The sequence below is a fragment of the Lepidochelys olivacea genome, assembly GCF_965140295.1.
Source record: "Lepidochelys olivacea isolate rLepOli2 genome assembly, chromosome: 1".
NCBI lineage: Eukaryota > Metazoa > Chordata > Testudines > Cheloniidae > Lepidochelys > Lepidochelys olivacea.
In genome coordinates this window covers 151,694,068-151,982,425 of record NC_140411.1, presented here as the reverse complement: position 1 = coordinate 151,982,425, position 288,358 = coordinate 151,694,068, and positions in this window count along the sequence as shown.

The window sequence follows — 288,358 nt, the reverse complement described above, 5'->3', positions numbered from 1 at the left end:
CAAAGTTGGCCTAATTATGGATACCTGCTTCTACAGCTCGAATTGTATCCCCATGCATTATCCAAAAGTAAATAATATAATCTCTCCCTTTCTAGTTCTATTTTCTATATACTGTGTTAGGCGATAGTCCACAAAGTTATTGATTCATTGATTTTATCCTTGCATTTACTGCAGTGTGTCCTAGTTTATGTCTGGGGAGTTCAAATGTCTCATTGCTACTAGTCTATTTCTTTTCACACAACACTCTTTGGTTTCTGACATTCCTTTTGGATGTTGCTCTCCTCTAAATATGTGGCTAGGGCTCTAGACACAAAGAGCTCTTTGTGCTGGCTATTGGTGAGCTGGAGGAAGAGACGAGGGCCAGATTCATAAAGGGATTTAGGCACCTAACTACCACTTCAGGCACCTAAGTCCAACATTTAGGTGTCATTGGCATCACAAAACCACTTCTTAGCTGTCACTTAAAATCCCTAGGCATCTAAGTTTCTGCCAGTAAAGCCCCTGAAGTGCCTAAATTGACACTGCCCAACAGCTTGGTGCCTAAGCCCTACTGGGATTCGCAAATTAGGTGTTTCTCAGAGTCAACTCAAGACAATTTGCTGCCTTCCTCCTACACTCTTGAACACAGGTTCTCAACCTGGGGGGGACTTACTGGGGGGGCACAGCAAGCCTTCTGATGGTTTGGCAGTTACAGTAGGCATTGGGGGGGAGAGCACTAGGTTACAGCACCACTCATTCAGGTTTGGCCCAGCTGTCCCTCCATCATAATGGGAATGGCCATCTGAATTTGAGTGAGTGATGTTGTAACCTCGAGCATAGGATCGCAGTGCCACTCAGGTTTTGTCTGGCTGTTCCTGCTGCCCTAGGCAGAATCTTCTACCCTAGACCCCTGCCTAGTTTGCCTATAGCTAGCATGGCCCCTGTGTTCCCCACATACCTTGCAGTTTAGGCCCAATCCAGTATGCATGCTCTGAGAACTTCTAAACCCACACAAAATGGCAGCAGGAGCTGCTGTTGTCCCTCCATAGTTTTTAGCTCAGTAGTTAGAGTATCCACCCAGGCTGTGGGAGACTCGGGGTCAATCTCTACCTCTGCCTGATGTGGAAGTTAGGGAGGTTGAAATTCAAATCCCTTCTCCACAAGAGTGCTCTAATCACTGGGCTACAGGGTGTTTTAGGGCTGGTTGCTCTCAGTCTCTACTGTTGAAGCAGGCATTGGGCTAGAGAGAGAGTTGGAATGACCCAATATTAAGCTCTGATAGAGGCCTCCCTATGGGATGGGGGAGCACGCAGATACTGGACACAGTGTTGGTATATAATACTCTAAATATTTTTATTGATTATAATATAAACCCCACTCACTCCACATTCACCCTCCTTTCATACTACACCAGAATCTGAAGATCCAAAGGAAATCCCGATGGCCAGTCGAAATTCAGTCTGATCACAAGGCGTGGGGAGCCCCATGTTACACGCCTCTTCTTTTTCAGGACTCTGGGTCAGTGTCTGACTCCAACTTCAGCTATAGCAAACAACCTTTTTTATATACCAGTCCATCACGTCATTAGCTCTTTGTCTGTTTACTAAGACTTCCATCCATAACTCCAGAAGAGCAGTTCCAGACAGGCCGCCATAATCAAAGACATTCCATTTCCTCTAATGGACATGACAAAGTTTGTTTTGCACAGACAATTCTTGACCACTTATAATCTTAAATCCTTGCTGCCAGCACACAACTCACGTCAAGCATACAGCATTTATACTAAGCCCATATATCCTATAATGTATTACAACATATGCATCACAACAGTCCCCCTTTTGATACATGATTAATAACATTGGTTATTGTAAAAAGAACGAGGAGTACTTGTGGAACCTTAGGACTAACACATTTATTTGAGCATAAGCTTTCGTGGGCTAAAACCCACTTCAACGGATGCATGCAGTGGAAAATACAGTAGGAAGATATATATATATATATATATATGTATATATATATACACAGAGAACATGAAACAATGGGTGTTGCCATACACACTATAACGAGAGTGATCAATGAAGGTGAGCTATTATCAGCAGGAGAAAAAAACCTTTTGTAGTGATAATCAGGATGGCCCATTTCCAACAGTTGACAAGAAGGTGTGAATAACAGTAGTGGACGGGAGGGGGAAATAAGCATGGGGAAATAGTTTTACTTTGTGTAATGACCATCCACTCCCAGTCTTTATTCAAGTCTAATTTAATGGTGTCCAGTTTGCAAATTAATTCCAATTCAGCAGTCTCTTGTTGGAGTCTGTTTTTGAAGTTTTTTTGTTGTAATATTGCCACTTTTAGGTCTGTAATGGAATGACCAGGGAGATCTCCGACTCTCCGACTGGTTTTTGAATTTTATAATTCTTGACGTCTGATTTATTTCTTTTACGTAGAGACTGTCTGGTTTGGCCAATGTACATGGCAGAGGGGCACTGTTGACACATGATGGCATATATCACCTTGGTAGATGTGCAGGTGAACGAGCTTCTGATAGTGTGGCTGATGTGGTTAGGTCCTATGATGGTGTCCCCTGAATAGAGATGTGGACAGAGTTGGCAATGGGCTTTGTTGCAAGGATAGGTTCCTGGGTTAGTGTTTTTGTTGTATAGTGTGTAGTTGCTGGAGAGTATTTGCTTCAGGTTGGGGGGGCTGTCTGTAAGCAAGGCCTGGCCTGTCTCCCAAGATCTGTGAGAGTGACGGATAGTCCTTCAGGATAGGTTTGTAGATCCTCGATGATGCGCTGGAGGGGTTTTAGTTAGGGGCTGAAGGTGATGGCTAGTGGTGTTCTGTTACTTTCTTTGTTGGGCCTGTCCTGTAGTAGGTGACTTCTGGGTACTCTTCTGGCTCTGTCAGGCTGTATCACTTTTATAATTTTGGAAGCAGCTCAGCTTTATATATATTTCCTGTTCCAAAACTCCTTGTCGTTTTCTTATTTGACAGTACAAACGCAGCATGACAAAAATTAATAGAATCATTAACATGAACAATATAAAAATAGGATATAATGCTACATTCAGGAGGGCGGTAGCACTGGGACACCATCCCTTAAAGACATCATACCAATGGTGGACTGTCAATTTTCCCCTTCTATTCCTAATTTTAATATTTGACCACTATGCAACAAGATACTTATCTTTCCCAGCTGGGTAGATTTAGATACTTCCTTTGCATATTGCTTTATTTTTTCACTTTTATCAACCAATTCCTCCCATTGTTCCCAATGTACCCCTAAGTCAAAGGACCAGTCCCCATCTTTTGGTTCCCAAGCGATTTCCCTTTTTTAAGAATAAGGGTCCCCGATAAACAATTCCTTCAATAATAACCTCTGTTACATTACATTTGCATGACTGAATTGGACCTTTTTCTGTCATATCTCCCCAAAATATATATTTTTCACAAATGCACCCATTGCCTAAATCAAACACTCTTGTGCCATTAGGGGCTAAATACTGTATTATACATTGTCCACTTGAATGGTTTGGATGACATCCCTCTAAAGACCAAGTTAGCTCTGGGCGCACACATTTATTTTGCCCGCACTCCTCACAATGTTTTACCAATTCCACCAATTTATAGCCCCCCTCTTCCTGGATCAAATGTGTTCCACTTATTTCTATTTGCCATAATTCTGTGTTAATAATCTTCGGCAGCACCCAAGCCATTGCTGCTCTTTTGTTTTTTCCAGTGTTATGTAACAGCATCCTGCCCTTTCAATCCCCTTTTAAAGTGGTCTGATTCCAATTAAACCCAAGGTGTTTCTTTCATCCTATAATTCGTTGTCTCCATATATGGGAGTCTTTGAACAATTCAAAGGGCCATTGCCCATTCCTCAGTATATTGACTATGCTCTCTATATACTGTATCCTATAAGCTTGAATTTGTATACATCATATTGCTAATGCAGTCTTGTTTTTAATTTCTGACACACTCAATAAACTTGCATTTAAAGATGCTTCCAAGACTTGTATTTGTTTCAACTGGAGCACTACATTCCTTATTCCTTGCTCAGATAATATGCCAAAATTTTGTATTACATGTGTCTGTATGGCTCCCAAAATCTCACCCAAGGTTGACATTTTCCCTCGTGTTGTCTCAATATCAAACGTATTCAACAACCCAACCCCAGCACCAACGTCACCCACAATATATTCTCCTATACCTCTTTTACTTCTTTTTAGCTCCATCTCCCCATTGTTGTTGCCATGCTAGTAACAGAGGCAAGGCGTAGGACGTACACTCTGAATGTTGTGCACTCACATCTAATTGCGACCCCTCCAGTCAGATTGTTTGGTCCACAATAGTTGGGGCTTCGATTACTTTCCCATATATGGGATGTTCTATATGGATGTTCATCGCCATAATTCTTGGTGCTGTTTTATTTACTGGTATTTGATTAAGAAACACAAAATACCTACCTTATCCCCAAAAGTATATTCCCCTATCGATTTTCCTGAAACAGCTCAATTTCATCATTATGGAAAAACTTACCATAGCATTATACATCCACACTTTGAGAGCTGCTGACTCATTCTATTCCACATGGACATTAGCTAATTCTTTTTCATAAATCACATTCAGGGTAGTTACAATAAATCCCAAATTCCAAAAAGTGCAATTCAGGATGCTTATATTAGGGTTATTTTCATTATAACTAAATGTAAATGTCAACCAGCCCTCCTCTTTTATAATATAAAAATACCTCCACTCCATTGCTTCTTGAAGTCCTGTGGTTTTAAATATTCCCATGTTAAATTCTTACCATTTTCTCACAATATTTCAAATTTCACCTCAAAAGGTTTTCCCTCACATCTGTCTTTGTTTGGTCCCATTTTCTCCATTGTGTCCCATGGATAGTTGAACGTATTTATCCCTTTAATCCATTCCTCCATTTTAGAGGTGCTCCCATGTGTATATACTTGTATCCCTAAACTTCCCCAGAAACTTACAAAACATAAAAACCAGAAGCTATAGATAGCCCCACCCTTCAGGATGCCATTGACTTTCCCGTTTTTCCCGAATCATTGCTGAGAGTGTTAGAACTTTTACTTTAAAATCAATTTTCATTCCCTGCAAACTTTTCCCTTTTCTGGTTCCACTTTTGCATCCCTCTTGTGTTGAGGTCATAGTCATTATTCCATAAGAATAATGTCCTGTGCCTCTGACTCTACTACCGCAAGTGCTTTTGTTAAGTCTTTGCTAAACCCTTCTGTCTTCGCTTGAGCTCTGGTATTCTTCTTCCTAAATGTAAATCACACAACACAATCTTTCCACCAGACAAATAATGCAAAGCAAAGTGAGCATAAGCAGCCCAACTGCAAATGTCGTTGCACCGTATCCACACTCCCAATCCAGGATCTGTTCGGGATATCCTCCAGTGCAGCTGGGTATTCCCCTTTTATTTCTGTAAAACAAACCAAAAGGTTGTCTAATTTTGGGGCGATAACTTTAATTGTGATGTGTGCACCCATTTCCCCTTTTCCCCCTTGTTAATTTGCACTACAGTGGGGAAATTTTATTCATAATTGAAAATGGTCCAACCCATTTTGATTCCAAGACATGATCTTTTGGTGTCAGCCTCAGATACATTATCTTATCCCCTATGTTCCACAATTTCATATCATGTGGGGTACAGTAGAGGGCCCCATAGTCTCATAGGCCTTCCAAAGAGAACTGGGTACAGCTGGTACTCTGTACCTAAATGATCAGTACTTCGAATCGCTGCCAACACCAATGGTAATTTCTCATCTCAATCTTTACCTGTCTCCTCTACCACCTTTCGTAGAGCCTTCTTAATCATTTGATTCATTCTCTCTACTGATCCTGATGATTGAGGATGGCAAGGAATGTGTAACTGCTGCTTTATTCCTAAAGTTTTCAATAAACTTTTCACTACTTCCCCCACAAAATGTGGTCCATTATCCAAAGCAATTACTCTTGGAGTTCCATACCTGCTAAAAACAACTTCCCATAGTTTCTTAGCCGTTGTCTCTGAAGTATGGTTCTGGGTAGGAACTGCCTCCACCCATCCAGAAAAAGAATCCACCACCATCAGCAAGTACTGATTTCCTCTGGAAGTTTTCGGCAACTTATCAATATAGTCCATTTGTATCCTACTCCATGGCCCTACAATTCTCTGATGTAAGAATGGCCCCGCACTAGGTGTTCTATTGCTGTCTGCCATGCATTTTATACAATTTTTAACAAAACTTTCTACATCCTCCCATACTCTAGGCCAAATTCCAATTTGTTTTACCTTTAAAAGCATATTCTCTGTTCCTTGATGTGCCATGGAGTGGCAGACATTAATAATTTCTTCCCTTTGGTTTTTTTTTAGGTACTCACTTTACCTCTCCTGTCTTTTTGTTCACTGCATATCCCCCTGTACCCTCCAGTTTCCCCATTTGTCTTCTGGCTTAATCTCCTGCTCTATAGCCTGAGCTCTAGTAACCACTGCAATTCCCAAAGGCTCTTTTGCTGCTATCTTGGCCAAGGTGTCAGCGTTATCATTCCAGAATTTCTCGCTCCCCTCTCACTTTTGATGGCCTTTATGTCATATCTTCAGTTTCCGTGGATTCCTTTTTAACCAATTATAAATTTGTTTCCAGTCCTCCTTTTGGACCAGACTTTTTCCCTCAGCTGTTTCCCAATTACTTCTTTTCCAAGTCCCAATCCAATAAAACAATCCTTGTACTACAAAAACTGAATCCATATAAATGTTCAGGCAATTCACTGCCCACATTCTCCACCAAATGTTAGGCTCTGATAGACGCCTCCCTACGGGATGGGGGAGCACGCAGATACTGGACACAGTGTTGGTTTATAATACTCTAAATATTTTTATTTGATTACAATATAAACCCCACTCACTCCTCATTCATCCTCCTTTCATATTACACCAGAGTCTGAAGATCCAAAGCAAATCCTGATGGCCAGTCGAAATTCAGTCCAATCACAAAGCGTGGGGAGCCCCATGTTACACGCCTCTTCTTTTTCAGGACTCTGGGTCAGTGTCTGACTCCAACTTCAGCTATAGCAAACAACCTTTTTTATACACCAGTCCATCGCGTCATTAGCTCTTTGTCTGTTTACTAAGACTTTCATCCACAACTCCAGAAGAGCAGTTCCAGGCAGGCTGCCATAATCCAAGACATTCCATTTCCTCTTATGGACATGACAAAGTTTGTTTTGCACAGACAATTCTTGACCGCTCATAATCTTAAATTCTTGCTTCAGCTGCCAGCACGCAACTCACGTACTCATGTCAAGCATACAGCATTTATAGTAGGCCCATATGGCCTATAGCATATTGCAACATATACATCACAACACCTATAGCCCAGCAATAAGGGAACTCACCTGGGAGGTGTGTGACTGTGTTGCAGTCCCCTTTTTTCTATGAATATTTATTTATATATAGTGGAACAGCTTCAATGGGAGAAGGACCTGTCCAGGTTCCTATATGTTGCTCATCAGTATGGAGACAGGACACTGCACTGGAAGCCAGGACAGTTGGGTTCTGTTCTGGCTTTGCCACTGATCATCTGAGTGATCTTGGGTAAGTCATTTCCCCTCCCTGTGCCTTTGTTTCCGCTCTCACCTTTTGTTTGTCTTTCATCTTTAGACAGTAAGATCTTCAATGCAGAGACTGTCTCTTACTAAGCGTGTGTGTACACTGCCTAGCACAATGGGTCCCTGATCTTGGTTGGGTCCTTTAGTACTGTGGGATTTGAGCTCCTCTCAAAATGATATAGTGGTTATGTAAGCATACCTCTCTCTCCCTCTCTCTCTTTCTTTCCTCCTCTCATCAGTGGCTAGACTTTGTTTATTTTTCATTTATTTTGTGTATCTGGGGTTATTGTGGGAAGGCTAGGCTGAAAAATCTGGTTTGAGGCATTGAGTTCATTGTCGGCCTGACCCGTTCCAAGAGTTCCAGATTAACATGCCAGGCTGAGCTCAGTGGTTGCCTGTCTAATTTGGGGTTCAGGTACATTGTCAGTGGGGACTGTGGGGAAACTTGTACTGCTGTTGACTGTAGTACCTGATCTGGGTGGTAAACAATGTCTTAGGATGGGGATGAGGGAAATGAAAATGTCAGATCCATTTAAGCATATGGTAATTTCTTTGTTAATGCTCTTGAACTTTTAAAAACCATGCACACACAAACCGCATGTCGAGATTCCCACAAAAAGTTTGTAGTTCACTTATCTTCATTAATATATGTAAAATATGGCCCGCCTCTCCTCTCAGTTACACTGGTGGAACTCCATTGACTTCATCTGAACATCTTGTGGTGTAAGAAAGGAGAATCAAGCTATAGTATTATGTGAGGAGTTCTGAGTTTATCATATTCAGTGGAAATGGACTCATAAGGCTAATATTCCCTGGAGGGAATAGGGAAACAGGGAACGTAGAAAGTTAGGCTGGAAGCAACTCAGCCATGTGGATAGAGAAGTGCACATTGTTTAATAAAATTCCACGTGTTCAGCATAAACTACATTCAGTTTCACACTGTGTGAATGAAACACAGATCACCTACAGGTAGTGCCAGTGGTCACCTATAGCCTCTAACTAATGCTGGGATCTTGGTTTAGCTAGTACTGATTTCCCTTGGTTCTACAGTGAATATAACACCTCACCTGTCACCTGATTTATATGTATTTGATACTTTATAGTATCTTGTTGCTCTCTTCTTCAGCATAATCTGAATTTAAATGAAATCAAATATCCTGTGACTATTTTTATTGTCCCACCCCTTATCAGGTGTGGACTAGATGCAGACTCTGGACAGACACCAGGAGGAGCTTCCCCTCTAGGCTCCTCCTCTTGTTATTTGCAATAATATCACCCCTGAGGATGCAACAGCAGCATCCCTGTAGAAGAGAGCCTGTTCTCTAGAGGAAACAGAGCACTGGCTGTCTTCCACAATTTGTCCTCAGCCAGGGCCTTTGCCTAGAGGAAACCTTACTATAGAACCAAGTAGTTATGGAGTCTGAGAAAATTCCTCTCGGTTGTTGTATGATATAAAAAGGCTGAGGGCTATTTCATTTGATCATTCATTACCAGTGGCAGAGGATTTTAAAATGCACAAGCAGTGCCATGAACTTTCTTGCTCTGCTCTTGAGCCAAATGAAGTTTGGAGTTTCCCCCAGGTCAACGGAAACCCCATATAAATTCCACAGGTTCCTTAGATCTCAAAAGGTCAATTGCCACTGCATCTGAGTGGCATACAGTGGCAAACAATTTTCCATAGTTGCCGAAGGTAAAGATTATCTTGGTTCTTGGTTACAATACTCACCAACATTAAGTCCACCATTTTAACATGGAAAGGGAACATGCTCAAGTTAGAATGTCTAATTTTTTTCAAAACTACCCTGAGTTCAAACCAAGACAGGACTAAAAAGAAAATGTAAAATTAAAATAACCTGCCATTCTGGATTATCCATAATATTACCACGATGCGCCCAATAATGAAACAGGATACCTCTTTCCTGTACTAGCCTTTCCCCATGAATATAGATATGATATCAGGAAATTTAAGGGAGGCTAATGCAGTTGACCGTATTGTATTGTTAATTGCAGTATAATGCATTTTAGATGAAATGTGAAAGGATGGAAAGTTTAAAAATAGCTTCAAGGCACGCAGCCAGTAGACATTCATTACAGACATTATTTATAACTTTCAAAAAAAGCACTCTGCTACTTGTTTATCTGAATCAGATTTGTTTCTTGGATGCCAAAATAAGCAAGAACCCTTTTTAATTTGTGTAATATTCCTGCAAATAGAAGAGATGTGCTCAGTCATTGATAAATAATTCACTTAGGCTTGAAACCAGTTTCTAAATGCTGCAGACTCTTCACTGCTTTGTTAACCTTGTCCTATTCTGGTCAAAGTGTTATGAGAAACAGATCACAAGCAGCACTCCAATCAGAAAAAAAAGGGTTTCTCTCTTTAAATTACAGCCATGACATCACACTAAATTATTCAGAGCATGCCAAGTCATTTTATATTGTGTCAAGAGACAGCTCAGTTTTATTTCCTCTAAACACTGCCCATTTTTGAAGACAGGTGGTTTTCCTGCTGCTTGGAAAGTATGTGGGAATCTTACTGCCCTTACATATTCCTGATTAATCTTGGGAGCTGGGATCTCCCAATTCAAGATGTTGACAAAGACACATATTAGCACTACCAGTGAGAGTTTCTTCCTGACCCGTGAGGGTCAGAGAGTTAATGGTCAGTGTGTCATTAAGGCTGTGCCTATATTAGACTTTTGCCCCCTAAAATTCCCTGGAGTACAGAAACCATGGACCCTCTTGAGGTGTGCATGTGTACATGTAGAATGGTTGTGAGGTTTTATTCACATGTGAGAGGCAGATACAAACCCAGAGAGTTGGCATCTAAGGCATGGTACTTTAGCCCAGATCCTCTAAGGTATTTAAGTGCCTAAAAACCTTTGAGGCTCTGGGCCTTCCATCTCACTTTCCCTCTTAAAAGGAAAGAACATTGACTTACATAGAGTGACCAGAGAGCTCCAGGAGAAGCTAAGACTTGGGAGAGTTTCTCTTTCATGTCAGGTGAATTGAGAGAGGACATCTGGAACCCTTTAAAACTTGATTAACAAAGATAATTACATTTCAATGCTAATGAGGGAAGTATAAAGAGAAGGCAGCCTCTAACACAAAGATCTGCCAGGGAAACTGCTCCTTTGTAGCAAAGGGAAGCTATTGGCAGCTGTGAGGATCAAGTCCAAATGCTATAGGTTGTTTTGGTTGTTTATACAGTAAGCCAGTGATGTGAATGAGCTGTCCCCTGCCTTCTATTGATAAACTGGGGGAAAGGATCTCACAAGCAGACTATATTTGTATAGACATGCCTACTTTTCAAGGAAATCAGCAGACAGACCTGCTTTGCCAAAGTGATAAATTTTGGCTGTTTGGGGTTAAAATTCCCTTAAGTCTTGGATGCAGGAGTAATGAAATGTTGTTATCCTTATTTTTTTGACTAAAGGGCGACAGAATGGTAACTCAATATGCCCAAACTGAGGGGGGTCACCCTAACTTTAACTTCACTCAATAAGTGGGGTGGAGGGGCGGGCAGGGGGAAGTGATGCTAAATCTAAGTGAAAGTCAGAAGGGGTGGGGATAAATATTTCTATTAGGGGGTGTGGTTGCTGTTTAAAAGTCCTAGATATTGTTTGGCTTTCCTTCTCCAATATTTAAAGACAGAGCTGATCATGCGCAAGTGAGAATCCTTGTTCTTCTCCATGATCACTATAGCTGAAAGCAGTGATAGATTGGGCTAGTGGTTGAATCTTAGACCTGGTATGGGGAATGTGTGGGGGTGAAAGGCAACACAGAGAATGCAGAAGCAGCATGGTTCCTGTTGAAATCACTGAGAACTGGGGTAAGTGATAGAACCTCTGAACACAGCATTGCAGCTAAAGGCAAAGGTGGCAGCTGAAGCTAGCTGTAATAGCAATGGTGGCATTGCTCAACCGCCCTCTGCCCGTTTTCTGAACGTACTCTTGGATTCTGGGCTTTGCTGATCTAAAACAGCCAACCATGAGTGGGGTGCAGTGGTAGGAAAATGCGAGCAGCGTGTTAAAGGGACATTCGTCTGCTGGACTTTCACACCACAAGGTGGGAAACTGAGGCAAAACACTACTGCCTAAGGTACTGTGGGGCAGGCGTTTACTTATTGTTTGCATATGTTGGAATCACTGTTGCAGTATTTCCCCAAATTAATGCTGCATTACTTCTCCCCTGTAATAAGAGTTTTATTTTGTTCTACCCAGATTCAGTGCTTGTGAGCGGGGAAGTATTGTCTGTTAGAGGTACCCCGCCATGGTGTTTAGATTTCTCAGATTTCCTTGAGTTGGCTCTGTTTTGTAATATGCAGAAGAACCTTAGATATTGAACCTGGCCCCTGTTGCTGCCGATAACACCTGGCAGAAGGGTTACAGTATATTGATTTATTTTAGTAACCAGCTTGGAAATGTTGGGGGGCTCTGCCTCAGAATTCATTTGTTTTATTGATATCCAAACTATTAATTTAACTTTGCTCCATTTAGGAATTTTTTTCCTATTTTGCTTCAGAGGAGCCTTTGGTGATTTAGGATGACTGGGATTTGGGGAGGAGGAATAGTTGTGGGATTTGGCCCTAGCTACACCATGTCTCTAATATATTCTTATCGTAGGCTAAACTCACTTAAGTCTCTCTGTACACATTACAGTACAGGACTGATGCTCCTCCTGATTGCTGGGGGACTGTCCTGTCTTTCATGGGTCAGTCCCAGGCCCTGAAAGCCGATCTCAGGAAATACCTTATGTGACCTCATGACTGTGACCAACTTGTGTTGTTATGCTGTAGAGAATATCATCACAATGCAATATGGAGGGCCAGATCCTGAGCTGGAGTAAATCAGCATAGCTCCATTGCCTGCTGTGCTGATGTGCCCCAGCTCAGGATCTGGCTAAAGGACTGTTGTAATGACTTTGACCTTTACCAACAACAACAAAAAAATCCTTCTGTAGTTCTACTTTGTCCAAATATGCTGGCGATCAGAGACCTCTAGCAGAGGTTGCCTAGGTGCAGTATTGTAGGTCCCAGTAGTGCAAAAACTTACACACCATCCTAGCTTTAAGCATGTGAGTAGACTCACAAAATCAATAGGGCTAGTCATGTGCTTAAAGCAAAGCTTGGGTGCAAGCGTCTGCTGGGTTTGAGCCATAGTCCCCCCCACCCCTGAGAGTAAATGTCAGTATGATACCATGGCGTTACATTCCTTTGTAATGTTGTTGAAGAGGTACTGAGACTATGAAATTACTGCAGCAAGTCATAAACGAACAATGAAATGAAAAATCCCACTGTACAGAGCAAATACCTAAAGTGCTCTATTATTGCTGTGCTCTTCGATACTTTCAAAAACAGACAGGAAAGCAGTTCAATTCCAGAATTTTCACACCCAAAAAGCCAAAAAAAAATGGTTTCTAGCATTTACAGGCAAGCAGCTTGACCACACCCCCACGCAGCTGCCACAACTGCCAATCATGGAGGCAGGCACCCACAGCTGCAGCCAATGGAGGAAACAAGTCCTGCTATAAAGAGGGAGAGCACAGTGCAGAAATGGAGGCAGAAAAGGTTGGGACAATAAAAAGCCGGGAGGAAAGAACCAAATAAAAAACCAACCTCACAGAACTCCTGCACTAGGCTGCTTCCAAAAACACAGCCAAGAGGGCGAAGCAGACTGCTAGACTCAGTTAGGGGTGAGGGTCCAAGAACCGCCCTGACTAGGGGCTAATAAAGGAAAGCTAGTCAACCTCTCAAGCAGGGACCTCTCAAAAGACCACACTAGGAGCAGGTGACAGATCCACAGTGCCTTTCCCCACCCTGTGTTATAATGAACCTGTCTTTTGTCTCTATTCATAGACAGGGCAATCCCTTGTTTGTTGTAACATTCCTTTTTTATGTCCAAGTGGTTTTGATTGTTCATAGTTGTCTCTGATGGCTTTCCATTAATAGTCTTGGGATGGAGCAAGGCTACACAACTGATTCTTTTATTACATCACCAGCTAACCTGGGCAGGGTGACAACTCCCTCCTGCTTGAATGGGAAATCAGAGAGACATATTATTCTCTGGTGACTAACTTTTACATCCAAGACCATAAAGCATACTTTCAATATATATATAGTCCTTAAATATTACCTGTACACACATCTTGCAATGACTATGAATTTTGACCAGTTACAAGCTTTTTGTAGGTACTTTACATGCTATTCTTACTCTGCAAAACCTGTGTGTAGCATAGTGAGTTTCAGGTCTGCAGCAAGAGATGTTTACAAAGAACAGGGGATCCGTCAACAAAGATCCTCTCTATCACATAGGCCAAGTATAGATAGAATCTCAAATGTTTTAACCACCATGTTGTCTAACCCTGCTAAGAACAGCTGTGCACACAGCCGTGCTTAAAATGCTGGCAGTTGTAGGTGTTAAGAGCTGATGGAAACAGCTGCGTAGAGACAGAGCTTTTCATTGCGTGCACAAGTTTTACTGGCCCCACAAACCCAGGAACTATGCTACATATTTCTGAGCACCATCTACTGGCACTTTCTCTGTTAACTGTTTACACATATGCAAGCACAGAGAACTCCTGTAACAGCATGTGCTTATGTTTTTGTGCAATGGTAGGAGATTTTAAGAGAAATGCCACAGTAGACAAGACCTCATATCTGCCCAAACAAGCATATCCAAACTAGTTATGCCCTCCCTGGTTGATATTTCCTTTCGGTTACATCTTGATTTCCAAACCACACAGAACAGCAGTGTGAATTTCTTACCACATTCCAGTGTAACATAGCTCATGTTTAGTTCAGCGGCATGTGATCCCTGGTCTAGGCTATGTGAGGTATTCAACAGATTTTTTTTTAAAGAAGTCAAAATATGTCTGGTCTTGACTTAGTGGCACTTCCGTGACAGACATTCTTATAGATGATAATTTAAGCATGTGTAACAACTTGAAAGTTGGACACTAGTATTATTTTTTGTAATCGAATTGACTGAAAACTGAGACCTTTTCCCACTGTTTATTAGTATTTCAAGCAGCAGTCTGGTTAGAAGAAGCCATTTTGACTTGTTTTCTCACAGATGCTTGTATTTAGTGTGCTCTCTTTTCTGAGATAGACAAGGAAACATTTTCAAAGGATTATGGGGAAAGTCTTTGCCTCAGAACCCTGTGACCTGGGTGCAGCAGTAGTAATTGGCATTGTGCTATGTCATGTTACATCTTGATTGGGGTAAGGCCACTGACTCCTCCTTTCCAGACCCAGACCATCCTGAGTTTGGGGCAGGGACCCAGCCTGGCAGCTTTTCCCAAAGCAACATCCATCATGTTGAAGGTGAGTTGTAAAAGATCACTGGTCCCTAACCCCCAAGACAACACTACTAGGTAAGGGGTGTGTGTGTGTGTGTGGAGGGAGGGGTGGGTGTCTATTGCTGTGCTTATCATAGAATATCTGGGTTAGAAGGGACCTCAGGTGGTCATCTAGTCCAACCCCCTGCTCAAAGCAGGACCAATCCAATTTTTTGCCCAGATCCCTAAATGGCCCCCTCAAGGATTGAGCTCACAACCCTGGGTTTAGCAGGCCAATGCTCAAACCACTGAGCTATCCCTCCTCCTGCTTCACCCCCCCCCCCCCGCCAAAAGGGGAGGAATTATGTGGAGGAAGAAGGGTTCTGGAAGGATCCCCTACAGGTTTGGCTAGTGTTCAATGGTGTATCAGAACCAAACACGCAAAATGTTTAGGTTGCCTCATCGCTAAGTGTATATATGTACTTTTGCCATTGTGAGGTTGCTTCACTCCACACTGTACTTTTACATGTCATCTCTAAGTCACCTAGGAGATTACTTCTTCCTTAAATGATACTGCAGTAGCAGTCGGTTAGATGCTTATGGTAAGCCTCCTCATTTAAATGGGAGGGAGCTGAATGCTCTCTGTTAAGGGTTCCAGACTCTGGACTTCACTCTCTCCATCAGTTTGGAAGCCTAGATTTGTTGACACATCTGCTGACACTTAAACTGTCTCTCATTATTATAAGAATATACTGTTTAGTGAGCTCCAGCATTATCCTTGGCCCACAAAAATAGACAATTCCTGCCCAGAAAAGCTTCCATTCAAAGACAGACACATTGAAGACAGGAAACAGTGGGAATCCCAGTTTTTACATTTTGTGGAGTTTATTTTTTGACCTTGGAACCATAATAAAGTCCTATATCTTAAACCCAGAATGTACCATTGTGATCACCTAGTGTGATCTCTTGCATAACACAGGGCATAGGACTTCCCTGAATTAGTTCCTGTTTGAATTAGAGCATATCTTGTAGAGAAAAACATCCCATCTTGATTGAAGAACTGCCAGTGATGGAGAATCCACCACATCCTGTGGTCAGTTGTTCCAGTGATTCATTACCCTCATTATAAAAAAATTGCACCTGATTTCGAGTCTGAATTTGTCTAGCTTGATCCTCCAGCTGTTGGTTTCTGTTAGACTTCTGTCTGCTAGATTGAATAGCCCTGTATTATCTAATTTTGTTTTCCCATGTAGGTATGTATGACTTCTCATCCTTTTCTTTGTAAAGCTAAATAGATTGAGCTCCTTGAGTCTATCTCTATAAGGCAGGTTTTCTAATCGTATAATGGTTCTCATAGTTCTTCTCTGAACCCTATCCAGTTTAATTGCAAATTCATTCATGGGCTTCACCAAAGAAGTGTGTGTGTATGTGTTTTTTTAATGAAGGATAATTTTTACTTTATGAGGTTTTTTTCTCCCTTAATAGATGTAACATTGTTAAAAGGCAGCGTTAATAACAACTATGGTGTATTACATAACTAATTCTCTCTTGTTTCTGACCAGAATCATGTGCTGCAGTATATAAAAGTAACATATTCAGGATTTTTTAATGAGGAAAATGGCTTTTGATCCACTCTGTTGCCCTGATGATTGAACTGAAGGGTCACAGCTGAGCAAAATTTTGTGTGTGTGTGTTTTGGAGGGTTGATTTGCTTTACAGTGAGACAGTGTCAGATTGGATTCAATGAACAGAACTCAGTCCTACCTATCAGGGACATTCTGCAGCAGTGCTGTGGACTTGCTGTCTCCAGAAACTATTTTAACACTCAAGCTTTCACATAAGGCTCTTTCCATTTATCTCTAGTTTTTTCTTTCCCTAGACATTTTTTTTTCTTTAGCATCTGATAAAGCTGTTTCAGAAGGGAGATGAAAGACATTGATTTTCTTCTCACAATACAGATCAGCTATCTGAATGAATGGAATAAGATAATATTTCCATTGAAAAGTTCAGGGTGAACTTTCCATTGAAGTTGGAAAGTTCCATTGAAAAGTGCCGCAATATTGCAAAGTCACACCATCACATCTGTCAGCTGGAAAGCCTTTCCTTTGTGTTTTCCGGGTACTTTCTAATTGAAGACAAAATGAAAGGTGGTAATATCCTGCTCCTAGTTATTTTTTCAAGGGTGAATTGTAATCTTCTAATTTTATTTTTGCAGCTCTTGAGGGGCTTCTCCCCTTTGGGAAATATAGAGCTATTCAGTTGCTGAGGGAAGTAGGGAGGATGTTGCATAAACAGAACAAAATATTAAACAATATGATCCAAATGTTTCAAGATTTTGATTAAACTAGTTATAATGTCATTTCCTCTCGAGTTTCTAATAACAATAGATTCTGGGAAGTGAACCCTAGCCTCTGATATCGGCCTTCCACAAATGTTTAAATAACTTTAACATGCATGTGAACGCCATAGCAGTATATCAGCAGTATCTGAGAGCATTGTTCAGAGAAGGGAAACGGAAAAGACTGAGAACATTGTGAATATGATTCTGACCCAAAGAAAATGAGACTATATCTTTTTTAATAGATGGCTTGCATTTTCTTCTAAGAAAATAAGCCATAAAACCTATTCTTGTGAAATCTGATATTTTAAAATAGCTATTTAGAGACAAATTGTGTTTGATGCATAAATCTTGGATCATTCATTTAATCTTGAGCTAATGAAAACCATATCTGAATTTGCTCAATTAATTCCTCTCACAGAAAAGCGTGAGAGAGGAGCTTAGATAGAATACCCTGACTTTATTAAGATATTATTGAATGGTTTCCTCTCTGATATCCTGAAGAAACACAAATTAACAGCTTTATCACTGCAATGAGCACTTTAAAAATGTGTTAATTTAAACAAGATGTAGCTGTATTTCATCTCGTTTATTGTGATTCAATGCAAAGATTACACCTTAAATCTGTCCATGAGAGGAATCTCAGGAAAAAGTCAACACATCCATCCTCCATTATCAGCATTTTAACATTGCTCTGTGGGCCAAAGTCAGAAGCACCATTTACAATATAGCCAACAGTTTCTTCTGCCCCCTTCTCCCCATCTGATTTATAACACTGTTTGTATCAATCATAACAGCAACACGGGGCACAAGCAGCTCAGCAGCTAACATCCGGAATCAGAGTTGGCACTTGTGATGCTGGAGACACTACTTCATTGCAGTTGTTCAATGACAAGTACAGTAAGATTGTCAAACCTCTGAGTGATGCCATTAGCTGCAGCATGGTTTGGCAGAATCACTTACGATTCTCGGGTGATTGGGAAGATGGATTGGCCATGCACTTGCCAACCTGGACCGAGTATGGCTTCTGAGGAAGAGTTTTGTCTTCTAAATATTGCAGCTCTCTGGCTGCTAGGAAGATTTAGAATAGCACGGTAGAGGTGGGGAAAGTAGAGGGGGAACAATTCTTCATTAACAGAACAGGGAGATTTAAAATGTGCTGACATGCTCCAAACCTACTGATTGAGCTACTGATATTTATGCAATAAATAATTCACTGATATTTAATAAATCTGAATGCATAGATTCTTGTGGCAATCTTGCTGATGTATCAGTTGAGTGACAGAGGGTTAGATATCAGGACTAATCTTTGGCAAGCTTTTGTTTCGATGTTAAAATTAATCTGGAATAAGCTAGGATGTGAATTTAAACCAGATTAACTGTTCCTTATTAACTCTCTGTGTGGACACTCTCATGCTGGGATAAGAGTGCCTTCTTGTGGATTAGCTTAATCCACTTCAAAGTGAGAACTACAAAACAAACCAAGTTTGAATAAAATTGGTTCAAACATAAGTAAGTTATGGACCCACAAACCTTCTGATTGAAACAAGTGGAGAATGTGTTTGTGTTTTTGTTTTTTTTAAACTCATACAGAATTCAAAAAACACTCGGATGGAAGTTGCTCAGACTTTCAAAATTAAGCTGCTTTAGGCTGAGCCCAATCACTGATAATTTTATCTTCATCAAACCAGAAACTAAAAACGTGTGTGGGGGGGAGTTAATAACGAAACTTGAACTTCAGTCTTTTAAGTTTAGCAGTTGCTACTGCAACTTCTATAATATGCATATGTTTTTTAAGAATTCTGGGCTTGTTGGACTTCATTTGGCTGCATCTGAATTGAATGGTACAGCAAAGCAGTGCTTGCAAACCACTCTGGCTTTACACCTGGTGTAACAGAGGAATTTGGCTTTGTGTTGATGCGAGGGATGGACGTACATAAACGTTAAAGGCTATTCATTGCAATACCTTGGTGCTCTATAGACCATGTGCTTAGCTATTTATTGGATTTCATGTTTGTGAAGGTATAAGGGCCAGTATTCTTCTGGGGCCAGAGCCCTGTGGCTGGCTGGCTGGCTACTGAGCCCCTCTTGCTGCACCTGGGAAAAAGACCTGCAACTTAATTGGCTGATCCTCATAAAAGGGTGGAGCAACTGCTGGAAGGAGCAGCTTCAAGACACAGAGGGGCAGAAGGGTTGAATTCTGTGAGAGGGCCCCAGGCAGGATTTCCCCTGGGAGGGAGCTGGGTACCAGCCTGAGTCTAGCCAGGAGAGGGTGCTATAATGTAGGCTGTGTCCTTCACAATATGCTTATGCAGAGATAAGTAGAGCATTAAAGCTCTTCTGAGGAAGAGACCAAGACATCCTGGAAGGTAGGTTTTTTCTGGTGGCTATTTGTCAATTATTTGCAGGCACAAAGTTCATTCAATAAAAATGTTTTACTTGCTCCTTTTCCCCACTCTTTCTAGCATCATTGTCATGAGATAACTAAATCTGTCTTTGGTTTAAGCCACAGGAAGCATCTGTTTTGTTCCTTTTCCTAATTCTTATTGCTCCCGGTACCAGAATGGGGAATGAGGTGCCATCCTGTCACTTTACAGGACAAGTAAGAAGTTAACCATTTTGGAGCACTGTCTCACTAAAAGTTCATTATTCTTCCCAGACTTTGATTTGAAACAAATATAGCAGGTTTCATAGACCATAAAACATGCCACATTTTATTTTACAAAAGTCAGAATTGGTTTCTTGTGTCCCTTCCAGCCATTGCTTGATCTAAGTAGGATGGGGGATTTGCAAAGATGCTGTTGCTCTTGAATCGCTTTATCTACATTAGGGACATTAAATTCCAGCATGTGTTTAAATTCTGCTTGCAGTTCAGAGTCTGCAGAATACAACATCATGTATAGTTTAGTTGCTACCTATGGGGCCTGTTTGGCCTTTGATCTTTGTTCAAAGCTACCATTATCATCAAGGAGAGATCCAAAGTAGACGGCTCTAACTTTGTACCCTAAGCCCCTGGACTATAAATACAACTGTAGTTTGGCCCATTCCTCCAAATGAATATGGTGATTGTCTACCCATAGGCATCTACTTGATGAAGTAATACATTTCCCATTCACTAGGGTAAAGCTGTAAACATATAACATGAACAACAGGAGTCAATGAGGATGGACACAAGCATTAGAACTGGCCAAGTGGGCCATAACACAAAACAAGAAGTATCCCTAACGGCAACAACCCCCTATACCCAAACTGACATCTGTCTGCCCCCCACTACTCAAATCCAGAGCAGTTTAAATTTTCTGAATGCCAACAATCACATTTTAATCCAATTACCTGGCAGGCCCACTCAGTTTCCTGGCCTATAGCCCTTTGCCACCCTGAGGTCACTGGCAATGCCTCAAACCTTATGCCCTGGTACACAGGAAACCATCTGAACAATAAGCTCCCCAGAGTTAATGGAACCACTAAATGAGGAGCCATGGGGTAAGGAAAATGTGGCTTCTTTGGAACTACAGCCAGAGTAGTAATATCCAGTGATGAGCTGCCAAAATCTTAACAACCTGTTCCCTCCTCACGCCATGAGGGGGTCAGTGCCCACCTCCCTGACCTCCCTTGGACCCCTGCTCCATCCATCCTCCTCCCCTGTCCCCTGACAGCCCCCAGAACCGGGCAGGAAGGTCTCATGGGCCACCATAGTGGGTGCCCACCCCGCCCCTAAGAGCCAGAGGGACCTGCTGGGGGGTGAGGTGGGGAGTCCCGGCAGTGCTTACCTGGGGCAGCTCCCAGGAAGCATCCAGTAGGTCCCTCTGGCTCCTAGGGGCTGGGTAGTGTAGCAGCTGCTTCCCCCACTGATCACCTCAAAAGTGGTTCTGTAGGTGCCGACTCCGTGGGTGCTCCGGTGCTGGAGCACCCACGGGGAAAATTTGGTGGGTGCAGACCACCCACCGGCAGCTCCCCGCCTGGCCCCAGCTCACTTCTGCTCCGCCTCCTCCCCTAAACATGCTGCCCTGCTCTGCTTCTCCGTCCCCACCATGGCTTCCCACGAATCAGCTGTTGGTGCGGGAAGCCGGGGGAAGGGCTGAGAAGCAGGCGGCAGCTTCGCGCTCAGGCCCAAGGAGGTGGAGGTGACCTGGGGCGGGGAGCGGTTCCCCTTCGCGCCCCCTGGGTTACTGCAGTGCAGGCAGCACTCCTCGTGCCCCCCTGCCCCAGCTCACCTCCTCTCTGCCTCCTCCTCCCTGGGCCTGAGCGTGAAGCCGCTGCCTGCTTCTCAGCCTGCCCCGGCTTCCTGTGTGAACAGCTGATTCGCGGGAAGCCGGGGGATTGGGGTGGAGAAGCAGAACCGGGTGGCGCGTTCAGGGGATGAGGTGTAGCGGAGGTGAGCTGGGGCTGGGTGGGGAGCTGCTGGTGGGCACCCACCAAATTTTCCCCATAGGTGCTCCAGGGCTGGAGCACCCATGGAGTTGGCGCCAAAGGCGCCACTTTTGGCTGCTTGTTAAATTTAGAAGCCCTTTTAGAACTGGTTGTCCCTCGTGGAACAACCAGTTCTAAACGGGCTTCTGAATTTAACAACCGGTTCCCGTGACCTGGTGTGAACCAGCTCCAGCTCACCACTGGTAATATCCATGTTATCTGCTGTGGTTGGGCAGAACAGGAAGAGGAAGAAGCCTACTTCCACCTCACAGCACTTTTATATCTGGCAGCCCTCCTTCCTTCCAACCCATCCAGGATTTATCCTTACAAAGGAGAGCTCCCATTGTCCAGCCCATGGAACCCTGCCATTCTAGGAGATGGTGTTATATCAATAAAATAAAAACCAACAGGATCTTATTAAAGGGGAAAAGGCAAAATACCACATTTATGGTGAATACAGAAAGAATCATAGTAAGCAGTTAGTTATAGCTATAACATTCCATTCAATCTCATGTTTATTCACACATTCATTCATGCAAACACACACACACAGGTTCTGCAAGGTTGTTATCAGAGTTACCAGCCTTAGAGTTGCTCATGCCAAGCCACTGGCCAGGTGGCCTGGACATGAGGAAGGAGCAGGGCCTCGTCAGATGCTCATCTGATGCTCCTGGAAGTTGGTTTGCAGAATCAGACCCCAAAGTTCTCACTTTCCAGAGTCCATTTTTATAGGAATTTCTTCCTATGCCAGTCTATGGGAATTGCTTCGTCATGCTGTTGCTGAATCAATCAGCAGATAGCACATTTCTGATGGCTCCGTGCTGCCAGATGTTATCTTGTTCTTTGGTTCTCCCATTCTTGAGGCTGTTGGGTGGATTCCAGTCTGCCCTCCGGGGGTCCTCTGATTATTTCCACTTGACGCCTTCTTCAGCCGATGGACACTGGATTCTTAGGCTGGCACCTCCCTGATCCTTCAGTTATTATCCACACCAAACATCCATCCACATCCATCCTCTATCTCTATTTTAATCACAATTGTTAACAAAGCGAGATGAATACAACAAAAGGGCGGGGAGTCTCTGGGTGCTGTTTCTGTTGTTACAGAGTATTGCTTTGACTCTCTCTCTCTGTGAGTAGCTGTTGTTACAAAGAATTGCTTTGAAAACGGACTCTGTCTTAGAATGTACTAACATAATTAGCAGCTTGCAAGTTTCACATATAGAGGGAGAGAAACAGTCCCAAAAACCAAGAGACCTCTTAATTAGTACTACCCTGGAATTTAAATTATGGACAATCAAATTCATTTGTGATTTTAATACAGAACTTCTTTAATATGATCCAACAATGGCCCACCCTCACAGACCCATCCTTCACCCTGGCAGTGACTGCAATGGCTAGTGCCCTTTTTAATACAATAGAAAAACACCAGCACCTGATTCTGTTCACATAAAGTGATGTAAATCAGAAGTAACTCCACTGAAATCAATGAACTTTAATATAAAATTGGTATGACAGGAGAATTGGGCCCTTTGTGTTTTCTTTTACTTTTCTTTACTAGTTGTTTGCTCTTACAATAGGGCCCAGAGATACCAACCAGAATTGGAACACTCTTGTTCCATGTGCTGTGAAAAAAATATATGAAGACTTGTTCCTGCACAGAAGAATTTATAATCTTATTTATTGAATGATTATTCATCTTCCACGGTAGACAGAAATGGCAGATGAAAGAGTTGAAGATCAGAAGTTGGAACCAATACTTTATGCACAATCTACATTTGTGGATCATAATTCTGCTTCCCTTTTTTATTCTTTCTTCAGTTGCTTTTGAACTCAGTCGTGTTCTTTCTTTCTTTTACTGGTAACTTTTCTCATAGAAACACTTTCTGGCAGAATTCTGCCTTCCAAGTGTAGAAATTTTCTAACTTTCATATGATGCTTCAAACAGGTGTTTGCTAATTTTAGGATATGCTGGTTTCGATCAGAACTTTGCATCAGTTCACAAAGAAGATGTGAAGGATAAAGGGCAATTATCACCAGCTTGATGTAAGAGGCTGTAATGAAAATGCTCAGAAGCTGCCTAGAATTTCATTATTAAGTGCCTGGAAAAAGGAGATCATTAGATATATCTAAGCTATTGCTTACTTGCTAACCAGATGGCTACATGCAGTAAAAGAAGACTGTGAGATTGCTGTGGAATTTGCCAAAGCTAGCTGGGATATATGGACTAGTAAGGATTGTCTCTTTTGACATTGCTTATTTAAAATGGTTATATAATAATTATTCAAATACATCATGATAAAAATTGCCTGTGCTCTTGGATAGCCCGCTTTGTCAGAAGTTGCTTCATACTAATAAATACAATATAGCTATCAAGGGAATAGCATGCTTATGATGTTAGTTTGACATCCACTCTTGACCATTTTTAAACTAAAGAAAATAACCTTACAGTTACAGTTTACATAAGTAGCTCTATGCTATCCTTGCTACATTTTGTTGTAGATCTATTAAATAATACCCAGCTAAATGCTTAAAATAGGCAACCATTTATATAAGTGGTTACAGTTGTCTATCCAAACTGTCTTAAAGCGAAATCTGGGAATTGCGCCCGCTCGCACACACACGAGTATTAACGTTTATTCAACATTTGGAAAATTCCTTCTCAAGTGCATTTACTTCTATCCCCATGCCACTGGCACTCACTGAGCTCCCATGGTAATCTGAAATCATTTTGTGTTAATGGTGTCATTGCTTTGTATCCACTCAATGGATAGATAGTAATTCTGAAAGAGAAACTTTAAAACTATTTAAATATCAAATAGAAATGTATTCTCAGCTGGTGCCTAGTGCTTTAGTTGGAGCTTTTCCAACCCCAGTAGAGCAGATTGAAGAAAGGAACAAAAATATTGCCACAAAAGTGTCCCAGTTTGTAATTTTAAAAATATGACCCCCTACATAGTTAGGGTGTAAGACCCTGTTTGGCACTGAGCTCCATCACCTCCTCAGCTGAGTGGGACAGTAGAGGCAGTTCCAATGAGTCAAAACTGGGATCCTGCTGCAGCAAAGAGGAGCAAGAGGGAGACTTCCATATAATACCAGGACAACTTTTCAAATACTGAGACTAGCTCCACCAAAACAGAACTATTGTCAGTAAGCCCATGGCTTCTACTTTTGGCCCACTTTCCAGAAGACTGGGACTAGGAGGCAGGTCTGTCTATTCCTGCTGGATTAGAGGACACACATTCTGAGGAGACAGTTCTTCAAAGACAAATTGGGAAGGCCATTTAAAAAGAGCTGCTGACCATGTCTGCTCCCTGCTTTAGCCCCTGGTAGGGAGTTTGGGTTGCCAGGCATCCAGTTTTCGACTAGAATGCCCGGTCGAAAAAGGACCCGGCGGTTCTGGTCAGCATCGCTGACTGGGCCATTAAAAGTCCGGTCGGCGGCACAGCAGGGTTAAGATAGACTCCCTACCTGCCGTGGCTCCGTGCAGCTCCTGGAAGCGGCAGCATCTCCTAGGCATAGGAACAGCCAGGGAGCTCCATGCACTCCTCCCGCCCCAAACGCCAGCTCTGCAGCTTCCATTGGCTGGGAACCATGGCTAATGGGAGCTGTGGGGGCGGTGTCTGTGGACAGGGCAGCGCACAGAGCCCCCTGGCTGTGTCTCCACCGAGAAGCCAGAGGGGGGAAATGCTTCTGCTTCTGGGAGCCACCTGAGGTAAGCCCTGATCCCTCTCCGAACCCCTCGGCCCCAGTCCGGAGCCCCCTCCTGCACCCCAAATCCCTCATCCCTGTCCCACACCAGAGCCTGCACCCTCAGCCAGAGCCCTCACACCCCCACACCCTAACCCCCTGCCCCAGCCTGGAGACCCCCTCCCACACTCGAAACCCCTAATTCCTGGCCCCAGCTGGAGCCCTCACCCTCTCCCACATCCCAACTCTTGCCCTGTCCCAGAGCCCCCTCCTGCACTCTGAACCCCTTGGCCCCACTCCCCAGCCCAGAGCCCCCTCCCCCACCCTCACCCTCTTCAATCTCTGCTGGCTTCTCCAGCTGCTACGCCCACCCCTGGTATTATCTAGACATTGTCTAGCATTAAACGTCATATGAAGCCACATAAGACTCAGCAGATTCACACCCATCTCTCCAAATTAGCATGTGGCTTTGTCATTTGGAAGTCACAATATTTTGACCACTCAATAAGGAAGAAAAGTTTGCCTACTCTATATTTTGCAGAAGTAAGTCCCAAAACCCAGAGATGGATTAGGAATTTGTGGGGCCCTGTGCGCCTCTCCCCTTCCCCGGCGGTCCTGCCAGGGAGTGAGGTCAGGGCACAGGAGCTCATCCCACTCCCCAGCAGGAGTGTTGGGCAGACAGAGTGGAATGTAGGGGGACCCATTTTTCCAGGGCCCCCTGTTGGCTGTGGCCTCTGGGCACAGGCACTGTTGGCCCAGTGGCTAATCCGCCACTGTCAGAAACTTCCAATGCACAATTCAACTGTGAGCATAAATCACTTTAGCCACATTTGCTTTACCACATACATTGAAATTTAAGTTTTCCTGAAATCAAAAATCTATTAAAGCCCTTTCCTGCTTCCATAGAGGTCAATAGCAAAATCCCATTTAACTTCAATAGACACAACAGCAATAGGCCCTACCTTTGTTACAGTAGGTTTCCAGTTATCATTAAATAGCGATTTAGAACCATCTTCCAATTGATTGTTTATGTACTCAAATTTCCAAATATAGCTAAGTGAGATGCTTTGGATCTTGGCAAGAGTTCTCAGGTCCATAGGTATTTTTTAAGTGCAGCCACAAGCCCATCTAGTGAGATCTATGTCTCATTGCCATACCCACGTGTTCAAAAATCATGAGTCAGGAGAACCCAAACAGTCATGATATTGATTTAAAAATCACGAGATTAAACAATATATATTTGGGGTTCTTTGTATTTGCCTTTTTTGAGCCTTTGCGGGATCATGGTTTTCAAGCTTTTCGTTATAATCACATGGGTAAAAATGTACCTACTAAAAAAAATTAAACCCAAGATTCATAAGTACCGGTAACCCATGAGCTGTGACTTTACAAAAAAACCCAAACGGTGCAGAACTCCTATATAATTGTGAGACTTGGCAACACTTTTTATTTGTTGCAAATGCCTGTCCAAAATTAAAACTGTCTTAAATTCTGCCTTCCGTTTAATTACAGCTGTGCAAATGAATGAAACTACAAACTACATGAATGAAGCTGAAAGTGGAATTTGGGCCCAGGTGTTCTTATCCCATGGGATTGCTACCTACAGTTCATTCAGTCATTTCTCAGGCAAAACTGAAGACAATGGGAGTAGAGACAGGCCTACTGAACATAGCCAATAAATGTAACTACACACACATTGTTCAGCATCAAATGCACATAAGAAGCTTGATTCTCCACTGCCTCTCACCTTATGCAGTCATTTACCCCTGGGCAAATGGGTGTGTGTGTGAAATACTAACAAATCATAATAGTAGTATCTTAAATTCCCACTTTTCAGTCACTTTAGAAAGGTTTGACTACTTCAGTCACTGTTGTGAACCCTGCTGCTCAGGGGTGAAGTAGACAGGAAACCAATCCTCCCCTTTAAAGCCTCACAAATGTTTGAAATTCCTTTTCCTGCTTGCCCAGCTGGGCGAGCACACCTCGCACCTCTGTATTGTTGAGTGTAACTGCCCAGCTGACCATGCTAGTTACCAGCTAAAGACGTGCTCCAGCTTGGAGTTCACAGGAAGTATTGGCTCTCCTGGATCTGTGAGGAGAAGAGGCGGTGCAGACACCGCTCCGATCCAGCCCTAGAAATGTGGACATCTGAGAGCAGATTGCTTGGGGGATGCAGGAGAAGGGCTACAACAAGTACCACCAGCAGTGCCACATGGAAGCCTAGGACCTGCGGCAGGCATATCAGAAGGGCAAGGAGGCTAACAATCGATTCAGTATTGAGCCACAGACCTGCTGCTTTTACAAAGAGCTGCATGCCATCCTGGGTGGAGGACTCACCACCATTCCCCAGAGCACCATGGATATTTCTGAGGAGCCTGAGTCACAGCCCCCTGCCATGAACAGCAAGGAGGAGGAGTATGGGGGACAGGCGAGCAGGGGGATCCAGCTGTACAGTGAACCAGGACATGTTTTTAACTCCACCAGAGTCCAGCCAGTCCCAACAGGCAAGCATAGACAAGCCTGATGCAGGGGAAGGAACCTGTGGTAAGTGTGCAGTTTGTTTTGAAATCACAGGGATGGAACCACCAAAGTAGCAGGACACATCTGTCTATTTACTCTTTTTTAGTTGTTCTAGAAGAAGTAGTGCAACAAGCAAGAGAGAGAAAGTTGCTGTCTCCTTTTCATTTCCCTCTAGATTTAGGTGGGGAGGGCAGGCAGAGAAGTTTGTTTATATGCACTGGGACGTCCTGTGAATCCGCCGTAGAGCTCTCAGTGAAACTTTCATGGGGGCACTCTGCAATCCCCTGGCAGAGGTTTCTGGGGAGGGCTGCCTTATTTCTTCTACTGTGGGAGGACGCTTTCCCATGACACTCAGTGATTACTTCAGCAGGCACCACTGCAGTACCCAGGTGAGCAGTGTACAGGCCCAGGCGGCATCATGGCACCAGCAGCAGCTGCGCTCTCTGACTCTGCTGGAGTTGGATATCAGCTATAATCACCACCGCCTGGAAAGCAGGGCCAGTATTCAGTTCCATTGCCCTGTACAAGTTATTCCCCCCTTATTTCCCATCCCGAGGGCCATACTCACCATGCCTGGCACTGTGCTCTATCAATCCCAAGCAGAAGTGAGAATGTAGTGCATACAACTTTTGGGGAATGAAGACAGTGAATTCATTATCTTACATTTCAATTTCCTTTGTGAATACTCTGACAATGGAACTCCTGTGTGTTGTATCTGCAGCTGCTGGCATTGCGGATTTCAGGGCCTCCCCCTCCAAACCCATGGAACCCTCGAGACAGATAAAGAGGAGAAAGAGGAGGACATGTTCCAGGAGATCTGGAAGCCAGTGCTGCATCAGAGAATGGGCACAGGGCCTGGAGGATCACCCTTGCAGACAGCATGGAAAAGGTTAGAGTGGACAGGAGACAGGCACAGGAAAAGGAGAGAGATGTGCAGCAGGAAACTTTTCCCTCTTTGCTTCACAGATATTATGCAGGACACAGCAGGCAGCTATAAGCATTGGGATATTTTTTTTTCAATGAGATCTAATCTCATAAATATGCAATGCCAGCGACCCATCAAATGACCAAATGCACATTCGGCTGTCATTCTGCACCTGCTGATCCTGTAGTTGAAGCACTATCAAGGTGGCTGGTGTATGGCTTCATGAGCCATGGGAGTAAGGGGTAGGCTGGGTCTCCCAGGATCATTCTTGGCATTTCAACATTCCCAATAGTAATCCACCCATTGAGAAAGAAAGCCCTTATTAGCAACTTTCTGAACAGTCCTGTGTTATTAAAGATGCATGCTTCGTGCACCTTCCCTGACCAGTCCACATTGCTATTGGTAAAGCATCTCCAGTGATCCACCAGTGCTTGCATTACCATAGAAAAGTAGCCCTTTTTGTTGATGTACTCTGTGGCAAGTGGTCTGGTGCTAAAGTGGGGATATGCGTGCCATCTATTGCCCCACCATATTTTGGGAACCCCCATTGTTGCATAACCATCCACTATGTCGTGCACATTGCCCAGAGTCACAGTCCTGTGTAGCAGGAGGTGATTAACAGCCCTGCCCATTTGCATCACATCAGCCCCTGTGGTGGATTTCCTGACTCCAAATAGATTCCTGACTGACCAGTAGCAATCTGGTGTTTCCACAGGCAGTTGCCATTTGCGTCTCAACTGTCAGGGCAGCTCTTATTTTGGTGTCTCTGTGCTGGAGGGTTGGGGTGAGTTCGGGACACTGATATAGAAATGTGGCCTTATGCATCTGAAAGTTCTTCAGCCACACCAGTCAGTGCTTCTTTGTCAGGCTCAGAACTAGCGCTCCGCCATCTGCCACTGCTTGTGAATGCCACCCACAATTTTGAATTGTTTCTTTCTATGTCCCACTGCAATCTAGCCTTCAAGGAATCATCATGTTACCTGCAGCTCCTTTTGCAACTCTGCAAATACTGTAGGATCAGGTGCCCTGTGTTTGCAACACTCATGACAATCGTGCAGAGCTGTGCAGGCTCCATGGTTCTGTCAGCAATGGCAGGCAGCAAGGAGGGATATGCAAGTTTGTGGGGATTTGGAAAAGAGGACATGAAATGTTATGGGACGCTGATGAAAGTATGGGGTGGAGAACACTGCATTATGGGAAGTTGATCCCATGCTCCCAGTCAACCCTGCGTCACTTGTTTTGGCTCCATCAGGCATTGCAAAAACTTTCCAAAACACCTTGGTCTAAACTGAAAAGTTAGGCCGACGTCACTATGTTGGTCAGAGGTGTGGGGGAGAAGGGGAAGAAAATAGAGTGAGTGTGGTAGCTATGCTGAGCTAATTGCCAGTGTAGATATAGCAATGTTGACAGAAGAATGCTTCCATAGACATAGTTACAGTCATTTGGAGAGGTGTGTCCCTACATGGTTCCTTCCATTGGTGTAAGCCGTCTCTACAATATAGGGTATGTCAGCACAATTAGGTTGAGTTAGATATGCCAGTATAGTTTCCATAGTGTAGACACACCCTCAGTGAATCCTAGAATTAAAAGCTGAGCTTGAATAACAAGGGTATTCAAATATCAGGAAATTCTAATGCTATAAAGTCATCCATTTAATCTTAACATGGTCCTTCACCCAAATAAACACTGATATCAGAGGGCTCAATTTTCTTTTTAAAAAGAAATAGTACTTTGCAGATTACAAAAAAAGCTCTGGAATAATTAAGCAAGGTAAAATAAAAAAAAATTGTAATGGTGATTATCTTGCCAATTAGCAAGACTGAGAGTGGATTCCAACCATCAAGGTAGGTTTCTGCTCTCCTCATTATAGGAAAGCATTACTGTTTTCTTCATGTGTGGGTGTATTTTATGTTTGTCGGAATAGGTATCTGAAATTACCAGTTCCCTGAATTTAAGCACATTCATTTGGATGATAGGAAATCAGACCTATTATACAGGAAGTGCCAAAATAATAGGCAGTGTGAGGAGAAAAAGTGAGGGCACCTTTGGCTGGACCTATGATGCAGCGAAAAAGCTAAAGATTTTGGACGTAGTGGAGATTCTAGGAGAAGGGAGAGTAGGAGCCAGATACAGAATAAAGTGATTTGATCCAATTAATATATGTATCAAAATCTGTAATAGTTTTGACACAGACAGAGAAGTGGCACTCCAGTGTCTTACCAGCTTTCCCATGGTAAATTGCTGAACACTATTCCCGGTAGGTTGAATCTAAAAAAAGGGTTTCAGAGTAGCAGCCGTGTTAGTCTGTATCTGTAAAAAGAAAAGGAGGACTTGTGGCACCTTAGAGACTAACAAATTTATTAGAGCACAAGCTTTCGTGAGCTACAGCTCACTTCATCGGATGCATACAGTGGAAAATATAGTGGGGAGATTTTATATACACAGAGAACATGAAACAATGGGTGTTACCATACCGACTGTAACAAGAGTGATCAGGAGAAGTGAGCTATTACCAGAAGGAGAGCGTGTGGGTGGGACCTTTTGTAGTGATAATCAAGGTGGGCCATTTCCAGCACTTTACAAGAACAGTAGGAGGGGAAATAAACAAGGGGAAATAGTTTTACTTTGTGTAATGACCCATCCACTCCCAGTCTTTATTCAAGCCTAAGTTAATGGTGTCCAGTTTGCAAATTAATTCCAATTCAGCAGTCTCTCGTTGGAGTCTGTTTCTGAAGTTTTTTTTGTTGAAGAATTGCCACTTTTAGATCTGTAATCGAGTGACTAGAGAGATTGAAGTGTTCTCCGACTGCTTTTTGAATGTTATAATTCTTGACTTCTGATTTGTGTCCATTTATTCTTTTACATAGAGACTGTCCAGTTTGGCCAATGTACATGGCAGAGGGGCATTGCTGGCACATGATGGCTTATATCACATTGGTAGTTGCGCAGGTGAACAAGCCTCTGATAGTGTGGCTGATGTGATTAGGCCCTATGATGGTATCCCCTGAATAGATATGTGGACACAGTTGGCAACGGGCTTTGTTGCCAGGATAGGTTCCTGGGTTAGTGGTTCTGTTGTGTGGTTGCTGGTGAGTATTTGCTTCAGGTTAGGGGGCTGTCTGTAAGCAAGGGCTGGCCTGTCTCCCAAGATCTGTGAGAGTGATGGGTCATCCTTCAGGATAGGTTGTAGATCCTTTCCAAATGCAAACAGATGGACATCATAGCAAAAGGACTGAAGGTAAAATATCCATTACAATTGACATACCACAGAGACTATGCTGACAGCTTGTGCCACACACTCTCAAAGAAATTGCGGAACCACCTGATCAACATCCTCTACAGCAAACAGGGAAAGATTAAGAATGAGGTCTCAAAACTGGATACTCTCATAAAAAAACAACCTTCCACACAAGCTTCCTCATGGCTGGACTTTACAAAAAGTAGACTAGCCATTTACAACACACACTTTGCTTCTCTTTAAAAGATAAAGGACACTAAACTATCTAAATTACTACATGCCACAAGGGGACACAACGGTGGTTCCCTTAACCCACCCAACAATATTGTTAATCTATCCAACTATACTCTTAGCCCAGCAGAAGAATCTGTCCTATCTCAGGTCCTCTCCTTCTGCCCCTCCACCCCCACGAACATGATACAGTTCTGTGGTGACCTAGAATCCTATTTTCGATGTCTCTGACTCAAGGAATATTTTCAACACACCTCTGAACAACATACTAACCCACAGAGACCTTCCTACCAAGACTACAAAAAGAAGGATTCTGGGTGGACTCCTCCTGAAGGTCGAAACAACAGACTTGACTTCTACATAGAGTGCTTCCTCTGACGTGCACAGGCTGAAATTGTCTCTCCAACGAGAGACTGCTGAATTGGAATTCATTTGCAAACTGGATACAATTAACTTAGGCTTGAATAAAGACTGGGAGTGGATGGGTCATTACACAAAGTAAAACTATTTCCCCTTGTTTATTTCCCCTCCTACTGTCCTTGTAAAGTGCTGGAAATGGCCCACCTTGATTATCACTACAAAAGGTTTCCCTCGCTCCCGTCTCCTGCTGGTAATAGCTCACCTTTCCTGATCACTCTTGTTACAATCTGTATGGTAACACCCATTGTTTCATGTTCTCTGTGTATATAAAGTCTCCCCACTGTATTTTCCACTGTGTGCATCCGATGAAGTGAGCTGTAGCTCACGAAAGCTTGTGCTCTAATAAGTTTGTTAGTCTCTAAGGTGCCACAAGTAGTCTTTTTTTCTTTTTACTAAAAAAAAAAAAAAAAAAGAAAATTCTGTGAATATTAATTTGCATTTGTAAACAACTTTTCTTTGGTCATGTTTGCACCCTTTTTGTGTTTGCATTCCATCCATGCCATTGAGGTTTAATATCATAAATGCTCACAGAAAGCAAATTTTAAGGTCTCATGCTTGAATGCTTTTAAATTTTAAATTGGTTTTCCACAAACATTCACACTGTAACCTTGATTACAAGAGTTAAGTTCATCCACTCTGGGAAGAGAAGTAATGTGTGAATTCTGTAACTAGTCTTAATGGTGCAACATGGTCTGAATTTTGAATGGCTTTCACAAAGTGAAATTTGGGGGTGAGGGTGGAGGGATGTAGATTTTGAATAATAAGGTAAAGAAGTTTGTGATACACTCATGAACATTCCATGAAAGGAGAAACAGGTGACTGCAGGAAACAATTAATTTGATGTCTAATTGTTTACTATGTTCTATCAGGAACTCCATTTGGTGCCCAGATGTCCCCATGGTAGATCGATGGAGGAAAACATCCAATTTCCTGGAGATTTCAAAGTTCCTTCATAAGTTGTGAAGCAAATGGAAATTACTTATTTGAATCTTTGACCAATATATTAACATACAAGCGACTCCTCAGCAATTTGTTCTGTCTTCATTGTAACATTAACTCCATTGGATTCTTTATAGTCACATGAATATACAGTAATGTAAAATTCCATTGGAATTGCATTATAAATTAGAAAAGATTAATTGAGTCCAATAGAAAGCCATTTCTTGGAAGCTAAATTTAACATTAAATATGGAGGCTGCTATATTGCAGTTCCAAGGGATTTTGTTTTCTAAATTTATAGGAACCTATCCCCTTTTGGATCTATATGTGAAACTCCTGTTAAGGTTAATGGGAATTGCATGTGAGAATGGGGAGCATGGATCAGTGTTCCTGTTGCACTCCCATCAGTACTTGGCTGGAGCTGGGAAAGCTAATGATCCAACCAGCAGACCAAATTCAGTGATGAATCCTGGTCACTTGCTACCTGAGGCATGTGGCACATATGGTAAGAAGAAGAAGACATGAGAATTAAGGGGATAATAGCTTCCCAATGGCATTAGTAAAGATGTTTACACTTGGGGCAGGTCTAGACTTAAAACGCTGCAGCGATGCAGCTGCGCCACTGTGGCACTTCAGTGAAGACGTTACTATGCCAGCATGAGAGCTTCACCCTTCAGTGTAGTAATCCACCTCTGCAAGAGGTAGGAGCTATGTCGATGGGAGAAGCCCTCCTGTCAACATCGTGCTGTCTATGCTGGGGATTAAGTTGGTGTAACAGCGTGGGATTTTCCACACCCCTGAGCGAAGTAGCTTTACCAATGTAAGTTTATAGTGTAGACCTGGCCTTAGAGTCACTTAACATGAACTTTCCCAGGAAACAATCTAACCTTAACTAATAGGCATGGCTCTATCATGTGTGGGACAGTCAGTCTATCCCTAGATTGCCTGAGGCTGCAGAAACCTCTGTCATCCTTTTGCAATCTCTGGTTGAGTGAATATCTATAAATACTATTAGGAGGAATATACCACATCAGAAAAATCCCTGTTTTATTTTAAAATGTATAGTCCCAGGTGGCTGTGATGAACTTGGATCCAGGTCAATCAAATAGAAATTAATTCAACATCCAGCAACCATTGCTGGCAACCTTTAACATAAACAATGAGTCATTATATTCTTCCTTTAGTATTTCATGTTATAAAAATAATGAGGCTGAATTCTTCATGTGCTCATATGGGTGAAATCCACCAATCCACAGGAAATCCATTGTTTTTTAGCATGAAGTCATGTCCACTTACTATATGTCACTGGTAGTAGTAATTACATTGAAAGAAAAAACCAAAACACTAAACACTTGTCATGTTGAATCATTACATGAAAGAGTGAAATAAAGTTAAGACAGTGGTATCTCAAAACACTAAAGTTAGCATCTGGACCAAGAAGCTGTAAAATAATATTCATTGTTGCATTAGCTTTGTTTTTTCCTGGAACCATTGTTTGTAAAATGCAGATCTTATCTACTAAGTGCTAAACTAACTTGCCTGTTGTAACTTTCTGTGAGATATTACTGATGTTATCTGAGGAAAACATGAGCAGATGGGAAATCATTTTAGTACCTTATCCACTGAGCACAAAGTCGGTACTGAAGTATGGCCTTTCTATTAATGTAGATGATTACACACATAGTGCCCACTTTGTGCAGGAAGTCATGTGTTTTATTTTTTAAATGGTAATGTGAATCTCCTTGGTCTGTCTGTTTCAGTAATATCATTCAAGTGTGGCACTACTTATTCTCTTTTTGAAGTGAAGCAGGCAAGTCAGAGTGGCTCTTGATAATCAAATTCAACGCTTCCCCATACTGCATGGTAATGTAAATTGTTGGACTGGATTTCTGAACTTTCAGCTCATTATGTCAGAGTAATCTTATGCAGCTGTTCTTCACTCAAGTGATTCATTGCAGCATTCTTTGCGTAAGGAAAAGAATTCATGTGGAATGTCTCCTACATTCCACAGTAGCTGAATGACTTGTTTCCTGTTTAGAGAGACAAGGTGGGTGAGGTAATATCTTTTATTGGACCAACTTCTGTTGGTGAGAGAGACGAGCTTTCCAGCTTGTTTCCTGTTTGTCGTCCAACGTCATTACCGGTTTTTAAAACAAGTTCGGAATCAAAATTAGGCCACCGCTGCAATGAACCTGAAAAGTATGCCAGAGAATTTAGGTAATTTCTGTATTCAAGTACCTTTTTCATGTGCAGTATATGCTCTACAGCTGCAAGATTTTCTGACCACATGTGTGCCTTAAGGGGGGGAAAAACCCCTCAGATATTGCAGGTGAAGCTGGTAAACGTACTAGCACTTTACATGCAGCATACTGACTTTTAGTGATTTGTATTGTGAAATTTATTTCATTAAATACCCTTTTTTGGAGAAAGGTATACATGGTTATGAAATGGAACTTAATTTTTCATTTTGACTTATGCCAAATACAAAATTTAAATGGCAACATTTTGTTTTTGCAAATTTAAGAGATACCTCTGTTATTTGGTTTGGCTTCTGTTGTGAAACTTCTCCCAGTGTTCTTGTCACAGTGAAATAACCTATGTGGATTATGATTCTGTGTCTAGGGATGAATGCCTGTACAGCACAGCTCTCTCATTTCTGACACAATAGGCAAGTCTTTTTCTGAGGAGACTCAATACTTGTAATACCAGAGATCAGAACTGAGGTAAGAAACGCATACAGTTCCTTCAGCCCTAATCAGCCTTCATATTCTGAAGCACTATGAAGTTCCCATGGTTTTTAAACCCAAGATTTCTCACATGACATGATTGCAAACACAAAGTCAAAACAGAATGAGCAGATTACTGTACATTACAAAACATCTAACCATTTTTTTCGCCTAATCTTTATGAAAAACAGCTCTGAGCCTTAAACATCACTCGTCAAACTATGATCTTAAATGACAAAGTCTCTGGTGTTTGTGTTATTGTGTGGTGCCCTCTTTAAAGGACCTGGGACTTTCAAAATCCTTGAAGTATCACTTTGCTTGGAAGCAAAAATACTGAGACTGGACTGCTACTATTTATTATATTAATGCAGAAGTAGCTAGTACAATAAAAGGAAAACTGTGCGTTCAAACCTTGACAACAAAAGAGCTATAACAGTATATGGCTGTTACACATTCCTTGACTTTCTATACTGGCGCTGATAAAGTAACATCAAAGTGCTTTCACAGCCAGGTCTGCTGCATTGAAATTGAAATGATCTGAACTGTGCCATTTCTCAGTGTTCCATCACTGTTGTTCATGACCACTACTTGCTGGGGAAGAGGCATATTCAGTTCTTCTGAAACTCACCTGGGGAGGAAAATGCTTCCTTCTCCCTCCCCTCTAGCACTTCACTTCTCCCTCTCTCTGCCTCCCAACAGATGCTCTTTGCAATGTCTGTCAAATATTCATCACTCTTCAAGCACTGAGGTTCCACAGGATTTTTTTTGTTTGTTTTTTTGCTCCTTCCTAATGGGAAGTGAATGAAAATGTACGAATATTTACATGGCAAAGCCTCATATTACCTTTGGTCTTGGAGTACGTATACTGTTTTTATCTACACACCTTTTAGGAATGATGAAGAAGTTTTGTGTTTAGCTGTAAAATGCATTCCATGATGTACACATAAGCACACATGTACAGACACAAAACTTCACAGTGTGATGTATAGGTTAAGGAGTTTTACTCTAGAAAAACCTTGAAAAAGCTCAAGGGAAGCCCACTCGGTTGCAATGCAGAGAGCAATAATGGTAACGAGTACATTTAGGCAGAAATTGGCAGGAATCTCGCCCTGAAAGGCCTTGCACATAGACCCCCAGGGGGACTGGCTCAGGATTCTATTTTTAGTGCACTCATACCACAGAATCAAGGTGAATTAACAGAAAATGCTGTCCATGAGTATTGCAGGGTAGCACAAGGCCACATCTCTTTGCTTTTTCTCTCCCCATTTTCAGGGCTTTGTATCCCTGAAGTACATCATAGGGTTTGTGGTGCTTTCAGAGCATGCATCAAAAAACCTCATAAATAAGAAAAGAAATAACCTTCCATCTAACGTGGATTGCACAAAGCATTAAAAAAGAAACTGTTTTGAATGAGCTAAGCATAAAGTATTCGTGCAAGATTTTCTGAATTAAATAGTGTGTTCTTAGAAGTTAAGCTAAACTTCACAAAAGTCACCCCAAACATTCCCTTATACATTCATCAGGTATACAGAAGAGATGAGAGAGAACATTATGCTCACTGGTGCAACAGTAAATGTAAGGATGATAACTGACAAGAGGCAATAAAGTGATGGCACTAGTATTATCCTTTTACCCTCTTTTTACCCTCTTCTGATATATTGCGTACCTGATCCTCCAAACGTTTTATATTTTAATAAAAATTAAGACCAAGAACAGATCAATGGTGACCAGTAATTCACATCTGTCTTTTTCACTGAAAGCTTTGGACCCTTTAATATTATCATACCACCTAGTAGTCCGAGTCATGGACCAGGACCCCATTGTGCTAGGCATTATGCAAATAGACAGTCAATAGGAGTTTTGCCATTGACTTCAGTAGAGTCAGGATTTCAGCCTTTGTGTTTACATTTTTTAGTAGACCTAAGGCGCAATAAATAATATACCTCTCACTATTTAGACTGTGATTTTTCCAAAGACACCTATGGGAGTTAATCACCCAACTCAGACTGACTTTTCAGCTCGCAAGATATTTATCAATAGCCCTAGAAACCAACTTTTTGCAGGGATGGTATATCTGCAGGTGCCAAGCAGCAGGATTACCTGTTGACTTCAGTAGGAGCTGTGAAGGAGCTTCAGTAGGCCCTCTGAAAATTAGGCCACTTAATTAGGTGCTTAGCTTTGGGTACCCAAATTTGAAAGATGTGCATATGCCCTCTCTCACTTTCTCAGTTTCTTCAAGACTACACAGCGAATGGTTAGTAGGGATAGGATTAGAAGTCAAGTTGCTGCTCCCATATACAACAAGTTGAAATACCAGTTAATTTTGTAACTACATTTTTTAGAAATTTTAAACTTTTTTTCTTTGAAATTTTCTTTTTTTTTCTTCTTCTTCTTCTTCAAAATTTTGTTGAGATAGTTTGAAAAATGGAAACAGCCTGACTAATCATATAACTGTTCAAAACCCAAAAAACATGGTTAAAATATTGTCAAATGTTTCTTAAGGTTTCTTTTGGTTGAAAATTTCAAATTTCAACATAAAATTCATCAACAAAAAAATCAAAATTAGGAAAACATTGACTATATAACCAAGCCTGCGCTCAGTCCATTAAATGATACTGTATTTAGTTTCCAGTGGATAATTTATCTCCTTCAATGAGTCATATCCCTCAAAATTAGTATTGTAATTTCTTGCAGATTAGGAACTGCATTCTTAAAAGGTAATTCTGTTCTGATTCCTGAAACACAGGCTTCTATATAATATTTTAAATCTTTATTAGTAACTAATATGTCAATAATATAATTAAGGCCTGATCTGCAGTCAGTTACTCACATGACTAAGTTTATTTGCATGAGCTTTTCCCCCCATCCTCTTTGATTTAAATAGGACTACTCATGTGAGTAAGTGTAGCAGGATCTGCTTCAAAGTTGGCTCAGTGGCCATTAAGTTTGCCAAAAGCTTGGGAAGATGACATGAAATTATCCCAAACATTTAAGTATATCAAAAAATCCAAATAGATTTAAAAAAAGACCAACAACTTATTTTTGAAACTTCCATTTCTTAAAATTGTGTACTTCAAAGTGCAAGCAATGCTGAGAATATTAGAACAAGTACTCTGGTGTACTGGATTTAATTTTGAGTTCATGGTTTCTTTTTCTTAAAACATTTTGAACATATCAGCTTGAATAATTCAACTTAGTATCAGCTCCTTGTATATTACCACAGCACTTAGATATATTTTATAGTGAAAACAATTACAGGTTTATCAAAGGCTCTAGATTCAAGAGATTCAAGGATAATGGAAACAAAAATAAAACATATAAAACAATTATAACACAATTTCTGGAGATTAAATATAACATGCTAACCTTTGGTATAAAGAACGTTATCTCGCCCCAGATGTCTTTTGCAGTGTTTCAGCCAAGCATGGTTGAGCTCTCATTTTTATGAATGTAATTTCACTGCCCTATTACTTCCTAGGTGCAGGATAAAGGGATGGCTTTCTTGCCTTCTCCTTATAGTCTCTAAAGTTTATTGCTTGTACCTCAGTCAGGTTGACTCCCCTGTAGTTTATTATCCAGTGTTCATTCTCCCTGTTGGTTTCACATCCCCCCACAAAGATTTTATATGTAAATGGGGCGTCTCTTGTGTTAGTTTACAATGCTTAATTTACGTGTGGACCAAGAGAGACAGGTAAAAAAACATCCTTTGTCGGGCAGAAACCTGTTTGTCAACTGCCTTGATACAGATATTAGGAACGTAGTTTTAGTGTACATACATAACTCCTTGCATTGTATTTGTGCATACATTTCACAACATTATTAATGACAAATCTGACCTTGACTTTCATTTAAGACCTCATGATATGATATTCACTGATGAACCAGAATGTACATACCAAGAGCAGGATATTCTTGAAATCTTCTTGTCAGTTGGTTTTGAGAGGTTTCTAGGTCACATTGACTTAGGTAATTATCAATACACACCAACAGTTTGACTTTTGCTTATGGAGTATCGAATCCTCAAAATGAATTGTTTAATCCATTCACAGACTACAATGTTTACAAAAGGATTGCTGAGTACTTACAAATAACAAGTACATTCTAGAAATTCTACTCATGAAAGGAGAAAAAGGGAGGGAGCAAAATATTCCCTCACTTTTAGTATTTATACAGCACCTACCAAAATTTCTGCTGTACTTTCACTTACAGAAGAACGGCCACACTGCGTCAGACCAAAGGTCCATCAAGCCCAGTATCCTGTCCTCTGACAGTGGCCAATGGCAGGTTCCCCAAAGGGAATGAACAGACAGGTTATCATCAAGTGATCCATGCCCTGTCACCCAATCCCAGCTTCTGGCAAACAGAGGCTAGGGACACCATCCCTGCCCATCCTGGCTAATAGCCATTGATGGAGCTATGTTCCATGAATCTATCTAGCTCCCTTTTGAACCCCGTTATAGTATTGGCCTTCACAACACCCTCTGGAAAGGAGTTCCCGAGGTTGACAGTACGTTGCATGAAAAAATACTTTCTTGTGTTTGTTTTAAACCTGCTACCCATTAATTTCATTTGGTGGCCCCTTGTTCTTGTATTATGAGAGGGAATAAATAACACTTCCTTATTTACTTTCTCTGTACCACTCATGATTTTATAGACCTCTATCATCTTCCCCGAGTCGCCTCTTTTCAAAGCTGAAAAGTCCCAGTCTTATTAATCTCTCCTCATATGGAATCCGTTCTATACCCCTAATCATTTTTGTTGTCCTTTTCTGAACCTTTTCCAATTCCAAAATAACTTTTTTGAGATGAGGTGTCCTGATCTGCATGCAGTATTGAGGATGTGGGCATACCATGGATTTATATAGAGGCAATAGGATATTATCTATCCCTTTCTTGATGATTCCCAAAATTCTGTTTGCTTTTTTGACTGCTGCTGCCACTTGTATATTTTATTCTCACTCACTCCCTATCCTGTACAGGGCTAAACTGCATTCTGGTTTTCATACACAGGCTTCCTATTGACAACACTGAGAACTTTGTGCAAGAGTCCTGAGGCAGAATTTGTGACACGTAGTAAAGATCATTGGGATCATTCAGCATAAAAAGAGCTACAGTTGGTTGTTGTTACTACTATTGCATTCTACTCCAAGGTACAAACAAGCAACTTAGAAAAGGATTAACATTTTGTGTAAACTTTAAAATATTTTTGTATCTTAAGCAGTTGATTTCAGTTCAAACATTCAAGCTGTGTTCTTGTAAAGAATGGCATGTTGTACAGTTCATATGGTTTTTAATTTGTTTACCAATTTAAGCAATGAATTATTCTCTGAGGACAATAATGGGAGGCTAATGAACTGCATTTAGGAAGCTCCTTGTTAACTCTAATCCTGTTTTTGTTTCCTTTAATATCATGTAGCATATCCATCAGCACATGAGAGCTGCTCACACTTTCATATTCTCTTTCATTTTCTTTTAGTCTAAAAACTCTCCCTGCTGTCTATACTGTGTTTTCACTCAAAATGGTGGATGGGAGTCAACCACCATATGCAATAATGTGACTACAACAAAAAGCTGAGCAAAAATGTTAAATGCGGTGGAGTATTATAGAAAAGAAATGGAAGAACTCAGAGTCCATTCATTTAGAGCTTTCTGATTATTAGGCCTTTAATGAATTCAATATTTACACAAACTTTCATGTTTTATGGCCATTTCTATAGAAGGAGAGAAAGATTTCTTGGCAAAATTATTTTTAAAAGTTATAAAATTTGCAAAACTTCCAAATATGTTAGGGCCAGATTCTTATATCTGTGCTCTCTTTAAATAGCATTTTACAGCTTCAAAGTCAATGGGACTTCTCATGGAGTAAGATACTATTCAACATGACATGACTAATGGTGACAGAATCTGTTCCTTAATTTTCCACATATTCTGGGAAATCAAAAACTTCTCCAATCTCCGCAAATACTGTAATAACGACTGAATAGGTTTTTATATTGCTCCCATCACCATGGTGTTATGAGAGCAACAGACTCTGATCACTGTTTCCTTGATAATGGAGTGTAGTTTATTATTTGAATATTCTGATTCAAACTCTTTGTCCCTACGCCCACTCAATTATCAGGGTTAACTATACACACAAGGAGAATAGAGAAACATGAACAGCATCTCCTGCTGCAAGTGGATGATGTGCAAAATGATTAGAGCCCCACCTGGCAAGGCTTATATTTTCCTCTCTTCCCCTGATTGCATGGAAACCCCTTTTGGGGTGTTGGGATCTGCCTGTAGCATCATTCCACCACCAAATTTTAGTAATTCTTGCCCTGTTTCCCATTAGGTTCTCTGTCTGGGGTAATGTTAACTTACTCATCTCCCTTCTCCACACTGCTGAACTTCCCTCTCACCCACTATATCCTCCTAATTCTCTTTCTTTTGGGGTGGGGCTTCAGGTTCAGTGGGACACCCCAGTCAGCCTAGCTGTGAGCTGGTGCACAGCTCTGGAGATTCCCTGGCATCCACTGGTTTTTTTTATTATTATTATGTTTTTTGGAGATCAAACCTTCTGGTATAGTGAGGGTGGGGGGGAGAGGGGAGAAACAGCATGTCCCCTCCTTGATGGGAAACGCCACATGGACTTGTGTCGCCCACAGTTTGCATCAGTGTTTAGAGGAAATTGCCGAAAACTGACAAAGCCCTTCATAATCCTATTACTGTATCAGTCTAAAAACTCGGATGTAAAGGAAAGAAGAGAAGCCAGGCTGGCATTAATGATGTTCAGGGCCCCAAGACCTCTGGCTGGGCATTTGGAAATCATAGCAGTAGGCATGTGATGGAAGTAAATCCTTGGACTTTATGGGCATTATGAAAACACGCATTAGTAAATTGCATATGAACAAGAGGATGAGCCCTGATTTCTTCCCCCAGGGGGGAATTGGATAAAAACTTGCTGATGCTGGATGGCACATGGTAGTATTTGAAGGGTCAAGGCTTTTGTGATGACACGCTCTTGATGCATGTTTAAATGAGTAACCCTCTACAACATTTAGTCAGCAGGTACATGCAGGCTAATTTTCTGCCATTGTAAGAAAAACATTAGCTGTGACAAGCTGAAAACCCATCTTGGTATAATTTCACTTAGGCAACATTTAGAAATAATGCATTCCTTGCAACCTGCTAGTGCTGATTGCCTGAGAAACTCCACAGAGAAACCCGGGACTCTCTTAAACATCAAGGACTCCATTATTCAGTCTTCCTTCTATTGCAATGAATTTAGTGAGAAACACTGAATCTTTGCAGAAATAAAGTGAGGCAAAACTAGTTTGTACCCATCATTGTTAGATTTCAGCCAAAACTATTTGCCTCAAAAAATCTTCATTAAGGAACCTGATTTGATTGATTATTCTGGAATTAAAATTACAGTGAGCAGACAGATCAAGACTGAGCAGCTCAGTCAAGAGAGGAAAGTGAGTCATTGCCCTGACTCCCACACTGAGCCTCAGAGAGAGTAAGATTGTTATTCCATTTAACGCCTGGGTGTGTGGACAATTCTTTCTTTTACACCAGTGGTGAGTTATCCATGCTAAGCCTTTGCAGCTAGTTATTCTTAAAGCAAAAGCACTTTGCCAGACTTGAATAGCTGTAGATAGAGCACCACTGGGTTACCTTCACAGTGTACCCCACTTGTTTAGAGTGTGCTGGGCAGGAGATCCATTAGAGAGAAATCCTACAGTACAGTTAAGAAACATGCTTATATTTGTAGATAAGTTCATCAAGGTGAAGATCATGGATTGCACTGATACTAAATGTATGTCTATGCTGGAGGTAGAGGTGTGATCTCCAGCTCGTGTAGAGTTACCTGCACTAGATCTGATTGTGTTAGCAAGCCAAATAGAGAAGCATAGCTGTAGAGGCACGTGTGGCAGGACAGGCTAGTTGTCCCTGTACAATGCTGTCTGAAATCCTAAATAGAGACTTGGGGCAGCTATTTTAGTGTGCTAGACAAATCAAAGTCAGTACACATATGTAACCCTTCTACCCGTCAGAGTTGGCAGCAACAAGGGCTGGGTTCAGTATCTAGGGGTTCCATTCCAATACACAATGCAAAACCGGATCGGGCCCCCGCCCAGTGATCTAGGACAAATATATACCACCCCTGCTGGGCTCCTCTAAGAGGCAATACTTCCCCTCTCGCAAGCACAGAGTCTGAGTGTAGCAAAAGCTTTTTAATAACAGAGAGAAACAATGTGGCATTATGTTGGGGAAACACCACCAACAGGATTCATAACATGAACCATGAGCAAAAAACCCCCACCTCAAGCAATTTGGGGTGTGTCCTTTCCCTTTGGTTCTTGAGTCCAGCAACCCAAAGTCATCCAAAGTCCCAAAAGTCCAACAACCCAAAAGTCTCTGTCCCTGAGTTTATCTGCAGAGTTTTACCTCCCAACCTGGGTGGAGATGGGGAGGGGGGGTTAAGGGGCACCTTACATGGTCCAAAGCCAATTGCCCCACCTCTCCATGGGGCTCCGCTCCACCAGCCGTCTCACAAATCACTCCTCTCTGCCAGCCAAGCCCCATGAGCTGCTCCAGCCACCCCACAAACTGCTCCGCTCCACCAGCTGCTCTGCTCTGCCAGCTATCCCGCAACTGCTCTAAAATATATCTTCAGGCTCCCCCACTACTTAACACAACACTCAGTGATTTCAGCCTGTAGTAGGGGAGCTTCAGTGCTGGTACACAATTGGCCCAAAGTGAATTCAGCTCAGCAGCCTGTAACTAGACTCCTAATAGAATCAAAATTAGCTCTGATACTCTACAGTAGAAAGAGAAGAAAGTACAATTATCATGTAAGGCCCTCACCAGGGGCCCCATACCACCAGATATTAATGCCTATCCCCAGCCTCTTTCCATTCACTGATTTTTGGAACCCATGTCCCTTGCCTAGCAAGTGCTAGTTAGTTGATGGTGAGCCCCTCCATCATAACAAAAGGCCAAGTACAGTTCCACTGTCCTTGATTCACATAATCAGGATAATTACAATTTATTCTTCCTGCCCCAATAACAGAGAAACTGGGGATTCCACAGCAGCCAAAGTGACCATTTGGGCAGCTATGGGCTCATGCTAAGCGAGGTGGGTGTGCCTATGCAAATGAGATCAGCCCCTGAAGTTCTTTTCCACAACTTGCCACAACTCACCACCAGATGTCAGGGTAGGGCTCATCCTGACTCTGTTTACACGTACATCTACTCAAACTGGAAATTACATCTCCAGCTCCAGTGTAGACATACTCTTAAGCTCCTTTATATCACTTGGACAGTATAAATGGGCCTTGAGGTGGGGAAGGAAGGGGGCAGGAAGGTAACCCACATGGGGCCTTTTTACTCTGCCAGAATGGTATAAAGAGACCATAGTGTAAATGAGTCTCAGTCCTGAAATCTTTAGCTTCCTACATGAAGTCAGTCATAAAAGAATCCCAATCTGATTTCTGCTTACCTGATGTGAACACAGCTAATGCATCTGCTCCCAACAAGGGATGGCTACCTCATAAATCAATCTCTTGTGTGATGTGCCATCATCCAGAACACAGTCTGTAATCTGGCATTGGTGTCAGGCTACAGTCCTCTGTGAAGCAGGCTCCGTGCTTCGCTGCCTTGAGTAATGGCTGTGAAAGAAGTCAAGAACTGAGCCTGTAAAAGGACCAGAATTGCAGCTCTCTGTGTACTCTTAGTATTAATATCTGTCTCAAAGCAGTGGTAATCTCCATTGGAATAGGGCTAATTTTCTTTCATTGCTTTTGGAGAAAACACTGGTTAAAAAGCTTGATGATTTCAGGGTCAAATGTAACCTTAGGCGACACTACGTATTTTCTCCTTGCACTATAAAGAAAGGTCAATGCCTAATGTATCATAAACATGATCATAATATATCATATTCTATAAGGAATTGCAATCTGCTTTTAGAACTGCTTAAGGGGACCACCAAATATTAACCCTGGCTTTCTGTAATTTCTCTCAGATTTTGTCATCTGTTTTGTGAAGTGACCTTTTAAATATGTAGTTTTCCAGCCAGTATGAGAAGCTTGCTGACAGGACGAGGACATCCTACCAAATCTGAAGACTCAGTGATTGTTTTCTGTTGTGTTTTTGCACAACTGCTGTCCATAACTATTTAATTGGCATCAATATGGTCATGTGGTAGCTTGGATGCAGAGCAAAGCAGGATAGAGCTAGTGTCAAGGTTCCTTCCCCACTCTGAACTCTCGGGTACAGATGTGGGGACCTGCATGAAAGACCCCCTAAGCTTATTCTTATCAGCTTAGGTTAAAAACTTCCTCAAGGTACAAACTTTGCCTTGTCCTCGAACCCTATGCTGCCACCAAGCATGTTAAACAAAGAACAGGGAAAGAGCCCACTTGGAGACGTCCTCCCCCCAAAATAGCCCCCCAAGCCCTACCTCCCCTTCCTGGGGAAGGCTTGATAAAAATCCTCACCAATTTGCATATGTGAAGACAGGCCCAAACCCTTGGATCTTAAGAACAATGAAAAAGCAATCAGGATCTTAAAAGAAGAGGTTTAATTAAAGAAAAAGTAACAGAAAAACCTCTGTAAAATCAGGATGGTAAATACCTTACAGGGTAATCAGATTCAAAACATAGAGAATCCCTCTAAGCAAAACCTTAAGTTACAAAAAGACACAAAAACAGGAATATACATTCCATTCAGCACAGCTTATTTACCAGCCATTTAAACAAAAGAAAATCTAACGCATTTCTAGCTAGATCACTTACTAACTTTTTACAGGAGTTCTGAAGAGCATTCCTGATCTGTTCCCGGCAAAAGCATCACACAGCCAGCCAGACCCTTTGTTTCCCACCCCCCCCAGCTTTGAAAGTATCTTGTCTTCTCATTGGTCATTTTGGTCAGGTGCCAGCGAGGTTATCTTAGCTTCTTGACCCTTTACAGGTGAAAGGGTTTTTTCTCTGGCCAGGAGGGATTTTATAGTTCTGTATACAGAAAGGTGGTTACCCTTCCCTTTATATCTATGACAGCTAGTGAGTAATGATTCTGACACATTGAAAATGTTTTTTTGTTTTCCTTCGGTAGGTATAAAACTCTCCAAGTTTCACTTCACGCCCTCTCCTTTGCTAGAGGGGAAAGCTTTGGGAGTGTGCAGAGGAGGCAGAGGGGCATGAGCCGTGGAGCTCAGGGTTTGCGAGAACTCTGCTTTTACCTCCATGGATCCTTGGACTTATGTGCTGTTCTCCATCTCCAGTGCCTACACCACTTCACCTTGGCAGAATTACTCCTTCAGAAGCATTGGTGGCACACTAGTAGCTGTGGAGGTGACCCAGTGGAAGCCAATGCTTCTTGAATCATCATTATTGATACCTATTTCAGGTTTCCAGGAGGTCTGTGGGGAGCACTCCAGGGAAAGCAGCTCCAAAGTTCTGTGGAGACTAAACACAACGGTGCTCATGTGAGGGGTTTGATACAGATTCAGTGCTCACACCTTTCCATAGCCCATGGCCTCTTTTGCCAGATTCATGTCCCCTCAGTTAGTGGAAGTGTTGTGGAGCATAGGGACCTACATAGGTATAAGAATCACTTCATGAAATCTCATCCACATGTGTAGGATGGAAGTTGGCAGCCAAATGGACAACGGGTGCAGAGCATCAGACATTGGTTTGGCGAGTAAGATGTTTTTTGCCAAACACCCTTGTGCAGTGGATCTTGTGTGGTTCCATGGCATATAGCAGGGCAGGATTTGGAGAATGTGTTGTCAGGAATCAGGGCCTGCAGCAGAGCTAGTCTCCAGACAGCCTAATAAGCACTGCTGGTCCTCTGGGTGTCTTTTTCGGAAAAGGACCCAGAATATCCACAGCTACTCGCTGAAATGGAACTTCAATGATGGGGAGTGGCTGGAGAGGGGCTTTGACCTGGTCTTGGGGTTCTCCCACTCTTTGGCATACTTCACAAGACTGGACATAGGTAGAAACATCCTTGCCCATTCCCTCCCAGTGGAATGACCCCCCCAAACGGTTTTTGGTCCTGTTCACCCAGCATGGCCACTAGGGTGATCGTGGGCTAAGCTCAAGAGCTTGGCCCGGTATTTAGTTGGAACTACCAACTGTCTCTGAGGATGCCAGTCTTCCTGGTGTCCACCAGAAAGAGTTTCCTTGTATAAAAGTCCTCTTTCTACAACAAACCTGGATCGATTAGAAGAGCTGAGAGGCAGTGGGTTGCTCCGTGCCGCTGTCCAAGCTCTCTGGAGGCTTTCATCTGCTTTCTGTTTGGTCTGGAACTGTTCCCTTGATGCTGCAGACATCAGTTCCTCATTGGATTGTGGACCTATGCTTGGTCCCTCTGGAAGCGATGTTGGGAATGGGGCTGTTTCCGTTGACTGTGAACCGCTCTCCGCTGGGACACTATGTTGGGGTTCAGGCTCTGGCTGAGCCTCTTGTGTAGGGTTATGGGCTGCTGCCAGTTCAGGTTCGGTGGGGCCCTCTGGTGTTGAGGTTGCAAGTACTGGATTCAGTGCTGGCAATGGGTCTGGTGTTGGTTGTTCTGCTGGTTCCGGTTCTGGGACTGGTTCCATCTGGGTCTCTGGGACTGGATCCACTACTGCTGTTGCAGACATTGGCCTGGGGTCCGGGTCCATCACCTCTGACTGAGTCCTGATAGAAGTTTCCAGAACAGAGCTAGGCCTCACGGCTTGTTTAGCCTGGCTGCGGGTGACCATTCCCACCCTCTTGGCCCGCTTCACATGATTGGCCAAGTCTTCCCCCAACAGCATGGGGATGGGATAATCATCATAGACTGCAAAAGTCCACATTCCTGACCAGCCCTGGTACTGGACAGGCAACTTGGCTGTAGGCAAATTGAAAGAGGGTTGAATTGTCACTTGGATCTCTGGGTTGATTAAATTGGGGTCCACTAAGGAAGCATGGATAGCTGACACTTGTGCTCCGGTGTCCCTCCACGCGGTGACCTTCTTCCCGCCCACACCCACAGTTTCCCTCCGCTCCAAGGGTACCTCGGAGGTATCTGGGCCTGCGGACCTCTGGTGTGATTCCGGTGCAATGAACTGTAATCTGTTGGGGTTCTTGGGGCAGTTGGCCTTTACATGCCCCAGCTCGTTGCATTTAAAACATCGTCCAGCTGACGGGTCCCTGGGATGAGGAGGGTTGCTGGAGAACGGGGTGGTGGGATGATAAGGTGTCTGGAGGGTTCTTTGGGAGGTAGGTGGGGCCTTGGGCGGCCCCCGGTAATAGGGTGTGGTCTGGGGTTGTCCCTTCTGGTCTCCACTTGAACTGTGACCAGTTTTCTTCTTCTCTGCCACCTCCACCCATCAGGCTCCAATCTCTCCTGCCTCGATTACAGTTTTGGGCTTCCCATCTAGGATGTATCTTTCTATTTCCTCAGGAACACCCTCTAAGAATTGTTCCATTTGCATTAGGAAGGGCAAATTTACTGGAGATTCAACACTTGCTCCTGATATCCAGGCATCCCAATGTTTCACAATGTGGTGGGCATGTCGGGTAAATGACACGTCTGGTTTCCACCTTAGGGCTCTGAACCTCTGACGAGAATGCTTGGGTGTTATCCCCATTCTGACTCTCACCTTGAATTTAAACAGTTCACAGTGTTCACAGTGCTGAGGAAAAGGTAATTAGTATGGATTATTTTTCATTTTAATATGGTGTTAATGCCTCTCACATTGGAAATAATAATCCTGCATTTTTTATTTTTTTAGCATAGAACACCCTGATTTAAAAGGGACTCTGGGGACCCACAAAATTTGCATATTAAAGCAGGCTGGTGTTTATACCAGGTTTCAATAAGTCTGCAGCTAACACTCTATACTTTCAATTATAGTGAAGGTGCCCTATATCCACAGTACATTAATGTTTCATTGCTATTCATTCCTTGTCATTTAGTATGAACTTGAGTGGAAATGAGACTTTGCTTCAATGAGGTTTCCTTGCAAAATGCTGAAAATAAATAAAAGCAAATGTATAATGGAACTGTTTTCACTCATTCAACAATTTAACCTGAAGTGGTTATACAGTTATTTTTTATTTAGTTGGGTTATAAAATATTTATACAGAAATATTCACTGAGAAGCAACATTTCATTCAAAGGGCGATTGGCAGGAAGGGGTAAGTTAAATATGAAAAATATATTAGAACACAATACTCATTATACAAATACTAACAAAAAAAATCCCCCCCACCCCCCCACTTAGCACATAATTTTCCAAAAACGCACATCTGCAACAAAGCTCTAGTGGAGTGTACAGTAAGTGAAATTTGTTATTTTTGTACAACTGTTTATCTGTGACATGCCATTTCCCACTGGTAGGAGCGGTAAGCTGCTAATTCACTTGCATCCTCAATGACAAACATAACCTTCCTTTTTTTATCCCTCCAATTGGAACTGGTCTTTTTGTGTGACTCATACCATTATTATTTATTTATATTACTGTGTTGCCAAGAAACCTTAACCAAAGATCAGCCCCCCTTATGTTGGGCACTGTACAGACAAGTATTAAAAAGATAGTCTGTGACCCAAAAATAAATAAATAAATAAAAAGTTGACAGTACACAGTCCTGATCCTGCAAAGATTTATCCACATGCTTCAAAGCATGTGAATCATACTTGATCCTGCAAAGATTTATGTACAGGCTGAACTCTCAGTATGTGAGTAGTTCCACAGTTGGGCCACTCAGATGCTTAAAAGTAAAGATGTGTATTGTGATGTGACAGCTGAACAAAACAGATAAAAGGGGTAGGGAGGATGAGATAAGAAAGGAGGAGGAGATAAAAGGAGGAGCAAGGAGGAGACCAGAAAAGCTCCCTGCTTACCTAGATTGTTGTTCCATGTCTTCCATGGGATGCCCATTTTATTCTGGGTCCAAATCAACAGTATGGTCTTAATTTTGAAGGCTTTTAATAGAATAGCTCCTGCCTTGGGAGACCAGATTCATGAACTACTGAGCCACCAAGTCAGCTATGTTCTTCCAAAGACTCAGTACTGAGGATTTCTGGAGCTGGAGATTCAAGGCATATTTGGCAAAGAATTTCTCAGCCATGGACAACCCTATGAGAGGAGATGAAGCTGAGTCCTAACCAGACTTATTTGCAGAACATGATGAGGACCCAGATAAATTTGGATAATTGGTCTGAAATCAGCAAGATGAACTTCAGTAAAGAGAAGTGCCAAGTACTATACGTAGGAAGAAAAAAGCAACTGCACCACTACAAAATGGGGAATAACTGACTTGGTTGTAGTACTGCTGAAGAGGATCTAGAGGTAATTGTGGATCACAAGTTGACTAGGAGCCACCAATGTGTTGCAGTTGCAAAAAAAGATAATATCGTTCTATGGTGTATTAACAGGGTTATCATGTGTAAGACATGGGCGATAACTGTCCCATTCTACTCAGCATTGGTGAGGCCTCAGTTGGAGTACTATGTCAAATTCTGGGCACCATGTGATGAAGTGGAGAAAGTCCAGAGGAGAACACAAAAATGATAAAAGATTTTGGAAACCAGAACTATGAAGAAAGGTTAAAAAAAACTGGGTATCTTTTATCTGAGAACAGAAGACTGATGAGGAACCTTATAACAATGTGTGTGTGTGTGTGTTTGTGGAACAGGACATCGGATGACTTTTATTCTAATCTTGACAGGCTCTTTCTATCCAAAATGCAGTATAAGGTTGTGCAACTTTTACTGTGAGATTACTGGTGAGATTGACTAGGGAATGCTTTCAATTGCAAAAGGCAGAATATTTCAAGCATGTTTGATTCCTGGGACTTACTAGAGGCCTAGAATAATAATCATGTTTTTTCATATCCTTTGTCCTGTATTAAAATTCTTATATTTTTCAGTAAGCTTATCGCTTAGGGGAAATTGAAAACAGATAGAGTAGACTGTGATGCTCTGCATTATTGTTAAGGTGGAAGTTATTTATTTGCCAAACAAAGGGTGGGCTGGATAATGTGAGGCCTTGGCCGATTTACATTCTATCCTGTACATATTGTCATTTTTTAATCCATATCCTGAGTCAATTTTAGTCAGCTTATTCATGGTTTGCTTTCTAGCACCTTAGAGCTGTACCAGGAAAATGAAACACTTAGCACCTTCATCACTTTGGGCCACTTCCAGCCCACTCCCCTGTGATCATGTTAGATGCAGTAAAGGGGGAACAGGTTTTGGGGAGTGTACAGAGAGAGCAGGCAAAATTCTGCAGGGCTCACCCTGTGCATTCCTTCATCATGAAGTAGGAATGAGCAGAAGATCTGCTGCTATTTGCGTGGCTAGCCATTGCCCCATGCAGAGCACAAGCAGTCTCAGAGCTGCAATAGAGGCTATGGAGCTCTGCCTAGGGCAGAGGATTTCTACTTGCAGAAGTAGACTTGGGAGATACAGAGAAAAACTTAAAAAACAACAACAATGTAGAATGGAGGCTCTTTGTGCTGACCAGTTCAATGGAATTTCATTAAAAGTGTTTGTATCTAAAACCTCACAATTCCTTGTGAAAGATCCTACCCTCAGCTGGGTTCAAGTACTAGAATGAAAAATACTCTTCTCTCTGTCGTGTACCAGCAGCACAAATATCAGGGGCTAATTACGTCCTTCCTCCTCCAAGAACCCTGTTTTGAATGCTAGAATACTAAAAGCTGATCTTTCCTAATAACAGTGCTACTCATTGTCTTGAGGAATGAAGTATTTCCATTGTGGTTTCAAAAACCGTTCCTGCTTTGACAGACGTGCTTTCCATTGCTAAACAGAATCTAAAAATGTAGTTCCTGTGCTCTGCTGAGAGCTGTCCACTAGAAATTCAAGGTCTGGCTAACAATCTTGCTAGCTGACCCTAGGGTTGTTATAAATCTCTATCTAAATCTCATATTTGTAACTTGGGCCCTTTCCTATTTGAAACCCATTCATTTTGCAAAGTCTCAACATAAATATCAATATCATCTTATGTCACTGTGTCATCTTCTTTCAGAATTAGATTCCTATATATTGTGTTTGTCTGAAATGGGCCTGGATCCTGCAAGCAGCTCCACATTGGAAGACCCCGATGCCCAGGGGAGCTCCTCTGAAGTCAGCAAGGCTCCATGGATGGGGAGACCCCATATCTGCTCTGCTCTGCTGAGCCATCAGGAAGTTCTTGTCCATTACGGGAGTAATCCCAGCTCAGATGCTTGTGGAAGAGACATGGATGAGCAGGTCTGATGGTGGGAGGGGAGATAAGCAAACCCTAGACCTGCAAAAGGCCAATAGGTTGGGGCATCTCTACTGTGAAAATTTTACCTCATATCAAGAGAATTATGGACCTGCCTTTGCTATTTTTTCATAGAGAAGATTCCATTTGGCATCTGGTGCCAATTTCCTTTTATAACTATTCTAAGGGGGAGTAATGTAATAAAAAAAAAAGAGAAAGAGAGAGAGTCACATTAAAAAAGAATTACCTACATACAGTGTCAAGTAAGTTAAAAAAGAAAACAGGGCTACATTTTTGAATGCATTCATCCAATTCAAAGCTACCAGCGTTGTCTTTGGTGTAAGATCTGGAGTACCAAGTGATATGGGGGAAGTGACTGGTCTCTTGGGACTGAGAGAAACCTGATGTGTGATTTTGGGTTTAAGTGACCTTTTACCACAAAATCCAGTTTGTCAGGGTGGCAAGATAGGCTGGCGAGTCTAAGGGACTCCATGGTAAGACTGTTACAGTGATCCAGGAGTTCACAGTTGTTGGGAACAGGGAATGGAGGTAAGAAAATTGGAATCATGTTTTGCTAAAGGGGGAAATGGGAACAGGGAATGGGAGTAAGGAAGTTGGAATCATGTTTGGCTAAGAGTAGGAATGGGAACAGGGACAGGTGTCAGGCTCTGTGGTGTCAGAGCTGGGAAGGAGGATACTAAGGAAGGAAACTGGAATCATGCTTGCTGGAAGTTCACCCCAATAAACATCGAATTGTTTGCACCTTTGGACTTCGGGTATTGTTGCTCTCTGTTCATGCGAGAAGGACCAGGGAAGTAAGTGGGTGAAGGAATAAGCCCCCTAACATCTTGGTGCCGGTGACTCGGATGCATCGCATTGGATAGGTGAGTGGCAGCCTGTAAGTCCCTCTCCCCAACAGTCTGCGCAGCTGCTTGGAGGGGGTATCGCGAACTCTCGTGATGGTAGTTGCGGGTTCTGGCAAGCCAGGATAAAGGATTTTTTGGATAAATGGATAAGGGAGAATATACCAGGGCCCATACCAGGTACAGGGGTCAACCTGGGATGAGATTAAAAAGGAAATGGAGGAAGTGTTAGGGGACCCAGAGGGATGGGGGGTGGCTGAGGAGCCCACCCTCCTTGGTACATGGGTAGTGGAAGAAGGTCCCTGCCCATGGGGAGTGAATGCCTTCCAGGGAAAGGAGGCACTTCAGTCTGCTTGTGAGAGGTTTGAAGTAAGGGCAGCATTATGGGAAGCTGCCAGTAATCTTTCAAGTTTGGTGCTGCTTCAGCAAGGGCTGCTGAAGGGTTGTAAATTAGTTAGGGGTAGTTAAAGATGATTTGGCACAAAAGGGTTTAAAGTCAAAAGCAGAGTTAACAGACTACCTTTAGAGACTGGATCTGAGACTTGGTCCTGGGGGAGTGGAGAAAAAAAAAGTTTCAAAGTGCAACCTGCCTTTCCACACTCTTTTGTTTTTCTGAAGTTTTAATGCAGGGTACTTTGGATACTTATGTGAGATGTCAAGAAAGAAGTTTTTGTTTAATGATAAAACCCAGTTATATACATGTAACTGTATGTGCAACTCTGTGCAGTCACATTGGATGGAAGCTTGGTAATTAAATTATCCAAGGGGGTCAGGTAGAGTGGCTACTACCACCACTATGCTTCTGTCCACAGAAGCCTTTAGAGCTATTCTGAGGGAAAATGGGCCCTTTTCCCACAGAAATGGTCTATAAGGGACTGCTGCAGGCAGCAGGCAGAGAGAGAATCTGATCAAAATTATTTGACTTTTGGGTAATGTAATCAAAATCACTAAAGGATGGAAGGGATTTCTTTTGGAACTTAACTTGGCTGCCCCTGGTTGTGTCTAGTTGTACAAGATGGAAGTGTAATCGGGGTACAGTTGTGTAAAAAGAGTAATCACAGTGCAAGGGATGTTAGGCAAAACAGAATTTTGTGTGTGTGTGCACAGGTAAAAGAAAAGGAAAAGGGGAGGAATGATGGGAACACTGAGCCTTGGGATGGCTCTGGGGGATTAGATTGTTGCTTTGGTGGGTGTGCATGAAAACTCTGTAGGCATGGGGGAGGCAGTTACACCTTGTGTAAAATTAATTTGGCTAATATGATGTTATGGAGGTTAAACTATATGGAAGGAATTTGCATTTTCCCAGGACATGTGCGGTGTATATTGGAGAAGGGTAAAAGAAATGCAAATAAAACATGGTACTTAATTAAAATCCTAATAGGGCTCCAAAAGGAGCCACAGTAGGTTTTGCTTTCTTTTTCAGATCTCTGTGTGATTTGGAGCAGGAGAGGAAAGTAATCAGAACTCTGGTGGCAGTAAAATGCTTCCCTTTTAAGACAGTGTCTGAGCTGCTAACAGCTTTGGATCCAGAAGCAAGCTAGTAAGCCTCTGTGTAAATGCAAATTACCTAGCTGATGGGCACAAAGGAGCTGCAAATAATGAATACATCCGGTCAGCAAACAAGCTACTAGAAGACTCAGATTATGGCCCTCCAGGAAAGGGAGGTGAAAAAACAAGTCAAGCCTGAAAATAAGGGGACAGGTTAACCTTAAGGGGTGTGTGTGTGTGTGTGTGTGTGTACAGTGCTAAAATCTGAAGCTGTGTCTCAGCTATTACCTGAGAATAAACTTAAAGCTTGGTACAGCAGAGAAACTATTGCAAACTTGGTCTGTTGTACAAGAGGGGAAACTGAGGTACACCATCTCATGAATTTCATAAATGACCAGTGAGTGAGGTAATTCACTAGCCTGACTTTAGAACGAAATAAGGACAGCCTGGAGGTAATTCTTCTGTTTTTCCTGCAAGTAGCAAGGAAATTTGTAAAAGAAAGTGGTATTATTATTAAGCAATAATCTGTCCCCACCAGGGGGGTGGAAATTGTTTCTTTTGTTTTTCAGACACTCTACAAGCAAGCTGGCGCCAGCGGAAGAATAACTCAGAATACCATGGATCTATGTTTTGTGTTGTTTGTCTGTGGTGTTTGTCTTGTTGCTAGCATTGTTGTGTTTTAATGAACAGAAAACCTCATGATGTGGGTGGGGGATGGCTTCAAAAGGCTGACCTTGGGGGGAAAGATGTGTATGGGAATGCAAAATGCTCAACTAGGAGGCCAGCATCTGTGTATTAGCTACCGTGGTACCTGGAAATGGAATGGCAACTAAGGTGGCCCCCACAAGCCCTATGGAACTAATGAGAAGGGGAGGAGCTCACTGGGAATCAATGGAGGGGTGTGTAAAATAGTGTAAATCAATAGAAGATGTTTGGATGTGCCCCTCTCCTGTGACTATAGAGGAGCCTATGCAAGGGGTGGACAATTGGGTGTACTATGTATAAGGTGTTTTGCTGGGAATGTACATATTACTGGGGGCACAATTACACCAGCCCATAACCAAACTACACCCATCTACATGCTGCTATATGGACTTTGGTGCACAAATGGATCTGTGAATCTTACTGCTGTGAATAAGCCAGGGCTTACTGCCTGATTCCATACCAAGTGGTCAAGCTGGTTTGGACAATATCCCATCTCTCTGTGAACATTCAATGGACTTATGATATGGACAAAAGCAAGCAAAACCTCCAGAGGCAGCTTGTTGCAACTGCCAGCAACTGGACACAAGATTGTGACCCCATCGAAGGAGGAGAGGCAGTGTTTTGGGGGTGTCTCGGATGTTGGACCATACTGCAGTGGACAGGACTCAGTGTTGCTGTGGATTTTGTATTGTTAACTGTACTTATGTTACGTTGCATATGGAGATAATCTATAAGTAATGTAGTAAGCCCTCCAAACCCTACAGTGTACTAGACAACCCGGACCCAACCTTCTTGGGCCTGCTATAATGGGAAGTCTGGAACACTAATTGGAATAGGCGTGGTATGCCCGTACGAGAGAAGGTGCAGGGCACTATACTACACATGGGACAAATGGAATATCGACACCTTCCACCTTGATGCCTGGCCCTATCAGGAAATGTGTTGCCATATGTCCTATGATTTTCCAGGGATACCTGGGCAGGAGGATCCCAAAAGAAAAAAAAGGGGGTGGAGTGTTAGGATATAGATATTCAGGCCTGTCTGTAAAGGCCTATACTCTAAGAATTTAGGTGTATTCTTATCACTTGGCTAATTATAGAGGTATAAAAGAAAGAAACAAAATCACTGTCTGCTGGTGTAAGGGCCTTCTCTTACTGTGACAGTCTGAGGCCCTGTTCTTAGGCTAAGGCCTTTGGCTAAGCAGCAGAGGCAGCCATAAGCTGGGAAGCGAACAGTCACATCCTCACATTCCAAACTAGTCACATTGAAATAAGGTGCTATTGGGCTGTTAGGCACTATCAGGACAGGATTGTATTCCTATCACCTCCAGAGAAAGGGAAGTGCCTAGAAAATGTAAAAGGAAACTTAGTTTGATAGCATCCTGTCTGGCAAGAACTCACTTATCAATAGCTGGGATGTGGAATCCTCACTTCCGTATTGTTTTGTCATTATAGTTCCCACTTTGCTATTGTTTGTCTGTATAATCTCTGTCTGATTCTGTGATTGTTCCTGTCTGCTGTATAATTAATTTTGCTGGGTGTAAACTAATTAAGGTGGTGGGATATAATTGGTTACATAATCATGTTACAATATGTTAGGATTGGTTAGTTAAATTTCAGGAAAATGATTGGTTAAGGTATAGCTAAGCAGAACTCAAGTTTTACTATATAATCTGTAGTCAATGAGGAAGTGAGTGGGTGTGGGTGGGAGGGTGGGTGGGAGAGGGAGATGGGAACAGGGAATGGGGGTAAGAAAATTGGAATCATGTTTTGCTAAAGGGGGAGATGGGAACAGGGAATGGGGGTAAGAAAATTGGAATCATGTTTTGCTAAAGGGGGAAATGGGAACAGGGAATGGGAGTAAGGAAGTTGGAATCATGTTTGGCTAAGGGTAGGAATGGGAACAGGGACAGGTGTAAGGCTCTGTGGTGTCAGAGCTGGGAAGGAGGATACTAAGGAAGGAAACTGGAATCATGCTTGCTGGAAGTTCACCCCAATAAACATCGAATTGTTTGCACCTTTGGACTTCGGGTATTGTTGCTCTCTGTTCATGCGAGAAGGACCAGGGAAGTAAGTGGGTGAAGGAATAAGCCCCCTAACACTGGTTTGGTGATATCTAATCATAGAACACACCACCAGTTTGGGGTATCTGCCCTTGTTTTCGGACAATCTGCCCTGACTTAGGCACTCACAGTTGTGAGCCATTCCAGACAGCATGATAACCTCCACCAGAGCTGAATCCTTGGAAGAGTTGTCTGTTGTCATTCCAGATGGTATAGCAATACTGGAAAGCTTACAAGATTTGCCATATGATGGATCTTCAAACAAGCAGTTTCAATTCTTGCTGGAGATGGGTGAAAAAATTGGGCTTTACTCTGTTTACCTTGTTTGGCAAGGAATGAAGATGAGCACAAAGCAGCTCTGTTCACCAAATCAACACAAATGTCATTAACACAAACCACATCTCTCAGATGTGGCAAAGTGAGATTCTATCCTTCTCCTCTTTTTTTTTTTTTTAAACAGAATAAATGGATGGACTATCACGGCTCCTTTCCTTCAGACAGAGAAGACTGAGAGGAACCTGCCGTACTTGCTGCTATGCCTCCACTACAACTGCCGGTGCCATGGCTGGGCTTGCAACATCAAACCCTGCCACTACTTCTAGGGCTATTGCTGTCATATCATTCCATCATCTTTTCTCATTTTCCTTATCACGTTCATCTCACCTAAATTTAAGGCTCTTGGCATGACACGCTGAGGCAGCCAGAGTGGCCAAGGATGGTGTTTTACCCAACTCATACTTTTACTGACAAGCTCTCCTCACCTTTACCTTTTCTTCCAATTTTCCCCACCCCCCGTCATTGTTGTCAAATTCATACAGTCCCCTGGCCCCCTTCCCACTGCTTCCCTGGCCCACCATGAGAAGAAGGAAAGCAAAGACGTGTATTCATATTTATCAAATATGTTTTTATCTCATCAGAACTTCTGCAAAGACAAAACCCTTTTCATATAAACCAAGTTTGCCAAGAAGGCTAGTGGCATTTTGGGCTGTATAAGTAGAAGCATTGCCAGCAGATCGAGGGACGTGATCGTTCCCCTCTATTCGGCATTGGTGAGGCCTCATCTGGAGTCCTGTGTCCAGTTTTGGGCCCCACACTACAAGAAGGATGTGGAAAAACTGGAAAGAGTCCAGTAGAGGGCAACAAAAATTATTAGGAGGCTGGAGCACATGACTTTTGAGGAGAGGCTGAAGGAACTGGGATTGTTTAGTCTGCAGAAGAGAGGAGTGAGGGGGGATTTGATAGCTGCTTTCAGCTACTTGGAAGGAGGTTCCAAAGGGGATGGAGCTAGACTGTTCTCAGTGGTAGCAGATGACAGAACAAGGAGTAATGGTCTCAAGTTGTAGTGGATATTAGGAAAAACTTTTTCACTAGGAGGGTGGTGAAGCACTGGAATGTGTTATCTAGGGAGGTGGTAGAATCTCCTTCCTTAGAGGTTTTTAGGGTCAGGCTTGACAAAGCCCTGGCTGGGATGATTTAGTTGGGGATTGATCCTGCTTTGAGCAGGGTGTTGGACTAGAAGATCTCTGAGGTCCCTTCCAACCCTGATATTCTATGATTCTAAGTGAGATTTAGGATTTAGGTTGATTATTCCCTCTTGGGACTAGCAAAACTGAATGCACTTCAACAGGGGGGAAAAAGATGATTAATTCATAAACTAAATTACTTCAGATGTGGAGACAGACTCCGAGGACAGCATTTCAGTGAGTGGAGCAACTAACTTCTCTTTGGTTCCATAATTAGTAATTTTTTCTCAGTTTGGATTAATCATTTTCTGATTGAGACATTTATTGTTTTGGACAATCCATTTCAGCATTAATTACTCCCAATTCAGGGATCTGTTGTCCCCTGGATATATGTACATCCTGATTCAGGGGAATGTCTTCAAGGCTTCCATTAGCTCCCATAAGCACAATGACAGGCCCATAGGTTTTAGAGCATAATTTTTGTTTCTTTCTTTATGCTTTTTTCCTACACATTTTCAATAGTGTTAACAAGGGACAGACAAATTGGTTTGGACAAAATGAGAATCCATCCAAACCTTGAATTGAACCTAAACTGCTTGTGAGATTTGAATAAAGTTGGGAAATTACGATATATAAATTTCATTTGGTGTGTGGAAGGTACCTGTTTGACAGCCCTTAAAACTGAAGTCTTCTATTGATCGCCAGAACAGGCAGGCGAGGTGGAAACAGCAGTGGTATGCTGTCACACAAATGTGTTCCAACTTTAACGTGGAGAGGGCACTAGTAGGAGTAATAGGGCTTGTTGTTTGTTATGGTAATGCTTAAAGACCAGTGAAGAATGTGATAGATGTCGTACAGGCACAGCAATATAAACTGTCCTTGCCCTAAAGAGCCTACAATCTAAATAAAGACTACTGAGACTGGCAACTAGGATGCTGAGATGCTCTTTGTTCACAGGGAGTGTTGCCTAGAGGTCAGGGGCTTAGGTCCTTTGACCTGCAGAGGGGGTTTTGGTAGGGGAGCCTGGGCCCTCCTACTCCACCAGACTCCAGCCCAGGGCCTGTGAGGGGGACAAAAGGGTCTGACACCTAGAAGTGCCTTAAGGGTGCTATCCTTCGGTCACTTCCTTCCACCCCTCTATTGTCCACAGTTTGCAGTCTGTACAGGAAAGCGTGAAGGGGTCAGCTCACCACATGGTGTTTCTTCGTGTCCAGGTGTGGCATAGGAACTCTCTCTCGCTTGGAGTGCAGCTGCCTCCTTTCATGCCTTGGCCCTCGGGCCAGGTCAGTTCCAAGTCTCTCCCCTTCAAGGGGCAGTCTGTAAACAAAATACAGGGAATAAACACAAATAAACTGGGTTAGTATGTGAGAGGGGGAAATGCCTCCCTCTCAGGGTCAATCAGAAGCCGATCCTCCCTTCTCTCATGGAGGGACCTCCAAGCAGCTGTGAGTGGGAGACATTCTGCTTTCCCTCAGTCCTTTCTTCAGGAGCTGCAAGGTAAAGGTCCTTTCTCTTCTCTGGCCTGCCTTCAAATGAGCTGTTCTGCTCCCTTTTAACTCCTCCTCCAAACTGTGCATCCCTTGCAGTTGCAGAGGGGCAGGGCTGCCTGAGCCCAGAGCAGCTCCTGTTGACCTGTTGCTCAGTGTGGGGTTTGTATACCCCATAACAAGTGCCATTTAATACTAGTTATTCTTTTCTTGAGGACAGGAAGTGGAGTGAGAACAGCTATTCCACAAAGGCTGCTAGACATCCATTAATTGGATGGTAGCAATTTTCTGTCATTTTCTTCTTGGCCAAACCAAACTAAGGATGACCTAGTAATGGAAAGTTCTTATTGCTATTATCTGGTCCCCGTGAGCTTGTGTTACACTCCTTCTGCTGGCAAAAAAATAATGTTACCTCTAGGAATATCAATCCAATTGCTTTCACAAGCACTAAACTCACTTTAAATAATTTCTATTAATTATCTAAACAAGGCAATCGTACACCAGGGAGAGAAGCATGATACTCTAAGGTCAATGTAATGGTGTCTAGTAGATAGCATTAGGGTCTATTTAAACCCATTTCTATTATATATACTATTTTCTTATTAAAGTCTTCTTTCATCCAGAACAAGAAGCTACTTCCTAAGCTGTGTGATCTCTGTATGCTTTCTGAACGGTCTCTAGCTTTAAAGCCTAGCAATGACAAATTGTTGGTAGTGAGGTAGGTTGCTGGAAGGATGAACCAGGAAAGGGAAAAAGATCACAGCACAGCTGTGGGTTTTTCACTGCTTTCCTTTGATCTTCTCTCCTTCTGTTTGTGTTTCATTTTTCTCTTCCAGGCTGTCAGTGGCAACAGCTAGGAATGCTGATGAGACTATACTAAGTTCAACCTAAAACTTTCATTACTTTGGTGAACTTCTGGTACTGTAGTAAACATCAGACCCACATAGGTTTGCACAGGGCTTCCTGGCTGTGGGTAGTGGCTGGTAAGCTGTTCCACTGTTGTTCTTACTTCAGGTGGTTTTGGTATCCAACAGCCATACCTGTACTCCTCCCTCCTCTTCCCCTCTCCCCCACAAAAAACAGAGAGCATGACTTGGGAGCTATGCACTTAGCTGCTCTGTTGAATGATGGCCCAAAATAAAGGATGGAGGAGGAGGGGACACTGTCTCACTTGTTGAATAGGCCTGATGTCCTCTTATCTGCTCTTTCAGTTATCTGAATATTTCTCTGAATTGTAGTGCCAGCCCTATCCAAAACCAAGTAACTCTGATGGAGCTCATGGCTGCCTTATAGGAACCAGGGTCTTCTCCAGTATCTCAGAGTACCAACAAGCTTGGAGGTGGTTGAGTAAGATTGGAGCTGGGGGTCCTTCTGCTATCCTTGCTATTGCAGAGGTCACATTTCAGGGTCCTCAGAAAAACAACATGGACAGCATTTCTTTGAAAAGGAGAATATTATTGCAAGAGGACTAAATCAGTATTTCACCTTCACTGAACTTTGGGCTCCTAAGCTCCCCATTACCAACACACCTGAGGATATTGACAAGCTGAGCAGCTCTCCTGGACCACGGCTGCCTTGCCTTTTCATAGATCCTTAAGGAATGCAACTGTCTTTGGACACCTTTGAGAAAAGCATAGCTCATTCCTAGGCAAGTGTTAACCCTTGGAGAGTAATGTTTCCCAGTTACTTGGCAGAGCTATTTGGATGTTGAAATGTTAAAGCTTTCCATCTTCTCAGCTTCCCCCCCCCACCACTTACATCCTACTTTTTGACTTCCCCCTTTCTTTTTCCCCAGATTCCTACCACTGACACTCTCAATTTTCCCTGATTTTTATTTTGCAATTTTTTAAATCAAAATATGTTTACATCATTATCCGCATTTTGTGTTTCCCCAAATCAACATTTTCTATTGAAAACCAGATTTCAGTAAATGAAACATTTTCAATAATGATTTTGACAGACATTTTGATAAATATCTAGTAATAGTGTCACATAAGATTTCTGCAAACAAACAAACAAACAACCCCCCCTCCTGAAAATTTAGATAAATTCCATAATTTTCTTGAAAAGGTTTATTTAAAAGAGAGAGACCTTTGTAGATGAAAATTTTTGACCTATTCTAGTCATGAAACTGCACCTCCAACTGGTACCAGCATTGAGCCTGCAGTCCTGCCTCTAAACAGAACATTAATTAGAATTTAATGAACAAAATATTAAATATACAGATCTAACCATAATGCCATATCAATATACGTTTGTGCTGAGAATAGGATTTTACTATGTTAGGAGTCCTACATAGCCAGTAATATGGTGACATATTGCTTTGTTATACTATGTGGGTCCAGAATCCGGTCTGAAGGAGCTCACATACAGCAAAGTGGTAGAGACCTCATATTTCTTGAATGTTATATTAAACTTTCTGTATGATTCAACCCTGGACCTTTTCCGCCTCTTTTCTCTTCTTCATGCTGTGATGAATGTAGGCATTTTGGTAAGATTTTTTATGATTCCTATGCCTCCGTGCCTCTCTGTGCTTTGTACTGGTTTGCACTGAATATAAAGAAAAGGGACAAGGCATCTGACTCATGTAGGAGCCTAGCTGGTGGAGACCAGAGTCATTAACTAGCTGAATAGAAGTTACATATGTGAATGGAAGATCTGGAGGAGACAGAAGAACCCCCCTCCCCCCCGATACTTGGAACATTCACACCTAATGATGATCAGCCAAGAGGAGATTTTCCCTACCCTCTCTGCAGGAAAGCGGAGCAAAAACTCAGCAGACAAAGGGGGACAAGGTGTCACATGGCTGTGTTTACAAGCTCACAAAAATCTCACCTGGGTCTAAGACAAAGGAACAGAGACAAAGAAAAGGGAAGTGGAGATGGTTCCTACAGCAGCATGGCTCAAGAAGAGCATTAGCCAGTATGGATTATCACTTAACCTTTGCTTCTCTAAGCCGACGGGTGAGACCTCTCCCATCAGCTTAATAACTCCGCCTCCATGAGAAGCAGTAGTTATGTCAGTGGGAGAAGCGCTGTCTACATAGGGGGTTAAGGTCTATATAAGTGTGTCACTCAGGGGTGCGGATTTTTCATACTCCTGAGCAATATAGTTATATTGAAGTAAGTATGTAGTGTAGACCAAGACTAATTAATTGTTCCCTTGTTTGAAAAGGCTGTCTCCTGTCATTGCAGGTACTTATTCAGAGCATTTCACCCTGAAGGGATAAAGAACAAGCCTCCCACAGGAGTCTGGCTTGGCTGGACGTGGTACCGGGAGGCAGAGAGAGATAGCCAGGGATTGCTAGTGCTCAAAGGTCCAGTTTCAGCGTCGTGGAGGCCACCAGCCTGCCTCTGTGGAACTGTGTGGATGCTTGGGGTCAGGCACACTAAAGGGGTACCTCCAAGGGACTGGTTACAGGCTGGGGCAGAGACCATACCATTTGACTCTGGGACATACACCTATAAAATGTACTGGCAGTGGGAAGGAAATGGCTTTGTGCTTGACAATTTATTTCAATACCTACCTTTGACAGGGTGTACAAATCCTGAGCCAGACTGGAAGGATTTAAGGAGGTGCTCTCGGCTTGAGTAGCCTCTCCCTGCGACACCTGCAAGGCATGCGAGAACTGGAAGAAGAGCTCAAAAGAGGAGAAGCCTAGCTCTGCGTGGGATATATGTTTAGTCCTTTCAGCTCCTGGGAAATGGCCTGACAGAGGGCCCAGCCTGCCCCTATGCCTGTTAACTGTTCAAATACTCTGAAGGAAAAGCAGGCTGGACTGTGAACAATTACCAGAGGACATTGAGCTGGATTGAGGCATACCCAAGGCTCCCTGAATGAAGAGAAGCAGGCAGCTTGTTGGGACTGGTTTATTCATTTCTTTTCCTTGTTGTTATCATCCTTTTTTTGTTTCATTGGAGGACTGAAAGGGGTAAACTCCAGAGGAACTCAACCAGAGGGCTGAATTTCCATCATCAGGCTGATGATGCTGACCACCCCCAACCCAGACAACCAGAGCCTGAGTACAGGACCCCATCACATTCCAACAGAGTGATGCAGAAGAGCTAGGCCTTGAGAATACCCATTTATAATTTTTGGGGGGTCCGGGGGAAAGGATACTAAAGAATGTTAGCATGGAGTAGTTTGTGAATTCCTTGATGAGAACTGAAATATTGACGCCAAATAGCAGACACGCTGCCTGCCAGTAGTTAAAAGGGAAATGGCAGGTTATTGTTTTGTTTGAGAGGTCAAACAAGATCAGAATTGCCCTTTGGCCAAACAGTTGACTGTGAAATGTCAGTTAAACAAAAATCATTGTTTATATTGCACATCATGGCCCACTGCATCTCTGCAAGAAACATGGAACAGATGCATTATGGCATATTTGAAAACAGTACAGAACCTTAGAGACTTGGTGTCTAACCATGCTGAATAAAAGCATCAACTAGTTTCACATGTGAATAAACTGAACGCTAAGGACAGCCTCTTTTTAAGAACTAGGGATGATAGAATCCTAATAGTTCTGTTGGGCTTCCTTAATTGGTCCTCAAAAAATCCTACATGTTGTTGATGTGTGTTTATCTAGTACATAAATACTATTCTCAGTAAAGGTGCATTGTGTTTAACTTGTATTTTTAGTCATTTCATCTGCCTCACTAGGGTTTACGCATCACATAACTCAGAGGCAGAATTGTCTCCTCCCTCACCCTGTCCCTGAGGAATTGTCAATGATACCTGACTTAGTAGCATCAAGAACCAGTTTAAAAGCTTTTTGCAAACCTACATTCTATTTTTGCCCCTCTACCATTTGCCCTCAAGGAAGAAAAAGGACCAGAAAAAAAGACAGCATTAAAAATTTACTTTCCAACAGGGATTTTTACTTGCAGAACCAGAGAAGCAGAAGTGGATAAGCTTGTAGGCAGTATGTTATGAGGATACTGGAACACAGTTTGCTCAATGTGTATGGATAAGAGGAAGGAATATATCTTTTTCATTCAGAGCTAGGTCATGGTACAGACAGCACCACAGGAATATCTGTACCTACCAGCAAGTAGAGTGTGTGTGAGAACAACACTAATTCAGTACGTAAAGTAAATATCAGAAAATTGTCGTTTCAGTTTTGTGAAAGACAGACTCATATCAAAAGCCTCATTTAGGACAAACCTGCAGACGTTTGTTAGTGAAATCGACATACATGGCAGAATGTGGAAGAGCTCAGAGTTCAGGTTAGCATGCTACACCACTTAATATCAGTATGATTTCTGCCCATCTGACCAGCTGTCACACTGTCACAGCCGGAAGAACTACGCTGTCACATCCCCGCTTGAGAGAAATTGTGGTACACGTAAAAGCACTGTGAAGAGATTGATGGTGGTGGAGTTAAAAGAGCAGATGCTAAAGGATAAATTTTCTGTGCACAAAATCAAACAATTATTTTTTAAAAGTACTTAAACTGGAGGCAAACTTATATTTGAACATCATCTTGATAAATATACCAGGCTATGAGGATAGGGGAACCGAATGAAAGAAACAGAGAATCTGAAAGTCAAATAAGAATACGTATCAGCAACAAATAAAATATTAAATCAGTGGCTAGCAGCCTCAGGAAGTCAAAGCAGATTGACATCAATTATTATTGATGCAAGGTATGGGTGGTGGAAGCCAAGAATAGGGAATATCATGTAATGATCACGATGAGCTATCTCTGAACATCCTACCAGAAGGATTCATGCATTAACGGTGCTCCAGGGCACCTGAATGCCATGACAATGGACAGAGTATCAGCACCTGAAAGGAAAAAGCAGAAAGTGCACTAAGGCAGGGTATGTCTGTACTGCAGCTGGGAGCCTGCTTCCCAGCTTGGGTAGGCAGACACCTTAGCTCTGCTTGAGCTGTTGTGGTACAGGTAACGGTGTTGCCAGGGGGAACACGGGCAGCAGCTCAGGCTAGCCTCCTGAATACAAAGCCTCCTCAACTGCCTGGGTATGTACTCGCGGTGGCTAGCTCGAGTTACTGCCTCTGCTACCCCAGGCTACACTGCTATTTTTAGTGCACTAGATCAAGTGGAGCTGGCATGTCTGTCTACCTAAGCTGGGAAGCATGCAGAGTAGACGTAGCCTAAGAGGAGAGCAAACACAGTTTTAGCCTCTTTGTTCAGGATTACATGTTTCTTAATAGTGCTAGCAAGACTAGTGTTATGTGCTGGGTTGTGTTAAAACTGCATTGAGACTGATAGGTGTGTAGTCACCCTTCCGTTAAAATAACTGCAACTAGAAACCCCCATCTGAAACAAAAGGTGTGACTGAACTCATACAGGAGTCAGTGTGACCCTCAAAAAAGCTAGAGTGTTTTTGGGTCTGGTGTTGGGTGAAGAGGTTTGGGGCTCTAAACTAAGAAACTGCTCCTTTTGGTCTTGGGTCCTTCTGCATTCAGAGACATGGGATTCTGTAAATAAACAAGCTCACATCAAAGAAAATACCAGACTCCATCAATTTTCTTTTTCCAGCTGGAACATTCCCATGGCTCTGAAATTTCACTAGCTGCTTGGAGTGAAAAGGGACAACAGTACCTAAAATATCCCTACTGGCCCAGTGTTACTCTAGCATACACACAGTATTTTACCCAACATATTTTGATAGCTCTGGAGGAACCATTTCAGGCTGAGTAAATACTAGAGCTGAGTGAATATTCTGTGGTTAACATTGTATAGAGTGATGAATAATGTTTATCTTTCTGTTTGTTATGGATCTTCAAGCAATATAAAGTTTTCTTAACTGGATTTGCTAATCAAATATTTTCTGGGCTGTAGAAATTCATTGCAGATATTCATGTAACCCTTCTGCCCGTCAGAGTTGGCAGCAACAAGGGCCGGGTTCAATATCTAGGGGTTCCATTCCAATAACACAATGCAAACCGGCTCGAGCCCCCACCCAGCGACCTGGGACAAATATATACCACCCCCGCTGGGCGCCTCCAAGAGGCAATACTTCCCCTCTCGCAAGCACATAGTCTGAGTGTAGCAAAAGTCTTTTAATAACAGAGAGAAACAATGTGGCATTATGTTGGGGAAACACCACCAACTGGATTCATAACACAACCCATGAGCAAAAACAACCCCACCCCAGGCAAATTGGGGCATGCCCTTTTCCCTTTGGTTCTTGAGTCCAGCAACCCCAAAAGTCCAATGCCCCAAAAGTCTCTGTCCCTGGTCAGGGCAGCCCCAGAGTTCGAAAGTTTATCGGCGGAGCTTTACCTCCCAACCTGGGTGGAAATGGGACGGGGGTAAGAGGCACCTTACGTGATCTGAAGCTGACCGCCCCATAGCTCCATAGCGGCGCTCCGCTCCGCCAGCCGCCCCACAAAACTCCTTTGCGCAGCTGCACTCCGCTCCACCAGCCGCCCCACGAACTCCTTCGCTCAGCTGCGCTCCGCTCCACCAGCCGCCCCACGAACTCCTTCGCTCAGCTGCGCTCCGCCAGCCGCCCCACGAACTCCTTCACTCAGCTCCACGGCCCACAAGCAGCTCCTGCCATCCACACACTGCTCCGCGTCGAACTGCTTCACCAGCCGTCCCGCAAACTGCTCCACAATATATCTTCAGGCTCCCCCACTACTTAACACAACACTCAGTGATTTCAGCTCTTAGGTGAATTCAGCTTATAGTAGGGGAGCCCCAGTGCTGGTGCACTGTCAGCCCAAAGTGAGCTCAGCAGCCTATAACTAGACTTCTAATGAAATCAAAATTAGCTCTGATATTCCACAGTGGAGAGAGGAGGAAGTACAATCAGCATGTAAGGCCCTCACCAAGGGGCCCATGCCACCAAGTATTAATACTTGTCCCCAGCCTCTCTCCATTCACACAGTTTTGGAACCCATGACCCTTGCCTAGCGAGTGCTACTTAGATGATGGTGAATCCCTCCATCGTAACAAAAGGCCACGTACAGTTCCAAGCACAGTTCCCATAATCAGGGTAATAACAATTTATTCTTCCTGCCCCAATAACAGAGACACTGGGGATCCCACAGCGGCCAAAGTGACCATTTGGGCAGCTATGGTCTCATTCTAGGCGTGGTGGGTGTGCCTATGCAAATGAGATCTGCCCCTGAAGTTCTTTTCCACAACTTGCCACACCTCACCACCAGATGTCAGGGTGGAGCTCATCCTGACACTGCTTACATCCTCCCCCCAGCCAAGACTTTGTCGTCCCGACAAATCACACTCCCTTTATACCAACTCATTGGTTTCCTCCAAAGGGCCTCAGGAAGCCCACTTTAGCTTCCACAAGCCTGTGTGCTAAATGTATTGGCTCCTCACTAGTCACCCCAGGTGCATCATAAGTTAACCGTTTCACTGGTCTTATCACCCTGTCTCGTCTATTGAGAATCTCTGTTGCCGAAGTAAGGGGAACATCCTCTTGAGTGACGGATGGAGAGGCTTCCCTGGAGGGTCCCTCGGCTACTGGCGTAGGCCCCTGCACTCCTAGTTCTAACGCTGGAGGGTCCAAGGTGCCCAGGACATCCTCTACCTGTCTGTCCCCATTGTCCAATAACCTGTGTGTGTCATCACAGGGGGGTCTCATCAGCAGCACCGGGGTATCAGAAAGGGGCCTAAATAGTTCCGCCATTGGGTTTAGGGCGGAAGAGGGAAAACTCTCGTTTGGTTCAGCTGATCGAGACTGAAATCTTGTCTCCATCCCAGGATACACCAGGGTTGTGTCTTCCTCCTCAGACTCACTCTCAGATGTGCAGAATAGGGGTAAGTTAGCTGCAGGGGGCCCACTGTCTGTGTTGGATGGCGGCTTTGGTCTAGCACCTCTGTTCTGCCCGGCGGCCCTGCCGTGGCCCATCTCACAAGGGGTGCTTACCAATTCCCCCACAGGGAGCAAAAGGTTTCTATGCACCGTCTTTATTTGCCCTGGACCGTCTTCAGGTTTGATCTTGTAGACCGGCAGATCTCCCAGCTTTTCCATCACCAGGTAAGGTATTGCCTTCCATCTGTCAGCTATCTTGTGTTTGCCAGCAATACCCAAATTTCGCAGCAAGACTCTGTCCCCCGGCTGGAGCTCCTGCGAACGCACTCTAGCATCATATCGATGTTTGTTGCGGTCTGCGTTCTTCCGAGCCGCAGCGGTAGCTAAGCGATAAGCATCCCGCAGCTTTTCTCTTAGTCGGGATACATATTGCTGATGAGTTTCATAGCTATCTCCATCCTCTGATACACCAAAGCACAAGTCTATGGGTAATCTTGGTTCTCGCCCAAACATCAAGAGATATGGGGTGACTCCCGTAGCATCGTTCTTTGTGGCATTGTAGGCATGCACCAGAAATGCGACATGCTGGCTCCAGGTTGCCTTCTGCTCTGGTCGCAAAGTTCCCAACATATCTAATAGGGTTCGATTGAACCTCTCTGGCTGAGGATCACCTTGGGGGTGATAAGGCGTTGTCCTAGACTTTTTAATTCCTGCTATCTTCAGCACCTCCTTCAGAAGGTGACTCTCAAAATCCCGCCCCTGATCAGAGTGTATCCGAGCCGGGAATCCATAGACTGAGAAATATTTGTCCCACAATACTCGAGCAACGGTGGTGGCCCTCTGATCACGTGTGGGATATGCTTGTGCATACCGTGTAAAATGGTCAGTCACTACTAGAATGTTTCCAACATTCCTCTTGTCTACCTCTACAGACAAGAAATCAATGCATACCAACTCCAAAGGTTTGTTGCTGGTGATGTTCTTGAGATATGCAGCCCTCGTGGGCAGAGTTTTCCTTTGAACACATCGAGCGCAAGTCTCACATTTCCTGCGAACATCTTCAGCCATTCGGGGCCAATAGAACCTACTACGAATAAGTTCCAGGGTCCTCTCCATCCCTAAATGCCCAAAGTCATCATGCAGGGCCCTCATGGCCAGGGCTCTGTACTTTTTTGGCAGTACTAGTTGTGCTCGTTGTTTTTGTAAAGGGTCAGTGGTCATTCGGTGTAGCACTCCCTGAATCAGTTTTAGTTTGGTCCATTCTCTCAATAGTAGTTTACCCTCCGGGTTAGGTGGGACAACCGCAGTTGGGCTTCGCCCCTCCCTTTTGGCAAGTAGTGTATCACGAATGTCAATATCTTGCCGCTGGGCTTCTTGCCAGTCAGCCGCATTGAGCATGGGCAAAGGAGATTGGTCTAATGCAATATAGTTCACCGAAGCAGAAGGCATGCATTCAGGGGGCAGGCCCAAAGCTTCTGCAACACATCCCTGAAAGTCTTCACGGGCCTCTGGCTCTCGGCGACTCACACTGCAAATAGCTCTCACTCCATCTGTGGGTATCACAGCAACTTCTGGAGCCTGCGGACGCCTGGACAATGCATCTGCATCTACATTGCTTCTCCCTGATCGGTACTGAATGCTGAACTCATAGCTAGCCAAGGCGGCCACCCATCTCTGCCCTGTAGCATCCAGCTTAGCACTTGTTAACACATAAGTCAGTGGATTGTTGTCTGTCCACACCTGGAACTGAGCACCATACAAGTAGTCTCGAAATTTCTCAGTGATGGCCCATTTCAAGGCCAAAAACTCCAGCTTGTGGGTGGGATAGCGAGTTTCACTATCAGACAATCCTCGGCTGGCAAAGGCTACAGGTTTACATTTGCCTTCCACTTCCTGGTACAGGACTGCTCCCAGACCCTCCAAACTGGCATCAGTATGCAGGATAAATGGTTTGCTTGGGTCAGCAAAAACTAGGACTGGAGCATGAGTTAGGCAAGTAATGATTTCTCGAAAAGCCCTTTCACATCTCTCATCCCACCGTGGCCCAAATGGTGCAAAGGGGCCATTGTGTCTCTGCACAGGAGGCTTTGGGGACCTCCCCTTATTCTTGGACTTAGATTTGTTCTTGCTGGACTGATGTCCCCTGGTAAGATCATTCAGAGGCTTTACAATCGTAGCATAGTTTTTCACAAATCTGCGGTAGTAGCCACTAAATCCAAGGAAGGTCTTGAGTTCTCTGTAGTTACTTGGACGTGGCCATGTAGTGAGTGCTTCTATTTTATCAGGATCAGTACTCACACCCTCTTGGGACACAATGTGACCCACATACTTCACTGAGGTTCTGCAGAACTGGCATTTGTCAATTGAAAGCTTCAGACCATAATCCTCCAACCTATCAAGCACTTTAAGAAGTCTTTCTTCATGCTCCTCTAAGGTTCTTCCAAACACAATCAGGTCATCCAAATAAACTAACACTTGCAGTAAATTCATGTCTCCCACAACTTTCTCCATGAGACGTTGAAAAGTGGCAGGTGCTCCAGAAATCCCTTGGGGCATGCGTTCGAACTGATAAAACCCTAATGGGCAAATGAAGGCTGTCTTCTCCTTATCTTCTTCTCCCAGAGGGATCTGGTAGTATCCACTTCGAAGATCCAACACAGAGAACCACTGGCTTCCCAGCAAACAGTCTAAGGCGTCTTGCACTCGAGGCATAGTGTACTGGTCGACCACCGTACGGCTGTTTAGGGTGCGGTAGTCAATACACATCCGGATTTTCCCATTCTTTTTGCGGACTACCACAATGGGTGAGGCGTATGGGCTGCGGGACTCTGTAATGATGCCATTCGCAGCCAGCTCCTGAAGATGATGTCGCACATCTTCCATTTCAGAGAGAGCAATCTTCCTAGATCTCTCCCTGAAAGGTCGAGAGTCATGTAGTCTGATATTGTGCTCTACTCCTTTTGCACATCCCACATCCCACTCATGCAGTGAGAACACCTTGGATCTTTCACAAAGTTTCTTCCTCAGGCGATCTTTCCAGTCCTCGGACACTGGTGAATCTCCAAAGTCAAACTTTGCTGGGTCTATTGCCGGAACTGGAGTTTCATACTGGGGTTTTACAATCGACTCAGGCTCAAAGAGGTCTGCTATCTTTTGTCCTTGCTTCACAAAAATATCACGACTCGTTTCATTAGCAATCAGTATAGTCACCCTTTCCTGGGCTTCAGCAGGTAGGGTTATGACTCCACTGGGGACCAGCACTCCTTCAGGGAGCTCTCCTCCCATCGGCTGCTCTATCATTGCTAACGTCCCTTTACTGCCTTTCAGACAGGTACTCATGACAAGCACTTCTTGCTCCGTCCTTGCAGGCACTACTAAGGGGGTTGTGCCCGCGTACTTCAGTGCCCCAAGCGGTAGCTCAGATGTGTCCCTTTTAGCGCTCTCAATTTTCCTATAGGCTTCAGCACAAAGCGTATGGATCATCAGGGTATTCAGGTACTGGTCCCCAGCCCGCCTTCTGCAGTAATCCGCGAGTACCTTGAAGAGACTGGAGTTGGTCCCTATCAGCACAGACACATCAGAAGTCCCTTTAGGGTCAGGGCATATTAAGGCAGCTGTGTCTACCTCTTCTCTTACCCCAGCAACCTCCTCTGGGAATTCCAGGTGCACTATGACATACCCTTGATAGGGGTATTCATCCATGCTGAGGCCACATAGGCCAAGGCCAGTCAGTGGCTGTATAGGCAGGTGCCTAAGCATCTGTTGGTAGAATGACTGAAATATAATAGTCACTTGAGATCCAGTGTCAAGCACTGCTTTACACTCCACCCCTTCGATCCTCACCATGACCTCTGCTCGAGGCCCTATCAGTCCTGCAGGGATCCCAGCTGGAAAGTCTTTTCTGGGGGAATCTTCAAATCCTGCAGACCTGGGGGGTCCCCGTCCCCAGACCCTCTGGCAGCTACCGGATCTCTCCCAACTGATCCTCAGCTTTCCATACACTAAGGAGGGGTTTTCTTCATTACGGCACTTGGCAGCACTGTGTCCATCCTGACCACATCGGTAGCAGAAGAATTGACCTTTCCCCCTTCGCCTGGGGGGGATGGTGGCTCTAAGTGCGGGCTTCTCAATCGCCACAGTTTGAGGCTTCTTATTCCTAGAAGTCTTAACTCGGTCAACGGTACTTTGCAGCTCAGCTATCCGTTCCGTCAGGACCTGCATTTGTTGGGCAAGTTCCTCTCTGGTGCTCACCATCAGTACACTGGCCATTTGCAGTGGTGTTGTGCTGGCTGGCTCCGATGTTTGGGCTTCCCAAAACTCACTGGCAGCCTGCCTTTCTTCCTCCTCTCGGACCTCTTTTATCAGCTGGGAGTAACTTGGGGGATGTTCCCGTCGTTCTCTTAGCCGGAGATGAAGTAGAATCGGGTTCTGATACTGAGTTCCTCTTACAATTTGAGCCAGTCTGGTCTGATCCATCTGCTCAGCAGTCACTGCTCCCCTCATGACAGCTCTCTGAAGCAGTCTCTCCAGTCTCTGTATGTAGGCTGAAGCCTTCTCGCCCTTTTGTTGTCGGGAATTAAGGAACTTACAGTAGCTGTCTTCAGGGCCCTCTACGCTCCCAAAGTTGTGTTCAAGGGCCTCTAGGCAGTCCTTCACACTGACCCCAGGGTCAATGAGCTTCAGGGTGCGAATCACATCTAATGCTGGGCCGCCAAGGCTCTCTATAAGGCATCTTCGCTTTTCTGCATCTGGTACGGCCCACTCTTGCAGCATTTCAGTGGTATGCTCTAACCAGGGTTCAAACTCCTCCTCCCCAGCAAATAATCTTAACTTACGACAAGAGTCTGACTCAGCATGGGGCAGCACAACCTTTTCCAATATTTGCCCCAGAGCTTTTGTCCAATCATCAGCCGAGGCTGCAGCCTCCGAGCTAGAAGCTGCTGAGCCAGGGCCCAACAAACCTGACATATTAGCCATTATACAAACAGTAATTTCCTCAAAATATAAGCACAAACAAAAAAAATATATAAATTGTTTCCCAATGTAGTGGATCACTCAACAGGTGCTTGCGAGGGGTACTGACCCAGGCGATCCCGGACGAGCCCCCAAAAATGTAACCCTTCTGCCCGTCAGAGTTGGCAGCAACAAGGGCCGGGTTCAATATCTAGGGGTTCCATTCCAATAACACAATGCAAACCGGCTCGAGCCCCCACCCAGCGACCTGGGACAAATATATACCACCCCCGCTGGGCGCCTCCAAGAGGCAATACTTCCCCTCTCGCAAGCACATAGTCTGAGTGTAGCAAAAGTCTTTTAATAACAGAGAGAAACAATGTGGCATTATGTTGGGGAAACACCACCAACTGGATTCATAACACAACCCATGAGCAAAAACAACCCCACCCCAGGCAAATTGGGGCATGCCCTTTTCCCTTTGGTTCTTGAGTCCAGCAACCCCAAAAGTCCAATGCCCCAAAAGTCTCTGTCCCTGGTCAGGGCAGCCCCAGAGTTCGAAAGTTTATCGGCGGAGCTTTACCTCCCAACCTGGGTGGAAATGGGACGGGGGTAAGAGGCACCTTACGTGATCTGAAGCTGACCGCCCCATAGCTCCATAGCGGCGCTCCGCTCCGCCAGCCGCCCCACAAAACTCCTTTGCGCAGCTGCACTCCGCTCCACCAGCCGCCCCACGAACTCCTTCGCTCAGCTGCGCTCCGCTCCACCAGCCGCCCCACGAACTCCTTCGCTCAGCTGCGCTCCGCCAGCCGCCCCACGAACTCCTTCACTCAGCTCCACGGCCCACAAGCAGCTCCTGCCATCCACACACTGCTCCGCGTCGAACTGCTTCACCAGCCGTCCCGCAAACTGCTCCACAATATATCTTCAGGCTCCCCCACTACTTAACACAACACTCAGTGATTTCAGCTCTTAGGTGAATTCAGCTTATAGTAGGGGAGCCCCAGTGCTGGTGCACTGTCAGCCCAAAGTGAGCTCAGCAGCCTATAACTAGACTTCTAATGAAATCAAAATTAGCTCTGATATTCCACAGTGGAGAGAGGAGGAAGTACAATCAGCATGTAAGGCCCTCACCAAGGGGCCCATGCCACCAAGTATTAATACTTGTCCCCAGCCTCTCTCCATTCACACAGTTTTGGAACCCATGACCCTTGCCTAGCGAGTGCTACTTAGATGATGGTGAATCCCTCCATCGTAACAAAAGGCCACGTACAGTTCCAAGCACAGTTCCCATAATCAGGGTAATAACAATTTATTCTTCCTGCCCCAATAACAGAGACACTGGGGATCCCACAGCGGCCAAAGTGACCATTTGGGCAGCTATGGTCTCATTCTAGGCGTGGTGGGTGTGCCTATGCAAATGAGATCTGCCCCTGAAGTTCTTTTCCACAACTTGCCACACCTCACCACCAGATGTCAGGGTGGAGCTCATCCTGACACTGCTTACATTCAAAATCTGAGAGAAGTTGCTTAGTTTTGGTTGGACACATACATCACTTGGTATAGTTTTTGTTCCCAGGTAAATGGGTGTAATTCTTAGCATCAGATTTCTGATGTGAATATTTGCATTAAAGTTTAAAATTTGCTTTTCATCAATATATTTGACTATTCACATAAAATGCCCATTGCTGCCAGTAAATTCATCACTAGAATGTTCACAGAAAGTGAGCATAAAACAGATGGGAACACAAGAAAAGTGAACTCAACTTTTAAATTCAGAGATATATTGAGGTATGTGGTAGAACTGGTCGGAACTGGGGGGAAGGTTATGTGGAAAAAATGAATTTTAATCAAAAACTGAATGCTCCGTTTGGGGATTTTCAGTTTTCTGTCAAAAATTTTTTTCCCCAAAGACACTTTTACTGAATTTTTCCCCCTAAGTCAAAAACCCAATTTTCAATGAAAAAATTTGACCGGCTTTGTATTCACCCAGCCTTAGCAAATACTTATCTACATGTAATATACAATACAATACTAGAATATGTAAAGAAGCATGCTGATTATACAGCTTGAAGGTTAGCAGGGCCAGAAATGCAACAGAGGTGGACTTTACAGAGACCTAATTTCTAAATAATGTTCAACTGTTACTTCAAAATAACTTCCCATACAAGCAAGAGAGGGGGCAAGAGGACAGTGGGAGAACACGGAAGGAGAATGGGATGGGCATGAATGGAGATTGCAACTCTATGGCCAATTTGGTAGAATACTGCTACTTCCCTCCTCGGTATATATTTCTACTATCAGAATATGACAGCTACTCTTCATACGGTGATAGCTCAGCACAGCAATATTAAGATTTTAAAATACTAAGTCTTGTTTTAAAAAAAACATATGAAAGAACTGCCTGTTGAATTTCATCGCAATTGTGAATTAAAATCATTTTCAAGTTTTGTAAACTGGTGTGAAAAATACTATGAAACCCTTTTAATTTCGTTGCACTCCTAGCAGTGAAGTTCATTGTCTTCATTTTAATTATTTTTTTAAAAAAGGAACTATAGAAACGACAATAATGATCCTTGTAGGAGACTCTGTATGTCAGGTTTGAGCTTTGGGGCTCCCTTTCGCAGCCAAGTTATAAACCTCTGTACTGACAGGCAGAGGTTTATGAATGGAAATGCTGACACGTCGTTAACTATCGCTGTTAAATTGTGCTGCTAAAATCATATCCATTTGCACTCATTTGCTTTATGTTCCCTTCACACCCCTGCCCCCACTGTTGCTCTCATGCTACTCTTGCAGTTTGTTCATTTACTGGCTCCTGCTGCCCTTCAGGTTGGTTGACTTTAATTACCTAAAAATGAAGCTTAAATTTCTCTCCCATCTCACTATCATTCTAGTGCTACAATTTAAGGGCTAAAGGTCTGATCCTTGTTATATTCTCTAAGTAATCATCAGACAATGATTTTTATGCCAAGCCTGTTCAGAGTCTGACCCTTTTGTCTCCACTGCTCTTCAGCTCCAAGTCTCCTAAATTATAAATTGTCAGACTCGCTTCCTTCTGAACTTAACAGCAGCCCTTCTTCAATCTTCCTGTCTCCTGACAATCCCTCACCAGCCAAGCCTGTCTGTCTTGCACAGTCTCCATTATTTTTGGTCTTGTTCTCAGACTCCTTTTCTTGTGAGCTAACACCATGCCAAGAATGAGAGAAAGTAGAAGCCACAAACCTGAATTAATTCTGGCAGAGCAGCAGCATATGGGGACTTGCAACACTAATGGTAAACTGATGTCATGTCTGATGTGAGAGTAGGAGAAAGTAAAAGTCCACTCTCCAAATCCACTCTCAAAACAAGCTCCACCTATTTCAGATCCTGACATGGCATGCCACTTATAGTAAATGTGGTAGATGTTCAAAATTATGATCATGGATGCCGTGTGGGATTACTTTTTCTTGGTGGGATTCAGATGTGCCTTTGGCTCTGCTGCTCCCCTTTTGCTGCAGGAGTCAGATTAAAAAATATGTGGTGTATAATGAGGTGTACAAACACTTTAAAGGTTTATTAACAGAACTTTCTCCTGAGCTAGCCTTCTATACTTGTCTGTAAAAACAGCTGTGGGGAAGCAGTCTGGGGTATAGAGAGAAGCTTGTGCTGTTACCACTAGATTTATGGAGAGAGTCCCATAAATTGCTTGAGCTGGAACTCTCCTCTATGCAGGGTCGTCCCGAGGAGGGTGCAGGGCCCAGGGCAGTAGTGACGAATTCATCTCTTCCGGGACCGACTGTGCTGGCCAATTGCACTGGCCCGCGGAGCCTCCCAAAGTGCAAGGTGCAGAGCGGTTGCTCCGATTCGCCCTACCCAAAGTGTAGCATTCATGCAAGGTTCATGCACTTGGCAACATTCAGGGCACACCCAGAGCATTGTGTAAGAGCAGTGCACACACCGCTCCTCTCAAGGGCATGAACCTTGGAAACTCGCCCAGATGACATGAACTGTGGGAAGCCTCCCAGGACTGGGCTCAAGGCCCGAGAGCAAGGAATGCGGTAGATAGATATTGGTAAATAAGGATATTAAACAAAGTCAGTGTATTCCTTTTATCTGTTCGAGTATGTAATGCGCAGGAGGAGGGAGAGAAATAAAAGAGAGGGTGGAAAGCTGACAGGCAGACCAGCCCGTCGGCAGACCAGCCTGCTTGCTTGCTTAAAGCCTTGTTCTGTCTTGTATTTGAACCGCAACACCAAGGGACGGCTCTGCCTCTATGTGATGAAGGATAAAGCTGGCTCTTGAGGGTCAAGCAAATCTCTCTCTCAGAAGGAGAAGTGTAGTGCAAAGTGGGAAATGTAGTCCATCAGGGGATTCATGTTAGTAGTCCCAGTTTAGGGCATTGCAAGATGGGGACTAAGCCAAGGTATATAAACCCTACTGGAAAGGACACAAGAAATTGTGGTCTCTCCTAAAATTTACTGGCAAATAAACCTTTCTTGCTCTCTTTGTGTAATAATTGTTTTGAGGCAGACATCTCTGAGCATCTTAAGCTATACTCCGAAACTATGGATACATTCTACAGCTTCATAAATTTCAAGTTGGGCCCCTCACAGTAACCCCGTAGTGAGGGAACATTTTGCTTTTTTTCTATTTACAAACTCCAGATGTGCATTTTGTCATTGGGCCTGCCATGTAGAGGGTAGTCTCCCAAGTTCCACTCACAAGCCAAATTCCACTTGCATGTGACATCACTCACATTATATAATGCCGATCTTTTTAATATGATCATGCTCTCCCTTTTTGTGTGCTTTAATTAGTTAAATGATTTATTGTTGACATTTAAATCAGCACCATTAATATTCTGACAACACCCCATTGAGATGAATGGAAACAGTTTACACCTCTCTCAGAATGATTGTTTCAGGCTGTCCATAGACAGGCCTGGATATAACTGCATTTATTCCACTTGGTTCACATTTTCCAGGTTTTCTTCACAACTTCGCAAGGGCTCTTACTTTGTTTTTAATGAAAGCTTAGAATATACAACAAAATGCTAGCACCATGAAGAGGTATCAATGCATGGAGCCACTGGCAACAAGCCCAGTTCAACACCTGACAGTAAAAGTGTGTGCCCACTACATCTATTAACCAAGTCTGTGCCTAGATAGTGGTGTGTGTGTGTGTGTGTGAAGGGGGTCTATACTTGATTTGTGTCTGTGCACAACATTGTGAAAACTTGGTTCATAACCATGACATCTGGCAATATGTTGCTTCTGTCAGAGACCTAACCTTGTGGGTGATTGTCTTCTTGTAAATGAGTCAGAATACAGCTTTTCCCAGTATGGAGAGGAACCACGTTTGTGTAAATTGTGTCTTGTACCCCTTCCTCCCAGTTTTCAGTGTGTTAGGACATCTCAGAGTACATGCCTCTAATGCTACGGCCATGCGAAGGCTCTGACCATACTACCATTTCTTTTAAAATAATCCTCCACAGCTCTACTAAAGGTGGAGCTCCATTGGGGTTAGGTTGCCAGCTTCCAGCAATGTTGAAGCCATCAGGTCTGCAAGACCTGCTTTGACCAAGGTGATACAAAATGGTGCTTATACACACCAGCAGCTAGTCTACAGCTTCCAGTGTAGTCACTTCCTTTCCCAGAATATGCCAACAGAAATCTACGGAATGTGGCAGCATTGTACTCCCACCATGGCACAAAGCATGTCCAGATGACAAGATGGTACAACATTAGCAGACAATCTAAACTAAGGCTTTCTAGCATGGATGGAGTGGTTCTGTACAATAGTGGGTGTTTTTCTTAAGATGCTAAATAGAAGGGAAGATGACCATCTACACTAATATGGTTGCCACTGTTGCAAAATTGTGATAAATCTTGTACAAAGTACGCCTTGTGAGGTATCATTGCAAAAGTTATACTCTGTTAAGTGTTATTATCCTGTTTACGTATGTGTATCGTCATTGTATGTGAAATTATGAAACTTTGCTGTGTGTTTGCTGGGAGCTTGAGAAATGCCCACAGGTTAGCTCTTCAGCGATAACAAAGAAACTGTAAACAAGGGCATCTACATGTCATCCCCAAAAACACCTCACATGGCAAAGACAAAGCTGCAAGCAAAAATTTTTAATTTGTATGAAGGGCTGGTGAAAGAGCACGTAGGGCATTGGAGCTGTGTGTCCCAGCACATATGTGATGGACTGGCTAACCCCATAACACAGCCAGGATTTTTCCAGCAAACATATAAAAGTGGAAACAAAAGGCCCCTTGCTACCCTAACCTACAACGTCTCTGGACTGATGAACTCTGACAAAGGACATTTTTATCAAAGGACTGAGGTCCCCAGAACCATTCTCGGAAACCAGAGAGACTTGTAGAAGCAAGCAGACATAACATCCCTGCTAACATTTTGGATTTATAAACTCTAATTCACCTGTAATGTACTTTACTGGCTTTAACCTATGAAATAACTCTCATCTTTTCCCTTAGCTAATAAAATTGTAGTTAGTTTACTAAAGAAATTGGCTCACAGCATTGTCTTTGGTGAGATCCTTAGCGTCTGGTGACCTGGGGTGAGTGACTAATCCTTTTGGATTGGAAGAACCTAATGTGTGCTGATTTTTGGTTTTAATAACCTTTCACCCACAGAAGTCCAGTTTGTCTGGGTGATAATATAGGCTGGAGTGCCTAAGGGGCCTGCTGGTGGCTTCCTGGTGAACTAGTATAGTAGTCCAGGAGCACACATTTGTTTCTGGCTTGATTACATCTAATTATAGAATATATCACCAGTTTGGGAGTATCTGCCCAGTTTTGGCAGTCTGACCTGAGACTGGCTCTCTCAGCTGGTGACCCATTCCAGACAACTGTTAATTTAGAAGAAGCCACACTGAACTGTGTTACTTGTAATGGGTTAGGTGACTGCCTCAAACCAGCTCCAAAATCATGGTTAAAAATTGTAGAGTGGTCAGCACATCAGCATGAGAATTTGTTCCTGAGAACCAAAACAGCAACAGTCCAAATGCCAAAACAGATCAGTCCTCTGCTAGGGACGGACTGGGGGCAGGTTAGGAGCTTCAGTATATAATTCTACCCTGTTGCCTCATTAGCAGATTCAGAAATACCTGTTACTGTGCTTTAAGTAGGATTACTTGACACTGTGCACCTTTCCTAGTCTCTCCTTGTAAGATAAGGTGCATTATGATTTGTAAATCTTCAGGGAATGACCAATAGGAGCTAACCATTTTCTAATATTTCAATTTTTGCGGGGAGGAAGGTGAGGGGGAGTCACTGGTGTTATAAACTGCTGTTCGGATGGGTTAGAGCAGTCACACTACCTCACTGAGACTGTTGGACATAATGGCTGCCTTTGATTCAGGCTAAATGAGGGAACAATTTTAAATACCACTTTGTTAAGTGATAACTGAAACAATGAAAAACTACCACTCAAGGACCAGACCACATGCAAGCCTGGGCAATGGTTGAGCCATGCAGTTCAAGGGGTTCCCAAGGGTCTGACAATAAATGCAGGAGTGGGCCATTAATTTGATTGTAGCTGGTGTCTGTATTTGTGTGTATGATAGAAAGAGAAGCTGCAGAAACATCAGAGAACTGGACAGTGAAGGCAGCAAGGAAGCCAACAGAGATAGAGAGATGTGCTTGTAGCATGACCCTAAGAAATGCTGACCAAAGAGTGATCTTTTGGGAAAAGCGCTATCTGGAAAGAGGCTTGGAACTGTGAGCAAAGAAACAGTCTCCTGTTGTGTTCAGGAAAAGAGGACTTTGTACATTCTTTGGAAATAAACAGGATTGCATCAGAGAAATACCTGACTTCATCATCAGTTTCTTCCCCTAATACAAACAACTTCCAAGACTCCTAAAATTGGCGAACTACTTAGGTCAAAAGGGGCAACTCTATCGAAGACAATTTGATAATGGTAATCTCCACTGAGTCAGTCATCACTCCATCAGTAATCAGCTTCTTGAAAGGTTAACATTCTTGGATTTTCCTCCTAACAAACCTGTCATTGCTGGCAGAAATTTATCTCTTAAATTCCTGTTCAGCAGAAACGATCTGTGGTTTTCTGCAGCATGTAAGGATGTTAAAGCCAGTCATTGTGGATTTGGCTCCTGAATATAGCAACAAGGTCACTGGGGCAAAGAGTTTTGTTTTGTTTGTTTGCATCATTAAGAATATGGCTTACAAAGAGAGAGCCACAACAGGGCTGGGAAATTCAAATTAATTAAGCTTGAATCTAGGTCTGCAAGTAGAGCTCTTGACCAGCTTTAAATCTACTTCAGTTAGGCCAAACAATGCTCTTCCCTGGTGTGATACACTGTGATTTGTCTGGATGTGAAATGTTGGCTGCTAGGAGAGAACAATCAGGTAGCTGTTTTCTTTAAAAGATACTAATTTCAGCCAAAGCTTCTGTAATCGCATATCACACATCTAACTTCTGTTAGATCTTTACTGTAAAAGCTTAAAGGATGAAAATGACATTCTGCTGGATGTGTGTGAGGCTTCGAAGATTTATGTTAAGAGAGACTGGCAGCCAAGATCAATAATTCACGTAAATATGCAGTAAACTAACCACATGCCTTATGTCTGTCACTGGGTGTGACATGATGGACTTTAATCGCTCCAAAGCAGGAAATTGATTGTGTAAACATGCCTTAGTTCACCGATCTTGACCATCAGAATTGTCACTGTCATCGTGAACATGACTGCTTCTTACATCCAGCATTTTTTATCTTGCTAAAATCCCTATGAAAAGTTTATTGAAACAGATTTATGTACAGTAAATTATTTGTCAGCCCTCAGTATATCAGTCTTTTGTGCATACACGTATGTGTGTTTGTGCTGGTAGTTTGAAACAAACAACCATTATGATGCATTATAGACCAGATATCATTTTATTTGTTAATTTATTGCAGTGGTCATGGGCAAGTATTAAAACATTTGACCTGTTTGGGCCCATACTGATATTACTAAAATATTGGTGGATAATTAGATCCATCACTGTGCAAGGAATCAAAAATACGGGGGGGGGAAAATATTTTAACGATAACACTACTACAACTAAACACTTTACATCTTCGGAAAGCAGTGCACACATTACTGTAACTAACCAGATGAAATTATTCAAGGACTTGTGCACTTGGACTGAGTACTATTTTATTAGATGAAATGCTGCTGCTGTCATACCAGATGTCTTGTGGGAATCACCTGCTGCCATGGATAGACTGAGGCTGAATATGGCCAGGATTAACCAAAGATGAAAGGCCTGAACTTGCTTGCATATTTCTAAGAGTGATGGATAAACTACAAAATGTTCATAATTTGTATTTGCTTTGACGAAGCAGCCAAAAGCTTAGATGCTTTTCTGAAGGTTGTCCAAGTCAATTGAGTGAGTAGAAAAGGGCTGGAAATCTTGCAATAACAGACTTCCTCATGAGATTTCTGGTACTACTGGTTCCAGTCTCAGGCAGAAATGCCATGAGAACACGCTCTCATAATATTTAAGGCAATTGTATTTCTGGTCAGAAAGCAGAAGTGGGGAAAATATGCAAATTTATTAGAATCTCAGATAATCTGAATGGGTTTGCTCATCCCTTTTTCCTAGGGGAGGATAAGTGGGTAGAGTCACAACTTGTAAGACTGTTTTAGAGTAACAGGCATTTCTGAATCTACTAAAGAGGCAACTGGAGTGGTTTATTCACTGGCTACAGTAGTGAGTTAACCACTGAGATTAATCCTTCTGTTTAACAGGCTCACTGCTTAAGCCACAGGAACATCTCACTCCCTCTGAAAGCTCCAATGAAAGATCAGCGGCAGAATTTGGGAGGTGTGTTGTGCTGTACCATATTTTCTACTTCCCTTAATTCCTGTAAAAATTTCATTCTGGAGACTGACTCTTATGTTCCTCTGCGGCATGGATGGGCCAAAATCAAAACTTTAGATCCAAACTCCAGTTGATGTGGTCGTTACAGAGGTGCAGGACCTGATTCTGCTCTCCCATCACTTTTACCCATGTATTATTTCATTGACATCAGTGGTATCAGGATAGGCAACATGTACAGTGGATAGGGTGATGCACTGAGACTCAGGAGACCTGGAGTCTGTTTCTGGCTGTATCATGAACCTGTATCCTAGGTAAGTCATTTCACCTCTCCTTTTCCTTTCTGACCCTTTGTTTGTCTTGTCTATGTAAATTGTGAGCTCTTTCAGGCAGTGATTGTCTCTCATGCTGTGTTTGTACTGTCCCTAGCAGAATGGGGTCCTGGTCTCAACCGGGCATCTAGATACTACTGTAATACAAATAATTAATATTAATAACCATCTTGGAGTCACTCCTGTGTTCCCACAGTGTAATGAGAGCAGAACCGGGACCTGTAGCTCTGTAAAGGGCCACACCAAACCCTGGATCCGACCACTCATGAATGTGAACATTCAAATATTTTGGAATGAAACTGTGATCTGTTTTTGAAAGAAAAAGAGAGAAACCAACCCTACTGGGCTTTGAATCATTGGCTATTATGTATCTCGGTATCTCAGACCTGATGATTAGACTGATGAGTGAGCCTGTTTTATTCAGATTGACCAACTGCAGGATTGCAAAACACGAGAACTGCTTTTATGGAAAAAAGGCTGTTCCATTATCACAACATTTAATAGAAACAATATTGGCCCTGCAATACACTCAGGTCCTATTTATGTACATAATTCTCCTCTCAGCTGCACATGGCAGATCTCGATGTTCATTTTTTGCCCCTCCTAAATGTACAGAATTTCTCTTCACATTATGGTGGCTCCTTTGTATATAGGCAGATCATAATATCAGAGCAGAGATTTGCCATGCACAGCTGAAAGGGGAATTTTGCATATAAATAGCACCTGAGTGTATCACAGAGCTAACACAGTTTCAAAGGCCATCCTGTCTCATCCTTTCTAAAATATCCAGCAGGATTACTAACACATCCCTTTCATTTTACTTTTCATTTATTTATTTACATTTCTCTCTCCCCTAAGGATCAAGGAGTGATTTCTCTCTCAACTTTTCCTTTATTTGAATCTCAGGATAAAGATTCTGGATTTTAAATTGCAACCATTCATACTGTGGTATTGGAGTACCATGGGTAGGTTGCATTGTTCATGTGTTGCACTTGCTTTTGCAAGTTTTTTAACTCTTGTTATCCCTACAAAAGTTCTTCATGGGTTTTTAACAGAATACCCCCTCACCACATATCGACTACAGGCAGTATTTTGGGGAAATGCACCCTGGAGCACAAGCTCCACCCCATATAAGTAATTTTAAAAAATCTGCCTTTGAAAGTTTGCAGCATGCACTCTTTCCACCATCGCAAACCCAGAACCCTCTCGACTCTGCTGGCTGGTGCAGAGAGATGTAGAAACATGGTCTCATACTTGCTCATTGGGAAATTTCTCCCCTTTGGAGAGTTTAGTGTCATCAGTGGAAGCATTATACTGATGCAATATTTGTGCTTTGTGTTGCTGGGTCAATTTGTGGCTGGGGAAAATCTCTCGTTCCCGCTCTCTTGCACACTTGCATGGGTGTCTAATTGCAATACTCTGGCAACTCTTTTAGATAGCCAATAGCTCTCCTATATGGACCTAATTTTGCAGCTGCTCTGTTATCAGATTTTCCATTGATTACTCTAGCTGACACAGAAGAGTGTTTTATTTTTTAACTGTACTTTAAAAAAAAACTACTAAAAATGTATATGTTAATTACATACATTTTTAGACACACGCATTACATACAAAACATCTTTTCTCCAGTCTTTAAGTGAATTATCATGGTAAGAAAATCAGATATATGTAAAGAAAAAGAAAAGAGAGGGAAAGAAACACTAAAGAAAAGGAGCAAGAGGGGAACTGAAGAGTGTACTCTATACAAATCTCCGCTAACACATGCTAATATCTAGTTATTGCATTTTATTCACATATGTGTAGGAAGGCTTATCATATGCCTTCAAAGGAAGAGAACACTGATTTACATGCCAGAACTGTCTTTCTGAAGACTTGGTAAACCAGAAAACTTGGTATATTCTATCAGTACTGGGAGCAACTTCAATTTGTCCTTTTGCCTCCTACTTTTGCTCATGACGGCTTTTTGTTTTTGTGATTAATGATGCTCTAAAATTACAGAGCAACCAATAAATCCCTTAGCTCACCATCATAATCAAAAGATAAATAGCAAAGAATTACAAAGCAAATCAAAGCCAAAAATTAATTACGCTGGGCAATGCACATTTCAGTGGCTCAGATGATTAGATAAATATAGTAAGAAATGCTGTCTGTCTCATTCAGGAACGATATAGTGTGTGTGTGTGTGTGTGGGGGGGGGGGAAATCAACCATGTTCTATGACACCAGATAACTACATTTTACAGTAACTCCGTAAATATCTCTGTACAATCTGACTTCTTGGAGACAAGTTTCAGACAAACTTCAGATTCCAATTTTATTAATCTCTTTTTTTTACATAGTCTCTGAAGCAAGAGATAGAAGCACAAATGTATACCAAGATTCTAGTTAGTCAGTTATACATTTTTTTAGTGTCAATTCATAAGTCCCCCCCCCCTATTTTTTAAATTTCTCTTCTTCAGTTTTGTCTTTACTTAAATATAAGGCTTTGTGTGAAATCTTAGCCCTACTGAGATCAATAGGAGCAGGATTTCACCCCTTGTTTCTCCAGTAAGAGGAAATGGGAAAAGACACATTGTAGATTGCCAGTTATGTTCAACCTTCAGAGAAAACCTCTCATTTTTTGTTCTTTTTCTTATGGGTAGCCAAACATTTGTTAATTCTTTGACCCATGTTCAAAAGGTTAAAAATTGCTTACTGTTAAAATGACATCTTAAAACTCAGGAAGTAGAAATCTTGTTATAGAACAGATGCAAATGTCAAGAGGATCAAGATAATTCAGATAATCTGATTCTGCTCTCCATGAAACTGGTTGGGCACCATTGTAGCTCCATTTTTTCAGTCAAGTTACTCCTGATTTGTGTTGTGTGTGAGATCAGAGAACCAGGCCCACAGAGTGGAACAATGACAGAAAAAGAAATTTCCAACTCCTATGTTGGAATACGGATGGTATTAACAATTCCGTTAAAAAAGAAAAATAATTAAGATAGAATCATAGGACTGGAAAGGGACCTTGAGAGGTCATGTAGTCCAGTCTCCTGCCCTCATGGCAGGACTACGTATTATCTAGACAATCCCTGACAGGTGTTTATCTAACCTGCTCTTAAAAATCTCTAATGATGAAGATTCTACAACCTCCCTAGGCAATTCATTCCAGTGCTTACCCACTCTGACAATTAGGAAGTTTTTTCTGTTGTCCAACCTAAACCTCCCTTGCTGCAATTTAAGCCCATTGCTTCTTATCCTATCCTCAGTGGTTAAGGAGAACATTTTTTCTCCGTCTTCCTTGTAACAACCTTTTATGTACTTGAAAACTGTTATCATGTCCTGTCTCAGTCTTCTCTTTTCCAGACTAAACAAGCCCAGTTTTTTTCAATCTTAGCTCATAAGTCATGTTTTCTAGACCTTTCATCATTTTTGTTGCTATTCTCTGGACTTTCTCCAATTTGTCCACATCTTTCCTGAAATGTGGCACCCAGAACTGGACAAAATACTCCAGTTGAGACCTAATCAGCATGGAATAGAGTGGAAGAATTACTTCTTGTGTCTTGCTTACAACACTCCTGCTAATACATTCCCAGAATGATGTTCACTTTTTTTGCAACAGTGTTACACTGTTAACTCATATTTAACTTGTGGTCCACTATGACTCCCATATCCCTTTCTGCAGTACTCCTTCCTAGACAGTCATTCCCAGTTTTGTACGTGTGTAACTGATTGTTCCTTCTTAAGTGGAGTATTTTGCATTTGTCCTTCTGATCTTCTGAAATGTATGATGCCATGCTGTCTGGAGTGGCTTCCAACTGAAAGTGCCAAGCTCACGGCAGACTGTCAAAAACCAGGGAAGACACCACAAACTTGTTTATGTTCTATAATTAGATTTTGTCAACCCAATAACAAATGTGAACTCCCAGAGTATTACAGTAGTTTTATAATGGAGTCACGGACAGTCCCCTTAGACACACCAGTCTATCTTGCCACCCAGCCAAACTGGACTATGTGATAAACAGTCACTTACACAACAGATCACAAAATAGTCAGGTTGTTCCCTGTCCCTGACTTGCCCCAGGTCAATTTGTACCTTTGATCTCACACTAAAGGCAATGCCTGTAGCTAATCTGTAATAAACTAACTGAAGGTTTATAAACTAGGAAAAAGAAATAAGAGAGTTATATACAGTTTAAAGTAAGCAAGTCAATATACACAAGCAAGTTTCAATCTGTGATTCAAAAGGTGACAGAGTTCTGATAATCTGATAATGCAAAGAATCTTTCAGGGCTAACCCATGCCAAGCAGCATGAGGATCTCTTTGCTTATGTTTGGGAATCTTTGCTCCTCAGAATCCAGACAGCATAAAAGAGATTCAGTTTCCCCTTGTCAGGGATTTTTATCCCCTCCACTCCAGCATCCAGAACTGATGGGATGAGTTCATGCATATGTCTCTCCTTCTTGGAGGGAATTAAGAATGCAGTCAACAGGGCCTCTGTCCTTTGATGGTACATAATACTTGATTTACCTTCAGTGGGCCATCTTGTATGCAGGGTGAGAACTTTATCTAAATTAATGCTTCTTTTCCTGTTTGGTGAGTTACAGAGTTGTAGAGATTTACAATGCAAATACTCAATATATACCATGGACTACAGAGGTTATACTTGAGAGCAATACAAACCTTTTATGAAATCTAAACTCATTCTTATCAACTTAACATCAAATATCTATTTTGATAATGCTAATACACAGGTAAGAAAACTGATTTCCAGCTATGCATTTGTAGGTGTTCAATAAGGCCTGGGGCCTCGGCATGAGCTGGCACCTGGTCTGCTAGCATAACATATAACTCCTGTTGTAATTTTCTTAGAAGAATTGCATGTGCAGAAGGAAGAATCTAAATTAAAATCTCGATGGGTAGGAGTCTGTGAAGCTTCTTGAAAAGGCAGTGAGGTGAAGAAAGGGTGGGTTGTTGAAATTTTAATTCAAGAAGGATTCCCAGTACAGTAGAAAGCGTGGCCTTGGCTAAGGGAAGGAGATGTGTTATAAAAGAACGGTGACACGAATGGAAAATAACTTTAATTAAACTTTGATTTGTTTGTTTAATTAGGTGTTGGTCCTATAGGAAAAGAGTTAGATGTATTCTGCTGCCTCACCTGAATATAAAATGGGCAAAAATTGTTCTGTGGGGAGAACATCTAAAGTGTGGTATGAGCAGTAAGGGAGGATCACGGGAGTTTGAACTCATCTTTGATAACTTTGCTAGTGAAGCCAAATTCCAGGAAGTGGGTGAATTGCGGACTTCACCTATAATGTGGAATGTATTTGTTGGTCAGATTGATAAAGGTGTCTATTCAGAAATTATTAGGCTGGATAATGAACATAAATACACAGGAAGTATAAATACATATATAAAGTTAGCTAATGGAAGGTGTGAACTGAACTCAATTTTAAAGGAAAAAGCAGAGTGATGGATCAAGTGTTTGAAAAAGAAATGTTTTTTGGAAAAAGGGGGTGGGGGAATGAAGCTGCTAAAATATTGACATTCCCAGCTTTGAAAAGGAAGTTAAAAGCAGATTGTCTGCCAAAAAGAAAATCTGTAGGAACAGTGTATAGGGACCCTAGAGATAGTTTAGATTTTTTTCAAAGATTCTGTTGGAATTTGTAATCATTACAATACAGAAACAGGAAAACATGAGTACAAAATTACTTAGCAAAAGTAACATGACCAAAACTTGTCATGAGAGAAGCTCAGACCCGAGAGGAACATTTAACATGCACTGAAGCAGAAAATGCTTCAGAGATTAAAAGCTGGTCCAGGAGCAGATATCTGTATGACAAACATCTTACCACTTTGAAAAAGGAGATAATTTTAGTTTTGAGAAGGATATGTGTGGATAGAGACAGATAGATATAGTAATATTGGCCCTTAATGGAAAACAAGCAACTACTACTGGTTTTAGGGCCTGATTCAAATCCCATTAAATCAATGCAAAGGCTTCCTTAGACTTCGGTAAGGACCTGGTCCAATGCCCATTGAAGGAAGATGGGAAGAGCAACTCATGAATATGTGTGATATTGCTCAATATCCTTTATCCTTGCTCAGTATGGATAGAAAAATCTTTTTTTATATGACTTCAAACGGTGAGTTGATCACTAGGGATCAGACAGGAGTTACAGCAGATAGCCACTCACCAAGTAGTTTTAGACTAACATTAAACTGCATCTCTTCTGCCTGGCCAAAAGTGCTAGTAAAGATTCCCCAGTCTCTCTATGTAGAGAAGGCTTTTGATTGGGTTGAATGGACTATTTTATTTGAATGATTGGATAAATGTAGACAGTAGAGGGGCCTGTGTGTGATTTAATGTCACTTTCACACCATCGTGACTCCAGTGAACTAACATAGGCATGCATGAGGAGTAACATAGCTAAGAGTGAGTCACAGTGTGTCCATGCTATTTAATGACACACTAGTATAAATATTAATAATTTAATTGATTTCATTGATTACATACATTTGGGCCCCCAAAAGGCACCTGCTGTGGAAAAGTTGTCAGAAGGTGCCAGTGACGTGGAGGAGAAAAACTTGGCAATAAGATCTTCATGGCAGTTTCCTTTGGATTCTTTAGCCCCAAGTCTTCTCCACACTGTGTTACTTCCCAACTTCTTTGTGGGTCTCTCCCAGCTCCCTGTCAAAGTACATCTACACTGTAGCTAGGGGTGTGAAAGTCAGCACATGTCAAAGTACCTGTGTTAGCTTTAATTTAATAATAAACATAATCCCAACTATATATACGAGATGATGGGATGTAAATTAGCTGTTGTCACACAAGAAAGAGATCAAGAAGTCATTGTGGGTAGTTCTCTGAAAACATCTGCTGAATGTAGAGTGGCGGTCAAAAAAGGTAACAGAATGATAGGAATCATTAGCTAAGGGATAGATAATAAGACAGAAAATATTAGAATGCCAATATATCATAATATCATAACATATGTCAATATATAAATCCATGGTATGCCCACACCTTGCATACTGCATGCAATTCTGGTCATCCCATCTCAAAAAAGATATACTAAAATTGGAAAACGTACAGAGAAGAGCAACAAAAATGATTAAGGGTATGGCACAGGTTCCATATAAGGAGAGATTAAAAAGACTTGGACTTTTCAGCTTGGAAAATAGATGACTAAGAGGGGATATGATAGAAGTCTATAAAATCATCAATGGGTTGGAGAAAGTGAATAAGGAAATGTTATTTACTCCTTTATATAACCAAGGGTCACCCAATGAAATTAATAGGCAGCAGGTTTAAAACAAACAAAGGGAAGTACTTCTTCATACAACGCACAGTCAATTGGTGGAAAACATTGCTAGGGGATGTTGTGAAGGCCAAAACTATAATGAGGTTCAAAAACAAACTAGATAAGTTCATGGCGGATAGGTCCATCAATGGCTATTAGACAAGGTGGTTCAGGAATGAACCCCATGCTCTGGTTGTCCCTAGCCTCTGATTGCCAAAACTGGGAGTGGATGACAAGAAATGGATCACTTGATAATTGCCTGTTCTGTTCATTCCCTCTGAAGCACTTGGCATTGGCCATCTACCGGGCTAGATGGACCATTTGTCTGACCCTGTATGGCCATTCTTGTGTACTCTCTAAACATACCAGCAAGAACATGGCAATGTGGGCTTCAAACCCACCTGGACATGTACTTGCTTGTGCAGCCTACGCTGAAGTCCACAGTCCATGTTCTCACTGCTATATTTAGCAAGTAACTGGATAGGGATAGCACAGGTATGGCTACATGAGCTGCAAATCACATACCTGACTCTAGTGTAGCCATACCCACAATGAAGTTCAGTGGAGCTTTGGTTCAGATTGCAGTCAGTGTTCCTTTATAAGACCTACATTCACTCCCACCGTGAACAATGAACCAGAAAAATATGACTTTCAGGGTGCACTAGACTTTTTTAAAAAATAATTAGAAAACAAGTGGTCAGACAATTGGATGAGTGATTAAAAATGGCACGTCAGAAATTTTAAACTGTGTCCAACTGTTTGGAGTTCCTTTAGCTGGAAAATATCTTGACTGTAAGCCTTCAAACTTTGCAGACAGTACAATTATCATTAAGATGATTTAAACGGAAAAAAAAATGTAGTTACAAGAATACTCCTTTTTTATGCAGTTGTGAAAGACCTGCATGGCCCAAGTGGTGCTTTATACAGTCTAGGCAAGGCAAAAGAAGTGTTGGAGCAATGGGAATCCTGTGGTAGACTGTTACTGTGGACAAATCCTCAAGGCTATGTAGTCCAGAGACACACATTGGTGTTCACCATGCTGCTTAACTGGAAAAATGTAGGACAGTTGTTGGGAATATATAACAGTAAACCCTGCTAGTTTTTGTCCAGAGGGAGTAAGTAAGTGGAAACGAAAGCTTTATTAGCAATAACTTCTTGCATATTACCCAGGTTTTTTATTTTTCTCTATTTTGATTACATGGAGTTTAGAAGATTAAATACACTTAGAATGCAGGCATAATTGAATATTCTTTCTTTATATATATATTTTTTTCAATTACTAATTTTGTACATTACAGGGAGTATTTTCCAGGGAGACAATTAACTTAAAAATTTTATGTAATAGACGACAATGGAAAAGCATAGCATATGAAATGTAGACTCTTACATTGTTTAAACAAGGCTATAACTGAAAGTATGATGTCAACACCTTTGGAAATCAAGCCTTTTTTAGTTAGGTCCCAAAATACAGATTTAGGACCCTAACTTTAGGTACCAAGTTTGAAAATGTTTGTCACCACCATCCAGGGTTCCCATGCTTGGGTCTGAAGCCTCCAATGTGAAAATGGACAAAAATTCCAAACACCAACAAATTTTGCTGTTGCTCCCACCCCTACATGAGCAAGTGAAAAACCAATGTTGTGTGTTGCAATACTGGTTTCCTTGGGATTTTTAACTGATTGATCTCAGTGTCATTCACTGTCTGCTACTATTTTAAAAACAAACAAAAAAAGAGAATATATACATAGACTCAGATTAGTTTGTGGTTCATTAGGCACCTGCTGCCTTTTGGCATTCAGTTAATTATCCTGTGGATTATATCTGGTTCACTCCTGCACCCCACTGTTTTCTCTGTTTTGGTTTTCAGACAGATTTTTGGCTTCATATAAAGACATAGATGTATCTACAAGTTTCTGAGGGATCCCTGTGATATTCTCTGGTTGCCAGACTTAGTGGTCAAATGGATTTTGACATCAGACTATCTTCAGACATGTCCAACCTTTGGTAGTGGAATTTGCATTCTGGGCAACATCGGATTCTAGAGTCTTTAGCCTCAGTGAACTTGTCTGTTGAAAATACACTAGTTGCCAGTTTACATGGAGCTGCTTAATCTCAGGATGCTTTGAGCTGTGGGGAATTACATAAGCATCTGGAAGCAGGATGGAAGCCAGTACCATTTGGTGATCCCTTCTGGATCCTTGAACTCCCTGTTGTGGGTCCAGCTTATTGCATAGTGTTCAGGCCAACTTTGGTGTTCAGACCAAAGGATGAGCAACTTGAATAAACTCTGACTGGCCTATATGTGGGCTTCAGCATGCCCCTCAACATTTTGATACAGAATTTGACTCAGGGCAGCCTTCATTGCATCAGGTCATCACAGCAGGAATGCAATTTACATAGAAGGTAATAGAGGACCATCAAGCCAACAAGGGGAGGAGATAACCACTCAGCATCACAGCAGGGGAAGCAGATTGCAGGAAACAGATTGATTTGTATTTTAGCAAACACCACCACCAGCATAAAACTTCCTTCACCAAGAGAATCTATGGCGCCTTCTTCACAGCTTGAATGAACTTGACTTTGGGGTTGGGGGAGTTACCTTCAGAAGAATCTATTTCAGTTGTTCACTGGACTATAAAGAGAGGGACAAAGAACCCCAAGTGATTTTTCACCTATGAGGACAAAGGAACAGAGCACTTTGGACTTTGTAGGATATCCTGACCAGAGGGGTGGTTACCCATCTTGCTGGAAGATAGAGTGATAAGGAAACTACCATGAACAAAGACTATAACTTGTTTTGTTAAATTTTAGCCTCTAGAAAACATTTTTCTCTCTTATTTGCTTGTAACTATTTCTAACTCTGCCCTTTATATTTGAATTCACTTAAAATCCTATCTCCTTTTGTCTGTTGGGGTTGTTGGGGTCATCTTGCCGGGTGTAACCAAGGCTGGTGGAGGCCAGAGCATGGTAGGGGTGTGACCAGCAGACTGATGGAATCAGTATTGCTGAGTCAGAGCTGCTTAACACACATTTAGTACATGCTTGAATGCTGGATGGGAGCATCCAGACAAGGGCATTATAGCTGCAGAGCATTTTGAGGCACTCAAGGTTACAGGGCATGTGATGACATAACCCCTCACTGGTCTGGATTGCATCCCAGAACAGGACATTGACGCATTGTTATTTGGTGACTCAGGATGTCATACAAAGTGCTTTGACATATCAGTGCTTCACTTCAATGTACTGGTGCCCCATCATTACATATTACATTGTATTTGAGAAATAATATGTAATCATACAATTTAAAAATGATATTGTCATGTATTTGCACAAAAGGGCAGAGTTAAGGCACTGTGTGCAATCTTTACATCGGCATGTCCTGAATTTTGAGTGTTTATGCAATCATAAGATTCTTTTCAAGCTAGATGTTCTTGCTGAAATTTAAGAGGGTTTATTTTTTTTAAAAAATATGTTTTTAAATGCAAGATGATACCTGAACATGCTACCTATGCAAGTGATGAGGTGTATAGCAAGAAGCCTTTTTCTGGTACATGTTCCCTGAGTAATTGTGCAGGGTTTTACCTCACACGATACACAGAAATCTGCATATGGATAAGATGTGCAGTAGCTAAACAAAAACTTATGTGAAGCCCTGCTTCGCTATATTCCACACATGATGTAGTGTTCATGAGGCCAGGTGCACTTTCAATCAGCCCTGCCTTATTCACTATAAATCTTAAATGCATTTGTGTAGCTTAATTTCCAACCATGCACAACACAAGTTCATTTAGTGGGCTACATCTTTGTAAAAATATACTGCAACCACTGTGAAGCATTTACTGCCCCTGTGCAAAGTATGTTTTTTTTTCCCCTAAAGGCCCACAAATTGGCAGTATCAAAGAAAGTCGTTTCTTCTCAAACTGGCACTACTTACAACTTCCAAGTTCCTTGCTAAGGGTTCAATCATGCCATTGCTATGAGCCCAGAGGAGCTCCAGGAGCAGCCTGGGGTGTTCCCCAATTGCTCCAGGCTGGGTGTAAACTATACTAGCTCTATGTCCTTCAAATCCCATAATCCCCAGTGCACCGATGCTATTATGCTGGTTAGTACTTGAGGGGGCAGAGCCAAGACACCATCGAGTCCCTGCAACGTTCTGCCACCTTCCACCCACCTGCAGTAGGGGGATATGTAGTGGCTGTGGAGCCTCCTTCCTGCCTTGCACAGCTTTCCATGATGCAAATAGCCAGTGCAGGGTACAAGGGGGTGGCTTGTGCTCCCTTGTGCCCCTTGTGTTGCTGTGCTAGCTAAGCCATTGTTTGGCCCCACATTTCCACTTTCAACTGTCTGCTGTTTGGGCACTAGCATGGCTTAGAATAGGTAGCAATTCAATAATAATAACAATGATAATAAAAAAGGAAATATTTTCCCCTGCTCCTCCTATTCAAATAGTGGAACCATTTCCCCTCCAATTAAAAACAACCAACCAACCACCCCTCCCACTTCAGGCAGGGAGGAGGCCTTGCCATTTTCAGCCTGCTAGTTGAAAGTTTTGGAAAGTTATAAGCCTCTGGAAATGGAGGCCTTGCATGAAGCATTTATTTTTAATATTTATTAAGCCACAAGGATGTCATCAGATCTAGAAGAGGCAGGTCCCAAATGGTGGGAGCCCCACAGCTCCTTTATGCTATCTCTGCTGGTGTCAAAAAAACATAAATCTGCTATAGGGGCCCCACAAGTAATATTTCCAGTGTAGGGGGAGTCCCTGAGACATGCAAGGCTGGTGTGCTGTAGATGACTGGCACCCCAAAGCAACCCACTAACTCACTACTCAAGAAGAGTAAGGGTGGCAGAAACAGGCCCGTAATACTTCTCTTTGATGTTCTTATTTAGTAAGAGATGAACAAACATCTCCATCTCTACTGTACTCCCATCACATTACAACCAGACCATGAGAAGGGGCCACAAGTTATTTCCATGCGCTTATTACTGCATATCTCCCAGTGAGAAATGGTATTATCACTCATGTATTTTTTCCTCAACTTGTACATAGGCACTGTCTCCTTCATATATTAGCTTGCCTGGGTGGAATTTTTTCTCCTGTTGGCCAGTAATGTTCCTTATTGTCTTGGTTTTTCTTCTCCAGAAGATTATTGTTTTGGGACAAAACCAAAATAAAATGTTCTAAACTGCCCTCTTGTCTGCAGTTTCTCCAGCAATCTTTGATACTTGTGCAGTAAATGAAGGTGGCAGCATCAGGCCCTAACTAAGGGCCCTGCTTCTTCATAATTTCTTAGAACACCTACAAGTGGTACTAAAATAGATCTGACTAGGGCCCTGCTCTGGCAAACACATGCGCTTTGTTTTATGCAAGAGAATAGTTTAACTGAAATCAGTATTTGCAGGACTGGAGCCGAAAGAATAGCCTTGGATTCCTATGCTATTTGGGAGTCGTTTCCATAGCACTATTTGACAGTCGCATTTCTTCAGTTTTAAAAAAGAAGCCCTGATTATACTGAGTTTTTTTAGTTGTAGAGTTTAGGCCTGATTCTCATTTACACAAATGCCCATTTACACTGGCAGAGTGGTATAAAGGAGCCTTAATGTAGAACAGAATCAGGGCCTTTGATGTTTAATGGAAGGTCCCGTAAAGCCTATTTTCTCTTTTTGTTAAGAATATGATACATTTTCCTCCTGTTAAAAATAGTAATTCAGGTTTTAATTGAATTTTAGGGCCTGATTGTGCCAGGTGCCGAACACTTCCTCTGAGATGCTTAGCATCCACAAAGTGTACACTCATGTTAACAGGAATAGCAAGTGCTCAGCACCCCAAAGACCTTAAATTACTGAGAAAGATTGTGTTTCACTTTCACAAACTGCTCACTGCCATTACTTCCCCACAATTACCTCCCAATCGCTTGCAATGACCTACAAAATCATATCTTTCCTGTATGTATGGTTAGGGATACAGGTGCATACTAATTACTTCCACAGTCAGCTAGCAGGACATATAGGGCCTGAATCTCCTGTGTCTTGCACCATGTGTAGTCATTTACACCTATGTATTGGGGTGCTGCCAAGTGGGGGTCAAAGTTCCAGATCAAAATGATTTTTTTGCACTCCCTTGGTGCAGTTCTAAATGACTACACGGTGTGCAAGGCAGTGAAGAACTGGGCTGGGAGTTTATTCCATTCTTATGAAACAGAGGCCAAAATAATACAGTGTAACAACAGCGTATATCCAGAGTATTTCCATTTGCCACAATTAATACATAACCTAGGTCCCAATTCAACAACGCAAAGAATGTATTTAAATCACATTGATGTAAAAACATGCTTGAAGTTAAGCATGTGCTCGGCTGAATCAGGCCTTAGTTACTTATTTCTATTTAAAAAAAACCCAGAAACCTCAGTGGAATTACTCCAGATTTCCATGGGTGTAATTGGGAGCAGAGCTTGGTTCTTCTTATCTCCATTGTTTTTTAAATGCAATTTCATACTGTTGACAGGGCCGAAATGTTCCATCTGAGAAGCAGCTACAGAATCGACCTGCTATGTCTCAGCTTTGCTAAGAAGCTGAAACCAATTGGCTGGTGTTGTTACACAGAGATGGAAATGCCTTTTCCAAGGGTTGTATTTCTGAGACTAATGCCATATTTTTTAATTATGCAGGTAATTAGGGAGAACTCTGGGGCTCAAGAGAAGCAGAGGGGTGATGTGATGGGGTGTCTACCCCACAGAAGGCCTGACAAGGTGAAAGAGGGTCAATTAACCTCATGACAGGCTGCACTGGAGGAGAGTCTGGGCTGATAAGGTCTAATGGCTGATGAAGCCCAGCTGGAAGACAGTTTGTCCAGATTAAAACTATATAGTGACCTGCTTGGTGGGCCAGTCCATGAAGAGAGAACACACTGTGTCAGGAAGAAGGAGCAGTTGAATCCAGAGAGAGACCCTGGTGTGAGCAACTGAAGGAAGGGGAGTCAGACTGGTTGAGAACCAATCCCCAGATGAGCCACAAGGAGGGGCCCCAGTGGTGAGCAGCAAGCCTTATGTCAGCCAGGTGGTAGTAATTTTTTTGTCTGGTTCATCTTTACTAAGTCATAAACTTTCAAATCAGGCCATGGAACAAATGGCCACAAGCTCCATTAGCCTTAGTTTCTTCTTAGTCCACATTTGGCTTTTCATGTATTGACTCAGTGCAATGACAGATTAATGGTGGCACTAAATGAGGTATTAAATGTAAACTTCTTTACCCCATGTAGCAAAAGTTCCCTTTCCAAATCTGCTTTCTTTAATTTTTGCTTCATGATTGGCCTCTTTCACTAGCTGATTTTATTCATGCTAGAACAGGCCAGTGACCTAAAACTGCCAGTTTTGAACTGAAATGCTAATTACATTTTTTCAATTGAAAGCATCAGTGTAAAAGCTTCCTATGCATTATTTATAGTAATTATTTTCTGTCTCAGACATTCCACTTCTCCTATCTAAACCAAATAAAAATCTGTCTTATTATTTTGATTCTGCTTTTTTTAAAGTCCTGCATATTAATGAAGCCAATCTAAAAATGTGAAAATATTTTGGAAGTCTTGTTATAGTGCTTTTTAGGCTTCAGAGGACCACCTCAGTGTCTGGTGCAGCAACGTGACAGACTTATGAGTTATTTAAGAGCTTTCTGCCAAAATTTTTTTTAATCTCTCCTTAGCTGTGTGAATTAATGGGGTGTAGTTTGCATTCTTTAGGTAGGAAGATTATTAACAGTTTCAGTTTTGCCTATGCAGTGATGCTGTTGCTAAATTATGACTTCTTTCATGAAAAATGAGTCACTAGCAAAGACTCATTAATAATATGTCCAATGTTCGAGGCTACATGACTTGATTCCCCATTTGTTACTTTAAGTTCTACTTTCCTACGTAATTTTTAGTATAATCAGCAGCTTTTGCTAAACTATCAGCAGCGTTTTTAATACAGGCTTCTAAAAATTATATCTAGAAGAAAGAAAGTAAAAACCAGTGGTCGGAATATGCAGTTCATGTGAAACGTTCAAAGGTCTGTGCTACAGATAGAGCATGTCAGAAAATTTCCGACAAAACATTTTCCACAGAAAAATGCCATTTTGTTGAAACTGAAATGTTCTGTGGAAATATCTGTTTCAATGAACATTTTGTCTTGACGGTTTCTCGGAACCAAGTTAGAATTTCTGGAGGGTGGGGGTGGTGGGGGAAGATCTCAGCATACCCAATAGCACAGTGGTGAGGACACTAACTTGGGATGCAGGATACCAAGGTCCAAAAGTCCCTGCTCTGAATCACACAGAGCAAGGACTTAAACCTGGTTTTCATATAGCCCTAGGTGAGTACCCTAACCACCAGGCTACTGGCTATAATGGGGTGGGTGTCTCGCTCATGAGTGTTTGTTTGTTGTTGTTTTTGAGTTTTTTTCTGCAAAAAATTGCAGAAGGTCTCATATTCTTTCTGTGATGGAACAAAAACAAATTTTGAAACCTTGAATTTTTGTGTGAAAAGGAATTGTTTTCTGCTCAGCTCTAGCTAGAATGGATATTTTAACTACAAGCATGACAAACCTCTGACCAAGTGGGTGCTGCTGTCTTGAAAGTATTTTCCAGATACACTACTTAATCTTATTCTAGTTAAAAGAGCTGGAGTGGTGAAAAAGAGCTCTTAAAAGCCCCAGATCTAGCCAGGGGAAGTTCCCCTTGGTGTAGGAATTAAGGAAGACAGCTGCAGGCTGCCCTGAGAGGATCCTCATGTAAACTGTGATGGAGCGTGCAAGGGGCAGAGCCACAGTCCACAATGTTGTAGAGAGCCAGGCACTGCTGCAGCCCATAGTACAGCCAGGGGAAGTCATCTAAAATGTATCTCAGGGTAGTTTAAATTATGCCAGAGGTAGCTCCAACCCCTGGAGCAGTCCAGGATCAAGAAGGCACACGGACATGGTTTAAAAACACCATCGTTCTCCCAACATACAGTTCCTGGGCCATGAGTTTTATGCTCTGTGAATCTTGCAGAACCTCACCTGTTTCTTCATTTCTTTTCAAAGTGTTTATATAACACACTAAGGCTCCATCCCTGATTGTGGCTCTGGGTGTTATCTTGTTATAAATACTACATAATGGACTGCCCTTGAAAGGTAAATAGATGGCACTATTGGGTATGTCTGCACTGCGATAACAGACCTGCAGTACAGCTGCTGCTGGGCCAGGTCAGCTGACTCGGGCTTGCAGGGCTCGGTCTGTAGGGCTGTAAAATTGCAGCAAAGACATTTGGGCTTAGGCTGGAGCCCAGGTTCTGAGACCCTCTGGGACTAACTGGTTTGGAGTGTCCTTGGAAATCAGTCATTTATGTGGGAGTTGAGGTTCCAATCCTGCTGGTTACTGAGTGCCCTCAGTTTCCATAAACATAAATAGCTGTTGAGGATATCCACAGTTTCAGAAGAAGTCCTAAGCAAGCTCTTGATAACCATATCCAGATTTTACTGGTTACTCTTGCTTTGTCCTGTCTGTAGCATTCATTACACCCATTGTTTCTGGGCCCTAGAAATTCTCTGTGTGGTTGAATTCTAGCTCATTTTTTCCAACTTGCATTACCTCATTGTACCTCAAGAATGCTACAACTCTGAGTCGGTAGACATGGTTTTTGGAATATTTTTAATGTATCATAAACTGAATGTTTTGCTTTTGACTGTGATACTAGGTTTTAGTCATCTCCTGTCATTTTATATACAGCACAGTGCCAAAGCATTCTTTATGGAACTATGGGATTTATTGTAAATGAATTCTATTTTAATAGATTACATTTTATGAATCTCCAGTAGTAGGTGGCAGGTCTATATGTATAGCTTGTGAAATAAAATAAGCCAAAGAATTTAGTTAAGAAAACATGTTTTAGAAAGGGTACTAAAAACAGTTTTAGGGAACATTAGTCACTAAGGGCTCTAAAGATACAAAGGGATATATTTTGCAGAAGAATATTTTCTGGATTTATAGGGTACTCTTTATTTGTTCTACTCCCTGGATGGCAGGAAACTGCACACTCTGGAGTTTCAATATGTAGTGGGTAAACTCCAGGATAGAGCTGTGAGAGTAACTGATTTTTCAGTTCTCTAGCAGTCACAAAAAAAGTTCTGGGTCAACCCAAAACCATTTTTTTCAGACTTTTTGGCCAATTGAAACATTGGAAAAAAATTAGTGACAGATCAGATAAAATGTTTCATTTGACGTGAAACATAACATTTTCTTTTGGGCATTTAAAACCATTATTTTAATAAAAACAAAGGAAATTTTGAAAAAGAGGCCTAAATTTGCAAGGGGACTTGGGTGCCATTTACAAGATGACAGAGATGGTGGCACCCCATGCCCAAGCCACTCTTCTAGGAGTTGGGAGACCTAGCATCAACTCATCCTGTGAACTAGGGACTCCAAAACCTAGCTCTCCACTATCCCAGTGAAAGGCTCTAAACACCAGGCTAATGGCTATCCTGGAGTGATGAGTGTGAGTATCTCTTTTGTTGAAATTGTTCTCCTGTATATCAATATTCTTTGAGCCAGAGCATATAGGCCAGTGGCTAGGGCACTCAACATGGGAAGGAGATACCTGGGTTCCAGTCCCTGTGCCAATGGATATTCAATTAGTTATACAAGGTGGAACAGCTACAGAAGGAAAGATTGAGTGTGCCCCCTGAATATCCAGTAGTCTGGTGTTATGGCAGTGAGTGGGTCTATAGGAGACCTGGGATAAAGTCCCTGCTCTAGAGTGTGGACTTGAAGCTGCATCTTGCACACTGTGGGTGAGTGTCCTAACCCCTGAGATGTAGTGGGGGTCGGGTAAGTCATCCTTCTCCTCAGTTTTGTGATTGGCACCCAAGTCCCCTTATGAATCTAGCACCAAACCCTGAAATGTAGAAAATATTAAAATTAATGTTTTTGACACTGCTGATTTTTTTAACCAAAGCAATTTGTTGAGATTGACATGAATTTACAAAAAAATATTTTGGTCAACCCGAATCTGCATTTGCCAGTGAAGAAAAGTTTTGACTGAAACATTTTGCCCAGATCTACTCCATGGTGCCTGCAAGATGTAAAGTAGTAAGAAAACAGGACCAAGGAGAGCGACTGAGTTACATAGCAACAGCACAAGGAAATGGACAATGGTTGCTCAGCCACTTCAGATGATGTGACCTTGGTGAACAACAATTTACCAGGCCAACCCTTGACTGAAATAATGGCTGAGCTGGGGAGTGAGCTGACCAATCGCTTTCTGCAGACAATCAGGTGCTGTAGGAGAGAGTGAATGAGCTGGTCTCCTTTCAGACAAATATATTTTAATCAGAGGAGGGTAGCAGGCTGCTAGGCCTCCCTCTCAGTCCCCCAAGAAACAAATGTAACTGCTAGTAGTAAGTGGGGTACATAGACAGCAATTTTGTGTGGAGGAAGAGTTGTATAGCCTATTGGACACTGGGTATTTTGTAGTTACCGTGGAGAAAGGCTAGTTGGATCTGATGTAGGGACCTAAAAGTTTCAGATAAGAATCCAAACTTATCTGAACCACCAAATCTTTGGTATTTAACCATCTCTACCTTTTGTGTCCCCATCTACTAATAATACTTATTTGACCCTGTTTCTAGTCTCTGAGTGCCTCACAATCTTTAATGATGTATTTAGCAGCAAAACACCTCTGTGAGGTAGGGAAGTTCCGTTGTCCCCATTTTACACCTGGGAAACTGAGACTAGATGACTTGCACAAGGTCACATAGGAAGTCAGAGGCAGAACTGAGAACTGAACCTAGTAATATCCAATTCTAGGCAAACAACCTAACCACCAGACGATCTAGTCTCTCTCTCAAGCAGGTTTCATGCAAAACCTGTTGGATTCTCCTTTGCAAAACCAAAGTTATTTTTTAATTTTGGAAGTTAATTATGTTTAGGAGTAGATTAGAAATGACACATTCTCTTTACTCTGGATGCATAAATTCAGTATGGCATGACTACCCATTTCTTCCAACCAGGTTTTTGTGTCACCAACACCACTTTTTGTTGGTCACCTGTCTACTTATGTTATGGTCATTTGGATGACACTGTTCACTCACACAAGTGATAGCCTACCACTAGGGTATGCATTTGGGAACATAAGTTTAGACAGGCAGGCTGTATGGCAATGCAAGCACATTTTCGCCAAAAGTTCCTCCTCTGTGACAATACAGAACCATTGGCAACACAAGACTCCTTTCATTTGATCACCTTTGATGAAGTATGATCAGTGTGAGGGTTTTTGCAACTTCTCAGTCCAAGCAGCCCTCTAATAGCTCCTGTCTGGCATCCTCAAAACACAGATAGAACCTTAATATCCCAAATATGGAAAAAGTAGGTCTTAGAAAATCATGATCCATGCCCTTAAAGAAGCTTAAAAAGAATATAAATAGGACTCTGTGGGAAGATGTATAAGTAGATAAGCCTTTTGTGTGTGTGTGTGTGTGCGTGCATGCACACACACTCATACAATCTCACTAAGTCTTGATAATACTGTTAAGAACTCTAACAGCTTCTGTCATAAATATAAAGGGAAGGGTAAACCCCTTTAAAATCCCTCCTGGCCAGAGGAAAAATCCTCTCACCTGTAAAGGGTTAAGAAGCTAAAGGTAACCTCGCTGGCACCTGACCAAAATGACCAATGAGGAGACAAGATACTTTCAAAAGCTGGGAGGAGGGAGAGAAACAAAGGGTCTGTGTCTGTCTGTATGCTGCTTTTGCTGGGGATAGACCAGGAATGGAGTCTTAGAACTTTAGTAAGTAATCTAGCTAGGTATGTGTTAGATTATGATTTCTTTAAATGGCTGAGAAAAGAACTGTGCTGAATAGAATAACTATTTCTGTCTGTGTGTCTTTTTTGTAACTTAAGGTTTTGCCTAGAGGGGTTCTCTATGTTTTGAATCTAATTACCCTGTAAGGTATCTACCATCCTGATTTTACAGAGGTGATTTCTTTACTTCTATTAAAAGTCTTCTTGTAAGAAAACTGAATGCTTAATCATTGTTCTCAGATCCAAGGGTTTGGGTCTGTGGTCACCTATGCAAATTGGTGAGGATTTTTACCAAACCTTCCCCAGGAAGTGGGGTGCAAGGGTTGGGAGGATTTTGGGGGGAAAGACGTGTCCAAACTATGTTTCCCAGTAAACCCAGTTAGAGTTTGGTGGTGGCAGTGGAGATCCAGGGACAAAGGATAAAATTAATTTGTACCTTGGGGAAGTTTTAACCTAAGCTGGTGAAAGTAAGCTTAGGAGGTTTTCATGCAGGTCCCCACATCTGTACCCTCGAGTTCAGAGTGGGGGAGGAACCTTGACAGCTTCTTAAACCAAGGCTTCTCTGAAAGGGAAATTTCTGCCTTGAGAGAGAATGCTGATAAGCTCTACATGAACAGAGGTATCTGGCTACTTGATCTTCCCAAATAACATTCTTCCTCATCCATACAGAAATTTCCCTGTTGGAGTTCTGTGTTAGAGTGCTCTTAATCCAGAGCTTTCACTACTTGTGTTTCTGAGCAAATCCTCATAACTCATATTTAAAGTCCCAGGCTATCAGAGGAAAATATTCTGCCACTAGGTGGGTCCCACAAGTGTAAGAGAGGCAGCAAAAAGCCTCTTCTGGCTGCAAGGAATCAACCCTAGCTGTACAAGACAAACATCTTCTCGGGACAAAAATCACCCAAATTTCTTTCTGATAAACCATAATGACTGTCCCTGTTCCATTAAGAACCCTTGGATTTTTGCCAATATTTCATCAGCAAGATAGCATATATGGATACAAAGAATAAAGGAGATACAGAAAAAGGGATTAACTGAATATTCCACTCTCTATAATTCTGTCAAGCTGAAACAGTCAGGCTCATTGGAGTTTCTTCCATATTCAAGGAGCTAGGCATGATTTTGCTCTTTAATTGTTAATACTTAATTGGAATTTACTATAGTGTAACTGAAAACAGTTTGACATAGAAAGTGTATGTGTGTGCTGGGGGAGGGCTGTCGGCAGGCAATGAACTATGTCTTTGTTGATAAACTTCTGCCTACTATCGTTGCATGCCTCTATAAAAGAAGTTGTCATTTTAATGCTGATTGCACAACGGCCCCTTCACTCTTCTCAGACACTCTACTACCCATGTCTAATCAGTTTCTTGGTAAAGCACTTTGGATGACCTTGAGTGCGGATGACAATTTTTTTTCTTAAGCCACTTGATTGTAACTTTAAAAAAATAATGTGGAGAAATTGATTTCCCAATTGAGAATTGTTTTGCAGTGGATTTCCTCATCCTAGTTTTTGGAAGTACTTGCAATACAATTAGAGAGTGCCTTAATCATGTTCTGGCCAGGGACAGAACCACTCCGCTTTTCTCTTTATTTTGAATTGACTATTCATAAATCATCCTCCAGACGCAATACAGCTGCTTATTATACAGATTTCATATAGCACTGGTCAGGATGCAGCACTAATAAGGAACTTCTGTTGGTAGCACATACAGTTAAGACTATTTAGATTAGATGAATTGCAGAAAAAGGCACTCGTATGCACTTCTTGCTGTCAGTAACTCATGCTGTATAGCATTGGAGGACTAAGGGAAAGCAAGAAGTCAAATAGGGAGGCCAATCAGGCAGAATTAATTTGCATGTAACTCCCACTGAAGTCAAGACAAGACTTGCTGGGCTCAGGAACTAAAAAAAAGTGTGTAACTGAAAATTACCTCCCATAGGTGCCTTGTGAAATGGCAGCCCTCACCATGACAATAACAAACCAAAGCATTAGATTAATACAGACAATGCTGGGCTTCAGTGGGAACTGTGAATGAGCAATCTTTTTGGCTGTGTGGGGTAAAGCTGAATTTACTGAGAGCAGGAGAAGAGACAAATGAGTCAATTGTCTCTTAGCCATAGTTATTTCTTAGATAAGAGCTGTGTGTCTGACTGCTGTTATGATTCAGAGCTTGTAAATGCTAGTTACAGTACCTAAAGCATAATCACGTTTTTTTCCATTAAAGAAAATGAGCCTCCACTTAATGTTATTGTTAGTTGAAGATTCTTCTTTAACGATAGCATGAATTTTTGTTTCTTGGAGCATATGCGTGTGGCCCTCCTGCATCTGCATGTGCGCACACTTGCTCTCTCTCTATATATACATTCCTGAAAAAGAAGTTAGGTAGTGCATATTCTTTTATTTATATATAAAATTAGAAGTAAGACCTGACTTCTCTCTCTTCCCCACATAGAAAGGGTTGTACTTGCAACAAGGGAATAGTAAGGAATAAGTTGCCTCTTGAAGCACCCTGGGGCAGCTGGATAGTGCAAGAGCTGCTCAGACAAAAGAAAGTTGAAATCCACTTTTTGTCTCCGTAGGTTCCCTTAACTAAACATACCACAGAGTTGGTATCTAAAGGTGTTACAGTTTAGTTTAAATAAAAGAACTGGAACTAATGAATGTTTGCTAGCATGCTGAAGGATGGAAAAATATTTGAGGGTTAGATTGTGATGTTTACAGATTAGGCCTGGACTATATGGGACAGAGGAGAGTTCATTATAGCAGGAATCTATGGAATACTTCTGCTCAGTTCGCCAGAATCCTTGTTGTAGCTTTGGAGAACACATGCGGTTGGAGTTTTGCCATCTTTTGAAAAGGCCCCTGTCAAGATGGCCTGAAGTGGCTCACAAGCATGAGTACCAACCTCAGGGCAGATTGCGAGTTCTGTACTTAGAGTTCACCAAGCAGGTGTCAAGTGTGAAACTCCTCAAGCACTGTAACAGCCTCAACATAGAGTCACAGGCTGTCCCACTGAATACTCCAATCTATCTTGCCACCCCAGGGAAACTTGTCTTTATGATAGATGGTCCCTTACACCAAAAATCACAACAATATTCAAGAAAAGAGAGCCTGGAGAGAGCCTGCTGAGGCTTACATCTGTCCGGCTTCTCTGAGTAGTTACTACAACTCCTGAGTGAGCTCGTAGAAGGAAGGTAATATGGATGGGGGGTGTTCAGCTGTTGTGACCTGCACTGGATGTGCCATGTTTGTCTTTCTTCCAGAGGACAGAAGCGACTTTGTCTGTACAAAGTGCAAGCTGGTCTCCATATTGGAAGAGAAGGTTCAAGGTCTGGAGCAACAGGTATCGACCCTGTGTTGCATAAGAGAAACTGAAGATTTCCTGGACAGACGTCAGGATATGCTTCTACGGGCACAATGTTCTCAAGATTCAGAGCAGGCTGCGCAGCGGGGACAGGAGGACGGTGAAGAAATTTGGCAGCATGTGACCTCCAGAAGAAGAAAGGGGAGCGTCCATGTACCAGGAATGCAAATACAGGTAAGTAACCATTTTCATGTTCTCTCCACAGGTACTAATGCGGAGAGTGGACTAGATGATACATCTGAGGGAAGGGAACAGAAGGAGACTCCGCCAATTGGAAGACATGAGATGCACTGTCCTAGGGTTGGGGGTTCCATGACCACCGCTCCCAAGAGAAGGAGGTGGGTGGTAGTGGTCGGGAACCCTCTCCTCAGGGGGACTGAGTCATCTATCTGCCGTCCCGACAGGGGAAACCGAGAAGTCTGCTGCTTGCCAGGAGCTAGGATTCACGATGTGACGGAGAGACTGCCGAGACTCATCAAGCCCTCGGATTGCTACCCCTTCCTGCTTCTCCATGTGGGCACCAATGATACTGCCAAGAATGACCTTGAGTGGATCACTGAGGACTATGTGGCTCTGGGAAGAAGGATAAAGGAGTTTGAGGCACAAGTGGTCTTCGCGTCCATCCTCTCTGTGGAAGGAAAAGGCCTGGGTAGAGACCATCGAATCGTGGAAGTCAACGAATGGCTACGCAGGTGGTGTCAGAGAGAAGGCTTTGGATTCTTTGACCATGGGATGGTGTTCCAAGAAGGAGGAGTGCTAGGCAGAGATGGGCTCCACCTAACGAAGAGAGGGAAGAGCATCTTCGCAAGCAGGCTGGCTAACCTAGTGAGGAGGGCTTTAAACTAGGTTCACCAGGGGAAGGAGACCAAAGCCCTCAGGTAAGTGGGGAAGTGGGATACCGGGAGGAAGCAGGAGCGCGCGAGAGGGCAGAGCTCCTGCCTCATACTGAGAAAGAGGGACGATCAGCGAGTTATCTCAAGTGCCTATACACAAATGCACAAAGCCTGGGAAACAAGCGGGGAGAACTGGAAGTCCTGGCACAGTCAAGGAATTATGATGTGATTGGAATAACCGAGACTTGGTGGGATAACTCACATGACTGGAGTACTGTCATGGATGGATATAAACTGTTCAGGAAGGACAGGCAGGACAGAAAAGGTGGGGGAGTTGCACTGTATGTAAGGGAGCAGTATGACTGCTCAGAGCTCAAGTATGAAACTACAGAAAAACCTGAGTGTCTCTGGATTAAGTTTAGAAGTGTGAGCAACAAGGGTGATGTCGTGGTGGGAGTCTGCTATAGACACTGGACCAGGGGGATGAAGTGGATGAGGCATTGTTCTGGCAACTCACAGAAGTTACTGGATTGAAGGCCCTGGTTCTCACGGGGGACTTCAATCACCCTGATATCTGCTGGGAGAGCAATACAGTGGTGCACGGACAATCCAAGAAGTTTTTGGAAAGGGTAGAGAACAATTTCCTGGTGCAAGTTCTGGAGGAACCAACTAGGGGCAGAGCTCTTCTTGACCTGCTGCTCACAAACCGGGAAGAATTAGTAGGGGAACCTAAAGTGGATGGGAACCTGGGAGGCAGTGACCATGAGATGGTTGAGTTCAGGATCCTGACACAGGGAAGAAAGGAGAGCAGCAGAATATGGACCCTGGACTTCAGAAAAGCAGACTTTGGCTCCCTCAGGAAACTGATGGGCAGGATCCCCTGGGAGAATAACATGAGGAGGAAAGGAGTCCAGGAGACCTGGCTGTATTTTAAAGAACCTTTATTGAGGTTACAGGGACAAACCATCCCGATGTGTAGAAAGAATAGTAAATATGGCAGGTGACCAGCTTGGCTTAACAGTGAAATCCTTGCTGATCTTGAACACAAAAAAGAAGCTTACAAGAACTGGAAGATTGGACAAATGACCAGGGAAGAGTATAAAGATATTGCTCGGGGATGCAGGAGTGAAATCAGGAAGGCCAAATCACACCTGGAGTTGCAGCTAGCAAGAGATGTTAAGAGTAACAAGAAGGGTTTCTTCAGGTATGTTAGCAACAAGAAGAAAGTCAAGGAAACTGTGGGCCCCTTACTGAATGATGGAGGTAACCTAGTGACAGAGGATGTGGAAAAAGCTAATGTACTCAGTGGTTTTTTTGCCTCCACGAACAAGGTCAGCTCCCAGACTACTGCACTGGGCAGCACACCATGGGGAGGAGGTGACCAGCCCTCTGTGGAGAAAGAAGTGGTTCGGGACTATTTAGAAAAGCTGGATGAGCACAAGTCCATGGGGCCGGATGCGCTGCATCTGAGAGTGCTAAAGGAGTTGGCGGATGTAATTGCAGAGCCATTGGCCATTATCTTAGAAAACTCATGGCGATCTGGGGAAGTCCCGGACGACTGGAAAAAAGCTAATGTAGTGCCCATCTTTAAAAAAGGGAAGAAGGACGATCCTGGGAACTACAGGCCAGTCAGCCTCACCTCAGTTCCTGGAAAAATCATGGAGCAGGTCCTCAAGGAATCAATTCTGAAGCACTTAGAGGAGAGGAAAGTGATCAGAAACAGTCAGCATGGATTCACCAAGGGCAAGTCATGCCTGACTAATCTAATTGCCTTCTATGACGAGATAACTGGCTCTGGATGAGGGGAAAGCGGTGGACGTGTTGTTCCTTGACTTTAGCAAAGCTTTTGACACGGTCTCCCACAAAAAGAAAAGGAGTACTTGTGGCACCTTAGAGACTAACCAATTTATTTGACACAGTATTCTTGCCAGCAAGTTAAAGAAGTATGGGCTGGATGAATGGCCTATAAGGTGAATAGAAAGTTGGCTAGATTGTCGGCTCAACGGGTAGTGATCAATGGCTCCATGTCTAGTTGGCAGCCGGTATCAAGTGGAGTGCCCCAAGGGTTGGTCCTTGGGCCGGTTTTGTTCAATATCTTCATAAATTATCTGGAGGATGGCGTGGATTGCACCCTCAGCAAGTTTGCAGATGACACTAAACTGGGAGGAGAGGTAGATATGCTCGAGGGTAGGGATAGGATACAGAGGGACCTAGACAAATTGGAGGATTGGGCCAAACAAAATCTGATGAGGTTCAACAAGGACAAGTGCAGAGTCCTGCACTTAGGACGGAAGAACCCCATGCACCGCTACAGACTAGGGACCGAATGGCTCAGCAGCAGTTCTGCAGAAAAGGACCTAGGGTTTACAGTGGACGAGAAGCTGGATATGAGTCAACAGTGTGCCCTTGTTGCCAAGAAGGCCAATGGCATTTTGGGATATATACATGGGGGCATTGCCAGCAGATCGAGGGACGTGATCGTTCCCCTCTATTCAACATTGGTGAGGCCTCATCTGGAGTACTGTGTCCAGTTTTCCACATCCACTACAAGACGGATGTGGAAAAATTGGAAAGCATCCAGCGGAGGGCAACAAAAATGATTAGGGGTCTAGAACACATGACTTATGAGGAGAGGCTGAGGGAACTGGGATTGTTTAGTCTGCAGAAGAGAAGAATGAGGGGGGATTTGATAGCTGCTTTCAACTACCTGAAAGGGGGTTCCAAAGAGGATGGCTCTAGACTGTTCTCAGTGGTAGCAGATGACAGAACAAGGAGTAATGGTCTCAAGTTGCAGTGGGGGAGGTTTAGGTTGGATATTAGGAAAAACTTTTTCACTAGGAGGGTGGTGAAACATTGGAATGCGTTACCTAGGGAGGTGGTGGAATCTCCTTCCTTAGATATTTTTAAGGTCAGGCTTGACAATGCCCTGGCTGGGATGATTTAGTTGGGGATTGGTCCTGCTTTGAGCAGGAGGTTGGACTAGATGACCTCCTGAGGTCCCTTCCAACTCTGATATTCTATGATTCTATGAAAAGGAGTACTTGTGGCACCTTAGAGACTAACCAATTTATTTGAGCATAAGCTTTCGTGAGCTATAGCTCACTTCATCGGATGCTGTAGCTCACGAAAGCTTATGCTCAAATAAATTGGTTAGTCTCTAAGGTGCCACAAGTACTCCTTTTCTTTTTGCGAATACAGACTAACACGGCTGGTACTCTGAAACCTAACAATATTCGAGGTACTCCCAGTCCCAAAAGACCAGTCACTTAACCCAGGTCAGTTGCACCTTAGATCCTATACTCAAGACAATTTTTGTTGGAAGTCCTATAATAAATTAGCTAAAGAGTCATTAACTAAGAAAAAGAAAGGAGTTATTTACAAGGTTGAAGCAGGTAAACATACATACACAAATGAGTTAGTCTTAGGTTTCAAAAAGGTGATAGAAGCTGCTGTGATATGCAAGATCTACGTGTACTTTAGGGCTAACCCAAGCTAAGCAGCTAGGGCTCCCTTGTATATGCTTAGAAATCTTTGCCCCTCAGAGTGCAAGCAACATAAAAAGAGACAGTTCCTCCTTGTCAGGGATTTTTATTCCTTTCCTCTAGAGTTTAAGCTGATGGGATGAGCCACCTCTGTCTCCTCTTCCTGGGTGTGGGGGAAACAATCATCAAAGTCTTTTGTCCTCTGACAAAGGCTTGTCTATGGGCCTTCTTTTGTTGGGCAGAAGATGACACCTCTTTTGCAAAACCAGTATTTCATACTTGATAATGCTTCTCTCCAGACTGGTGGGCAGGGGGAGTTAACAGTTTCAGAGCAAGCACTTAATTGTTACATGATAACTTGGGATACAGGTATTATAAGTGAGATTAATGCATGCAGCAACTCACAAGCATTTCATAAAGTCCAAAAACTAAACCCATTCTTATAAATCTAATACCTGTTTTAACAATACTAACACAGAGATGAATAAGACAGGTTTCTAGCTCTGCATTTGTCAGTGTTCAGTGAGGTCTAGAGGCCGTGGATGAGCTGGCACCTGGTCTGCCAGCATCTCAGCCCCATCCCACCATATCACTTTTGGAGAAGCTATTGCTAGTATTAGCCTCACATATGACCTGCATCCTACAGCTAAACTGTACCTGCAAAGGCTTCAGTTGGAGATGGAGGAAGCTCTTTGTGCCCACTCTCCACCTTGTTGACCAACAAAGGGCCAATTTCAATTCAGCCTTTAATATTACTAACATGAGATTAATCAAAATGCCTGAAAACATTTCTGTTCTCAAACAGAGCTACCTGCATGTTTGTGTCATGGCTATTGGCTCCTGCAATTCATCATCACATAGTACTTGTGAGGAAAATCTGCTTGTGCTTGTAAAAACATTTGTTGCATTGTGTTGGCGTATGTGACTCACTATGTGTGTTCTCCATCGCTAATACAAAAAATAAAATACTCTTCACTACAAATATTAGTGGATGAAATAAAAAGTTTAGTGACATCATGCCAACTCTATTGTCTACAGACTATGAACTCAGGTCTCATAATTATATGAAGAGCCATTTTTATGCTAATCATTATCAAGGAAAATTTAACACAATAAATCTCTAGTGTGAAAGACCAGTTAAATTATAGGATGTGTATTCACATTACTGATACTATGGTTCATTTCTGAAAAGACTTCTGAAATACTACTGTTAGCTATATAGAAAAAGGGATAAATAATAAGACCATTTCCCTGAGCCCCCACAAAAACTGTCAGTTTATAGTTTAAGCCTGTTTCCTTATTCCACAAAATGTCTATCTTTTCCTGTCACTCACTCACTCCAATTGCTGCTGCCCTTCTCCCAGTGGCTGGCAATAAAAATGTTACAGACACTTATTAATACTTTTTGCTCAGCGGAGGTGTATGGCTTCCTGTTGATTTGAGCCAAATAACAAGAACCAGTGTCAAATGTAGATTTGGTGTCATTGTAGGTAGATACAAAAGAACTGCAGATTTGAAATGGGAAAGTCACCTGACCTGCTAGGCTGAACTCCATTATTAGCATTTCTTTTCTGGGGAGCTTAGAGAAGGAACTGTAAAGTAGAATGGAGGATAATATCGTTCAAAGTTCTTTCCTCCTTTGGATACTGAACAGATAGAACAGTTGATAAGGTGTAATTAGGAACTCATCTTGCAGCTACACAGTCATATCAGAGAGGACTGCAGATTAAGGGGCTACTAAACAATTCTTTAAAACAAGCACCTAATTAAATTGCAAGATAAAGCACACAAGGGATAGAATCAGAATAATAACTTAAGGGGTCAAGCAATGGGGCTTTAGAAATGCTCTCCTTGTGGGAGATGAAGATGAAGGCTTTTTTGTCTTGAGTTTTACATAACGAACTTCTTAATTAGTAAAGGCTGACTTTTCTTATTTATTGTGAGAGAACCTATTACTGCTGTTTTCATATTTCCTTATCGCTAGTAGACAACCCCTCACCCATCTTGCCGCCCGAATAACTAGAATAAAGCAGTTGTAACCCTAGACGCAAACAGTATGACAGAGTAAGAGCAAGTATAATCCAGGTGCATAAAAGTAGTTTTGGAGCCCAGATCTTTTCTAAACAACTCCAGATTATGTTCACAAAATGGCTTAAGTGATATTTCTGTTCAGCCAGGAATAAAACAAAGGAAATGTACTGTTTGTCATGAAAAGAAGATTATGAAGAGAATAAGAGAAACCACCTGCCTGCAAAATCTGTGGTGCCCCTGAGGAATGTTTCCCTGACTCCAAGAACATCATGAAAGGAAGGCAGGAATAGAGACATGCTCAGTATATTTCAAACTAGAAAGAAGGTTTAAGAAACCTATATAACAAACGTGCACTAGTGAACAGACATGCCAAACCCGTGAAAAAAATGCAGAAATTGGGCTTGTTATTGGCTTGTGAGTTGCTTGTAGCTTCTTTTTTTTTATCAGCTCCTGGCAAGCAGGGGCAAGGGGCAAAGGGTGGAGGGCAAGCAGGGACAAGGGACAAACAGGAGCAAAGTGGGGGAGAGAGTCAGGAGTGCACAGTGAGCCAACGACAGTCCTATACTGCACGCCGGGGGATCGAGTGTTGGGATTCTTAGGGATTAGCTTGTTTTGGCCTTGTTTTGAAATGGGATTAGCTTTATTTTGAAACTTGGGGTGCTTATTTACTGAGTGAAAGCTGGCAACTGTACTAGTGAGTCAACTCCAGACTGCATGGAGAAGAATGTTAACATTGTATAAGAACATGCTCTAGCAGGTTCAGACAAGCATATAAATCCAAATGAGCATTCACTTATTGACCTCTACATAGGTGTGAGCCCATCACATTAGCAACGGCAGTCAGCTAATCAGGACTCACGGATAGTTCATTCTACCATACCCTTACTTTTCAGTTCTGCAAATATACAAAAAATGTGGGGGTGGGGGGTGAGGGGTGGGGGAGAAGAGAGGGAAGAAGAGAGAAAACTGGAGCATTTTTAATCTGTCTCTACTGTCAGAAAGAGCAGTGGTCTAGTGGTTTGCGTATGCGATTAGGTATCAGGAGCGACTGAGTCCTCTTGGCTCAGAATCTGATTCTGTGTGGTCTAGACAGTGTGTCTTGTGTGTGGCATACCTGCTTCTTTCTGCTGATGTCTTTGTGCGTGCGCCAAGTTGGGGTGCAAAATTTGAAGTATAGAATTCAAAGACGTGTTCCATTTCCGTAAGCTGATTTGAGAAACCAAAAGTTTTACTTGTAATAGAAACACATTTTCTGGTGGATTTTTAATGGTGCTGGGAGTCAGTTTTATTTTGAAGGTAGTCCTAACATAAAAAGATGTGCAGAGCCATATTTTCAAATATATAGTAGGGATGGACTTTTTAAACGTGGGTGCCTAACTTGCTATATAGGTTATATGTAAACACAGGTTAATAGCCCTGGTAAATCTTAAGCAGGGTAATTGTGATGTCAGAGAATTCAACCGACCACTACTCCTCTTCTACATCTAACAGTTCTATGGTTGAAATGACTCAGGGCTTGTCTACACTACCACTTAAGTCACTGTAACTTACATTACTCAGGGGTGTGAAAAAGCCACCTCCCTGAGCGACATAAGTTACATTGACTTAAAGCACTGTCCACACCACGCTACATCTGCAGGAGATATTCTCCATCCAACATACCTTCCACCTCTTATTGAGCACAAGAGAGCACTCTCCCATCAACATAGTGCATCTTCACCAGATACTTTACATCAGCACAGCTGCATAAATGCAGCTGCACCAATGTAGCACAGTAGTGAAAACAAGCCCTCAGTGGTATGATGGTAACTAGACTTATATCCAGGTTTTTCATTGGCAGATTACTTGGCCTAACTCTCACAGCTGTTTAAAGGGTCTGCAGCTGCATTTAACTTTGGGCATCATCACTTGAAAGGCTCCTTGTGGCATTGCTATTTAGGCTCCACTGTGAACTGAGGGAGCACTACCAGGGCAACGGAGCCAGGAGCAGAATATAAGAATGGCCCTACTGGGTCAGACCAAAGGTCCATCTAGCCTAGTATCCTGTCTGTCAACAGCGGCTAGTACCAGTTGCCCCAGAGGGAATGAACGGAAGAGGTAATCATCAAGTGATCCATCCCCTGTCGCTCATTTCCCAGCTTCTGGCAAACAGAGGCTAGGGATACCATTCCTGCTCATCTTGGCTAATAGCCATTGATGGACCTATCCTCCATGAATTTATCTAGTTTTTTTTTTATCCTGTTATGGTCTTGGCCTTCACAACATCCTCTGGCAAGGAGTTCCACAGGTTGACTGTGTGTTGTGTGAAGAAATACTTCCTTTTAAATAGGGGGAGGGATAGCTCAGTGGTTTGAGCATTGGCCTGCTAAACCCAGGGTTGTGAGTTCAATCCTTGAGGGGGCCATTTAGGGATCTGGGACAAACATTGGGGACTGGTCCTGCTTTGAGCAGGGGGTTGGACTAGATGATGTCCTGAGGTCCCTTCCAACTCTGATATTCTATGATTTGTTTTAAACCTGCTGCCTATTAATTAATCATCTGCGAATTTTGCCACCTCACTGTTTACCCCTTTTTCCAGATCATTTATGATGTTGAATAGGACTGGTCCCAGGGGGACACCACTATTTACCTCTCTCCATTCTGAAAACTGACCATTTATACCTACCCTTTGTTTCCTATCTTTTAACCAGTTACCAATCCATGAGAGCACCTTCCCTCTTATCCCGTGGAAGCTTACTTTGCGTAAGAGCCTTTGGTGAGGGACCTTGTCAAAGGCTTTCTGAAAATCTACGTACGCTATATCCACTGGATCCCCTTTTTCCACATGCTTGTTGACCCCCCTCAAAGAATTCTAGTAGATTGGTGAGGCATGATTTCCCCTTACTAAAACCATGTTGGTACGGTTCCTCAGATCTGTCACCTAAAAAGAATGGCTCAGGTTTGGGAATCTCCCTCACATCCTCAGCTGTGAGGACCGATGCAAAGAATTAATTTAGTTTCTCTGCAATAGCCTTATTGCCCTTGAGTGCTCCTTTAGCACCTCAATCACCCAGTGGCCCCACTGGTTGTCTAGCAGGCTTCCTGCTTTTGATGTACTTAAAAAAAAATTGCTATTACTTTTTGAGTTTTTGGCTAACTGTTCCCCAAATTCTTTTTTGGCCTTCCTAATTGTATTTTTACATTTCATTTGCCCATATTTATGCTCCTTTCTATTTTCCTCACGAGGATTTATCTTCCACTTTTTAAAGGATGCCCTTTTGCCTCTCACTGCTTCTTTTGCTTTGTTTTTTAGTCACTGTGGCACTTTTCTGGTTCTCTTGCTATGTTTTTTAATTTGGGGTATACATTTAAATTGAGCCTCTACAATGGTGTCTTTAAAAAGTTTCCATGCAGCTTGCAGAGATTTCACTTTTGGCACTGTACCCTTTAATTTCTGTTTAACTAACCTCATCATTTTTGTGTAAATCCCTTTTCTGAAATTAAATGTTACAGTGTTGGGTCGCTGTGGTGTTTTTCCTGCCACAGGGATATTAAATTTAATTATATTATGGTCACTATTACCAAGTGGTCCAGCTATAGTCACCTCTTGCACCAGATCCTGTGCTCCACTTCGGACTAAATCAAGAATTGCCCTTCCTCTGGTGGGTTCCTGGACCAGCTGCTCAAAGAAACAGTGATTTAAGGTGTCAAGAAACTTTCTCTGCATCCCGTCCTGAGGTGATATGTACCCAGTCAATATGAGGATAACTGAAATCCCTCATTATTATTACTGAGTTAATGGGGGAGGGAATCCTTGAAGTATAAAAGCATTTGGGCTCAGATATTTGGCTCTCTCTACCCCTCCCATTTCACACAGTACAGAGCCCACCAACACAACCCTCTAGTCTAAAACAACAATGCAATTGCAAATGAAGGGCCAGATTCACTAGTGCATATCAGCACAAAACAGCTGAACTTTCAGCGCAAAGCAGCTGCAAACCCAGTTTAACTGGCTGGTACAACTCTGGCTGTTTGCTATGCTTTGGCATACTGGTTACCTGCCCTTTAAATTTAAACAAATTAAATATATAAAGCTGATACTACATAGCTTCTTACAATTAGAAATATTGCATGATAGCGATTCTTTGGGGTTCTTGTTTAGTGTTCATGTATGAAGCTTTGTCAAACTGAAAAATAAATTCTCCGACAAATTACGTTAAGATGGAGCTGAGCCTGTGAATATCTATCAGTAATTGTAAGGGTTAAACTATTACAGAGATGCTGTAATTATCCCCAAACCAAGCATTCTTAACCCAGGAAATTCAGGATTAAGGTTACATTTAAAAGAAATCCAAACTTCTTAAAGTAAGGAATCTCCAGTTACAGCAGCATCAGAACAACTTTAACTCTGCCCTGTAGCGCCACTGGGTGGGTGGGAGGAATAAGAAGAAGCTGATGTATTTAAAAATCAGCTTAATCTAGACCACAACTGCTTGGTTATTTCACATATCACTACACTGTGCAAACCTCCCCGGTAGATGCACTAGTGCAAACCTCTAGATACACTTGTGAAAACCTCCCGGGTAGATGCACTGCACAGCTGTAAAGCAGGGCTTATACTAAAATGACTTTCCCTTAAGGTGGACAGGCCTTTCAAGGTCACAGTTCCTGAAACGTAAATGTCTGGGGGCAGGATGTTTCCAGTGGAGGACCCTTGACTTTTCCAGAATGCTTCCCAGGGCTCTGCTGGACATGCTGTAACAAAAGATCCTCATGTTTCAAGGAGGAGTGGGAATATGCATGCCCCTGCCCCCAGCCTGTTCTACTGGCTGCTGCGAAGTGGTGTGAGACTGTGGTCTGACCTTCACCCCTCCCTTTCCCGGCCCCTCCCCTTTCAGGAGGTTAGCACAGTAATTTCTCTCCCCAACACATTGTAGCTGATCCCTGCACAGGGGCATTAACAGGGGAGGTGGGGGTTACTTGTGCCCTCTCTCTCCTTGCACAACATGTCATAGGTATAGTTTGTATTATTGTACATGCACCCTGTGACTTGTAATTGGGTGCTATTTATAAACTTTTAAACAAGAACATCCATAAAACATCTGAATATGTGGCCTAAAATGATGGAAGGCATTTAGTGTGCTCCACCAGAACAACAAACTTAGCCTTGTAAAGTGCCCTACACAAAATGACAGGAAGTAGGCTGTACACTTCCACAGACTAAATAACAGAATCAAGATCAATTAAAACCAGTACACTTCCCCTGCTCCCCTCAGTCTCATCAACGACAGATATTGACTGGGAATTTCCTATGTACTTGCAGTGTACAAGTATATGCACCAACTGCCTAAAAATGCCTTAGGTGTTCTTCTTAAAACTAATCTCAAGGATCGTGTCTCTCTCACTTATCCTTTTCTTTACATCAAGATCCCACCTCAAATGCCATCCCCTATTCATTTTTTATAGCTGGAATAGGCTTTTTTACAGTGAAGTACATCGAGAGGTAAAATACCATAAAATATTCATGCAAGCATTGCCTCGCTCCTTTGAATGGAATCAAAACTGATTGTAGCAGCTTGGGTAAAATTACCCACTCCTCTCATTAAAACAGAGAATGGTCAATTGACATCAAGGCCAGTGCAAACTAATAGTAATGAGGAGCAAGATTCATAGATGCTGAGGCCAAAAGGGACCATTGTGATCCTCTAGTTTGACTCCGGTATGACCAAGGCGTCACTTTCGGTAGCTTATTCTAGAGGTAAACAGGTTCTTTCTCCCCCCCCCTCCATAATCTTCCTAAATCATTCACTTTTCAAAAGCAATAAATCTCACCACCCTCTCCAAAACAAAGACTCAGGTTTATACCTAAGTAAACCAGAAGGGGATTTGCTTGTGTAGGGCTTAAATGTGAATTGAAATACCTTTTCTTAAAGAAACAAGTCTATTAAAAAAACCAAAACTTTCTAAGATACTAAATCAATTGCTTAAAAAGGCAAAATAAGCAGCTTTATCTGTTGTTCCTCCAAAGAACAGAATGTTGACGATAGGCCAGATACTACTTCATGCGAGCAATGGTGGAATAATTTTACTTTTATGTAGTTCCACTGAGATCAACATCAGTAAAGAGATAATCTAGGCATATGCTAAGAATTTAACACTCTCTCTAGTATTTGTGGCACCTTAGAGACTAACCAATTTATTTGAGCATAAGCTTTCGTGAGCTACAGCTCACTTCATTGGATGCCGTAGCTCACGAAAGCTTATGCTCAAATAAATGTGTTAGTCTCTAAGGTGCCACAAGTCCTCCTTTTCTTTTTGCGAATACAGACTAACACGGCTGTTACTCTGAAATCTCTCTAGTATAGGGTCCATTTTCCTTTCCATCACAAGTAGACAAAGCTTAGGCATCAGGAGATCTAGATTTAGAGTGTAAGGGCTTGTCTACATGTTGGTAGTGTGTGTGCGTGGGGGGTGAGGGGGTTAGTATGCACCAACTGGAGTTTGTGCACATTAAAATGATCAGCGTATACATGACACAAACCCTTAAAGCACAGTAGCTCTGCAGTTAAAGCATAGTCTTTACTACGGTATGAAAGCGTAGTGAGTTCACTGCATATTTTGTTAATGTGGACCAGTAGCCACATACACCCTGCTCATTTCCACTATTTTGGCAGTCCAACTGCTATCCCATGCTTCTGTGGGTGTCACAAGGAACAACTTGTCTGTTTACTTGTGCACCCTCCATGGCTCCAAGGTCAAGTTGACTGGATGCCATCTTCCTATTTAAATGATACCAGGATCGGGCCATTTACTAATACCCCAGCATTACCGCAGTATTACTGCAGCACTGCACCATGCCTCCTGTGTCAGCCTTGATCTATGCAGAGGTCATTGATCTGGGGAGAAGTGAATATGCAGGCAGCCCTTATCAGGAACCACTGAAATGAGGAGGTTCATGATTCCATTGCTAAATAGGTGGCCGAGAGCGGTCAGAGCTGAGATGCTGTGCAGTGTCACATCAAGAGCAAAGAACTCAGATGCTTTTATGACAAAACAAGGGACAAAACTCAGACCTCCAGCGGTGTCCCTGTCACCTGCCCTGTGGGGCAGTGTAGAACTGTGGGGCAGGGTAGAAATGCCCCTAGTCACCCTCATCAGTGTATCATCATCAAGAATAATAACTGTCTAAAGAGGCAATTGCTATCCTGCCCCCTCCACAAACCCCAGCCCCTCTTCCTCCCACTGCACTCTGCTCACTGATCCCCAGTTCATCACTCCCACCCAAATCATAGCTGCAGTGCTGTGCCAAGCAACAGCACACTGCAAGCCCCAAACTGACCCCCACCTCCCTGAACATCCCAGGATTAAAACTGTGGTTTTTACCCTGGGGCACATAAGCATAAGGGGATTAAGGCTAAACAGGACTTGGCATCTCTGAGGTCTCCCAAGACTGAGATGAAACTCAGGAGATATAGTTCAAAAATAGAGGGGGAGGAAAGTATTTTATCATTGCATGCATGGAAACAGCACTAATATGAACAATAACTACTTTGTTTTTTTTCTGTGCTCCCCCAGGAACTGCCCCTGAAGTGGTAAGACTCCCAAATACAGGGCCCTTATCAACAGCTGAGTATCTGGCAAATCTGAGGAAGAAGAAATGGAGAATGTAAGAAGAAATATTTGGTGATCTTCTGGCAGCCTCCCAGAAAAGTTGCAAAACCATTGAAGATTGGATGGGTGTTTTGCCTGCTTAGAAGGAGAAAGATAGACAGCTGGTTAGACACACTAGGGACTGGTCTGGGAGTGCATCGAGCTGACCCAAGAAAGCATTGACCTGACCAAGGACACTATAGTGACAGGCAGGGAATTTGGTAGGGCCCTAATCAAGAGCTATCACAAGGTAGAATGCTGTAACAACTAAACTGCTGACAGATGTTGGTTTATACCATCTTGGGATATTTTAAGTTAGAAACATCAACAGAAGTCTGACCACAGGAGTAATGTGGTAAATAATTGCCATGAATGCTAATAAGCTTGAGGTAAATAGACTGGTAACCTATGGCAGAAGGGCATCCCAACATTAGCAGGGTGAGGAACTACAAATAAGGAAAGGGGGCTGAAGCTCCTACTAAATATGCATTCGGCATAATGGCATCAGTGTAACATTATAAAAGTTGAACTCTGGCAGGTGTGCCTTGGGAGGTGTGACTCTTGAGAGATGCCAGGATGACAACTGATGGTAAGGATGAGGAGGAGAATGAGTAACATTTTGGGCTCTTTCGCAAGGGATGGTGTGAGTATATGGCCGCTCAGTTGCACAGTTTATATTATCTCTCTCCACCTTGCTGGATTGGAGTATTTGTAACATTGCTAAGAGTGTTAATAAAACTATTATAAATACAGAAGGTTTTTAGAAGTGTGTGTTGCAACCATGCACATCAGGGTTCCCAAGCATATGGTAATTTTAATCATACCGGACCTGATCTTGGGACAAGAACTTACCAAATCTCAGAATGCTAACGAGGCGTTCTTAAGTAACCAATACACAATCAGTAGGTCAGGCAACACTGCCTACACTTCAGCCTGCCAAAGTCACCCTTCATTTTCATCCTGTAGCTACTGAGGCAGTAGTTAATATAGCCAAGTGACTTGCAAATGGCTTCTTTATCCAAGAAAGCAGAGCCTAGCTGGGGCTCCCAGAATAACAGGAGGGATCTCAACATCACTGATGTCCATAGTGATCCTGGGGACAAACCCTTCATTATTAATTAAGGCACACAGGTGAGTTCTGAAAGATCCTGGCGGCATGGACCTTTCCAGAGCACCCCACATTAAGGCTAATCAACTCACCATGGTAAACAACCAGGCTTTGGCGTGTTCAGAGAGAAATAACACTTTCTATTTATGAGGCCTGGAGCCGGGGGGAATGGAAAGGCAAATGAGTACCATCAATTGCCCCAGTATAATTCAGGAACCCCATGCATGCAAAGCTATCAATAACCTCCTGAAGATCGCCGAGCTTTATGACCTAGTCCACCAGTACCTTCTGCATACCACCACACACCAGCATCACAATGGTCTCCATGGTGGATCTACCCAGGCCAAACTGGTTAGCTTTCTAACTGCTGGCAGCTGGGGTGGCCAGCTTCCAGATGGCAATGGTGACGTGTGTCTGAACCCTGAGGAGAGCTCACATGTCGGTGTGCTGCCACTACGGCCTGTGTCAAGCTCCGTGCAAACCCCTAGGAAAGTTGCCTTTCTCATCCCCAAATTCTGGCACCATTGCTGGTCATCTCGGTCTCCAGAATGAGCCTTTCCTACCATTCACTGGTGGTTTCCCAAGCCCAGTGTGCTGCAAATTCGTACAGTAGCCGTTGTTCTATATCCTCCTGTTCCTCCAGCTGCTGCTGCTGGCACAGCTGCAAGCATCTGCAGAGACTACTCAGTAGCACAGCAGCTGAAATCCAAAGCCACCCAGAGTCATGGTCTCAACCTGCCCCATCTGCTGTGTATTTGCGGATGTTGGCATCACAGTGCAGCGCATTATTCTCTCCAAGCTGGCTGACAGCAGTTTGAAAATGGTGTTTTCTCTCAAAATGGCACAAACCCACCCAGAAAGAGATGAATCACGGGAGTTTTCGAGTTTGACTTCAAGTCCCAGAATTCCACTGGCTTCCATTCGGATTTTGCTATGTATCCCACAATGCACCACAAGAAAAGCCCCAAAATGAACAGAGCTCAGCAGTGAGGCAAAAGACTGTGGGATACCTGTTCAAAATGCCATGCGCTTACTCCACACAAAGACCCTGTCGTGTGCACAATGGTATGGATTGAAACAGAAAATACCTGTCCATGTGGACACTATTACTGTGAGTTATCTACCTGCACGAGCCCGTGCACTACAATCCAGTGCACAGTAACACCCCATGTAGACAAGTCCTAAGACTCAGGGAAAAATTAAGGCAATCTGGGGCCCTATGTACACCCCCTTGCCATGGCCCCACTCCTTCTTGTGTTGGCATCAGATTTTAAAACTAAGATGAATGGCTCAGTTCACATCTCTGAGTTATTGCTTTATGCTGTCTGCAGACTCAGGAAGGCATCAGTTATCCTTGGGTCATGTTTTTAAGCCTCTTTTGTAAATCACTGAGTCACAGTAACTTTTATTCTTTTTTGTAAATGACAGTTTCAATTCTGCTCTCATGATGTGACTGCGGGAGCCTATAGTCCCTCTGCCTTAATCCAGATTTATCAAAGATCTGTATACATGGTTCATGTATACATATGTCTACACTACATGTGCTGCAGGGGCATAGCAGCAGTGCTGTAACTATGCAGCTGTAGTGTAAACACTTGCTCCGGTGATGGAAGAGGTGTTTGTGACACTGTAGTAAATCAACCCCCTCGAGAGGCAGTAGCTAGGGTGACAAAATAATTCTTCTGTTGACTTAATGGTGTCTATACCGGGGCTTAGGTTAGCTTCACTAGGTCCCCCAGGGATGTTGATTTTTCATACCCTTGAGTGACATAGGTAGGCTGATCTAAGTTTTAGATCTAGACTAGGCCTCGGTGTCTGGGTACTTCCTTTACACTGTGTTTATAATTTGTATGGATCCAGCATATCTTGATGTCACACTAGCTCTCATCTCATTTATCTCTGAGAGGTGTGAACTGTTCCATTGTTATTTAAACATCTAAACAATGTATTGTGAAAATGTTATTTTCATCCAGAAACATGGCGTTACTTCCCATCTTAGGAAGACAAATATTGTCAAAATACGAAGGCCACATAACACATTTAATGAGCATGAAAAAAATAAGTCCTGGTATATATTACAAGTCTGGGTTGAATAAACCAGTTCAAGATTTTATACATGAATTTTGAACTTTAAATACATAGTTGAAAGACGTAACCTTTGGACTGTTTGCATGTTTCCTGAGGCACAGAAATCCCCCCCTACAGTGCATGCAATAGTATAACATTTTGAATATGGAATAAAGCACAGGGAATAATTTCTTGGTACTTGAGTTTCTGAACACATAAGTTAAATCTATTACACAGAACAAATTAATCTTAAATTCTTATCATACACATACTAGATAAATATTGCTCTTTATAGTGATTTAGAATATACAGTTCTATCTGCCATAATGAATTATAACTCCACAATTAAAACTTACCACTGGGCAGGTCACAGTTTCCCACCATTAATATTTACTGGGCTATTAAATTATTAGTAACCTTCTAATTAGAGAATATAGAAGTAATTACAAAGGTGGCTTTTTAGCCTTTCCTATTATTGCAGTGACATACAGCTTATGAGCCATATTACACTCACTTATTAGTTGGTAAATGGAAACTTTTGGATGGTCAGCTCAGCACAGTAAACTCAATTAGATTGTAATTAGTTCAATAGTCATCTTAATGGTTGTGCCTTCGATGAGCTCATTTAGTGAAAGAAAAATAGTCTTTTCTTTTCCCAAAAGCCAGGAAATAAATGTACAATGCGTATGTGGAATCCATCATTCCAGAATCCTCATGCTAGGGTTCCAAGGAAAAAGCTGTGTTAATAAGCCATGGCTTGCACTGCATATCTTAAGGTGAAGGTATGAAACAAGGTGGTGGTTGGTGGGAGTGGGAAGTTGTCAGAAACACCTTTAGTCATGTAAAGATTTTCACAAGATGCATTCCAGAATTGAAAACAGATAACCCACCCCCGGCCAATGTGCAGTACTTACTGGCACACTGACCGTTAAATGAATTAGGATCCATTTTCTTTTTTCAGTGCACTGGTTAATGGATTATTAGGAACACCTTCTGCAAACTCTATGTGCAGCTTGTCTTGTGTTCTTTGAATTGAGCCACTTTTGTAGTAACCAAAGTGGGACACTCTTCAAAGGATTTTTTTTCTTGTTATCTCTAAAGTATGAAAATATGGTCAGAAAATATGGTCGGCAGTTTATGTCAGGATTAGGAGAACTGGAAAACTCACCTTCTATGAAAGTCTTTTTAAAGCAAAAGCATCCTCCAGAGAGATCAGTCAATGGAGGGAAACACTAAGTGATTTTTTTTTAATTATCTCCCTGTCTTTTTTCCTTCTTATATCCTATGTGATATGTGTGAGGGGGAAATTTTATAAACTCTTTGGGGAAGAGAGTGTCTTTCCCTCTATTTGTACAGTGCCTAGCACCCAGGAACCGGTCTCAGCACAATCATCCTATGACTGTTGAATAATAATACTGGAGAAATTGGTCTGTGTTCACCCTCCCTTTACCTCTTATCTGATTTTTTTACGTGAATTTCATTAAAGAAATAGGTTTATGATCATTAGTGAAAACAAAATTGTTAGATATTTGAAGCAGAATGGAGATTGTTGTTTATGTAACTGGAGGATGGGCATAAAAAGTGTTGCAAGCATATGGATCTCCTGGGCCTTACGGCATGTCTACACTGCCCCACACTTCAGACTGCAAGGGTGTGAAATGCCATGCACACCAATGTGCTGCACTGTAACTCCCCAGTGTGGACGTGGTAGGCACCAACTCAGAGGTCCTAAATTCACAGTAATGTAGTCCGATCTGAAGATAACATGCAACATACAAAGGGAGCTTTACTTGTATGTTCTGTTGAGTTTTATCTTTAGGAATCTGTTAATAGCATCAGTTTATCAGCAGTGTTGGCCAGTTGGAAGATGTGTTGCAGCATAGAGCTGTGCAGAGGATAGATGTTCCATTTGGTGACGGATTTAAAGATTTTGAAATTTGGCTTCATTCTGAATTGGAATAAAAACTGAAAACTTCAAAATTCCCTGCAGGAAAATTCCTCCCCAAATTTTGTTTTGGGTTGATCAAAACATTTCAATTCAACTTGTTCACCTTTTAAAAATGTTGCATTATATTATAATGAACCATTTCAAAATGAAATATCAAAATGCTTCATACTGTAAATGTCAAAATGGAGTAACTTGACATTGTCAGAATTATTTTTTCTGCTTTTCTTCCAAAACAAATTTCTGAGGAAATCAACCTGATTTCACAAAGCATCTTGATTTCTATGGAACCATGTAGTCCTATGGGATTACGATTCAGTCTAAATGTCTCTGATCGGCTCTATTGCATACTACCTCATTTGCTCAGAGGTTATTTGAAGGGCAGAGGCTGAGGAGCGAAGTGCTTTGGCTCAAGGCCTTTGGTGAACTCAATCTTTCAATGAGCCAGGCACTGTTGCTGATCTAAAAAAGCTCTTAAGCATGTGCTTAACGTTAAGCACATGAATAGTCCAATTAGATTTATTCAAGCTTTCAATGTTGTTTAAACTGACGGGGCTATCTTTTGTGGTGGGTATTCAACCTAAAAGCCTTGAAACAGGAATCCGAGGGAGGCTGGATTACTACTAGCTCCCCATTCAGCATTCCTTTTACCCACTACTGTTGCCCATTTTTACCCATGTTCTGATTACAGAATAGAAGTATAACTTTCATACACTGTGTGTTTATTTATAAATATGTAAAATGCAGTTAAGTTTCATTTATGTCTTTCTGAGGGCTGGCTTATACCTCTCTAGTGTGTTTTGCAAAGTGCTGTGCTCTAATTGCCCCATGGAGACCCTGCTGGCACACTCAAAAAAGTACCCAGTTTGTGTTAAAACAGTTCTGTTTCAACCAGAAATAGTAATGTTTGTCCTGTCAGCCACATGCCCTCTCAATCTATATAACTCACCAAGCATGGTTTAGGTATAATATGAGATGGGTTTCTTCTATATGGTGAAAGCACTCATGACACTCTGATGCTTTCTCAGCACCCTTTGTACTCATGAATATTTTGTGGTGTACACTGTATTGTGCTGTCTGGAGGAAAATAACTCATCCAGGATTAACTAGCCATATTAAAAAAAATCTGAAAAGACTTTTGGGACTTAATAATTACATAACAGCTGTAAATACTTAAACTTCCCTATGGCTCCAACAGCTGGTTCTCTGTACCATGCACCCCATTACATTCCAGCTTCGGACGTTGGTACTGACTTACTTTTTAGCACAGTTCCCAAATGCAACACCAAATTTTCCACAGTCTGTGAAAATATTTTAACTACCATTCTCATGGATAACACCTTGGCCTCTTTTCAAAATTAATATACATTTTAAGGCTTCAATACTGTATCTGTAGAGACTCTGTTTATTTGTGTGGGTAAGTAACATGGAGTCAGATTCCAGGACCCAACTGTAGGCTTTTATTTTATTCAAAGTGCATTTTGTAAAGTAGTATTTTGCCACTGTGGGTTCAGCTCTGGTGGCTACAGTTTCAAGCTTAACAGAGTAAAATTCAGTCTGCTACCTCCTTCAGAGTTAGTCTCTAGGAACACATAAAGACCAATGGTAGTTCTGCACTCTGGTGCTGTGCTCTGATTGGTAGAGGGTGGTAGGGAGAGTGCTTAGAGGGGTCACCCTGCCCTGGAATTCCCCCCGATTGGTCAAATCCACTCTCAGGAAGGTCCTCTGTGGCTGAAACCCATCCTGATTAGTAGAGGGTGGTGGGAGGAGTTCTTAGAGGGATCACATGACCCTTTTCTGGCCTGGTCACCCTGTCCCGGAACATCACCAGATTGGCCAAATCTCCTTTTGGGGTGGTCCTACGGGGGTTAAACCCATCCTGATTGGTAGAGGGCGATGGGAGGAATTCTTAGAGGGATCACATGACATCCTTTGCTTCTGGTCATGTGTTTGTCTTGACCCTGGAAGTAATACCCCTAGGGGGCAGGCCTTACAGTGGCAGGTGGGTGCAGCCTGAGGGATCAGGGTGGGGCCTATGTTTGATTGATTGTAGGCCCCTTATACTACTCACAATCCCATTATAAAGCAGACTTTTACTCACTTTATGTCTCCACCCCAACAAAAGGAAGAAAATTTGATGAGCTGGTTTAATTGAGCATTAGAATATTTTCTGAATTTTACATTCAATTAAGTACTTTTTAAGATAAAAGGCTTGTTTCTGAAATTTTGCAAAGAGTCTAAAGGATATGGCTACACTTCAACCGCTACAGCGGTACAGGTATGGGACTGCAACTGTGCCGCTGTAGTGCTATAGTGTAGATGCATCCTACATCAATGAAAGGCTTTTTAATCGATGCAGTTAATCCACCTCTCCAAGAGGTCGTGGCTTGTTCAATGGAAGAATTATTCTGTCAACCTAGCTGTACCTACATCGGGTGTTAGCTCAACCTAGCTACAATGTTCAAAGCATGAAATTTTTCATAGCTCTGAGCAACATAGCTAGGTCAAACATGTAGATGAGGCCTTAATATGTCTTTGTCCCTCAACGTGCCCAGTGAAATCTCAGCACAAAATTGGGATGTTTATACACTGGCACCATTAAAAACATGTACTCTCTAGAAAGATCTCAATACTTCTAACAGAATTGCCATTCAGAGGTAGGAAATAAATCTGGAAATAGTAGAATTTTTCATTGGGGAATTTATATATCATGAACTCAATATGAATTCTCAAAGAGCTGAACCAGTCCTCTAGCATCACAAGGTGAAATATGTTACAGAATATTTGTCATACTGCTCTGTATTTTAAATCAAAGCAAATCAAACAGAGAAGCACATAATCTGCTAATCACAGTCCATCTTCCATACAGACTTTTCTGTTGCTCAAATATCTCATCACAGTCTTCAAAACCTCTAAGATTACAGGTTGAGGCTAAGATACGTGGTTCTAATGATCTGCCCTGGGAAGATAATGGAACCAGAGGGTCTCCAGAGGACTCTGAGGGAGCAGAGTGTATTGCCAAATCTTCACCTTTACAGGTTGGTTATCATTTTACAATGGCTCTTTTTTACCAGCAATGTTAAGTGAACCATTACAAATCACCATGGTTTTATGAATGACCCATAACAGATGAAGCATGAGAGAAGATGGTTATGGTGTCACTGATGGGTGTGTTGTGCTGAAGCTCATCAGGTGTGCTACAAAAGTCCATTTTGGCTTCTTAAGTCTGGATTGTGCAGAAGGCAGAAAATTGTTTCTTTGTGCCTACAATAACATCTGCAAAGTGTTGATCGATAGATTTGTTTAGAGTGGTGTGTAGCCTGGTTAATTCAGACTGACTTCACTTGGTTGCTACTGAGAGTTCCTCCCATTATAAGGAAATAACAGGTTATTCTGCAGATACAATCAATCAAATTAGGCTTTAACTATTTGCATCAGTGGAAAGCAATATTCGGAGGCTAGAATGTGTGATCGAATCATTTGGGTTTCCATACATGCCAGTCACCAAATGCTGCGAAACAACTGCAGTTTGCATTCGTTTAAAAAAAAGCATATCTGATGCTGACTTTTAAGCTTTTAAAGCCTTTGCTACCATTACAGAGACATCAGAAATCACATTCTTACTGATCACTGAAACTTCAAGTTTCCTGACATCTCAGCCAGTCAGACGTACTCTCATCTGTACTTTGGTCTTTACATTTCAAGCAAATGGAAGTTCTCTGATGAGGAGAAACAGTCAGAATGAAAAGACATTCATATATTCAAAGGTTTTAAAGCCAGAGGGACCATTGTGATCAAATAGTAGTTAACCTCTCATGCAAGTCTTAAATACGTCTAAATTAGAGTGGGGGCCTAATTCTCAGTTTCAGGTTACAACCTCACTGTCTTCAATGGAGCTGCACTAGGGTAACAGAGGACAGTTTATCCCACAGTATTGAGAAAAGGTCTCTCTTCACTTAAAACTGAATAGAAATGTTTTTTTAAATAAATACTAATATCTCCCAAAGTTCCAAAGTCATCTTTTTGGAAAAGCCCTATAGAATTACACAAATATTGCTGCCACAGAATTATTTTGGGTGGTTAAATTGTTCGAGATGTAGGCTGTGGAGCTGCGGGAAGGGCACTTTAGTAATATCAATAGATTAGAAAGACCTTTATTACACGTCTGAGAAGATACCAAAAAGCTAATAAGCCAGTAGATAGGGGAAGCTTGATGATCTTAATGAATGAGAAAAGGCTATAGAAACACCTGCAGGTGGTAAAAGTAATCAAACACTCAGTATGGATTCATCACATATTCTCCATATGAAATAGATGAAATATTTACATTGGGAGGCTGCATCCTTAGACACTAATATTTATAACTGAACTATCCTAAACAATCACTCTATCACCAAACATACATCCTCCAGGTGCTAGATTCTGCACTACCTAGCATCATATACAACCCCACTGACAGACAATAAGATACGGAAGAGTTTGGATCCAGTGCTATAAACTGCTAGGCATAAACATTGCCTATGAACTGCATAGTTTGTTTGTTTTTAAACCAACCAAGCCCATCAATACCTTTCAGTAACTCACAACATCAGAACTTTTGCAAGAAATGTGTCTTTTTTCTACTACCATAAAAAATCAATGAACTGCAGTCAGGGGAAATACATTACTACACTTGTCCATTGTTAGTTTTTGGAGTAGACACTCTGTTAAATGGCATAGTTTGTGTTTCCAACCTTGATAGCTTCAGTTCAACAAACTTAGCATTTCTGCTCACCAAAAACAATGTTTTTTGTCTGTCCAACAGCATCCAAACAATATTTAATGTACCAGTAAGGAACCTGTTGTAGGATTACACATGCAGAGTATCCTAGAGACTTATCCTAGAGTCCTCCTGCAGTCTATGGTCCCATTGACTTTAATGTCAATAGTTTCCCAATGTAATTAAATTACAGTGAGTGATTGTTGAACAAAGATACCGAAAGGTTTCAGCAAACTTCGAAAGGAACAGAGCATATTTAAACTCTTTATGGCTCCTTTCTCCCTGCTTGCAACCCTATCATAGTTGACTGTCTCCTTCACCAGTGGGTCCCATGACTCTGTGATAGACCCTTGACCGCTGCATCTCTCTCTTTTGCCCCACCCCAGATACTGTACTTTTGAAGTTCTTATTCTGAGGCCCAACAGCTCTGGCAAATTATCCTATTGCTATGAAACATGTAAATTATTATTTTTGCTCTGCAGGCTTCGGAGTACATAAAATAAGAGTCCTGCAATAAACTCTTCAAAGGTAGGGATGATCAGAGGAAAGGAGACCACTGAATAACACTTATTGGTGGGGAACAGATGCTTACTGGCAGGGCACAAAGTGGTAAGGTAGAAGTCTGCTGAGAGGTCCTAAGGTTCTCTGCAGCGTGACTGTGGGTGAAATTCGCTCCATGCAGAGGGCCGGCACAAGGCTGATGTACCACTTATGTGCTACTTATTTTGGCGGCTAGAGTTGGCCAAGTGTACTGAAGTGAATATCACCCTCTGTGAATTGTGAATGCTCTTGCTTTCATTCCCCTCTGAAATGCCAGCACTACAAGGGAAGAAGAAATGCAAAAATGTCATCAGAAATAAGAGTGCACTTGTAGAACGGCACAGAAGAATGATCTTCTCTCATCCTATCAAATGGTATTAAGCCTGTCATCTCAAAACAAGTGCAGGATCACAGAGGAAAAAATGAGCCAAGGTTGAGGCTGGAGAACTAAAGTACAAAAAAAACCTGATAAAAGAAAACCTTAAGCTTCAACTAAAACATAGCTAAAATGAGCTGTTCCGTGATATTTTATAGCAGAACTGGAAAAAGGTAATGCCACAAGCAAAATGTGCCATACATCTTGCATTTATTATAGTTTCCTCCTACCTGTTCATTTTTAAAGATCTAAGTCATCTCAAGCCATGCAGCTCCCTCATGTGTTCATTACGGAACCTTAAGCTTCAATCTGTACATTATATCAAGTGTCACCTCTGCAGCTTCATCAGCCTTGAGCTATTCTGTGCACACCATTAAGTTGTCAAACTGAAATTAAATGGTGATTTTTAAAAATAAGCCTTAAAGTGAGCCATATGATACTGCTGGAAGCTGTGACAAAGAGGTCTGAGAAAGGGAAAGTTTAAAAGTTCCTTCTATTGGAGTGCTCAGAGATCATTATGGGAGGAAGGATGTTTCAGTGGTTAGGGTGCTAGCCTGGGGCTCAGGATACCTAGTTCAATTTACTGCTCTGCCATGAGCTTCTTGTGTGACCTTTGGCAAGGCACTTAGTCTGTGCCTCTATTCTCTAGCTGTACCATGAAGATAACAGCACTTCCCTCCCTCACAGGGTGTTGAGAATAAATACATTAAAGACTATGAAGTACTCAGATACTACAGTAACAGGGGCCATATAAGGACCTAAGATAGAAAGAACATGACACAAAGTTATAAAATCCATTATTCCTGATTTTTCATCTGTGTACTGAGATTTCATATTAGCCTCCTGAATACTTGCAGACATAGTTTATGGCTTCAAATCTATAGAACTTGGTTTTGGTTTTTGGTTTGGGTAAATCAGGGCGCATTTCTGGGGCTGAATGTCTATTATGTGTTGAGAGTGCCATCCAGTGATAAAGCAGTATTTTAACAGCAAGGACATATATTAATTCAAAAGGCTTCAGACCATTTTAACTGAGAAAATTCAGGGGAGACAATAGCTACACAAACCTACCAGTTGTCACAACAGACAAAGGTGTCTCTAACATTCAGATTTTGATTTTAAATCCACCAAAAGCAAAAAATCCAGAATGAGACCTGCACATTTTTATTAGAAGAAAAGTGCACCCACACTTGGCCCGAAGAACAATGTGAATGTTCATGTAATAACATACACTCTTCACAATGTATAAATTGCAAAAGGTATATATTTCTTATTGCTAAGCCCAGTGATAGCAGTAAGTGCCAGTTGTTACTCTAGCTGAGTAGAGCTCAGTGTAAGAGGTACTAAATCAATTTTCATACAACTTTAATTCAGGTTTATCCATTGGAAGAGCTTTAATTTTTAAATATTTAAACAGAATAATCTGATAGATGGATGACTGAAAGTGCAACCCTCCATATTTATAGAGCAAATTCTTTTTAAAATAAATCAGTATTGAATGAAAATAGAAATTGATGTGCAATCTCTGACATAGGAATCCTTTCTATACTGCTGATTTAAAATTTCACCTTACAGCAAGATATTGAATTGTAGCACTATTATTTGAACCAATTGGTCTCAATGATTAATTCTGATGAAGGATGGCTAGCTAAAGCATGTGTGCTGTAGTGGGCATTGAAAGTGGTTATATTTTTAATCCTCAGATGAAATGAGAACTTTGTATAATGTGGCAGGCTGATGGTTGAGAAGCTGTTAATCAGCTCCTGCCACTCCAGCCCCAATCAAGGAGAGTGGATTGGGGCTGGGTGAATAGCCTGATGCCTACCCGGTAACTGGCCGCACCTGCCAGTCTTATTAGCCCAGAGCTATAAAGGGTGGGAGGAAGCCAGGGAACAGGGGAAAGAGAAAGGTCAGGCACAGAAGGAAGTGTGAGCCTCCTAGTCTGTTGCTGGCCAGGCCTGTTGTAGGCAAAGTAGCTGTGAAGCCTGTATCTAGTTGGGAACTGTTGACGGGGAAACCTTTTGAGGATAAAGAGCACGGGTGTTGTACCAGACTGAAGTGTCCCTGACTCGTTGAAGAGGGAGGCCAGAGGCCAAATACCGAGGGGCACAGACTGAACCCCGTTACGTACAGATTGAGAATCACGAGGCCAGATTTTCTAAAGGCAGACCTGACGTCTCAGTAATGGCACTCAGGCACCCTGTTCTCTGCGTCTTCATATTATGACATTGCATCATGGTGAAATATATTCAAGTCTTCACACAGTGACACTGTATGATCACAATATGATCTCTAAATCTGCTGAGGCCTTCTAATAAAATGTGTGACTCTTTGAAGACATGGAACAAAACTGTAAAAACTGGGAGTGGTCCATGTATTTTGGCTAGTGGAATGCTGGCAAATCTACTTACTTCCTCGTGAGTTCACTTTCACAAAATTAAAAAATAATGTAAGAAAAAGGACACCACATAGTTTAGAAGTTGCATTGCGGGACTGGGCGACTGACAATAGGAGTTCATATGCCAGCTCTGGCACCTTGGTCAAGCCCCTCAGGGTCTGATTAACAAACCCATTGAGAAGGACTGGTCAAAATTTTTTCAGCCCAACAGGTTTCCATCAGAAAATGCTGCTTCTACAACATTGGACTGTTTCATGGGACTGTATCCATTTTCAGAGATACTTTACACAAAATTACTGAAGCACTTCATTTTGATTAGCTCAGATTTGATATATTATAAAAATAAAAGTTGAAATGAAGTACTTTGACCTTGGTGAAACAAAATGAGTTCATATTTCTGCAATGAAGCTTTGTTTGGCAGGGAATGTCAGAAGGTTGACCTTTCCTTCCAATTAATGGCTAAAGGAAACTTCAAAATGGTGGAATTTTCCTGCATGCCAGAAAACCTGAGTTTTGACCAATTCTACTGTTTAGGCACCTAAGAATGTACCTTAGCAGGCAATTTAGGCCTATTAAATATTTTCATAAGTGGAAGTAGGCCAGGGTTAGGCACCTGTTTTTCTTCCATTGTCAGGTTTTATTCTTTGGGCACCTATGGCCATTTTATAAATACCTTAAGCACAGCTTCCATCTCTCACCATATTGCTCAGTCTATAGGCCTTGAGTTCTGCACCTTGAGGAATTGCAGTCGTTACTGATCAAAAGGCCGTGGCTGTGTTCCAGCCGTGTTTTGGCCCTAGCACTATGATTTTAGCAATTCTATACCTAGTTGCCTTTTTTCAAATTAAGTATGGACATTTCAAACATGCTAGGACGGGTTCATCTCTTACATCTGGTCCTTGTTTGGTCTGTGTAGGCATTTTATCAATGATGGGTTCGTGGAGGGTGGCGGCTAGATAAAAGATGCCCCTGAACCCTAGCCAACATTAGTTCTGGCCTCCCATTCCTTTAAAAGTTCCTCCCTTTCCTTATCCCCTTTCTCATACTGCCTGTGATAAAGGCTGATGATTGTGGTAGCATTTCACCCTTGCACAAAATAGACAGGTACCATCCTGACTCTGGTTCATGACCCCCCATTGTTCATGACCCTTGCGTTTCCTCCAGAAGATGGCATAACTGTGCTTACAAAACCCATCAGAACAGCCACTGAGAGTCTTGGCTCCTAATGATGTAAAGGAGATGTCCTTATCCACATGGTGGTGTATCACAGCATACAGGGGTGCTACAGGATGGTAGGATGGAATGTAGGAATACATGTATTGATTGTGAGGGGTGAAGGACAATTCCCAATGTCAGATTGGAGGGTTGGGGAAATGGCCTCAAGCAGAATGGTGCTAGGGACAGAGACTGCACAAGTGGGGGTCCCCCTTTGGGAAGAGCACTTGAGGACAAGTACAGGATGGTCATCAGCATAACTGCCACTGCTACTGTGGCCAGAGAGGCAGTCTGACTGTCTCACATGTTTCTTACAAAGCAAAAGTGGTCTGTTTGATCCCACATACCTTGGTCAAACTTATGCAAGTGTAACAGGGTAGAGGGATGCTGAGACAATATTATGTTTAACTCTGTTACACTCCCTTTCTTCCTGCACCTCAGCTTAACTCTTTACCAAAGCACAGGCCAGAGTTCTCTTTGAAATACTTTTCAAAAAGCTTTACACAGAGTTGAACTTCAGGGCTACTGCATGTTAAACCCTAATAGGTGTTAATAGTTCCCACTTAGCTTCAAGAAGAGAGAGAGTATTATACAGTTTCTTAGTACAATAAACATTTAGTTCATACAAAAATTATAAATAATATAAACCATTGTAAATCATATTTGGAATACTATGAATAACTTTGAAATAAAAGCTGTTACTGTAAATCTACAGATGTTCCTTATACAGACTTCCTCACTTTGTTGCTGTTATATATTCAAATATCAGCATCACATTTATGCTTCTATATCTTAGTACACACATACAAACACGTTCCCCATTGGTCATCTCTCAGATGATTTCTCAGTCTCTATAGTGTGGCCATGGAGTGTGTGTCTCCTGAACTCCTCAGATCTTGAGAAGAATGGTAACTTGTCAGTCCCTTCAAACTCTTCAGAACCCCATTAGGAAACAAGCAGTCTAGGGGTATCCACACTAGCAGCATTCTAGCCCTTGGGTTAAGAGCTGACTAGTCCTCAGTTACTGGTGAAATAGAAATCAAAGTGGTGCAGGAATTGGGACCCAGCCTCACAGCAGACATATCTCTTGGTCTGCATCAGCCACAGGACTGTCTTTAAATTCTGTATTTATAACCTTAAGCCTCTCCCCCCGCCCCGGTGCTCTGACTGGATCAGATCTTGGAGTGAGACTGGGTGTGAAGTGCAAGGTGGATTGCCCACAATGAAAACTTCCAATAAAGCTTTAACTGTTGCACCATACTTCTGGATGTTTCTGGGCCCCTTAACTGAGTTGCCATGCCGTGCCTCTGCAAGTCTGCAGGGACAGAGTACTCTAAGTAAGATCCATATCCCCTCCCCACTGCTTCTCTCCCTTTCTTTGGGCCCAAGTCAAATGCTGTGGTATAAAGCACGTGAGTTACATGAGCAGGGCATTTCTTTTGAGTTATCGACGAACCCCACTATATTAGTGGCTGCATCTGCATGCTTCCTTCTGAAATCCTCATTTCCTGTACCAAAGTCTCCTCCTCAGTCTCCAAGACCTAGTTTTCTCACAACTTCTTTTAGAAAGAAAATGTAAAAAAACTTATAGTTTTAAAAATTAGGAAACAGAGCTGCAGATGCAGAAACTAATGGGAAGGGGACACATGACTTCAACACTGTGCTTTCCTAATTCCAAATCTAAATCTTACCAAGGCCCCTCTGTTGGCCCAAACCATAGGTTTGGGGTTGGGGCTAACAGGGCGGGCCTCAGATTAGAATAAGGGATGGGGAAGGCAGATGGTCTTTGGCTAAGGTTAGGATTGATGTTGGCAGGGGCCCCAGGCTAGGATTATGATTGGGGTGGGATGAGATCTCTGGGCAAAGGTTTGGGTTGAGGCCAGTAGGGGGGTCCCAGAATATGGTTAAGACTGGGGCCCCAGGAGGCCCCAGAGTAGGGTTCGGGTAGGGGTGTGCAGGAGTCTCTGGGCTAAGGTGAATATGGGGTGAGCAGGGACCCCAAAGCTAGGGTTAGATTTGGTGTGAGCAGAGGTCCAGTGGCTAGGGCTAGGGTTGGGGTGGGCAAGTAGCTAGAGCCAGATTGGGGGCCCAGGACTAGGATTAAGTTTGGGGCCAAAAAGGACCACTGCGAGTGCGCTAGAATTGTGACGGCATGAGCCTCAAGGTAGGGATGTGGTTGGGGCTGGCAGGGGTTCCCAGGCTAGCGTCTCAGCTGGAGCCAACAGATGGTTAGAAAAAGTGGTGTCTTTTGGGCCTTAATTTAAATATTTATTGGTTGTTGCTCTTCCTTGAACCAGTCATCTCTGGGGGTTGTGTTTTCTCTTGTACTAAGTATTTCTGAGCTATTACTGGCCCAGGTGCCAGCGTTGTCTTCTTCCTCTTTCGCCTCACCGGAGATTGCCCTTTTCTTTTGCTGAAGGGTCTTTGGGTCCAGAATTCATTTAAATATCTTTAGGGCATAGGTGCAGGGGGCCTCCTGACTCAATCAGTCTGAACAGCTGAACTGAAAGTGAACTCAAAAGAGCGGAATCACAGCTGTGGTTCATTTAATCAGTCTCTCTTCATACCTTCACAATACTGCATGCAAATGAAATTAAAGTTAAAATTCAATACTAGTGTGGGATGGGTTAGATGCACACGACTCATCAGGACCCATCTAGGATCTTCTGGTATTTCAAGTGATATATTGTAGAGCTCTAACTAAGGTCAGAGTGGAACCTCTGAATGTCCGATGCCGGTTTTTTTCACAGTTGTCCCAAATCTCCCTCAGGTTGCATAAAGAATTTGGCTATGTAACAGGGTTGCTTGCCTGTGTGCTGGAGCTCCTGGGGCTAATTCAGCCATGTTGATTACACCGTGTGCCACACCTCGGTTGAATCAGGTGCTTTCCCATAAAAAAGAGCAGGAGATCTCAGTTGGGAGTATGTGGGGGAAAGCTCAGCAGGTTGTAGTTATGGTTGTTGCTATTGCAGGATGCAAGATGGCTCCTGTAGGACCCTGAATTGGCAGCGAAAATGCTGAAGAAGTAGGAGAGAATGGGAGAAAGCTTTCTGGGCAGGGATACTTGGCAGAGACCCTGTCTAAACAGAGGAAAGACTTTAAAGGGCAGCTGGGCTGAAGATCATGTGAGTTTGTGTTTTATGTTATTTTGGGTTATTCAGGAGAGAGACATTGAAGTAGGCTTGAGGCCTAGAGGGCCAAAGTGTAATAAAGTGGATTTCAAAAGAGTGGTTGAACTACATATGGACAGGGAGTTCATAAAGAGCACCTGGGGGTGGGTGGAAACAGAGGTAGGGTGCTGTAGAGTAACTCTCACCCCAATCCTATTGCAGACCAGCTCTATGTTCACAGAAACCATATGACCCCAATCAGGTGCTATAACAATATCAATAAGTTTAAAGAAGGCTTAGATTGTTGCCTCTTCTAGCTTTTATTATATTTAAAGCATTTTAACACTTTATTATAAGGAAAAACAGAAATAAATATTTTAAAAATGCTTATTGAATGGTATGCCCTTGGCTGTAAGACTTTACTCCTTTTTTGCTAGCATGTTAGTCTATTTATTTAACTGGCACATGTTCTATACCAGAGAATGATGATCTCTGGAGCAAATAAACCTAGAATAAGTGGTTGGTTGACCATTCAGGTTGGTCTTTTGCAAGAGTGTAGCTGTCTTAAAGGTGCATACAGTCTCAGCTGCAATTCTGCTGTTTATCTTTAGCTCACAGGAGGTGTTTAATCAGGCAAGATTTAACACATTTCAGGCTGTGGCAATACTGCTTTTCCAGCTTCACTTTCACTAAAATATGCAGTGACTGTGGTAAGATCATACAAGGTAGGGAAGGGATGTTTCCTTCATTTGAGCCTGTATGTGCTGATCAGGACAGTCAAGCTTCATCATGGGTATGTCCTTATTGAATTACAGCCCCGTTTAAAGATTCAGTCTTGTAGCCATTAGCTAATAAATTGACTGTGGTAAAAAGTGAAGCAGCTATAGCAAAAAGACACTGTCTTCTCTGTTTGAGGCCCATGTTCATAGGTGTGTTTCATTCCTTTGTTTTTGGCAGCCATTGTAACATTCTGTTTATACACTTTTACCTGCAGAGGGCATCTATCACTTGCCACATGGGCTACTCAGTGTTAACTGGTCTGAGGGGAATTTTCCTCTTCAGTCAGCGCCCTAGTCACTAAATAGGACCGCCATTGTGCTTTATATGTGAATGAGAATGGTAAACCCTGGCCGTTCATTGTCTCTGGCTAAACCAGCTAGATAAATCAGGTGGCCTGGGTTGTCTTTTGAGGTGATCAGAGTGAGTTGAGAATATAAATCTTCCTCACACAATCATCCTTCTTAATTTTTCTTCTTTTTTTTTAATCTTTGAGACCTCATAACTAATGTTGGAAAACATCTACCACCAAAACCAAGATGGCAATAGTTTTTGAATACTAGCTTTTAGAGGGGAACACATCCAGTTGATTCTGGTTGTTTGCTTGTGATCTATGCAGATATGGAATGAGGGTGAATAGAGTTGGATGGGTGCAAAATGAATGTGTAGATGTGGAGTGAGTTGTCTGGTGAGTGTGTGTAATGGAGGCATGGGGGTGGATTGGCCGTGCATGTGGAATGAATGATAGGGTGTAAAGAACAAAGGCATGGAAGGAGTTAGTAGCATTAGCAGGAAACACTTGTATGTACAGTTATACAAATTACAATCCACTCTTTCATTTTAAAGCCTGGTAGATATGTTAGCTACCTTCTTAAATGATAGTTTGAACCTACGTCACTGCCCTTATTAATGTCTGTGAAACAAATGTAGTATTAGTACTTCTCTAAAACCAAAAAAATCTCATCTGCTACTGTCACAGATTGTCTGTCCTCTCTAAGGGGAGTCAGGGCCAGGCTACCCAGGATGGGCTTCTTTAAAGAAACTCATAGAAATAGAGGGTTGGAAGGGATACAAATCTAGTCCATTCCCACATGCTGAGGCAGGACCAAGTGTATCTAGACCATCCTTGGCAGGTGTTTGTCTAACCTGTTTATAAGAACTGCCAATGGTGGGGATTCCACAAGTCCAATGCATAACTAACCTTCATAGTTGAAAAGATTTTTTTTTTCCCTAATAGCTAATCTAAATCTCCCTTTGTGTAGATTAAGCCCATTACTACTTGTTCTACCTTCAGTAAACATGGAGAGCAACTGATCACTGTCCTCTTTAACCATCCTTAATGCATTTGAAGACTTACCAGGTCTCTCCTCAGTTTTCTTTTTTCAAAAGTAAACATGTCCAGTTTTTTTAACCTTTCCTCACTGGTCAGGTTTTCGAAACCTTTTATCTTTTGTTGTTGTTGCTCCTCTCCTCTGGACTGTCTCCAATTTGTCCACATTTTCTAAAATGTGGTGCCTAGAACTGGACACAGTGCTCCTGCTGAGGCCTCACCAGCGCTGAGCCGAGCAGAAGAATTGCCTCCTGTCTTATATATGACATTTCTGTTAATACATCTTGGAATATTAGCCTTTTCCACAGCTACATCACATTGTTGACTTATATTCAACTTGTGATCCATTATAACTCCCAGCTCTTTTTCAGCGGTACTACCACCTAGAAAGACACCCCTGTTTTGTAGTTGTGCCTTGGATTTTTTTTTCCTTCCTAGGTACAGTTCTTTGCTGAATTACATCTTGTTGATTTCAGACCAATTCTCCAGTTGAGGTAGGCACCAGAGAGTGAGTGACCCCTCTATAGCCCCATAGTGTCCAAACAACACAACATGCCAGGAATGCATCTGCTGTAGATTATACATGCAGAGACTATCTTGGAGTTCTCAGGTGGTCTGCATTGCTGTTGACGTTAATAGCAATGGAGTTTACTAGTGTATATAAGTTGGAAACTGTGGAACCACAATAATTGAAAGGCTTCAGTGAACTCCCAAAGAAGCTTATTTAAACTGTGTCTAGCTCCTCTGCCTGCTTGTGACCCTATGGTAGTTGACTGTGACCTTCACTTCTCTCCAGTGGGCCCCACAACTCTGCAATGGACCCTACTATCTGTGAATATCTATCTCAGAGTTGCCCTGCTTTTGAAGTTCTCATTGTGGGGCCCAAGAACTCTGTCAAATTATCCTCAGAGTCTCAATGGCTATGGAATATGCACATTATTATTTTTATTCTGCAAGCCTGGGTGTACATCAAATATTTATTTGATTACTCAAGGCTCCAAAGGAAAGGCGAACACTGAATAATACTTATTGGAAGGTATGACATTCCAGGGTGCAGTCCAAACCAGTGACGTATTGTTACCTCTGCCCTGCAACTGTGGGGTGCCTCAGTGTATTGTTCCTATAGTACCCACCTAGGCTGCTCACAAACAGCCTTCCCACATGCAAGTCACACTCTGAGTGTCTGTGTGTTGCTGCAGCCTGCCAGCTACTCTTCAGTCATACTCTGGCTTCCGCCAGCCTTAGGTACCACTTGCCTGGAGGTTCCAACACATTCCCAATCTCAACCCTTCCTCAAAAATGTGAGTTCGGTACTTCACTGTCCAGCTCTCTCCTGGACAGTTCAGATAACACACCTGCATTGTTCCTGTAAGGGAAAAATATACAACAACTTGCTCCCTTTTAAATGGAGTTTCACAAAGTGCAGTTTATCCACAACACCGGATTAGTTTTGATTCAAGAATAAAACAAGTTTAACTACAAAGAGATGTTTTAAGTGAGTACAAGCACAAGGCATTAAAGATTACAAGAGAAATAAAGATCACTTTTTAAACTTAACAGTCTAGCACTAGACTTGGTTCACAGTGAAGTCCCTTACCTATGTTTTCAGTACCTTTCTGACAAAACTCTCAGGCCAGAGTCTGCTCCCAAAATCCAATGGCATTTCTTTTGCCCTCTTAGGGAGAGAGAACTAGGGCTGTCTTTACCCCTCACTTTTATACTTGTTACCCTTTGAAATGCAATTTCCTGTGAGTGACCCCCTAGATAAAGTTCTTTCCAGCTGAGAGCAAGGAGACATGGAGTCTGGTAGGGAAGATGTATTAAGATGTTCCTTCTCTCCCCTCTGTTTGCTGAGATGCAGATTTTCTTTGTCATCTTTCTTCCACCTCTTGCTGCCTGAGCACTGTTTCAATTATATGCAAATTGAGGTAAACACATCCCTTTGTTTAAGACCAGCTTGCCCGACTGGTTCTAGCTAATTGGGGCTATTTGAGTTTGAACTTGTGCCTTTAACATCATACAAAGGGAATTTCATAGCTTTACACACCACAATATTGTTGAACCACAAGTTATTAGTTTTGAAATGATACCTCACAAAGCATATTTTGTACGATTATTAAAATAGTGTGTAGGGTGCGAATACAGGGGTGCATTTGGTCACAGAAGGACACATCAAGAAGGCAGAGGTCTGTTGATATAGCATTGGGTTGGGAGTGAGAAAGGAGATAAGCGACAATTCAGTTTGCTTCTTATTTCTGTCTCTTCTCTTGTCACAGTCACATTGCCCCATGGGAATGTTCCAGTCACAGTAAAATTGCCCCCCATGGGGTTCCCTGGGTAAGCACCAGCATTGTATATCGCTAACGCCTATATAAGCATATGCATGGGAAAGGATTTTGGGAGGGGTTGAAGGTGTGAGTGTGGAGTGAAAGATTTCTTTGCAGGTTCTGAGAGGCCGAAGGGGGGTGAAAGGAATGGGTTAACTAGACGGCCTGTGATCCAGCTAGGTCCGAAGATAAGAAGCTGACTCCAACTGCCCAAGGCCACTGCACACAAGCAGACTCTCTGATGCCAAGAAAGATTGGGGCCTGGATTCCAATCCCGACCAGCCATGATAAAGGAGATCAACAACTGCATAGAACTTCAGGGGCTGCAAAAACGAGTGAGAAAACAACAGACTCACATCCCTGAAGCCAGTGTCTCTTGGGAAATCTGAGGAAGCCATGGAAAGCTGGTTTGGACTGGTACAAAGAGCATGGGGGACAGAGGTCCCTGAACAAAATGCCCCCAGAAGAACCCAGGGCTTAAAAAAAAGCAAGTCGGAGATCAACAGTGGACCCTGGACGGCCTGTGCACAGGACAGAACTCTCGTCTACCCTTCCCCACTTTTCTTCTTACGTTATACCCAGGCTTGGCCAGCCTCAGGTCATGTGTGAGTATGAAAGTAGGTTTGGGCTGGGGCACTAATGCATTCTTTCTTCCTCCGAGTGATGTGGGAGTGTTCCCAGCACTCACCGCTGTTATTTTATTAATAAAGCTTTAAAACTTAGTCACTTGGCGTGCTCCTTCATCTCCTCCCCTACAATCCTGCAGCCTCAGCTTGATCACCTGATGCCTCAGGCAGATTGGTAACATAAATCTGTCACACACTCCCCTTATAATCTGCAAGCAATTGTAAGTTATACAGAGCTATAATTTCAGGAGAATCACATGCGATTACATCCTAAGAATGTGCCTGTTACTTTGATGTTAAGGATTAGGTTCTCTTCAGTATTTTTTTGAGACATTCTGTACCTTGGGGGAACACTCTGTACCCCTATGTTCATCCTTATAATATGATTGTGTGGTATCCAATGCAAAGTTTGTCATGTCAGGTGTCTTGGGAAGGCTCATGATGCACCGAACATTGTTGTTACAGTAATGCTATGTTACAGGTTGTAATTTCATGTGTATAGTTATGAGGCTGAAAATGTGTCCTCATGGCTTATAGCAGACCCAGGCAAAACTCTCCAAGAGCAGAGGAGCAGTTCACACCTCAGCAGGGCATGTATGGGACAAGCCCAGCCCAGCCTCACAGGACCAAAGGACACTGGCATAGGCAGCAACAAAGGATCTGTTGGACTCTTGAGTGAATCACCCCACTTCCTTTTGTCAGTTTGGGACTGCAATGAGGTAATGCTCACCTGACTCTGAAGGGTGGGAGGCAAAGCCAGAGGGAAGAAAGAACACAATAAAATGGAGAGAAGTTTGCCATGCTCTCCTCTCTCTCCCACCTACATCTACAGACACCGTTACCACCAAGCAACTGAAGCGCTGATCAAAGGGGAGAGCCTGGCTGAAGGGCAACCAGCCAGCCTGTGGTGAGAAGCATCTAAGTGTGTAAGGGCACTGAAAATGTTAAGATCAGCTTAGAATGCATTTTGCTTTAATTTCATTTAACCAAATCAGACTTGTTATGCTTTGACTTATAATAATTTAAAATCTATTTTTGTAGTTAATATGTATGTTCTACCTGAAGCAGTGCGTTTCGTTTAAAGCATGTCAGAGTCTCCCCTTGGGATAACAAGCCTGGTACATATCTTTTTTTTTTTTTTTTGTTAAATTGACAAACTCATAAGCTTGCAAAGTCCAGCAAGCATAACTGGACACTGCAAGACAGAGGTTCCTAGGGTTGTTTCTAGGACTGGAGATATTGGCTAATGTCATTCGGTTGCACAATCCAAGGAGCAGCTTACATGCCAGAGGCTGTGCGTGAACAGCCCAGGAGTGGGGGTTCTCACAACAGAGCAGGATAAGGCTGGCTCCCAGAGTCAAGGATTAGTCACCAGTCCAGATAACACCAGAGGGGAATATCACATTTTTATAGGTGAAATTCATCCCACAGAGAGTAAGCACAAGGCCAATGCACAAGTTATGCTCCTTTTTAGGACCTGAATGCGACTCAAGTTTACAAGGTTAAATTTCACCCCACGTGAGTACTCTTGCCTTCATTCCCTTCTGAAATGGCAATGCTGCAAGGAAAAGGAAGTACAAAAATGTCATGGGAAATAAAGACTTGCACTTGTAGATCAACCTAGAGAATGATCTTTGATCCTATCAAAGGCAATTAAGCCTGTTGTATCTGAACAAGTACGGGGCCACTGCCAAAGAACAAACAGTTAGATCACATTGAGGCCAGTGGAGAAATGCATATTGATTAAAAAAACCAAACCATAGACCTCCACAGAAAAAGAAATGACTAAAAGACGCTCCTCCATGTTATTTCATAGCAGAACTGAACAAGTATAATTCTACCAGTACAACGTGTCCATATGCTCTATACTGTGCTTCATTGGATTATTTTTAAAGCTGTCTTCTCCAGCTACACAGCTCCCTCATGTGTTCATTTCAGAACCTTAAACCTCAATCCACACATCCCATCAAGTGTCACCTGTGAAGATTCAGCAGCCTTGAGAGATGTGGTATACACTCATAGGTTGTCAAGCTAAAATTAAAGGGTGACTTTTAAAAAATAAAACCTTGGTATAAGCCACGTGCTACTGCTGGAAGCTGTGATAAAAAGACAACATCTGACAGAGGGAAAGTGAAAGTTCCTTCTATTATAGCACACAAATACTATTATCCCTGACTTTTCATCTCATGCCTACAAAGATTTCTGATTTAACCCCTTTACGTGCAACCATAAAGTTTGTACATTCTGCCATCCCACATCCATCCTACAAAGACCAATGCACACCCTATTTTAAAGCATTAAATAAGGTGCATGATTATTTTTGTCCACTACTTTTTTATGATCACACACTGCTCATGACATGCAGGTGAATGAAAGACAGACCCAGGGATGGAGTTAAGCAGCAGGCCCCAACTTTAATTTAATGACCCTCCCCATGTTATCTTCCCCATCCCTTTAACATGCCAGGGATTTAAGTGGGGTGGATGGTACCAAGGGAGACCTCAGGAAGATTTCAGGTCTCCCCTTCTCCTTACAGATAAGATCCACAGACAAGTCCCAGGTCTCATGTGCTTCTGGGATCTGGCCTTCATCGACACTGTCTGCAAATTGCAATGAATTAAACTTTCCTATACTGTTCTGTAACAGTAAAATACTTATTCTTTTTTTTAACTACAGGTGGTCTGAAAAATTCAGCTGAATCAGTTTTCTGATGGCAAATGTAGGTCCATCAAAATAGAAATGCTTTGGGAAATGTTGATTTTGCTAAAATCATGTTGCTGAGAAAGTGGGGCAGGGAGGAGAAAAGATTTTCTGACAATGTCAAAATGTTTCAGAATTCCAGAATGAAATATTTCAATTAAAAACCCTCCAGATCCTTGTCCATTTGGCCCAGCTGGAAAAAAAAATCCCTTCTGATCCACAATAGGTGATCTGTCAGACCCACAGCATTCTGGAAATGTAGCTCAATATACCTCAGCAACAGGGAGGCAGGGCTGTAAAGTGGCAAGATGGCCCCTAGATGCCTGGGGAGGCTTTAAATAGAGAGTGGGGAGAGCCAATCAATCAGTCCCCTTGTGGCTTAGGCTCCCAGGCTGGTTAATAGGAAACAGAAGCCTCTTCCCCACACATTCCCATGTATGCTGTGAGGCACAAGGATGGATGGACTCAGTTCCAACACGAGTGAGCTCTCCCCTCTCGCTCCCAAGAGTTGGCCATCCTGCTGCTAGTCTGACCAAACTCTTTCCCCACGTTCCTCAAGACAGGGTGGGGCATTTGGCTTCCATCTTGTTCCTCTTTTAAATCATTTCAAAGGAACAGCACTTGGAAATGGGTTTTGTGTTTTGGCTCCTCAGGCAATGTGTGATTCACAGGTCTACTGTGTGTTGAGAGCACCATCCAGTGGTAAAGCAGCACTTTAAAAGCAAGAATGTGTATTAATGCAGAAGGCTTCAGACAATTTTAATAGAGAAAATGTCAGGGGAGAAAATAGCTATACAAACCAATCAGTTGTCACAACAGACAGAGGTCTTTCTAACATTCAAATTCTGATTTTTAAACCCAACAAAAAGCAAAAATAGACCTCCACTGCTTTGTTAGAAGAAAACTGCAACCAACCTTAGCTTGTATAAGTGTGAATGTTCATGTGGTAACATACACTTTTTACCATGCATAAATTGTAAAATGTGTATTAAATTATTTAACAGCTAAACCTGATAGGAGTAGTCATTTTGCTAATGAAAGGCACTTGTTACACTGGCAGTAGTGGCCTTCAGTATAAGGTAGTAAATCAAATTTCATCTGATTTCAGTCTAGCTTTCACAATCTGCACAGGATTTGGGCTTTAAAGTCCCCTATGCAGCTCACAGCCTAAATCTTTATAATCCTTAATTAAAGTGGCCTAACACTCGGTGAACTACTGTACAGAGTTAAGTGTTATCCCCCTTTTACAGATTGGTGGGGGGAAGAAATGAGGTAGTAAATTAAATTACCTTGTCTAAGATTACAGAAGGAATTGGGTCACAGAGCTGTTTGCTGCTATTTGAATTGTTCACAAAGGGCCAATTTTCCTAAAAGGGCCCCCAATATTTTGGTATCTCACCTTACCATCATGTGAGACAAACAATTACACCATGCTCTGTATCCTCACATTGTGACATTGCATCATGGTGAGACAAATTCATGTCTTCACAAGTGACATAATGCTGTCATGTTTTGGCATCCTAACATTGCAAGACCTCTTAAAGCATGAGGCCCTCTAAAGGGCAGGGCACAAAGTTGTAAGAATGTACTTTGTCTAGGGAACACCGGCACGCATGCCAACTTCCTTGTCCTAAATACAATATTAATAGAAGAAAAAGGACCCCTGTGGTCTAGCAGCTACACTACATGATTGCAAGTCAGGAGACAGGAGTAGCATTCCCAGCTCTTCTGTATGGACTGCACAGCCTTGGTAAATCATCGAAAACACAAATTAAACACAGGCACATAAGTACAACTACTTTGTTTCATCAAATCTATGTATTAACATTGTACATTTTTTAACGATTACTGTAACATACAAACAAAAAAAATATCTAGGTTTAAAGAACTGACCTACTTCAACGATTTTTGATAAGGGGTGCGAGAACATATTTTGAGAACCAAAGGGGTGGAGGCTGCAGTAAAGGCTAAGAACCACTGTGGTTTGTCACATGTGGTTTGTCGCTACTGGAGTTTTTGCCTCCCCTTAGGGCAACGAAACTAGATATCGGCTTTGTGCCTCGGAGAAAACACTGTTAAACTATATTTGCAGGTAAGCCCATTCCTCCCAGCAGATAAAACAAATACAACATTTATCATTTTAATGACTTTACAGGGAAAAGGCAGATTATTCTCATAAGCAGTGCAGGCTAATGGAAAACATTATTTATTGTCAGGTTTCAGAGTAACAGCCATGTTAGTCTGTATTCGCAAAAAGAAAAGGAGGACTTGTGGCACCTTAGAGACTAACCAATTTATTTGAGCCTGAGCTTTCGTGAGCTGTAAAAAAGCTCACGAAAGCTCATGCTCAAATAAATTGGTTAGTCTCTAAGGTGCCACAAGTACTCCTATTATTATTTATTGTGGGAGTAACCAGAGGCCTCAACCAGGATCAGGATTCCCCTTTGTTGGGCACTTCACCAACATAGGTAGAAACAGTTCCTGCCTTGAAGAATTTATGTTCTAATACGATAAGCAATATAAGAAGGGTATGGAAGAGGAATACAGTTCAAGCAGGTGCAATATTTGTACATTATTACATATACCTTTTTAAAATCATAAAGGTACATCTATACCCAATGACCACTCACTCGCTTTTTACTTTTTAAAAAATATTTTTTGACCAAAAGAAATTGATCTTGACAGGAGAAGGTGGTGTGTGTGAGAGAGAAAATGGAAAGGAAAAAAGTGTAGCTGCGATTTTCTATATAGCTACACCAAAACCATATTTTCATATGCTGAGAACTAATTAGATGGTCCAAATTGCACACTTAAAAGTTTAAATCAGGATTTACAGAAGTCATGTAAACTCTACATTCCAGTATTCAGATGTCCTATTTACCTGCCCAAATTTTAAATTGAGCCAGCGGAATCAATAGTCATTCATCTTGTATTAAAAAATCATATTATCTGGAGAGCTGTTACATGTTTGACGTATGTGAGTAGATGTGTTGCCATAAGCTAATATGCACTCTTGGCAGCCTTGCATAGTGGTTGCAGTCCAGCAGTAACACTCTCTGGTACATCTGTTTTGATGTAAACTCAGCAGCCTTGCTTTCAAAATCAGGTATAAAATCTTACCCAGAGATTTTATTCAGATCTCCAGGTGATTATCAACTTTTCATTGGTCTCAGTACATCTGCTGTTTGACAATCTTCTACCATGTCACAATCTGCAGAACTTCCTTTCCATACAGCCAATGTCTTCAATTTTTCAGAACCCCACAACAGGACACTGTTGAAAGGGGCGTAGGAACATTTTTACCTAATGTCCAACTTAATATTATTCCCATGAAAATATGGATCTCGCCATTTTTGATAGCAGAGGTTACAAATTAATTGTGTGGTGTACAGTCTGCTCAGCCACATGCTCAACAAGAAGCCTGGGTGAAATTTGCCCTTACACAGAAGGCCAGAACAAGGACTATGCAGTACATCCATCCACTTAAACCCTCAAAATAGGGCCTGTGAAAAGTCAGGAGAATCTTGCCTCATCCAATTAATAAGAATAGGACATAGACTCATAGCTTTTTACAAATGGTGGTATTTGAGTTTTAGCAAACTCGTCATCAGATTACTTCTCCTTATACATCCAGCTAACAAACAAGGTAAAGCTTAAATATGAACAAAGAGTGAAGTAAAATATCAAACATAGTAGCAAATAGTGTCTATGAGTTCAGTGATACAGTGATTACAATCTCTCCACAAATACACACAACATGGGTGGCTCACCTTTCAGAGCAACTAAACCTGTGTTCCTGCTCTATTGTCCAGCAAGGAATTCTCCTCTCAGATTTCTGGCTTTCCTGGCCATCACCTCACTTGGGCAGAGACATACATCTCCTTCCTTTCTGACTGGAGTATTTCCAAGTTGCTCCACTACCTGATGATACTGTGAATTCACCAGGAAAGTCAGACTGCCTAAGAAGACCTGCTTTGCCTTTCTCTTCAGAGACTGTTAATAGTGCAATTGCTGCAGTTATAATTTACTGCACAACTCTTTCTATGTAAGCTTATTTATTTTTAGAGTAAAAGCATTACAGAGAGAACATAATACAAACAATAAAAGAACCTACACACATGCTAATAAGCTTACCCCAGAGCAACCCAGCTCTGACATATGATCTGGCAGGTGATTAGTCCTTCAAACCCCACAGAGACTTCTATGGTCACAAGTTCATAACAGGCTCAGCTCAAACTAGCATGTAGTCTTCTGGGGCTTCAGTAGGCCAACTCCTTCCAACACTTCTCTAAGGATAGGGGTCCTCCATGGACCAGAAGTCCTGTCTATTTGCTAGATCACAAGGAAAGCCCTGAGCCTGTTTAAAACCAGGCCATTTATCCAAAAATCCTTTCTTTGTCTGTTTGACAAAGAGAATCCAGTTTGAACTACTATATATGAACCTCTTCCGGGGGTGGCTGAAAGGGCTGGTAAGCAGAGGAATTACATTACATACAATCTCACAATAACACATAATCAATTGCATTTTTAATACAATGAATTTACGTAATTCAATGAGGTTTCACTTCATTCATTAATGTCTGTCCAGGATATTGTGCTCTGTCACAGTTGTTTTAAGCCCTTCCCTAGAATGTGAAGTATAACCACTATGCGGTCCAGCCAACTACTATTCCAGCAGTCTACGGGTTGTTTTTATATAACACTCTGCTAAGTTTCATTTCAAGACATTCTAGCCATTTCTTTTCTCATACAGTAGTCCTCAACAGACTTTATCTTTAAATTACTTGGTTTTTTCCTGCATTAAATGTAAGACCTTTTCAGTTTGATATCTCTCACTATAGACATTGATACTTTCGGAAGTTGCCTGAGTGAATCCTCAAAACAGTATAAACCCACAGGAATTGCCTCCAATTTTCTGTAAAATGCCCTATGATTTAGATTCAGTCCAGTGATTTCTCCAAGCCAACAACTAGGGTCTCCAGAAGACATGACAGCTGATGCCATGGACCTTAAAGGAGGAGGAGTTCCGTGAAAATGACTCACTCTTTGGTTGGTAATCCCACATGCTTGCAGTGCTCTGTCCTCTGCTATCCATAAGCACAGTGAATTCATCATACTTATGTTGTTTGGCTAATGCTGATTAGTATAAGTCTAGGATCCTCCCTCCCAGCAGTGACCAACATCTGATGTTTCAGAGGAAGTGTTTTTGTGTGTTGGGGAGTGGTGACTAATTCAGTTAGCCAAAGCCATGTGAGAATTAGCCTCAGTGCAAAGGCTTAAAGGATTTCTTTTTAATGAGCTCAATTGTCAGTATAACTTGCCACATCACCATTTGATATATAGCACTGAAAAACAAATGTCTTCTAACTGCATGCCCTGTTCTCCACAACTGTATAGGAGGAAAGCACTAGCAAATCATTGCCCAAGATGGTACTGTTACTCTGTCTATAATATCTGTCTTTGATGTGGCAAGTATGCCTTACTGTGATAGATGAGGATGATGTTTTCCACCTTACCAAGTTGCCTGGCAAGATGTGGAAACTTTTAATTACCTGCTGTTATATTCATAAAATTCCCACGTGGCAATCTGTGTAACAGTCTGTTCTCTTTTTACGAAATGCAGGTGGTGACATACCTCTGCTTTCTCCACACCTCTGGGACCTGGCCTTCCTCTTGGTCAATGTCAAGATTAGTCTGAGGCAGAACTTTTACTTACATCATGATTCAAGGTGCCATTAAATGAACTCTTCTAAATTTATAGAGGCTTCTTCACTATGTGCAGCTTGTAAATTACTTTCTATTTATGCTTCCACAGAGTGAAGGATAAATAACCCTTTACCATTAAAGAATGCTTGATAGACAACCATTTATTTACTGCTCTTGATATATTGTGTGTCTACTGAATGTGTCTCTACTCTACCCCTCCCAACACACCTTTCTTTAACTCCTAAATCTTCAATACTTGTGCCTTTAATGCTGTAGATGAACAAAGGCAAAGCAGGAACAGGAGCAAATAAGATACTCACTATGCTACCATTGTGCAACAACTATATCACACTCAGCACTCTGTTATCAACTGGCACCTGATTGCCTCAACCAGTGTTATGCACAGTGTTTTCCCATCTGTCTGCATGACAAATGAATGTCCTGCCACATCTATGTTCACCCTTCCTTTATCTGAGATTCACAAGGCACTTCAAAGAGGCGATGCACTTTCTCTGCAGAAGTTATTACCTTACACAATTGTTCAGATCTCTATATAACTCAAGTTGTCCCTCTAAATCAAGCCATTTCAGGAATCTGATTACAAGAACAAATAGAAAAAGGCTCTGCCATGTATTGTAGCAACACCAAACTGAAATAATTACATCAGAGGCTGATTCCATCCAAATTGCAACAAGACTGTAGCCAAATCCCACAGCCTCAGAATCACATTCCTCACATAGACATTCTAATTGACTCATTAAAACTGACTGTCATTTTAGTCACTAAAGGAAAAATCTGCACACCAATCTAATGGGAGCTTGACAAATGCCTTCTCCCAAAGCATGCAACATATTGCTAAACAAAGAGCCTTCCTCTCTGAGGGGAAAGAGACTCTTTTATGAGTTAAAAATTGATGGGTCTGGTCTCCATATCTGGCTTTAGCTTCAGTATGAAAGGGTGAGTATGCCCAAAGAGATAGGGGCATAGAGGAATAATGTGGTGGAGCTTATGTGAAAGTCTTGTCTTGTATAATATTACGCATCCTTCACTTTCCCTAGATGCTGCCCAGCATGCACTGGCTTCCACTTGTACTGGTTTGGACACATTTGTTTGGATTCTTTTGGGAGGTAGCCACTAATTGCCCTCCTAAACTGATTACATCTTGGCTATGTATTAACATTAAACTGAGTGAAATTGGCCAGAAATAACATGAATAGCTGAATCCAAATGGATTTCAACCAATCTGAACCAAACCCAAATTAAATTTAAAAGTGTGTTTTATGAGGTAATGTGCAGTAACTTTCTGAAAAATCAGAAATGTCTAAAAAATTGTTATATTGGAATTCAGGGAATGATTTTCAAAGTTAAAGGGAATGTACAGGCAGATAATGTATGAGGGTATGTTTGTACTTGTACCTGCATGCACACATGCATTACATGATCCAATCAAAATGGATCAGATTTCTGAAGAAAGCTCAAGCAATTATTCTGGAAGCCTGAAATACCCCCATTCTAATCTACCACAGACTTTGTCCATAAAATTGTATTTACTTACTTATGGCTGATAATTTTAGCTCCATGGGGATGATTTCAAAAAGTGCAAAAGGGACTTCGATCAACTACTGGTTGAAACAAATGCCATTATTTTTCACTGGAAACTTTGAAGTGTGTTTCTTTTTCTAAATTTCCCCTGAAAATTCTTTTGTTTGACAAAAAATGAGAGTTTTTTTTTAAGAGGGGTTTTGGAAAACAATTTTTGGGTTAAAATGTCATGTTTGTTTTGTTTTGTTTTTTGTTTGTTTTTGTTTTTGTTAAATAATCTGACTCAAAAAACCCCCACAATTTGATTTGTTTTTCAAACCGAAAGTTTAGGTGAAAATAAAATAAAAAAAAAAACCATGTAAGAGGTTGATTTTCCATTTTTTTTCATCAGTCCTCCCTCTGATTTCACCCAAAATGTAAATTTTTGCAAAAATGTAAATTTTTTGGTCAAGTCACTTTGTCAAATGTTTTGAAGGAAAAGAAATCTGACCAGAAGCAAATGGTCAAATTTGTTTGACTGTTGGAAGGAACATTTGTTTCAAGATATCAGTCAATTTACAGATGTAATTTACAGGTAGTAACCACCAAAACAAGACTGAGGCCATTGGTCTCAATATTCCAACTATACCAAGATAAATACGCTGGTGTTCTAAGTGTTAAAGGTGATTTGCAATTATTTTGAAAAATCCAGCAGCTGTAGAGTTATTTATTAAGGGCTAGATTTTTGTCTCTAAGGCCCAGTCCCAAAGAAAGAGAGAGTGCAGTAGAGACATTAATTGCAATATAGACATACCTTTGGAGTGCATGGAATGGGAATTTCACTAACCCCCATGAAAGAGGAAGAGACATACTGTGCTCTCCCTATCTCTTTGTGTTCCCTCATGGGGCTATGTTGTCAAAAGCTTCAAGTGGTCCAAATACTATGAGTAAGTGGGGCAATTAGCACACAGTGTACTTAAATAGTATCTTTATCTTATTTCGCAGATCCTACAGTAGACACTCACTGGCTCCTCTTTAAAATGCCACAGCATAAACAATGACCCCCAAATATCTGCATCTGTGTCCATTTTATTTTTCATTTGCCAATCTCCATCCAGTTTACTTAGTGCCGGAAAAAACATTTAGCTGTGCTCATTCTAAACTGTGCAGGCGGAGTTCAAGTACATAATATGCCGGGTGAGCAAGAGCAGGTCTAATCATAGTGGTACAAATATTTTTTTTATAGTGCCAAACTATGATGGGGTGTATAAAATCCATCTTGTAGCAGCCATAAGGAGATTAAAGGGTGGAACAATTGCTTCCCTAGCCGTGACTAAGTGGTTGACCAGCAGCAGCTAAGATAAATCACTGCTTCTAGAAAGGGAAGTCTCCTAGAGAGAGGAGTCTCCAGAGGGGAGGAGCTCTCAGGGAAAAAGGAATTTAGGAGAAGAGCTATCACATAGCTGGATGGAGGCCTAGCTTGTGAGGTGCTACTTGGAGGACTCTGCATCATCCTGAAGGTAGGAAGTGGCCCAGGGAAACACCAACAAGTCTGCTGAAGCAGACCCTAGCTCTACTGCATTGGAACTCAGAGCCAGGGCCCTCCCTCTACTCTATGAGGTTTGTAAAAAGAAATCTGCCACAAAGGGAGCAAGGACTATCAAGCCCAGGATGGGGTTGAAAGGTTTAGGATAGAGTATTTGGACTTCTGTTTTATTGGACTCTTTAATATTCCGGAAGGGGTGGGGACCGTAAGCAACCTTGGCAGAGAGCTGTGTCATGAAGAGTGGCAAGTCATCCCAGGCTTGGAGTGACCATTGGCAGAGGGTACCAGAGCTAAAGAGGCTCCTATGCTGTGTTTGGACAGGAGGGGGTGCACCAGCAAGTGACCCCTACACAAACACACAGTTCTTTCTCTGGGGATCTTGTTGAAAGGATTGGTAAAAGAAGCTGCTGCCTCTAATGGATGTGCCATCACCCTGTCTCCCACCCAGGGATGTTGGCAGAGTAGGAACCTCCAAACATCCAGCTCACCCAGCAGACATGCTGATATCAGCTTTGTGGGAATCTCACACTCACCAGGCTTTGTACTCATTGGGCTAGATTCACAAAAGGATCTATGTGCCTAACTACCACTTTCTGTGCCTAAATCCTAGGTTCAGGTCCCACTGGGATTCACAAAGCCCCCACTCAACTGCTACAGATATCTAAACATGCTCAGCACCTACATCTTTGCAGTCTGAATTCTCTAGGTGCCTACGTCACTGCCTTTGAGCATGCACACTGCAACCCCACACCACGCATCCAGCTGTCTAAACCCCAGAGTGATTCATGAACAGGGGGGAAGATAAGTGTTCCTCTGCCTGATTTGTCTGCTGGGCCCAATCAGGTATGCATGCTCAGAGCTTTCCTGCCAGATAAACTTCTCTATAGGGAGCTAATCAGTGTGTTGGGACCTCCCTCATAAGATCAGTGGTTAGAGCACTCAACAAGAGGACTTTGGATTTGAACTGGGATCTGCCACCTCACAGGTTAGTGTCAGAGCTACTGGATGATCTGATGGAGGGGGTGTGGCATGAGGGGCTCCTCGGTCTCTCCTCTTGCAGTTGTTCCACTGTGGATAAATAATGAAAAAATTATTGGGTGACAGAGAGAGAGAGCGAGAGAGAGCACACAAGCATGAGTGACTCTGTAGCCTGAGGATTAGAGCTGGAAAGGGGGAGACCTAGAATCCCATCCTCCCTGCTCTGACTGTAATTATTTATCCATGGTAGAACAGCTCAACAGGAGAGACTGAAGGAGGTGCTGCCGCAGCTGTCACCACCACCACCACTCTCCTGCCCCCATCAGACTATCCTGTAGCCCCATGGCTAGGGCATTCAGCTTAGACAAGGCAGTTCAAATCCCTTCTTTCCTTAAGCAGACAGGGCACTTGAAGCAGGTGTCCCCATATTCCAGGTGAGTACTCTCACCTTTAGACTAAATGTTATGAAGGTTGTTCTTCTCCCCCTTGCTAAAAAGACATAGGTGCCTTACTGCAAGGGAGGGTTTGCAGCTGAGGGAGGTGCCTCCCTGCCACCCAGACTTAGTTGACTATCTGAGGAAGGGGCTAGGGCTTAGCGCACACCCCTCAGATTGGCATCTCCCATTGGCTAGCTTAATGGAGGAGGTGCCTATTGTGCAGGCTTTTCCAATCACATGCTGAGCTGATTCTTTCCCCATTCATTATATAGGGAGCCTAGGTGGCACCCTCAGGCTTTGTGAATCCCAGTGATTTTTCTAGGCACCTAAAAGTTAGGTGTGGTGACGCTGAGCCTCTCCATGCCTACATTTCTGAGAGAATCTAGGCCTCAGGGTTGTTGTTGTTTCGTTTTTGTTTTGTTTTTTAAATCTGTCTCACTGTTGTATTTAGGGTGGTATCAGATTGGAGTTTTCCCTTATTTTTATTTTAAAAATACAATAATTGTACAAGGTATAGTGGTATAGCAGTAATTGTATAAATATATAACAGTGGCACAGCAAAATACAAAACAGATTATATGATGTGTGTATGGTATTTTCCATGTATGATATGCATGTATATAGTATGTGTAGCCTATTAACGTTGCAGGTCACATGATTTGCTTTTTTCCTCTTTATTTTGCTCTTTCTGGTATACACCAGACTATGTTGACCAAGTTTGTGAAATCTGTCTCTCTCCTGAGTTAGGGATCCTGGCTTTCAGAGTTGACACAGTATCTTTTATTATCCCACAGAAATGAGGCAGTTTAAATGCAAATGGGCCAGAGAAACACCAGGCTGGGTTTATGAACAATGTTCTTTGAAATAATCCATGGGTTTAATATACACATCAGTACATTTTTTTTAGCTTCAATAAAACTGCAAAACTCAGTGGAAAAAATGTTTGGGTTTTTTTCTGACATGCATTCTTCTGTTACTAAAATGTATTGATTTGATGCTAATCCATTGGCACCTCACAACAAGGCCTTGGTGTTAAGTAGTGTATATTTTGTTATCAATATATGGGGCATGTAGGAGTGTGGAGATGTGTAGCATAAGTGTATTGAACTGATTAGGGAAAAGTTCATTTTAATAACATCTATTTAAATTATAAGTCTATTCACAGAATCATAAAATATTAGGGTTGGAAGAGACCTCAGGAGGTCATCTAGTCCAACCCCCTGCTAAAGCAGGACCAACCTCAACTAAGTCATCCTATCCAGGGCTTTGTCAAGCTGGGCCTTAAAAATCTCTAAGGATGGAGATTCCACCACCTCCCTAGGTAACCCTTTCCAGTGCTTCACCACCCTCCTAGTGAAATAGTGTTTCCTAATATCCAAACTAGACCTCCCCACCTGCAACTTGAGACCATTGCTTCTTGTTCTATCATCTGCCACCACTGAGAACAGCCTAGCTCCATCCTCCTTGGAACCCCCCTTCAGGGAGTTGAAGGCTGCTATCAAATCCCCCCTCATTCTTCTCTTCTGCAGACTACATAAACCCAGTTCCCTCAGCCTCTCCTCATAAGTCATTTGCCCCAGCCCCCTAATCATCTTTGTTGCCCTCTGCTGGACTCTCTCCAATTTGTCCACCTCCCTTCTGTAGTGGGGGGACCAAAACTGGACACAGTACTCCCAGGTGTGGCCTCAACAGTGCTGAATAGAGGGGAATAATCACTTCCCTCGATCTGCTGGCAATGCTCCTACTAATACAGCCTAATATGCCATTGGCCTTCTTTCCAACAAGGGCAGACTGCTGACTCATATCCAGCTTCTCGTCCACTGTAATCCCCAGGTCCTTTTCTGCAGAACTGCCGCTTAGCCAGTCAGTCCCCAAACTGTAGTGGTGCATGGGATTCTTCCTTCCTAAGTACAGGACTCTGCACTTGTCTTTGGTGAGCCTGGCCCAATCCTCCAATTTGTCTAGGTCACTCTGGACCCTATCCCTACCCTCCAGTGTATCTACCTCTCCCAACAGCTTAGTATCATCTGCGAACTCGCTGAGGGTGCAATTCATCCCATCATCCAGATCATTAATAAAGATGTTGAACAAAACCAGCCCCAGGACAGTTATTGCTTTAACTGAAAGTTTTAAGCAGGATCATGAAGTGTGTGGTCTGATACAGGAAGATTATTTGAGGTCCTTTTAAAAGGCTGTTCTCAGAAATTGAGACACCAAGTATTAGGTGGGGAAGACATGAAAGGGAGTGTTGCTGATTTCTTGAAAGAGAAAGGCAAGTTGCACTTTGAGAAGGTGGAAAGACATGTAAAAACAGTAACAATCTGGTAGAATTAATATGGCACCAATTCTGAGAGGTGCTCTTTAGGGCTGATTAGGAATTTTTCAATGAAATGTGTGTTGGTTTTTTGGTCAGAAAATGCTGATTAATCAAACCTGAAACTTTTTCTGGAAGCTTATTTTTCAACAGAACCATCTTGGGTCCAGAGAGACTCCAGAGTAGCCAATAGTCTAGTGTTTATGGCATTCAGCTAGGATGTGGGAGGTCAGGTTCATGTCCATGATATGCCTGATGAAGGCCAGAGAATTGAACCTGGGATGTAGAAGAGTGCCCTAACCACTGGGCAATTGACTATTATGGGGTGGGCGGGTCTCTTTTGTGTGTATTCATGGAGGAAAAAAATCATGAAATGTCTCTGTTTTTGTTCTGATGGGAAATGAAAACAAATTCTGAAACCTTGACATTTTCCATGAAATGCAATTTGTTTTCTGGACAGCTTTACAGCTGAGAAATTGCTGTCCCAATCGGAGCTACAGGTGTTTGGCTCTCTGCATATCTGGCAAATGCAGAACAATGGACACATGATTAATTGGTTGCATTCTAACATATGGCACATCCTCACCGAGTGACAAAAAGACATAGGGGCCCTCTGCTAGCATGCCAGCTAGCAGAGTGGTTGTGTAATGCGGTGTATGTTTGAGTTCCCCTTGTGCCCAGTCCATGGAGGATGTAAGTCTGTGACAGCTTCCACCTGTGCAGCTTGGCACTTTAGCTCAAGCAGAGGCTCATGATCTTAACAATCCCTTGCTCAGCTTCCAGCGTCTGCCAATACTGTGGCTGTAACTGTTAGATTTTTATCTCACCTCTTGTCCACCACAGAAATAGACACAGAAAGAGGCCAGAAAGAACTTTGCTTTTGAGAACTTTACTTTATTTTGCTTTCCTCAAAAATAAACTAGATCACATTTGAACAAATATGAAGCAAAATGCTGAGAGGGGAAAAAGAATGTTGAAAACATGAATTTCCTCAAGGTCCTTGCACTGTCAGCAGCCAATACATTGCCAACACCAGCCCAGTTCTCCCAGGCATGCTGAATCCTTGTGGAAGGGGGATGTGTGTGTCTGGGCTCAATTGCCATGTTACTTAATGGTCTTTGTTACAGGACTCAGATGTGAAGCCTTTCTTCTACCTCAGACTGTTGGTTTGTTTTTTTTAACCCCAGCCAGCGAAGCCATCTAGGAGAATACCCCATGATGGTTGGTTATTGTTTGGTATTTACACCTCGTCACCCTTAATGGCTTTTTGGGCCATTTTTTTTAATTTAACAATTTTAATTTTTTTTAATTTGACAATTAAAGATTGTCATGTGATGAAACCTCCAGGAATACATCCAACCAAAATTGGCAACCGTAAAGGGGAGTGTAGAGCAAAGAAACCTCTAAGTTGCTGCTCTTTTAAGAAGAACAGAGGGGGTGGTGAGAAAAATGGGGCTGGACCCATGTAGTCTTCTCAGACTGGTGGGGAGAAGGAACACGAAGAAGCACAGCAGCTGGTGAAGGAACTGGGGCACAAAGGAGAGAGTGCATTAGGAAGAGGGGCAGCAGCAGCAAAAGTCTTACAGAGAGGTACAGGGCAGCAGAGATTGTTTTAGAGGTGGGGTGTCCTCACCTCGTTTGATTTTTAATTTATTTTAATTTGGTTTTGGGGGAGAAGCCAATTCAGAACGAATAGAGGCAGAAAGTGGGTTTAGAGTGTTCTTGATGAACATAAAGGGGAAAGAAGGAAAGATATGGTGGGTTAAGAGGTGTTCCTGAGGAGGAGTGAGGCAGGAGAGAGTTCCTAAGGGTTGATTGGAAGGGAGCCAAACTGAGGGCCTTATGGAAGGAAACCACTGATTCCTTCAGGGAAGGGGTCCAACGAAAGGGACGGATTGGGGAAGAAGGAAGACACAGGCATGTTTTTGAGGGATGGGGACATTAAAAGGATTTTGAAAAGTAAAAAAAAAAAATGCATTTCTTTTTTCCATCCCAGCTGTTAAGATGGAAAAACAACTGAATAGCTTTGAACCTAAAGTTTGCTGTTAGGGACCTGAACGAAGAGCTGTTTTTAGGCTTCACATTGAAGTTTTTTTCAGTTTAGGTTAAAAAAAAATGCTTGAGCAGTCACAGGGACTCCTAGAAACAAAACGTGTCGTGAGTTCAGTCAAATTTAGTATAATCCAGGCAAGAGAACGGGCAACCAAATAGCCTGCAAGAAATTCTCCAGGACAGACTGCAGATGGCTCAAGAGATCCCATAAACAGTGTGTGGACAGTCAGGTCTATGGCTTCCTTGCCTCTCCTATATCTGTTGTGCAATGAAGGCAGGGCAAGTTTAACTGAAATCAAACTTTTGGGGGCTCCAAAAACCAAACAACTCTAGTTTTTTCTCCTAACAGGGTTACAAATTATGTCTATTGTGATAATTGGGCCTACAAATGTACCCAACTGTAAACTTATCTGTAAAAAGTGTATGAAAGTTCCTAAAGTGTCATAATAACTTCTAACAATAAATATTGATGTGGGAAAAATGCAAAAATAAGATGGTAGGATTAAATGAGTTAAAACAAAATGGCCTACTGATTTAATTCAAGGACTGTGTTAAGATCATGCCTTGTAAACAAGAATAATATAAAACCAGAAATCAATTAAACAAAATTGGTGTGTTGGAAGTTAGGCCTAATTGGTGAACAAAATAATGAGGGCATGGGTTATTCCCTCCATCATTCCCTTTTGGGGTCCTTACAAAAAAGCCTTTGGGAAGAAAAGCTAGCTATTTTGATGCTATCTGATTGAGTGGGAGGGAGAGGGCTTTATTATGGCTTGCCATCCCCATCATCTCCAGGGATCCTAGACTGTCTTCATCCTAGTCCTAAAACATGTCCTGACCAGACTGGGCCAGAGAGAGACACCCAGATGATACCACCCACTTTTACTGGCAGTGGCCAAATCCCAAACACCACCTGGGATGTGGGACTCCATGTTCACACTCCTCCGACCCTCCAGGCATATGTCCTTTTCCTTCTCCATATTACTTTTTCTTTCACATCCCTCTCCTTTTTCCTTCTGTCTGCTGAAAGTCTGGCTCAGCTGACTAGGACTGTATGTTTTGCAGACCTGCTGTAGGCCTGTGAGCAGAAAGAGGCAGCTAAGTACAATGTTTTGGACAACCCAGTGGTGGTGCAAGTTTGCTAGGTCTCAGAGTGGCTAGTGGGAATGTGTGCTGAGCGTGTCCCCCACCAGCAATAATGTTGCAGGAGAGGTCAACACTAGAGACCAAAGCTGAATTTCCTATCTTTGCTATTCTTTTCTCTTCCCTCTTGTGCATTTGTCTTGTTTTGTCTTTCAGAAAATAGGATCGTACTTTAGTTGAAAGGGGCTGCAACTATTGTTGCTAACATCCTCTCTTTTACCCAAAAAGAACAGTAATTCCATCTTTAGTACCAGCTAAGAGACTGCTAAATAAGGGTTTGGTTTTTTTTCATTCTAAAGCCTCTTCATCACTCAAGGGAACAAGGGATGTTGTTAAAACCCTTACTTAATACTTTACATTTCAAATGCTTTGTCTGTTTTAACTTCTTTTATGTATCGTTAATAAAAGGTTGAATTTTTTTTAATGGTATATTAGCCATGGTACTAAGGCTGAAGTCTCTGTATCCCAAACTTTGTACAAAACTATTTAATGTTGCACTGTGATTGGTTAACACCTTTGGCAATTTGGGCCCATATATTCTGTTTAAAATAATAAAATGTCTTTACATTTCATATTTCCACTTAACAAAGTTGTGCCTTTGTTAGAAAAGAAATATAGGGGACTGACCAGTGAGTGTTAGAATTACTTTTGTTTCCCCACTGGACAATATGCTATATTCAAAATGTCTGTGGCTGCAGAAGCATTTTTGGTTATTCTTCCATGCTATTTCAGTAATCAGATGGAGAAGTGATGCATAAACTCAAGACTGACAGCTATTATTTAGATGTTCGTGACTAAAAATCTTACCTTCAACAAACACCTTAATGTTCAAATGTTGAAGATCTCTAAGCTGGCCTTCTGACTTCGAGCTGTTAGGCCTTTCCTATTTACAAATTGGCTTGTCCTGTTTGGTATGTCGCTGCTATCAGGGATTTAGATGGACTGTGCCAATGTTACTTCTCTAGTAGAGAAACAAAAATACAATCCAATAGAATTTCACCAAACTAATGCATAATGAATTTCCCTCATACCATGCATGAAATAGTAGTATAATAAAACACCCATTATCAGTAAACCTCAGCATGTACTCATGGCATGCCATTACAATGCTGGCGCACACAGTTCTGATAGGAGCAATCAGTTTTCTTCCTTTCGAAAAAGAAATAAAACTTCACATTCCTTCTATACTTTGCATACCTTATCTCTGTTGTTCTCTCCCATTGTATGGCACATGACCCACAAAAAGACCAAGTGTCATCTGGAAGTCGGTATATTTTTATTTATTTAACAGTTCTAAAAAATTGCAGGCCGCAGCTCCATTTTTCATTTAATTTTCAGGCTGCTAATAGAAGTGGGAGTGGTACTATGGGGGGTGTAGTGAGGTGATATTTCAGAAATGAAATTGCACTCCAAGGTCTCAATGCTGATTTCATTTTATACCTCTGCAAACCCTCTCCAGATATATTGCATGAACTTCTGAAAACGGGCCAAAACACTCTAGGGCCATTTATCAAAATTAACTCCATAAAGAGGGAAGTTGACGAAATAAATGTACTGTTTAATGACACTTAAAACCTCAATGGAATCAATCTCTCAAAGTTGAGTGGCAGAGTGTGGATTATCTAATATATCTCACATGGAAGGAAAATGCACTTCCTGAAAATGCAATCCTCTCAAAACACTCGTGATGTGTGGCACACTTTTACCTTTGATTCCCTTGTTCTCAGGCCTTCTTCTCTGAGAATCAAATGCAATCTGGAGAGAAGGTAGCAAAAACTGAGTAGGAAAATAAAATGAAAGGTGTCTGGGGCAAAGTCCTCTTTTCTTAGCAAGTCTTTTGCTTTTCCACTTCCCTGAGAGCAGACTCCTTGCTATGATTACTGGATGGCTGTCTTCAAACTGCAGACTGCAGCACCTCACTGATTTCTGATGTTTCCAAGCTTTCCAGCTGGCACCTGAGACACCCAAAGCCTACCCTTAATGGCAGTTGCTATACTATACTAATTCTGAGCAGCAATCTGAGTGCGGCTGTACTTGCCTTCTTTGAATGCTCTCTTTCCTCTACAAAAAGATCCTTTTCAGACAAGCAGAAACTCAGTGTATTTTGATTATACCTATTGACCGTGACAGCACTTTAGATTTAAAAAAAAATTGAAAAGGCCATTCCTTATACGTGGGGCAAATAAAGCTGAGAAGACATCACAGCAACAAATGTTCCCGTCTCCACTGGGAATAGAAAGCTAGTAGCCAGTAGTCTGTTGCCTACTCAAGTGTGAAAAGCTAACTGGCATCTAGTGAGATTTTTCTCTCTGAATTATTTTTGAGGGCCACATTATATTCTTGTGGCAAACCATACAAAGCCTAGAAGCACCTAAAACTCTGCTTCTTATTCAACTGCAAATAACCCTCTGCCACTCATTCAACCATAGGTCAGTCAAACCCAAAAGACCCATCTGATCTTCAGTTCTTCTGCCCCTGCACTTCAATGATCCTTCTAATGCTCTTTGCTACCCTCTCTCTGTCCTGATTATTTCCTTGGAACACTTTAGTGCTTCTCCAGTGCTTTCTGTTCTTCTGTGGCTCTTATCCTATTATCAGTAATAAGCTCAATTACTTAGTTTAATTATCTGAAAACTCTTTGTTGTTTAAGTATCGTTTCAGATGTTTGTAGCAAACACACAAAACACACCCACCAGATTGGTTCTGGCCTATGAGTGTTTCTATTTAAAAAAAAATTAATTTAAGTCTGAGAAGGGGAAAACTGATAAAGGCATGATTCCTACTATGCTCTTCTAAAACCCTGTTTCTAATTATCAGTCTTAATATTTTGGAAACAAACAATGTTGTATAATCCCATTTATCTCTCAAGCATTTGTTTTGCCTCACATTTTATATAAGTTTGCGACCCATTCTGAGCTAATGATACTACTACTCTGTCTCAAAGTGGGTTTGGAGCTCTTTCAAAGAGATGGGTGGGTAACTGATGTTCTTTAGTTTAAAGATGACTGGAAAAGTGTAACCAAACTGTCAAACAGATTTTATGAGCAGAGGTCAGCACATCTGCTTTGCCTATCATGTGCCTGCCTGATACTTGTGTACAAATTTCTGATGTTACAAAAGTAATTCAAACATTTAGTAAAAAAGTCTGATGGATAACAACCCACTGCTTTTCGCTGTGTGCAGGTTACCTTTCTCTCTCTCTTTTTTTTTTAGTTACGTTGCTAATGCATATGAAGCAGGAAATTGGGAGGGAAGTGACCTCCAGTTACTTGTAGCTTTTGAGGGGAAGTACTACTCCACTCCAAAGTTCTCATTCTTGAGCATGCACAAGCTCATAGCCCCCTTCATGGTTGCCACTGCATGAAGGGCATGATTCTCCATCTCTTACTGGTCATTTGGCTCCTATCTGTCACATGAAAAAAACTTTTTCTATATAATACATTATTATTTATACAGTCAAGAGCAGTGAACCCATTGTTTTGATTCACTGTAACTGTATCAGCCACCCATTCAGGCTGTTTTGTGACTGGACAGTTCCCACTGATATTAGATAAAGCATGTTACCTTTCCTTACATGGGAGCAATGCCCACTGAGTTAACCTTTGGATCCATTCTGGTTCAATGGGAGTTGGATCCACTTAAAGAGGGCAACATGGGAAAGCAGTGAGAGGATGTTTGTCCAGTGCAATTTGCTGGATGTTGCAGAAACCTAGATGTGAAGACAGCAGAAACTGTGGCAGTTATTTTTCTGTCACATTAAGTTTCTTGTTATATCATGTTTATATTTGAGCCTGAGCTTCATCTATATTGAAGCCTGTGGCAGTTGACTAGACAAGATGAAAACGTTAGACATTAATAGGACACAAAGGAAAATGTATGATGAATGGAAATGCTTGGTTGGAAGCCTGTGGTGCAGTAAAATGAAAAGCCTGTCCAAATTTGTGTCTAGCTTGTACAAATAGTTCTGAGAAAGGAGTGTTATGATGGACATGCATTCTTGCTCAGGGCATTCAATACGAAAAGCCCAACTGTTTGATGTATTTAATTTCTCAGATGGCAAATTTACAAAAAATGAAAGATAAGCAAAATACTAAAAGTGCAGATAAGGTTAAGTGATAGTTCTGAATTACACACTTTTAGGCTCACAATGTCTTCTCAGTCTCTGTATCATTCAGATCATGTAACACTAAAATTGTTAACTAGGGGCCCAGGGCTGAAATTGCTTTCTTCAGTGATTTTTAAATATTTTAAAGCACATTTTTAACACAGGGCAGTACCCTTTCTGCAGTATATGGTAGGGATAGTGTTCTCTCATGGTTTCAGTCCTAGAGGTTCGTGGTTCTCCCACCAGTTACACATCCAGTATCAAAGCAGTGTTTCTTACACTGTGCTTCTCAAAGTACCAGTGGTGGTCACAGACCTGCTGCTGGCCATTATAGGCCTCAAAAACAGCCTTTAATTTTAGGTGTTTTAACAATCAAGTAGAGACCTATTAGAACTCATGTTTTCAGGGGTGCTGAGCAACACAGCTCTTGTTCACTTCAGTTGGCATTGTGGGTGCTCAGCATTCCTATTAAACAAACCAATGGTGTCTCAAACTGGCTATTGAAAAGTTGACGCACCCGAAATTGGAACCTGGTGATATTGGTTTCTCTTCCTTTACAGCTGCTTCTACAGGTGTGCAGTGACAGTGAAGAAAATGGACACCAGTAAAAGCAGATATAGAGAAGAAGTAAGACTAGCAGTCCACTCTCAGGCCATTACAACCAAGAAGAGGATGGGGAGTTCAGTGGCAAAAACAAATAGTACAATGGCCAAAGCATTGCAACAGCAAACCCTCCAACAGGTTCAAAACTGAGGTCTGCTTCAGTAAGGGATTTTTAGAGGAGGCTCCGGGGCGTTAAGCAGGGAAAGACAGATGGAGACTGGGCAGAGACCATATATTGGGAGTGGGAAGGGAAGAAGAAAGAAATATGACAGAGAAGAGGTGCTGAGGCTTGGAAGAGATTGGAATGAACTGATGGGCTACGGAATGTAAAGGAAAAAGATAGTGGGATCCCCTTTTGGGGGAAAAATGTGATTGTAATGGTTGTGACAAGTCTACAGGACTGGTGTTGTGTCCCAGCTTTTAAACAGCACCCCGTCAGTGTGCTAGATCCAAAGAGGTCCCACTCTTCCACCAGGGTAGGCTTCTAAGACTCAGCCTCCAGCTCCAAAACTCTTTCAACAGGTGAGCTCTGCCCAAAAAGTCCAACTGAACTAGACCTCTGTTTGGAGACTTTTCCCCACTGCATGGATCAAAGCACTTCAGCAAATATTTGCAGTGATCCTAGCAGCCTTTCAAAACAGAGTAAGGTTTATTAGTCAACTGGAACACGGCAACAGGAAGTCCTTAGGTTAGCATAGAGAAGCAAAGGTTAAGACATAATCCATATTGGCCAACACCAGGCGACTTTGAGCCATGCTGCTGTAGAAACCACTTTGGTCCGTCCCCCTCACCCCACTTTTTCTTAAAATTCATTCCAGAAGATCTCCCATGTCTTTCTGATCCTAGTTCTTACTGCCTCCTGTCACCTCCCTCCATTGTTTTCCTCCTGAACTCATGTGTGTGCCACTCAGCCCTGCTGGGACCTTCTCATTGATAGGTGTTAATTGTTCAGTCATTGGTGTTTCATTGTCTCAGTAGGGTCCCAGCCAGTCCTTAGTGACCCATACATATTACCCCAGGCCATTACATGACAAACACCTCATTTCTCCTGGTCTTTACAATCCGTGCATAGCAATGCCTTACACAGAGGGAAATGTGATGTGTATTGGAATAAAACAATATGACCACATTCATCACAGTGACATTAACTGTATACAAGCAAGTACTACACTTGCTTCAAGAAGGCCATGGATTTGTGAATGGGTCCATGTCTGGGAGGAGAGGTGCTTAAAAAGAAAAGATTATTTTAAAATGGTCTGATCATAATACAATTTGAGAAACCCTCTCCTGATGGTATGTAATGCTGGGGTAGCTACTGCTGCAAATTGGTTTCTACAACTCCTTCCTCTTTCCCAACTTCAGCCACATCATTTTCTTTCTCTATGACTATCAATATTACAAATCAATCAGCCTATGGGTGTTGCAGAAAAAAATACAAGGCTAATATCTTCCAACAAAATGACAGAGTATGGCTTCTCAATAGTTCACCTGGGAAGGTGATCATCTGCAAATATAATTAGATATTTAAAAGCCTATTAAAAAGATGTCTTGGTGCATGCATAAGAATAACTAACTATCATTTTGTTTCCTCACATTGTTATAGCTCAAAGCTGAAAGCTGAGAGTAGAAAGAACTTTCTGTGATTTGACTAGAGGAGACCCTCAAATATTCAGATATTCAGTCAAACATTTGGACGCTTATCTGATCATCCGAGATTCTGCAAAAATTTGGGCTAGAAATCTCATAGGGATGGGCTTGTATATTTTGGCACTTTAATTTCTAGTCCCAGTGAAAACCAGGAAAAGCAAAGATAGGTATTTTGCGTTTTCAACATTAACCAAACCTTTTCAAATCTAAAAAGCTTTGTTAGGTTCCAGTTTTGTTCAATACTTTTATTTTTATCTGTACTGGTTCACTGCTTGTCCACAGTTCTGGCATGAAAATCAGCAGATGTAGTAACCCTCTTTGACTTACATATCTGGATTCCAAGTCTACCCAAAAAGGAAGCAAGGGAATAGGCTAGGGGGTCAATTCCGCACATCTTTATTCATGCAGATAGGTTTGATGGACTTCACTACTGTTACTTGTAGGGACAAAGGTTTCAGGTCTAGGCCTTGTGGGGGTTAACCTGACCCATAAAAAGCTGTGGTTGTTGGTCTGAAAAGATATTCTTTTGTGTTTTGCAAGTGAACATTTTGTAATATGTTTAAATCTGCATTTTAGTCTCTCTCTGCAGTTCCTTTTTGGGTTTGAAAATTTATTAAAACAATGAGAGCCCAATGATTCATATTCTTTGTTACATTCTTACTCAGTCATGTTACAACATTTTTAATTAAAAATATTTAGCATACAGCACATAAATATTCATTACACTGCAACTTTAAAAACACAACACATCACACCGGTGGTGTATAGTCCTTAATAGAAAATGTTTTTTTAAATATCATGAAAACCAATGAGTTAGGCATGGGTGACCTGGATCCACTGCAGATCTAGATGAAAGTAACTCAGACCCTTAGTCAAGAAACCACCCCTATTCAGGGAAATGCTTAAGCACATGCTTAAATCCCATTGGAGTCATTCAGACTCAGGAACAGATTTAAAGTCAAATACTTGCTTAAGTGCTTACTGGTATATGGATACACTCAAATGTGTGCGTAAGTGCCTTTCCAAACAAAGGTCTCAAAGCAAACCATGTCACTTATGCCATGGTTCTCAAACTTTTGTATTGGTGACCCCTTTCACACAGCAAGCCTCTCAGTGCAACCCCCCCTTATAAATTAAAAACATTTTTTTAATATTTAACACCATTATAAATGCTGGCGGTAAAGTGGGGATTTGGAGGTGGAGGATAAGAGCTTGTGACCCCCATGTAATAACCTCATGATCCCCTGAGGGGTCATGACCCCCAGTTTGACAACCCCTGCAGTTATGAAATGTTCTTACACTAATCCAGATATTTTTGAGAAAACTAGCTGCAGGGACTGGCGGGTGGGCAGTCAGGCCTAATAGTTAGTCAGGAACCTGGAACTGGATCCAGAGTGAGGTGCCAAGCCAAAGGCCAGAGCCAAAGCCAGGGCCAGCATCAGGGGTAAGGGTAGGGCATGGCTCAGGGAGTTGGAGTGAGGCAGAAAAACAGGGACTGGGAACAGAGAGGGGTCTGAAATAAGGAGGACAGGAACGGGTGGGAAGGCAGGATTCAGGAGTCCAGGCATGTAAGCAGGGTCCATAGTAGCAACTAGCCAAGGATTCACCTAGTTGCTCAGACAACTTCTTGTCCCTCTTTCTGGTTTAAGTAGTGAATCCCAGCCAATCAGTGAGGCTGGACATCTCCCCAGTCAGGAGTTTTGTGTGTGGGGCCTTTGGCAAGCTAGAGCTTTAATGGTTCAGGTGAGCTGCTGGGTGGTGGTCACAGCCAGGGGACCCACAGACCTGTGAGTTTGAGGCCTATGATCCCTCACACGAGCAAATTCTGATGAAGGACAAAATCCTGATATTTTTACCAGGAAACAGCTTTTTATTCTGAAAACTGCCTTTTTAGTTTAACCTTAAATTGTCTGACTTTTGACAAAACTAATGAAACCATTATTTTGTATTTTGTTACCAATTGTTTCTAGTCACTCCTTGGAAAAATCAGAGGCAGCTCTGGAAGGCTGGAATAGGAAGGTTAGTGATGGTCTCCTGCTCATCTCCAACAGTCTACAGCACCAAAAAAACCCTGCAGAATTTATTGAGGTCAATCCATTGGAGACGGTCAGGATGGCAGTAGTGCACCTCATCCAGCAGAGTCATTGGGACTTAAGTGTCTTGGAAGAGCTGAGAGAACAACTTTGCCTGGTATGGGAAAGTCCCTCAGTTTCCTGGGCACTACATTTTTTCTGAGATTTCGAATTTGGACAGAAAAGAAGGAAATGGAAGGCTTGCAAGTGGTAAGCATGAGAATGAAACCGTGTGTTTTGCTTTGTTTTTTAAAGCAAAAGCAGCAAACCCAAGATCCCATTGTATCATAAGAATGCACTTTAGTCATGTCAGAACAGTGGATGATAAACGATTAAAGATAGAAACTCTTAAATGTTTAATTTATATGGAGAATAACTGCGTATTTGAAATGAAAAAGAAAATAATGATGTACTTCAAAGATACAAAAATATAAATGTTATTCCCCAGAAACTTGCTTTGCCTTCTTTTTAGTCTCCAAACCAAGATGAAAAAAATGCTTTGTAAATACCAGACATATTTTTGATTACTATTTTATGAAAGGAAAGCGACAGTCCTACAGTAACCAACGCTTCAGTTCTAATACACTAAGAGATGCCTTCATTTCAGCTTCATAATGATTGTCCGCTGTTCAGGGAGCTGGCAAACTGGCAGTAATTGTGCATTGCCTGCTTCCTGAACGGCGGACAATCATTAGCAAACTGAAATGTAGACATTTATTAACTTATTAGAACTGCAGCACTGGTTACTTTAGCACTGCTGTCAGCCGCACCTCCAAAGTTGAAATTTATTGAAAACAAAAGTCCACAGATTTTGAACACTCAAACCGTAGCAAACCTAGAAGAAAAGCAACAACCTGTATTTACAAGACTACAAAGGGACTGGAGAGGAAGAAAAACAAAAGGAACCCACAGAACCTTCATAAATAAAATTTGCCACCAGAGGGAGCCCAGACAGCATCAGTATTACTACAAATATATCAAATCTTGCAATATTAGTGAATTCAGCAATTCAGTTAATAATCCAGAAATCTAGCATGCTGCATTCCTCGTTCATACAAAGCTCTCTATTTGAGCCAGCAATGTGCTATGGAAATGCACCTGAATTAAGTTAGCTAGGCTTTCTTTATTCTGTTTGCTCACCTAAGAGAGGAATGGTAGTTTTTTAGGCTTGGTATGTTTTTTTTTAACCATCAGATGTACCAGTCCTGCATTCTACATTGTTCCCATAACATTTTCCCAATTTACATTTCTGCCTTTGCATAAAGAAAGTGTCTTACATCTTCTGCTTCTGCTTTGGATTATAGAAAATTACTTAAGGACAATTAAAAAGAACACATGTTCTACTCTTGTTCACTCTCCATGTCAACCTGAAGCACATGCATTGAGCCTGACATATAGGGTCCTGCCCCAGTCTCCTGTTGGGAGTCTGTTCAACAGCTCCCTTCCTATCCCTCATAAACCCAACACTGGTTTACCATTCACCCTTACCCGCTTTTCATTCCCCAGTGCTACTCTCAGTTCCTTGCACACTTTTCAGCTTCTTATCAAATGACCCACAGGTCCTGGGATATTTCTTTTCAAAATATAACACGCTCTGGTATAGTATGTTTGGAAGAGGGGTGGGGGAAACTAAAACCAACCAACCAACAAAGACAACACCAAAAGGCAGTGAGAAGAAGTGTGGGGAGGAGGTGATGTTGGAGGATCAGGACTGGGTGAACTGGGAACCAGAATAGTATTGAAGGATAGGAGAGAAGGTATGGAGCTGGAACAGACTGTACAGGCAAGTGGAAAAGAGGAAATGAGAGCCAGATAATAAAAGGTTGTGGAAAGGACCCAGGCAGTGAGTAGTCCCAAATCATTTGTAATCTGAATATTAGAGGCCAGACAGGATATTTGGATTCTCTCACAGAAGCAGTCACTTCTACAGACAGCTTGCTTCTCTGCTCAGAGACTCTCCATAGTCCTTCACTAATTCTCTTGGTAACATCTCCTAGACATTGATGAAATGTCCATTATGCCTGGACATCTTTGGTAATCTTTGAATTAGTTTAAAATAGGCTCATAATATGAAAAAGAGACTCTCTGATAAGAGCATGAAAAAAACTGGGAACCAGAACTACAGATTGTACAGACTATAATGCATTTCTCTTGAGGGAGAAACTTGCAATCTGTAGAGGTAAAATTCTGATGGGGAGCCACTTAAACATATCTAAATGTTTATTGTAGCAACTGGAGTAACACCTGCAGTTCTAAAGCCTCCTGTGCATTGCAAAACTAAACCATTAATAGGCACTAACTTTTTAAATTCTTGGTTGGTTGGTGTGGGTGGGAACATGAATGAGCAGTTGAGGTGTTCTTGGACTATGCTGTAGGTGAAATTCTGATGTATTTACTAAGTGGAAGTTTGCCAGAGTTAAAACTGAGAAAGGATTTGGTTCAGTATTTGCAGAGGCAGAGAGAGAGTTTTGTTTTGTTTTTTTATTTCTCTTATTAAAAGAAAAAAATACAGCAGACTACAATTAAGGGCATACACTGTAGTGAGATGTAGTGCTTTGTGAAAGTATGCGTGTGTGTGTGAGAGAGAGAGAGAGAGAATGATCAAACACGGAGCAGCAGATCACCAAGAGGGAATATGATTGCTGGTGGCAATGGTGCTTTTATTTACAAGAATTGCACCCTGCTTCTGTGCCTTAAAATATTCTAACTTCAGATATTAAACTGAACAAAGATTATGTTTTGTCCTTAAGCCTTATGCTGCTCCTGTTTTCACTTGTAATTCATATGTTTTATGTGATAACCATTCAGATACTTATTAATTGCCAGAAGATGTATCCTCCCAGCTAGCATTTTCTTCAAGGATTTTGATGGGAACATTTTGTAACAAAATCCAGTAGTATCTAAAGTTGTGCTTCCTAAACCCACAGGGTTTGTGATCCTGCTCTAAAAGCTAATCTACATCATGCATAGTAGTTAATCCTGAACTAGGAGACACATTTAAAGGTAGTACTAAATACAAGCAAAATACATACTTCCTAACTGGGAAGAAATAATGTAAAATGGCTTCTTTTGTGGGAAGATGAAATGATGTTTTTGCCCTGTTGTTTCTCTCTGTAAATGTCATATTATATTTCCCCCTAACATAGAAAAGCTGGAATGAGACAAAATAAATTTGATTACATTATGGTGTGGGGAAAAGATGCAACCAGGAATTCTCATCTGCATTTGATTATGAGGGTTTTCTCTATCCTATATTTCTGCTCTTTTTTTCTTTTCCATTTCCCTATTTTCCCTGCTGCATCGGGTTATATTGCAGTTGTGCTGCCAATGACACTATGTGATATTGTTGATGGAGATGACAGTGTTGCCCTGTGACTTCTTGTCTCGGTGAGCCCCGCCACTTCCAATCTGTGATCTACTGAATAGGGTTAGCCGCCTCCACTGCACAGAACTTTTTTAATTCCTCCCCCCTGGAACAGCTGCCAAGAGAAATAACACCATGGTAAAGGCTCATCATAATCCAAATACTCCATTCCTTGTTACCATGCTTCAGGTTCCTGACCTTATTAGTGTCCCCAAGAATGGCACTGAAGTCTCTTGAACAAAGTTATCTGAGCAAACTCAGCTCTCAGTTAAAGGTATGATCACCAAACTGACAGGATTTTAATATGGACCATTTGCTCATCTCTAGCTAGCAGTTGAAAGTATTTCTTTTAAAATGCATTCCTCTTTTAAAAAAGAAAAGAATGTAGAATAGCACTGATGTTAAAATGAACATGACTTAAAGCCACTGTCTTCTAGCGCTCCAAGTAACAGTGCTTTAGAGAGAATTTAGAGCAGCACAGGGTTCATTTTTATTGCAGTACGCATTAGTATGAGTGCCTGGAAATGTTATATATATAAAATAACATCAGTTGAGGCATACATTTTTAACTCTGACATAGCATATTTAAATGCGAATATAATTTTTGAAGAAACCATATTACCTTTAATGCCAGCATTATGCGTACGTCTATATAGAACCATGATGAGAAATGAGAATAAAATATGCTTTTCTAACACCTTTCTCATGTGTATTTTGACATGGTGGGTTTTTTTGTTTGCAGAAATCATGTTTGGGATTTCTTGTATGTGACATCAGTAGAGCTGTCCCAGGAAAATTTTCACCATATCAACTTTTTCCTGTTCTGCATCACGACAAAGCTGAGACCTTTGGGGACAGAAAATGAGGGAATCAGATCCCACAATAGCCAATAGCTTGGTGGAATTTACCAGGTTCAAGTCCCTATTCTCCTCAGGTCAGACCAACAACATCAACATTGGTCTCCCAAATGTCCTAACCCCCAGGCTGTTGGCAATCCTGGGCATGTGCTCTCTCTGGTTTTGAATAAAAATTCCACCCTGGACCTGAGAAACCTATTCATCTAACCTGGTATGTTTAGGTGAAAAGTTTTGATTGTGACAAATCGGCGTGTTCCACTGAAATTCCTAAGCAGCTCTACACAAGAGGTCTTAAATTATAGCCTGTAATTAGCCAAGTTATATCTTACAGCATCAGTGACTTCCTAACATCCTATACAGTGCAACAAGTTTTACCTGATTTTACTCTCCCTCTGCTCATTATCTTGCCTTTATTTGTGTTATTTTATAGAAAAGAGAGGTCACCACTGACCAAGCAGACAAATGAACAGCACTCTTTCATAGAAAGAGCCTGAGAGTTGTAACAATCAGAGTATACCAGACATTGGATTTGGAGTTTACTACTCTGATAGCTGCTTCTACAAAGAGTTCCCAATGTAGAGTGGGCGGAAATTACCTGTGTGGGCAATGACCTAGTTAAAATCCATAGAATCCTATAATATTTATCTGTATAGCACAGCTGCAGACTTCTGTGAGAGAGTGAGACTAGCTGGAGAGTTAGGGTTGAGAGTGTGAGAGATGTGTGTTGCTTCTATGAGAAATGTAAATAAGATTAGCGTTTCCAATCCCTGATGAGGGGGAAAGTTCCTTTCCGAAAGCTGTACACACCTTTACTTTTAAATAGCCTCTTCATTCTTGATGACTGCTAGTTTGTGTCCATCTGCCATACTTAAACCCTGCACCTTGTAAGTATTCTCTGCTCACTGAGCTCAACTATGACAAAACATGTAATATTCTCTTGTTCTACAAGTCTAAGACCTAATCTTGTCTTTGCAACAAACTTCTGGCCTGTCAGCCTGAGTTAATTCCTCCCCCCCTTTTTCTGTTTTCACAACATAGATGGCAAAAGCATAAAACACAAATAGGAATTAACTGAATAAATAAACTATACCCAGCAGCATGTGCAGCCAGCTTGAGAGCTTAGATAACTGTGTACTGCCCTATTTCTGTTTGGTGTACTTTTTCCCTGCATTTCTGATAAAAAGTGCTAAATGATGACTGAAACCAGTATCAGACATGTTGAGACCGCAGGAGATATATTAATGCTCTGGTTAATATAGGTAATGTTGGTGACCATGAGTGCCTTTTATCTGACTGACAAGATGGTTGGGATCACTCCTTCCAGATCTGGAGCTTGCCATGGTTACCCAGGCCTTTGAAACCTTGAGGTGGAACTACTTGGTGATGCTGGCTGCAGAGGGCATATGACAAATGTATTGGTTGCTGTTTGCTTCCCCAGTTTCAGTTAAAATGTACATGTTTTGTAAAGAATGTACTTGACTTGACCCCTAGCTATCAGAGAAATTTGCCTTTCTCCTAACGTTTGCCACCAAAGCTAAGATGAAATGAGGCATTCAAGTTAATTCTGGAATTTACTTACCTGCTGCACTTGGTTTGTTATATAAAGGAATAGAACAAGGCCTATCCCTTTTCCCAGACTTTTTGGGCTAGAAGGTATTGGCTCCAGTTGCAGAAGCTTTATTTGAGGGCTTTTTTTGTTTTTAAAAGTCATGTGTTGCGTGAAACTGTTGCCCCCCGCCCCCTTTTAACACAGCCGACACTTTAGTAATTGGGTGCATTTATAAATCATCCAATCAAGAGAAAGTAAAGAATATCAGAAATTCAACAGTTGACTCCTATGGGGGAAAAACTAGGTGAAAAATATTTAACATGGGAATCTCCCAAACGGCAACCAAGCTAACTGCCATCTAACAACCAGTCCCTACCACAGGAGCAGGTGGAGGAAAATCAAATGTGAACTCTTATAGTTACAATGTGTGTCAATAGTGGAGTTCTCCCAAGGGGCTACTCAGGAGTTCCTTATGAAAGTTGCAGATATTGCCACCTCTGAGGTGTGGAGTATTTAGACTGTGTTCCAATCCCCAGAGGGTCAACTTTTGCCTTCTCGAGTCAGGTAATTTGTGTTAATTGAAATTCACTCTGTGTATGGGGAGTGGGGGATGATGGGGTAGGGTGCATGAGATCTTAGAAAACGTGGCTCTGTTGGCTCTATATTAAGGGCCAAATCCCAGCCCATTGAAATCAATGGAATCTGGTCATTGATCTCTGGGCAAGCAGGGATTTGGCCCTAATGATTTTGGTAAAATAATAGGTCTGAAAATCTGCTGAGTCTTTTAGGTAGGATTTAAAACTAATTGCTTTGGCCAAAATGTTCGGTCTTACTCATTGTGCTGGATGGTGCCTTTCATCCATGAGTGAATGTAGTGCTTGTGATTGTGGGAGATTTAAAATAACTGATTTGAACCAGACATTGTGTGGGCAAATCTGCATACGTTTCCTTGCACAATTACGTTTTGACCTGCAACACATCTACTATTGAACCTCTGAGAAGAAAATGCCAATCAGAAAGTTTTGCTACACATAAAAAGAGCTATAAGTGTCTGGGAGTTTGCCACTAAACTTCTTTTTCATTTGTGATTTAAACCCAGATCTTCAGTGGTGAAATGCTCATACTCTAGCCATCTACTTCTGCATAAATTTCTATCAAGTTGTAACTTAGCCACAAGAAGGAAAGGATTAACCTTTCTATTGTTGTGGGCCAAGACTCAGAATGTCGCCTCCCCTGGATTCACTCCACCTCTGGTGAGGATGTTAAACTTCTTCTCACCTGTTCTGTGGAAATGGTAGAGAGTTGCAGAAAGTGTCACTTTCTTTTAATACTGAGAAATTTTATTAGAATGAGGAAAACAGTATTATTCCTGAAGCTACCCTGCCCTTCTCCACTTCATTGTAGAGTTCTGCCTAGAAACTTCCCCACTCCATCCTATCTGATTTCCTGCTACAGATTTAATGATTTCATCATTCTGTCTAGAATGTCAAGTTTATTGGTGCCCAAATCAGTGATGTCACAACTGAATTACCCCACTAGAGCACAATTTTGGACCAGCTGAAATTGGAAACACTGGCTAGATTCATTCTCCATTGCCTTTTATTATCAAAAGGGATACATAATTCATCCATCACAATGTGAGCTGCTTTGTTATTCAAATATTCACCACCAGATGGAGTAATAAACAAAGTATATTAATACAGATTTTTCACTTGTGTATCCTCAGGGTTTAATTTTGCCCTTCCTTATAGCCACATTTTATCACAATAATGAGACAAATCAGTAGCACAATGATCCCATCTTATTTAGATTACTACAGGTGGGTAACACTCCCTACAATTTGGGATCCACCTTGGAGAGATTCTCTGTTACCAAGGGGTATAAAGGGGGAGAAGCTAGTGGAAAATAAGTGAGCTACACAAATCCTCTCTTTGCACATGCACATACAAACTCAACAAAAACAAAACAAACTCACTTCCCCACCACCCTCAATAGACCATACAATTTTCTTTGCATTAAAAGTGCATGGAGGAAAAGAGGTCGAGAAAAATTTGTACACATAGCAGCATAAAATTCGCATAGCAACTCATTAACTCTAAATGCACTTAGGGACTGATCCAAAGCTCATTGAACTCAGTGGGAGTCTTTCCACTGACCACAAATAGGATCTGGATTTCACTGTTAGAGAGCGGGGAAGGGGTACATTTAAAAAAAGTGATGTTTCATAAAATGCAGTAAAAGCATCTGCATTTATTGCTCGTGGATGCCCCATCTACAGCAGACAGATTTAATCACAGCAACCATTTCTGTGGTGAAGGATTCTTGTTATGCTAATCAAAGAGATGGTGTAAAGCAGCTGATAATATTGGTTCAGACATGCATATAGATTGCATGAGTTCGTAATGGTATTGGGACAAAAGCATTGTGTCTCATTAGGGTAAATAATTTACCTGAGCAGAGGTGAATCAGAAGTGACCAAAGAGTTGTATTTATTCTCAATAGAAATATCAACCCCCCCCCCCCAAAGAACAGAAATCCTATTCAGAAAAGACATTATCTATTAGGATAAGACTCTGCCATGGACATGGTACCTACATTAACTCAAATAAAAATGAGCTCAAGTAGATTTCATATGTCAATAGAAAACCAGTCCATTCTGCAAGTGCAATATCCCCTCAGGAGTTGAATCCACAGTATCACTACTAATGGCTGTGCTCTCATGTGTGGAGTGGAAAAGAAGAACATTTTTTATTGCCTTGGGCAGCTTTAGGTTGCTTGCTCTTAATTTACTTTTTTAAAACGCTGCTCCTAGCATGGACCATATGGTGCAGGCCTTTAGCCTTGACTATGTTTTCTTTCCAGGTGGCCATGCTCAGTATTGCTGTTGTTTGGGTAACACCATGGATGTGAATGGCTCTTTTACAGATATGTTCAAAGGCAGGCATTTGCCCGTATGAGTTTAAAATAGAAAACAATTTAAAAAGGGGGGTGGACAGCAGTGGGAGAAATGCAACATAAGGCTTTTAAAAATCAATTCCTAGTTTCCCTCTTTGTTGAGGTTTTTTAATCCCCACCTATTTCCCTTTATCTCCAAACCTCGCTTATTTGTTTCACTTTGTGTATATTTGCCTAAAATTTTATTCTCCATGCCCAGACTGGGCTGGAGGCTGAGTATCTCCATGAGGGATAAGTTTATTTCACAGCCCCGGAATATTTCCCATTTGTTCCTTATCTCTGTTATGAGATGGATTAAAAAAATTGCCCAAGAACACTCCTTTGTAACCCTCCCCCCGCAAGCTCTGGAGTACTCAACATCTGTATCCAAACTGGAGGCCCAGATAGCAACGTTTAAAGAGGTGAAATTCCCGAGTTAACAGCTATATGTTACTGTAAGGAGAAGAAGGATATAAGTATTGCACAATGTTTTTAAATTCTTATTATAATGTGTAGCAGCTATTACAATTGTAAAGATTGCCTCCTTAAACATATTAAAAATTAATTGGCTAATTAGAGAGGAACTTTCATAAAAATCTATGTAGTTCATTCTCCTTCTGGGATCACTTTTTCTCTCATCTCCTAATTTCCATTTTCTTTGCTTCCTTTCCTTGGTCTTTGGGAAGCATGTAATCCCGTTCCCTTGCCCCCTCTGTTAGCTTTGTCTCTTAAAAGAAAAGGATCATGTAACATTAAATAAAAGATGAGTGAATATTAAAATATCACTTACTATTTTACAGCATTGATGACATCTTCATCATCTGGACCCATGGAAAAGAAGCCCTTGAGGAATTCCACCATGATTTCAACAATTTCCATCCCACCACCAACCTCAGCCTGGTCCAGTCCACACAAGAGATCCACTTCCTGGACACTACAGTGCTAATAAACAATGGTCACATAAACACCACCCTATACCGGAAACCTACTGACCGCTATTCCTACCTGCATGCCTCCAGCTTTCACCCTGACCACACCACACGATCCATTGTCTACAGCCAAGCTCTGCGATACAACCGCATTTGCTCCAACCCCTCAGACAGAGACAAACACCTACAAGATCTCTGTCAAGCTTTCTTACAACTACAATACCCACCTGCAGAAGTAAAGAAACAGATTGATAGAGCCAGAAGAGTTCCCAGAAGTTACCTACTACAGGACAGGCCTAACAAAGAAAATAACAGAACGCCACTAGCCGTCACCTTCAGCCCCCAACTAAAACCCCTCCAACGCATTATTAAGGATCTACAACCTATCCTAAAGGATGACCCAACACTCTCACAAATCTTGGGAGACAGGCCAGTCCTTGCCTACAGACAGCCCCGCAACCTGAAGCAAATACTCACCAACAACCACATACCACACAACAGAACCACTAACCCAGGAACTTATCCTTGCAACAAAGCCCGTTGCCAATTGTGCCCACATATCTATTCAGGGGACACCATCACAGGGCCTAATAACATCAGCCACACTAACAGAGGCTCGTTCACCTGCACATCCACCAATGTGATATATGCCATCATGTGCCAGCAATGCCCCTCTGCCATGTACATTGGTCAAACTGGACAGTCTCTACGTAAAAGAATAAATGGACACAAATCGGATGTCAAGAATTATCACATTCATAAACCAGTCGGAGAACACTTCAATCTCTCTGGTCACGCAATCACAGACATGAAGGTCGCTATCTTAAAACAAAAAAACTTCAAATCCAGACTCCAGCGAGAAACTGCTGAATTGGAATTCATTTGCAAATTGGATACTATTAATTTAGGCTTAAATAGAGACTGGGAGTGGCTAAGTCATTATGCAAGGTAGCCTATTTCCTCTTGTTTTTTCCTACCCCCCCCCCTCAGATGTTCTGGTTTAACTTGGATTTAAACTTGGAGAGGGGTCAGTTTGGATGAGCTATTACCAGCAGGAGAGTGAGTTTGTGTGTGTATGGGGGTGGGGGGGATGTGAGAAAACCTGGATTTGTGCTAGAAATGGCCCACCTTGATTATCATGCATATTGTAGGGAGAATGGTCACTTTTGATGAGCTATTACCAGCAGGATAGTGAGTTTGTGTGTGTGGTTTTTGGGAGGGGGGTGAGGGGGTGAGAGAACCTGGATTTGTGCAGGAAATGGCCCAACTTGATTATCATGCACATTGTGTAAAGAGTTGTCACTTTGGATGGGCTATCACCAGGAGGAGAGTGAATTTGTGTGGGGGGGTGGAGAGTGAGAAAACCTGGATTTGTGCTGGAAATGGCCCAACCTGATGATCACTTTAGATAAGCTATTTACCAGCAGGACAGTGGGGTGGGGGGAGGTATTGTTTCATATTCTCTGTGTATATATAAAGTCTGCTGCAGTTTCCACGGTATGCATCCGATGAAGTGAGCTGTAGCTCACGAAAGCTCATGCTCAAATAAATTGGTTAGTCTCTAAGGTGCCACAAGTACTCCTTTTCTATTTTACAGCTTTAACTCAGCCTGATTGAGGTCAGAAATCCAGATGGTCCTGAACTAGTACCTAGGATTAGAACAATGGCATATCCGCAATATGTGTCATCCCCGGTTCCGTCAAATGAAATGCTCATAACCTAGGATAAGGGAGCAAGTTTGCATCTAGGACTGGCTTCGTATTTCTACTTGTCCTTCCCCTCTATATTTTTATCCCACCCTCTCTTGACCTTTCTATCAATCTGATCCAACTCCCTTTCCCATTAAAGGAAATCTTGCCATTAAGTTCCATGGCAGCAGGAACAGGCCACGTTTCTTTTTCTTTTAAGAGTCCTTAACTAAAGTGAGGAAATTATCAGATAATGGTGAAATAATACTTTATTATTTAGAGTTAGCTTGTCAGTTTAGTCACAGCTCTGAATAAGGGGTCATCTGTAAACTGCTCCTCCATAGGACTAGCCGTGGGAAGCATCACTACTCAGATACTCTTCTGGACCAGTTTCTTCCCTGCTTCCTCTGTGGTCCTGGGGGGAGTGATTTGCTGCTGTCCTGTGCCAGCAATAAGCTATCCCTGACCCCCTGCACTGGGTCAGTTATTCCTGCCAGCAAGTAAAAAGAGATGGAAATAAGGTTCTTCCCAGCTGCTCCTGGGAGGGAATAAGTTGTCAAGTTGCCTCATTTACACCTAGTCACCTGAACTCGAGCGTGGGTAGCACACTAAATGAAGTTCACTTATCACTCCTCTTTACTTCCTTACATGGACATTTAGTCCGAGTCACAAGCTAGATTTTCTATTGCATCTTGAAACCAAACAGACATTGTAAGGTCTTTTCATCCCCGATAAACTTTCATATGTTTTTAAATCAGAAAGGATAAAAACAACATAGTCTCATTTCCCTGTGGAATTCTAGGTTTCCTGCAGGAGACTGAATGATGCATTAAAAAAACCCAAACATCAAACTCAGCAACCTCCAAATTCAGCTCACCATCTGAATAGAATGATGCTTGTTGCTGTTTAGATATTCATCTCAGAGAGCAGTTTATTTCACAGCGTCAATAGCCAGTTAAAGAGTGAAATGGAGTGAATTGTAAGAGAGGATGCACATCTCAAAAATTACTTTTGCTCTCTGCTGTGGTCATTAAAGTACATGCTGGGTATTCAGAACAATAGTAATAACAAATGAGAAAATAATTATGAAGCCCGGATGGTAACTCCATGGTTAAGGTTGTGACAGTTTTCCTTAGAAACATAATACTCCCCTCAGCTCAGTGAGAAATTGTAGCTCAGGAAAATGCAGTACTGATGGTGCATGTTGGGTTCCATATTATTGAGCAGTAATATCTGTGAGTCATCCAAGCCTTGGTAGTGGTTGTTTTGACTTCTGGTTTTCTCAGGTAAACATGTGGCATGTTCACTGTGGTGTCAGTTGTAAACCTTTAGAGTGATCTCTAGAGGGCACAGAGCAAAGATCTCTAGAGGGCATAGAGCAAAGAGGTAAGAAGAGTGTCCCTCCCTTTTCTGCCCAGGGTAAAAACAGAGCTCAGCTGAATGGAGCAGATGGGTGTCATTTCCAGAATAGACACTCCAGATGAATGGTGTGTGGCATGGTAGTGGTCCCAAAGCCAGATTGTGATGAGGAATACTGACCATTTGCCTGCTGGAGAGCCTGCTGCTTTGGTGCACCTCAACCTAGGAAGCAGTCCTTTAAGAAGAGAAGGGCAGTGAGTTAGGAGCTCCAGCGATTGCCTAGAACGGCCTCCCAGTCTCAGCTGCTGGTGGAAATAATGAGACTAGTCCTCCTGCAGCTAGAAGGGCTGGGAGCAGGCAGAGGCTAATCAGGGCCCATCAAGCCAAATAAAAAGGTTCACTGCTCTATCAAATGGTAGTTTTGGGTGAAGCCTGCAGAAGAGTGGAATGATCCTCCCATTGTCTTATCTCAAGAAGCCAGGCCTGATCAGAGCCTAATTCCAAATGCACTCTTTGCTTAGGCCAGTGACAGAGGTTTGATTTATTTTGTGAAGTATGAAGCCCAGACAGGCCATCCTGAGTTAGACATTAGTCGGACTACTGAAAATGAGCAAACTCACCTTGCGAGACACCCACTTGCTCAGGTGAACTCGTGATACTAATTACAAGGTTCGGATCTGTGTAGACCTTTCCAAGTTCAATGAGAATGGCTGTAGAAATTGATGTGTTCTCCCATGTGTTTAACACACGCTTGGATAGCTTAGCACAGGAAAAAGTCTTCTCCAAATTGGATGCCCAGTCTGGGTTTTGGCAGATATCACTTGCAGAGGAATGTGCACTACTTATAACCTTTCAAAAGGTGTGATGAAGGTCTTGTTTCCATAGACTAGCATTTGGCATATTATCTACTCCTGAGGACTTCCAGAGGAAAATGTGACAACTCCTGGAATGTGTTCCCTGCCCAATTCTTATCTATTGATCAACTCAAAACACAACATGACCAAGTTTCTTTGTAATTCTGGAAAGACTTAAAAAAAAAACAGGCCCAACACTTAACGACAAGTGTGAATTCTCAAAAAGACAAAATGAATCTTCTAGGCCAGATCACGGATGGACTATTGGTCAGACCAGATCCAGAGGAGGTGCAAGCAATTATCCAGATGAAAGACACATCAGTGTCAGTGAAGTACATCAATTTGTGGGCATGGTGACACATCTGGGAACTTTGCTACCTTACCTGGTGGGAAAATCAAAGCCATTATAAGATATACCTAGTCCACAAAATTCCTGGTATTGGGGAACTAAACTGTCAGGCATTAAGAAAAATAGCAAGACCAGAGCACTTCACCAGTTTTGGCCCTATATTAGTCAAATAAAACCACCACAGTGTCAGCTGATGCCTGATCCTATAGGATAGGGACAGTCTTCCTTCAGGAACAATCACCTTCATTGTGGTGCCTAGTAGTATTTGCCTTACGAGCACTGTGCACAAATAAAAAATGAAGCCCTAGCCATTACTGGGGCTTGTGAACAATTCAACAACTTTCTAGTTCGTATAAAATGTCATTTGGCAACTGACCACAAATCACTAAAAGAAAAGGAGTACTTGTGGCACCTTAGAGACTAACCAATTTATTTGAGCATGAGCTTTCGTGAGGTACAGCTCACTTCATCGGATGCATACCGTGGAAACTGCAGCAGACATTATATACACACAGAGATCATGAAACAATACCTCCTCCCACCCCACTGTCCTGCTGGTAATAGCTTATCTAAAGTGATCATCAAGTTGGGCCATTTCCAGCACAAATCCAGGTTTTCTCACCCTCCACCCCCCCACACACAAACTCACTCTCCTGCTGGTGATAGCCCATCCAAAGTGACAACTCTCTTCACAGTGTGCATGATAATCAAGGTGGGCCATTTCCTGCACAGCTCATGCTCATATAAATTGGTTAGTCTCTAAGGTGCCACAAGTACTCCTTTTCTTTTTGCGAATACAGACTAACACGGCTGTTACTCTGACACAAATCACTAGTCACTCTCCTAGGATAAGAACAAACAAACAACTAGATGAGTTACCACCTAGGATACAATACTTGCCAAATGAGACTTCAGTTTTCAATTCTCAGTTGCTCATGTACTTGGGAAGACTCTTGCCACAGCTGATAGTCTCCAGGATCCCATTCCCAGACACACCATTTTAAGAGCGTAAACAGGAGGAGCTGCTCATAGAAGGTTTGGTAGATGTCATATGTACAACTTTACCAAACACAGAAAAAATGCTTGCAAGAAGTGAAAAAGAAGCAAAAGGCAGATGAATTTGTGACTCAAGCCATGACTAGCTGCAAAGAAGTCTGGTCACAACAGACAAAGTCAGAAACCTCTATGAAACTGTATTGAGTAGTTTCTAGGCATCAGACCATAAACTAAGGTGCTGAAGGGGTCCAGACTAGTTATCCCTACATCTGTACAACGGGAAATCCTTGACAGACTATATGAGGAACATCAAGGCATTACAAAATGTGAGGACTGAACTAAATAGTCTGTTTGGTGGCCTAGGCTGAGCAAACAACTACAATAGAGAGTGGAGAAATGTGATATCTGTGCTTACATGAGAACCAACCCACTGGAACTGTTGTTATCATCTGCTCAACCAGACAGGATGTGAAAGAAAATCAGGATTGATCATGTGAGTCTGAATAATACAACCTAACTTGCTTGATTATTTTTCAAGATTCATTGAAGTTGCCAGATTGCTCAAAACCACATCAAGTACAGTTGCAGAGAAGATAAAACCCATGTTTGTCTGTTTTGGGATTCCAGAGCAAGATATCTCTGACAACAACCATCAGTGTTCTTCTGAGAATGTTGAGATTTGCAGATACTTAGTATCACTCATCTCACACCCATCCCATAGTTCCCTCAGAGGAATGGTGAAGCAGAACATGGAGTAAAGATGATAAAACAACTTCTTTCTAAATCCTCAGATCCCCATTTTGCCTTGGTGGCATACTGCTCAACACCTCTAGCAAATGGATTCAGCCCTGTGGGCTGTTGCTGGGAAGAATGTTGAGGTCCACTTATCACAAGCATCCCATCACAACTAGACCCTTGTTGGTTTGACTGCCTGAGACCACTGAAGAAGGAAGATCAATATAAAATCCATCAGAAGAGGGACTTTGATAGGTGTGATAAAACTAAATCCTTGGGAGTACTGAATCCAGGAGATCATATGGGTGAAAAAGTCTCAAGAAAAGAGGACAGTCCCGCGATATGCCAGGACACCTCTGTGACACAGGCAGGCCAGACGCCAGCTCATGCCAAGACCCCAGGCCTCACTGAACACTAACAAATGCATAGCTGGAAAACAATCTGGTGTTAGCATTGTTAAAATAGATGTTAAGTTGATGAGAATGTGTTTAGTGTTTAGATTTAATGAAATACTTGTAGGATGCTGCATGTATTGATCTCACCTATAAACTCTGTAGCCCCTGGTATAAAGTAAAATTGAGTGTTTGCATTACAAACCTCTGTAATTGTAACTCACAAAAAAAATAAAAGAATCATTAATATATGCACGAGAACACCTAATAAAACCAAACAAGTCATTGTGAAGCATCAAATGACAAAGACTTTGTTGATTGCCCCTCCCCCCACACACACTTTAAGAATAGGCGACACATGTGTCCTATCTGTTTGAACTCTGGGAGTAGGGACTAAAAATTCCTGACCAGAAGGAGCATCCCTATGCTGCTTGAACTCTAAGGTGATGATTTCTAAGCATAAGGAAGGAGTCCCCAGCTGATTAACTTGGGTTAGCCCTAAAAGACATATACAGTTTGCTTATTATAGAAGTTTCTATTATCTTTTGAAAGCTAAGACTGTAACTCATTTGGGTGTGTATGTTTATCTACTTTAAGCTTGTCACTAACTCTCTTGTTTCTTTCTCTTAGTTAATCAGTCTTTAGTTAGTTTATTTCAGGTTTGGATACAAGCATTATCTTTTGTGAGAGATCTGGGGACAGTTGACCTGGGGTAAATGACTAGTCCTTTGGGACTGCAAGTAATCTGAATATTATTGGGATTTTTGGTGTAAGGGACCAGCTCTCAAAAAGGCAGGCTTCCCTGGGTGGCAAGATAAACTAGAGTGCCCATGTGACTCCTTGTTAAGGCTGTTATAGTGCTTGAGGAGTTCACCTGATTGGTGAAATCTAAGTATAGAATACACAACTAATTTGGGGTTTGTGCCCTGCTTCTTGACAGTCTGCACTGAGGTTGGCATTCATGGTCGTGAGCCACTCCAAACAGCTTGACAACCTTGATCCTATTCTGGTAGGGTGTCAGCAGGAATCATCGATCAGAACTGGTGGTGTCATGTTGCGTCACCATGTGGACTTCCAATACACCTGATTGCTACACTGAGACTGAACCTGTGAACAACAATCTATCCATCCACTCAGAACAACCAGCATGTTCTCCAGATTCCCTCCCTACAAAGAGATATCTGATAAGAGAAAGATGACTTCCTGCATTCCTGGAGAATGATATACGATCTTGATAATTTAAGGACTGTAGCTGAAAGTCCTAAAAAGGCAGGATAAATCCCTGGCACAAAGCTGAAGGTTAAGGCAGTCTACCCTGTCTGTCATATGAGGCATTTATTCTTGTTTTGTGGTGATATTTTATTCCTGTTTATATGTTGTTTTATGTAAAGTTTGGATAAAGATTTTATCACTCTTCCCTTTTCAGAAAGGGGGATGTGGTGTTAGGTGGAATATTTAGAGCATCCACTGGAGGCATAAAGTAAGGAGGCAAGTGTCTATGTAAACAGGAATTAAAGTCAGTCTTTTATTCACCCCAACCTTAGTGTTCTGGGTTTTGTAATCTCTATATTCGCAAAACAGTATGCTACTCTTCACCCATTGAGTACCTATGTCTATTGAGTATCTGTGTCTTCCATAGTTACTCATTTATCAGTACTTTGTACTTCTGTAGAACCTTTATTCTTAGATGTTTAAATGTTTTACAAACACTTAAATTAGCCTCCCAACATCTGAAGGAGGTAGGTAAGTATTGTATCCATGTACACATGGATAAATTGAAACACAAAGAAGCTATGTGATTCTTCCAAGGTAATATCTTCTGAAGTACTATCAAATTGCAATATAGCCCAGGAGTCCAGGCTTCCTACTCATAAACACTCGGTAGCAGTACTGCCAACCCCAAACACCAAAACATTATGAGATTGATTGAGAAATTGTGAGATTTTTAAAAAGCAAATTTTGGAGGTTTTCTATTTGGTTTCTGAGCCGTTAGGATGCACTCAGTTCCTATATTCAGGTTTTCACCAGAATCATGAGGGCTAGAAATTCAGTTAAAAATGAGAATCTCCACTTTCACCTATTAACTTGACTCCTTGAGCTGCGGGGGCTTTCAAAACAAGAAGTATTGCAAGACTTGTGAGAATTGTCAACAGTGCTTTCCAGAAAGGCTGGAGCATCTGTTTCCCAATCAGGAGCGGGCTGTTAGACCTAACTCATTGATCTACGCACTATCATGTTACTGCTTGATAGTCTTAGGGGGAGAAGGTGGGTGAAAGAAGGGTGAGTGGGTGGAATAGCTGTGGCCCTTTGGTAAAATAGCCAAAGTGTTTTAGTAAAAATCCAAATAGTTTAGAAATGGAGCAAGTACCTGAATCAGGTTTGATTTGAAGAGTTCTTACATCCACTCAAATCATAATTAATGAGAATTGTTAAATGTTGATTAAAATACATGACTACAATATTCTATATTAACATTTTATTTTAACATCAAATTACAGTTAGACATTTAAAAATCCCACAGCCTACTCAATATAGATTTTACTAATTATAAACACTATGTAAACTACATACAGAAGTTCAAACATTTGTTCATATTCTACTCTCTGTCACGAGTTATCTCTCATTGTGATTAATTAGGATTGATTTGCTGTAGGAATGGATTGTGTGCAATGATGAGTATCAGCGAGTACGTCCATGTGTGAAGGTGATATATGCAGTAGATACTCTTGAGCTGGGGTGTGGTCTGTGTTTGGCATTACTTTTTCTTAGTGGACTTAACTGGTTTTCATTAAGTGTTTTATGTGGTGATTTTTAATAGACATGGAAAAAAAGATATAGAGGAGTGCTTGTTCCAAATAGGGTTGTTGGGGGTTTTTTTGTCCCATAATATTACCCAGTTTACCTCAGTGAGAAATGATCCAGTGTAATTCACTCATTCTTTTTGTATGTGGATCTGAGGTTGTTCCCAGTAAAAATGTCCACAGACTCCCATTGTTCCGAACAGGAGTGAAGACTGGTTAAAATGCCTGTCATTTGCCTCAGTAAGTGGAAGTGAGGTTTCCTTTAGGAAACATGGCTGCTCTCTGCCATTATTTTCAATGGAATTAAGGCCAGATTAAACTTGGTGAAAATGACCACCCCCGTGGGCTTTTAGGTTAAGAAATTGGACAGGAAACTGTGAGGAAACATTCATGTTGACATTACAAGTGGCCCATGAACCCACTGTCATTTTTGCTGTACTGCTGCAAATTGCTTTGACATTTTGTAAAGTCAGCTATTGTTAATTTTGCATCTGTGCATTTTATTTTTTCAGCTGATTAGCTTAATCAAAATATTTTTGTGTGTATTTTCATGACTAGGTACAGATGATTGGGGGAAAAGACAATTCTTTATGAAAAAATTCACACTTTGTTCTTTTTTTTGGTTAAGAACTTTTGAAATGTCAATTTTCAGCCAGCTCTAACTGTCTCTTCTGATATTTTTCACAGTGGTATTTGGGACTGGGGGGAAAATGAGCAATCCAGTCTAAAAAATGTGATTTTTTTTTTCTTCCTGTCCTCCGGAAACTTTATAATTTTACAGATCCTTAACCTAAAAACCTCAACATGTGTTAGAAAACTCAGATATGGTCAGTATAATAATTTACTTCACCCTTTTTTGACAAATATACTCAAATCTGAACTGAACTAGAAGGTTACAAAGATCCCACTTGCTGACCCTGACTCATAAGCTGATCCTGAAAGGATAAAAATCAATTTATACTTTATGTGCAAGATAGCTGAAATGTAAGCATGAGGACACACAATATGAACATTTAGGCTTGGCAACAGGCTGAGTCCTAAGCAAAGCTTGGTAAAAAGCTTAATACAAGTGCTTGACCTGAGGTCATAAGTGTGACGGGTTCCCCCCGGGGTGCCACTTGGAACTCGGGTACCATTGAGCCTGTCTGACCTACCATCCTGGGCTCCCTTTCACATTGTGGTGCTGTGATAAGTTTCCAAGCTCCCCAAGCTTGCTCTTTCACCAGTGGACACACAGATAGGGACACATCCAGTGTGACAAAGTTCCTCCTCTACCTTGGTGGGTCTTGCACTTATTGGTGGATTTGCTCACCTTGGAGCTTCACAGCAGCCCTCAGTTTGGCCATTTTCATGAACCCACAGTCCAGGTCAACTCCTCCTTTGTCTGACCAGGTCTTGGGAGGTTTGGGGGAAAACCGGGCCTGCCCTCCTCTCCGGGTTCCAGCCCAGGGCCCTGTGGAATGCAGCTGTTTAGAGTGCCTCATGGAACAGCTATGCAACAGCTACAACTCCCTGGGCTACTTCCCCATGGCCTCCTCCAAACACCTTCTTTATCCTCACCATAGGACCTTCCTTCTGGTGTCTGATAATGCTTGTACTCCTCAGTCCTGCAACAGTATGCGTTCTCACTCTCAGCTCCTCGCGCCTCTTGCTCCCAGGTCCTTACACGCACACCACAAACTGAAGTGAGCTCCTTTTTTAAACCCAGGTACCCTGATTAGCCTGTCTTAATTGATTCTAGCAGCTTCTTCATTTTAAGTGATTACAAGTGATAGCAAACAGATCAAAGCAGGTTACCTATTAAATAAACAAAACCACAAACTGATCTTAACACACTAGATAGGTAGGATATGAATTAGCAAATTCTCACCCTGAGTGATAAACAGCCTGGCAGATTATTAAGGCACAAGCTGCCTTGGCTTTCCTAGGTTTTCAAACACAGGCTAAAAATCCCCCTAGCCTGGTACCATCACTTCCCACAGTTCAGTCCTTGCCCCTCAGGTGTTTTCAGGTGTGTTGTTGTAGGAAAAGTGAGGTACCATCATGCTGTCATTGTCCTCCTTTTATATTTTCTTCCCACTTGCTGGAAAGCTTTTTTGCTGTGACCTGCGTCAAACAGTTCCCACTGTGTAGTGCTATCTCTGAGAGGTTTCTATTATACACAGTTTCTGGGATAATCCTTGTGCTTGTGTGCATTTCCTCAATAAGCCATCAACATTGTTTGGCCTTTTTACCGTTGTACCTGAAAGGCTTCTTGTGGGTGTTTTCTACCTCACAACATGTTTCAGTAACACATACATAGTCAAACTTCATAACGTCACATACAACAATAGCACATACAATCCAATGAGATATTAATGTCTAGCAGATCAAATCTTTTAGAATGATACCTCACAAGGCATACTTTGTACAAAACATATTCTAATTGCATGACACTGGTGAATATTGGGGTGCCAGGGTGTCACAATAAGATTTTGCAGTACGTAGCTTGTGACAAACAAGTACACAAGAGCTTTAAATAATAGATTTCTTGGGTATTTTTGGATATAGGTAACCATGACGAAACCACAAAGGAAATGAATGACATGAATAGCTTTTGCTAGCAATCAAAACCTAAATTATGGTCCCCTGGAATAATAAACATGGGCAGGGGACTGATACCTAAATCAAATATGATCCTAGATATGCAAGGTATATAAGGAAAAAGGGTATAAAAATATGAGCAGACTAACCCCTAGTTGGGTCACCAGAGATGAGCAAATGGTGGAAGTCTGAATATGAACAAGCCATCTTGAGATGATTTCTAGTTACCGTTTCTTCTGTCTTTGCTATTACCAGTTTTCATAATGCTGTAAGTATGCACAGTCAAGGGAATGTCTCGTTATATGTATCTGGTTTTGCATAATTTTGCTTATACTTGGGTTTATTGGGTTCTAAGTAAAGTCTTTAATGTTTTTATTTGTGTGCCTCCAATCTCAAACTCAATAAAAACCTCTTATTAGCGACTGCTGTAATTTACACTGTAAACTGATCTAAGGCAACACGTTAAAGGAAAAATTCGGGCACAACCTTGACTATTGGGTGCTAGTGTAACCATCGCAGAGTGTGTGCACATATATCCCGAACACACAACCTACAAACAGGTCCCCCTTTATTCTCTTGCCTTCTTCCAGGCCTAAGCATTGTCTTTGCCCTAATAGTCAGACTATTCTCTCTAAATAAAACCATACTAGTTAGTAGCAGCATTACACTGTTCTAAAAGTCATGCCCCATGTTGCTCTGGCTACGGCTCTGCTGCCACTGTTTGCTTCCCTCTCTGGAAGAGAAGGGGCCAACCATGGCCTTTCTGTGGGAGAGTGGAGCTGCTGCCAAGTATTGCTAGCTGTGGAGGAAGACTGTGACCTTTCCTATCAATTAATCTCCTGCGGGAGCAGAGGCCTGCTCTGGCAGGAATAAACCATCTCCATTGCTTATTCAGCCACTGTGGGAGATAAAGCCATTTAAAGCCTGGATATACATGAAGCCAAATGAACACTAGTCTCATTAGATGAGCACTGATACCATTTATGACAAATTCTTGATCCAAACTATCTCATAGCAGAGATAATGGTTTCTTAATCCAAAACTTTAATGGGGGCACGAGTATAGTATTACTGATCAAGGAAAGTGATTTAGATGTTAATATGTCTAGGCTGGAATATTTCAGAATATTAATCCATGAATTCATGAGCCCTTGCAACAAATGGTTAGAAGCATGAGATAATAGATCAAAAATAAGGTTCCTGAGAAGTATCATAAAGGAAAGAACATAAAAGGTAATCCCAGGAAATCTGTCTGATTTGTGCTGATAACAAGATTTCATATCCTCTGCAGTTTTATTTTCTCTATGGTTCACTGATCTGAATGAGTCTAAACTTGGGAGCCCTTGAAGCACAGTTAAGAACCATTTTAGGAGCTATATTTTGTGGAAATACTCTCAAGAAGCATTCATCATTAACAGAAATGACGTGATCTACAACAATGCCAATATTGCAAATTACAGCATAGTTTGGGTATGCTGGTTTTTATTAATCTGTTTTTAAAGCCTGATTATAATCTTAGTAAATTAACATTAGGAGAAAAAAAAAACAGATGAAAGAGCAGAACCATAAAAGTTAATCAAGAATGCAAAAAAGGCCAATTTTATTTTTCTAATGAACATTCATCATTATCATTTCCCTTCTTCAGGGAAAAGTTTCGTTTCCCTGCTAGCCCGAGAGAAAAATCCCCAGTAAACTATCTCATATCATTTTTGTTTGCAGGTTTGGAGAGAATTTGACAGCACCTCAAGAGGATTGCATGTGTGAGAGACAGAGGGAGAGGAAGAGAGAGAGACAGTCTCTTTGCAGAAACTTTCTGACATAAAACAGGTGATTATATAGTAAATCCTCCAGAGATGATTGTGTCACTTTTCCCGGGGGAACACAAATGACATCTGAAATTTATTCTAAATTGAGAGGAAAGACTGTTTATAGATTGAGTTAACAATCGGGTCTATGGACCAAATTCTGCTTGATATAATTAGGGACAATACCATTAGTTTCTGTAGAGTTATAGGGTATATCTATACTACAAATGAGGGTGTGAATGTAGCATGATAGGTATACGTGTGCTAATATTATTCTAGCTAGCACAGGTAATGGTAACTGTGTAAAAGTAGTGACATAGACTTCAGTACAGGCTAGCAAACCAAACTCAAGCCCTCCAGGGACTCTGGGTATGTACTCTGGTTGCTTTCCTGCACTGAAGCCCATGCCACCACATCGATACTGCTATTGTTACCCATTCTAGGTGGATTAAAGAGGGCACAGATATGCCTACCACACACACTACCATCACATTTTCAGGGTATATCTGCAGTGCAAGTGAAGGTGTGTTTGTGGCATGGGGTACTAAGGTGCTAGCTAGATGAAAATTACACTAATATGCCTATCCTATCCAAGGTCACTAATAAAGATGATAAAACAACACCGGACCCAGAACAGATCCGTGTGGAACCCCACTTGAGACCCCCCTCCAATCCAACATCATTCCACTAATAGTTACTCTTTGTTTGTGGTTGTTTAACCAATTATGTATCCACTTAATGGTAGTTCTGCTGAGCCTGTATTTCTCCGACTTACTTATCAGAATGTCATGTGGGACTATCATTATCTCCTTTGACAGAGGGGGAAACCAAGGCACAGAGCAGTGAACTGATTTGCCCAAGGTCACACAGTAAGCCAGTGGCAGAACCAGGAGTAGAATCCAGTAGAATAATGTGTGTGCATATTTAGAACATGATCCTTCAAGATGCTTAGTGTCTACCACAAGCTTTTGAATATCCTCTACTGCCATTAAAGTCAATGCAACACATCTACCAATTAGGCCCTTAAAGCAGAATAACATTAAAGATTATTGGATATAATTCTCTGTCACATTGCAACTCTCTTGCTCAGAGGGGCTCTAAAGAAGCTGAATGTGGCTAGCTGAGAACTCCCACAGTGTTGGGGAGCCCTCAGCTTGCATAGAATTGGCATACTTAGCCTGTCAAAGATGGGAAGGATGGGAGTATGGCCCTTAAGAATTACAGCCAGGTGGCATAAGCTAGAGCAGTCACCACATTGCTCTAACCTACAGCAGGGCACAGACCAGTGCAAAGCCACCCTGAGAATCAAGAAGCTATATCCAGCTGCCTGACACCCCTGCCAGTTGCTGCACTGAGCATAAGCTTGGCAAAGGAGAGAACAACTAATTTTTTATATAAGTAAGTCTTAGATATATAAAACTAACATTAAAAGTGTGGGATACTTTTCCTCAAATATTTATGACTAAAATCTGGGGAATGCATACTTAGTCCCACACAGTACTAGACGTGAATGCTGTATTTAGAATCACCACTTCTTTGCAGTATGCACAAAATGAACGTAGAGTGGGTGGCGTATAGTAGAGTTACTGTCTGAATTTGCAAGAAAATTGTATGAATTTATTCTGTTGTGCCTGGGCAAATTTAGATAGACGCAAAGGGTCAAGTGTATAATTATGTCTGACTGTGGCAGGGCAGGGGTAAACCCCTTTAAGGCCCTGCCAAAATGCTGGCTGCAGCCTGCTCTCTGGCCAGGAGGCCAGGTATAGAGATGCAGGTACTCAGCAAGGAGCCCAGCTGCAAGCCCTAAAGAGAGCTGGCTCAGAGGAACATGCTGAGCTAAGTAGTGACAGCTGGGCTGAGGCACGAGAGGGCTATAAAAGCCCTGGGCAAACCTCAGTGGGGAGGCTAGCTGGGGAGGAGACAGGAGGGTGGTATTGTTGTCTCCTTACCAAAGAAGGAAGCCTCAAAAGCCAGGACACCCTGGGGAGGGTCTGTGGGGCACTAGCTGCTGGGGGATCTGGGAACTGCACGAACACTGTAAATAAAGACACTTGGGTGATCCAGCAAAAGAAGGGGTGGAAGATTCTTTATTAAACCAGCCTAAACACAGGGCGCAGGCTCAAGAGGGAGAAAGCCTGCGGCGACCCTGTGATACTGACCTTGTGATTTTGGATTAGAAGGATGATCTTTAAAGGGATCAGAAAGCAATATACCCCCTGAAAAATGTATAGTTAGAAATAGCAACTCCTTTTAGACCTCTCACAAAGGATTAATATTTAGATATATATCCAACAAACACATAATTTTGGAACTCAGCAAAAAGATTTGAAAACCCAAATGGAAAGGAGCCATGCTTTGTCTGTAATGGCAACAATTGCCTTGTCCAAAACCTTTTCAGCAATCGGCTTCTTTTAAACCGCTGTGATTTATCAATAATAGTCTGAAGAAATCTAGTTCTTCTTCTTCAAGGGCTTCTTTGCATTCCTGTTTATAGTATGGAGTACCCAGGGGGGTCAAGTTGCAGAACTGCCTTGAGAAGCCATGTCCACTGGGGACTGTAGGAGAGATTTCATGTGTGGGTGATGTCGTCACCACCATTGTCTATATAAAAAAGGCCAACCCAACTGCCTCATTTCCTTTGTTACCACCTCAGAGAGGAAACTGAACCTCACCTTCATGTCTTCAAGTTAGATCATTCCTTAGCTGAGCTGCTAACTGTTATTTTATTGTAGCTTTGGTCAGTTTAGTATAGGAGAGCTCAGTGTAGTATGCATTTGGTAAATATTAGGTAGTATAAAGAATGTAATGGAAAATCATATTGAACATATTATAATGTATTCGTATAAATCATTGGAGCTTTCTTGTCTGGTAAGTATTCTGTGTTCTGTTCTGGTCACCCTAGCAGAAAAAGACAGAGCAAAAACAGAAGAGGTGCTGAAACTGACAACAAATGATTGGATTGGGAGGGGGGTGAACTTCCATATGAAGAGAGATTAGAAAAATTGAAGCTTGATAATTTAGAGATGTCATGACCCACAAGTCTTGAGCATGGGCCTGCAAGGTTCATGGGAGCAGCCGCATGTCAACCCTCCACCTGGCAGTCTGCTAGCAATACCTTACCTAATACCCATGAAGCCCACTCCCAATGTGTGGCTTCTCCCCTGAGCTCCTAATGGAGGAGTCCCAAAGCAGCTGATTGGCCAGGTGGGCCCTACGTAAGCCAGCAGCAGGAATGGGAAGCTGTCTGGACTGAGTGATCACTTTAGATAAGCTATTACCAACAGGAGAGTGGGTTTGGGGAGGTGGGGGGAGAAAACCTGGATTTGTGCTGGAAATGGCTCACCTTGATTATCATACACATTGTAAGGAGAGTGATCACTTTACATAAGCTATTACCAGCAGGAGAGTGGGGTGGGGGGAGAGAAAACCTTTTGTAGTGATAAACACCCATTTTTTCATGGTCTGTGTGTATAAAAACATCTTCTGTACTTTCCACAGTATGCATCCGATTAAGTGAGCTGTAGCTCACAAAAGCTTATGCTCAAATAAATTGGTTAGTCTCTAAGGTGCCACAAGTACTCCTTTTCTTTTTGCGAATACAGACTAACACGGCTGCTACTCTGAAACCTGTCTGGACTAGGTTCCACTCTGTTTTCGACTGTGTGCCTTGTACTTCCTGCTCCTGATGCCAACTGCCTGATCCTGCTTCCCTGGCTTGATCCCTGGCATTCTGACCCTGCTTGACTTCTGGCATTTGACTTGTGGTTCAATTTGTTTCCTGCCTCTACCTCCTGGTGTCCTGACCTGGCCTGACTGGTTCCTGACTTGTGATTCTGATCTCCAGTTTATCTCCGGCTTCTGACCTTCCAGGATCCCAACCCAGCTGACTCTTGACTCCTTGCTCGTGACTATAGCTCTGACTCCTAGTTCTGGCTGTCCACAATCGAGCCATGGCAAGAGAGGCGATAAATAGGAAGATATATAGCTGTCTATAAAATAATGAATGGTATAGAGAAGGCAAAAATAATACCCAGCCTCTTTCCCCAATAAACTTATTTTGCCATCACCAAAATTCACTGAGTTGAAATACTGTGTCTTGTTCAGGATGTACATAATGCTGAATTGCATGATCCCAGTCATGCTGTCCTCCAGTCTGATCTTTGAAACCTTTATTTTACTGTTCATCTTATACTATAAGCTGTTGAGAGCAGGGTTTATCTGTAAGGTGCTTAGCCTGCTTTATGGCACAATAAAATAATAAGTGATGATGATAACTCACATGCTTTGATAGTTTTAAATATTCATTTTTGTTTAATGGCTTGGGTTCTGCAGCTTAAGTTGTTTAAGATTTGTTTAGTAAATAGAACCTGAATCAGAAATTCTTGTGGTCACTGTGACCTCAAAACATACAATGCTTCATCAGAGAATGATCCTTGGATACCCCTGCACCTAATTGTATCTGTAACTCTTTTGTTCCAAAGTTAAGTCCGATTTTAACCATATTGGTTCCTTTTCTAAACACATTTCCATTTCATTTAATATAATTTCTATACAATAAAAGCTAAAACCTTAATGTTGTACCAGGGGCAGAAGTGACTTCTATAAATTCACATTAAACCCGAGGGCAGAGAGTAAATGCTGAACAGACTGAATATGAATAAAGAGACTCTCTTGTGGCTTCACACTTATTAAGATATTGTCTAAGTATATTAATCTTACTCCTAAACTTCTTAGTAAAGACACTAATGGTCTCTCTAACATTGTAAATGTCCTTGGAATTATGAAAGGACCAAAAATCATGGCCTTCCATTGGTGAAGTTAGTTTTCCCCAATGAACCCTTGTATATTTTCTTTGAGGTTGATTCACTAGGGCACTTGGAAGAACATTTTTTAAAATCTATTTTTACCAAATAGTCTCCCTTAAGAAAAGTGACCTTTAAATCCTTCAAACTGTCCATTTTACATGATTTTGCATTTTAATGTTTTTTGTACCTCTATATGGCCTGGTTCTGCAGACTTGATTTACATCGTATATGGTTACATCGTATATGGTTCTCAAGCCAGTGGCTTCAGTGGGGCTTCTAATGTGAGTAACTGTTACTCAAGGTGATTGTTACACAGTTGAGTCAAGGCTCTGGGTTTCATACTGCATGATAATTGCCTGAGTACATTTGTACTGGAAACTGAACACACAACCATCTTTTTGAACAATTTAAAGAGATAATAATCTTTAGGGCTCTTAAGGACTTTGTTGTTGTTTGTCTCATTAACACTACTTTTATAACTTTTGCCAGTGTTTATATGCACAGTGTGCCAATCGCTAATTTCCAATTATTTAACCTTTTTATCCCAGTAAATATTTTAAAATCTATAACTGACAATTCTATAGCAGTTGGCATATCTGTCTTTCCGGTTTCTTTATCTTCATTTATGAACATGTTCCTATTCAACGAATAGCTATGCAGGTGGTGTCGGAGAGAAGGCTTTGGATTCTTTGACCATGAGATGGTGTTCCAAGAAGGAGTGCTAGGCAGAGACGGGCTCCACCTAACGAAGAGAGGGAAGAGCATCTTCACAAGCAGGCTGGCTATCCTAGTGAGGAGGGCTTTAAACTAGGTTCACCAGGGGAAGGAGACCAAAGCCTTAAGGTAAGTGGGGAAGTGGGATACCGGGAGGAAGCATGAGCAGGACAGCGAAAGATGGGAGGGCTCCTGCCTCATACTGAGAAAGCCTATACAAAAATGCAAGAAGCCTGGGAAACAAGCAGGGAGAACTGGAAGTCCCAACACAGTCAAGGAATTATGATGTGATTGGAATAACAGAGACTTGTTATTGCCTCTGTCTTCACGAATAAGGTCAGCTCCCAGACTACTGCACTGGGCAGCACAGCATGGGGAGGAGGTGACCATCCCTCTGTGGAGAAAGAAGTGGTTCGGGACTATTTATTTGATTGTACCCTCAGCAAGTTTGCAGATGACACTAAACTGGGAGGAGCGGTAGATACACTGGAGGGTAGGGATAGGATACAGAGGGCCCTAGACATATTAGAGGATTGGGCGAAAAGAAATCTGATGAGGTTCAACAAAGACAAGTGCAGCGTCCTGCACTTAGGATGGAAGAATCCATGCACTGCTACAGACTAGGGACCGAGTGGCTAGGAAGCAGTTCTGCAGAAAAGGACCTAGGGGTTACAGTGGACGAGAAGCTGGATATGAGTCAACAGTGTGCCCTTGTTGCCAAGAAGGCTAACGGCATTTTGGGATATATAAGTAGGGGCATTGCCAGCAGATCGAGGGACGTGATCGTTCCCCTCTATTCGACATTGGTGAGGCCTCATCTGGAGTACTGTGTCCAGTTTTGGGCCCCACACTACAAGAAGGATGTGGAAAAATTGGAAAGCATCCAGCAGAGGGCAACAAAAATGATTAGGGGACTGGAGCACATGACTTATGAGGAGAGGCTGAGGGAACAGGGATTGTTTAGTTTGCAGAAGAGAAGAATGAAGGGGGATTTGATAGCTGCTTTCATCTACCTAAAAGGGGGTTCCAAAGAGAATTGGTCCTAGATGGGGCATATAAACCCTGCACTGGTGATGGAAAGGTTAGAGAGCTGTTGTGGGCAAAGGTTGTCCCCACCTCTGCAGCCCTGTCAAATAAGTGGAATAAGGAGTTTAAAACAGGAAGTTCCCAGTGGTTGCTTGGCAGCTCTTGGAGATGGTGGCTCTATAGCTCCCAAAAGAGACTCCTGGAGGCAGATCATTTACCAGCCACCACTGTGCCTACAAGGAAACAATGATACTAGCATAGTGGTTGGGTAAGATAGGCTCAGCAGGCCATTTAGGTGGTTGATGCCACTACCCTCTACCCCTTTCAGGGTTAGGGAATCTGAGAACAGGCAAAAGGATTTAGGGGAGTGGGTGCTAAGAGCCCCATCCTCATCAACCCAAAAGGATTATTGAACACAATTTGTATCCTAGAGACCTCTATGTAGGCCAACGAGAGCTGGGGGGGAGCACTCTAGGAATTTTCAGTCCCCTCCCAATAGGAGGCACCCATCAGCTGCCCAAGAACTGTGACAATATACACTTCAAAAATCATGTAGAGAAAAACTCAATATATCTGACATACTGCTGGTGTCTAGTCCCTCACATCTGACCAAAACTAAAACTCTTAACTACAGTCCCACCCTGTCATGTGGGAAAATCCATGTTGTGTCAGACCCAGAGAGAGGTAAATTCCAGAATCCAAATAATTCGGCTAAAAATGCCATGGCCACAGCAGTTGTGGAATATATCATACATATTTGAAAATACACAATGGAAAATACAGGATAACTGATAGTTCTTATTCAAGTGCTTGTTCATGTCAATTTCAATCAGGTGTATACGCGCAGCGTGCAGTCATTGGAAAGTTTTCCCTTAGCAGCTCCCTTCAGATTGGCTGTGGAGCCCCCTGGAGTGGCGCCTTCATGGAGCTCAATATATGACCCTGCCGACCTGGCCCCTCAGTTCCTTCTTACCACCAGTGACAGTCGTTGGAACTGCGGTTGCTTGCTCAGCAAGTCCTTCCCTTAGATTGGACATTTGGCGAGCACTAGCATTGTACATCGAGCGCACTAAGCCATTCAGGAAATCGAAACAGCTGTTCATAGCGGTGGCAGACCAGATGAAAGGACTCCTGGTCTCATCTCAGAGAACGTCTTCCTGGATCACATCTTGCATCTGCACATGATACGAGCTGGCCAAGATCCCAACCGAGCACTTATGGCACATTCCACGATGGCAAAGGCCTCATTAGTGGAGTTCCTAGCCCAAGTCCCGATACAAGAAATTTTCAGGACAGCAACGTGGTCCTCGGTGCATATGTTTATCTCTCACTATGCTATCACTCAATATGCCAGAGGTGATGCAGCATTCGGCAAAGCGGTGCTCCAATCAGCATTTTCTAAACTCCGACCCCATCTCTGGGGTGGAGCTTGGGAGTCACCTGATTGGAATTGACATGAACAAGCACTCGAAGAAGAAAAAACAGTTACTCCCCTTCTAGTAACTCTTGTTCTTCAAGATGTGGTGTTCACATCCATTCCAATACCCACCCTCCTACCCCTCTGTCGGAGTAGCCAGCAAGAAGGAACTGAGGAGGGACTGGGTTGGCAGGGCCAATCCCTAAGAACCCCAACACTCTGTGACTAGATCTCCCCTGCATATAGTCTGAGACTGTAGTGGGCCCACTGTGCACCCCTGACTCTCTCCCTGCCCCTTGCACCTGCTTGCTGGGAACTGATTAAAAAAAAAAAAAAAAGAAGCTACAAGCCCAACAAGCTACAAGCCAAAAACTAGCCAACAAGCAACTCTCAAGCCAATTAAGCCATAAACAAACCCAATTTCTGCATTTTTCCCACAGGTTTGGCACATCTGGTTTAAACTACTGTAATTTAAATGCCCAAGGCAATGGGTTTTGTAACTCTTCCTTATGGAGATTGTGTTCCTAGGTTTTTTAATTCATAGAGTCATCTCTTTTTTGTCTATGCTCAAGTTATATCTTGCAGTAAGTGAGGGTACTTCCAATATTTTTTTAAAAAAAACATTACGATAGAATATCTGTTTAACAAAATAATGAACTGCTTGAATAATATTTTTCATTGTAACAGTGTGGCTTTTTCCAGAGTGAGGAAAAGGATACAGAACAGCCTGTAATAATGGGCTCTGAGAAATGGCACAATGGAGCCAACCATATTCTCCTTGGGAACATCTGCTGAGGTGACAATTCTATTTTACAAAGTTATGAGGTGGAATATGTACTGCACTTCTGGTTAAATCAGCTATAGTTTAGGAACCTCACTCATCCGGTGGGACTGAATTCTTTTGCCTGTATAGATGAGGCATCAAATGAGGTAACCCTAATAAACCGTCTCTGAGATGGTCTTTTGAAGCTGTGCACTTTAGCTGCTGAAAAGGCAAAACACTAAGTGCCGGATATTGATATCCCTACTCTAATTCAGTAGCAGATGACTCCATGAATAGTCCCACTGATTTGATTAGGCCAAGCCATGAAGTAAGGTACTCTGTGGCGAGTACTATAGGGGGTCAGTAAGCATAGCAGAATCTGGATCTCAGTAGGGACTTCATCTCTCAAATACATATGGAGAGATGCATCCAACTGAACTGCATAGAAAGCCAAAAAATAAGGGACCATCTTCATCTCTGGTGACATTCCATTGGGTTTAAAGACATGGGCCAGATCCCTAGCTGATGTAAATCAGCTCTGACATCAGTGGAGGAGCTGGCCCAACATTTAAATTGGCTGGTACTAGAAACTATGAAAAATGGCCTGGCTAAGGAAAAAATAATACTTAAATTCTTCCTACCACTGAGTGTCAAATGAAAATAGTCAGCAAGAAGACAGTCCTGCCCTCTCCTGCCCTTTGAATAGGTGGGTGGTGTGGTGATGTTTGCTCAGCTGAGGTTTTGAAATAAATTAGATGGTTGTCACTCTCCCTTTCTCCCCCTCATGCCATAATTCCTTTTTAATTGTTCTCCTCAGGGCTGGTCTACACTTGAAAGTTTACTTGGATTAAGGTAGGGTGTGAGTTTTAAAACTCAATAGCTATTCCTGAATAACTCTAGGTGTAGACAAGCCCTCACTCTAGAATAGTTCTCAGTGAGATTGTGCCATAACCCTTCTTACACTGAATTATGTTTTTGAAATGTCATTAGAGCATGTCTTGGTAGTAAAAATCAGTTTATTAAATAAAACAATCAATCACACAAACAAAATGTTGAGTTAGAAACAACATCCACAACAAGTTAGGCATAAACAGTTTCTTTTAGCCTTTACTGTACACACTTTTAAGACAATTCTATTATTCCCTGTGAATTACATATATATGCAAAAACAGAGAAGGCAAGAAAAGTAAATGATCAAATTACCCTCCTTGGGGACTGGCTGCTCTTTTTAAATCTCTGGTCTCTGCTGTACTTAGCTATTCTTCCCCTGTATCTTCTCTGCTCTCTTACCTTTTATCTCCGTTCCGTAACTTTGCACAGATTCAGTTTACCAAGCTACCTCCTCTGTCCATATCCATATCCATTCAACTCCAATCCCTTCCTTAAAACATTCTTATGAGTACATCACAGTAACTAACCTAAATTAATACGTTTTTACTTCTTTTATTAATACTTACTTTTATCTGTCTGGTCCCTAACATATCTATTCTCTTGTCTCGCTCCCACTGGCTCCATCAACTTGGTTCCTATCTTACCGTGGTTGTTCTTACTGGGTCTGTTTTGTGGCCTTAGATTTTTACTTGTTAGTTTGCCTTGTTGGGAGGGGTGTGTGTACCTGATTTACTGCAAAACTAACCGCACCCTCTTGACTCCCTCTCTCTGCTGTACCTTGTTATCTGCACAAACCAAGAATTTTACAGATAAGAGACTCAAACCAGTTTTATTTTATTTACAATCTCAGCAAAATCTGAAGTGCTGGATTAGCAGAAACATATATAAAAAAGCAAAACATCCTTTATATTTTCTTGTACAGTATATAATATGCATTTATCTAATGTTGTTTAGTATATATTTGACTAAAAATTTATTACACACTTCTCTAACAAAAATGTAACTGAAAATGCATGAAACATTTTTATGTGGGAGCTTTTGCAATGATTGTCTTGATGTAGGCAGCACAGGGTCACTTTTTTCACCTTGCTTCCCTCAGTCCTTGATCAGGGTTTTATAATCATTCAACCACACGTCATTGAAATCAACGAGAGGTAGGTGCCTAACATGCTTAGTTGCGTGCTTTTGAAAATCTCACTAGATCTCTATCTGCATCTTTAGACACATAAATACTGTTTGAAAATATGGCCCTCAAGCACTACAGTGATAAGGGTTGTGTAAGTACTTCAGTAAATAAGGCTGGTCTACACTAGAAAGTTAGGCTGACCCACTAGGTCACTCAGAGGTGTGAAAATTCTCATCTGTGAGAGAGGTAGTTAAGCCAGGCTAAGCCCCAGTGTAAACAGCACTAGGTCCGATGGAAGAATTCCTCTATTCCTAGTTCCTGTCTCTCAGAAAGGTAGATTTATTACGGTGGTGGAAGAATTCCCTTCTAAGCATCTACACTATCCAAAGAGAGTTTGACATCAGAAGTCAGTCAGTCATCTTCCTCCTCTCTCCCAGTCCTCTCTTCTTTCTCATCCTGTTTATTTGCAAACTACATGCCTATTGATTGAAAGAGTCAAAAAATGATTCCACAGATACACATAGTTAGGAATTATGTGCTTGGATAATGCTGCTCATTCTGAAAAAAAATCCCAAAGTGCACTGAGAGGGAGAGAGTTGGGGAGGCTACTGAAGTGATTCTTGTGTGTACCAGAATAACCATTTGTAATGTACATCAGAAGTACCCAAAACTATTGATATGTGCATTTTAATGTATCATAGACATTTAAAAAATAAGTAAAAATAAATTAATGCAGCCACCTCTGGGTGACAGATATTCTGCACCAGTAGCAATGCCACAAAAAAGTTTTAGGCATGAGAAATAAACAAGAACTTTTCCAAGTGCAACCAAGGCCCTGATTCTGCAAACTGTTCCAGAGACCTGCCCACATGGAGCAGTTTGAAGAATCAGGTGTAAATGAGCTGGGAAAATGGGAACCTTGGCTCAGGCACTAAAGTAAACATTGTGAAAAATTTCAAGGGATCTTTAATAACTGCAAATGGTCAGCTTAATGGTCCATTTGAATCATGGCACCTCTCATTGCACAGAGTTCCCTATGCCTTTCTGAGGCATTAGGTCAATGGTGACTTGGAAGGAAGAGTGTAATTTCCATATCATTAATGCCTCTTCCAAAAAAATTGTTTTCCAAGTAGTAATCCAGCATGTGACTTCTTAGTTTGAGATCACAACCCCAGGTGGCATGGCTGCAGGCCAAATGGGAGAAAAGTTCCAGATCTCTCTGACTGCAAATTAAATTACTCTTTTTGTCACTAAAATTGAAATAAATTATTATCAAGAAGTGCAATTGTAAGCGGGGGAATAGTCCCGCTATTGTGGGGAACTTTCCTGGCTTCTGCACTACCCTGGTGAAGTGGGCTAGCAAAAGGATCTGAGTCCTTGCTCCCACTTCCTTTACCCAGTGGCCTCCCTGCCCTCGAGGACTCCCCTTCCACTCTCCTGTCTGGCAGAGTCCTTGTAACCCCAACAAGGCTGGGCCCAGGATTCCTGGGGGGCTCGACCCCCAACCCTGCTGTGGTCACCTAGGACGGGCTAGGGTGTCCCCACTCCGGGGTACTCTCTCTGCACTGGGCACTTCTCTGACCCACTGACCGTTACATACAAGTTAAAGCAAATGCAAGTTATTTAATCAACAATTAATTTTAAAAAGAATAAGGAAACATGGGAAAGGTTAAAGGAAACACATCAACCCGCTCTGTAGCAGGGAACATCACAAACAGTGTCTCTGCAATGTCAGGGCAGTTCACAGTCTGTTCCTTGTAAGCCCCAGGCCTTCTTCTCAGGCCCTGGCTGTGCTGCAGGGATGCTGCCGGTTGGACACTTGCTCTGGTGGTGGCCACACGCTCTCAGGCTCTAAGTGGTAGGACCCTTCTTCCCAGTGTCGCCCCCGCCCTGTCGGGGGTACAATCCAAGCCTGGCCTGCAGAGCCTCTTGGCTTAGGCGTCTCCCTGTGCTGGGCCTGCTGCCCAGGGTCCCCCTCGCTCTCCCCAACTGCTCACCGCACCCAGCTCCGGACTGCTCCAGCCCCAGCTCCACCACTCCGTCTCTGCACTGCTGCTGCCTCCAGCTCCCTGGGCTGCTTCTTTGGCCCCTCTGGCTCTGGTTGCTGCAGCTCTGCTCCCAGGACAGGTCTGCTCTGCAGGCTGCTTCTGTGACTCTGCTCCCAGCACTGACCTGCTTCCTGGGCTGCTTTTCTGGTCCCTCTGGATCTGGCCCAGCTCTGCTCCCCAGCTTAGCTTGGGCTCCTGCTTTCTCATTAGCTCGGCCCCACTCTGTCTGACCCAGGCAAATCCAGCTCACACGGTGGACGGGGCCTCCCTGGCCTCCTGACTCCCTGATTAGCCTGCCCAGCCTGTCATTCAGGCTGACCTGGAGCATTGGCCTCTCCCCATTGTTCCTGGGGACTGTCAGTCTCAGGATCCTGATTCCCCATCGACCCTTCCCCCTTTTTAGTACTGGGAGCTAGCAACTAAAACACCCCCGCTGAATGTTAGTAAGGGGGCAATAGTCCCCTTACACAATGCCAAAGTAATCTTATATCTGAAATCTGTGTTCAAATTGTATTTATCTAGCAAGAGTGAAAATAATCCATTAAGAGGAAAAGATGATTAAAAAGGCATGAAACATGAGAAGCAGCATAGGATTAGGAGCTAGGAACTTGTGAATTCCAGTTCTTCTGCTCACTTGTGTCTCTTTTAAGTGTGTCCTAGTCACCTGCCAGGGTTTCAAAGACTTTTGGAGCAGTGAAAGAACTAACACCTTTTCAAGACCTTGAGTCCCTCTCTCTCTCAGGATGAACTCATTCCAAGGTTCCTTGCCCTTCAGAAAGGAAAAAGCACTCTTCTTACAGCTCCTGCAGGCTTCTGTATGCAGCTGAAGCTTCATAGCACCTTTTCCTGTCTCTAGATTCATGGTTCTGAAACTAACTCCTTCTCAATCATTACCAGCCAGCTGAGGATGACACCCATCTCTTCAGAATGGTACTTTCCTGTCTCGTACCCCATGTTCAGCTGAGGCATCATATTTGAATAGCTGCTACTAAATGTGGTGCTTCAGGTACCCGTTCTGTACAATAATATTGGTTTATCTACCTTATGTGGTGCTGTGAAGATTGATTGTTAATATTTGTTCATTTCTTTGAGGATGTAAAGCACTATGTTAGTGAGACAGTCAGAGTCTGCTATGCCTCCTCTTCACCTCAGTCCAGACCCCAATGGGACATCACATGCCAGGGTTGTGGGCACCATATATAAGCCTAGATAGCTATAACATCTATAAATGAGTTCTTATGAGAGGTGAACCCTTCTCTCCTTGAAGAATAGCCAAAGTATATTTTTAAGAAACTTTCTGGGGAAGAAAATATGTGGGGATTTTGTATTGATCTGATCCCCTTTGATGATAGAAATATAAATTGTAGATCTAGTGTTATGGCATGATTGGGTCACACTGTGAAACACTTTGTGAGTTCAGGTAATCATTTCTTACACCAAGAGGGCCCAGTTTCATTAAGTTTTAGCCCTAACAAGGACTCTGCTCAGAGTGCTTTGAATAACCCCTAAAGACCAGCTTTGTTGGCCACTGGCTCCACCTCCTTTTAGTTTCTGCCAGTCAGCCATCTAACAGCTGGTTTTAATAATTAAAACCAACTCCACCATCTTAATTTTCTCTGGCAGGAAGTATGGGCTACCAACACCAACTGCCCATGACAATTTAAATGAAAAATCGAAGAGAAAGAAGACAAACTTCATTTAGAGTATGTCTACACTACCTGCTGGATTGGCAGGCAGTGATTGATCCAGTGGGGGTCGATTTATCGTGTCTAGTGTAGACACGATAAATCGATACCCGAGCTCTCTCCCGTCAACTCCTGTACTCCACGGCTGTGATAGGCACAGGCAGAGTCGACGGGGGAGCGGCTGCAGTCAACTCACCATAGTGAAGACACTGCGGTGAGTAGATCTAAGTACGTTGACTTCAGCTACATTATTCACATAGCTGAAGTTGCATAACTTAGACCTATTTCCCCCCGCCCCCGCAGTGTAGATCAGGGCTTAGTACCTTGGAGTGTCCCAATTCGTTTCCATGGGAAGCTGCAATACTGCATTCCTGCCACCTTGGAGTGCTGTGTGAGCCTATAAATAAGCATTACTTTTTTTTATGGGGGGGCAAGGGGGGTTGGCATCAGGGGCAGGGGCATGGCAGGGGTCAGGAGCAGGGTCAGGGAGAGGGGCAGAGTAGGAATCGGGGGTGGGGGGACGGACCCGGCAGCTGAACTACCGGGGGGTGGCATCTCTCGGTCGGGCTTAGGGGTTTGGGAAGTGGGAAGGGGGCCCTTGGTGATGCCAGGCTCGTGCTCCATGGTGGGTGTTGCAGCCACGGCATCATTAGGTGGACAATCAGCAGTGGGACCCCCACCCAGGAAGGAGGTCAGCTGCCCCGCATCAGAGAGGGATACCCCTAGTAACTCAGGTCCTGGCCTCGATTGGCTCAGCGGCCATTAGCGGGGTACCATCTGCGGCTGGGCCAGTGGAAGAGTCCATGGGATCCTTGGAGGTGGGAGTGAAGCAGTGGTTAAGGGGAGGGAGCATAGGGAAAGGGGGGCTGGGGTGAGGTCACCTTACTCCTAGGCACATTCATTTGGTTCCACGATGTCATGCACCAACAAGCACTTTTGGTTTCTATTGCAGCTAATGGAAATATTAATGAACATAAGAAGGCATAAGAGGGGAATGGAAGAAATAGCTGTGTAATATGCACTCCGTTATGTGGGTGTAGGTGCTGCTGGTCAGTACTTGCTGCTACCATCAGGAACAAATGTAGTAGGGCCCTAGACCAGCAGCACTTCAGGTTCTGGAATGCCTGCAGTCTTCCAGCTGCGGTGGCTGCCCAATAAGGAGAGGGGAGGACCGCCTTAGAGTGGATGCCCTGTGGCACCACCTGGGAAGGTGGCATTCAGAGGTGTATGTGGTACTGTGCCCGAAGGAGCTGCCTCACAGTGTTAAAATGTCTGATGGAGACCCCAACAATTGCTGGAATCACAGGGATGGGCACTGTGTGGTAGGTCATGGCAGCACCGAGCAGGAGGCATAAGCAGTCATGCTAGTGAAGGGGTGGCTATAAACACAAACACCAGAGGAGTAAAAAGTGCCCATTTAATATGTGTCCAATCATATGGCGCATATGCACAGTTATAAAAAGTGGGTGTAATTTTTTTTCTGAAGACTGCTACAATTTCTGTCAGCAGTCTTTTAAATGCTGGCACTGTTATAGGATTGTTGGTTACTCAGAGGACTTACCAGCTACAGTTGGCAGCACTCAGGCAGCAAACAAGTAAAACACAGCAAAAATGAATATTAAATCAAATTAATCTTTGGATACAGTCCTTAGCTGGGATGGGCTTTTTTAAAATATTCAGGCATGATATAACTGAGAGCAGATGTGCATGATGTATAAAGCTAACAAGGACATTCAGTTTTAGAAAAAGGTCAAGGATTGTATTTTGATACAGTCAAGGAGCATGAAATAGAGAATTAGATTAGATGGAACAGATTATGAGATGAAGGTCTCTTTCTCCCCTGTTTGTGTGCCAGTGTGTATATATGTCACATACGAGAAGTATAGGTTGATTCATGCCTACTGGTCTTCCATTGCTGGATTCCCCTTTCCTTCTCTTCAATTTCACCTTTCAAGTTTTTTTTTTAAAAAAGGCTTTTATCACAAGTTTTTTTATAAAGGTTATAGTTTGTTCTAACAAAGTGCTAGCAGTCATAATTAAGAAATGAATTAAACCTACAGCTATTTGGTCTGATTATGTGAAAACTGATTGGGTCCTGATAGGAGAGGATTTTCCCAGATGAACTTTATAAAGGAACAATATATTTGAGAAGCCAGAAGTTAGAAGCAAGCACATAAAAACAGCCTAGAGAGTTATGAGTGAAAGGAAAATGTGCAAACCCTGCATGCTAGTAGTAAGGGATTTATCAAGCCTTTTGTTTTTAGTAGAAAGTACTAAAACTTTAGGGGGTGGGGGATAAAAATAAGAGGCTTGTGATTATGTGGAGTTTTCAGAGTTGGGACGAGAGAGCTACTTTGAAAATCACCAGTATTTAGGAGTTTGCTAAGGCAGAAGATAGTTCTGTGCCTTAAAAAGAAACCTAATTCTTGCTGCAAGGTGGGCACTGGTTGTTCCATAGTGAATTCAGGAAGGTAGAGAGAGGACATGGGTAAGAGTCCTCGACAGATACATTGCATAAGGGAAAGATGATAGGGAAGTCTATCCACGTAGCCAATTCACAGGCAACAGAATAAGGCCAAACATTGGTAGCCTTAGGTGCGGAAGGAGTCTGAGTTCCATTGCTGATCCCAATGATCAATGAATTCTGGATCTGATTTAAAGAAAAATTGAGTCTCTTTAGCTATAGAGAAAATGCTGTAATTAACAAAGATTCTCAGGGGTTGGGTGGGGGAAGAAGAACTGCAAGGGTTGTTAGTTTGGTTCCAACAGTCCTTGCACAGACAGCTAGTCAGCCTCATGTATTTTCAGTGTAAGGGCTGTTCTAAATTATGCTGGGAGATCAGGTCAGCCCACATCCAGCCCAAGATTGTGCAGCACAGAGGCCACCTTTGAGTTGCCCCATGATGCCTTTGGGCTGGGCTATGCGCTCCTTCCCAAGAATCTGGGCTTCACTGGTAAAAGTCTAGTTGAGTCAGAATTAAAGGTTGCAGTGACATCTGTCATTTCATCCTTGTAACCAAGAGTTACTGACTAAATAGTGAGTGACAACTGAGGTTTTAATTAAATGGGATGATTCTTTAGTGCAAAGTAGTGTCTACAAATTCATCTATTTTGAACAACTTTTTCAATCTAAACTTCATTTTGGGATCTGTGAATGAAGAGCTCATTTCTAATTCACAGAACCAATTATTCCCTTTGGAACTGAATCATGCTAAAAAGGCAGACAGCTATTTTCACTTAAACTTGTGCTGAGCCAAAATGCTTAGCCAATGTCTCCTCCATTGATTGCAAAATTGCAAAACATCAAGACACATCTTACAGTTTTATTCCAGATCTCGTACAGCTTCAGTTCACCTTCCAGTGCAGTTAGGCTAATGAAAAGTCAGGTGTCAAACTAGAAAAATTTCCGTTGGATTCTCTTAACTTACTACAGTCACTCCCTCAAGGGTACAAATATTTAATGGGAGGGTGGACTTTCCACACCCTTCACATTGAAAATCCAGGAGGAATGGACTCTAGGGAATGAAAAGTCAGGGAATGACTTGCTGAAAAAAAGAATAAGAAGAATGATTTGGTGAAAAAAAATATCTATCAGATACATATACTTTGCCTCTCCCCACCGAATAAGCAGGACATTTGGCCCTCAGATCTTACATGATCACCTGAGAATTTATGTAGAACTTGAAGTATCTGCCTCCACAAAGGCTATAGCATTCCTGTCTCCCCCCTCTTCCTCTAATGTGAAGTTAATGTAAGCATCCAGCAGTCAGATTTTCTTCTGTAAGAGGGTGTCCTAGGGAACTGCTTCAAATGACTTCCCCATGACGGAGAAGGCTAGTCCAAAAGTTAAAACAGCAGCCTCAAGCTATGCTAACTCCTAGGCAGACGTGCTGCTCGTGTCTGGCAGATAAAGCAAAGTATGCACATCTCCGTAGCTTCATGCCTTCCCCATGTATGGATCCCTAGATTCACAGTATCATCCATGAGGTCTGGAATGGATGAGGAAGTGCCATGGAGAATGCTGATTACTTTCTATGCAGGAAGGGAGATAAATGTTATAAGAGTCTGACAGTGTTACCTCATGGACCATCATGTTTGCATGGAAGCTGGCTAAAGAGAGGTTAAGTAGATGCTGACTCTTTGCTATAGCTGGTTCCTTAACCACCTGTCTTAAGGCAGCTGAGAGGCCCCCATGTGGGGAGAGAGTAAGTTGCAGACAGACGGCTGTGGTGAGAAGGAGCCCTGAGGGATCTAGTAGGAGGGGAGGAATTTCCTGGGTAATTGCTCAAAAGTATTTTTTTTATACTTGATTAAACCAGATCCTAGGAGAGGGTGTAATCATTAAAATAGATATGAGGCAGGCTGGGGAAGAAGTGCCTGCCTACCTGCCTGCATACATACTTACAGCTGTTTCCATCTGCCTGTGGATCATGGGGGAGTGGCTTTTCCCATCTCTCATCCCACACACTGTCTGAGCTGTCAACTGAACTGAAACTCTGAGGGAGGTATCATAAGAAATGTAGGGGCCAACTATTCCACTACGCAGAGGAAGGAAGGGCCTCACCTTCCCTTACCCACCTCTAAGTGAATAGAATGGATGTCCATTCATGCTCATTTTAGCCTTCAAAATGGCATCAGTCTGTGTATAGTGAAGTATAGGGAGCCAGGGAGCTTGGGGACAGCCCTGTTCAATTTATCAGACCCACCTGAGGAAGAGGTAAGGTGTTTTTTATATAAAGGGCTGAGGGGGGAGGTTGGTTCCTGTATCTAGTCTTAAAGCAGGGGAGCTGAGTGAAAAAAAACTCTGGGTCTTTGATTTTGTGTTTGCTACATTGAAAGTTTTGTTTGAATTAATAAAATAGTAAGAAGGACCTGAAAGATTCTGCGGGTGGCAGTAAGTCCTTCCTGGGAAGGTTGGGAGAATGTAAGCGGGAGATTGGCCCCTGGGATGGAGGGAAGCTGAGACAGTGGCTAAACTGAAGCCAAACCAAGTAAGGCAGTTTCGCTTCAGAGTGTAATGATACAGAGGTAACAAATCTATTTTTTTTTATTTTTAAAAATAAAAATTTTTTGGTATTTTTATTCTCCTATCTTGAGCTGTGCAGGAAACAAAAAGACTTAAGCAGTAGTACAAAACAACAGATCATTATGAAAATGTCTCATATTAGAAGTAGAACTGGGTGAATAATGGATTTCTTGGTTTGCTGGCAATTCCAAAAAAATTGGGGGGGGGGGAGAATTGTTTTGGATCCAAGGAAATGTTTTGTTTAATCTGAACTTTAATGTTTAGATTATTGGCATTTAAAAAAAAATTAAAGGAAACTTCAAAACAAAATATAATTTCAAATTGAAATGTTTCATTTTGAAAATGTTAAAACAAAATGTTTTTATCTTTTGAATTTTTTTTAGTTTTTTTCCCCCCAGCAAATGTGGTTTGACAAAATCAGCACAAACTTGGAAAATATTTACGTGTCACTGAATCTGCATTTTTACCCAAAAAAGTTGTGGTTCAAAATTTTTGCCAAGATCTAATTAGTGGTATTGTGAACAAACCTAAAAAATAAGTCTATAAAAGAAATAATTTTAATGATTTTTTAAAATTTTATATTACTAGATTATAGTAGACATCAGCACTTCACCTTTGAATTGGATGACACCACTAAGTGTGCAAATACCATATTCTAAATAGAACATAAGTAATCTTGTATGGAATGTTAGATGGGGTGGGATCTGAGTTACTACAGAAAATTCTTTCCTGGGTATCTGGCTGGTGAATCTTGCCCACATGCTCAGGATTCAGCTGATCGCCATATTTGGGGTCGGGAAGGAATTTTCCTCCAGGGCAGATTGGAAGAGGCCCTGGAGGTTTTTTGCCTTCCTCTGTAGCATGGGGCATGGTTCACTTGCTGGAGGATTCTCTGTTCCTTGAAGTCTTTAAACCACGATTTGAGGACTTCAATAGCTCAGACATAGGTGAGAAGTTTATTGCAGGAGTGGGGTGGGTGAGATTCTGTGGCCTGCGTTGTGCAGGAGGTCAGACTAGATGATCATAATGGTCCCTTCTGACCTTAATATCTATGAATCTCTTAATGAAAAAGCCATTCACAGGACATGAGAAAAATATCATGTTGTTACGAAAGAACAAGCTTAAAAATAGTGCTAGTCCTTGCTGCTAAACAGATTAAACATCTTAAGCAGTCTGTCCAGGATGCCAAAACCATCCCCATTGTCCTCTGCCAAGGCTATTTTCTAGTCTGGTGAGGAGGTCAGTGCTGGAATCTGTACTGGGGAGAAGGTTGGTTTGTAGAGGTGGGGATGCAAGGGAGGAGATGGAGATGAATCTGCATGGGGAAGGAGACATAGCTGCTTTGGGCTGTGACCCAAGTTTGTCTACCTCTGTATCCATATTATGGGGGAAGGCTTAGCTGCCAGCATCTTATCCCAGATACGACTATTCTTTTTCAATGGAGTAGTCAAAGAAAAAGAATGTAAATATAAAATGTGTGACCACATGGTAAAACTCTTGCTCTGACTGCTCTGCTGCACTGAGTTTAACAGGAGCTATGCTATCCAGCCAGGCTAGACCAGAAAGTTCACTACAAGGTGTGACATGCCTTCTTCACCTCTAACCTGACCCAGAAGAGGAGTCATCAGAGTTTGTCCCATTTGGTCTCCCAAAGGTAGGTTTGGGGAAGCACCTGTGCTGTTGTGTATGGATTTTATAAACTCTACCCCACTCAAAATGTGGTAGCTGAGGACACCATAAAAATAAGGGATTAACAGGGATCAAGCAGAATTAGAAGAAAGAGTATGTTCTTGTTCCCAGAAATCCCTAAATCCACATCTCTCCAGCCTGCAGTGGTGTTGGAAACCTAAATAGTTTCCTGGAAACCTTTGGCCTGATGCTGCAAGGTGATGAACACCCTAGAGCTGGGCCAGGGTTGTAAGGATGATGTCTGTTTATTTACTTTATTTACTATGTCTCACTTTATTTACTATTTATTTACTATTTATTTACTTTATTTACTATGTCTCACTTTACTACTCACGGATCCATACTGTGGAAAGTGTAGAAGATCTTTTATACACACAAAGCATGAAAAAATACCTCCCCCCACCTCACTCTCCTGCTGGCAATAGCTTATCTAAAGTGATCACTCTCCTTACAATGTGTATGATAATCAAGTTGGGCCATTTCCAGCACAAATCCAGGTTTTCTCACGCTTTGTGTGTATAAAAGATCTTCTACGCTTTCCACAGTATGCATCCAATGAAGTGAGCTGTAGCTCACGGAAGCTTATGCTCAAATAAATTGGTTAGTCTCTAAGGTGCCACAAGTACTCCTTTTCTTTTTGCAAATACAGACTAATACGGCTGTTACTCTGAAACCTGCCTGCCTCAGTGGGTTTATATGTGTACCAAGGGATGCTCAGTGATTCTGGGGAGTAAATAAGGTAGAGGATTGTGGGAGAAATGTTCCCTTTCCTTCTCTCTTTTTAAAGCGAAAATGTAATACCTGTACAATATTTTGATCACTTAATTTGCTTACAAAGAATAAAAAAGTCCATCTTTTAAAATGGTCTCAACTGTAAATAAATGACTATGTGGCAATAAAAGAGGATGCTGATTTTACTATTCTGCTGTTGTGTATGATAAAGGAAGTGCTGATGAGGACAAGAATACATGCAAGATTCTGGAGAATTTCAGTTGGTTCTGTTTTAATATGGTTTTATTTAGTTAAAAGTGCATCTGAAAATACAAAGCTGATGTGGTTAAACACAGATACATCTGGACATTTAGGTCAATTAGGACAAAGCCATCCCACTGAGTCCTACCACAATGTTTATTAATTTTTGTCACTGAAGGACTAGAACTCCATTGTACTGTTATCAACATATCTAACTGATACCCACTCTAGGGGGACTGTCAGAAAAATCAGAACTAATGCTCATGGGGATCCTGAAGGCGATGCTCTTACATTTTGTTATATACCCTATGATTGAGTGTACACTCCACAGAAGGCAAAGCAGGTTAAATTGGATCAATTAACCTGATAGGTTGCACCTGGGGGAGAGCCAAGTCTTGAAAGACTAGTTGAGGATGAAGTGGGGCAGGGGAAGGTTGAGCCTGTATAATGTCAGCAAGCTGAGAACAGAAGAGGGTGATGGGAAGTAGTCTGCAGTCACTCCCTCCCTATGAGACACAAGTTGTGTTTTGGGCTACAGAGTTAGCCTTCTTCCCTTGGAGGAGGGAATTTTGGCTTTAAAACCCAGAGAGGGGAGCCAGAAGATAGAGCAGAGAAGTAGGAAGGAGTTCAGGCAAATAGCAACAGGGATACAGGGGCAAGCAGACTGTAGTTGCTGGACATAGGGTCCCTGGACTGGATCCTGGAGTAGTGGGTGGGCCTGGGTTCCTCTACCTGCCACTAGGGAAGTGCCACAGTCAGGGCAGTAGATCTGAAGATTGACTGGGATGGTTTATCCTGTGAGACTTTGATGTTCCATAAGTGGGGAAACACACAGTGACCTGGCCAAAGGCCCGAGCCAGAGAGAGGGAGTGTCCTGAGTTGCAGAGTGAGACTGTGGAGTGCACAAACAAGTAATTTAAGGGGACATCAGATTGAGAAGGCACTAATCCCCAGAACACCCCTCTGGTGAATGGACCCTGTGACATACCCAAACATGGCAAACTTAATATTAAAAGGATGAATACAAGAGTTTTTGATTCATGACTATTGAATGTTCTTTATCCAAGAATTCAGTAATTCTAGCCACATTTCCAAACAATTTTTTCTGATTTTAAGCTGATCTATCAATTACTCAGTCATTGCCATCTCATGCTTTAAAAAAAAAAAAGTAAGATGCCATTCGTCTGGAAGAGGTTTCTATTTCCAGTAATTGGCACTTAAGCATCTAGCTTCCTCTGGAAGATGTGATGAGGCACTATGTAGTTTAAATGAACCTTTTCCCCCATAGAAATGAATCCAAAAGCAGAGCTATAGGGTCATTAGGGACAGACTATTCTTCTCTTTAATATTGTTTTGTCTGTCTTGTTTGTTTATATAGTTGGGGATTATATGTTTGTTTATATGGATTGAGTCTGCAGTTTTAACTATTTTATAGTGATTGCTTATGTTAAATTTGTGTAACAGTACTTAGTACTCTAGAGAGAGGTGCTGTTTGTATAAATCAAAGTAAATTAAATTAAGAAATTAATTAACTTAAATTCTATTATCTGCCTCACTTATTCACAAATCTCACCTGAGAACTCCTGAATAATTTATTGGTTTCACTAAATGTGGAATAAAGCACTCTGCTTTCCACATTCTCGCCAGTATGAGTCACCTCCCATGGTGCAGATTTATTTATTAGTTTCAGTAGAACAAGAAGCTATTGGTTTAAAAGATTGAAATAGTCTCTTATGAAGGTACATGTGGAGAGTTGTGGCCCACTACTCTCTAGCTGAAGCCATTCTCACGTTAGTATTTCCTTTCTAATATACTTGTCCCATTGTTTTCATGCAGGTTATTTGTCTTTCCCAGCATTAACACTTCGTTGATTCAAGGTGTAATCCTGGTCTCACTGAAGTCAATGACAAAACTCCAGTTGACTTCAGTGAGACCAGGATTTCACCTTGAATATCTATCTCTACTTGTTGGGTGTACCTATCATCCACCTCATATCACAGTCTGTAGAATCAGAGATGTTTCCTTTGAGTGGGATATCAACATTCAACACCAAATCTGTAAGGATGATGAAGCAGCAGCAGCGGGAACCTCTGGGGGTGAGGAGGTTGAAAACTTATTAAATTTTCTTCCTTGAAAAGTTTATTTTTACCACATTTTTCTATGTGAGTGACTCACAGATGTGGATTTCAATCTACCTTTTTTCATCCTCCAGATTCAGAGAAATATTTGTGTGTAGTTATTACGGGTGTGGTAGTGTGGCCTCTTCCAGAGCAGCCTGCAAACAGCCTGCTTCAGTTTCTCCTCTGCCAGATTCCTCAACTCCACACAAACCCTTCCAAGAATCGGCAAATCCCTGCTTTATGGATGGATTGAACTTACAAACCCCAAACTCCTAAAGTAAAGTTGCCAAAGCTTCCTCAAATCCATACTCCCAGTCTTTCCTGCTGCGGGGACTCCCAAGCCTTCCCTGCCTGGAGCCTTTTCCCTGAAGATTCAGGGTTCCCTGCTAGAGCCTACTCCCTCCCAGCACCTATACCCTTCCTTGGCAGGCCTCTACCGAAGTCTCACTCCAGCTTCATGCTAGTTGTCTCTCTCTACACCTTATTGCTGTTCTTTGTAGGGGAAGAAGGTCCTCGTACCCAGCTAGTTCTACTAGCTAAACTCCAGGCCCTATCCTGGGTCTGGTGGGTAGGACTAGTTGGCTGGGGTTTACCAGCTCCAGGCCTTCAGCCCTTAAAGGAGTAGGTTACCCCATTACAGGGGAAAGATGAACCAAGAAAGTGTTTCACATTTTGTCTCTCCCATGGTCATTCTGATGTATTCTGGGAATGAGTGATATTGGGTTATTGCCTTAGAAAGGAGTACAGGATTTGGATATGAGTCTGGAAAAGATTTAAGTTCAGTCCTGCATGTCACAGATGGATTTTAGCCTGTTAGACAAACCATGTTCACATAGATTATACAGGGGAGTTTCTCTATTGATTTCAATGGGCTTTGAATCAGGCTAAGTTGTTCAGTGCTGAGATTGTATTATTTCTTGAGTGGCTGAAACCAGCTGCTCAACTTCAGTAAAGTTACATAAATATGTAAGATATAAATCATTAGAGACATAACTTCTATATCTGGGCTTCTTTATTTATAAATATTGGAGAATGTCACTGTTTCTTACAAGAATGAAAAGAAGGCTTTTGGCAGGAGGAAAACTGGCTTTGCAACGAAAATGGTGAATGTTTGTCTGAGGAAATGTTATGCCTTCTCCCAGGGAGGAAAATGGCCAATTTTTGAAGCAAAAATATGTTTATTGCTAAGAATGGTGAAATTTTGCCCTGTACTTGATTGTGAGAGGATGTCCACTCCACACAGGACTGCAAAGGATTAAGATGGCTAGGTAAGCCTATTAACTCCACAGGCTGGGAATTGATTGTAAGTTGGTTCAGCTGTGCAGGAATAGATGGGGCCTATAAAGCGAGGAAGCTGGCAACAAACAGGGGCTACTGCTGGGGAAGAACAGTCATTCCCAGAGAGGTGGGTTTAGAGCTGGTAAATCAAGGGCAAGGAGGGAAACTAGGGATTGTAGGAATCAGTTTAGGGAGGGAGCAGTAAAGACTAGGAGGGAAAAGCCCAGAACTGTAAAGTTGAAGGTCTCAAGACTGGAACCTGGAGTGTGGGCAGGTCCAGGTTCCCTTACCTGCCACTGAGGAAGTGGGACCAGTGGGGCAGTCAACTGGAAGACTGCCTGGGTTGCTTTGGGAGTGACAGAGAATTAGGAGAACTGAACTCTAGAAGGGGGGAAAATGCTGAGTGACCTAGCCAGAGGGCTGAGTAATGAAGAGGATGCTGTGGTTCTAGGGATGAGAGAGAAGCTACAGACCTGAGAGAGACCATGTGATGATATGCCACCACAGAAAGGGGGTGTTGGTCCTGAGAACCATTCCCACGAGTGACCATGAGGAGGCACCAGACAAGCAGTGAGTGATGCAACCCATCACAATGATAAATTATTATTATTGTTTTTGTTTGTTTTGCTTTTTTACAAAAAGTCATGAAAATCTGATTCTTGGCAAGAAAAAACTTCAGAGCACTGATTTTTGTGAAAGACATGGATAGGGCCTGAATTTCATACTTTTAAGATGGCTGTTCAAGTGAAGATAAAATGCTACCAAATGGTTGCAGCCTGGCTTCAGTGGAAGCCATCTGCTCCTAAGAGAGGTTAAGGTAAAAAATATGCGTGCATGCAATATGAATTCTGATAATAAGTAAATTGGAAAAAGCAGACTATTTCTGGCTTTGGCGCTCCATGTCATGGACCATATATGGAGTCCTCTTCAAATATCCTCGACACCATGTGTAGTGCTCTGAGCGTCACTGAAGGGAAACTATTTTGTGAAAGAAATCTACTCACAGACAGTGCGAGCTAGGCCTTCTAATGACTTTTCTGAAAGGCAAACTTAATGTGATGCCCTTCAGGATTTACCTTATGCTTAATTAATTCTTGCCTTGTATATACCCCTTTATAAGTCGTGGCATGGGAGACATGCTGGGGTGTGCTGGTATTAGGAGGGAAATCCCCATAGTGCGTACTGCTAGGGTGGTTCTAGGCTACTGCAGTTCTGCTCTATTATAAGTTGAGGGCTGTTTGTCACTTGCAGTACCCCAGACTAGGAAGAGCAAAGGTGGCTTTGCTCCTCACCTTTCTCCTTGGGCTGTATGTTGGGAACTGCACCTCCTAGAGGCACAGGAGAGAATCCGGCTGCATATGCAAAGAAAAGAACTGTGGTATTCAGATAAAGACGTCGAAGAGGAGACCTCAGAGGGACTGTATTTGAGAAGGTTTTTTAACTTCTAAATATCTTATCAGCATACTATATACTTTCATTGAGGTGATGAGGCATCTATTTAAATATAATTCTCCCTGTGACTTTTAAACAAGGGCAGCTGTCACCAGGCACTATATATAACAATTTAGGAGTTCCTAGACTAGGATAACCATGCTAGCTAACACGGTTCTAAACCTGACTTTGCATCTTGTCGCTGTAATTTTAGCAACCGTTAAAAATCTGGTCATAGTCAGCTCTGTGGGGTTTCTCCTAGTCAGTGTGCTGTGGTAATCAAAAAGCAAACTAAATACTAGGATTCATAAGTAGTAATAGAGAAATAAACAATGCTAAAATAATATACAACTATTGTATAAATAAACTGCAGGTCTTCAGCTGGAATAGTGTATTCAGTTCTGATTAGCCAAGCTCAACAGAGATACAGCAGAAATAGAAGAGCTTCAGTAAAGGGTAACAAAAAGACAGAAGCCCTAAAAAAAAAATTTCCACAAGAGGAGACCCAAAGGATTGGGACTGTTCCATTTACAGAGAAGATAAAGTAAGAAGGGACATCACAAAGTAATGGATGCTGTTGAGTGGGTAAAGCTTTGCAGGATTCAGAATAGGGTTGGATGCTTCCACAGATAACGAGAACATCCACAGTTACACTGGGATATAAAACATATTTTGGAAGGGCTATAAATAACCATGCTTCAGGACATAAACTAGCCTTTGTCTGATACATCTTAAAAAAGAAACATGTCATATTAATGTAATTGTCCTCAATAAGGATCTATCTTGTATTTTAGGTGCTTATATAGCCCCCATGACCGAAGTATTTGTATTCATCCCTCTCTTTAGCCTCACAACACCCTGGTGAGGTAGAGAAGTGTTCCATTGCCCACTTGGGAAACTGAGGCACAGAGTAAGCAACTTAAAGTCACACAGGAAGTCTAGCACATTACAGACTTACACCTACGTCTCACAAGTCCACGACTAATGCCTTAACTCCTGGACCTTTCCAGGTGCTTGGAGGAAGGGGTGTTTCTGTGCCTTTCTGTGATGCATCTGGTACTGATCATTGTTGAAGATCAGATACTGGAGTAGCTGAACCACTGCTCTGTTGTGGCCTAGCAATTCTTGTGCTCCTAATCTGGCCAGTTTTACAATGTAGCTGGGAGTTAATTCCTTTGTTGTAAATTTGTGAAAGCACCCAGAGTACTAGTTGGTCACTTGCATATCAAATAGCAGCCTTTTTTTCCCATGTCTTATTTACATGTTCCTGTGAGAGACCTTGTCCACAGAAATACTAGAGCACTCAAGGAGGAAGGGGGAAAGAAAAAATTCAAACACCTTGTCACGCTCTTAAGGCGAATATAGTAGATGTGTGAACATCTGTAGGGCACTGAAGTTTGGTAACTAAATACATTAATGGGACAACCAAATCAGAGCGTAATTGGTTCTTAAACCAACAAAACTAGGTCTTCACAAAAAATATGGTGACACATTTAACTCTTGAACTACTATATTTGGTTCAAATGACCTAGAAAGATAATCTATGAATTAATATAATAAAGTGTCTCTCCAAACACAACATTGTTCCCTGCCATGCAAAGCATTGAAACTAAAGTGCACTTTGTCTTCCTTTGTAATTATTTTGGGGGTGTAAAGTGCTCTGTTTTCTGATAGCCATCAGGAAAACAAGATGAAAATGACCTTTAAACAAACAATTCTTGTGTTGGTTTCATATTAGTCTTCAGTGATACCTCTCCTTTGGAATAAGCACTTAACGGTTCTTTTCCTTAATTGATTGAAGAAAGTCAATAACATATTCTTGGAGGTTTTTGTGTTCTAAGTATTTTAGAGAGATTTCCTGCTGGCTTCTAAATGTATGTGTAAAAGTGCTACAACCCAAGTGAATCTGGAAAAATTTCAGAGTAGAATGAAAATTAAGTAGAAATAAAACAAAAGAGAATAGGAAAAAACTGTTCATGTAGGAGATCTTAAAAATGAAGAAGCTAATGCAGCCCATTGGGCAATACTATGTGTATCACATTATCTTCATCTTTAGTATTGTGGTACATAAATGCCAGCATGTGACCAGATCAATATGGACCATTAAATACCCAAATCATGTTAACTCTGACCCAGACTATAAACCCATTACTTGCATCAGGATCAATTACACACATGAATAGTATCAATGAAGTCCCATTGCAATCCTAATTCAGGAAAGTACTTAAGCATGTGCTTAAGTATCTTTGTCTTTTAGTTAAACACATGCTTAAGTGTTTTGGGTTTTTTTGTTTTTCTGGATAGGGGTAAATTGAAGTGTTCACTTAAATGCTTTCCAGAAGTAGGTTCTCCATAAGCAATTTGTCACTCTCATGAGAGGGAGGATCACAGTCTGACTTTAGGAGAGCAGAGGGTCACTTTATCTTATTTAGGACTTCTGGATTCTGCAAGTTGCCAATGTAGCCTTCATCAAGTGAAGTTTAGGAGCCCCTGCTTTAAAGAAGGTGGAACTGCAGAAAGAATAGAAGAAAAGGAATTTTTGATTTTTTTTAAAGAAAACAAAATTCAAATAAGTCCCCAAAATTCCTGTCTCTGACAAGTTTTAGCCAGAATGTTTTGTTGGGGGGGGGGGGGTGTTTTAACCACTTTCTTCTGCTTTTCACAGCTAGAGGCTGAGAGGACAGAAGGCTGTAAATAAACATGACTGGGAATGTATTTTAAAATAGTGAAAGAAACCTGCCCCAATCCCATAACTACTACAGTACACATTTACTGGATTAGGTAGCATTTGTTTTTTTACTTAAGGGTAGTGAGAAAATATCAGGCCTCTCAACATTATGCTATTCTCTCAATGCTTGTTATTGGAGTGTCCCTGCTAAATGTTTTTGTAATCTGAAACAGCATGATTTGTTTTTTCACTGTGACTTCTTCAAAATCAATGTCCAGAGTTGTTGATTAAAAAATGGATTTTACAGGCAGTGAGGATTCCAGCTGTGAAACAGGGATTTAACTTCATGCAGTAATCTGTACACTGTATAGTAAAAAATACCATGAAAAATGGTGATGGTGCTGTTCTGTGTGTGTGTGTGTTCCCATCATCTTTTGGATTGTCTTTTGGAGTAGTTGAGTGTTATGGTAATGAACTGACTCAAGCTAAGTTAGAAAAAGAGGACCACTGTTACTATTTATATAGAAGCAAACTGGGGTCCAGTCCTTTCCTAACTCAAGTTTTCAAATTCAATGCTGGGATTTTCAGTGACGCCTGAGGGAGTTATCCTATTGACCTTCAATGGGAGCTGGGTGCCTTAGTCCTATAGGCCCCTTTAAAAAGTCAGCCTAATGTTGTAGTCTTTACTCCTGAAGACTTTCACCTGTGTGGGTTTGACTGCAGGATTGGAGCCTAGGGATTTCTTCTTCTTCTTTTTTTTTTTTTTTTTTTTTAAACAAAAAGCAACCAACAAACCTAGTACTGTTGAGTAGAGCTGGTCAGGAATTTTTCCAGTGAAACTTTTTTGTGAAAATACCAATTTGTTGAAACAGACTTTTTTTCTAAATGCGTCCCATGTGGCAAAATATTAAGCAGGAAGGCCCCTCAGGTATACAATAGAGTGCTAGAGAGAGTAATAGTCAATAACCCAGTGGGCAAGTGCCTTCATGAGAATTTTTGAAATGTTTCATTCTGTATTGGATGAAAACCTATTCTGTAACGTCAAAATAGTTCATGAAACAAATATGACTTCCAGCCAGCCTTACGGCTAGGCTTGCAGATCTAACAAGCTTCCCTGGCTTTGCAAATGAAGCATCTAAGCCCCTTGCTCCACAGATGTTTGGCTTATAGAGATTGCAAGTTCCTCTTTCAATAGCTCTTGACCTGAGGAACTTGGAAGTTCCTGAACCTGCCAGTGTATATTTAACTAGCAGCAAATGCAAGTGCAACACACCTTTTAAATGCATAGCTAGAGACTTAAGAATATTTTCTACCACACATGCTAAATATGTAACTTTCAAATGGCCATACCTTTTATACACAACCCATTTTCTTTCCATGTTAAGGACTTAATGCAGACAGTTTAAGTTCCAAATTACAGCTAATTTGTCTTTAAAAGAAAAGGAAGGCTAGAATTTTTTCCAGTGGAAGAAGTGGTGATTCTTCTCCACCCTCCCCCACAACTCTCATGACTTGAAAACTGATGAAATGATTTTGCTCAAACTTCCAAAAGGAAAGCTTTGGCCAAACTTTTGCTCTCTGAAATCAAATATGGTTTTCAGGGGACCTTACACCAATTTTCTGCTGCTCTTAAAAAATAATAATTTTCAAATTTGTCCCTACCTCTTCCTCTCCTTTCTAACATTTGACATTTTCATGTCATTTTCTTGCTCTCGTACAACCTTTCTTTAGCTCGCTCTCATACTCCGCACCATTAGTCTGCCAAAATACACCCTAAACAATTCAGGGGCATGCATAAGTATGCCTCCTAAGGGCCTGAAATGTACCAGTTCTAAAAATAGATTGCTTTAAAAAACTATTTATTGGATGCCCAGCACTGGATACTACAGATGACAAAGTTAAGTCTGAATAGGTGACTATTTCTTTTGCAGCACTGTCTTAGTTTCTAATAAGAGTGTCTATATGGACTAGATTTTGCCTAAGAAAATTTCAGACCCAAGGCTAAAGGACAACTGCAAGCTTTACTTAGTTGACCTGTTCTACTTTTGTTTTGTATTTTCCTACCAGTAATGTTTATAAGCCACAAAAAATGGAAGCAATGTGTAGTAAGAACTTATTATAGTTGGGCGAAACCTTTTCTGATGATCAATTTTCGTAAGACTGAAAGCAATGTTCTTCACTTCACAAATTTTAGGTTTAATTCTAATGTCAGATCGGGAATGTTTTCTTTACCTTTTTATAATAACAAGGAGCACAAGCACATAGAACTAGAAGGGACTTCCTAGGTCACTAAGTCTGATCCCTTGCTATCACCTTTCATAAATTTATCAACATGACCTTAAAACTAGTAAAGTTTCTCACTGGTTTTAAGATGGAAGGTTCTCTTGAATGTTGGGCATTCCTGAAAGATGAATGTTCTCTTAAAAATCAGAATAGGATTTGTATGGGTGCTGACATTCATATGGAGAAAATTAATCCATTTGGTGCCATTTCTAAAGACAATAAAAGAGTATGGCTTGAAAGATTGACTTACTTTCCATGGTGCCCATATGATGATGAAACTGAAGATGTTAGTAGCTTGGAAAACATTATTTGGAAAGCATATTTCTTTAATCACTTCTGGTCTTGGCTTGAACATGTGGAATTTCAAATCAAAAGCTTGCCAGAGGAAAACAGACAAGCTTTTTTTTAATTTTCAACTTTCTTTTTCCCATATCAGTCTCACTGAAGATTGGATTGGTACGTAAGTCCCAGATCCTTTGATTTATTTGTGCTGCTGTCCAGTCAGACTTTGTACCTGTTTGTCAACATTATTCATCTTCCTCAGTTGAAGATTTGAATATCTTTCTGGAAAATTTCTTAAGATCTAAACTCTAGTATTGTAATTATTTGTAGGAATCATTTTACAGTATGTGCTGCTACATTAAAGTGCCCTTGGCCACTGTTGAAGTTGGAAAAACAGCTTATGCCTGAGTGAAAAGATGTACTATTTCACATGTGGGTCAGATATTTGTAGAGAGAAGTTGGGTGGTCTTAGATCAGTCCAGAGTCAACAGTGACTTACTCCAAAATTTGAGTTCTAGAGTTATAGAAACAGAATGTCATTAAATCTATTTTTAGTTCAGCAGTTGGCTGCTTTTCAGTACAATTACAACAAACAAGCTGTATGCAGTCAAAATTACAACCTAATTTGGGTTGCGGAGGCAATAGTAGAGCATTCTGGAGAGACCTAAATTGCTGCTTTCTGGAATATGCATGACCCATTAATACAGTTCCAGTAGTATTTTTCCTTTATATAAACAAGAGAAAGCAAACCAAGAAGAACAAAGTAATGTCTGGTACACTCCTGTTCAAACTCCTTTGCAACTGGCACGTAAGGTAGATGTTGGGGAACAAAGATTGCATGCACAACAAAAAATCCTATGTTTAATTTAACCTGTGCACCTTAAAAAAACCTAAAGCCCACTATCCCCCCTTACCTATTGTGAAAACTTTTCTGTAGGGAGCCTACAGTTTGTTTTTTCCTAAGCCTTTTTGCAGGGAACAATGAAATATGTACAAATATTGCACTAGCCATATTGTTTTGCTAACAAAAGGAACTATAAATCAAATGCCTCCATCATTTAAAAACAAAACCTATACAAGCCATGCCATTATTACATTTTCTTCCGATCTCCCAAAAGATAAGCCCCACTTATTCCTTTTTGTTTGGAGTCCAACTAAAAAGCAGCTATACTTTTCTGGCTGGCAGTCCTCCAGTTATAATATGGAATGATCAGAAATTGATTGAATAGCAGCATCTTTCAAGGGAACGAACTAAATCAGAAAGGTGCCTTTCCAACATCCTTAGGTGGAAACTGGTGCACAGGAAACTGTTCCCAGGCCAATTAACTGGGACACAGATTTTTTCAGAATGCACTAGTTGCTAAAGGGCCCCTACAAGGGATGTGCAACACATGTGGCACTGCAGAGCAGCTCATGCCAAAACCAATATACTCCTTGTGGTTTAATGTACTAGGAAATAGCCAGAATTTAGTGAAAATTTAGCATTCTATTTTCAGTGTTTTGATTAGGAAATTAGCAAGTTGTCTAAAACTGCTTCTTGAAATTCAATTAAATTATCTAAAGAAGAGTAGCAAACATTATATAAACCTGCTGATGTTAATTACAGGGCTATGATACCATTAACAATTATTTAATTATTGCAAAGTGCTAATCACAAGCATTTAATGTACTAATTATCTCTTAATTTGCTAAATTCTAGGTGCTGAACATATGGCCACACTCTTGGTGTGTTGACTGAAGCTTTACGTGGCTGGAAAACACCAGCATATGTTTTGTAACACAAATGCTACTCCTTTTAATGATAGTGGTGGATTTGAAAAAGGGTCATGATGCTACTAACGGTTTTCATTAACACATAGCAGACAATTATATATTCCTAGCTAGCTTCAAATGTGCATCACCTGCACATAATAGACTATATATACCAAATTCCTGGCACTTCATTCATACATTAGAGGCAAACAGAGCAGAGTTTTCTACATGTAGTTAAATTACTTTTTCTCAACAATGCTAGCTGGATTTCTGGAATAATAAGGAGAAATCTCAAAAGATAGCCTGTGGTCTAAGAACTGCATCTCATGAGCCCTCATGCTCAGTAATTGTAAATGGATTGGAAGTAGCCATGATACTGTTTTCGACCCCTCTCTCAATTTTTAAATACATTCTAGGATATCTGCTTATTAATGAGTGTAGGCTTGCTCTTTTATTTTCATATGTTAAATTTGTTTCTCATTGCATACCATGTTTCTGTCGTCTTCCTTTGTAGTTCCTTTGAACAGTGTTTATATGTGTCTGATGAAATTTTGTTTTTTTTTGTTGTTTCCCCATTTGTGTATCTTGTTTGTGGAATTCATTATCTTCTGATCTCAGATTCTGATCCTCTTCCTGCTTCTACATGTGGGTTAGTTACTGGTTGATTGTTCTCTGCCTCCCTCTACCCCCATGTAACTTTATTTTTAGAGTGCCAACAGACATGTGAGCAGTGCTATGTACAATATGTATTGTAGCATTTTTAGTCTATGCTTTTAGTTTAGTTCAGAGACACTGCTTTTTGCCTAAAGAATGAGAAGATACTATAAACTCGTCAATTTAAAAGTGAGTATCTTGACAACCCTGAGGCTGATGGACAAAGAATCAATCCTGAAGCACTTACATGAGAGGAAAGTGATCAGGAACAGTCAGCATGGATTCACCAAGGGAAGGTCATGCCTGACTAATCTAATCGCCTTCTATGATGAGATTACTGGTTCTGTGGATGAAGGGAAAGCAGTGGATGTATTGTTTCGTGACTTTAGCAAAGCTTTTGACACGGTCTCCAACAGTATTCTTGTCAGCAAGTTAAAGAAGTATGGGCTGGATGAATACACTATAAGGTGGGTAGAAAGTTGGCTAGATTGTCGGGCTCAACGGGTAGTGATCAATGGTTCCATGTCTAATTGGCAGCCGGAGTCAAGTGGAGTGCCCCAGGGGTCGGTCCTGGGGCTGGTTTTGTTCAATATCTTCATAAATGATCTGGAGGATGGTGTGGTTTGCACTCTCAGCAAATTTGCGGATGATACTAAACTGGGAGGAGTGGTAGATACGCTGGAGGGCAGGGATAGGATACAGAGGGACCTAGACAAATTGGAGAATTGGGCCAAAAGAAATCTGATGAGGTTCAATAAGGATAAGTGCAGGGTCCTGCACTTAAGACAGAAGAACCCAATGCACAGCTACAGACTAGGGACCGAATGGCTAGGCAGCAGTTCTGCGGAAAAGGACCTAGGGGTGACAGTGGACGAGAAGCTGGATATGAGTCAGCAGTGTGCCCTTGTTGCCAAGAAGGCCAATGACATTTTGGGATGTATAAGTAGGGGCATAGCAAGCAGATCGAGGGACGTGATCGTCCCCCTCTATTCGACATTGTGGCCTCATCTGGAGTACTGTGTCCAGTTTTGGGCCCCACACTACAAGAAGGATGTGGATAAATTGGAGAAAGTCCAGCAAAGGGCAACAAAAATTATTAGGGGACTGGAACACATGACTTATGAGGAGAGGCTGAGGGAACTGGGATTGTTTAGTCTGCAGAAGAGAAGAATGAGGGGGGATTTGATAGCTGCTTTCAACTACCTGATAGGTGGTTCCAGAGAGGATGGTTCTAGACTATTCTCAGTGGTAGAAGAGGACAGGACAAGGAGTAATGGTCTCAAGTTGCAGTGGGGGAGGTTTAGGTTGGATATTAGGAAAAACTTTTTCACTAGGAGGGTGGTGAAACACTGGAATGCGTTACCTAGGGAGGTGGTAGAATCTCCTTCCTTAGAGGTTTTTAAGGTCAGGCTTGACAAAGCCCTGGCTGGGATGATTTAATTGGGGATTGGTCCTGCTTTGAGCAGGGGGTTGGACTAGATAACCTCCTGAGGTCCCTTCCAACCCTGATATTCTATGATTCTATGACAGACAACCATGCCCTAAAATAGGGATGCAACAGATAAGGTTGGTTCTGAAGCAACCTTGGATGTTGCAACCTACCACCAATGTTGACACATTTTTTGCTGGAAGCTAAGCACCACAAGGTTGCTTAAAAGAATAGAGGTTGAATCTTAGCCCCATTAAAGGTCACAGAAGTGTACTAGGGCAAGGATTTCACCCTGGGTGAGGATAAGAGCATTGGTACTCTGGTTTTGGAAAGACAGGGTAGAGTGGTGTCTTGTTGCTTTTTTGGTTTTTTAACATTTTCTTTGGTTTTATGAGACACAAACTACACTTGAATGCTGAGGAGCAATTTCCAGAATTCCCAATAAATTTATTTGTGTTACATACTTCCCTACTTTTGAAATTATGCATTAAGATTGCACCAGCTCCTACAGTCCTTACTCAGGTAAAACTCTTCCTGAAGATACTGAGGAATTTTGTCGAAGGACTTCAGGATCTGAACCATGGTGCATCAGAGGAAATAAACTGGGCTGCTTCTTTCTGGAAGATTTGAGTAGATAAATAGTAAAAGTAGGAGCATCCAGTCTACCCAAAATGTAAGACTGAGTATCACATGATCACAGTACATTCTGCAGTTTGGGTGGTGAACTGATGACTTTGAGAATCATTGATTGTCTGCCAGAAAATTTGTAATTTAGGAACCAGTAGAAAAGTGAATCAGCCACATAATAGCATTTTCTATTTGTCTAAATATAGAATAATTGGTAAAAGGTATCTAATCTGTGCCATCATATAGTAAATAAGCCTCTATCAGTTCACAGCATTCCTTTTTGCTCATTTGCAAGACACATTCCATACAGAATAAAATAACCATACTAATTTTTTTTCTTTTCAGCATTAACAATTAGAACCTCATGTATGCATCTGCAGCAGCATAGTAAAAACTACTGGCCTACCTAGTATAATAGCAAATAACAAGGAGAGGTTTTAAATGATTTATTCTAATTTTATTGCTGCATGAATGTTCAAAAGCATCATTTTGTTCAACACATAGATACCAAGATGACAAGCACTTTAGAAATACACTTGATAGATAATTCTCTTTAAAGAGAACAGGAAGAATAATCTTGACATTTTATGAATAGCTGAATTGCTTTAAAGTGATAACGGAAAACAAATTCTGCTTTGCTCCACTGTGTAGTCTAAAACTTGGTTGGGATTAATTGTACAAAAATAGCTTTCAGTGCACCTACAGTTACATCCATAAGGATGCTGGCAAATAAAATGAGTTAGTAAGTAATTTTAGCATGAATTTTCCTATTAAGTATGACACTTGCCATGCCAAGCTGTCGGCTAGTTTATAGCTTACTCTCAGCCCATAGTTTGAGTGCCTTTTGAAAGCAAGCTTTCCTTTAGTATATTAAAATCATATTAAACTCCCTTGAAATCCACTTCAAAATTGGAAGCTACAGTGTCTCTGAAGATCTGATACAAACGTCTGAATTATTTCAGTTTGATTTAATCTGCTTTTTGTGTGTGTGAAAAATAGTTGCACACTCCCATCAGTTTTATGGGGTTTTTTTTGTTCCCCCCCGCCTCCCCATCTCATAAAGAGATGATTTGCTCTTAAGATCTCAGAAAAAGGATGTAGCCCCATTTGGAGGAAAACCGCACAGAAACCATTCTTATTCTGTTTCAGTTCAGCCAGTTTCCTCCCCTCATGCCCCTCCCCCACCCATTTGCACAATTCTTCAGCTATTCTGGGAAAGCCTGAATTTCCACTAGTTCAAATTAAATTGTAAAGACTGAGGTTCCAAGATATCTGTCTGGGATTAATTCTCCCCTGCATGGCTGTAGAGAGATGTGGGGTGCACGTGATGGCAAAGAACTCCCAATGGGAACACATTACACATTTGTCTTTTCCCAGAATATATATGGATTATTATTTTTTAAGATTTCATCCCTCACTATAGCAACCCTGGAGTTCAGTTGTCTCCCTTAGCCTTGCATGTGGCAGTGCAGAGTGACACTGACACTGTCATAAGAGAAAAAATTACATAAGGCCAAGAGTTCTAGTAAATGGGGATGATGGATGAGGGTGGCATTCTGCTTGCAGTCAAGAATTGTCCAGTTATTACATTATTTCAAGACCAAGGGAGAAGTAAGGACATTTACTGCCACTAATCTGTGTGTGCCACTGTGACATGCAATCCAGACCAGTCAGGGATTGTGTCAGCACAGCCGTGGGCATCTAGCTTGCCTTTGTTGTAGCTCACAGCCTGGATTCCAGCAGACAAGAATGCAGTATTCAGAGTGTCTGTGTGCTGTAGAGCCCTGGTTCAACACTCTGACCCCAGCAGCCTGTCTACAATATGACAGCCCCCTCTAGTCTCTCTCACCCCGTTACATTATGCAGGGATGACCCCCAAACACACTCTCTGTCCTAAATTTCCCCAAAACCATCTGCCCTGAAGTGTCCAGCCCTCTCCTGGTATGCTCAAAGAAGTTCTTTGCTGTTCCCTTTAAAGAAACAGTATATCACAGCTTACTGCTGTGAACAAACACTCTATCTTAATCAAAGCACTGGGCTGGTTTATAGTAAAAGGAAAAAACAAGCTTATTAAAAAAAAGTCATGGGTTGTGATACCAAGAAGAAAGAATAATGGTTAGAAAGGGTTACAGACAAAAGTAGGAATTCACTTCTAAGACTAAAAACTTAATTAAAATCTTTGCCTAAGCAGTTTCCAGAGACTTCAGCCTTCTTGGTTGAAGGACCCATCTCTCTGTGCTCCCAAGAACTGGGGACTGGGACTCCCTTCCCCTCTGGCCTTGGGATGCTGTCAGGATCACAGCCACTTCTGCTGGGAGCAAACTCTGCATGTGAATCAAAGATGGACATTCTCTCAAAACTGGTCTTCAGAATAGAGAAGAAGGGGGCGAGGGAGGGGGGTAGTTTCACCTTCTTCCCAAAACCTTTCTAACTATTAAGAAGGTTCAAACAACTTTTTACATATTTTGGAACTCTGGGGTTTTTTACACTGAAATTACTCAAAACTTAGTAAATGCCCACTTCTCTTCCAGCCCCCTGAACAACAGCTTAGTTAATGTGAAGACAAGGTTGCAGAAATGTCAGTGGCTTAAGTGTATATTACTTTTTCAGCATATTACAGCTTTAAAAAATAATTAACAAAGTTAAAAATCCGACAAATTTAGTGTTAATGCTGAACTTCTCAAACAATGCACTAACTTGCACTCATAACAATCACAGCCTTAACTCCTGCTCAAGCAGAGTTGCAACCACGTGCTACTCTCAGAATACAACAGAAAATATTGTACCCTAAGTATCCTAAGGATGTGTATTTGCTCATTTGGATAACTGAAAAAGTGAGAAGTATATTAATAAAAGAGGTGTTATCTGCTGTCATTGACTGGATTTACTGTGCACATCTTCTTTATAAGTATTTAGTTTTGATGACTTTTCAGTGAATTCAAGCCCTTAAGTAGTAATAGGTGGGTACCTTTAACTTTGAAATGGTTGTCACCATAATCTATTGTTTGCATAACTTAGCCACACGTTTATAAACAAACTTTGTGATAGCAAAAGGCTTTAAATATGACAGGTGTGATTAAAAATGTGCTTTTCTGCTATTTAGATTATTATTAAGGCAAGGGACTTTCTCAATTAAGGCTCTATAATGCTTCTGCCTTCCAGTTTTGTATCTCTTGGAAAAAGCAACAGAGCAAATTTCTGCTTTGAAAATAGTTTCTGCTGTATCCACATGACAGAATGTAGGTTTGGTATTTTGGACTTGAGTTTGGAAGGTGAAATTGCAATTGAATGTATTGTGAACTGTTGTCACTGTCCTGTTTCTACTATTTCATTTCAAGCACTCTGCTAGCAAATGCTGATGATGACTATTTAATGTATTGGGAGGATGATGATGATCAAGTCAGCAATTGAGATCTTGTCTCTACCAGGGCAGATTTAGGATTGTGATGGTAGTTTGAATGTGAGCCAATGCTTTGTTTGAGAAGTACAGTGCTAACTCTGACTTTCTCAGATTTCTAATCTGTCTGAAGTTTTTTAATTCAAACCTCCTTGAAAATCAGTGTACACCCCAGCAATGATATGCACCTGCAGCCTAAACGTCATCTTAACGTGTTTTGTGTGAAAAATGTCTTTCTTGTTTTAATAACCCTAAATTCTGCTGGAGAGGAACCCTGGTTCAGGAAACTCTGGAAGGCTCACAAGAAGGATGGTGTAATTGAGCCATTTTTGCGATGTTCACCTTGATCCCTTGGCCTCAGATTCTTATTCTAACCAGTCTCCAACTATGACTCTGTCCTTTTATACTGCAGCTCTTCTAAAATCTGAAAAAGGAGTATCATTCCTGTTAACTTCTATGGGTCATCAGGAAATGGACTCCCAACTGCAGAGATTAGGAGTTGCTTACAAAGAGGCCTCCCCTCCCATCAAACTCCTAATGACCATGGGCCTGGGGCTCTTCTCTCCAGCGTCTGCAGCAGCATTGGGGGTGGAAATACATCTGGCCTCTTCTCTCTTTTTGCCTTTTGCTGCACACCCAGCCCTATGAAGGGATTCCAGGGGGTGAAGACGGTGTCTGGAAATATCTCCAGACCTAGAATAGGTTTAATTTAAAAAACCCTCCTACTATAAATTTCTCCCATGGGTGGATATTTTAACAGTGCTCTTTGTTTTTCTGTTTCACAGCAACTCTCTGTTTGTAGCTGCATAGCTGTAAAGGAAAACTCCAGCTGTCCAGCGAGACTTGTAGAGTTTATATGAAACACAGCACAAGGCCATAATGAGAGGCCGACTCATAGCTTCCCACTCAGATAGCTGAGAGAGGCTGCGTGAGGGGTCAGTGGAACCATGTAGAATTTTATCCAAACTGTCTCCTCAATGTATTGAGGGGGGAGGGGTTTGAATTGCTTGAAGACAAAATGGGGTGCTGCAAGTCTTATAGAATCTATGGGAGGATGGGTGATTTTCTCCAGACTCTTCCTTTGGCCATTTCCCTCCTGGCAGCCCTACCCCTGCTGGAGACATGCTACTTTTTGGCAGCAACCTTGTGCTAGGATAGAACACCCTGCCTCATCTCCTTGAGAGACATGAAGGCTGAGTTAGTGCTATTTGAGAAGGCCTGAGTGTAGACCTGAATATCTGAGGCAATGTTCACTGCCTCAAATAGGGGGGAAATGCAAAATCCTCCTCCAGCCCTGCCCCCAGCACCATTTCAATCAGTAATCCTCACTTCTCCCTAAGGGCTCCCTGGGAGAGGAATGTTGCCATAATGCCTTTCTTTTCTCCTTATGCATCCCCCTCCCACACAAGTCCCACCAGCACTCAGTGCACAACAGAAAGGTAAATCATTTACGGCTTTCTCAGTGGAGGTTCCCAGTTTCCTGATTACAAGACAGGGAAGTAATAGAAATCAAGACAGCAAATAAACTCAGACTGCATGGAAATAAATAAGGAAAGAATTAGCTTTTGAATGCTGACTTCAAGGAAGTTTCAATAAATATTTTTTTCAGATAAAAATAGTCTGGCTTTAGCTTCTTTCTTCTATATTGTCAGGGCCCAGGAATTTCAAGTGAAGTTAGGGTGCTGTGCCTTGGTAAACTGGCATGAATAGGTTAACCATTAATTCACAAACACTCAGCAGCATGATTAAGGTGCCTTTTGACTTTTGGTTTCTCATGGGAGCCTGAATACCCTGTGCTGTGCTGTCTGCAGTGACTCATGACGGTGAGAGCTTAGCTCCAGGCAGACGGTCCAAAACAAGGCCAATGCCCCAAACTGGAGAGTTCTATAACTAGACTTCACCAAGCCAGTAGCAATATTTAGCAGTCTTACTGTGGTGTCACAGGCGGTCCCTCTAGGCACTCCAGTCTATCTTGCCAATCACAAAATATTCAGGTTGCTTCCAGTCCCAAGAGACAAGTCACTTATCCCAGCCCTATTTGTATCTTAAATCTCACACCAAAGGCAATGCTTGTAGCCAATCCTGTAATTAACTGAAGGTTTGACTAGAAAAAAGAAACGAGTTATTTACAGGTTAAAGCAAGCAACCATATACACATAAATTAATTTTCTGTGATTCCTAGAGATAGACACATAGTAATCTGTAGGGTGAATCCACTTAGTGTAGTGTCTCTGGCCCTGTGAGAGTTCAAACAGACAAGAAATGAAATATTTTCTTGGGACCCTGTTTTATCTTTTTACTTTGAATCCATGAGATAAGCTCCCTTGCATGTACCACTTCCAAGGTGTGATAGGGCCATTCACCTTTGTACCGTGATATTCCTTAATGGCCTGTTTAATCTTGATAGGCCTCCTGAATGGGCAATTTTCATGCTTGGGTCCATAAGTTCAGAGCAAACCTTTTCAAAGTTTATAAATATATAAAGCACAACTTAATATATTTCCTTATGGCATGGAATACAGATGCTACAAGTGAAATTGATGCATATGCAACCACTTACAAGTATTTAATGAAGTCTAAACACTAAATAGTTTTGTTCAAAATAGGTTCTTATAAGACTAATACCTAACATACAGGTGAGCTGGTTTGGTTTCCACTATGAGGTTGTCAGTGCTTAGCTGATGGCTACAGACTTGGCAAGGGAGTTGGCACCTGATTTACCAGCATCACACCCTGAACAATCATGAGTGACAAAACATCACATCACCTGAGGGTGAACACTTTTTTCACAAAGTGATCTCTCTAATCTGATTTATCAGTCCTCGCTCTCAAAGGAAACCTCCACAACACCTTCCAAAGACAAGCCTGGGAGCTCAAATTCCCGATTGACTAGACATTAAGTCACTGACTAAATATACACACTGAATTTGACTTTTTAAAACACTCTGTAATTCACTAACAAACCCCTTCAAACTTTCACACACACCCCTTAACACCCTCCGAGTCATAGAGAGGAAATCAACCACTTCACATTTCAAGATACCATTCAAGATGTTACCTACTTACACTAAACAATCTCTCCCCACTTATATTTAGCAGTGAGACTGTGAGTTAGTTTCCCAGACCTGAGGAAGAGCTCAGTGTGGTTCGAAAGCTTGTCTCTCTCACCAACAGAAGGTGATCCAATGAAAGAATATGACCACATCCACCTTGTTTCTCAAATAAGTTTTAGGTTACTAGCCACATCTTCAATTCTATTACCTTGTACTACCATCCCACCAGGCCTCTCAAACTAACAAAATTTGGCATTTGTATTACTTGAAGGGAGACTTCCAAGGAACACCTTAGCACCTCAGAAAATGACAGTGATTCCATAGGTGGTGGTCATTACTAAATCACTGCCTGATCTTAGTATAGGACAGGGAGCAGCAACCTTTAGCACGCAGCCCGCCAGGGTAAGCCCCCTGGCGGGCCGGGCTGGTTTGTTTACCTGCTGTGGCCGCAGGTTCGGCTGATCACAGCTCCCACTGGCCACGGTTCGCCGCTCCAGGCCAATGGGGATTGCAGGAAGTGGTGGCCAGGACGTCCCTCAGAGAACCTAGTCTGGAAAAATAACACGCAACTTCAGTGGTAACATTCTCATATAGCAAGGCTCAAGAATGTCTACTGGCCCAAGTAATAGATTAATAGAGCATAATTGTAATAGTAATTATTTTGTGTGTATGTTAATGTTGCCCACTAAAAGCTAGTTGAAAGGACTTTGAAGAAAAAAAACCTTTCCCCCCAGTTACCTGGCTAAATCTGTAGGCTACATTATTTCCAGAATTGGCCTGGAAATCCTTACAGTATGCAAAAGAAGTCTCAAACATTTTGAACAAGATGGAGCTGGCTTGAAAAAATAATTTGGTATTTTGATTTTCATTCAATTAAATAGATTTTAATATAATATGGTAAAGAGTGTAATACAAAACATTCCCACTCATTGTAATTTAGAATTGTCATGAACTGGAAGTCAAGTGCAGCTGGTATATAAATACTCTATCTGCTCAACAATGAACCCTTTTAGGTTGACGGATTAGTTAAAGATAGTTGTGAAGTTTCTGATCTCATTTCAATGGTATTTAGTCCTAAATGGAGACCAGAATCTGGTCCAAGAGGTGACTATAGCTGAACTGCTCAGTAACAGCAACCATAATGTAATTAAATTTAACATCTCCATGGGAAGGAAAATACAAAGAAGTTCACCACAGTAGCATTTTACTTCAGAAAGGGGAACTACACAAAAATGAGGAAGCTAGTTAATGGAAATTAAGATACAGTCAGAAGAATGAAAGCCTGCAAGTTCCATGAACACTTTTAAAAATGCCATCCTAGAGGCTCAAACTAAAGTATACCCCAAATTTAAAAAGCCTAGTCATAGAGGCACCTCTTACTAAACAGAGTAAAAGAATCTGTTACAGGCAAAAAGGCATCCTTTAAAAATTGGAAGTGATATCCTACTAAGGCCAATGTCAAGTGTAAAACCATAATTAGGCAGTCCAAAAAAGAATTTGAAGAGCAACTAACAGAAGACTAAAAAATTAACAGCAATTTCTTTAAGTATTTCAGAAGCAGGAAGCCTGACAAACAACAGTCAATGGGGCCAATGGATGATTGAGGTGCTGAAGGAGTATTCAAGGAAGATAAGACAAGTGTGGAGAAGCTAAATGAATTATTTTGCGTTGGTCTTCAGTAGAGAAGATGTGAAGGAGATTCTCATATCTGAACTAGTCTTTTTATGTGACAAATCTGAGGAACTGTCCCAGAATATGTCAATAGAGGAGGTTTTGGAACAAATTTGGTCATTAAACAGTAATAAGTCACCATGATCAGAGGTTATTCACTTATGAGTTTGGAAGGATCTCAAATATGAAATTGCAGAACTACTACCTGTAGTGTGTTACCTATCACTTAAATCAGCTTCTATACCAGATAACTGAAGTACAGCTAATGTGATGACCTTTTAAGAAAGTTTCCAGAGGCAATCCTGGCAATGGCAAGCCCAAAAGCCTAACTTCAGTACTGGGCAAATTGGTTGGAACTATAGTAAAGAACAGAATTACCAGACACCTAGATGAACACGATATGCTGGGGAAGAGTCAATACAGCTTTTGTAAAAGGAAATCATGCCTCATCATTCTATTAGAATTCTTTGAGGGGGTCAACAAATGTGGACAAGTGACATAGTGTACCTGGATTTCAGAAAACTTTTGACAAGGACCCTCACCAAAGGCTCTTAAGCAAAGTAAGCAGTTGTGGGATAGGCGTGAAGGTCCTCTCATGGATCAGTAATTGCTTAAAAGTCAGGAAACAAAGAGTTGGAATAAATGGTCCATTTTCAGAAAGGAGACAGGTAAATAGCAGTGTTTGTACTGTGATGTGTGCTGTTCCAGATATTAATAAATGATCTAGAAAACGGGGTGAACAGTGAGGTGGCAAAATTTGCAGATGCTATAAAATTAACCACGATAGTTAAGTCCAAAGCTGACTGCAAAGGGATCTCACTCAACTGGGTGACTGGGCAACAAATGGCAGATGAAATTCAACATAGATCAATACAAAACTATGCTAGTTGAAAAACATAATCCTAACTGTATAGACAAAATGATTGTCTAAATTAGCTGTTACCATTCAAGAAAGATTTTGGAATTAGCATGGACAGTTCTCTGAAAACATCCACTCAGTGTGCAGCAGCAGTCAAAAAAGCTAACTATATTAGGAAAGGGATAGAGAATAAGACAGAGAATATCATAATGCCACTATACAAAGCCATGATATGCCCAAACCTTGAATACTGTGTGAAGTTCTGATCACCCCATCTCCAAAAAGGTATGCTAGAATTGGAAAAGGTGCAGAGAAGGGCAACAAAAATGATTATGTTATAGAACAGCTTCCCTATGAGTGAGATTAAAAAGACTGGACTGTTCTGCTTGGAAATCAGCTGACTAGGAGAGACTATGATAGAGGTCTATAAAATTATGAACGATGTGGAGAACATGAATAAGAAAGTGTTTACTCCTTCACATAACACAAGAACTAGGGGGCCACCCAATGAAATTAATAGGCAGCAAATTTAAAACAAACAAAGGCAGTATTTCTTAACACAATGCACAGTCAACCTGTGGAACTAATTGCCAGGGAATGTTGTGAAGACCAAAACTATAATGGGGTTCAAAAAAGAATTAGATAAGTTCATGGCTATTAGCCATGTTGGTCAGGGCTAAAACCTCATGCTCTGGGTGTTCTAAGCCTCTAACTGCCAGAAGCTCAGAGTAGACAACAGGGGATGGGTCACTCAATAGTTAGAATAATAGCATCTTAGGACTGGAAGGGACCTCGAGAGGTCATTTTGTCCAGTCCTCTGTACTCATGGCAGACTAAGTATTATCCAAACCATCCCTAGCAGGTTTCTCTAAGCTGCTCTTAAAAATCCCCAAATTCCACAACCTTCCAAGGCAATTTATTCCACTTCTTAACCACCCTGAGAATTAGAATTTTTTTCCTAATGTCTAACCTAAACCACCCTGGCTCAATTTAAGCCCATTGCTTCTTGTCCTATATCTATAATGCCAATTATGTCATTGCTGTGTGTATTAACTAGAATATCAGGGTTGGAAGGGACCCCGAGAGGTCACCTAGTCCAACCCCCTGCTCAAAGCAGGACCAATCCCCAATTTTTGCCCCAGATCCCTAAATGGGTCCCTCAAGGATTGAACTCACAACCCTGGGTTTAGCAGGCCAATGCTCAAACCACAGAGCTCTCTTTTCCCCCCCTGCCCACATTCTTCCTGCTTATTCCCCATACTTCTTGCATTAGTATCGACATATAAGATACTGATTTGATTTCCGCACCATGTTCTTTCTTGTATCTCCCTTATCCCTGCTATACCTGCTCATGCTTTCCCTGAGATTCCAGCCCTTCTCCCAGGTCTCTGTTTTTGACTTACCTGTGAGTTTTTCTCACCTGTCCCACTGTAACTTAATTTAAAGCCCTCCTTACTAGGTTTGCAAGTCTGTAGTTAAATATGCTCTTCCCCTTCCTCAATAGATGTAACCCATCTCTGCTTAGCATTTCTTCCTGGAACAGCATCCCATGGTCAAGCAAGCCAAAGCCCTCCTGACAACACCATCCTAGCAAGCCAGGCACTCATCTTCAGAATACATCTGTCTCTGTCTAGGCTCCTACCCTGGATCGGAAGGATCAAAGAGAACACTACCTGTGGCCTCAATTCCTTTACCCTTACTCCCAGAGCCCTGTATTCACTTTTGATCGGCTCACGGTCATACCTTGCAGTATCATTAGTGCTCACATAGATGAGCAGCCATGGGGTAGTAGTCAGAGGGTTGGATGATCCTTGGCAATCCTTCTGCAATGTCTCAGATACAGGCCCCTTGCAGTCAGCATACCTCCTGGCATGCCATGTTAGGCTGATAGACGGGTGCCTTTGTTCCCCTCAGAAGAGTCACCGACCACCACTATCCTATGTTTCCCCCAGGAGTTGTGGCTCTGATTCTTCCAGCCTTGAGGTACATGGCTTGTCGTCCTCCACCTTCGGGGGTGATTCCTCATCACTTGTTGCCAGGACAGCATAATGGTTCTTCATCACTATGTTGGGTGGGTTACCCTGTTCTGTTCATTCCCTCTGAAACATCTGGCACTGGCCACTGTCAGAAGACAGGATCTGGGCTAGATTGACCATTGGTCTGATCCAGTATGATTCTTATGCTATGTTCCTATGTGATTTCATGCCAGTTCTTTGAAACAAAAACTTTTTGCATGCATACAATGGTTTCAACAAAACTTCTATTTGGAAGGTTTCTCGGATCCAGGATGGAAAACAGAGAGTGAGCAAAGCCAGAAGAGCAAATAATCAAGTGGTTTGGGCACTTGGGCTGTGGGAGACCAAGGTTTAAGTCTCTGCTCTGAATCAGGCAGAACAGAGACTTAAACATGGGCTTCCCACATCCCAGGTGAGGTCCCAACTGCTGAGCTATTTGTTGGTGTCTCTTGTTTTTTCATGAGGGGGCGGAGATAAGAGCTTAGACTTTTTCTTCCAATGCAGAATGACAACAAATTCTGTAACCTCAATTTTTGTGTGAAATAGAATTTGTTTTTTCTGGTCTTCACTAATATTAGTAGCATTGTTTTAACAAAATTCACCTGTATGATCTTCTAGTCTGACCTCCTATGTAACATAGACTTCTAGGACCCCATAAATTTGGAACCCAGGTCTGCAGAGCTGCCAGGTAGCTGTCATTTCTATGCTTCCAACTAGTAACAGCTGTAACTAGCTTGCATTCCACTATTCACAACCTGCTATGGACCCAGACCATGGGAAGTCCCACCTCAAGGGGTCTGACAGACAGAAGCCTCATGGCTCTTGATTGGCTCCCCACCTTACATAAACCCAGGAGGCATTTTAGGAAGTGTCCAGGCAACTCTGTGGATCTCCAGCAGCTGCCATGATCATTCCTGCTCCTAAACTCCTGGCTTTGACCTGGGCTTGATTTGGATCTCACCTTCTGACCTGACCCTCACCCTGACTCGGACTTCTGACCCTTGCTATCAACCCTGACATGGAATCTGATGATGAACTTACACTATCAGAGGCTCGTTCACCTGCACATCTATCAATGTGATATATGCCATCATGTGCCAGCAATGCCCCTCTGCCATGTACATTGGCCAAACTGGACAGTCTCTATGTAAAAGAATAAATGGACACAAATCAGACGTCAAGAATTATAACGTTCGAAAACCAGTCGGAGAACGCTTTAGTCTCTTTGGTCACTTGATTACAGACCTACAAGTGGCAATTCTTCAACAAAAAAACCTTCAGAAAACAGGCTCCAACAAGAGACTGCTGAATTGGAATTAATTTGCAAACAGGATACAGTTAACTTAGGCTTGAATAAAGACTGGGAGTGGATGGGTCATTACACAAAGTAAAACTATTTCCCCATGTTTATTCCCCCCACTCCCACCAGCGCTGTTCCTCAGACGTTCTTGTCAACTGCTGGAAATGGCCCACCTTGATTATCACTACAAAAGGTTTCCCTCCCTGCCCCCCGCTCTCCTGCTGGTAATAGCTCACCTTGCCTGATCACTCTCGTTTCAGTGTGTATGGTAATACCCATTGTTTCATGTTCTCTGTGTATATAAATCTCCCCACTGTATTTTCCACTGAATGCATCCGATGAAGTAAGCTGTAGTTCACAAAAGCTTATGCTCAAATAAATTTGTTAGTCTCTAAGGTGCCACAAGTCCTCCTTTTCTTTTTGTGGATACAGACTAACACGGCTGCTACTCTGAAACCTGTCATTATGCAATACATTATCCTTGTGTCCCATTGTTTCCCTTATCAATTTTCTACAATTCCTAGTTTCTGAATTATATTCATTACTACCAACTTGTTTCATTTGTTAGAAATTTGTTTTTTTACAGTTTTTCCTTTCGGCCAGGTTGACTTTTTAACTAGTAGAACCTTCTTTCTGGACTGCGGTTTTTGGGCATTGAGTAAAGTGATCTTAAACAATTTCTATTATTCTTCTTCACATTGTTTTTGCTTAAATTCTTCATGCAAGCTAATTTGGCTCATAATTGTTTTCAGCTTTGTGAAATTGGTCATTTTAAAGCATTAAGTTTATATATTATTGGTTTATTCTGTTTGCACATTACAAATGCAATCGAGTCACTATTACTTGTATCTAAGCTATGTGTTTAAAAATATTCAGCCCTGCTATTCTTTCTGTGGTAAGAGTCCTAACATGACATGAACCCTGACAGCTGTGACAGATTTCAGAGTGGTAGCTGTATTAGTCTGTATCAGCAAAAAGAACAAGGAGTACTTGTGGCACCTTAGAGCCTAACCAATTTATTTGAGCATAAGCTTTCATGGGCTAAAGCCCACTTCATCAGATTCATGCAGTGGAAAATACAGTATGAAGATATATACAGAGAACATGAAAAAATGTGGGTTGCCATACCAACTCTAATGAGAGTAATTGATTAAGGTGGGCTATTATCAGCAGGAGAAAAAAAACTTGTAGTGATAATCAGGATGGCCCATTTCAAACAGTCTACAAGAAGGTGTGAGTAACAGTAGGGGGAAAATTAGCACAGAAATAGTCATTTCCCCAGAAATAGTCATTTCCCCATTTGTTAGTCTCTAAGGTGCCACAAGTGCTCCTTGTTCTTTTTCCTGACAGCTGTGTTTCAAAGTAACATTATTCACCATATCATTTTCAATTTGCATGAAAATATTGGATACATATTTAGATAGCATAAACTTCATAGGTCATATAAACTATACTTCTACAACTCCTGATAAGCCAACAAAGGAAAGCATTGTAAACTGGAAGTGCAAAAGTGTATAATGTAGATAAAGGAGCCAAATTTAAAATTTTGGAAAGACTGACTAACTGACTCAGAAGATTGGTAACAGGATATGGAGCCTTTTGTCTGTTGAGGTACAGTCTGAACTGATAGTGAGTTGGAGCCTGAAGCAGTCATCATTTAGGGTTTGGCATATATTAGATGTAATGACTGTTCCCAAACTGGTGCCTAACAGACCAGGGTCCTCAACTGAAAACCACTACCACTTATGAAACAGATTACTGAGATAGCTGTAATTATGTTGGCAAAGTGGCAAAAGTCAGAATGGACATGAAGAATAAACTGTCTTCTTAATCCAAAGTTGGTTCCTCCCAGGCATGCTGGAGAAAACTTGACAAAGTAATGAGGAATAGTTTAACTTTTTAGTGAAGCTCTTCAGGGCAAGAAATCCATCTTCATATCTTTGGTAAAGCTCCATGCACATCTGTGGTGTTAAACGTCCATATCCATGTTGTATAAGACTTGGAGAGGACTTGGCCCTCCAGCTAGTAATTTAGTATTTTTTGCAACCACTGAAATTAATGATTCTTTTAAATGCCAAGCAATCTTTGAGTATTTAATATCTATATTAAACTATAACATTTGTAAAAAATATTATAATCCTGAATTGGAAACAGTAAAGCTTTCTCTTCTGATCTGTCAAAGATACTGTGCAGAAATCAGTAATAATACAGTGGTTGTCTAAGTAAACTTTCAATTCACCCACTCATGCATAGTTTAGAATCTATCATAACTCTAATCCTAATTTAAATGCCTTACAATGCAAGAGCTGTATTTCCTCCTCAGAATTATGAAGGGGTTTATAATGGGTATAAATCAACTCTGAATTTTTTTGTACTTGAGGAGTTTTTGGCCCTCATTCGCTGTAGGGCTTAAACATTTCAAGGCAGCCCATTATGTATCATTTATCTATCTTTGAGACTCTTATGAACAAGAAAAATGGGTAGGTAGCCTCGATCAAGGCAACGTCTATAGAAAGAAGAAATGCAAAGTCTACATTAGTTCTGCTCTGCTGGAGGTTAGGCATTGCTGTATTTTTTCATTTGAACTTAGATAAATTACATTTCACTATATGAATCATAACATCTAGTATATTTTTTGATAAATTGGGAGGAGAAAAGTGTATGATACTTGCTTTCATAATCTGCAAAATGTTTCTCTGTCTTCTGTGTCAGATTTAAAATTGGAGATGAGGACTTTGAAACTCCCTGGATTAGTAGTAGTGGGGTTTTGTCAGCAGGCCAGATGTAATGATGACAGAATTATGTTACAATTGAAAATGAACATTTCCAGTTTTAAAGTGAAAAGAAAAATGATTTGGTGAATAAAAACCTTTGCACTTAAAAATGTGTTATAAAGGTGACTGGAGATATAAAAAATGCTGTGGAAAATGACAATACACAGAGGGCCAAATTATGCTTTCTTTCACTCTCCTGCAATAGTCAATCTAGCATTTAGCTCAAGGAAGCTGAAAGGTCACTCCTCTTGGGAGCATATATAAAAATAAAATGCCATCCTGGAAAGTGCCTGTTTTGTATCTTCTGCAGAAAAATCTTTGGAAGGAGAGGTAAAATAGGCTAAAACTATATTCAGAATTTGCTCTAGTGGCAATATAGTGGTGGTAAGCTGGACTCCCAGGTGACCAAGTTTTACCTAAGCCAGGTGCGATTTGATTTTTGGGTGGGGGTTGATTTTTGTTTTAAGCAATAATTGTTTACTAATCATATAGTGAAGAGTGGACAATATAAAATGAGAATGGACAAAGCAAACTATAACTTTACAGTTAGCACTTTGTCAAAGTGCATATGCAAACTGCTATCAACCTTTTTCATATTGTAATGAATCTCCAATAAATGTAAATAGAGTTGGCAGTATTACAAACTGAATATTCATCCCCAACACCTAAGTAACACTGATTGCTTCCTGCACTTAGAATAAGAGATCATGGTATTCCAATCTCTGCAAAGTGTCAAATATTGGGCTTTTAATGGGGCCTTCCACATATAATGTACTTTAAAATGATTTAGCATGGATTGTATCAGTGTGAGAAGCAACTATCTTATAAATACATCTTACAGCCTTCTGGAGAAGTAGTTGAGTCACTGACCTCTAAGCAAGAGATGAGGCTTGTGGCCCTCTTCTAAGTGAAGATTTGGGAAGACTGATGAGATCCGAGTATATTGAGTTATTGGATTTAACCAATCCTCTCCTATACATCATGCTGAGCATAGCATAATATAGATTATATATGAATAGTGGTGAGTAATAGAGATGCTACTGCAAGAAATACAGTTTATGAACCTCTGTTTTCTGCTCAGCTTGCCCTTTGAATATATTTCAAAATTTGGGATTACTACTGTAAAGAAAAGAATATTGCACCAATACATCCAAAACAATACAGGGTACACTGTGTGAAACTTATAGCAGCTACAATTTATACTAAATTATACACACCTGCAGAAAAGGAAAACTTGTGAAGAATGTATCGAATAGTACTTCCAAACCAAGCACTTTCTACTCGACTGAAAATGGAGGCAAGTAATTTTGGTTTCACTTAAACCACATTCTTAATAAATTGAATCCAGATCTCATGTTGAAAGGGAAGATATATATATATAAAAAAGCAAAACTTGACAGTGAGACACTTGTTTGTCAGTCTAGCAGCAGATCATTCCATTTAGCTATTTCTGGATGTCTATCACAATAACCAGCAATGTATTAGGTAAAGAAAAAAACATTTTGTACTTTCGTCTTGGAAAGATAGATAGGGTGTGCTAAAGGAACCACATGAAATGTGGTGAATAACCTAATATGTTTTTATTAATTCAGAGATGTACAGCAGGGTGTTTAAAGAACACAAATTATGAAATTGCAACTATACTCTGTTTGAATTTTTTTAGTATGTCAGTGCCTGTTTGTGGGCAGAGGTAATTACACCACAAATTTAATATTGTTTAGAATCGGAAGTATGTATGATGCCTCTTAAAGTTTAATGAGGAGCTTAGTCACTGTCATTGGAACTTGATTGACCAAAGCATATATCAGTGATAGCTATCTATTAGTGTTTTGTCCTGACTTACATCATGTTTTTTTTAATTATATATGTTTTGCTGTGATTATTTTGGAATTACTTTGGGATACAGAGTTATTACTTCTCTAATAATTTGTATGAATGTATTCATTTAATACTAAAGTATGTTTAGTGTGTTGATCTTATTAAAAGGGAATAAATTATAATTGAGAATCTTCATGTACATACGCTACCTGATGCTCGTTTTTGTGAGTACAACCTGTTGATAGGCCCAAATCTTTGTCCAGAGCATAATTGGAGAGTCCTGGGGGGAAGGAATCCCCTACAACCTGAAGCCTCTCTATTGCATTGCTTCCATAGCCCTGGCACTCCCCAACACCCTAAACAGAGGCAATGGCCAGTTAATCTGTCTCTGTACCCCATATCTTCTGCAGTATTACCCCCCCACACACACACACAGAGCAGAGGCATGCAGAATCCTCCCCACAAAGAGGTATGCCAACCTTGCAGAGAACTGGGTTCTGTGGTATACATAAGCTCCCTTTGCATGGGGTCCTCAAATCCTGCCTATTCCTGACAGAGTAAATAGCACCTGTTAACTTTGGGGTAGGTTCTCTAGGCCTGTGGTGACTGGGGTTGGTGGGGGGCAGTGGAGGGAGATCAGTGTTTGCCCCGTAGTTACCATTCTAGTAGCACATCTGGTAGATTCCCTACATCTTCTTCCCCCGTCACCAGTTTTGATTTTTGTATAGCACAAACTTCTTTTTCCCTGTTTACTCAGACTCAGACATATATCTGCTGAAGAGAATAAAGTATGCAGGCAAATCAGTTGCCTTTTCAAACAACCCTGGAAGCAGTCACCCGTAAGCCCCATTTATGAGTCAGAGATGGAGGTCATTGCTGAGAGAAATCATTCTTGCAGTTGGGCCTCCATTTTCTTTTAATTCAAATGACGCCTTAAATATGGCTATGGATGCTAACTGCTGTGCTGTGGTATGGTAGAATCATAGAGTAGAATATGTTGGAAAAATCAAATTTACCCTGACTAGATATTAGTCAACAGAACAGTTAACAACCAATGTTGATGACACTCCAATGGTCATATCTAGGATGTTTGGTGGTCTGGAACAACCTAAATTGTTTTAAATCTTGGAGATTTAAGAGGTTGTCATCTCACCCTGGGTGGTACCATAACAATCACCGTCATCTGAGGCACATAGGTAACCACTTCCTAGTCCAGCGGGGACAGCCTCTTTTTGGGGAAGGGTGATATATTCTGAAATTTGCTTTTTTGCCGCTGCTGTACCAGAGCCCAAATGAGTTGGCCTTCAGGTCACTCTGCAAATCTCCCCCTCCCCGCCCCCACACAGGCTTTTTCAGGGGAAGTGGATTGAGCAGGTTGACTTGATTGATGGAAAAGTCCTAAACTGAGTAGGATAGGGAACATTTTGGGTATCATTAGTCCTATTTTCCAGGGGCTTAATAAAAATGCATATTTTCATTTTACATGATAGTGTTGGTTAGGTACATCTTCAAATACAGTGAAGTTTCATATAAATGTCTCTGATGGATTAAACTAATCACTTAAAGCCAATGTTTGTTGTTAGCACAAAACTATTCAGAGAAACAATATTCTTCTTGGAAGAGTGCAAAAGGATTACTAGCTTTTAAAGTTTGATAACGAGTGAGAGACACATTCCGTGAATGAAAGGGACAGATATTTGTTCTGGTTACTCCTTCCAACCAACCAGTGCTCTTGTATTTGGATTAGGCGTCATCAGCAGTCACTCAGCTACATCAGTTTCATCTATCTCACAGTGAAGCTTCTCTCTTTTTTTTTCCCCCCTTAATGTCTGGTAAAGAATATTTGATTACAAGTGCCACTCTCCACCAGATGTGGGAACATGAGAACTATGCCATGGGACTGACAACACTAACATAGAGATGAGAGACCTCAGATTCCTGCTGGCACTACAGACCAGTCTAAATACTATAGCGCTGCTAGGGGTTTCATGCATAAAACAAACAGGGAAAAATGACAGAATAGAACCCACATGAGAACTGTCAGTACCTCAATGCTTCTCTCTGAGAGGAATGAAATATTCCATATCTACAAGATACTATGTTGACTGCTGGATTTGTGATTGTCAAATTTCTATTTTCAGCAATACATATTATTTTCCAATTATAGAATGTCCTGATTTTGTGGGGGGGGAGGCAATAGGTTAAAAAAGGTTGTTGAACAGAGGGCTATATGTAAATAAGTGGAGAAGAATGCTTATTTTCTTCACTTTCTGGTTTCTAACATTCATTTAAAAAAAAATATAATGTAGATCTATTAAACTTACTGGTGTTACAGAAGTTTAAGCACCTCTGAATGTTTGCAATTTGTAATGGAATTTGCAGGATATGTTTGTGCATACATAGAGGCAGAAGTTTATTTATGGAGACCATAATGTGCTGTAGGTTACTGGACTATGCAGAATGAACTGCTGTAATAATAATGACATAATAAATTCTAAATTGCTACTAGGGAGTAATGGCTGGGGAGGCTGGTATCAAAGATACAAGCATTTTCCTGTAATTGGTCTATGGTCAGATAAGTCTTTCTCTTTTGTGATCAGTGGACAGGTAATCAACTCAAATACCCCTAAGACTCTGATTCTGGTTACATGCTGGGTTTTTTGGTGCTAATAAACTGAGAAATTGTAACTACACATGGAATGCTATTAATTATGTGCACTTCAGCAATGATATTGAAGAAATTATCTTTAGTTCAGTCATTGTCTCTTTAGCCTCCTCCAAGCATTCTTCCTGTTGGGAAACTGGGTCGAAGACGTGAAACCGGGGTAGCCTTAGCTTGTGCGGGTACAAGCTCTCATATAAAAAAAGAGGTTAGCAGCAACCTGTGAAAGACTTTGTTACTTTTTTTTCTCCTTAATGCCATCACTCATGGTAATATGGACACCATACTGGATTTCTAGGTATTCACATTAAGCATGTGCTTCTGCTGATAAACAGCACTAAATTCTGTCAACATGCTCACCCAAAGCAATGCTAAACAGTAATCTCAAACCTATATTAACTTTCCCTCTCTATCTCCTTTTTCTCTCCTACCCCTTTGCCCCCCTCCCCATTCCAGTGTTTTATTTCTATCCACCACTATTGGTCCTCTCAGTCCATTTTCCATTTCAGCCCTTTCCTTCTAGCAGCCTCTTTGAGGGGTGGGGGGTGGGGAAAGAGAGTACTGCACACTGTGCAAATGCAGATGTGTGCTTAGAGAGAGTAGGTGGGTGTCATGTCTCCCGCCAAGTCTGGATGAGTTGACCACCCTACATTTGCCTGCAGCCTGTTTGGAAAATGGTATGGATAGCCAGGATCTCCCTGTATCGCTTTCCACTAGTCATTATCAGACATTTCTATATGAAATGGAGTTTGATCAATAATTGTGCCATCTCCTAGCATTACAGTAAAGCAGACTTTCCTTACTGTGCTCCGGAGGACAGTACTGAGGAGTACTTTGAACTGTACCCTGAAGGATCATCTGGCAAACATTTTTAGAAGAAGGTACCTACAATACTGAGCCTCTAATCTAGGTGAAGCTGGCCTGTAACAGCATATATAATGGCACAAAGTATTTACCCTATTTTTTAGTACCAGGGCTGGTGAGACAGTTTTCCAGTTCACTAGCTCTCATTTATTCACATGTTCTATATCAAGTACCATAGTGTCTTAAATATCTAATTTACAGCACAAGCTAGGCTTTTTGCTTTTCATAGTTACAGTATCGCAAGGATTGATAAAGCATGTCAGAAACTGTTAGGAAAAACTGAAAGCTAAGATGTTAATCCAACAATAACTGCTACACATTATTTACTATGAGCCAAACATGACCAGTTGGTCTACTGGCTGCTGTAATATCCTAGATTAGCTCCACAGTTTTTGCAACAGGGGGAAAACTACAACAAGGGATGCACACAATTTATGTACTTTGGCAAGGGTAGTGAATTCTAAAGTGTCTGCATTCTTAAATTCTTTAAACATTATCAAAAGGAATAGTGAGTCTTATGTATCTGCCTCTGTTTTTAAAAAAAAAAAAAAAAAGCGCCCGCTCCCATTCTTTTCCTTTCTCCTCAAGGCTGCATTTGCCACTGCTGGCATTACCATTGGCCTGAAGTCTGTTTGTTTTTTCTGGTGCTTCTCCACTGCACATAAGGCAAAATGTTGGTCTCATCAAAGTCAGAATTTTTTTTATTGACTTCAGATGAACAAGAATTTGGCCCAAGCAGCCTCATAAATTGGTTTTGGGTTTTATGTAGTTTTCTGTTTCACAGTGCCAAAAGCTTGGGATCTTATGTTGAAGCTAAAAAGGCAATTTGAACAAATGGCTGGCCAGGAGATGGCTTAATTAGCAAATGATAGCTAGCTCCCTAGATGTTTCAAGGTGAAAATCTGAAAATTCTCTTAGAAAAGCAATGCACTCCGCAACACCGGGTGTTTTGGTGGGTTAGGGCCAGTGCCTTGCATCTAAGGATCCAGCGGATGAAATAGTTCCTATGCCACTTCCCCATATAGTAGGGATACAATAGGGGGAAGTGTCTGGATTGCCGAAAGAGTGCATCATTAGACTATTTTTTCCACTTGCTAGCCCTGAATGTACCACTTAATTTACTGATTTTAATTTCAAATTAATTTAACAAAACTATTTTCTGTCTTGACTTTTGGAAAGGCTTTGAGATATGTTGTTTGTTTGTATTATAGTAGCAGATAGACACTCCAACTGAGATTAGGGCCTTATTGTGTTAGAGTACAAGATGGTCATGGTCTGAAAGAGCTCACATTCTAACTAGATAAGACAGACAAAGGATGGAGGGAAAGGAGTATAACACAGAGAGTTATGGAGTGCAAGTGCTATGCTAGTTGAGTGGGGGTTTGTGTATTTAATATTTTTATAATTGGTCAAGAGTAGAAGAGATGAGAAGACAGAAAATAATTAGCTGAAAGGAAAAATACAGGAAGGGAAGAAAGGAAGAAGGGATGGAATGGAGGGAATTGGAGTGCCTGACATGAGGGAACGGTTAGAGCAAGCAATCAAGTAGCAGGAATAAAGGCTGTTCTATCATCAGTGTTGAAGGCCACTGTCCAAACTGCTTTTGCAGCTGTTCCTGACAGCTTGAGTCTGTAGCTGGCTCCATTCAAAATAAAATCCCACCTACCCACATAAGTGATTGCTCATGCTTGACTGTGGGAATTTCTCCCATACACTTTAGAGTGCCAAGAATTCTAAGCAGTCTTCGGACATGATCTAGGCCAGGGAACCTGTTTGTGGTGCAAACCAATTTTGAACCTTCAGTGATTCACCTAACTGGAAAGGACACAGATTGCTATAGTGGTACAAGCAGAGTGATTAAATAACCAGCAAACATTTTTAGATGTTGTTAAAATTATTGTAGGTCTTTTGTTGTATTTTATTATTATTTGTTATTTCTGTAGCACCGTGGTGCTTTAGAGACAATTTTAGCTCTAAAATTTTCAAGAATGCCTAAGTCCCATTTTCAAAAATGACTCAGGCCATATTCACACTACAAAATTATGTCCCCCTCTGTTACTCGGCCTACAGCCACCATAGTTGTTATCATAGAATAGAATATTAGGGTTTGAAGAGACTTCAGGAGGTCATCTAGTCCAATCCCCTGCTCAAAGCAGGACCATCACCAACTAAATCATCCCACGCTTGTGCGTGTCCACACTACGCTCCTTATATTGGTGGTGATGCACGTCCTCACTAAGAGATGCAGAAAGCAGTGTAATATGGGTAGTTATCCCACATTGCAATTTGCCACCATCTAGGGTGTTCTGAGAAGGGATTTCAGTGCCTCATGGGGCCAAAATGGGTTGTGCAGGGGTGACTGGGAGCATGAACTCAACTTCCCATAATGCAGTGTTCTCCATCCTATAATTTCATCTGCATCCCATAGTGTTTTGCGCCTCTTTTCAAAACCACGCATCCAAACCCACATGTCCCTTCTCACTGTCCGTCATCTGTGGCAGAAGCATAGAACATGCACAGCTCTGCACTATTGTGATGAGCATTGCGAGCATGAGCCACCTGATTCTGCAGTATTTGCAGAGCCACCAGGGGAGTTTTGGGGCATATGACGATTCCTTGGAAGCTAGATTGCTGTGGGACATAGAAAGAAACAATTCAAGTTTGTTTGAGGCACTCATGGAGCAGCTTCAGATGATGGAGCACCAGTTCTGGGCCCAAGTAACAAGCACTGACTGGTGGGATCACAAGCAGCAGCTGCAGAACTTTTGACTGTGCAAGGCCACATTCCTGGATCTGTGTGCAGAGCTGGCCCAAGCTCTCCGACCAGGGACACCAAAAAGAGAGCTGCACCGACAGTGGAGAAGCGAGTGGCAATCGCACTGTGGAAACTTGCAATGCCAGATTGCTACCGGTCAGTCAGGAATCAATTTGGGGTTGGAAAATCCACTGCAAGGTCTGTTGTGATGCAAGTATGCAAGGCCATTAATTGCCTCCTGCCACAAAAGACTGTGACTCTAGGCAATGTGCAGGACATAGTGGATGATTTTGCAGCAATGGGGTTCCCAAACTGTGGTGGGGCAATAGATGGCACGCACATCCCCATTTTGGCACCAGACCACCTTGCTACAGAGTACATCAACAGAAAGGGTGATTTTTCTGTGGTAATGCAAGTGCTGGTGGATGACCATGAACATTTTATTGACATCATTTGTGGGCTGGCCAGGGAAGGTATGTGACACACACCTTTAAGATCACTGAACTATTCAGAAAGCTGCAGGCAGGGATTTTCTTTCTCAACCAGCGGATTACCATTGTGGATGTTGAAATGCCAATAGTGATCCTGGGAGACCCAGCCTACCCCTTACTCCGAGTGCTCATGAAGCCATACACTGGCCATCTCAACAGCACCCAGGAGCACTTCAACTACAGGCTGAGTAGATGCAGAATGACAGCTGAATGTGCCTTTGGTCATTTGAAAGGCTGCTGGCATTGTCTACTCACTAGGCTGGACCTCAGGGAAAAAATACCCCAATGGTTATAGCTGCCTGCTGCATCCTGCATAATATCCATGAAGCAAAGGGGGGAAAGTTTCCACCAGGGTGGTGGATGGAGGTGGAGGGGCTTTCTGCTGATTTTTGATAGCCAGATATCAGGGCTCTACGAAGAGCTCAGTGTGGAGTTATATGGCTCAGGGAGACTTCGAAAGACCATTTTATTAGAGAGCCAGAACAGTGTGTGTTCCTGTATTGTGCTCTACCTGGCCCTCTTCTTTTTTAGCCTTACATGAACCTTTTGTGTGCTGTGTGTGCAGTAATATCACATTGACAAGGCACCTAATAATACTGTCTGTGAATGTCAGCACTACCCAGAATATGTTGTGAACTAATAAAGATGAATTATTGTTCCAAAAACAGCTTTTTATTCCATAACAGTGCAAATAGTAAAGCATTTTTAACATAAAACTTAATAAACTAAGGGGAAAAGACAGTAATTTCCATTTCAGATACACTGACCCATGAAAGCCACCGTTGGTGTATGTGTGGCTGTGATTGACTAATGTTCCCCGGAATGGTAGGGGTAGTGCAGAGTCTCCTGATGCCACACCCAATGTTGAGGAGGGTGTAGGGAGGTCCCAAAGTGCAGTTCTCTATGGAATGCAGAGGGAGGTGAACATGGGATTGTTAAACCTGCAGGTCCACCAGAGTCTGCAGCATGTCCGTTTGCTGTCTGAGAAGGAATAGCATCTTCTGCTGCACGATCTGCTCATACATGGTGCTGTTTCTATGGCTGTATCAGAGTTATGCCTGCACGACCTCTTCTCCCCAGAGACCTAGGGTATCCACCACCTCCTACAGATGCACCTCTGCATAGGTGCTGGAGCTAGGGGTGTGGGGAATGCTGCAGAACCCTCTGGCTTGAAGTGGTTTGCATTATACACAGGGTTTACAGTTTTGTTCAATGGCTCTCAGCACGGCCACTTTAAAAGTTGTTCCAGAACTCCTGCACTCCTGTCTACTCCAGGCATGGGCACGTCTGCCATATGCAGGCAACATAGTCAGCTGTGCAGTGGCTAAGTGAGCTCTCCACACTGGGCAACCAGGAAATGGAATTTCAAAATGTCACAGGGCTTTAAAGAGGAAGGGGGGTGGGTGGTGCTAGGCAGCCAAGTTCACGCTGGTAACCAGAGTAGTCAGGGTGTGGCACTGTGGGACACCTCCTGGAGGCCACTAACAGTCCTTGTAAGTAACCCAGTGTCTACACTGACACTGTGTTGACCTAACTGCATTGACCTTCAGTCTATGCTGCTCGGGGAGGTGGTGTTATTACGTTGGCATAATGGGCCAGTTACATCAGTGGGAGTGAAATTTAAGTGTAGATGCATAAAGAGCCATGTCGACATAAGCTGCCTTGCAGCGACTTCACCGTGCAGTATAAACTAAGCCACAGACTCCTAAGGGCCTGGCTGAAAGTGAAATGAAAACCATCACAAAATAATGTCTAATTGTCACATACTGTGACACTATTCAATACAATATCAATCCTCTTCTTAACTCTTCCTTGGCATGCACAAAGAGGGAGGGATGGTTTTCTTCTGTTTCCCTGATTTCTTTTTCTTTGTAGCAGCTGGGGAAATCAAGGTTTTCTTCTCTCCCCCTTGCCATCCCCCACTTTCTGTCTGGAGGAATTCCAGCAATTCATCTGCTCAACACTGTCCTCACACAGTCCTGAGAATGCCAGCAGACACAATGAATGCTTCAATGCTAGCTTCTCTAGTGCCTCTATTTTAGACCCAGATGTAGTCAGAGGATCCTAGATCAGACATATAACAGACTCCATAAGGGCTGCATGCAGGACCCTGAAGAGCTGTAGGTGCTTTTAAAGCCACAGACCAAATATCCCTGATCCATTGGTACTGACTGAGGAAATCTGTTTGTGTGTTTATTGCATAGAACTATAAGGCTATTTAGTCTTCTGAATGGATAGAGTGAGGCTGTATTTAATGACCAAAATTATTACAATAGAGCCATTTGTGATTGTGTGGTGTTGTTTATTATTGTATTACTGTAGTGTCTAAGAGCTCTGGACAGGGAGCAGGGACCCTCTTTTTTTTGCCCTTTGCTATTTTTTTTGTTGATGTTGTGCTCATTAGGTTACATAGCTGTACAGCTTTATATTTTGTCCTCTTGTAGTATATGTTTTCACTGCATAGTTAACTCAGGTGATCAACACCTGGAGTAGCTTAACTTGGCTTTGAACTTCTCCACAGCAAATCCGTACCTGCATTACTGGATCCTCACTCTCTTACCTGACCTGTGTGTCTGGGGGCATATCCCATGATACTCTGAACTGAGATGCCGTAGGATTCTTTACTAGTCAACTGTGCCAATTGCAGGAGAACTAGTCTGCCCCTGGGGGAGGGAAGGAATTTTGGTAAGGGCATTGGAGGACTATCAGCACCCAAATGACTTCCTGTGTCCTCTCAGGAGGATGAGTGGGTGGGTTCCAGCCCAGCTGAAAGCAGAACCCAGGATCTAACATATACCCTGCAGCTGGGTAAGCTATCCAGGGCTTAAAGTTAAAGGTTTGTCCATGGGTGGGTGAGAGGGAGGGTGTTGGCCAAAACCGAAGAGCCTGGGTTAACTGTGCAGTGAAGACATACCCTTAGGGAGAGCTGCTTTTTGTGGTTGTGTTTTACTGGAAGGTAGAAATGAGCCCAAAGCCTCCTATCTTTAACAGCAATACAGAGCTCTTCAGATAAAGCTATTGTTACAAGCATTAGTTGCCAAGGGCTTATTTTTCTTACCTTGAGGCCAAAGATGTATGTTGTTTGATTTAAGACAATGGAAAAGCAAACAGTCTGTTAATAACCTCACAAGCTGAATTCACAAAAGTGTTCTGAGTGCTTCATTCTCCTTCAGTTGTGCTACTTTCAGCTGTGCTTACCAGCCTCCACTCCCTAAAACAAACAACTGAACCCCAGTTTGGCACAGCTCATCAGCCAACATCTAATATGGCACTTAGTGTTCAGCCACTGAGAGTAGTATTCCTGGCTGCTGAGGTCACATTCCATAGAACCTGTACTTTAGGAACACTTTCCCAGTTGTCAGAGTTTTGTTTTTTGTTTGTTTTAACTGACTTGCAGCTTCACGTGTTGTAAAGATGAGAGAACGTGGTCTAGCCTATCTAATGACATGCATGCCTTACTTCAACCCACTTTAATACACACTCCTCCTTGTACATGAATCCAGACAAAATGCCTGTCTTTGAGGAAAACTAACAGAGTATATCAGCTTCATTAAGCATACTAAGGATGCAGTTAGCTTTTAAGTTTTGTTTTGGTTTTTTTTTGCCCGTAGGTATTAAACTTGTAAAACTTCAGATTCAGCAAGGCAGCAAACAGACAGTGCTTTTTCTTTTGTTTGACTGAGTGGATCAGATGTTCAAAGTCTTTCACCTTTCATGTGGACTGTCTGCTTTGGTTCTGAATGTGTTTAGAGTTAAGTAGTTGCTAAAGTCCATAGATCACGGTGGCTATATAGCGAGAACCTTGCATAACTCCAGCAAAAAATACCTTTTCATTGTAATTTATCTTAGTGACTATGTGGGTATATGTAACTAGCTTATATTTTATAGATCCTGTGATACTTTAGTGACAGACACTGACTGAAGGTAAAAGAGCCTGTAAAGCATAGAATAGAACAGAATGTGGAAATATTTTCCAATATATTGCAAGAAATATGTTAATATCTTAACACACCAGAAAAAATCAGTTGCTTAGTAGAACTGGTCTGTAAAGTCCTGAACAAATGTGTACTAGAAAACTTGAGGATACGTTCATAGATTCATAGATATTAAAGAGGTTGATTAAGAAATCAGATGGTCAATTTGATTGCAAGTTGTCCCCAGAGCAAAATTTTGTATATGTATTACTGCAGCTTCTATTAAGTTTACATGTATCCTGTCATAAATATAAAGGGAAGGGTAAACCCCTTTGAAATCCCTCCTGGCCAGGGGAAGCTCCTCTCACCTGTAAAGGGTTAAGAAGCTAAAGGTAACCTCGCTGGCACCTGACCAAAATGACCAATGAGGAGACAAGATACTTTCAAAAGCTGGGAGGAGGGAGAGAAACAAAGGGTTTGTGTGTCTGTCTGTAGTCGTCTTGGCCGGGGACAGAACAGGAATGGAGTCTTAGAACTTTTAGTAAGTAATCTAGCTAGGTATGTGTTAGATTATGATTTCTTTAAATGGCTGAGAAAAGAATTGTGCTGAATAGAATAACTATTTCTGTCTGTGTATCTTTTTTGTAACTTAAGGTTTTGCCTAGAGGGGTTCTCTATGTTTTTGAATCTAATTACCCTGTAAGATATATACCATCCTGATTTTACAGGGGGGATTTCTTTATTTCTATTTACTTCTATTTTTTATTAAAAGTCTTCTTGTAAAACACTGAATGCTTTTTCATTGTTCTCAGATCCAAGGGTTTGGGTCTGTGGTCACCTATGCAAATTGGTGAGGCTTTTTATCCAACATTTCCCAGGAAAGGGGGAGTGCAAGTGTTGGGAGGATTGTTCATTGTTCTTAAGATCCAAGGGTCTGGGTCTGTAGTCACCTAGGCAAATTGGTGAGGCTTTTTACCAAACCTTGTCCAGGAAGTGGGGTGCAAGGTTTTGGGAAGTATTTTGGGGGGAAGGACGCGTCCAAACAGCTCTTCCCCAGTAACCAGTATTAGTTTGGTGGTGGTAGCGGCCATTCCAAGGATAACGGGGGTAATATTTGTTACCTTGGGGAAGTTTTGACCTAAGCTGGTAAAGATAAGCTTAGGAGGTTTTTCATGCAGGTCCCCACATCTGTACCCTAGAGTTCAGAGTGGGGGAGGAACCTTGACATGGTGGCACAGTGGTGGGATTAACCTGAAATCATTTTGAGATCCAGTTGAGATTTTTTGAACTAGAAATACAGATTTTAAAAAGGAATTTTTAGGAAGTCCAGAAGGCAGCTTTGAAACTGAAAGCAGCTTGGTTTCTCTCTGCTTTGTGGCCAAGCAGAGACAAAAGGGGATTATCTTGTGAATTGCAGGTTTTCTTTGCCTGGAGGCAGGGTACTTAACTCCTGCAGGGAAATTCACAGTCTTCTAACCCAGAGGTTTTTTTTTTTTTCTTTTCTTCCTAAAAGTAAATAGGGGGTGTGTGCTCTACCCATTTGCCTGGAGACAAAAGTGGCAGGGTTTTTTTTAGGATTTTGATTTTTTTTTTGTTTGTTTTACAAGGAGCACAGGTTTGAAAAGAAATTTTTTTCTTCTTTGGGCTGGGTAAGCAGGTTTCCAAGTAGTTGGAGGTTTTTTGCTTTAATTTGGGCCCAGAGCAGAGACAAGGGAATTGTCTTTTTCTGTAGGCTGACAATCACTATCAGAGAATAGGTATTCTATTCCAGCACAGCAAAATTTTACAGCCAAGTTTTGTTTGTTTATTTCTAAACCTCGGGTGTAAAGTTAGTTAAAAACAGAGAGGTTAGAATGGCCAAATCCTCAGCTCGACTACAGCTGGAATTAGCCAAATTGCAGGCTGAGGAAAAACAAAGGGAACATGAAAGACAGATAGAACTCATGCGGCTGGAGAAGGAGGTACAGGAGGCTGCCCACAAGAGGGAAATGGAGGCAAGGAAGCATGTGGAGGAGATGGAGAGGATAAAGGCCCAGGTACCTTCTCCAGGTACCACTTCCCATCCCAGAAAGTTCCCCACCTACAAGGCAGGTGATGATACTGAGGCCTTCTTAGAAAACTTCGAAAGGGCCTGCCTTGGGTACAACATCTCTACTGACCAATACATGGTAGAGCTGAGGCCGCAGCTCAGTGGACCCTTAGCTGAGGTGGCAGCTGAAATGCCTAAAGAACACATGAACAAGTATGAACTGTTTAAATCCAAGGCGAGAGTCAGAATGGGGATAACACCCGAGCAGTCTCGTCGGAGGTTCAGAGCCCTAAGGTGGAAACCAGACATGTCATTTACCCGACATGCCTACCACATTGTAAAACATTGGGATGCCTGGATATCAGGAGCAAGTGTTGAATCTCCAGTAAATTTGCCCTTCCTAATGCAAATGGAACAATTCTTAGAGGGTGTTCCTGAGGAAATAGAAAGATACATCCTAGATGGGAAACCCAAAACTGTAATTGAGGCAGGAGAGATTGGAGCCAGATGGGTGGAGGTGGCAGAGAAGAAGAAAACTGGTCGCAGTTGGAGCGGAGACCAGAAGGGACCACCCCAGACCACACCCTATTACCGGGGGCCGCCCAAAGCCCCACCTACCTCCCAAAGAACCCTCCAGACCCCTTATCGTCCCACCACCCCGTTCTCCAGCAACCCTCCTCGCCCCGGTGACCCGTCAGCTGGACGATGTTTTAAGTGTAACGAGCTGGGGCATGTAAAGGCCAACTGCCCCAAGAACCCCAACAGATTACAGTTCATTGCACCGGAATCACACCAGAGGTCCACAGGCCCAGATACCTCCCAGATACCCTTGGAGCGGAGGGAAACTGTGAGTGTGGGTGGGAAGAAGGTCACCGCGTGGAGGGACACCGGAGCACAAGTGTCAGCTATCCATGCTTCCTTAGTGGACCCCAATTTAATCAACCCAGAGATCCAAGTGACGATTCAACCCTTCAAGTCCAACTCTTTCAATTTGCCTACAGCCAAGTTGCCTGTCCAGTACAAGGGCTGGTCAGGAATGTGGACTTTTGCAGTCTATGATGATTATCCCATCCCCATGCTGTTGGGGGAAGACTTGGCCAATCATGTGAAGCAGGCCAAGAGGGTGGGAATGGTCACCCGCAACCAGGCTAAACAAGCCGTGAGGCCTAGCTCTGTTCCGGAAACTTCTATCAGGACCCAGTCAGAGGTGATGGACCTGGACCCCAGGCCAATGTCTGCAACAGCAGTAGTGGATCCAGTCCCAGAGACCCAGACGGAACCAGTCCCAGAACCGGAACCAGCCAAACAACCAACACCAGACCCCGTGTCAGCACTGAATCCAGTACTTGCAACCTCAACACCAGAGGGCCCCACCGAACCTGAACTGGCAGCAGCCGATAACCCTACACAAGAGGCTCAGCCGGAGCCTGAATCCCAACATAGTGCACCAGCGGAGAGCGGTTCACAGTCAACAGAAACAGCTCCATCCCCTATATCGCTTCCAGAGGGACCAAGCCTAGGTCCACAATCCCATGAGGAACTGATGTCTCCAGCATCAAGGGAACAGTTCCAGACCGAACAGGAAGCAGATGAAAGCCTCCAGAGAGCTTGGACGGCGGCACGGAGCAACCCACCGCCTCTCAGCTCTTCTAATCGATCCAGGTTTGTTGTAGAAAGAGGACTTTTATACAAGGAAACTCTTTCTGGGGGACACCAGGAAGACTGGCATCCTCAGAGACAGTTGGTAGTTCCAACTAAATACCGGGCCAAGCTCTTGAGCTTAGCCCATGATCACCCTAGTGGCCATGCTGGGGTGAACAGGACCAAAGACCGTTTGGGGGGGTCATTCCACTGGGAGGGAATGGGCAAGGATGTTTCTACCTATGTCCAGTCTTGTGAGGTGTGCCAAAGAGTGGGAAAACCCCAAGACCAGGTCAAAGCTCCTCTCCAGCCACTCCCCATCATTGAAGTTCCATTTCAGCGAGTAGCTGTGGATATTCTGGGTCCTTTTCCGAAAAAGACACCCAGAGGAAAGCAGTACATACTGACTTTCATGGATTTTGCCACCCGATGGCCGGAAGCAGTAGCTCTAAGCAACACCAGGGCTAAAAGTGTGTGCCAGGCACTAGCAGACATTTTTGCCAGGGTAGGTTGGCCCTCCGACATCCTCACAGATGCAGGGACTAATTTCCTGGCAGGAACTATGAAAAACCTTTGGGAAGCTCATGGGGTAAATCACTTGGTTGCCACTCCTTACCATCATCAAACAAATGGCATGGTGGAGAAGTTTAATGGAACTTTGGGGGCCATGATACGTAAATTCGTAAATGAGCACTCCAATGATTGGGACCTAGTATTGCAGCAGTTGCTCTTTGCCTACAGAGCTGTACCACATCCCAGTTTAGGGTTTTCCCCATTTGAACTTGTATATGGCCGTGAGGTTAAGGGGCCATTGCAGTTGGTGAAGCAGCAATGGGAGGGATTTACACCTTCTCCAGGAACTAACATTCTGGACTTTGTAACCAACCTACAAAACACCCTCCGAACCTCTTTAGCCCTTGCTAGAGAAAACTTACAGGATGCTCAAAAAGAGCAAAAAGCCTGGTATGATAAACATGCCAGAGAGCGTTCCTTCAAAGTAGGAGACCAGGTCATGGTCTTAAAGGCGCTCCAGGCCCATAAAATGGAAGCATCGTGGGAAGGGCCATTCGTGGTCCAGGAGCGCCTGGGAGCTGTTAATTATCTCATAGCATTCCCCACCTCCAACCGGAAGCCTAAGGTGTACCATATTAATTCTCTAAAGCCCTTTTATTCCAGAGAATTAAAGGTTTGTCAGTTTACAGCCCAGGGAGGAGACGACGCTGAGTGGCCTGAAGGTGTCTACTACGAAGGGAAATGTGCTAGTGGTGTGGAAGAGGTGAACCTCTCCATGACCCTTGGGCGTATGCAGCGACAGCAGATCCAGGAGCTGTGCACTAGCTACGCGCCAACGTTCTCAGCCACCCCAGGACTGACTGAACGGGCATACCACTCCATTGACACAGGTAATGCTCACCCAATTAGGGTCCAACCTTACCGGGTGTCTCCTCAAGCTAAAACTGCTATAGAACGGGAGATCCAGGATATGTTACAGATGGGTGTAATCCGCCCCTCTGAAAGTGCATGGGCATCTCCAGTGGTTCTAGTTCCCCAACCAGATGGGGAAATACGTTTTTGCGTGGACTACCGTAAGCTAAATGCTGTAACTCGCCCAGACAACTATCCCATGCCACGCACAGATGAACTATTAGAGAAACTGGGACGGGCCCAGTTCATCTCTACCTTGGACTTAACCAAGGGGTACTGGCAGGTACCGCTAGATGAATCTGCCAAGGAAAGGTCAGCCTTCATCACACATCTCGGGCTGTATGAATTTAATGTACTCCCTTTCGGGCTGCGAAATGCACCCGCCACTTTCCAAAGACTTGTAGATGGTCTCCTAGCGGGATTAGGAGAATATGCAGTCGCCTACCTTGACGATGTGGCCATATTTTCGGATTCCTGGGCAGACCACCTGGAACATCTACAAAAAGTCCTTGAGCGCATAAGGGAGGCAGGACTAACTGTTAAGGCTAAGAAGTGTCAAATAGGCCTAAACAGAGTGACTTACCTTGGACACCAGGTGGGTCAAGGAACTATCAGCCCCCTACAGGCCAAAGTGGATGCTATCCAAAAGTGGCCTGTCCCAAAGTCAAAGAAACAGGTTCAATCCTTCTTAGGCTTGGCCGGTTATTACAGACGATTTGTACCGCACTACAGCCAAATCGCTGCCCCACTGACAGACCTAACCAAAAAGAAACAGCCAAATGCTGTTCAGTGGACCGGAAAGTGTCAGAAGGCCTTTAACAAGCTTAAAGCGACACTCATGTCTGACCCTGTACTAAGGGCCCCAGACTTTGACAAACCGTTCCTAGTAACCACAGATGCATCCGAGCGTGGTGTGGGAGCAGTTTTAATGCAGAAAGGACCTGATCAAGAATTCCACCCTGTAGTGTTTCTCAGCAAAAAACTGTCTGAGAGGGAAAGCAACTGGTCAGTCACTGAAAAAGAATGTTATGCCATTGTCTACGCTCTGGAAAAGCTACGCCCATATGTTTGGGGACGGCGTTTCCACCTGCAAACCGACCATGCTGCACTAAAGTGGCTTCACACCGTCAAAGAAACTAACAGAAAACTTCTTCGGTGGAGTTTAGCTCTCCAAGATTTTGATTTCGACATCCAACACATCTCAGGAGCTTCTAACAAAGTGGCTGATGCACTCTCCCGTGAAAGTTTCCCAGAATCAACTGGTTAAAATCGTCCTTGAGATGTGGAAAATATTGTTAGTCTTTATGTACTTGGTAGTATATTTAGAGATGCATGTGTCTTATTAACTCTGTTTTCCTAGAGCTCCAGGAAGAAATCCCAGCCAGTGTTTCACCCTAGCTGAGATTTGGGGGGCGTGTCATAAATATAAAGGGAAGGGTAAACCCCTTTGAAATCCCTCCTGGCCAGGGGAAGCTCCTCTCACCTGTAAAGGGTTAAGAAGCTAAAGGTAACCTCGCTGGCACCTGACCAAAATGACCAATGAGGAGACAAGATACTTTCAAAAGCTGGGAGGAGGGAGAGAAACAAAGGGTTTGTGTGTCTGTCTGTAGTCGTCTTGGCCGGGGACAGAACAGGAATGGAGTCTTAGAACTTTTAGTAAGTAATCTAGCTAGGTATGTGTTAGATTATGATTTCTTTAAATGGCTGAGAAAAGAATTGTGCTGAATAGAATAACTATTTCTGTCTGTGTATCTTTTTTGTAACTTAAGGTTTTGCCTAGAGGGGTTCTCTATGTTTTTGAATCTAATTACCCTGTAAGATATATACCATCCTGATTTTACAGGGGGGATTTCTTTATTTCTATTTACTTCTATTTTTTATTAAAAGTCTTCTTGTAAAACACTGAATGCTTTTTCATTGTTCTCAGATCCAAGGGTTTGGGTCTGTGGTCACCTATGCAAATTGGTGAGGCTTTTTATCCAACATTTCCCAGGAAAGGGGGAGTGCAAGTGTTGGGAGGATTGTTCATTGTTCTTAAGATCCAAGGGTCTGGGTCTGTAGTCACCTAGGCAAATTGGTGAGGCTTTTTACCAAACCTTGTCCAGGAAGTGGGGTGCAAGGTTTTGGGAAGTATTTTGGGGGGAAGGACGCGTCCAAACAGCTCTTCCCCAGTAACCAGTATTAGTTTGGTGGTGGTAGCGGCCATTCCAAGGATAACGGGGGTAATATTTGTTACCTTGGGGAAGTTTTGACCTAAGCTGGTAAAGATAAGCTTAGGAGGTTTTTCATGCAGGTCCCCACATCTGTACCCTAGAGTTCAGAGTGGGGGAGGAACCTTGACATATCCCCATACACATTTAAAACATGGATGGTTTGAACTGAGAGTGATGGCTATGCTAAGTTTTACATTCACCTGCAGCTTGCCTGTAAAAGGTATGTGATAAAGGTGCAACTTCTATGAGCTGGTGAAAATGACAAGTAAATCAGAGGGCTTAGTAATCAAAGATGGTTTCTAAAGAGAGACCTGTGGCATATTTCACGATGGAGAAGGTATGATTAGCTTACTCATTTAAAGATTAGGAAAATTCTCCAGCAGTATTATACGGTGTTTTAAATATTTTCCCAATACTGTTAAAAATTTCTTAAACACGTGCAATACATTTATTCACAGTGTGTTACGCATATATAATAGTAACTCTTGCATTTTTCCAGCAAACCTGTTTTTCTTAATTGGAGGACTTTGCAACTGAACCTGGCTTGTGTTCTCCCCGCACTCCCGTGTTTGGGAAAGTGAAACTATGTATGTTTGTACTATCCCATGGCCATGAGGAGCCAGTTTAGACATTTTAATAATATAACCATTAATATCTAGCTCTTACGTAGCGCTTTTCATCTCTAGATCTCAAAGGGCTTTACAAAAGAAGCAGTATCATTATCTCCATTTTAGAGAGCAGAAAATTGAGGTACAGGGAGGGAGGGAAGTGGGGTACTTAAGGTCACTCGGGAGCAGAACTGGAAGTAGAACCCAGGCCTTCTGAGACCCAGCCCAGGCGCTATCCAGAAGGCTACACTGTAATGATCTTAGGGTTCATTAAACAGCAAACCAAATGAATGAGAAAGGAATAAACTTTTTATTAAAACACACTAGAGCGCTGCTGTGGTGAATTGCTGCACACAGTCATGTGATGCTCCCAACCTGACCTCCAGGGCACATCTCCAAATTCCTATGTTCATAATACTGTCCCTTATGAGGGAACATCTCTAATTATAATAATCTACAAACATATCTTTACAAGCACTGCCAATGGATGCCACACTGCCTGTCAACTTGCTATTGTGCAAATTGTATTGCTTTTATAAATGCAACTTTCTTAGCATTTTAAATTAATTTTTAAAGAATAATAGTAAGTGAATTGAGTCCTTAAAGTGTGGATGGAAGAACATTGGAGTTGTCAGGCCTAATGCAGGCAGTTGGTGTTCCAGCTTCTGTACATGGTTCTGCTGATGCACCTCAGTTTTGTTAATTATTTTTTAGTGAATCTGCACAGTCGTCTCACTTTCAATGATACTTCTCCATAACATTAGGATTCTTTTTAATTATTTTGATGGATTCTAGGAAAGTCAATGTTCACACCACAGGGTGCTTCTGGTTTATGGAGTTTTTTCTGCTTCATTTATCCTAATTACTTGAAAAGAATCAAAGCTCTCAAAAGCAGAAAAATAAAGACAAGGTTTTGAAATTTGTTTCTTAAACTGGTTTGGACAATAATGGGTATAAAGTTATTTTGTATTTCCTTCCTAATCTGGTTCTCAGAATAAACTCTGGAAACATAAAGTGTCTCACAAAGGAGTTAAATAAAGTAGGTACCTGGCCAGAAATGAACTATAGATGTTTGGGTGGCATTCTGCAAAACTTAAAATAAAAAAATAAACAAACTGGTACAACTAAAACGCTTGGCAACGGAATAGGTTCTTGACATGACGGCAATTACAGAAACATGATGGAATGACCAAACTCAAGCTGTTGCCATAGTATCTGCCTATAAACCATGCAGGAAGGACTGATTTATGTCATGGAAGTAGGGAAAAGGGCAATTAAGTCATGGAGATAGAGGATTAGCAATATACCTAGAAAACCTGTCCAATCTAATGAGATAACATTTCTGGGTTCAGAGGTCCATACAGCAGAATCTGTGTGAATACAAATCCCAAGTTACACAAGTATTTATAGAATTATACTATTGATGGCATGATCAGGAAAAGGATTTTAAGTGCACAATGTTAAAGGAGACTAGAGGCATTGAGGTCTAATAAAGCAATAATAATGGGTGACTTTTGTATTCATATGCTAACTGGTCAAATCTCACAGTAGAACAAATCTCCAAGAGTGTCATGCTGGATGCCAGTACTGTTTGTGAACAGAGAGAAAAGATTTTTCATCTGAGCTGGTCACTATTATATCAACTGTGAAATTTAGCCTCTTGGATCATATAATCTTGTAATGGATACATGGAAAAAATAGAGAAGATTTTTGAGACCTTTCATGCATTAATCTTTTGTAAATATAGACACTGATGTTTTATGAACATCAGTTAATGAGAGTTGCAGTGCTTGAATGTTTAAATGCTTCGTGTGCTGACATTGGAAATGTTCTGTACAGAAAGGGAATACTGGAGAAACTTAATTTAATGCTTCAAGCCTTCTCCATCTCCCTCTTACTTGAATAGTAGAAATTGGCACCTGTCATATACAAAAAATCTCTTGATTCATATTTGCATTGGAAAGCTTCAGAAGTTCTCCATTTTTAACTCATTGAAGTTTGCAGTACTAGGATTACAACAAAACTTGTATTAGTTCTTTCCCAAAGCCATCACGTTTGGTAACAAAACACTTCGTTAAATATCAACTTTTGGGTCGACCTGTGTTTTCTCATCACAGTAAATCAGTTAATAAATGGAAAGTACATTTCTTTGAATAATTGGCAGGCAACTTTCAAAGTGCCTATATAGTATAATCATCCTTAAACTTTAGAATAATTCTGGATAATAGCAGTAATCATATATTACTTAAATATCCAATCTCACTTCTGTAAAGCTCAAATGAAATGCGAAGATGGTTAAAATCACAAAGCTTTTGTTTAGTTATAGAATCTCCATTGTTTTCATTTAGTTTACTGTGGCCTTACAATTTCCCAGTTAACATGAGAGAAAAATATATGTTTTTATATTAATGAAGAAATCGTGTTAACAGGAAAACTTTAAGCTTCTTGCTTAGATGTTATTAAAGCTGCTATCTTTAAAGTTACTTTTCCTTCTTGCAATAGGTCTTACTGAGCTAGCACGAGTCTAAATAGCTGCACAGCCACAGCCACTACCCCTGCTGCCATGGCTACACTGCTATTTAGACTCATGGTAGCTAGCACAAGTACACGTGCAAGGGAATCGTACCCTAGCTCGTAGTGCAGACAGGGCCTTAAACTTGCACAATTGTGTGCAGATACTGTGTATGGGAAAAATATAAAGTCATGTTCAGTAACATAAATTATGATCTGCTGTAACCAGTTATTTTTTTAAAACACAAATTTACATTAAAGTGGCACAGATTCCGGGGTTTGATGTTATTTCTGGGGCTAAAGCTTCACAGGTACACTTTAGCCATAACTACAGAAAGTAAGGATGGAACGGACACTTTAATTTTACATTCCCTGAGAACTGAAAATTCAATCTTTTTGTTTTCAGAATCATTTTGAGATGTAATTTCAAGAAGAATTATATTTTCTCTGAACACGTTGGAAAGTTTTGAGATACTATTGTAAACGGTGGCTCTCTTTTATTTGCAGGATTACATTTGTTAGTGAAGGAGATTTGTCAAGCTCTCATTCATGGATTGCAAATGTCAAACTTTTGAGTGCATGCCACACTAATGATAGTTTGTGTCTTTAAAAATGTTTCCCAATTTTTTTAAGGTTTTCTTAAGATTTACAACTTCCAGAGATAATAATGAGATTCATGGCTAAATTCCATGAAAATCTTTGGAACTGCTGGGATATTTACTATTAACCCATTAACTACTTTCTACATAGATGAAAGAAACATAGAAGTCAAATCCTACAAGGTCCTGAGCATCTTCAATTCCCAGTTAAATCAATGGAAGCTGAAGAATTCAGAATTTCTCAGAATTGGGACAATAATTAAAAATAAACTCATTGGGCTACATTCAACCCTGGTGCAACTCCATTGTCCTGTCAGATTTAGACAAAATAAATAAACATTAAAAGTTGCTATTTTATTTTGACTTTTTTTTTAAGTAACGTGGTTTTTGAACAACAGGAGCATAATCTTAAGGAGCTACAAACTTCTTATTGTTGCATTTCCAGCCAATGCATTTTAAGAACAGCTCTAGAAAACCAACACACAAATCAATTCCATATATGAGATTTGTATAGCAAATGTCTGCCTAGTCCAAATTTGCTATAACAGGTTATACATCTTGTAAAAAAATAGGCGTTTTGCTTGGGGAATGCTGATATATTCTGTGGCACAATGGGTGGTCCTATCATTACAACTATTGCACCAGGACCTACATTCTGTGTGCACAGAGTTATTTTTCATAGATAAAACTTAGCTTTTCAAACCAGTATACGTTGCAGCAGACGTGCATTCTCAACCTCGCTCAATTCCATATGCTGTCAACTCTAACCAATCAATCTATACATATATTTACTCTACATGTACTACCACTGTGTTGGTAGTCAAAGACCTGAGTTCTAACAGTTGCACAAATAGACAGTAAATCAGGACTGCACAAGAAATAAATAGTTTTCTCTGTCTTAAAAAAGCCAAAAGACATGCTGCTAAACTAGAGTGGAAAAAATAGATCAGTGTCAGGTATTAATCTTTCCAGAATAACAATTATACACAGTGCTTTAAGCACATGCCTAGAGCTTGTGAATTATTATATCTGAAGTCCAACTATAGATAAAAGTTAGACAATGCAGAGGGAAGCAGCTAGAGAGAGGGTGAAAAATGAAACTGTATATAAAGGGAGGAGGAGGGAATTGACACATTAACATGTTCATATTACTGAAGTGCCAGTGGAAAGCCTCTCTGGAGGTATATGAAAGATTTTGTACTTAAAATTAAACTGGCAAAATAATTTTCTTTGCTGTTTAGATTAATGGTAGGAAATGTTCACTTTCTTGCTGGGGCAGTTCTGACATTTTTTGCATAAGCTTAAAACATCTTCCCTAGCTTCCTAAAACTGAAATGTGAGAGTCACAGGGGGAGGTGGAGGCAAGGGTCAACGTTAAAATAGAGGTTTGTGTCTCACTTGCTCTCAGACTGAAGTACCGTCAACGCTTACCGTCATCATGGGGAAATTGTAAAAGATAAGGCTCAGGGAGGTGGGGGACTCGGAGTACAAATGATGGAGGGTGGACTGGGGAGAAGAGAATAAAATAAATACAGTTTGCAAATATACAGATGAAGGCAAATTATTATTTAAAAAGACTTAGTCTCCTCTGATGGTTGCATTTCCATCCATGACTCTGAACTGACCACTTCCTGCCACATCTCCTAGGTCTATAAATTTATCTATTAACCATCTGTGCAACACTGTTGGTATGCCCCTGCCTCTGTCCTGCCTCCAGTGTAACTTGTCATTTATTTGGACTGACACAAATCCCCCTTTTTACTGCTATTCAAATCTCATGTCTCTAGATTCCAGCTTTCACAAAGTATTGCTTCCTGTCTTCCTACACATACTGAGTACATCCACATGACTCTATGCCCAGATACCTTTGGTGACATCCCCACTCACTTCAAGATCAAACTCAAAAGTGACCTCTTCACCTCTAAACATCCAGGAAAATAAGAATGGCCACATTTGATCAGACCTACAGTCCATATAGTCCAGTCTCCTGTTTCCAATAGAGGCCAGATCTAGTTGCTTCAGAGGAAGGTTCTAAAAAACCCACAATAGATTATCTCACATCTGCCTGCCTCTCATGAAGGCTTTAACCTATCCCTAATAGTTACACCCTGAAACATAAACACTGTCTTCCAATACTATATTTGTTAGTGTTAACTATTAAGCATATGCAGTCTTACGTTATCCATATAAATAAGCAAGAATGTTCAAAGATGTCTGGATAATTCTTGGCCTGGCCTCAAAATCTGGTAGCAGTGAGTTCCATTGTCTAATTATGAATTGTATTACGAAATATTTTCTTTTATGTGTTTAGAATTTCATACCTTTCAACTTGATTTTGCTGTCTCTTTTTCCTTTTGAGACAGGGAGAACAGAAGCTGCTGACCAACTTTTTCTGGACCATTTGTTACTTTGTATACTTTTATATATTTGCTCTCATCTCCTTTCTAAGTAGACAATCCCAATAATTTCAGTCTCTCCTCATATGAGAGTTTTTCTATGTCCCTAATCATTCTCATCAGCCATCATCTCCTTCAATATCCGTTTTGAGATGGAGCGACCAGTACTACAGACAGTATTCCAGATGAGGCCATATCATTGATTTATATAATGGACTTGTTTTTTTGCATTATTTTCCATCCCATTTCTTATGCATTTTAACATCTTATTTTTTTTTAACCATTTTCTGGCTGTAACTGCATATTGAGAAGTCTCCTCTCTGAAGTTCCTCACAGTCCTCTCCAGTCCTGACTAATCCAAATAACTTTGTCTCATCAATACATTTGGAGTCCTCACTACTCATCCCCCTTTCCAGATCATTCATATAGTAAGCAGCACTGGTCTTAGTGCAGAACCTTTAGGCCCCTTGCTGTTAACCTCACGCCATCAAGAAAATTGACCATTTAATCATCTGTCTCATAGCCAGTTTTTGACACGTGATAATACTTTGCCTCTCACCCCATTAATGCTTAGTTTCTTTAGTAGCCTCTTGTGAGGGACCTTGTAAAAGACCTTTTAAAAGTCTAAATAAATTGTCAATTGGTCCTCTGTTGTTCACTAACTCTGTTGACACTCAGTGAATTCTAAGAGATCAGTAAGACAATATTTCTTTGCTGAAAACTGTGTTGGTTAGACCCTATCACATCACAATCTTTCAGGTGTTTTTTTATTCTATATTTAATTATTATTTTAACAAATGTACCAGATATGGAGGTAAGGCTTAATGATCTGTAATTTCCTGGACCGCCTATCGATCCATTTTTAAATAGAGGTACAACATTTGCTGCTCTCCAAGTCTCTGGTATAGTAGTAGTTATTAATTTAAGGTTGCATATTTTTCCTAGCAGCTCAAACACTTCATACTTACACCCAAGAGTTCTGAAGGAGTATATCTCATCTGGGCCCAGTGACTTGCTGCTTTTTAAATTATCAGTTTTTTCCAGTCCCTCATCTCTGACAGTGCCTCTTTTTTTTTTAAACCAGAAAAGAGCAGACCTGAGATCTAGATATTTCAGCTTCTCAGCAATGTCCATAGTTTCCTTAATTGATCCCTTTAAATTTCTTATTTCTAAGGACCTGTACTCACCTACTTCTGACTTTTGTCTTTACTTCCCCCCTTCCATCAAAGCAAACCTTAGCATTTTTTGGTTAAGCCTTCAAATTAATATTTAATTCTCCTCTCTTCCCACCAAATATAGGCTGCTGTCTATTTCAGTCACACTACTATGCAAATACTCACTAATATGATTGGACCATTGTGTGTAGAGCCAGCTGATAGGATTTCTGATGGGGAGGGAATGTTCTTCAAGGTGTGACTTGGAAGTGCACCAAAGAAGCTGCTCATATAAGTGTAAGGGATCTCTGTCCTACCACAAGATCCTTCCTCACTGCTACTCCAGTGTCCTTATTGTGCATTTGTAAAGTCAGATGTATTCCTGAAAATCCCATGAATCATGCCAATCAGTGGATTTGTTCACGGATGTCCAGTTTGCACTTGTACAAACGTGTGCATACCTGAATATTGAAATCAGGACTATAGAGTCCATCAGGAGTGTTGAGTTCCTTCCCAGTAAAGGCCAAATAAATGTATATAATGAGCAGTACACTCACCTCGTAAATTCATAAATGATTAATCTAAATGCAAGCGTTTCTAGCTTTTCTCTTGGCTTTATTTGTTCCTCCCTGCTGATCTATAAAATTAACAATGATGCATGCTCACTGAACTGCCACACTCTCCTGTGTGTATTGACTAAGTCACATGACACGCATTTAACTTAGCCATAATTGCTCTAAAACTATATTTTACTGTGCAATAATAGAAAAACCAAAGACTAAAATGGAATTATGTTTTAACTGTATTTTGCAAAGGAAGAAAAAGAAAAGCCCACTGGCAATAATATGCATGACAAAATGTTGCTATCATTTATAGGAAAAATTCTCACTAGCCAAGATTTTCAAAAATGGTGGCTAAAGTAAGGAAATATAGCTAGAATTTGAAAAGAATATTTAGGCTCGCAAGTGGCCAAATGAGAGTTGAATTCTAGAAAATCTCCTCAATAATCTGAGTGATTTTGAAAGTCTGGACCCTAAATCAGGGGCTTGATTTTCACAACTGTTGAGCATCAGTAGTTCCCACTGAAGTCTTCACAGAAAGAGCAGCAGGATTTGGCCCAATATTAATATTTACAAGTATTGTTAGAACATTCTTTTGTAATGTGCAGACAAACCACTTGACTGCATATCCCCATTTGCTGCTCTGTCTAAATTGGAGCTTACTTTTTGAAGAAGTGATTTAAATTATTCTTTCAATCATTAAGAGTACCAGAGTGCTAATGTGGTGACAAGCTTTTCCTTGTCATCATGTTAAAATTTTGATAGAGACTTTTTTTCATCCTCTTCTAGAAGAATATAGGAAGTAAATTTTCAAAGGAGTCAGAGTAGCAGCCGTGTTAGTCTGTATTCGCAAAAAGAAAAGGAGTACTTGTGGCACCTTAGAGACTAACCAATTTATTTGAGCATAAGCTTTCGTGAGCTACAGCTCACTTCATCGGATGCATACTGTGGAAAATACAGAAGATGTTTGTTTTTATACACACAAATCATGAAAAAATGGGTGTTTATCACTACAAAAGGTTTTCTCTCCCCGCACCCCACTCTCCTGCTGGTAATAGCTTATGTAAAGTGATCACTCTCCTTACAATGTGTATGATAATCAAGGTGGGCCATTTCCAACACAAATCCAGGGTTTAACAAGAATGTCTGAGGAAGGGGGTGGGGGTTTTTAGAAAACAAGGGGAAATAGGTTACCTTGCATAATGAGTTAGCCACTCCCAGTCTCTACTCAAGCCTAAGTTAATTGTATCCAATTTGCAAATAAATTCCAATTCAGCAGTCTCTCGCTGGAGTCTGGATTTGAAGTTTTTCCCAGAAGTCACCTACTACAGGACAGGCCTAACAAAGGAAATAACAGAACGCCACTAGCCATCACCTTCAGTCCCCAACTAAAACCCTTCCAACGCATTATCAAGGATCTACAACCTATCCTGAAGGATGACCAAACACTCTCACAGATCATGGGAGACAGGCCAGTCCTTGCCTACAGACAGCCCCCCAACCTGAAGCGAATACTCACCAGCAACCACATACCACACAACAGAACCACTAACCCAGGAACCTATCTTTGCAACAAAGCCCGTTGCCAACTGTGCCCACATATCTATTCAGGGGAGACCATCACAGGGCCTAATAACATCAGCCACACTATCAGAGGCTCGTTCACCTGCACATCCACCAATGTGATATATGCCATCATGTGCCAGCAATGCCCCTCTGCCATGTACATTGGTCAAACTGGACAGTCTCTACGTAAAAGAATAAATGGACACAAATCAGATGTCAAGAATTATAACATTCACAAACCAGTCGGAGAACACTTCAATCTCTCTGGTCACGCGATTACAGACATGAAAGTTGCGGTATTACAACAGAAAAACTTCAAATCCAGACGCCAGCGAGAGACTGCTGAATTGGAATTCATTTGCAAATTGGATACAATTAACTTAGGCTTGAGTAGAGACTGGGAGTGGCTAAGCCATTATGCAAGGTAACCTATTTCCCCTTGTTTTCCTAACCCTCTCTCCCCGCTTCCTCAGACGTTCTTGTTAAACCCTGGATTTGTGCTGGAAATGGCCCACCTTGATTATCATACACATTGTAAGGAGAGTGATCACTTTACATAAGCTATTACCAGCAGGAGAGTGGGGTGGGGGGAGAGAAAACCTTTTGTAGTGATAAACACCCGTTTTTTCATGATTTGTGTGTATAACAACAAACATCTTCTGTATTTTCCACAGTATGCATCTGATGAAGTGAGTTGTAGCTCACGAAAGCTTATGCTCCAATAAATTGGTTAGTCTCTAAGGTGCCACAAGTCCTCCTTTTCTTTTTTCAAAGGAGTGATATTAATGGAACTCATGCAGCTAAAACCCTGTGCACACTTAGAAAATTTACTTCCTAATATTTTAATTAGGATGTAAATCCTTGAATCTTTATGGTCTGGAATCTCCCATCACTTCAACAGATGAGTGTTCAGTTAGTGTAGATGTGGGTTCTCAGTTTATTTGTTTTTATGGCTTCTCACATGGGAAGTCAGTCCAATCCAGGATTTGCAAAATCAGTTGCATGTCTTGCAAGTGTAGTCATCGTTGTGGGGAGGGTTTGAGGCATTGGCTTTACAGCCAGCTCTCTTTTCCTGTCGAGAACTCACACGCCACTCCCCAAAGGCAGACACGACCTCTTGACACAGACCTCTCCATTTACGTCTGTCCATGTAATGAGTTCCCAGATGAATTGTCTGAACAACCAGACCTATGAACGGATTTAAGTGAGAGAGGATTGTGCAGAACCTTTCCCTCTGTGTCACCCAAGCAGCTGTTGCCATGCTGGTGCAATGAATGGCACAAATATGGCAGCTGACATGGGTGCAGGATTTGTATTAGGAGTTGTCCCTCTCCTAGATTAGCTGCCAACCTGAGCTCAACAGCTTCATCTGCCATCAGTGTAGTGATTGGCCAATAACTGCATATATAATGCAGGTTTCCCTTATATGTCATCACAAGGCATATGCTTCATCGCCATCCTCTCCATTGACATTGTGTTCTTCCACATCATCTATGAATAAAGACTTTGCGGTGACCCTGGCAAGGAGGCTTAGGGCTTACTCCTTTACTCAAGGTGTGACCCCAATATTAGCAGAGAGCAGGAACATCTTACTCCTCCCTATTCTCTGCTGACTGCCCAGTATTTATGGTTATCTATGGATATCCTGAGTCTGTATCTGTTTAAAAATGTCCCAAATTTTGTTCTAGAGTTTTAAAGTCAACACTGTCATAAATGTATAGTTTGTTGCTGTTTATTTAAGTCACAATCAAACAGTGTTACCCAACAATGCCATATTATTTCTCTTTTTGTTTAATTTGTTTTCCTTTAGAATTTATTTTCCTTCATCTCACACTCTTTCCCAAGTGGAAATGATGAGTCAACTTGATGAACCTGTGATTATCAAGTGGGATCAAAATCAAGCAAATGAAGTTTTAGTGGCTGAGCTTTTTCAAAACTATATATGGAATTTAGTAGCCATACAACCCATTAAAGTTAATGGGAGTTCTGTGGCTGCTAAATTGCCTAGTCACTTTGCTTGAGATTTTCACTATACTCAGATGGCCACTTGCTTGTGACAGACTTTTTTTTTTTGTAGGGGGTGAGGGGGAGTTCTATTCTTCTATTCCTAATTCATGGCATGGTTTTTCCTTTAGCTACCAGGGCACATTAGCTGCTAGGACCTCTAGGTTCTAGCACGGCGGGTGGGGGGGGGGAGGGCAAACTTTTTGGCCTGAGGGTCACATTGGGTTTCCTAAATTGTATGGAGGACCAGTTGGGGGGGCTTTGCCTTCCCAAACAGCGAGGCGTGGCTCAGCCCCCACCCACCTCTGTTCTAGCACCTGATTTGTCCCAATAAGCACTCAGAAAATGGCTTCTGCTAGCATGGCTACTGCAATGTCCTCCTCCTTTACCTATCAACCAAACTCCAGTTAGGAGAGAGAGCAATATCCAACTGACTCCTTAGCAGATTCATCACATTGTCTGTGCTAACCTGAGTTCTCAGCAGAGTCACCACAATACCCTCAGGTTCTTGCTGTTCTGTGCCTCCTTGCTAACTGTTTGATGGAATCAATCTACTAGCTGTTCTGAATTTGCAGGAGGATGGGAGACCACAGACAAACTTGTTTCCAGGATCTTGTCTTTCAACGTATCACTTGCTCCATACGTACATGATTGTTGTTCCATATCTCATGTGTCTGTTCTTCCCTCTCTGCACTTCTCAAAATACAATGAGAAACTTGGCTCATTTATTAAACTAATTGACATGACATGGGACAGGGTTCTCTACTCACTGCTGGATGGTGCCATCTTCTGGCAGTTCTGGGGATTAACTCAGTCAGGCCAACACCTCTTCCAAAACCCTGTCAGTTTCTCCTCTGCAGCCCTTCTCTCACTCCAGGAATTGCAGCATCCTCCTTGTGACTCAGCCCTCCAGACAGGTCACTACGTGTTTCCCCTTTCTTGGGCATGTAGTAAAGTCTCTTCCAGACAAACCATCCCAGGCAGTCTGCTGTCCTCTGTCTGACCACATTACCAGTGGCTGGTAGGGGAGCCCAGGCCCACCTTCTACTCCAGGTTCCAGCTCAGGCACCCTCTGGTCAGCAGTCAAGGTCTGTGCTATCCCATATCTTGCAGCTTTTCCCCTGAGCCTTTTCCTACCTTCCTGGCTCCCCGAATTCCCCCTGGGTTCACTAGCCTCCCACTCTCAGGGAGTTACTGTCAACTACCCTCAACCACAAACAAACCTCCCTTCTCCCAGGGAGTGCCTGCAGTCTGCTTCCCCTTCTTCTCTCAGATCCTCAGGCCCCTCCTGTTCCTGCCCAGCTGGGCCTCATTTAATCAACTACTGCTCCCTAGATCCTTCTCCAGGTGCAGCCTGGGGCATTAATTGTCCTGTCTTGCCATCTTAACCCCTTCCAATCATGTGTAGTGTGGACACCTCATCACGCTACCCTAGAAACTGTGAGTATAGGTCAGAAATTTACACATTAACATAGCAATATGGCCAGTTGAAAGCAGCCATGTATTCCTGTTGATTCGATATTTATGGCTTTCATATGTGAGACACAGTTAAAGCTGTCTAATCTGTTGGAAATTCGATTTATAAAGAAGATGTTTGTGGAGAGAGAAAGAGGTGACAAAGAGATAATGGTAATGGTAGGCATTATTGCTCTTCCAAAGGTCCACACAGTAAGGGCTCTAAATAGAAAGCTATGTCACTGCGTTGTGTAAGTAGCAAAGTTTAAGCCTTCATTGTCTTTTCCCTTTGGGAATATAATTAGATCTACCTCTCAAAATGATATTGTCTAATATAATCAAGGTTCCTGCATACTAATTATACAAACGAATAAAATAGCATATGACTGAGCAACATTGATTTCTGTCTTGTTACTTGATGACTTGTCTCCCTGGAAAATTGTAGATGTAGCAATGCCTATGTTCGTTATCATGAATACACAAAGGATCTGAGATGAAAATGAATACGGTGTAAAAAATGAACCCAGGGAACACAACTCAAGAAATAGTAAATGACATGACACTGAATGCTACTTATTTTTATGACCAAAGGACCAATTAATATGAACAGAATGCTCTGATATGTTCTTTCATGTCCGTTTAATTCAGGGCAAAATATTTTTATTACATATCTTGCTCTTCTTTAATATGTTTCCTTGATTTTTTTGATTTTTTTTTAGGATAATTTGGTTGACTTTCTTTTCCCCCAAATTTTCTAATGAATGGCATTTGAAAAGAGCAAGCATTATCTAGCATTTCATGTAATTCCTTTAGAGATATGAAGACATTGATCTGATTTCAGATTTAGCTATTTAAGATACAGCATGTATCATAAATTTGTTCACCAGTGGAAGAGGGGGAAAATAGGAAAGTGACAGAAAAAGAAGTGGAAATTTCTGCTCTGTGTAGAGTTGTTCCTTGCTTGTGATGAAAGCAAAAGTGGCAGAAAATAGGAATATTGTTGCTATGCATCTCATGGTCCTTGATCACATCCCCATGGTAACTAGCAGAAGTCATTCACATTCTGTAGAAGTAATCAGGGAGATATATGTGCAACAGTGAGTTAGATCTTCTTTACCCAAAAGAGACTGTATGCATGGTCAGTCATACTGTAAAGTATAAAAAGGTCATGCTAAAGCAGTTAATGTAACACTTATTCATATTAAAGTTGTTCCAAGAACAACACACCTATTTTCTAAGAATAATGAGGCCACTCTGTAATGCCTTATATTTTATTTAGTGATGGGTAAACCTCTGGAAGGTAGTGACAGAACTTTGTAAAGTTTGTGGGCAAGATCTTCAGGTGCTGTAAATTGGTATAGCTCCTCTGAAGTAAGAGTACCATGCTGATTCACACCATCTGTGTACCCAGCCTACATTCATGAAATTGCATACAGAAATATTTACTGTTTAATACAGTTTCACACATAGACATCCAGGAATCCCAAAACCTGTTCCACTCCCTGTTTAAATGAAATCATTATTTTCATTTTGAGAGCCATCTTTGTTTTAAAGACTGACACTGACTTTTTAAAAAAATGGGTGTATTTTAACTGGAAAATGGGCTCTTTTTAATCTATATTACTCTGTGTGCCTTAATTTTTTTTTCTACAAAATGTCCCATTTAAGAAAACATACTGAAATGTGCCAAAAAAATATCCAACCTTGCCCGTTAAGTAATGTTGATCTCTCTTACAACTACTCTATATGTTGGAGACTTGTGTGAGCCTGGAAAAGACTAAATATTTATTTTTTGTCTACCGTCTCTCCCTTCACTCTACTCTGTGCATCCCTTCCTTGTCCTTTCCAGATCCTTTACTTAGATGCTAACGTCTTACCTCTTCCTGACATTCAACTCCAGCTTTTTCCCCCTATGCTTTCCATGCCCCTCTAAAATCTCACAGAACTAAAGTATCTCAGCAGAGTTTAGGAGGATGCTTTTCAGTCTGGCATGCCCCAGGGCTTGATCAGCCAATATTAATTGTTGATGTTCTGTTAGCATTGGAGGATTGTTAACCAAATAAATAAAAAAGCTACAACAACAACAAAAAACAACAAACTGTACTCAAGGCCTTTAGTACTCCACAGTACCTCTAAACTTTTTATGACAAATTCCAGCTCAACCAATGATCTAAGATTGTGACAAGTACAACAGAGCTTGGGAGTTCCTCCACAGATTGCTGTTCACCTCCTGCTTTTTGAAGGTCCTACTGCTGCCATAAAGAGGAAAGTAGCTTGTCACCAGCCTTCATCACCTGCCAGATCGTACTGCGTTGAAGGAGGAAATGGCCTTCTGACTCTGCAGCTGGCAGGAGATTCTGAAGTGGTTTCCATGGTGGCAGGATTACGGAGTGCAACTGACCATAATTATAATCACGCTATAAAGCATTGGACTGCACTTTAAAATCTGCAGCACCATAAATAAACTTCTAGCTCAAGGGAAGTGTTAAACAGGTGTCCTTTAGCTGCCTGACATTCAGCACTAGTAGTGCAAGTTTCCACATGAACGTGCCTTAGCCTTGACCTGGAGGGACTACCCATATAGGGTAGGAAGATAGTTTTATCTTTATGCTAATTCAGTCTTTGATCCCTCTGCTGTGAATGGCAGTAAGAGTGTCAGTTATGATAGTCATTCAATGTAGATATTCTGATGGTTTATCATCACTTTCAGAATAGGATTAGCCAGGGTGAGAAAGGGGTTTAGAAGTACAGCTAGTTGGGAATTTTCTCAGGTTATAAAGCTGGCCAGCACTTGCTAGGCAGGCTTGTTTTTTAGGCCACTTTTGTGGAGCTTAGCATTTCCGTAAAACTGAAGCTTGTTCAGGAGCTTTGCAGAGCTAAGCTACATAAGAGCTCTTATTCCTACACAGTTTATACCACATTGGGCTGAAACTCTTGCTCTGCGAAGCTCTCAAGTGCCACAGAACCAGAGGAGCTTCAGTCAAACCTCACTGCACATATCAGAACTTCAGATAGGTGAGAGTTTCAGTTAACTAGCCTTTAGATAATTGAGATTTGATTGCTTTGCCTTACATTGCAACTAGGTGATAGTGTATTTTTGGGAGAGGTTTATGCAGAAGTTTCCAGAGGCTGGAAGTGAAGCTAACTTGGAAGTTTTAATTAACTGAATTCAACCCTTCAAATAGAATTCAACCTTTCCATAACTAGCTCATCCCCCAACAGAGGCTCCTAACTATCTCTCAGTACACCCCAGGACTTTCCTTCTTGCCATAGGTTGCTTCACATTTGGAGACAGCTCTTTAGAGTCTGCAAGTGACTGGCTTGCAGGACAGAGGTTAGTCAGACTGAGTTATTTGAAGAACCGCAGCTTGGCTTTGCTTTTTCATAAGCAGAGGTGAGATTTGCAAAATCAAAGCTTTTGATACAGTCTCCCACAGTATTCTTGCCAGCAAGTTAAAGCAGTATGGATTGGATGAATATCCACCTTATAGTCCAGAAAGCTGGCTACATTGGCAGTCTCAACGAGTTGTGATCAACAGCTCGATGTCTAGTTGGCAGCCGGTATCAAGCGGAGTGCCCAAGGGCTTGGTCATGGGGCATGTTTTGTTCAACATCTTTTTATTAATTATCTGGATGATGGGATTAATTACACCTTCAGCAAGTTTGCAGATGACACGAAGCTCGGAGGAGAGGTAGATACGCTGGAGGGTAGGGATAGGGTCCAGAGTGACCGAGACAAATTGGAGGATTGGGCCAAAAGAAATCTGATGAGATTCAGCAAGGACAAATGCAGAGTCCTGCATTTAGGAAGGAAGGATCCAATACACCGCTACAGGCTGGGGACTGACTGGCTAAGCAGCAATTCCCCAGGTCCTTTTCTGCAGATTACCATGGACTAGAAGCTGGATATGAGTCAGCAATGTGCCCTTGTTGCCAAGAAGGCCAACAGCATATTGAGCTCTATTAGTAGGAGCATTGCCAGCAGACTGAGGGAAGTAATTATTCCCCTCTATTCGGCACTGGTGAGGCCACACTTGGAGTATTGTGTCCAGTTTCCAGTGTCCCCCACTACAGAAGGGATGTGGACAAATTGGAGAGAGTCCAGCAGAGAGCAACAAAAATGATTAGGGGGCTGGGGACACGATTTATGAGGAGAGGCTGAGGGAACTGGGTTTATTTAGTCTGCAGAAGAGAAGAGTGAGTGGAGATTTGATAGCAGCCTTCAACTCCCTGAAGGGGGTTTCCAAAGAGGATGGAGCTAGGCTGTTCTCAGTGGTGACAGATGATAGAACAAGAAGCAATGGTCTCAAGTTGCAGGCGGGGAGGTCTAGTTTGGATATTAGGAAACACTATTTCACTAGGAGGATGATGAAGCACTGGAAGGGGTTACCTAGGGAGGTGGTGGAATCTCCATCCTTAGAGGTTTTTAAGGCCCTGTTTGACAAAGCCCTGGCTGGGATGATTTAGTTGGTGTTGGTCCTCTTTGAGCAGGATGTTGGACTAGATGACTTCCTGAGGTCTCTTCCAACCCTAATATTTTATGATTCTATAGTTTGCAAATGCTTCCAACCACCAACCCAAGAGGCTTTGAAGTTTAAAGCAAATGCTTTATTTCAGCAGCTCTGGTAATGAGAACTTGTTTGATGGCCACCATCGTGGCTAACCCTCGTGACTAAACCAGAACTCTCTACAACTATATGCATGAGTCTCCACACTTTCAGTTGGGGAGAGAGGTTTTGTGGCTGTAACAGCTTTGCCTGCTCAGTGGCTCAGACCCAGAGGGGGGACATGTTACACACTTCTAACTTGCAGAGCAACCTATTTGTATTACCCTACCAAAATACTATATTTCTGAACATAAATCATATTATGTTTCAAGAGAACAAATATTTTTTTATAAAACATGCAGACTCAAGATTAAGCTAATTCAGCTTCTCTTCCCCCTCTGCCTGACACACACGCAGTTGTAACTTGTCAAGTAGCAGCCGATAAAATGTTAGTCCATTTTGCCACAAGAAAGTTATTTTCTTTACATGTACTGAATTAGGTTTATTACTGATGGAGCCTGGGGAGAAAGTGCTAGGTATTACTGTTAAGTTAACCACTATGGAAAATCACTCTTCCCTGTAATAGCATTTCTCTATGGATACATTTACGGTATTTAGTACTTTGGTATTCATTGTACACCTATTTTCTTTTACACACAAAATTCAATAAACATATTGTTAATAAAATCTTTGCAGAATCCCTACTGGCTCTGAGTCAGTCAGATATTTTAAAAGGCATTATCTATGTGCTTGACTGGGTTTTGATAGGAACAAATAAAGTTACTGAGTTACATTGAGGAGACTTATAGCAGTGTCAGGTTCAGATGCAATAGAGGAAGGAGGGTCTGCTGCAAATAGTAATTTGATTTTTAAGAACTCAAAGCCTTTTTAAAATAAATTTATTTATTTAAAATGTTAAACCAAGTTCAAGCACTTACATACTCCTGAGTAGAACTGGCTCAATAGTAAAATAAAAGAAGTCCCAAACCAGATTTAGGAATATTTCTATGAATAAGATCACCAAGTTCGCCGTGGATTGTTGCATCATATAACTTGTTGTGAATATTCAAACAACCAGCAGTTGTTGATGAAAATGTTCATGAACCCCAAATGAATGACCCATTTTCAGTACGTCTGTGTAGTCACTGAAAATTCAGACCAGAAGTGCACTGATTATCTATTTACCAAATGTCACCCAATCGCTCAACAAAAAATATTACCACGCAGCACACCTATGCAACCAAGCAATGCAAATAGCATATGGGGAATACAGCTAATGAATTACCCAATGGCTGAAAATTGGTTGTCAAAAGTATGCAACAAATACTCCTGAATAATAAATGTAATGGAAGTAAATAAGAATGATCCATGATAATTTGCCAATCAAGAAAAGGTGAATTTCATAATGTATGATGTTAATAATGAATAATTTTGGCTCCTGAGTTGAACTGCAGAGCACAAATTCATTTTTGTTATCTTTTTTCTGCAAATTAAATTTAAACACTCCCATAGCCCCCTCAACATTCCCACTATCATGGCTCCTGTAGTCCAATCAGACCTTTAAAAATAATTACAGAGAAAATAAAGTAATAACAAAAATGAATTGAGTTCGCTGCATGATGACTGGGTTCTTACTCCCAGCCTCCGCCTCAGCACCTGCTGCCTGGCCACATGGAATGTTCCAGAGCCTAAAATTAGAGTAACCACCTAGTCACACTAGGTGGGGGGAGGGATAGCTCAGTGGTTTGAGCATTGGCCTGCTAAACTCAGGGTTGTGAGTTCAATCCTTGAGGGGGCCATTTAGGGATCTGGGGCAAAAATTGGGGAGTGGTCCTGCTTTGAGCAGGGGGTTGGACTAGATGATCTCTTGAGGTCCCTTCCAACCCTGATATTCTATGCTCTATGATCAAAAAACCAAACAACGCCCTTCTGCCAAAATTTGATCTTTAACTATCGGTTAGCATCAATAAGTGAATCTATTCAACTGTTTTAGAAAAAAGCCAAAACCATTTCATTAAATCCTTGTCATCTAGCAGCACTACACATTGGATATAGATATCAGTGAAGAAAAGGTAAATCCATACAACTATAATCCACACAACTATAATCACACTTCAGGCTACATTCTGCACTCACTTGCACTCGTGTGCAATTCACCGGCTTCAGCATAGCTGCATGAAGGTATAATCTAGGGCAGAATTTGATTCTTTTATTTTAGATGATGCCCATCATTGAACCTCCCAATTAGGCTTTCAGTTCAAGTTCTGCTTGGAATGATAAACAGCAAGTTAATTCATGGGACATTCAAACTTATTCCTTCTTCAAAGCTCTCACAAAGAAAGGTGGCTTGTATCATGTGACAAAAACCTAAGAACACTTTAATTGCTGCATATTATAGAATTATCAAAAGGAGCCAGTCAAGAATAGCAGCCCCCAGATACATAACGTGGACTGGAGGCTAAAAAAAGTTTTTATACACGAAAGTTTAATTATACATATTTAAGCGTAAGATGTGTAGATGGGCAGCCTTTCAGAATTTCTTCTTGTTAATAATTCCTATGCTGAATAACCAGGAAGAAGCTCTGGCCAGCTGGGAACTCTGAATTATAAATCTTTATTCTTCTCTTGAATCTTTATGCTTCCTACTATTTTGGGGCCCAATCCTGTAAGGTGCTGATGTCAACAGGCACTGAAGTGCTCAGCCACCAGCCTGGGCATTACTACCACATTCGATCAGGTCTTCGTTGCTAAGTACATGCATTTTGGTTTGTCTATTTTATCAAGTATGTTGTTCATGCTCCTGTAAATTGGGTAAATATATGTTTGATTTGTTAAGCATGTAGCAAATGGTCAATACCCAGTGGGAGATACGGGTTTTGTTTCCATTGTCTGAAGCACTTGCTACCCCAATCTACAAGCAAAGAGCAAGTTGTGTGTGTGATTATGTTGGGGGAGTCACCAATTCAGGAATTGTGCTGAGAGGCATTGCTCCTAGCAGGCAGGGGCACTCAGCTGGTTGGCACGCAGGGAGATAGAGCCCATGACCTCAGCTTCTCCTTTCTGGGTGGCGTGTGCTTCAGCAGATGTTTGAGGAGAATTCATGACTACAGCTGTGCCTAGACACTGTACAGATGTTCAGGAGCAGAACAAGGCCCATGATACTATTCTTTCCCTCTGCTGCAAGCTCCTTATTCATTCACATGCAGGCACATAGTCACCTGCACAAGAGCCAGGCACAATCTGTATATAAATTAGAACAATTCTGAAGCCAGCAAGGTACTGCATGGTAAATTACAGGTTCAGCATTGCTGAGATAAAGATGGCAGGATTGGTAGAACATAAGTGGCATATTGCGCACACACTTTCCAAGTCTGACAGATCGTAATGTGGGCAGGCTGGTGGCAGTAGTGGTATGGCTATAAGGGAAGCCCTGTCTTCAAAGGGTGTACTGCCCACTCTTTCCGTGATAGCAGGACGGGGATCATGACATGGATCATTAAGGGGAAAGGCAACAAATTAATGTAGGATGAAAAGGCGTGGAGGCCAGCAGAGCTCCTTCAGGGACACAGAGGCCTTGGGAGAGAAACTAAAGCTACATATTAATGAGTCTTCCACAAATAAAGGGCATCTACTTATGAAAACATCTTTAGTATATAAAAAGGGCATGGTTCTTTTACTTACTTGGGTTTCACATCAATTATATTTGACCATAATGATAACATATTTATAGTATTGTTGGTCTGTGCTGCTATCAAATCTGGCTGCAAATATCATATACCAAATTGCCATGATAGATTAGTTTGCCCTTTGAGTTGCTAATTTTCATTTTAATAGCAACGTAACATATCATGAAAAGAAAATATGGCATTGCAGATTACAGAAGGTTTCCA